We start from the raw sequence: 288,358 nt of genomic DNA, 5'->3' as shown, positions 1-288,358 counted from the left end.
CACAAGCTGAAAGTCTTTTAATATTCCCTCACAAACTCTGCTTCATCACTTTATAGATGAGAAAAACAAAATTTAAAGAGCCTAAATAATTTATCCACGTCCCCTCAGAATATCAGCAAAATTGGTAATATTTGAGTTTAAACAGATATGCTTCCAAATTTCAGCCATGACATTTACTAGTGATATGATTTTGGGCAAGTTTTCTTTTGTTTACTTTCAAACTCTTGGAGGCTAAGTTCCCTTTGTTCTTAAACTGGAATAACAGTTTTCTTTTTAGGACTTATTTGAAGTTACTAGCACAATTTGAGTTCAATATATTGTGGTTATTAACACAAAATAGAAGAAGTCACGTTTGTAACCTGGGTTTTCTGCTTCAAAGTTCAGGGATCTTTCTGTTACGTTATTGTTTTTTTGTATGTGTGTCATGAAAGAAAAGAGAGAGAGAGAGACAGAGAAATATAACAAGAGATTGTTTCCAGCACTGCCCTGTAATTAAACAAGCAAATGGTGTATAATATAAAGTAAGACAAACACAACTAAAACACCTAAAGTGACTAGTAAAAGGATGTCAGCAACCCAAAACTTCTTAATCTCAGGCACTCCAGGCTTAAACCAGAAGGAGAGAGTGTGATGTCTAGCTACCTAACCCCAGCAAAATCAAAATAACACTACCATCCAACAGGCCCTTCTGAGATCAGGGTCCATCTCAGGGAAAATGATTGCTCCTAAAATATATTGCTCCCCTGGAGGCCATTTCAAGCTTTCTTTCCCATCAAGATATAGGTTAATCCTTCACTCAACTCTTGCTTCTCTTTCTGTTTTGCAGTAAAATTCTCACCTGGGCATCATTGACCTAGTTCAACGAATGTGTGGAGTATAGTAGCTCAGTTCCTTTCAAACTTTAACGTACATAAGAATCACCTGGACATCTTTTTAAAATGCAGATTCTGATTTGGTAGGTCCGGGCAGCGTCTGAGAGCCTCCATTTTAATTAGCTACCAGGTGATGCTGATGATACTGGTCCGTGGACGAAACCTGGAGGAGCAAACCCAGGTTATCTCCAAAGTCATCTGGGAACCTTCTGGGAATATATAAATTCGAAATAACATGTCCAGACCTCTTAAGTCAGATCCTCCAGCAGAGCAGAGTCTAGGAGTTGGTACTCTTAAAAAGCTCTCGTATTTGGAATCCACAGGGGTCCAGGATGACGCTAAAAGAAACTAACAATCAGTGGGGCGTGTGCACAGACCCATCAGACAAAGTACTAGCTATAGCACTAGAAGCAGGTCCTGACGTCCCCTGCTCTCCCAGGGATTGCTGTCTTAGTTACTGAATATGGGGGTGTGAGGGTGGTCCAGGGAGGATCTTGGGGAAACCAGGGGGATTATTTTAGCTTTGGCATGAACATTCAGAGCAGGGGGTTGATATTTACTGATTATTATTGATGTGTTTCTGTATTTTATTAACTGGTTTGACCAGCTTTGTTGTTTCTGGCATATTGTCAATTTAGGTGTTGGAATGTTTCAAAAGGAAGTAAAGCCTGGGTTCCCAAACTTTTGGTGCAACAGATTGACATAAGGAACTTGTTTAAAAAGCAAATGTTCACATCCTGGCCCCTAAGATTCCGGTTCAGTTGGTGTGAGTTAGGGCCCAGGAATCTGCACTTTGAACAAACCCCTTGGATAACTTTAATGTATATTATCTATGACCTAAAATGTGAGGATCTCAAAAATGATCAACGAAGCAGTTTCTTTGGAAAAAAATATATACAATACCTCATGTCTCTCATGTCTTTATTCAATTTAGTTTAGTAGTTGGTAAATGTAAAATAATTGAAATCAGTTGAAAAATAATTTCATGCACCTTCCTTGTGTAATTCCCTACCAGTGTCAACCATCTAGTATTCTAACAGAGTGTTTTCCATTATATATAACCCAACTAAATGGCCCTTTTCTCACTTTTGCTTCTCTGTTTCTGCCTTATCATGTAATAGTCTAGTCAAATATTATTCTTGCCGTAGGGAGCAAGAAAGGTTACTGACAATCCTAATATTTGAAACGGGCTATAGATAACAACTTCAATTTCCAGGGATGCATTTTTTAAAACAGTGTCTTGAGGCTCTCACTAAATCATTGCTTCTTTGGGAGTCTCCCCATCCACTCTCTATAACATCCTGGGACCCTGTTCTAACCCAACAGGTTGCATTTGGGAATTGACTCTGAATGTTTTCTTATTTCCAAAGAATTTTGTGCGTGTTCTTTCTACTCCTTCACCTCTCACTTATCTTCTCAAGAATTTCTTCAAATTTGCCTGGGGAAATAACTGTATCAACATAGAAGTGGCGACTTAGAAAAAACAGCAGATTCAAGCCCATCTCACCCCTCCCGCTTCAATCAGCATCTCAGGAGGTGGAGGCTGTGAACGTGAACTTGAGCAAACCTGGCGGATGGATCTCATGCACAGGGATCTGGGAGGACTCTTGACTTAGTCCTGTGCAGTATCACTTTGACCCTTTCTGCTGGACCAAATCTCTCTTGTAATCCCTACGGCCAATGCTTGCCAAGTCCTATGGTATCTTTCTTGTTCTTCCACTGTCCTACTCACAAAACACTCTCTTGACTACTTTGAAGAGAATGACTGCTTTTCGAATTTGTATATTATAAAATAGAAGTGGGAGAAGATGCTAGTAAAATAAGAACTCCCCCTACCTCTCAGCCCCAAATCTTTGTGAAGCAAGTATAACAGAAATGGTAGGTCTTCATGATGGCTGAACAAGGCCCATTTATTTTTTCTTTAAATTTAACTTAACTTTCACACAATTTTGTCACTAAACCAGTTCTCTTAGCTCTTACCTCAGCTTCATTTGCTGTATCTTCTTCTAGATCTCACCACCCAATCACAGGCATTCCTTAGGATTCTGGCCCACCTCAGGAGCTCAGGAAATGGAGGGGAAATCAGTATCTTTCTAGAAGTTTCCTCTCATGGCCCTCCTTTTGCCATCATTCCTTCTCTCAAGGTTCTGAACTCAAGTTTGATACCAGGAATAAATCTGTTATTTTTTCTAAGGAAAACGGCCCCAACTCTCTCATCATCACCGCCTGACTCGTCTTGACTTTGAACTTTGGCTCAATGAGTGACAGGTCACCAGTCTCCAACTTCTTATTTTTCTCATTAGTTATCTAAGTCCTGCAGGAGGGAGCCTATATTCTATGAAATCCACATTCCTACAAATCTTTATATTTTAAGCTTTTTTAATATAAAATTCTCTGAAATATTGTTTTGAAACTATATTTGGGCCACATATCAATCTACATTTTTCAGCTTTGCTTTTGTTCCCTTGTGTCATTTTCTAATTCCTCTGGCTTTCTGGTATCTCCCTTGCCCTGAGCACATTCTACAAAGGAATCAATGGCTTTATGATTAAAGTCAAAATGGTTTCAGAATTTGCCCAGAATATTCTAAATATATGCATTTCATCTCCCTGCAAGATCTGATATTTTCTCAAATGCTCCGTTACTTATTTCAAGGTCTTTGTCATTTCTTGTTGCATGCTTGTGTTATTTTCCCTCCCTGCCTATGCTTCCCATTTGCATTGCCTGAAAAGTGTATCCCTAGCCCAGAACAAAGAGACGCACTTATTCCCTACCTGAGAGAAGAGGCAACAGCTTTCGGCAAGCTGAGAATTAATTACTCCTGAGGATGACCTGTGTCTAGCAATGGATTCAGAAGTAAATGGCTGTCATAAATTGTTCTAATTAAATGATGTTTCCACGAGTTGTTCAGTGATTGTAATAACTGAATACTAAGTCTTTTTGAAATCTATGAAAGTTCTGGTACAGCAGTTCTTAGCTGAGGAAGAGGTTTCTGCTTGCAGGTCTGTGGATAAACTTAACTTCCTGGAAAACCATTCCCAAGCACCTCTTTGATATGCAGCAAGAAAATTAAAAGCAAAACCAAAAAACCCTCCCGCATCCTAGTCCATGAAAAGCAAGGAAAGTCTGAAAACGAATACTTCAAAGCTGCCCCGAGCAACAAAATGATGACACTTTGGTCTGATCAGTGAACGAAATTATCCCTAATATAGTTTTCCTGCCCTTCTAACTAGAAATGCAAAATCTAAATACTTTCCAAGTAAACAGATGAGTTCTGCAATGGAGATTTCCCCCGGTGGGTGGGAGTAGGGCAAGAGGGTGAGGGGCAGAGAAACTTGCTTGCTTTTCTGTTCCCATGAAGATATTTTTAATCAGGTGTGTACGGATTATAACATAATACCTTTTCACTTTTTCTTTTCTAAAACTTACCTGACTCTACTCTTAAAGGGCAGCGTAAGAAATCTTGGAAATATTTTAATTCCCCGGCTGCATTGCCTTTTACTTTTATTTTGAAGGATGAAGAGATCTCAGCTGGGAAGTACCTGGGGACGTTTGGAAGATCCCTCAAGCAGAACAGTGTTTGATATGTTACTCCTCTTACGCACTAGATATGCTTTAGTGGCATAAGAAAATATTACCTTTGAGAGGTCACCTGTGCTGACTGCTCACCCACAGAACTTTGCAGTTGGCAGCAGCATTACAGGATGTCTGCAACGTATAACCTGCTTCCACGCAGTAAGGATGGGTTTTGAATATTTAGTGCCAAGCTCAAGGAATGGAGCAAAGAACATAGAGTATGTGTGGAGAGAACGAGAGAGGCAATCGGCTCCTTCTAGATCTGAGTGGCCATGCTCCCTCATCCTCAGCCCCTATGTTCTGTCAACTCTATCTCGTCACCGAGTTCCTCTTCTTTATTTCCAAAGCCACCATCTTTATTGAACTCTGCCCGTATATTCCACTTACACTGCTTCCCAACTTATAATGAAGCCCAGCTCTGATCATGGCCCTCCTGCCTTTGGGATTTTTGCATGGCTTCTGGAAACTGAACATACCGAACATACAAAAGTGTTTATCATTCACTCCTGATGAGAGGAGAAAGAGCTGCTGGATTTTTAACAAAAGCCCTAGGTTAGTAAAAACATCAGCAGAATGCATCGGAATATGTCACTTCAGCTCTGGAACACACATGTTTCTCTCCTAAAGAGTAGAGATATTGAAAGTGCATTTGAAATTGGATTTAAAGGGCTGACTATGGAGTCCTCCCAATGTCAAGTTCATGACCCCTTGTTTGGGGTACTCTTGTTATCTTAATTGAGTCCTGACCAAATGGTGTTCTTTCAGGTAGTGTTCATATTTCTTACAAGTCTTGTCTCTTAATCCTGGGCCATTCCTCTAGAAACTTGCAGAAAAGTCTAACAGTTGCCAGCAGACACTACGTTATTTTCATTAGTTTTGGATGCTGAGGCTTGGCCTATTTTCTTTTTAATGTGATTTCATAGATGTGTCAATAAGAATCTTTGAAGGGAGTGTCTCTGGCACTTTAATTCACTCCATCATTTTTTCTGGAAGTTTCTCAGCAATTAATTTGTAATCTATATTGCCTGTTTTGTTGCAAGTGCATTTCCTTAATTATTCTATGAGAACAGACATTTATTAAAAAAAATAAAAAGACTGCCTGGAGAGTATTATTTCAGACTCACCACTATCTTGGAAATAAAAAGCTCTCTACAGAATTGAGAGAAAAGAATCTGAGGGGCTATTATTTCAATGTCAAGCATGGTTTGACAAAACAGATTAAATTAAATTGCTCACATTAGAATAACTCTTCTCTTGCTACTGAGGCTGAGGAATATATTGGTCTAAATATTTTGAGGAAACATTCACAAAACGTAAAATTTATTGTGGAGACAAATTACTCGTCACAAATTGAAAATATAACGTAATCAATGTTTTACGTATTCCCTTTAAGATAGTTTTGTAAGTAATCTATCTAGATACCATGCTATCTTTGTTCCAAGAAAGCGCTAGCTTTTTTTTTCTTTATCTTGGTTGCAATAGATTTTTGACCTTAAAAAAGGAGAATGGAGAGAGTCTTTGCAGTCTGATAACATGTTCCATCTTCACATGTGGGGAAAGGACACTTCTTGCAATCTTAGAAATGCCTGGTCTGGTCACTTCAGAGGTCTGTGGTGATGTCCCTAAATCCAAGAAATTTGCTTTTCTTTTTGGCTCTGTTTCTAATGGCAGGAGCCACAAACATAATGTCCATTCATGAAGACCTAATCCATTCTTCTGGAGACGTTTCATGTTTCCCTGAGCAGAATAATTTGAAATATTACTAACCTTTCTTTTGTTCATATTCATACAAGTATTTTAAGAATTCTTGGGGAATGTTAAGATTTTATCTAAAATAGAGTGTGCTGAAAAACTCCTAAAGTGTTTTCTTTTGTAATAACAAAATTTTAATAACTAGAATGCTTGTTTCAGGGGTAAACATAAGATGTTACAATTTAAACAATTTAATCTCATCCTAACTACAGCCTTGACATTCTTACTCATTAATAAAAGAGAATTTGTATTAATAAACTGATGGGTCTTTATATTTCATTTAAAATCACACTCTGTTTTTTTCAGAAGCTTAGACAAAAAATTTTAGTATCTATAAGAAAAGTTTCTCTAAGAAACAATTTATCTTAAGTCCAGGATGGAAACACAAAGAGAGTTTTGACATTTTGAGTCAAGTCCAGGCAACTGGCAGTGTGAAACCACGTGAAAATGCAAAGAACATTTTAAAGAAAAGGTTACTATAGTCTTTTGCAGTAATCCTAAAGATATATAGTTCATATTATGGCAGATTTAGATAGAATTACTTCGGGAAAAATGTTCTTATTCTACTGAAACTAGCTTTCCTCTTCTCATCAATTAGATAACATATTAGGCATTAGTGATAGAAAGACATTTGAAAGCACTGCCATTTTAACATAATCCTGATTAATGTCTATAAAGTTCTATACACTGAATTAGGAAAACTCCATATTAAGGGGAAATTATAGCTGAGTGTCTATAGCAAAGGAAGAAATATGTTCAAAACAATGACCTGACACTCTATACGATGCCACCCAAGGGCCTTCCATGCTATCAAAGAATGTTTAATAAATGCAATCTGTATTCTTAGCAGTAAGTTTGTGATGCATCAATCTATTGTTAAGTAGTAATTCAAGGATGGTCTAGATTAAAACATTATTGGAATTGTATCTTTTACTTTCTGTTAACAGGGCAGTCATTAAATTGTACTACATGTTCAAAAGTTGGAGCAAAACCATCAACAAACATAAAGCCAGTGGTTGATAGGCTGGACCTTCTTCCCATTGTGGAAACAGAAACCATGAACTGAGGAAACCACCTCGAGGACAGAATTTGATGGGGAGTCTAGGGAATTAAATGTTTGATTTCTGGGAGTCTGCATGTCTTTCAGATTGTTTTTTTTTTAACCAAGTGTTGGCATCTCCAAGGTGAGCCCCAAAAGGTCAATGATGTCTAAGGTGGCTTGACTGGCTCTCTGGTGGTCACTGGAGCAGTAAGATTTTTTTTTTAAACATTGGCACCTGAGCTAACAACTGTTGCAAATCTTTTTTTTTTTCTGCTTTTTCTCCCCAAATCCACACAGAATATAGTTGCATATTTTCGTTGTGGGTCCTTCTAGGTGTGGCATGTGGGACACCGCCTCAGCGTGGCCATGTCGGCACCCAGGATCCAAACCAGCAAAACTCTGGGCTGCCAAAGTGCAGTGCGGGAACTTAACCACTTGGCCCTGGGGCCAGTCCCGAGGGGCAGTAAGATCTTGATGGAATGTCCGTAATGTTTTAACAACAGCTGAAATATAAGCCATTTCAGGGAGAGCAAAAGCTGTGACTCCAACTTGAACTTCCCAGGCTAAATTGCCCTGAATAATACTGACAACAAACAGAAATTATTAGGGATTTAATGAAGAGGTGGGGCAGACCTAATCTTTTAGCAGTGTCCTTCTTCAGAGGCTCAAAGTTTTAAGATAAAAAATGGTAATTATTGGGGAAAAAAATGAATGCTCCTCTTTTATCTGTGCAATTGATGCTGACAAATTACATACTGTTAAGATTTATATCTTAAAAAACTGTGATCCAGTCAGTCTCTTGGGTCACACTTCCACACGAGGATCTGAATTTCAGCTATTACTGCCTTAAAAGGAGAGCATCTCTTTATCAGGACAGCAAATAAAGTGGTCAAATCTAATTAATGCAAGTAGATTATTAAAATGCAACAATTTTATAAAAGCTAATTGAAAATCTTGTAATTTAATCAACTTAAGAGTGTGTGTGTGAGTGTGTGTGTGTGTGTGTGTGTGTAGTGGACCTACTATGTGCAAGTTATTGTCCTTGATATTTTAAGTATATAAACATGTTTATAAAAAACAAATCTTTGCCCACAAAGATTTTAATTTAGACTAGTGTATTTATTAGTTTGCTCAGGCTGCCATAACAAAATACCATAGACTGAGTGGCTTAAATAACATTTACTTCTTTTCTCACAATTCTGGCGGCTAGAAGTCCAAGATCAGAACCTGCATGGGCAGGTTCTGGTGAGAGCCATCTTCCTGGCTTGTAGACAGCAGCCTTCTTGCTGTCTCCTCATGTGGTGGAGAGAGAACTCTCTGGTGTCTCTTCTTACAAAAATACTAATCCTATGAGATCAGGGCCCTACCCATGGCCTCATTTAAGCTTAATTACTTCCATAAAGGCCCCATCTCCAAGTACAGTCACATTAGGGGTTGAGAGTTCGACATATAATGTTTACAGGAACGCAAACATTCAGTCTAACACTACAGTACTTTCTCTCTCCCTGTACTATAACAATTAGAAAAGAAAAATAAGGATAAAAGAAGCAAAATAAAAGAACAAAAATGAACTGTATGAGAAAAAAGATAAATTGTTGCGGATGTTTAGACAACAAAGAGACTATTTCTAGAAAACTGTTCATGGAGAATGCAGTATCATGTATAGATGATACATACAGGGACTTTTTTTTGTATTATTGATGTTTTATTTCTTTTTTTCATATATATTTCACTTTATTTTTTCTTTTCATGTACATTGTCATATATTTTCAATTCTGTGTAGATTACATCATGTTCACCACCCAAAGACTAATTATAACCCATCACCACACATGCGTGCCTCATCACCCTTTCCGCCCTCCTCCCTCCCCTCTTCCTCTCTGGTAACCATCCATCCAATCTCTCTTGCTATGTGTTTGTATGTTGTTGTTTTTATCTTCTACTTATGAGTGAGATCATGTGTTATTTGACTTTCTCCCTCTGACTTATGTCACTTAGCATAATACCCTCAAGGTCCATCCATGTTGCCACAAATGGCCAGATTTCATCATTTCTTATGGTTGAGTAGTATTCCATTGTGTACATATACCACATCTTCTTTACCCATTCATCCCTTGATGGGTACCTAGGTTGTTTCCAAGTCTTGGCTATTGTGAATAATGCTGCAATGAACATAGGGGTGTATGTATCTTTATGCATTTGTGTTTTCAAGTTCTTTGGATAAATATCCAGCAGTGGAATAGCTGTATGAAATCGTAGATCTATTCTTAATCTTCTGAGGAAATTCCATACTGCTTTCCATAGTGGATGCACCAGTTTGCATTCCAACCAGCAGGGTACAAGGGTCCCTTCTCTCCACATCCTCTCCAACACTTGTTTCCTGTCTTGTTAGTTACAGCCATTCTGACCAGAGTGAGGTGATATCTCATTGTACTTTTGATTTGCATTTCCCTGATAGATAGTGATGTTGAACATCTTTTCACGTGCCTGTTGGCCATCTGTATATCTTCTTTGGAAAAATCTCTATTCAGATCTTTTGCCCATTTTTTAATTGGGTTGCTGGGTTTTGGTGTTGAGACATATGAGTTCTTTGTATATTTTGAATATTGATCCTTTATCTGATATATGGTTTGCAAATATCTTCTCCAAATTGTTAGGTTGTCTTTTCATTTTGTTAATAATTTCCTTTGCTGTGCAGAAGATTTTTAGTTTGATGTAGTCCCATTTGTTTAATTTTTCTTTTGTTTCTCTTTCCCGGTCAGACGTAGTACTTGAAATTATGCTGCTAAGACTGATGTCAAAGAGCGTACTGCCTATCTTTTCTTCCAGAAGTTTCATGGTTTCAGATCTTACGTTCAGGTCTTTAATCCATTTTGAGTTGATTTTTGTGCACAGTGTAAGATAACAGTCTGCTTTCATTCTTTTGCATGTGGCTGTCCAGTTTTCCCAACACCATTTATTGGAGAGACTCTCCTTTCTCCATTGTAAGCTCTCGGATCCCTTGTCAAAAAGTAGCTGTCCAAATATGTGTGGGCTTATTCCTGGGCTCTTGACTCTGTTCCATTGATCTGTGTATCTGTTTTTGTGCCAGTACCATGCTGTTTTGGTTACTATAGCTTTGTAGCATATTTTTAATTCAGGGAGTGTGATACCTCCAGCTTTGTTCTTTTTCTTCAGGATTCCTTTGGCTATTTGGAGTCTTTTGTTATTCCGTACAAATTTTAGGATTCTTTGTTCTATTTCTGTGTAAAATGTTGTTGGAACTTTGATCGGGATTGCATTGAATCTATGGATTGGTTTAGGAAGTATGAACATTTCAACTACATTAATTCTTCCAATCCGAGAGCATGGAATATCTTTCCATTTCTTTGTGTCTTCTTCAATTTCTTTCAACAATGTTTTATAGTTTTTGGTGTACAGATCTTTCACCTCTTTGGTTAAGATTATTCCTAGGTATTTTATTCTTTTTGTTGCAATTGTAAATGGGATTGCATTTTTAATTTCTCTTCCTGCTACTTCATTGTTAGTGTATAGAAACACAACCGATTTTTGAATGTTGATGTTGTATTCTGTGACTTGACTGTATTCATTTATTATTTCTAAAAGTTTTTGAGTGGATTCTTTAGGGTTTTCTATATGTAAAATCACGTCATCTGCAAATAGTGACAGTTTCACTTCTTTTCCAAATTGGATCCCTTTTATTTCTTTTTCTTGCCTGAATGCTCTGGCTAGGACTTCCAATACTATGTTAAATAAGAGTGGTGAAAGGGGGCATCCTTGTCTAGTTCCTGTTCTTGGAGCAATAGCTTTGAGTTTTTCTCCATTGAGAATGATATTTGCTGTGGGTTTGTCATATATGGCCTTTTTTATGTTGAAGTATTTTTCTTCTATACCCATTTTATTTAGAGTTTTTATCATAAATAGATGCTGTCTCTTGTCAAATGCTTTCTCTGCATCGATTGAGATGATCATCTGATTTTTATTCTTCATTTTGTTAATGTGGTGTATCACGTTGATAGATTTGCTGATGTTGAACAATCCCTGCATCCCTGGAATGAAACCCACTTGATCATGATGTATGATCTTTTTAATGTATTGCTGTATTCGATTTGCTAGTATTTTGTTGAGGATTTTTGCATTGATGTTCGTCAGTGATATTGGTCTGTAATTTTCTTTTTTTGTGTTATGTTTGTCTGGTTTTGATATCAGGGTAATGTTGGCTTCATAGAATGAGTTAGGAATCCTCCCCTCCTCTTCAGTTTTTTTTGGAAGAGTTTGAGAAGGATAGGTGTTAAGTCTTCTTTGAATGTTTGGTAAAATTCACCAGGGAAGCCATCAGGGGACCATATAATTTATTTTCCAAATAATGTCACTTTCAGAGTTAAAGGGACATGTTAATCATTGCAGAATTAGTCAAGTCCAAAGATAACCATGTCATGGGTCTACCAGTCACATGGAGTCATTAGTCCTATTGAAGAACAGAGAGTATAAGGAGAACAAGGCAGGGAGGATTTCTCTGTAATGAAATCGATTGAGTTTTACTTCCTCTTTCTCTTCCTTTAGCTAAAAGGATCTTTTCTAGCCTGGGTGGTGATGATAGAATTGGATCGTATGTTCTTCAGATTGTACTCACACTTGAATGTGGCCCAAATGAACACAAGAATCTGTTGCTGGTAGTAGTGCTACTTGGATGAGATTTCCTTGGAGCAAATCAAAGGCTCGTGTCTCTTGGACCAAAATGGAGCAGGAATTATGACGGTAAAAAGAACTGGGGACAGGAAGTGAGATATGTTTAGACTCATAGTTCAAAATATTAGCCTTTTCCATTTCTCTCATTCGAAAATAAATGGAATATATTCCTTGAATTAGGGCGGTTTTATTTCTTACATCAGTGCATGAAAAGAGACCAGCCAGTTGACACATTCTCACAAAACCTGATAATATTCATCCATTTTTCTCTAATAGACAGAAACCAAATTGCGGAAAGAAAACCTAACTAGAAATGATCGATTTCTAAAGGATTAATTTGGCAAAACGAAAGCTGTAAGCAAGATAACGTCATGTTACCATCCATGCAAGAAGGTAAGACCTAAGCAGCATGAATTCAGATTAAAAAACTACTTGCATAGAGTGATTATAACTTTTGGATGTGTGAATATCCAAATATTTGTACATGGGAAATGATACAGGTCACAATTCATAAAAAGGAGACTTTTATGTTCACATGATGGTGGTAATCGTAGTAATTTTAATAAAAGCTGTCACTAATTGAGTACTTCCTTTGTGTTGGTCACAGTTCTAAGTGCTTAAAATGTATTAATTCTTTTATTCTTCATTATTATCCACATTTTGGTTGCCAGATTTAGCAAATAAAAATAAAGGATGCCCAATTAAATTTGAAATTCAGATAAGCAATGAAAAAAGCTTTATTATAAGTATGTCCCAAATATTGAATGGGACATATGAATGAAAATTATTCATTGTTTATCTGAAAATCAAATTTACCTGGACACCTTCAATTTAATTTGGCAACGCCATCCTCTTTTCACAGGTAAGCAATCTGAAGCACAGGTAAGATACGTATTCCACTTTATGATGTCTAAAAACTGGATTACTCCAGATATATGTATCAAATAAGAGCTCTGGTCAGTTCCTACTAAACTTTGTTTTCCTTCTATTGTCTTTAAGAAAAGTGATTAATCTCAACTTGCATTTTCTGGGAATCTCTTAATATCACTGCTCAATATCAGTTGCTCTGCCTTAAGCTCCTCAAGGAGCACATTTTAAAGACCTTTCTCCACTCTAGATTTGCTTCCTGTGTCAGTTATAGTCAATCCACTTGCAGTCTTCAGGCATCTTTTTCACTTCCTGATTAGTTCATTCAAATGCCCCTTATTTGGGATTTACTTTTAAATCTTTACCAAAACATTTCAACAAAAGACAGCTTGGACTCTAATCTGCTCATATAAATGCTGTTTACCACCCAAACTATGTCTTTCTTTTTTTTTTTTTCTCCAAGTTAAAGATTTTTATTTGCTCAAAGGTAAAAGATGAGGAGATCTTTAGGGAGCCTTTCTCTCCTCTTTTTTTGAATTATTTTTTTGAGGTCATATTGGCTTGCAACATTGTGTACATTTCAGGTGTACATTACTATATTTCAGTTTCTGTATAGACTGCATTGTATTCACTCTCAGTAGTCTAGTTGCTATCCATCACCATACATATGTACCCTTTTACCCCTCTCACCCTCCCCCCACCCCCTTCTCCTCTGGCAACCACTAATTTGTTCCCCTTATCTATGTTTTTGTTTGTTTGTCTTCCACATATGAGTGAAATCATGCCTTATTTGTCTTTCTCTGTCTGGCTTATTTCACTTAGCATAATACCCTCAAGGTCCATCCATGTTGTTGCAAATGGCATGATTTGGTCTTCTTTTATGGCTGAGTAGTATTCCATCGTGTGTGTGTGTTTGTGTGTATATATATATATATACACACACATACACACACCACATCTTCTTTATCCATTCATCCGTTGATGCACCCTTGAGTTGCTTCCATGTCTTGGCTATCGTGAGTAATGCTGTAATGAACACAGGGATGTATATATCTTTTTGAATTATTGATTTCAAGTTCTTTGGATAAATACCCAGTAGTAGAATAGCTGGGTCATATGGAATTTCTATTTTTAATTTTTTTTTTTTAAAGATTTTATTTTTTCCTTTTTCTCCCCAAAGCCCCCCAGTACATAGTTGTATATTCTTTGTTGTGGGTCCTTCTAGTTGTGGCATGTGGGACGCTGCCTCAGCGTGGTTTGATGAGCAGTGTCATGTCCGCGCCCAGGATTCGAACCAACGAAACACTGGGCCGCCTGCAGCGGAGCGCGCGAACTTAACCGCTCGGCCACGGGGCCAGCCCCTCTATTTTTAATTTTTTGAGAAATATCCATACTGTTTTCCATAGTGGCTGCACCAGCTTGCATTTCCACCAGCAGAGTATAAGGGTTTCCTTTTCTCCACATCCTCTCCAATATTTGCTATTTCTTGTCTTATTAATCATAGCCATTCTGATGGGCATGAAGTGATTTCTCATTGTAGTTTTGATTTGCATTTCCCTAATAATTAGTCTGTTTAACATCTGTTCATGTACCTCCAACCTATTTATTAATGAGGGCAAGTATTGCTCTGGTGGTGAAATCAACTGTAGGATAACATCCTGAAATCAACTTTGTTTATCACCCATTAAAGACTTGAGCTCTCCAAACCAATTTTCAGCTACTCACTTTCCTAGTTTCCCTCATCATGGCAGAAGAACTATGACTGTGTTTCCCATGACACCCTACTTGCAATAAGTCATGGTTTGGTTCACATTTCTTTCAAAGTGATATTTGAGTTGAAACTTCAGGTCTTCCTCAATGTTATTTTTTTCACTTTTTAGAAATTTCCTCTTCAAAACCGTTGCACCTGACATGCTTTATATAAGGGTTTGTGAGTACTCCTGGGAAATAACCAGAAGCCTTCTGGAATCAGACTCATTTCCAACAGGCAAATAATTGGCCTCTCTCTGCAGATATTTTACCAAATTTTTATGGTATATTTTAGGTGAGGGTATTTCCTGCACATATATTATTAACAACCCTGGGGCACGTAACAATCTTCACCAATAATAGTTTATTGCTATGTCAACATACAGTGGGTGTTTAAATGTGCTTGTCACTGCACTAAGTAATTTCTATACGCAATATCATTGAAGGCTCATAATAATCTTCTTGGATTGATTGCAGTTATTCCATGTGAGGAAACTGAGTCTCAGCCAAAATCATTTGGCTTGTAAGTAGGGGAGCAGGAATTCTAACAGAGCCAGGGATCTCAACCACAATATAATACTGTGTTCTTTCCCATTTGTATATGACCTGTGTGTCGGGATATGGGATCTCCTCGCAGGCTCCTGTCCATCACCCTCTTCTCTGGGCTGGGGGGGGTACTTCATGCAGCACACCTGGCATTCAGGGCTAGTTTCCCTCGGGTTAACCCTTTAAGGTGGCGTACTATGCTGATAGAATCTACATGCAACCCAGCAGAGAGAACACGGGTCCCCTGAAGACTGTGCCTTGAATGGAGGGGAAGAAGTCATTCACTCCCAACATTGTTTTCAAAAAACTTCTTGAATTTTCTATTCATCTCTGCTGGAGAAAACCTCTGACTTCCTGCTGGGCCTCTGAGGCCAGAGAACTAACGTTCACCTTAGAGCATCACAACTCATTTAGTTTTCTACTCTATAATAAGCTTTTCTGCTTATTAAAAAGATATTAGCTATTATAGACTGAACACATTTTGCCTAGCACCTTGAATTGTGGATAATATCATTATTATTTTACAGATGAGAAAACTACATACAGAGGGGCTAAGCAATTTGCCCAAGACTGCACATCAGGTAGGGGCAGAATCCAGGACTTCAGACACTCCAGCACTATGCTATGCTGCTAGCCTAGTGTCTAAAGCACTTATTCTCTCATCGTAACTTCCTTATTCCTTTTAATATAGCAGTTGCTTACAACATAGGAAACCAAACACATCTTTCTATAACAAGAGTGGAATTCAGTTTACTTTTCATGAACTGTGGTATCTTCGTAAGTGGATCCATTTCCAAAATGTCCAGAAGGACGTCGTTATTATATAGTTTAGGCTCTAACATTATATTTTTGTGCAAAAAGTTCATGAACAGTGAGAAAAGCATCATACTGAAATGGCGTAATTTTTTTATTCCCTTTTTAAATGGTATTAGTTTTACTTTTTTATTGAAATATAATTGACATATAACATTTTGTTAGTTTCAGGTATTCAACACAGTGATACAATGTTTGTATATATCACAAAATGATCACCACGATAAATTTAGTTAAGATGCATCACTATACATAGTTACAAATTTTTTTCTTATGATAAGAACTTTTAAGATCTACTCTCTTATCAAGTTTCAAATATGAAATACAGTATTATTAACTATGGGCACCATGCTGTACATAAGATCCCCAGGACTTATTTATTTTAAAGTGTAAGTCTGTGCCTTTTGACTACCTTCACGCATTTTAACCACTCCCCAACCCCTGCCCCTGGCAACCACCGATCTGTTCTCTGTATCAATGAGGGGTTTTTTTTTTGTCAGATTCCACATATTAGCAAAATCATATAGTATTTGTCTTTCCTTGACTGTCTTATTTCACTTAGCATAATGCCCTCAAGTTCTGTCCATGTAGTTCTAAATGACAGGATTTCTTTCTTTTTTATGGCTGAATAGTATTCCATTGTATATATGTACCACATTTTCTTTATCCATTCCTCTATTGGTGGGCACTTAGGTTGCTTCCATGTCTTCTAACGCTGCAATGAACATGAGAGTGCAGATATCTTTTTAATAGTGTTTAGTGTTAGTGTTTTTGTTTTCTTTGGATAAATAACCAGAAGTGGAATTGCTAGATTATATTACCATATGATCTATTTTTGATTTCTTGAGGAACTTCTATATCATTCCCATAGTGGCTGCAACAATTTATATTCCCACCAACAGTGCACAAGGGTTCCCTTTTCTCCACATTCTCACCAACACTTGTTAGTTCTTGTCTTTTTGATAATAGCCATGCTAACAGGTGTGAGGTGATATATCATTATGGTTTTGATTGGCATTTCTCTGATGGTTAGTGATGTTGAACCTCTTTTCATGTACCTGTTGGCCATCTGTATGTTTTTTCTGGAAAAATGTCTATTCAGATCCTCTGCCCATTTTTTAATCAGATTGTTTGTTCTTTTGCTACTGAGCTGTATGAGGAGAATATTTTATGAATTTTCAGGAGATGGTAATCCTTCAATATTTACAATGGCAAGAGGGCTTTTAGAAGTATCTTAAGAATTTAGACATATTGAATCCAAAATCGTATAAATTACTCTTTCTTTGAAGTTCTCTTAAAATAAAGTTTTCTTTATAACGTTCATATTATAGAAAGTCATTTTCTATAGCTGTAGCCAAGTTGTCCCAAAGTGCTTTATGAATCCTGATGAGTGTATTGTAACATTAGTAACACTAGCAAATTTCCTGAAAGCTTTTCATCCACTTGTACGCGTTTACAAGATAAGCAATAAAGTGTTTTATTTGTAAAGAAAGCCCTCTTTTGAAAGCCAGATTGGAAACACATTTAAGTGCACAAAATCTTCACTTCCTTCCTTCTTTCAACATTCATTGAAATCTGCTTGAATAATGAGTATTGTGTTCAATGTATGTCATTTTGTAAGACCAGCCAATGGAAATTAGCATTTTAAATTCAGTGCTTGGATATAGATAGCAGACAGAAGTGTGCCTGGTGCTTTCTACCTTATTTAGTTGAATTCTAATTATTTAGATAATATGCTTGAAATGGACAGACAATCTGTATTTAAGAATTTGAGTTTAAACCTTTGACTATCTAATTGTGCATAATTCCCCCCTCCAAATTATAAAGAAAGAAAATATCTATCTATGGTTTATGATAATTGCATTTGGAAGGGAGTTAAAAACACTTGTAATTTAAATAAAATCAATAAAAAGAGCTGACAAAATCTACTGGAGCTCATCTCTTGAAAACCCTCTAAAGTTGTATTCAGAGTGTCTTTCTCTTTCCCAGAATGTAAATAGAATTATTATTTATTACAAAAAACAATTTAAATTATGTAAAATAGCTACCAGTCCAACCAATGTGGATATGATCACCCAAATCAAAAACCCCCAAGCCACTGACACTAGAGTCCATTTGGAAGGAGAAACAGGGTAAGAGATTGAAATTATTCCTAGAATTAAGGGAAAAATCCTGAGAGTGATGTAGCTGTGTGTGAATTGCCTACTTTAGAAAATATTGCTCCGGATGCCCACATATTCACTATTTGAAGATCAATAATGAGCATTAAATGATTTAATAAGGGACTGTGAATGCTTCTCGAATATGTGAGAGTGTAGAAATAGAGTAAGGTCCTCCAAAAACCTACTCCTCTATAAAAACAGTGAGAATACTGATTGTCAAAATAGGCCAAAGCAACTTTTCAGAACTCTGGATTAGCCAAAGCCTGCAAAAATCCAAGAAGCATTTATTCAAAAAACATGGCTGAATCTCAATAAGAACAGTGAGCTTTGTGGCATTTTAAATTATTTGCCTTCCTTTTTCTCCAACTCAGAAGTAGTCTTGAAAACAAAAGGTTTATAACGGTAACCTTGTAAACTGGCAAGCTGACGGGCACTGGATGGGCAGATCAGGACCTGCCATTATCTGTCATGTCTAGCAGTTCCATGGTAACACCCACTTGCAGGGCTCATCTTTATGCAGACTCAGAACTCATTTACTATAAATAGCTTTTAACCCTGAGTCTATGTTTGTAGAAAACAATCAGCAGCAATTAATTAAAATTGGAGCTGCCTGAGGCAATGATTAGTTGGAGCAATGAAGAAACTGATAAAACCATGAAAGGAAGACCTAGGGAAAGAGATGACTATAGGGGTCTTTGAAAAGCTCCAACATACTCCTGGAAATCTAGAATGCTTCACATACATGCAAAGATGTGTGCATGCCCAGCAAAGATCTGCGAAGTCCCTAATCTCTCACCACCAGCTAACCTGAAGGCTTTGCCCACACTGGAATAAAAAGCAAAGGCAAGGTTGCAAACTGCCTCTCTGAGCTTTGAAGGCACGCCCAAACTTGCACACAGAGGCCCTCAGAAGTCTGGGAAATGTATAGGTTCAAATTATTTAAGGAAACCTCAGACCAATAACTAGCTGACCAACAGCTAACTGAGCAGGGACTTCACTGATCACATGTGACAAAGAATACAGACTTCATAGAATTAGTTCAGGAAAGTCATTAAACAAACAAACACAGCTACTACCACCACCAACAAACAGAAACATCCTGGGGATGATCACATTTACATATTTGCCACATTACAGTATTTCAAATATCCATTTTTTAACAACAAAAAATGAGACAAAAAAAAAAAAACACAAGAAAATATGACCCATACATAGGGAAAAAAGCAGTCAATAGAAACTGTCCCTGAAGAAGTCCACATTCGACTTAACTAGACAGATTTTAAATCGACTATTTTAAATATGTTCTAAGAACTAAAGGAAGCAATGTCTAAGGATGAAAAGAAAGCATGAGAATGATGAGTTCAAAATACAGAATATCAGTAAAGAGATAGCTATTATTAAAAAAAGAGGAATTCTGGAGTTGAAAATTACAGTAAAGAAAATAAAACTTTCCAAATTTGATTTAAAACATTTGTGTATCCAAAAAGCTTAACAAAAGTTGGACCCTTATTTTACACCATATACAAAAATTATTTCAGTATGTATTAAAGACCTAAACAGAAGACCTAAAATCATCACACTTATAGAAGTTTGAACTTGGCAATGATTTCTTGCATATGACACCAAAAACATGAGCAACAAAAGTATATACAGACAAAAGGGGCTACATCAAATTTAAATTCTTTCCTCCTCAAAGGACACAATCAACAGAGGGAAGAGGCAAACAATATATTGGGAGAAAATATTTGCAAATTCATATATCTGACAAGGGGATAATATAGAGAGAGAGAATTCCTAAAACTCAAAAAATAAAAAAATCAAATAACCCAATTAAAAAATGGGCAAAGGAATTGGATAGGCCTTTCTCCAAAGTTGATATTCCAAAAGGTCGATTAGTATATTAAAATTACAGTTGCCCAGAGGCTGCCAGAGTGATTGTGATTCTGCTTTCAGGTAAAGACAGCCTTTAAGAACACTGCTGAGTGATTCATAAACATAACAACAAACGGCGCTAACTCATCTCATTTTCTTAGTGTCTGAAGATGTTCACCAGTTTTCTATGTAAAGAAGCATGCTAAAATTGCTATTTTTTTAATGCTAAAATGCTTTTGTTCAGTCCCATATATTCAAAAAAACCAGCATTGTGTTCTCTGATGGTTACCTACAATGACCTTGTATGAAAAATAAAGACATTGCCAAAAAAAAGTCTCAATAAATTTAAAAGAATTTAAATCATACAAAGTATGTTCTCAGATCATAGTGGAATTAAATTAGAAATAAGTAATAGAAGAAAATTTAAGAAATTCACAAATATTTGGAAATTAAACAACATACTTCTGAACAAGTAAAGGGCCAAAAATGAAGCCACAAGGGAAATTAGAAAAAAACCTTGAGATGAATGAAAATGAAGAAATAAGATATCAAAATTTATGTAATGCAGCTAAAGCACTTAGAAATTTATAGCTGTAATGCCTATACTTAAAAAAAATATCTTGCGTCTGGCCTGGTGGCCCAGTGGTCAAGTTTGCACATTCTGCTTCAGCTGCCTGGGGTTCACCGGTTAGGGTCCTACGTGCAGACATGGCACCGCTTGGTAAGCCATGCTGTGGTAGGCATCCCACATATGAAGTAGAGGAAGATGGACATGGATGTTAGCTCAGGGCCAGTCTTCCTCAGCAAAAAGACGAGGATTGGCAGCAGATGTTAGCTAAGGGCTAATCTTCCTCAAATAAATACATAAATAATTTTAAAAAATATCTCAGTCAATAACTTAACCTTCCACCTTAAGAAACTAGAAAACAATGAGCAAATTAAACTCAAAGCAAGAAAAATGAAGGAGATAATAAAGATTAGAGCAGCAATTAATGAAATAGAGAATAGAAAACAAATGGAAAAAATCAATAGAACAAAAATTGGTTCTTTGATAAAGAAGAAACAAAATTGACAAAGTTTTAGAGAGACTGACCAAGAGAAAAAAATAGAAGACTGAAATGACTAGAATCAGGAGTGAACTGATATTTGGCAAAAGTGCCAGAATAATTCAAAGGGAAAAAAGTAGACTATTGAGCAAATAGTGCTGGACAGCTGGATTCATATGCAAAAGAATGAATTTAAAATCCAATCTCACACTTTATACAAAAGTTAATTCAAAATGGTTCAAAGACCTAGATGTGAAAGCTAAAACTATAAAACTCTTAAAAGAAAGCATAGGTGTAAATCTTCATAACTTTGGATTAAGCAGTGATTTCTTAGGGCTGACACCAAAGCACAAGCAAAAAAGAAACTGGGATTCATCAAAATTAAACACTCTTCCGCTTCAAAGGAGACCATTAGATAGTGAAAAGACAACCCACAGAGTGAAAGAAGGTATTTGCAAACCATGTATCCGTTAAAGCACTTGCACTCAATATATAAAGAATATAATCAACTCGGTAATAAACGGAAAAATAACACAATTAAAAAAATGACAAAAGGATTTGAATAAACATGTCTCCAAAGAAGATATAGAAGTGGTCAATAAACACATAAAAAGATGCTCAACATCATTAGTCCCTAGGAAATTCAAATCAAAACCACAATTAGATACCACTTTACATCCACTTTTATGGCTAATCAAAAAGTGTTGGAGAGGACGCAGAGAAATTGCATCTCTTGTACACTGCTCATGGGAATGTAAAGTGTACAACTGCTTTGGAAAATAGTTTGGCAATTCCTCAAAAAGTTGCAGATAAAGTTACCATATGACTCATACTCTACTTCTAGGTATATACCCACAGAGTATATGTTCACCCAGAACTTGTACAGAGATGCTTACAGAATCATTATTCGTAAGAGCTGAAATGGAGAAACAACCCAAATGTCCATCACTGATGAATGGACAAACAAAATGCAAGTTAGCCATACAATGGAATATTATTCAGACACAAGAAGGAATGAAGTACTGATATATCATGTAAGGGGGGGTGAATATTAAAAATACTATGCTAAATGAGCTAAACTAGACACAAAAGCCCAAATATTGTATGATTCCGATTTTGATTCTAGAAATTTTGAAATGTCCAGAAAAGGCAAATTAATAGAGCCAGAAAGTATATTAGTACTTGCCAGAGGCTGGTTGGAGGTGGGAGGAGGGCGATTGAAAGTAACTGCTGCTGGGTATGGAGTTTCTTTTCAGGGTGATGGAAACGTTCTGGAATTAGATAGTGGTGATGGTTACACAACTTTGTGAATATATTAAAACCACTGCTAAGTCACAAATAAAAGCAATGTACTTCATGTATTCAATAGAAAAATGAGGTATAAGTACTCTTATTTAATGATTAAGAAAAAAAATCAGTAACAAGACTGATGACTCACCAAAAAATACTTTCCTGATAAAATTATGACATAGCATTGTCCTGAAAATACTAAGATCAGGTGCTCAAGAAGTAATGTCTTCTTATACAAGCATACACTTGTTAAATTCTCTAGGCTTCAAATTCCAAGATGCACATCAGAGCTGGCGTTCATTCTTAAGAAAGAATCTTGTATAAGCACTATTCATAGAAATAATCATAAAAAAATTACAACCTCAAATCCATGTCCACGTCTGTGCAATTCAGGGCACAAAGCACACAGGACAGCAGCATCACCTTATACACTATAGGTAAAAAAACAGGTAAAATCTTAAGAAGCTACATAACGTAAAACATCATTAAAATTGTTATTGTCAACTGGGTCGGAAGAAAGCAAATATATTCTAAGCTCGAGTGTTTTTAAAAGATTCCAGTTAGTTTGCATCACTATCTGAGACATTGGAAAGCAAAAAGAAGTGACTTGTTCTCCTTCTCGAAATAACTATTCACAAACAGTACTGTAAACTATAATTTATGACCTGTCTTTGGAAAAAGTAAATAAAACATTCTCTCAGATTATTTTACTTGAGTTGGTGGCTTTATCTTTCTTTATCCCATCAGTTATTCCCTTACTATCTTTCTCCTTCTTGACTGTTTGGATTGGAGCCCAGGCTATTGAAGTGGGCATTAAATTTTTGACCTAATCAATAAGGCTGCTCTATTTCTTTTGGAAGCAGCTTCCTGATATTCCGTTGGGAAACATTTTCCCAGTGCATCTGCTCTTCAACGCGTTGCCAATCAGAGAGTCAACCTCCCATAATCTAGGGTGGGTGAGTGAGTGAAATTCAACCATCAAACTCTCCAGGAACCATCAGTCTGTACCTGGGAGGCACAAGAGTTGATAAATGATGCTCATTCACCTCTTCTGCATGTCCTCAAAGGGACTGGCCATCTATTTATTCCTATTACACAGGTCCTGGAATGGGTCTCAGTTTTGTTGAAGTCCTAGTTCTTCTGTCTATCCTTTGATTCATTGAGCATCTTCTTCTCCTTTCAGTAAATTTCTTCTTTATGCTGAATTTACCCATAGTGGGTTTCTGTTGCTTGAATCATATCATTCCCCTTCAGTTTAGGATTGGAGACACTGCTCTCATCATCCAGGCTTATCTATCAACACAATGAGAGATTGAGAAATTATTCTACTATCCAGGAAAGAAATCTGAACTGAATATTGCTATTTCAGAATTACCTTCTACTGTTCCTCCTCCTCAGTACATCTAGTTAAAAGAGAGGCCAGAAGAGAAACCAGACATTCTTTTAAATTTCTTTATTCCTTGTGGTATGTTTTATCCTTTCATTAGTTCGGAAAATAAGACCAATTACTTATGTGGAATAAAGTGGTGTGTAAATATATATACATATAGGGGTGCGTGTGTGTGCATGTGTGTGCATATGTATTCACTAGTTTAATGACATTATAAAAATTAATCATTAATTCAGAAAATATGCTCTCTTTAATTGATTTATTCATTCAAGATCCATGAAACAATTTTGTGCAGTGTCATCTTTTGGTCCCATTCCTGCAATTCTGGGTAATTTCCTGGAAAGTTTTAGCAATCTGATTTATCTGTTAAACTCTCCCAGTGCTACTTTGTTAGTTCAAAGTGTTAATTATTCAATGCAAAGTTTTGATATTATTGCAAATGGGACATCTATAAGAGGATTTCCTAACTAATAATGGAGAAATCTAGTTGATTTATTCTATTTTATTTTGAACAATTAAAAATTTGCCATTAAAATGGTTTTTGGTGAAAGACATTGACACAGAGGGAACATTAAAATAAAGACAAATAAATGAATAATATTGTGAAAAGATGACTACTCCAACCTAGGCAAAGATGTTTGTTGCAGTGGGACACAGAAATAAATTATGGCTTTAATTAGGTGAGAAAAAATTGGAATATGCCATATTATCTAATTCATATTACCTTAAGTAGGGAAGAATATGACCAAAATGAAAGAATTTCCCCCTGCCTGTGAATTCTTTAAAGACCTTTTCATATTAATTCTTCATAAGAGGCGATGCGTCACATAGTTGACGTCTTCAATCTTTCTATCATTTAGGAGTCTTTCAGGTGCAAGTGGCAAAAGAAGCTAATGAACAAAAAAACCAAAATTCACAGCCTCCCTTGTTACCGAAACCAAAGTGGGTTCGCCTCCTGGTGCGTTAAATCAGACTCTGCACCAGAAGTAGATGTCTCGCAAAGTAAAGTATATTTGTGGCAAATAGGAGACCACGAGGAATCATTTCCAAAGTCATGGCGTCCTCGAACAAAGGGAGGCAGGGACATTTACTTCGGATGAGGAATGAATATTCAAAAGGGAGAGGCAGGTATTCACTTGGCAGGCTCAGCTGGAAAACATACTTCCACATCCACTGCAGGTTACGGTAATAAGGCCTAAGCTCCTCCTGGAGAGATCTGAGCATTAAAAATAAGGCAAAGGTCACAGGCGTAGCTCTTGTGGTGAGACCTGGTCCAGTTCAGGGTGGTTGGTGTTTGTGTTCCCTTAACATAACAAAAGGAAGAAGACAGTTTGCAACAACAATGCTTCCAAACCCACCCTTGAATCCCTCAGGGCAACCAGTTGGTGACACTCTGACTTGCAAGTCAAAAGGCACGTTGACCTGACTCAGGGCTTGAACTAGGTAAGCAAGAAGCTTTTCTTGATTTTATTTCCTCTGGGTTGTTTTCATTTCCTTGTGGTCACAAGATAGCTTCTAGGAGTTCCCAGGCTGAAATCTAGGGTCAAAAGAGTCTTTCCAGCCAAAATCTCCATTAGTTTCAGTTTCACTAAGCCTGATTAGACGAAGACCTCTCTGCCAACCACTGCAGCCAGGAGCATGAGATCCCTCTACTGTTGGGATGGTGTTGGCTCCACGGGAAGAATACAGGTGAAACTGAGAAAGACTCCCAGTGAGAAATTAGAAAATTAGGATGAAGCTAACTCATTCCTGTGTCTCTTTCTCTGTACATTTTTGGGAAAGTTTTCTATATTCCCAAATATTTTATTTTGTTACATATATTTTTGTTGTTATTTTTGTAGTGAAAATGATGTTGAATCTCATATCCAGAGCAATGTGGCACAGCACAGAGAATGCACATATATGAAGACAGAGGCACAGAGTACCTGGTGAAGGCGTGAGACTATAATCCTTTGAGGATTTGTACCAATTCGGGGAGAGGGTTTTGAATTTCTGCTGGGCTTGGAATGTTCTGGTTGTTCAGAGACAGGGGTTTCCCCAGCTGAAATGTGGGTGTTACTTACATTTTCGGCAATAGTAAGATCAGTGATGGCATAAGGAATGAGTCTTTGTAAACTAGAAAAACATTTTGTAAACAAGTGAAACCAGTTTGAGGAACTAAGTACATATAACATATGTCTTTTTCTTCAGCTGATATTCAAAGTCATAAAAGAATTAAATCTGGACAAAACATAATAAGAAATTATAAAACACACCTATCAATACTTGAATCTTACTATATCACAATAGCTAGAAAATAAAAGTGGATTTAGTCAAATTGAATCTCAATCAAGTATGATTACTTATGGAGGTAATACAGGATCATTACTAAAAGCTGGTTTTGTCGATAGGAGGCAGGCATCCTAGAAGCTCTGACCTCAATATATATGTAAAATGTGCAAGTTAAATCTTAAAGGTAGCCATCAGATCTGACAAAACTCAAGGCTATCTTAGAAAGAACGTGACCACATTGAATAAAATGTTTTTCTTAGGTTTTCTACATTTATACAACATAAAACATGGTTTACTTTTAATATATCATATTCATATTTTCCACTGAAAGATTTATTAGACCTATTTCTATTGGACGATGTTCTTTTTAATTTTTTAAATCAGTAGATGCTTTGTGATATCCTGAAGAGACACAAACACCACCTCTGTAGGCTGTTGATATTTTCACTTTAAATTGCGAGCTCACAGAATGCAGGTTCCACATTTGTACCTCTGACCCTTAACCAATGCCCTGAACATCACAGCAATGTAAAAATGACTTTGAGCTGAACAGATAGAACAGTGAGCAGCCAGTCATGCATTACAGGTATTTCACACTTAATAATTGAATCACCCGATTTCTCATGTATTTTGGTACCTGATACTTCCTACATGTCTATGAAAAAATCAATAAATGATTTGTGATACCTTTAATGGATACTAAACTAATAAAAGAGTTTTGTTTTATCAGACAAACCAGGGCCTGGCACAAAATACTCTCTTAAATAAATGTTTATCGAATGAATTCATTTCAAAGTCACCTTGAATCTGAAACAGTCATTGGTTTGTCAAATTCCTGGATGCAAACAAATCAAGCATAAAATAGAGATAGAAGATTTAGTATTTTAAAGTGCATGGAATGTCAAAGCAAACACAAACTAAGTCACCTTGCCAGGATATAAATTGGAGGACTGAATGAACCTGAATTAGAATTTGATTTAATTTAATGTAATCCTTCTTTACTCAGATGTGAGAGATGCATTCAATTGGTGTAGGATCAGCAAAAATAGTCTCCATTGTAAGAAAATCTTTTATCCTATACAAACCTCAAGCCTATCAACCCGGTGAATTTCATGGAAGAATAAATTATTAAATAATTTACCTGTACATACTGAGGGGCTTTTACATACTGAGCTTCCATCATATCTGAAAGATTTTCATTCTACAAAAATGGATTTGAGTCTCAGTTCTTTTCAATTTGTTTTTTTAGATAAAAGTAAGTTTCATCCAGACTAGTGGTCCCCAAGCATGATGGATCATCAAAAGCATTGGGAAAGTCTTTAAAAAGAAATACAGATTTCATGATGTTTTCCTCAGAGATCTTTATCTAATAGGTCTGGGTGGGCCCCAGGGGTTTGACTACTGATGTGGGTTCAGTTATGAGCCAAGAGTACTTGGAGGAGATTAGAGTCAAAGACGGGATTTATACCTGGATTAATTGCAGACTAACTGTTGTTATTTTCCTTTGGAAAAGCTCAGCTTCTGAGCTGTTTTGTTTAAAGTGTGTTAACTCTCTGATCAGGTAAAGGTTCATATTTCTTCATCTCAATCTCTAATAAGGTGTTTTATAGGCATACAGAAAATGTTGATTCTGCAGTAGAGTCCACATCCTAGTAAAGTCTCTCCACTTAACATACTCAGGGAATTCAGAGCATTGTTAGTGGGGAGAAAAAAGCAAAAAAGAACTTCATTTAGAATTATTTATCACGATGTTCATTTCAGAGTAAATTAAAGCTTACATGTTATTTCTTGCTGCACAAACAACAAATTTTGTTTTTCTATACTGAAATCCATGAATTATTAGCAAGCTGGGAACTGGATCATTGTTAAGATATCACAGATGATCCAAATAATCTTGTTTCAAATGCCAAACACCATTATAAGCAGATGTACTAGAGCTATTTTCTAGCGTTTGGCTCATTTGTGTAATGGCAAAGGGGGCCTCCCCTGAGGATCACTGTAATCCAGTTTCATCTCAGTGAATTTCCATTCAACCACATCACATCAAACTCTCAACAGGGGGGAAAGTATCTAACAATTATTCAAGTTAAGATACCAATGCCTAGAGCAATATAGAAATACCTGCATACAGGCAAAAATCTCATCCTTTATCTTGCATATTAATATCAACCTGTGATTAAAATGAAAGACGTATTCTCAAATGTCCAATACATCAAATTTTTCATCACTACTTTGCCCAAAGCATCAGTAGATTACTTGATTCTGTAGGGGAGGAAGACTTTTCCTCTACCTAATGTGGGTTCGTCTGGCGGAGAACGAATTAAATTCACATGAGACAGAATAGCAAGAGAAAATGAAACAAAGCTTTATGAGGACCATGGCCTGGGGCCTTTCTTCCCGAAGGAAGAAAGGGCACCGAAGAAGTGGGGTGCACAGAGTGGTTACATACCCCCAAACAGGGTGTTTCACATATGATTGAAATGTCCCTCCCACAATAGTCACAAGATTGCCCTGTCGGCAAAGCACTTGATGGACACAGCAGGAGGCAAGTCTATTGTCTTGAGCTGGGTGGTCACAGGTGAATGCAGCAATCAGTTCCTAGCCTAAGGAAGGATGCTTAATCCTTAAAGAAATGCCAATGTTGGGAGGGGGAGTCCATCATGGGAGATTACCACACAAGTACAGTAAACAAAATGCAGATTTAAGTCCTTGCCTTTGGCATTAAGAATTTCTAGAGGGAAGGTAATCTTCTTTCTTGTTCCTGGTACAGAGAGGGAGGCACCTTTACAGATAGAGATTTCCTTTACAATGTAAATGTCTCCTAACAAAGAGCAAGCAAGTTCCACTCCTCAGAGCCTCCTTCCCTGTCCCAGTTTATCAAAAGCAATCAGCCTCAAATAATCCTCATGCCAAAGAGACACATCTTGGGGTGGCCAATTCCAGTCCCCACAATTCCTTTATTACCTTCCTTTGCACATGTGAATCCTAAATCTCAGATCTCATTTGGGAAAAAAAAATCTATCTCTGAGTTCAGTTGAATTACATCAAGCCCTGATGGTGGAAAAAGACAGTTAACCAATTCTTGGTCTCATATCTTCATAGGAAATAATAAGATATTTGGACAAGATCATACTTAAAGCCATTCCAGTTCTAAAGATTTTTAACTCCACGATTTTTCAGATTGATAGAAATCTTCAGAATGATAGAAGATTTTCACCAGGAATATTTAAATAAAAATAATATTCTTATAATTCAGATAACAAAATATAAATTGCTGTTTCATCCTTGGCATTATGACTTTCCTTGCCTTGCTTTTCTTTCTTTTATGTCTTATTCTCTCCTTTTAACTTTCCCTTTGTTTTTATTCAGATCTTTTACCATCTGTAAAGAAATATGACCTATCCATAATGTTTGCAGTGGGTTATAACTAGCTATGCATTTCAAGAGCATGTTGTTACTACTACTTAAAATTGCTTTCCATATGCATTTCATTATTTCAGTATTTCAAATACTAATAAAATGTTAGCAGAAATAAATAAATGAAATCGTTTCATTTCGCTTTCATTTGTATACATGATTTTACACCAAGGGGACTCAAGATAATTTGTTGATACCAGCATAAAATAGACTCTCTCATGAACTTTATTATTTTCCTTACACTTACTCTCTTTTTAAAATTTCTTTTCCCACACTTGCTATGATCTCAGGATAAGAAGCGGCCAAGGACCTACAATATTCTGAATTATGTCTTGTAGAGGGTCTGAAATTTTAGAAGCACTAAATACAAGGTTTTTAATAAGTGAAAGAGGAAGATTCTAATGATGATAATTAGAATCTTAAGTTTTCAAAAGTGGAGATACAACACAGGCTTTAGTAGGAAATGTAATTTCAAAGAATTAGCATTCGTCTTAGAAATACCTACAGTTAAGGAAGAGGTTCTTTTCATTTTATAGAAGTGGTTTGAAAGATGTTGTACCATGTAGTGCTGTTCAATACTATCATCATATTTTATAACAAAAATAAGACCAAAAATGGAATGATATTTCTGTTTTATCTGGGTCATTAAATGACAGAAATTATGTTTAGAAAAGTTTCAGAAATAAAATATCGTAACATGGTTCAAATGAATTCTTTTCAGGTTGATGTCTCATGTTAATATTCTCTTCCTCTCAAACACTTTTTATGTCTCTTTGCATTTTTATTATGAATTTAAATTATAATTCTCAGAAGAAAATAGGCTTACATGTTATGGGGAACTTTTCTTAGGAACCAACCTAGACCGTGCAAAACAGTATATTAGAAAAAAAATGTTTTCAATCCCTCTAAAAGAGAGTCGTAATATTTTAATTGGTCTACAAACTCAGATCAGCTTCATAGCTCACCTCAGAGCTAAATATTTTAAGTTTTCATTCCAATGGTGGTATATAAAATCTAGGCTTTGAAATGAAGAAAAATTGTTTCCCTTCCAAATGTTCGCATATCCTATCCATTGACTTCCCTTCTCATCCATTAACTCTTGCAATGTGAGTGTAGTCTTCCAGAAGAAGAATATCCACAAATATCTACACTGTTGGTGATATTAACCTGTTTCTTTAATTTGTTATACAGACAACCCCTTTTTGAGTACTCTATTCGGGGACTGTGTAATCTTTTACACACTGTTTCTTGCCCAGTAAGTAGGTCATTCGAAGTTTGGAAGAACCTAGTTGGTGTTTTTCCAGTCATCTCAGGGTGGCAGCTATTTAAACTTGGAAGTGGATTTCACCTCATAAAGCTCCAGACCACTGGGTACATCTACGTGATCCAATAACGCAGGGGGTTTCACACTGCACTGCTTGATTTTGGTCTTATAAAAATGTCTCTGAGTGATAGCAATCTGCCAAAGCTGTGACTGAATGATACTGTTCTGGAACTCTGCACAGAGGTGTCAGCCAGTGTAAAATGGCACATTTAGCAACTCTTTGAGCCAAGCACTGAAATCATATTTTAGGTCTTAAAGTGACTGCCATTTTGTTATTCGATTCCATGAAATAGTCTTTCCTCTATTCAGAGAGAACCAATATACTTTAGAAAGAAGCTGGAAATTACTTCTCTTTTTCCCCTGTGATCACTATTACAACGCAGACAATACTGGTTTAAAGCCATGAAGCCAATTCTAAATTGTGGTCTTTTTAATTTTTTATTCTCTGTTCCAACTCATGAATTAATCTTCTCGGTACCACAGGTAGATGAGAAGGAACCTCATTAAATTCTCCTGCATCTCCCACGTCATCTAAATGTCAGGTGGCTGTCCAGATGCTGAAACTGTACCTGCAGCTGATGGCATGAACGTGGCTGACCGTCTCCTCAATAACATGATTTCAATTGTAGAGACAGCCAGAAACCAGAAAGAGAGCAGCACACTAGTTGAGGGGCAAAGAGGAATTGTCTGGCAGGTTGGTGGGAGGGTGCACCTTCTGACAGGCATTATCAGGATTGCTAATGTTTCATAAAGAATAAAGAATTGGGCTGAATATAAGTGAGGAAAGGAAACTAACAATTTTCATTTAGTTGAGTCTTTAAGTTCCACTTTTGGGGAACACTTGGTCAACACTCTTGACATTTTAGACTGGATAGTTAACTGTTATGGGGAACTGTCCTGTGCATTTAGGATGTTTAGCAGCATCCCTGGCCTCTACCCATTAGATATCAGTATCATTCCCCTGTCAGTTGTGATAAACAAAAATGTCTCCAGACATTGCCAAGGAGTGTGTTGGGGGAATTGGACCCACTTATGAAGAACTCCTCTAGAAAAAAATAGTATTGTTTGTTTCAATTGCTATATTTTCTGCTTTAAAGTTACTTTCACACAGTTTTAAGAGATTAAAAGTACAAAGAGAAATGACTAGAAATTAAGAGATCATCGACACCAATTCAACAAAAGGAGCAAGCCATTTGGATATTCCTCCTTCAGCATTCTTAATGTTTAAAGTCATAATATAATATATGCATATGCAACAAAATAATTGAATGTACATGGAAAGCTATCTTAGAACATTCACATACAAGTCATTGAGTAAATGTGTAAGAATCTTTAGGACCTATCATTACTCAGAGAGCAATACTCCCTAAAATTGTAGGAGCAGTATTCTCTCATTAGCTATGAGAAACTCTTAACCACGCAGTCTGCTTTTTGAATAACCATTCAACATTTGAAATCATTAGCTTCCTCATAAAATTGTTAGGAATGCAGAATTATTTTTAAAAAAATCATTAGTTACAGGGCATTGCATCATAGAAGCGTGGGTCTATTACTCCATCCTTTTCTGCAGAAAAACGTGTCAGATATACAAGATCATTTATGTTGATAAATATCTTTTTAACTAGGCCTATTGTCTCATGGCCAGGCTGATATTAGCTCTTCTATTTCAACAGTGATTTTTATGGCGAGGCCATTTTTCAGATATGAAAAATCCTGAAATGAAAGAGAACAAACATCACTTTCCATCCAGCTGAAAACAACATTTTAAAAAGCAGTTTTTTTCATGTCCTCTGTGGCTCAGAGACTAACTAGAGGCAGCTGCTCTCTTCTGCTTACCAGCATTTTGTCACTGCCTGGGTTGTATTCACTGAAGATTTTGGCTTCCTTCCCTCCCTTCTCTGATTTTTTTTAAGCTTAAAACGAGTGTCAGAGCCACCAAGAGGGAACTTTGAGAGTATTTCCTAATGATTTTAACCTAAGATACCTTGTTATGGACGGTAAATGTCACACCTATTTTTGGCCTCAGAAATGAACTATAAAATATAATCTTTTCCCTTTTTCCCATTTTTCCAAATTCCTAAGGTTTTGGAATGATTTGAAGTAAATGTTGAAAAGTTGGATCATGTATTAATTCTCTTTTTTGATGACCTCTGGATATACAAAAGGAGAGTTTGTTAATTTTTATTTTTTTTATTTTTTTATTTTTTTTTAAGGATTGGCACCTGGGCTAACAACTGTTGTCAATATTCTTTTTTTTTTTCTGCTTTATCTCCCCAACCACCGCCCCCCCCCCCCACCTCCGTACACAGTTGTATATCTTAGTTGCAGGTCCTTCTAGTTGTGGGATTGTTAATTTTTAGATATTGATTGCTTTGGCCTATAAGGAGGTCATTTGTTCACTTTTGTTTGAACTTTATTGGTAACCTACATTAATAAACAGCGCATTTTTTTTTAGTAGCAAATGAAACAAACTTAACCAAAACTGGTTTAGCATAAAAGGAAACATATGGCCTCATATAGAAGAACATATTGAGGGGTGAGGGCCTTGTCTGGAGGGTATAGAGTGAAGTTTGGGCATTTTTAGTTCTTGATACAGACAGCCAAAATGATTTCTCCAGGAGCCAGTCTTTCTAACAAATTTGTTTTCCCTATTTCAAGTTGGCTTCATTCTCAGACTCTTTGGGTTAATAGAATGACTCCTGGAAGCTCTGGGCCTAAATCACCTAACATCCAAACCAGATGGAAGTGAAGAAATGATAGTGGGCCAGCAGTCCCAGCAAGAGTCTGTCTCATGGACTCTGATTAATCACAGGCTCATCTCTGAATCAATCACTGTAGCTAGGTGGAAGGCAGCGCTCTGATTGTTCAAGATTGAGTTGGAGGCACTTGTCTGGATTCCTGAGTGGGATCAGTTCTTTGTGTAGCATAGGATTGAGTGAGGAAAGGATTGGTTCTTCAGTGGAACGGTGAATGGATTCTGGTAGACATAGGCAATAGATGTCCACTACGTCTGTTCTCTAGATTTATACCAAAATGTTTGTTGAATAAACAAAGACAGAAAACCAAATGCTATGGGACAATCAGAGGTATCCTTGACCTTAAATTAGAGAAACAATCAGAAACATGACTAAAATATAGGCTAGTAAGAGCTATCAGGCACCGTGTTGTAGACATTAAAGGAATGCTTTACTAGGATGCTCTGGAGAGATTTTTTTAAGGAGCTAGTTTTTGGAATCCTAAGTAGAACATAGACATGCAAAAATGGAGGTAATAGTGTAAACAAATGGAGGGTGTTCATGGAAGAATAAGTCAATTCAACTACATCAGGAGTCAATAAACCATGGCCTTGGGATAAATCTTATTTTTGTAAATAAAGTTTTATGGCAACGCAGCCATGCCCACTCATTTACATAATGTCTAGGGATGCTTTTTCAAATTTGAGTAATTGTGACTGACCTTCTGGCCAGTGAAACCTAACATATTTACTATCTAATTTTTTACAGAAAAAGTTTGCCACCCCGACCTGTAAGATAAATTATGGAAATGGCATGTGATTAGTCTGGAAAAGTTGTATGTGCAGAATAATAGAGCTCTTGATCAGCACATGGAGAGCACGAGCACTGTACTTAATGTTTAAAATAATGGAGAACCATTGTAAGGTGTTGAGAAGCAGATTGTGTGATTGGAACTGAGCCTGACTGATACTAATCCAACAGAAGTGTACAGAAATCACCGGAGGGAGGAAGTGCTTTACCACAAACATCAAACTGAGGAAGATTCCTTTTCTTCGCTGATATCCTATAGATACCATGGAATTTTTTAATAAAAATATCAGGCAATGCAAACAGGAAAATTAAAAGAGATTTTTTGAAAAGTAGAAAAGAATATTAGATCTTTACATGAATTTTTAAAGAATGTGTAAATATATGATGATTTTCAATAACAGTTCCCTATCGCTTAACTAGGAAGTTTAAATACTTTTCGTCGATTCTCTAAGTATATTACCATATTATGGTTTATAAAATAATCAGTGTTATTGCTTTTATCATGTTGTTTATATGCTGATAGAAAAATATACAGGCAGCTGAAGTGTTTATAATTTATGAGCAATTGCGATTTCCTTAAATTTATTGAACTGTTTACCTGGGTTTTCAAAGCTGACTTTGGATATGAACAATACGCACAGCATTTTGTGCTCAGATTCACTAGGATGCGATGGGAAGTTGCTCTCTGACCTTGCCTAGTACATCTGACCTTGTCAGCTAAAAGGGCAATGATAACACACTGAACACAATGCTGTCGTTTGCAATGTAAGACATCTGGCTTAGAACCAAAATTATGTCCAGTTGAACTTTTGCCAATAGAACCATCTGTGACAAGAAATAACAAGGGCAGAGTGAGGGGACATTCCTGGGACAGCCTCAATTTCTCCATTGGTAGAAGGATAACTCTCAGGTTATGCCTGGTTCTCTATGGTGTAGAGTGGATGGTGGATATGTCTTCTAGGTTCTGGAATCATTTGTGAAATGTTTTATCTGTAAGACTAAGGTGTTGGAGGCAGGCGACTTTGATGATTTTGATGCTCTCTGAACCCTTCAGCAGAACTGATTATAAAAAAACAAAATGTTTATGATTCATCATCTTCTCACCTCTGATACTCAGGGGACAACCAATGTGTCTGGCTTGTTCTTCTCTTAGAAGGTGGCCCTATTGAAATGAAAATAACGGGATTTGAAAACAGCCATTCTCAGGCTCACATACCATACCTGCTATCACCAGCTTTGGGTCACTGGATAATCTACTTAATCTTCTTGAAATAAAAAGGATATAAGCACTTATTTTCTGTAATATCTAATAGGTTAAACTATATTACATATCAGAAGAGCACAGCACAGTGACTTGCTAATCAATAAAGTCACTTTTATCTTTCTTTTATTCATTCTTTACATTTCATCTATTTCAAGTACTTTTCTTTCCAGCACAAGATAGGATAATTTTCTAACGTAGCTAATGTTTTTCTCATATAGCTCTTTGGGGCTTTGCAAATCTACAAATTTTTAGCATGACATCATAGCTATTGCCTAGCATCTCTCATTGAATATCTTCCTTGAGTTTTTCTCTGGATGCTCTTAATGTCTCTTTGTATCTCTCTCATTATCTTCATCTGCCCAGCAATCCTGAGAGCCTGGGCAGTGTTACAAATTGAATATAATTGCAGAATAGGGGGAAGAGTTCTGCCATTCGCCAGCTATGTGAACTTGAACTTCACTTGTTTTTCATTTGTATTGGCCATTTTGTTATCCTTAGCTTGAACTCCAATCATTTTGGGCCTGGATTTTCATAACGATCTTCTTGTGGGTTGGTCAGACTCCAGTCAGCTTGCCTTCAAGCCCTCATTTCTATAATTCAGACTAATACACCAACGCGTCTATGCACTCAGCTGCCCAAGAAGGTGATTAGGCATTGCAAAGCCTCTCCCTGCTCAACACCTGTTCCCACATTGATTCCATTTCTGCTTGGCTTCCAACTCTTGGCCTAACCATTTGGATTTGGCAGTTGTAACTACTTTTTCCATTTCTCTCAGCTTTGCCTTAAAGGTTCTGGCTTGAATATGACCTAGCTCTTTCCAGAAACTTAACTTGTTCTTAGGTCTATGAATTAGGCCATATAAAGAAGGAGTTTGAGTCAGAGCTCTACCACATATCTGCTGTTTGAATTTCACTAAATGACCTTAAGCCTATAGGTCATATGTGATCACTAATTTTATGTGTCACCTTATCATGGCTAGGCCATGATACCCAGATATTTGGTCAAATGCCATTCTAGAGATTTCTGTGAAAGTATTTTTTGGATGGGCTTAACATTTAAATCAGTGAAATCTGAGTAAAGCAGATTACCTTTATACTGTGAGTGGGCCTCATCCAAGGCTTTAAGAGAAAAGACATGCAGAGAACAGACTAACTTTCCCCCTAAAAAAGGGAATTTCGCCAGAAGACTGTCTTCATACTCAAGCTACAACTCTTCCCTGGGTCTCCAGCCTGCCACCTAACCCTGCAAATTTTGGGCTTGCCAGCTTCCACAATCATGTGAGCCAATTCCTTAAAATGAATCTGTCTGTGTCTCTCGCTCACATGGTGCAGGGAGGACATCCTATTGGTTCTGTTTCTCTAGAGAACCCTGACTGGTAGACCACAGTTGCTTCTTCTTTGATAAAATGTGAGGAATAACTCTACCTAACTCCTAGGTTTAGGATGACGATTAAGGAGCTCAGCATAGTGTTTGATGTATAATAAGTGCCTAATAAATGCCAATTATTCCTCTAATTATTACTTATCAGCTCCTTTCATAACTTGATGCCTTTGATCATGCTTTTCCCTACATTTGGTTGTCTTTCTCAATCACTTTACCTGGAAAACTCCTCCAGGATTCAACCCAAATGCTACCACTCCTGTGAAGCCTGCCTGGATGTCCTTCGGGCACAGTTATTTTTACTATGGCACACGTTATAGCTTACCAAACTATAATTTATCTATTTAAATACAGTTTTCAAGAAGAGGCTGCACATGTCTCGAGCCCTTCAAGGACAAAGACTTTAAACTTTCTATGTTTAGAGCCAGACTCAAGTCCTGGCAATATTTGCTTCTTAATATTCCCTGAATGAATTTGAGGAGATGTCTACACTTCTTGTACTGGGACTGGAGGCTTTTTTTCAAATCCATGTTTCTACATGTGATATAGGCAGATTCAGTGATTCATGCAACATTTATGGAGTGTTCGTTGTGGACAAGGACGGCGTGAGTCGCTTCAGTTTCGGTTGTCACGGGGGCAAATGGTCTTTGGGTGGAAATGGGACAGATACCCAAATAAGTGAGGCTTAGAGTGGAACTGCCATTTGGGAGGCAAGAGAAAATGACATCAAATGTGGAGGGGAAGGTTGTTTTTTTCTGCCTGGGTGAATCACGGACAGTGTTTCACAGGATACAACATTTAAGTTTAGCCTTGAAGAAAAGGAAAGATTTGGAGGAGAAAGTCATTCTGGGTAGAAGGAGAGGAGGTCAAATTGCCAGATATGTTTGAAGAATGATAAGCAGTCTGCACTGGGAATAGCTTAAGGGAGGTGAATGGAGGCTGCTGGAGATGACGGATGGAAAAGCCAAGGACCACTTTGTTAAGCGTCGTGAATACTGGAACTGTAGCCTAAGGGGTTGGGACTTCTTTCAGGGAGCAATGAAAGCTCGCTGCAGGTAATTCTTCTGATTTTCTCAGTGTATGATAAGTGTTTAAGTAAATGCTGAATGCACACATTTTTAACAGGAACTTTGTTGCATTGGGAGAGAGATAAGGAACTATGATTTGGGAGACAATGGCAGTGACTGGGTTGAAAAGAAGAGTTTAAAGTGGAGAGCTATTGTTTCATGCTGTGGACTGGGATATAAAAGAAGCAAAAATGACAAATTTGGTCCAATGCTCCAAAAATAACCTTTTTGACCTCACAAATAGGTTTTAGTACAGAATACTTACTATGTGTCAGGCACTGTTCTAAGTGCTTTCTATGTGTCAACTCATTTATTCCTTAGAAATAAGTGTGTTTTCGTGCCCTGTTTTACAGACGAAGAAGCTGAGACAACAGAGAAGTTGAGTAACTTGCCCAAGGTTACACAGCTGGTGATTCTTAGAGCTGCTACACGACACAACTTTGTGCTCTGCCACCTAAGACAAGTAGTGTGCAGCTAGGGCACGCCTCTCTAAATATTGCTGCTTTAAAATACGAGATGGAATGAAACATACATCATTTTCCCTTTCCTTTTTTAATATCTCTTAGTTGAAGACAACATTTTTTCCCCTTCCTCTAAACAGCACACTTCAGAAGTATCTTGGAAGCCATAGAGACAAGTTAAACTCTGTATGAGCAATTGTTCCACCAAGGGAACAGTGCCTGCCTGCAATTCTTTACAATCCTCCAGCCAGCCATCCTGAACAGGTAAACGACTCCACAGCGCAAAGCAGCCGAACTCCTCCTTCCGTGCAACTCTCATTCCAGAATACAGACGAGAATTCCATATGTCTTACCAGGTTATTACAAGAGAAACCTGCTGTTGCCTAGCTCATTATATGGCAAGCTGACACCAGATTTTAAACACAGGAAAACAATATAATGTATACCTTTATTTTTAGTGGCAAGAAAACCTTGCTTTATTCTTTGGTATTAGGCTGTAGGTGTGTCTACCACTGCTCGTCATCTGATTTTGAGAGCGTACCTGCTCATGTAAGCTTGTCTTGGAGCCAAAGAAATTCGAGTGTTAAATTTTAAAAATTTAGAACAACGAATAGGTAGTTTTGCAACTAAGGCAATTTTTACTTTTGTTTCCTTAAGGAAACCATGTCTTCTCAAAATTTCCTATTTTCTTTTCTTTTTTTTCACCTCTACCAATTGTTACTACAGGAATATACTTTGCTATTTTTTTTTTTCTTTTGGTGAGGAAGATTGGCCTTGAGCTAACATCCATTGCCAATCTTCCTTTTTTTACTTGAGGAAGATTGTCCCTGAGCTAACATCTGTGCCAATCTTTCTCTATTTTGTATATAGGTCGCCATCACAGCAGTGTGTAAGTCCACGCCTGGGATCTGAACCCCCAAACCCCGAGGTGCCAAAGCAGAGTGCACAAACTTAACCACTATGCCACCAGACCAGCCCCCTAAATTTTCTGTTTTCAATAATTCTTTCTGATGGTTGATGCGGGGTCAGTGAGCCGAGGAGTCGAAAGAAAGATTTCTTAGACTCTCAAGATCTGGCAGTAGTGCTCTTTTATTTAGAGAATAGTGTGGAATAGCATGGGGACAGGATCCATGGGCAGGAGGAGCCACTGCTGCTGCCCCGAGTTGAGGGTTAGGGCTAATTTTATAAGGCATGGGTATGTGAGTCATCTGTTTACAAGACAAAGGAAAGAACATGAAAAAAAGTTAAAATGGTATCACTGCAGGTGGGGTCTGGTCATTGGGTGATCCCATGACTTTTAGACAAGAATCAAAGCGGATTAACTATAGGTTAGAAAGGGTAGAAGCCACCACCCTAAATCAGTTACATGAGATTGCCAGACAGCAACCAACTTAAGTTCTTGCCTTCCCCATTAAGAGTTTCTAGGGACAAAGTCATCTCTCTTCTTCTTCCTGGTACAGAGAGGGAGGCACCTTTTACAGATAGAGATTTACCTTACAGATGTAAATGTGTCCCAACAAGGGCAAGTTCCATTCCCCAGAGCCTCCTTCCCTGTCCCAGTTTATCAAAAGCAATCAGCTCAAAACAATCCCGATGCCAAAGAGACATATCCTGGGGTGGCCAATTTCAGGTCCCTGCAGGGTCATCCCCCCTTCCTTCACAAATGCAAATGTCTCTCAAAGAGCAAGCAAATTCCATTCCTCAGAGCCTGCTTCTCATCTGCACTTTTTTAAAATTAACGGGCCTAAAATCCTCATCAATGGTGATGCGTCTTAATTCATGAATGAAGCACACTACAAGCAGAGCATTATAATGATGCTTTTCTGCACTGCAGCTTTTCTTTTTTTAGTCATTCATTCACCATTTATTTCTTTAGGGTCTAATATATGTCATTTGCTGCACTATCATGAGATAGTGAGAATTACGGGATGTATATACATTGAGGAGATGGTTCCTGCCTTGAAGGAGTTTGAGCCACCTAGACGAAAACGTCATATACTTTCCTTTCAACACAAAGGAAAGTCTCATGCTGTCTCAAACAAACAAACAAAAAACCACAGCTTTTTAGGAGTCTGTAGGAGTGTGGAGTTGAGTAAGGGGAGATTTTCTATATCTCCAGGTGAGCTAAACTTTTAGCCAGGTGGGGGATGTATCATTCCACAGGAAGGTCTTGAGCACTTTCTCTGAGCACTTGACAGCTATGTGATCCGTGTTTATAAAGACTTCATTTCCTATCATCTCTTTCAACATTGTCTTTGCCCCTGGCTCCCATTCTAACACAACAAGCTGTGACAAGTGCATGCTGCTGAATAAGGACGAGGCTTAAATCAGATGCAAATTTCTTAATGCTTCCTTTCCACTTACTTAAACTTGCCATTTATATGCAAATGTAAGTCTTCTCACTGGTCTCCTTGTAACACTTGGTCCCTCCAACTTTGCCCTAACCTGGCTGTAGATAATGGAGAGCGGTGTTTGTTCAATCTAGATCCATACAAAACTGTTTGTCCACTCAGTAACTCAAAAAACAAATGTCTTGGATCATAATTCTTCAGGAAATAGCTCTCCATAAAAATGTATATCAGAGTCGGGGTGATAATGTAATCATAAACTATGGGTGTTAGTCAAAGTGCTTCAAGGTAAATTTCCTGGCTGTATTCCCACATTCATGAAAGATGATCATTTTTCAAAATCTCCAGGGTAGCGATCTGATGCCTTTTGGCAGAAATGTGCACTAGTGGAGTCCTAACAGGCTTGTTTAGCACGTACAAAACCCAATCAGGACATTTCACTAATATATGCATCTGCATTGATTTTTCTGTTTTTCTTAAGTGCTTATTTCTGTTGAATCTGTCCTGTCTGCTCAGAGGATAGAAGCTGAGCTTGGCATTATTCGTAGCAGCTTAGGGTGAAATAAACGCTTGTCTAATACTGTATGGCTCAATGCCCCTGTGTCATATCTATGCATGCCGTAAAAGCAGTGATAAACATGATATATTTTTATGACTCTGAATGCTCTATGTGTCAATAAAATATTTTTTAAACAGGATGAAGGCTGCAGTGAACCAGCCTCCCTACCGAAGCACCAAGTTGCTGTGTCCCGGGCCTGATTCGGCCAGGATGGCAGAATCATCAATCGTCCGTGATGAAATTAGGTGCCCGGTGCTGGTGGCATATGCAATGTTTTAGTCCTAATGGCCTAAGAGTTTTTTCCCTGATACACATTGAGGAATGCTTCCCTTGCTTCTTTTTGGGGAAATGGATCACAGCTATAATCGACCAGATGAGCTAAATGACCTTTTCTTCTTTGAAATGCCCTGGGATTTTACACGAGGAAAAGATCCATATATGCAAGAGAAACTGCAGTGTAAACTTTTCAAAGGCACTTTAATAGGCTGCTTTTAAAATATAATTTAAATGTGGAAGAATCCCTTTACAGAATACTTGTATTGACTGAGGACAAGATGCCTTTCAAACTTTGGAGGCATGGCATTATTTATTCTGTAGCCAACAACAAATTCAAGATGCTGTCAACAGTATTGCTTGTGTCTACACAGTGCTTTGTATTTGCTAAAATATGTTATGTTTAGTTCTTGCAATAACGTTTGGAAGAATGAGTTATATCTTCTTTCATTTTATAGTACATAGAGCTTAAGAAACTTTACATAGTAAATAAATAACAGTACTGAGACTAAAGTGTGTTAGGATGGGTTAGACCAGGATAGATCTTTCTTTTACCCCACACTGTCTTCCCAGTATTTTAGTAGGAGTAACAATGAGCCATTCTATAATGAAAATATTTTGGATGTAGGACAACGAATAAGAAAGACAACTTTAAATGGTTGTCTAATCAGAGATACCACCACTCCCTTCCCTCTTCCCAAATAAAGGTCAGCAGCAAACATTCAGTCATGCTGTTACCACACAAAATTGGGACTCTTCCCAATGTGCGTAAAAAAGCCAACTAATTACAACATCAGCCTTTGGGAAAAGAGATTGGCTTTATTCTGCAAGATGGATCTGCAGGGAGAACAGGGGGCATGTGCCCTCAGATCTGCCTCCCCAGTTCAGCATTTGGAGCAAAATGTAAGAGGTTAGGGAGAGCAGGCTGGCACAGGGAAATGCTGGTGGGACAGGCTTTGACTGGTGGGCTTCAAGCATTTATGGTAAGGTTTCTAACATTTATGGCAGGGTTCTAACAATGGGGTTCTAAACATTTTTGATGAAGTAGAAAAGGAATTTTAACACTGGATCTTTCTGAATGAGGGACCCCTTGCTTCTGATAACAGTCCAACTGTCAAGTTCTGGTGTGTCCCAGTCCTCGGGTTCCGTTGGAAGGTGGATCTTTGGTTCCGTGATTGTTTCCCATTTTCTTCTTTTGTGCAGGCACTGGCTATATGACTTTGAAGATTTTCTGAAAGGCAATTTTTTTTTAATTTAAATTTTAATTTTTTCATTGAGGTAATATTGTTTTATAACATTACATAAAGTTCAGGTGTACATCATAATTTCAATTTCTGTGAAGACTACAACGTGTTCACCACCTAGGGACTAATTAGCAGCCATCACAGTACACCTGGGCCCAGTCACCCCTTGCACCCTCAACTCTCCCCTCATCCCCTCTGGTAACCACCAATTTAATCTCTGTATCTATGTGTTCATTTGTTGTTATTGTTTTCATCTTCTATTTATGAGTGAGATCATATAGTATTTGACTTTCTCCATCTGACTTATGAAAGGCAATTCTTAATCACTGTTGATAAGAGAAGGAGTCAGTTGAACTGGTCCTCGAGGGCCTGCCGTTACAATACTTTTAAAATGCCTGATGAGGAGGACATTTTCACCTCTAAACTTGCAAGTTTCCAAAATAGGCTGACTAAGAACACTTTGTCTGCATTGATTATAAAACATGGATGTTGCGTATTTCTCTTAGTCAACTCTCTGTATCTGGGTTTTGTTGTTGCAGATTTGACTCTGTTTAATTGTTTTGTTATCATTGGAGATAGGTAAGTGGCCGTAAAAGGAATAATATTCATTTACTCTTTATTATGGCTGGTATACAACCTAGGCCTTGATCTAGGCCCTTCACGTCTATTAACAACTCAGAGTCTCTCGAAACAACTTCATAAGCTGATCTGCTTCCCAATAGTATCCTCTGATTCCCCTTGCAGAGGGAAAGGAAGACCTCAAGTTCCCTGGGATGGTATTCATTAGCATAAGGTTTTACATTGCAAGTCTCCCCAGAATTGCTGATATTTACATACTGCTTTGACATGCATTAGAATTTTAAGGGTGGGCACTCTAAAATGTTAGCCCTTTGAGCACATGAATGGAATCAAACGCATAATATTAACATTGCTTTCCCCTTCAATTACACAAGGTTTTGGTTAAAAGTTAAGTTGACACAGATCTGCCAATCCTCATTTTTTATGATAGCCAAATGTCAAGTACATTGCAAGTGAACATTGGCATCTGACAAATCGATGAGAAATCAATGTTAATAAGGCCTTTACGGAGGTCCAGATTACACACACAGATGAAAACAAACGCAGTTTTGTAGAAATGAGATCAGGGCCAATTTTAGGTTTGGGGGCTCTTTAGTTCCTCTTAGATGATATGCTGCTTTCATTCTACCGGGTAATAATATCTTTCCAGAAAGCAAGGCAGCTGAGCAATAATAGCATCCATTGCACAAACATCCTTAAACTTCTCTACCTTGTGATATATTTAGTGTCATTTATGGATGTCCTGTCATGTATATCTGCTTCTTTATTGGCAACACATTTCAAGTACAGAGGAATCAAATGACTTGACTCAGGCCTCAAAGAAAGTCACAAATTGTGCTAGAGCAGCATTAAAATCATGGCTTATTAATTACAGGATTTAGGTCTTTTTAATTTCTGGTCCCTGATCGTTCATAGTGGCTGGAGTTTTGACACCTCCCATCTGAGTGAGTATGCCAGGAATGTTCAAAATGTCTTTAAAAATAACTGAAGCACTGGGGCCGGCCCCATGGCTGAGTGTTTAAGTTCGCGCGCTCCGCTGCAGGCTGCCCAGGGTTTCGTTAGTTCAAATCCTGGGCGCGGACATGGCATCGCTCATCGAGCCACACTGAACCGGCGTCCCACATACCACAACTAGAAGGAGCCACAACTAAGAATACACAGCTATGTACCTGGGGGCTTTGGGGAGAAAAAGGAAAAAAATAAAATCTTTAAAAAAAAAAAAGAAATGATTATGATTTGGAAAAAAAAAAATAACTGATGCACCAATAAATTGAAGAAAAGTTTTAGGGCCTGGCATATACTGGAAAGTGTCTAACTACAGACTTGACCGAATCATTTGATTTCCCTGAGAGTATTCAATCAGATAGCAGAGGTGAAACATTTAGTACAGTGTTTGACACATATTAGGATTTGGGGTATATGGTAAGCATTCAAGATGTGTGCTTTTCTTTATCATCACCATGGAACGTTGGCAAAGTCCTGGACCTTTTTGTCAGAGATCAGCACTCATATACCAGCTCTGCAGTTACTGTGTGTGACTCCAGAAAAATCACTTATCCTTCCAGAATCTCTAGATTTTCATCTAAAAATTGAGAATAACATAATTATCTAGGAACATTATTAAAGAACAGCTACAGGTACAGTACAGATCACATAAAAAAATCAATCATAAGGGAAGTTATAATATTATTTATTATATAACAATGTACACTTATAAAAATATAATTTGTAAGTATAATATAAATAATATAACATATATGGAAATGTGTGCTATAATATATAAATGAAAATTATGTATCATTGATATTTTATTATTTATTATTGTTATTCTTATCATTTTTCATATTTATGAACGGACACATTTAGCCAAGTATTTTTGCCAATAAACTGTTTCTACTTTTATTTCAAACTGCAAAATAATTAGCAAAACAATTATAATAACAAATCTTTACCAAAATAGGAGTAAAGAATAGAGAAGATTTTAAAAACCAGTGATTAATGAGCATCAATCTCCAATTGAAAAAGAAAGCAAAGAAAAAGCCATCTTGAGGAGTTTAACTGCTTCCAGGTCATCCTTCTTTAACTACATTCTGTTCTCAACTCTATCTCCTTTCTGGATTGAAAAAAATCCTAATGGTCCTCTATTCATTTATTACTAAGAGAATAGGAGCATAACATCCTTCTCTCTTTTCAGTTGAGACCCACCTGCATGGAGATCACTGAAGATAGTAGAGAAGGCACAATACTATCAACCATTACACTTTGCATTTCTGTGGTTATTGATTTGTTTCAAAATTCGTATTCATTTATTTAGCAAGAGTCACACCAGGTTGGTCATGTCTTCCATCCTTTTCGTTTATATTAACTGGTGATAACGACGCTCTGATCCTTTAGTCAGAAACTTTTTAGTTGCTCAACAATCTGTAGTAGTAGCCTAGCTCATTTTAAAGTCAGTTAATACTAAACCATTTTGGATTAGGCATCTTTAACAGCAAAAACATTCTAACTAACTGGTTTTTGCTTTACCTCAATGCTTTAGTAATAATGATGGTGGTAACACACGTTGAGCATTTCCTCTATAACGATGACCGTATGGATTAGGTATATAATAAGCGAGGAAACTGAGGGGCAGAAAGAGTGATCAACATGCTGAGAATTACTCAGCTGGTGAAGACCAGAAGTTGGATCTGAACTCAGGCAACCTAAGTTCAGAGTCTAAGTTAATTGTCTTTACAATGTATAGTATTACTTTGCTCATCAGTCTCATATCCCCAAAACAGAGAGAGAAACCGAAGTAGAAAGTATGAAAACAGAGAGCAAATGCCTAGCAGAGCCGGGATTTAAATTCAACCGTCCTTAATATTTACATCAAGGATTCTTGATCTGGGGATGAGGACAGCATTAATGAGAGATATGATTTTACGTAATTCCATTTTTCTCCTAGCTGTATAACTACAAACTTCAGCAATTTCTCACCACTGATATTCCTCGCTGTTGTTTGCTTTGCAAACATATGGAATTGGCAATTAGCAGTTTACAGTCCTGATGTTTCACTTTCGCTGTCATCTGAGCTTTTTCTCAACTTAGGACTGTAAAAACCTGCCAAGCCTATAATAAGCTTCGAGTGATAGAGCATAGCAATTGGGGGAACAAGCTGACACGATGATCAGGTCTGATCTGTGTGTGTGTGTCAGCTTGTCTCCAGTCTGTTGCAGTGACTTCCCTGGGTCCACAAGTTTAAGTTTGTTTGTGTAATTTGGCAAAGAACCCTGGCCACGGTAATGGGCCAGATTGTCTTCACAAGGAGATGTTGAAGGCCGCATGGGTAATTCAGGTAGTGGGTAGTAAAGAATGTGGCCCTGCCCAGAGAGATCTGGCTATTGCCCTCAGCTTCTAGGAGGTAATGTATGTCATACCCGATAGGAGTGCATTTCTTTAAGGCAGAGACTTACACCAGATCTTAGAGTGCAGCCAGCCACATCTGATAGTCTTAGGGTGGGGGCTGACCATAACAGAAGGATCAATCATGTAATTTACATCATATAGTATCAGTTGATCTTGAGACTGAGTTCAACCACGTAGGCAATTTATCAGTCAATCATTCCTACACAACAAAGCCCCAATAAAAACTCTGGACATTAAGGCTCAAGTGAGATTCCCTGGCTGGCAATACTCTATGCATATTGTCACACATCTGTGCTGGGAGGATAATGGGTCCTGAACATTTGTGTTTGGAACTCTCCCGGACTCTGTCCTATGCATATATTCCTTTGACTGATTTTAATCTTTATCCTTTCCCTGTAATAAGCCATAGCTATCAGGATAATAGCTTTTAGTGTGTTCTGTGAGTCCTTCTAGTGAATTGTCAAAACTAAGGGTTATTTTGGGAACTCTCCGAGCTTGCAGTTGGTGTCAGAAGTGAAGGCAGTCTTGGTGACTGTGACCTCAAACTTTGCAGTTTAGCTAAATGTCAGTAGATACACATCTCCTTCACAGAAGCGCGCACAAGAGAATAACTGGCTAGGAAGTTTTTTGATTATGTCCAAATCTGGGATCTGCTCCATACTAGTTATGTCACCTTGGACAACTTATTTCAACTCCGTGATTTTCCACCTAATAGTACGGGAGTTGATACAACATACCTGGCAGGATTTCTATGAGGATGAAAAGAGCCTATTTACAGGATGTTCCCAGCATGATGCCTGACTCCTGGTAGGAGCTTCATAAACAGTAGTTTATTGCTCAAAATTCAGGATAGGCTCTTGGAAGCAATTTGGGGAAATGTTTATTCTTGGCTGAATGTAGTCATTTCAGGCACAGGCTCTAAAGAACTATAAGAGAGTTGGGACAGTGGAGGGATGTTTGAGTTGCAGATAGGGAATAGTTCAACGTGAAACACTTCTCACTTCATATGCCACCACAGAGAAAGAATTCAGGGAAGCATTTGGAGAACTGCTATTGGAAAGATGGAGACTGAGGGTCTGCTGATTGGAGTAACTTCACTGGGGAATCACAAGCTAACAAATTACGTGGCGTTTAAGTTCAATCATTTCTTTCTTCAAAAGATATTTATTAAGAATTTTTTGTGTGCCAGGCACCATTCTAGGAGCTGAGGAATTATCAGTTAACAGACAGAATTCCTCTTCTCATGGACGTTTATGTTACGTTATTTGTTTATTTAACAAATAAGTCTGTAAGAGAAATTTCAGATGATAATAATTGATATGAAGAAAAATAAAGCAGGGCAAGAGGATGGAGTGCAATTTGGTAATAGATGGTCAGGGAAGGCCTTTCTAAAAAGATGGCATTTTATCATGTCAATACGCATAATCCATAACCAATCTATAAATCAAAATTAGGGTGAGTTTGTTATGAGCCAGATCTGAGAACCACATAGCCTGAGGCCTTCCTTCCAAGGAAGGAGGGGCACCAAAGAAGTGGGGTATATAGAGTGGTTATTTACTGTCAAAAAGCATGTGTCACATATGATTGGAATGTCCCTTTTACAACAGTCATGAGATTGCCTAGCCAGCACAGTGATTCACACAGCAGTTAGCAGGTGTGTTGTCTCAAGCTGGGTGGTCACAGGGTGAGCACAGCAATCAATTCCTAGTCTAGGGAGAGATCCTAATCCTTAAGGAAATGCCAATGTGGGGGAAGCTGCATGTTTATCTTAAAGGCATTTGTTCTTGTCTTTGGGACATAGCAAATGCTTAAAGCAGATGTATAATGCATGCTCATTGTCCACGTCAGCCCCTTTTGGAAAAATAAGGTCAGGCTGAATTAGTTTTACACCAAATGGCTTCCTCATGTACTCCAATATATCTTATTGCTTGCTATTTGTTTATCAATCAGAATCCGGAGCATAGTGAGGGGACAAGCTTTGTCAATATCTGGGGAAGAGCGTTCCAGGCAAGGAGAAACCTAAGGTGGGACATTCCTAGGGATATTGAAAGAACAGCAGGAGACCAGCATGGATATGGCATTTAATTTCACTAAAATTTCCTAGTCGATTCATATATTTTAATTTAATTTAATCCTATTTCAATGAAATACTTTTTAATTGGACAGAATATTTCTACAGACCTCTGGAAGGAATATATAACTAAGAAATAAAATTAAAAGGACAATGTAGTGAGACTTCCCCAATGAGCTATTAAAAAGCGTTCTAAAATGACAGTGAGTAGAATACAGAGCGAGGATCCAAGAATCAACAGCCAGATGAGTGTAACAGCAGCAGCCTAGGAATGCTCCCTGAAGCATATTAACTAACATCTAATATCCTATAGAACCAGGGGAAACCATTAGTAAGGGACAGATTATTCATTAAGTTATATTGGGAAATTTTATTAATTGGAAAAAAAATGAGTTAGGGTCTTCCCACATGTCATGCACCAAAGTATTTTTTAGATGAGTTATTTAAATATAAAATTGCAATCCATATAAATCAAGAAATTATGGCTTAGTAGTTAGACGATCTTGGGATAGAAAACAGCTTGCACTATCTTTAGCTAAAATATAAATTTAAAGAAACAGACATTAAAATACAATAAATCCCTCTCCAAAGTTATCTGTAATGAATATTTTTTAATCAAATACGAAAAAAAATAGTTGAATGGAAATGGTTACAGTTGGCATTTTTCTGAAATCTCAGCATTTCCATGTATTTTTAAATTTCATTTGTGTCCTAAGCATAAGCTTGTTGGTGTTATCTGAAATTTGCTTTTTTGCCTAATAATTAGAAGTTTTAGTCATCACAATTCTTAAACTTAACATCATGTGCAATCACTCGTGTCCAATATTTTAAAATTATACTTCCCCATATAAGAAACAGAAGAATTTAAATAAGCTTCAGGAAAGAATCATATTGCTCAGACAGGGTACAAATTCTTTATGACTTGTATACCCTGTCCGTCAGAGTGTTTCTGGAGACCATAGCAGAATCTCCATCCACAGAAGGAGACATTTGAGAACATTTGGATCCCACTTTGAAAGTAGGATGTTTTATTTTCCCCTCCATTTCACTCACAATCAGAAACATATGGAATGTTTTATTTGCAGGCTACAAAAACAAATCAAACAGGCAATCCTGTACTGGAAAGAATTTATTTTTCCTGTGGTTCAGAAGTCTACCTCTGTGTCCACACTTCCAAGCCCATCACTTTCTCTCCACAGTCATCAAGGTTAATGGCTGCCTCCTCTGTGCCCTCTGCGATCGCTTCCGTTCTGGATGGTGTTATCAGGCTGGCTTCATTTTCCCTCCTGATGTTCATTATTCTGTCGTCGTCTTCCATTTCTTGGAAATGTGTTGTTTCACCTGATAACTGTCAAGATTACTGCTTGTGTGGTTGCTTTGCTCATAGAGCCCTTATCTCTTTTGTAGAGTCCCTTGATTCTCTATCCAAAGGTATTCCCTGGTCATAAGTACCCCATTCCTCCAGGGTTTTGATTATGAATCTAGAAGCAAGCAAATGATGATGCATCGATAGCCAGTCCCTAGACACCTCCCTCTCTTATACACAATAAAGGAGGCACTGAAAGGGGTTTCAACTACGTTGCTTCACCTAAGAGTTGCTATATCTTTCTCTATGGACTGATATTTTCTGTAATAGGGTGTTATGATCTAATGAAATGGGAAGAGAGTGGCTGCTTTTTAAGGATTAGTCACAGAATTTGTTGTATGAGTTTCTGCTAGTGGATGGGAGTGAATTACTGATTTTTGACATGTTTTACAGCTTGAAACTTCTTTTATGGCTACATTTCTTAGCTGTTCAACAATATTTGAAAACCTAAACTCTGCTAATAACCTTGCCTTTTTCCCCTTCTCCCTGGGACCATTTCTCTTTAGATTTCATTTCTACCTGAAGAATCTTAAAGAGCTCCTATCAAAGATGCTTTAACTCCCTTCTCCATCTTAAGGCTGTTACAACAATCTCAAAACATATTCCTTGAAGGTAGAAAATGGTGACTATGAACCACACAATGGTGAGTAAGAAAGTATTTGTGAGATAAATGAATGATAGCATGAAATATCAGCAATCTGAGTCAGGGACTGTATCTTGCTCTAGACACAGGCACACTGGATGTGCTGAACAAAAAATAATGCTTGATGAAACAATACCTTCACAGTGGGAAAGGTGTGTAAGTGACCTGAATCAAAATCTTTACAAATTTTTCCCCCATTTTTTTAATACGTGGTTTAAAATGAAGAGAGGTTACTATCATGAAAGCTGTCCATGTAAATAGTGGGTAATAGACTACCAAATTAGCATACAATATGGACTTCTATTCGGGAGACATCACTTCTGGCAGCCAAATATGACCTGTTACAAAGAGGAGATCTTAGGTCCAGTTCTTGTGGTTCTGGAGACAGAAACTTTGGATGAAGTCATTAGTATTGTAAATGACAACTCATAGTGAAATGGTACTGCCATCCTCACCACCAGTGGAACCATTCCTAGGAAATATTCCTACCTGGTGGATGTCACATAGGTTTGTGAACAGAATTTTTAGGAAATTCTTGCAGCCATTTACTGTTTTCTGTATAAGGGGAGAGAGTAAACAGTGACATTCACTGCCCCTCTGGTTTCCCTCAATATCCCATTTCTTCCTCAGGAGTACAAGTTCATGGGATTGTGGCCTGTATTAAGAGGACTTTCTCCGTGACACTAAAATTTCATTGCTTTGGGGCACTTCCAGTTTTATGACCAAATCCATCCATGCAGGTGTGAGAAGTGAGAAATAGTTGGGTGGGGTATATGGTTGAAAGCCCTTTGGAGCTCATTCTTATCAATGAGATCACTGTTCTTTCTCCTGTCATATCCTTGCCTTATATGGGGCTTATGCAGAAGGATGACAAATTTTTTTTTGAACACAAAAAGTTTTAATTTTTCCAAACAAAATTTTCAAATGGCAAATGAACAGAAACTCAGAAGTTGCAAATTTGCAGCTGCAGTCTGTGGGGAGAGGAAAACTGCACCCATCAAATCTGCAAAATATACCAGAGTGTAGAAAAATCAATTGATTGGCAGCTGTGGATATTTACATCTCTCTTTAATTGCGTAAAATCAGCGAGTAGGGAGACTTTACTAGACTTGGCAGCAATTCAAGTTGAGTACGGTTCCTCTTTCAGTAGGAGGCTGAGAAAGCTGAATTGTATACGATACCTGTGAACAAAAAACAAGCAAAGAAATTCGGAGAGATAATGGGGAAGTTACAATCAGAGAAGCTGGAAGAAGTTCAGTGCTATAGCCTTGGGGAAATTAAAGGAGGAACAAGTTCAAGGGAGCCTAGAATTGTCATCATCACATGCAAAGAAGTTAAATATCATAGGCTGATGTAGGCTAATACATTTGAAAAATAGCAGTTTAAAAAAAAATCAACGCTTATATAATTGAGAATAGAGTTCTAATAGAAAGGAAGTTAAAGTACTGAGAACTTACCCAAACAAAATACATTTGATACACTCACTAATTAGGTTGTGAATTTATCAACAAAGTAAGCCACGCTGGGGTAATTAAATATTATGAGCTATTTTTCATTTTCTTCTCTTTCTGAGATGTTTAGTTACTTACCTTACTTTTCTCATATAATATTCCAGAAAAATTAATACCAGAAACACAGTAGCTAATGCAATTTTGTGACTAGTTATGTGATTTCTATGATTCTCTTTGTGTGCATACATATGGGGGTGTGTGTTTTGCATGGTGCAAGGGAGAGAATTCATTTGTGTATTCACTCAATAAACATTGTGTAAACAATTACTCCAAACCAAGCATATGCAAAGGACACAAAGAAGAAGATCCAGCTTGAAACACAGAGATATATATAAGCCTAGGATACACCATTAGTCAAGGTCCCATACAGAAACAGAAATTCCTCACGGTATCATATTTCATCATTTGTAGAATACACATATTTTCACCTTTATCATCTCTGAAATCACGAAGCATGTTAAAATTGATGGTATATTATAGTTTAATTAGATGCTTTCAAAATCCAGGGAGGTGAAGGTCATGGAAAATGGCTTCTAGTTTTAAGAAAATAGGAATTATTGGCACCACAGAAAGCTACTTCTGTTGATTCTCAGCTGCCTGTAATACTGAAGTTGTCATAACTGGATGTCAAGGCAAACCTCCTGTTTGTCACTGCCCATATGTCAACCTATTACTGCAGGGGGAAAATGATTTCTTCTTTTCCATCTTCAAAATTCCACAGGATGCCTCTCATTAGTGGAATTTAAATAGAATTCTGTTGGCAAGAGAATCTGCTACATGCTTTAGAGGATTTTAGTCCCTATAATACACAGAATAATTAAAGGTCAGGGATAGTTCTGGGCATCAGCTGAGAACATTTGGCACAGACACGTAGAATAATGAGGAAAGCACTTAAGCGACATGGAGGGGTAACATGTGGATTAGAAATTGCAAGGCACTGAAGGTTAGCCGAAGTTTGCAAATTTGCTACTTCTTAAATAAATTTCATGTTTTATATACTCTAAAGTAGGTATAACTCACAATATTATATTAATGAAGAAGTTATACTTATGATGTGTTAATTTTTCCAAGATTACATATATACCAAGTGTCATAATCAAATCTTGATTATAATCAAGATTCGATTCCTGGTTTTGAAAGATTAAAACCCCTGATCTTTCCCCTATGTCATGTTATTTCCCACTGGAAAGCCAGGGAATTAATGTTGGCGCTTTGAGGATTTGTGGATATACAATATACAGAGTGGAACCTATTATTACAGGAATGATTACAAAGGGAACTCGTAGAATCATTTTCTCTTATTGCCTTAGAATAAGAAAGATTTTAGTGATCACAAATTGTCTCTACGTGCTTCTGAGGCCTGGTGTACATTGTAAAAATAAATCATTTTTATTTTTTATAAAAATATATATTTTAACAATTTATAGATTTGTCTTCCTCCATCACTTTTTTGTAACATCTAAATAGTGAACTCAGGGGGCGGCCCTGTGGCCTAGTGGTTAAGTTCAGTTCTCTCCACTTTGACAGCCCAGGTTCAGATCGTGGGTGTGGACCTACACCACTTGTCGGTGGCCATGCTGTGGTGGTGTCCCACATACAAAATAGAGGAAGATTGGCACAAACGTTAGCTCAGGGCAAATCTTCCTCAGCAAAAATAAACAAATAAAGACTGAATTTAAAATATTTTGATATTCTAAATTCTTATATATTCTTGAATCAGGTAGACATTTTACTGTAGTACACAAATTTTTCTATTGCTTTGCTGTCACCACTTTGTTTTGATTATTGTCTATTTCCATGATATGTAGTACCCTAAATCCCTCTCACTAGTCTTGTTTTCCAAATTGTCTGATATGTATGCACTTATTTTATCATTACATTAAGTTTAGAAAATTGTCACATCCTACACCAAAAAAAATCATTGAAATTTTTGCTCAGAATCCTTTATCTTCTAAGTTAAGTTAAACTCCCAATTGGAGTCCTTCCTTCAGATGTTCTTCATATTTTCTATATTTATTAAGATTTTTGCTATATTCCTTAGTAATGCTCTGTAGATTTTCTAAATTTTCTTTTAAAATTTATTCTTAAATATTTTTTAATATGGTTAGTATTGACAATTGGATATATTTTCCATTAAGCTTTCTGTCTTTTTATTGCCAGCATAAAGAAAATATTAATTTTAAAAAATGTTTATTGCTATTTACCCAAACACTCCAATAAATTTTAATAGTTTGTTTTTGTCTAATTATACAATTATTACAATGTACAATTAGCTATGGTTGTCCTCTCTTTTTGAATTTTATTACTACCTTTCTTTTTCTGTGCCTCTTCTTTCTCTTCTCTCATTTTCCTCCTCCTCCCCCCTTACCATCCTTCTCCTCCCCCTTCTCTTTTTCCCTCTTCTTCTTTTTTTTTTATGGCAGTTACTAGAACTTTCAGAGCATTGGCAGATAGTAATGATAGAAAGTGATAGAAGCTTTTCCTTTGACTCTATTGATAATGGCTGGTGTTTCATTTCAGTTGCCAATTCTACCTCAGTGCCCTCAACCCTGGGCCTGGACTGTTCTTCTCACAAACAATACACAACTAGATTCTTCACTTTACTGTGGGTCTTTATTCAAAACTCACCCTTCATTACAGTGTAAATTCCATGAGAGACAGATACTGTCCGCCTTAACTCTTCCCTATATACTGACATCCTGGGTGGAGCTTAGTAAATATCTATTGATTCAAAATTGTTGAGACATTGAGAATAATGTTGGTTTGTGACATGAGAAAGCTATCTTTAATTATGTTAAAGAATTTCATTGTAATCCTCCTTTGTCAAAAGTTTGCCAAGGCCTGGATATTGTGTTTTGCTAAATATTTTAGGATCTCTTGAAAAGATAAAATTGTTTTCTGTTTACTTTTGATTTAATAATGTAAGATGTATATTATTAGATTTTCTAATATTAAAAAGCTCTAACGTTCTTGCAATAAACAGTACTTGTTTACAGTGTGTTATTTTTAATATCATGCTGAATTTGATTTGCTAGTATTTTATTTAGACTTCACATCTAAACTCAAAAGTGAGAGTTTTTTGTAGCTTTCTTTTTGTGAGCTATTTGTTAGGTTTTGGTATCAGGCTTATGTGAGGTTTGAAAGCAGAAATTGGGGTGTTTACTACATTATGTATTCTTAAAGTTGTATTGAATTTTACAACCGTATTTTGTGTAAGTTCTGTATTTGACTGGTTTCATTACTTCCCACTGGTTATTTTATACCAACACTTGGATAATTCTGTCCACCTTTTATTAAGGGAAAGGTAATAAAATCCAAAGCCTGCTCTTCCCCACTCATCAGAATGCTACGTGGAATGTTTACTTCCTGCACTCTTCCTTGTCTGAAATACCATTCACTCATCCTCACATAAGAATGACTTCACTGGTTTATCTTTTGTCTTACAAAACTCTATGTCACTGTCGTCTATCATTTAAGATGGTGTAGGAGGGGAAGACATATTCCTTTACCCTTCTAGGTTCTTCTGGCTGGCCTAAGAATTAAATTCACATGAGACAGAATAACAGGAGAAAATCAAACAAATTTAATAACATGTACGCATAGGAGAGACCTAGGAGAGCTGAGCAACTCACCAAAATGGGTGCAGCCACCACCTTAAATATCATCTTCAGCTAAAGACAAGGGAACATGTTGGGGGTGGTGGTTTGGGACTTCACAGGGGAGGAAGGCAATTCACATGGAGACGGAAAAGCAAATGTTTGGTAAACAAATGTTTGCCATGACTTGCAAAGACAATGAGACCTGGAGAGGACTTTGATCAAATGGGCCCTGCTAGGTTCCTCCCTGTCCACCATATCTAGTTCATATTACACTATGGTTATTTATGGTGATAGCTCCTTCCCGCAACAGGCCTTCTATCTTAAATTCTTTTAGGCAGTTAGGAGGAAGGTCAAAGCTTCTCCCTGAGTCTTTTGTTCTTAAAAATAATCAAGCCAAAGAGACACATTTTGGGGTAGCAAATTCTGCTCACCTACAATGGAAAAGATGTTTGAAGCTAGTCTATGATTTTATCTACATAGAAGCAGCTTTTTTGCCTACATGTGTTTTGAATTTTCTTTTAATCTTTGAAATTTATCCTTTGAAATTTCAGTTTTCCTGATCAGCTAAAACCTCCTATTTTTCCCCATAGAATTATGATTGCTGAATTGTTATTTAGTTTAAAGCTTTCTTCTATTTTTCTTATTGTTTCTGTTCTGTGTGTTCTGCTATATTTTTATGGGAGGGCTGGGTGGCCAGACTTCTGCAGGCTACTTCCAAGGAGACCAATCTTTTATAAGAGTGGGAATTACAAATCCACCCTCCATGCTTGCTGCAGACAGATCTCATCCACATCAACTCCAGAAGCTATTTGTCAATGTGTATGAAAAATACTTTTTTTAGTTTTCGGAATTTTCACATTTAAGTTCTGCATCTTGAAGGAAATTTGAAAGCAACAGACATAAGAATTTTTATTTAGAATTTTAGTTTTACTCAGAATCTCTAGATCGAGTGTTTCCCTTAATATCTACCATAATGCCTGGTGAATAAGAAATGCTCAAATCCAGAAGGAAATGAGAATGGATGTATGGGATTCTTTGTTCAAATAATATCTTTTAGAATACAGCCTTAGAAACCAAGAACCATCTAGATATTACATTTATGGAGAATGGAAAGATTCATTAGGATATATCAATTTCTTTTTGATGATATGCGTTCTTTCAAAGGAAAGGAAGGGGAGATAGAGGCACACTCATGGTTCCAGTATGCACAAAGAGCATCCGTAGTCACTGTGTTATAAAACCAACCTTACCACTTGACTCCTCTACTCAGAACCTCCTCTGGTTTCCTATTATACTTGAACACAAGCTAGGGCTTTGTTATGTCCTCTAAAACATGGACGATTTGCTTCCCCCTTGCTTCTTTGAATCATCTCCTGTTTGTCTTTTACTTGTGTGGTCTGCTTTGTCTTCATAAGCTCCCTTGGTATGCTGGCATCCTCCTCTGATCCATGTCTCAGTGCTGTGACACTTGTCCTTCCCTCTCTTGGAACATTCTCCCTACTGACAAATATACAATTCGATTCCTCACCTCCTTGTGGGTCTTGGTTCTAAACTCACACTCTCCATAAGGCCACCCTACCTACAATTTTAATCTCTCCTTAACATTTCATATTTTCATTCTCTGATTTACTTAGTTTTCTTATCCCTACATAAAATACTTTGCATTTCTCTTATGCACCTTGTTTATTGTTGGTCTCCATTACAATATAAATGTCATGAGGCAGGATTTTCAGTCTGTTTTGATCACTACCACAACCCCAGTTCCCAGAGTAGCACCCGGTACACAGTAAGAACTCAATAAATGTCTATAGAATGAATACATAATGAGATTTGACAGCAAAATTGCCAATAATAGAATTAGGGAAGACGACTTGCAATATCTAGATTACTATTGGAATTTCCATCTGGAACCACCATTAAGGTGAGGGTCTGGTGTTATGGATAGGGAGATGGGCAACATTTGAGTTGGGTTCTCTTTTAGATAGCATTGTGCATTACAGCGATGGGTGATATAAGTGACAGAGATTTATGAAAATCATGATGCTGATGGTATAGCTCTGATGCGATAGAGTAAGAAAGGCTATTATTCTTTTGCAAAGCTATTCCCAGCCAGTGCTGTATTTACTTACTGATATTTACATTTTATGGCAACACTCCTAAAGCTGACTTGAAAGCAGCGTCCCTCCTCACGTCCATTCTGATGGACCATTAAATATTTTGGATGCCGTCTCTGCTTAGAGATTAAGAAACACCTTCATTTTTGGAATTCTTTCAAGAAAAATACTGTTGTTGCAGGGTTGAAATGTTTCAGCGCCTCACTTCTTTTCCTCTCCATTGAAGTAACCATTTTTTATCTTGATTTGTGATAAAGCAGTTTCTTAGAAATTCAACAATAATGCTAGAGTAGAACACTGTAACTCTCAAGGATTTCATCGGCAATTTCACATTTGTGCTTTTCCTTTGCCTGGAATGGTCTTCCCTGTATCTTTCATGGTGGAATTTTTCTTGACATTTACTTCTAGGATCAAATGTTACCTTTACAGAGAGACCATCCTTGTCCACACAATCTAAAGTAACTCATCCCAACATTCTCTGTCATTGATCCTTTTTTTCTCCCTAGCATGTCATTACCTGAAGTTATTGATTTATGCATTTATTTTTGTATATGTGTACTTAATTTTCTGTCTGCTCCTTCACTAAAGTATGAGCTTCATGATGGCATGACCTTGACTGCTTTTTTCAGTGCTGTATCCCCAATAGATAGAATAGTGCCTGATACATATTAGGCATTCAATAAATATTTTGTTAATCCAATGAATTAACACTGATCTCCTAAAGTAGCTTGGTAGTTAGGTTCTCTAATATTAGCACTGAATCATGGTGCAGGTGTTACAGGTAATGCAAAAGAAAACATAAGAGAATAGCTCTCAGGACACAATCTAAAATTAAACGCCACTCGGTTGCTTTGTGTGTTGTTTTATCATGTGTGGCATCTGGACTTGCTCTTACCAGTTCTATTTTCATACTGTCAACAAGCTGCTGCCACGTCCATTGGAAGTGATGCATTTATGCACCAAGGCAAGACAGTTACTTTTGATTTTTTTTTCTCTTGTAAAGCACTCAGAAATACAATTCTAAAAGATAAAATGTCTGGGGGAGGATAGGTGGGAGAATTATGTGATGCAAACCAGAAACTTACATAAGGCTTGAATCTGGTCTTAACATAAACTGGTAGTTGGATTTTGGAAAATTGAAATAATATTTAGCTGAGCTGTAGGTGTACTCTTTTCTTTTTTTTTTTTTTTTTTTTGAGGAAGATTAGCCCTGAGCTAACTACTGCCAATCCTCCTCTTTTTGCTGAGGAAGACTGGCCCTGAGCCAACATCCATGCCCATCTTCCCTTACTTTATACGTGGGATGCCTACCACAGCATGGCTTTTGCCAAGCGGTGCCATGTCTGCACCCAGGATCTGAACCATCGAACCCTGGGCCACCGAGAAGCAGAAGGTGTGAACTTAACCTCTGCACCACTGGGCCAGCCCCTGTAGGTGTACTCTTAATGGCATTATATGATTTGATTTGAATAGAAAAAGTTATTTAAGTAATTTCTTATTTACATTAGCATTAGTCTCCAATATCATCTACAAATTTTATGTTTAGGGGTATATTATCTATTCAGTATTTCTATGGCAACAATGTGCTCTGTATCATTCATTCATTCAATAATTATTTTTCAAGCATGAGATACACGCCGGGCATTGTGCTAGGTTCTGGGGATTCAAGATTAACAGACAACAGGCTCTGCCCTCTGGTATTCAACACCTACCACACAAAAGTCAATCTGCCCAGCAGTGGGGGCAATGTGAAGCTACAGCTGTATCAAGGGCTACTGGGAAAAATGAAAGTATCATAAACTACGAGACCAACCATGTGACTGGCACAATGTGACTTCTATGTAAACACACAAGTAAAAATCATCAGAACTTGCGTGTGTGTGTGTGTGTGTGTGTTTGTGTGTGTGTGTGTGTGTGAGTAGGCATTGTGTTTGTGGTAGGTGTGTGGATTGAATAACAATATAGTTAGAGGGGGGAAGGATATACAGACAAATAATGCAAAGGCCAGGTGTTCAATGTTATCTATGCACCTATGGTGAGTGCTCCAGACATTCAGAGGAAGAAGATCACGAAAGTCTTCTCCAATTGTTGTAGACCAGATGATCAGCATTTGGTGGGGGCTGGATTAACTACTGTTTTAAGGTCTCCGGCAATCTGGAAATTCTTCGATTCTCTGCTGGGTCACAAACATAAGGTATAGCTAGATGAGCTAGACAAAGCCAAGAATATTTTTCTAGGCTGTGGTTTTCAAAAACGTGGTCTCTAAACCTGCAGCATCAAACCACTCAGAATTTGTTAGAAATGTAAATTCTTAGACCCCCCCCCAGACCTGCTAAATCGGAACCCCTGGGTATGGCCTGGCAGTCTATGTTTTAACAAGTCCTCCTGGTGATTCTGAGCCATGCTTGAGCTTGAGAACCACTGTTCACTGTTCTAGGGCATGGATATGTAAAAGATTGAAGAAAAAAAAAAAACAAGAAGCGAAATGAAAGCCAGCCGTGACTGAGATTCAGGGTCAGTTACAAGCCAGCTGCCGAGGAATCCCAGATGAGACATCTTTGCAGGCTCTAGGCTAGGAGAACCGAGGTGACCGGTCACTGCACGGCTGAGACTGGCTCTTTCTTGATCTGTGTATTTGTTCTATACTTTTTCTTGGTACTCAAGCTGTTCCCTCCCTCTGCATACCCTTCTATCTGTTTTCATTTATGAAGTCTACCCGTTCTTTTAGGGCCTCCATAAAGTATTGAAAAGCTTCCTTTTTCCTGAAAAATTTTCATTCAGTAATGTCTGCATTATTTGACAGTTTTCATTTCATTTATTGTTTAAAATCTTTTATTGAAGAACATTATACATACTAAAAAGTGCCAATATCTTACATGTATAGCTTGAGGGATTTTTTGCAAACTAAATATACCTATGCAAGTAATATTCACATCAAAGAACAAAACAATAGCAGCCTTGAGAAGCCCCCTCATGCTCTCTTTCAGACACTAGCCATCCCCAAGGTAAGGGTACCAGCTATCTTTATTTCTAACAGCATGTATTAGTTTGGGAAGCTCCTATTTATAATTGTTTGATTTGTTTTCCTTTCATTCAACCGAACTGCTTGGGTGTAGCCCTGTTTTACTGATCATGTCATTAGATTGCTGAAGTATCACTTCTAATAGCAACATTGAATTGTTGAAATAGCATTTCTAGGAACACACGGTGACTGGCAAGCCTCTGAAAGAACCTGTTCTCTTAGAGATTGCAAATTGGGAAAGAAATGCACAATCATGTTATCTACTGCCCATCAGGGCAGCAAAAGGCTAGCAAGGATTTACAGAAACCTGTCTCACCAGCAAGGCTCTGGGAATCTTACTCCTATCTTCCTTGCTCTTTGACCCCTACCTTAACTGCTCCTTTCCTTTGAGCCAAAAGGCCAGAGATGAATATTTCATCTCAAAACACCACCCTCTTCTGTCATCACCCTTCCTTCCTTCCTCTCAGCATCACCTCCCTGACATGTCCTGCCCTCCTTTCCGATACACCTGGCTAACCTTTCCTGGGATGCGGGAGGCATTAATTCCTCACCTCTATGAATCACTAGCTTACACTCTCCAGGAATGATTACTTGCCTATTTATTTCCTCCTTGGTGTCCGTCTATTAGATTCTAAAATGTAAGCTCCATGAGGGCAGAGATTCTGTCTGGTTCACCATTGTCCTCATAAAACCCAGAACAGGGCCTCACACATAGTGGATGCCCAATGAATGCTCATTTGAACTAATGAATCGTATGCATGAGTAATAAAGTTTTAAATCAATAAATCTTTGAATTGGGAGATTTTTGAATTTAAAATGTCTTGACTCTGCCAATGACTAAGCATTTGACTAGTCAAGTCATTAACTTCCCTGAGCCTCGGTTTCTTCCTTTATAAAATTGGGACTTGGAGGTTATTAAAGATCTCAGTCTCAAGGGGGAGCATGAAGGAAATACATGAAGATGCGGACTATGGCAAACAGGCCTTCTAAGGGGCCACTCCCACTTAGTTCCCGTAAACTATTACAAAGGGAAAACAAGCATCTAGTATTGCTTCAGATTCTAATATTTCTAGAAATGCTGAAGCTCCAGATTTTTCTTCAGTGAAACTCTCACGAAATGTTCACAATGAATTCCGTTAAGAAACTGAGAACACCATTAGCTGAAAGTCACTCACAGTGTAAATCTTTTTGTCCTTGGGGCTAGGTAAGCACTAACAACACTTTAACCCCCTGATCGTTTCATCTTCCTTAACTAAAGGTATGTTTGAGAGTACGATTCATCAGATTTCTTAAACTTAAGGTGAGGCTTGTGAAGTGAATCTTTTTACATTTCCGAAAGAGTGGGAGTCTTTCAAAAATGTCTTTCTTCTCTGTGTATATACTTCTGTATAATAATTTCAGACCAATTGTATATGTTTTGCTGATAACAAAGTGGTCACTACTCAAATTTCAATGACCACTGCTTTTCCCAGAATGTCACACAAAATAAACGAAGATCTATATATGATGTCCTCTTAAATTTAATATTTCCTATACATTTAAATTTAATTAGTAATCATGAAGTTTAGAAAAGAAGCCTACCAATGAAAAACTGGAAACAATTTAGATATAAAGCAATAACATCAATAGGAGAGTGACCAAGCAAACTCACTTACTCATTTGATGAAATATTAAAGTTTTCAAAAAATGAGAGTTACTAAATCTTTTACAAACACGAGAAAATAAAGAATGTCTAATGTTAAATAAAAAGAGCAAAATATTATAAGATATTTGGAATATGAAGCTAATTTTTTTTAAAGTTGCTGAATTAAATATACTAGTAGGAAAAAATAGCAAAATGTTAAGAATGGGTGGGTTAGGGAGTAAAATTGTAAATGATATTTTTATCTTTTTTCTCAATTTTCTGGATGGTGACTATGAAATTTTTTACATGTTTGTGTTTGTGTGTGTGTGTATTGCATCCTCTATAAATTTATTCTGTGATGTAGAACGCATATTTTTTTAATGGAACGAAGTGAAAACCAGTCATAATATCAAACTGGGTCTTATCCTGCTATGTTCGTGATTTTTATCCTGAGTTTGATTCTTAACTCTGCTTTATGCTGCCCATATGCATGCCTTCCCTGCAAATTCAGATGAAGGAACATGTAAAATGAGACCAGACGCTAACTTCCTTAGCATCTTCTCTTAGACAAATAGCCAGATGCTCCCTCAGTGGGGGAAGACGAGCTGTCGTCGTTATCACAAATTAGAAGAAACACCTACTAAACACCTGCAGGAGCGGGGAGGGATTGAACCGTCTCTGGAGGAAGCCCCCAGGGCTGGATCAGGAGCTCGCTCTGGCTATCTTAGGTCGGGGCATCTGTGCACTGTGTTTGACTCCCTGAGAAAACAGAGGTTTAGAAAGAAATGTCAGGGCTGGTCCAGGGAATTCATTTGTTGGCACAGCTTTGTTGCAGTGTTCCAGGGAGAACAAGATAAAACTCTGTTGCTCAGAAGTCCTATTTAGAGTTTAAATCACATTAAAAAAATATTAAAATGTCGTGTTTGATCAGTTTTTACACTGCCGGATTCATTCAAAAATGAAGGAAAGGGCATGAATTCCTGGAAGACTATTTCTATTTTTAGATCATAAGTAAGACAGATTCAAGGATGGGAGAAGAGGTAGATTCGTGGATGAGAGAGAGACAGAGACAGAGAGAGAAACCGACACATAAGAAACTGCTTGACAATGTTCAGAGCGAAGCAGATGATAAAAATAGCTGAGACCCTAATGACAGAGCCAATCCCCCAAGGGAAGATCATCTGAGAGAGCATTCCAGGCAGAGAGAATGTGGCACAGGTCATAAGGTAAGAAGGATCTGGCCATTCTTAGGACCAGATAGAAGGCTGTGAGGATCCGTAGATGAAGAGTGAGCCTGGAGGAGGAAGACAGAAGCGAAGTCATGGAGGGCCTTAAATTGAGGTTGAAAGATATGTTCTTAAATGCCTTGGAAGCCACTGAAAGTTTTTACGTTGGGAAATTGGGGTTGGAATGGAATCTGATTACCATTTTTTAAGGATCGCTCTGGCTTATGATGACATACTTTTCAATATTTTCCATTTATAGTCTTGCCTTTGAACATCTAGGCTCTAATCCAAACCAGCAGACACAAAATGGTGACATGATTAGGAAAAGGCTCTCTTGATAGTACCCATTCTGGACCAATCTGTAGCTTTTATGTGCACATTATCATTGCCCCTGAGCCATAATGGGCCTGAAATTGGAGGCAGCATTCCACCTGAGTCATCATCCAAACCACTTTATGAAGCCATCGCCTATATACGCCTCTAGACGCTCATTCAATTACTCATAAGGACCAACTTTTCTCAGCTTACGAGGGACATGAAAATCACAGATACGGATGCTCATATTAACACCAGTTTGAGTAATTCTGCTATCATAAATAGTCACCAAGAATCCATCCACTCATTAAAAGTAACAAACACAGTAACAATACAAACAGTTTTGAAAGTCTGTGAAGGTGGTTTTTTTTCTTTTTTCGCTTAATTCTTTCCTAAACTTTCCACGTCTTGGCAAAAGGAAAATATCAGTATTTTGCCAGACTCGTGTTATTTCAAGCAGAAAAAGGAGGGCCATAAAGGCAGAAATAAGTCTTGGGGGAAACCACAGATTTTTTTTTTTTTTTAACTAAACCACCACAATATCAAACCTAATTCAGGTACAAATGTTCTCAGCTCTCCTCCTCTCAGAGCCCATAGCTGGAGTACATTTTTTCTCCTCAATTTCCCAGCCCTTTCAGGATAGTCTGATCCTTGCCAGAGAAGTTTCTGGACTTTTATGATGGAGAAATGGAGAATAGCAGATGGAGGAGCAAAGTTGATAGAAGGGAAATTGAGGACTTAGCAAGATATAGGTGAAGTTGACCCAAGTGGGAGTGAGCTGGCAGAGGGAGGGCAGATAAAACGGTTTTCAGCTGAGGTTGGAGGGAGCAAATTGGGGAGAATGTGATGGAGAATGAGAGGACCTGGTGAAGGGTGGGGAGGGAGAGAGTTGAGAATGAGATTTAAGAGAGCGGCCTGAAGTGATGAATTCGATGAGAACGCTCTCTCTTTCTCTTTCCCCTCTCTCTCTCATCTTTTAATTTTTCTTCAGACAGTTTTTTTTTTTTTTTAGCAAATACTTGACTGCTTGGATCAGGGATTCCAAAGGGTACAAATACAAGTAATTTTTTTACTCATTTGGTAAGAAGGAAGGTAAAAGGAAAGAAAATAAAGAAAGAGAGACATATGGAGGGAAGAAGTTTAAAATATGGGAGGAAAACAATCACAAGTATAGTAAAGGGTTTCTTCTCTTACTTTTTCAAATGCTTTTACTGTACAAACAAGATTTGTTTTCTAGGACCTGAAGGAAGCCGTTTTCTATCTCAGTGATATTGAGTACCAAAAAAAAAGGCACAGTGACTTAGCATGAAAATAAAAGTCGCACTGGGATCTAGAGTCAACCTGCTATTCCAGCTTGATCTCCCTTCCCAACCTTGCCCATTATTCATATATTAGTAATAAAGCTGGGTACCTGATATTAAACCAATTTGCCGTTTTTTCTGTTTAACTTGAGGGGTGACTCAAGGGTCTTGAGGATTTGTGAGCTTCTTTTCTAGAGGATTTGTGAGCTTGTTTCGCAGAAGAAAGAGAGTGCCTTCGGGGAGGTTGCGATCACTGGCTGGCTGGCTGGCCTTCAGCAGCCATTGAAGCCCAGAAGTCAGCTTGCCTAGGGGCTTATCCGGAGCAAGGCTTGTGTATCCCCAAAACTCCTCCTGCCAAACCCCTTAGCTCTGTAAAACCCCCCTGCTTTCTGCTGCTGTGGATTTGTGTGAACCCAGGCTCCCACATACTCGTTTTGGCCAAATTGAATAAATCTTTCTCCATTTCTAAGCACTGATGTCTCAGTGTTTGGCTCGCTGTGAATCGGGCACACAAATTTGAGATTAAGAGGTTCCATATCAGTAACAGGCAATCACTCACTATTCTCCAACACACAAACCTTCCTTCATCTTCTTGTTTTCTCAACCAGGAATGCCTGTGCCTTCCTGTTCTCATTAATTTATTAAACACTGATCTATTTTCCACATTCTCGTGTTAATGGTTCTAGATACACTGGCATTCATGCTGAGAACAAATATTCAATCTTCCACTTTCCAAAATTATTTTTGAAAATGTATGAAAATAATTTTAAGTATAATATAATACCTAAGGCAAGAATCCTCTCAACATTCAATCCTGTAGTCATTTTCTTAATCCTCTCATCTTTCTCTGTATGTCACACTAAGCCACGCATGGGGCACACACCTACAAAACACACACACTCACACACACACACAGTTCCACATGCTTCCCCCAACCTCACCCATATACTAAGGGCAACAAATCTTTGTAGTTTAAAAAATCATTACTTAGAGTCACACAAAAAGGATCTCAGTCCTGTCTTGGTCATTGGGCTGCAGTGTTCCCAGAAAATTCACGGTATTATAGGTTACCTCCTTAGTGAAAATGAATTAACTTTCTTTCAGTTTCAAATTTCTAGTAAATCTACGCATAAAATTCATGTGTGTATACACAAATACATATATATGAAAGTTCTCACATATATCCTTATTTATTATATACCTTAAGTATTTATGGAATTTAAAGATTGTAACACAGATTGTTAAAATTATTAATAAAGAAAAGAAGATACCCTTTTCAGTTGAATAACTATGATTGCAAGCACTTAAAGGGATTAAAAATGCCTAAAATACATTAATTAACTGTCTAAACATGTAGGCAATGTTAGTCAAACGCTCTAACAAATTAATCTAACCACGTGGTAGGTTGACTAGGAACAGAAGCTTAGTCACCAATCTGGAATAATGATCACTAAGGAATGATTGTCTTTAATTGTTTAGAGAAAGGAAATCCATTCACGTGCCAAATGAAATTCTCAGTCAATCCTTCAGTTTGCTGTTTAAATGTAAAAGAGTTAAAACATTCGTTGATTAAGCACTTAATTTTGTGAAGCAAAGTTCTTGAAGGAGAGGAACGTAATTACATCAGAGCTACAGTACTCAACAGTGATTGTCATTTATATCCACTAACAAAAAGGGCCAAAGCTATTCAAAGAACAAGCATGAATAAAAAGTGTTTTGAATTATAAAAGAATTACGTAAAGCACAGGAAGTATATTTCAATGATATCATTGATCAGTGATAATATTTACATTTTTGACTTTGATAAAATGAAGAGAAAGGAAAAAGAAGAACTCAAAGGATACAAATAATAAAAATAATGATGTGTCCACTTCCTTGGCTCTATTTCCCCAGGAGTTCATGAACAATTCTAAAATCTGAGTAGGGGCCAGCTATCAATGGGTGACTTGAAAATAACAAGTAGAGCCTCTAAAGGAAGGTTTTTTTTTATAATTTAATAATTATAATAATTTTTATAGTTATTTACATCAATTGAAATAGATGGATTAAAAATTATAAACCGTTTAGCACACAGTCCATATGTAATAGAGTAGATTAACCATTTGAAAATTAACTGGTTGGAAAAAATGCACCATTTATAAATGAGTCACTTGTTTTTTAAAAAGTGGAGTTATAAGAGATATTGACACAGGCCATTTTAGTTTCATAGCAATATTGGGTCAAAAGCAAGCGTTGAAACTTTTCCAAACATTTTTGAATCAGGTTTCTAGACTTTTATTGTAGCATTTTCAGTACAATTATATTTAGTAAATGGAGTATTGGGTTTTTTATGTCTTGGTTTTGAAAAGATAAACAAAATTCTTACTATATCTTTATAAACCATAAGTCATTGAGGGAAAAAACTGAATAATTAATTTTCGTATATATTTTCACAAATATGTCTAAGAAAAACAATTAGTTATGTTTATAAACTCATAAGTTTTGGCAACCATTATGAGCTAAGAGTTCACAACACAATGCAACTAACGTAAGGAAAATATATGTAAAGTAAAGGTGAATATTTTTTAATGAGAAAGGACAAACTCCCTATTCTTCTAAGTGTAGTCAAAAGGATCATTAAAGTACTCACTTTACCTATAAAGAGAGAGCGGCTGAGTGAAAATCCTAACTGAAATGAGAAAGTGAGAGATTATGTCACCAGCCTTTGAAAAAGCATGTCATAATTTGTAATGTGAAATTCTGAGATGAAGTGAAAAAAGAAATACAGAAGAAGCAATCCTTCCAACAACCTCCCCCTACCCCCCGCTTCCAACATATCCCAAAGAAAAGCCTTCAATCTTTAAGAGACCTCTCTTTCCACAGATGCCCTTCATACCAGAAAGCAACAATCCCACCAACAGCATTTGCAGTGAGTGGACCCAACAGAGGGCATGGAGGATTCTGGAGAGTGCAGACCAACTTCTCGCAAAGGCAAGTCAGCAGCCAACCACCAAAGCAAGGCTGCTCTCTGGAAACTACCCTGGAGAAGTTACTCAAATTTGACAGTCACTCTCGAATATACCTTTTCTTTTGAAAACAAATTATTGATTCTATTCCTTTTCTTAATGCCAGAATTCTCAATTCTGTGAAATTTCAGAGTGAAATCTCCTGGAAAGAGGTAGAATTTGTTGATAAATTAATGCACCAGGTATTCCATCCTTTTCTGCATCCTCTGCTCTCAATATCTTTTTACATCCTCTTCCCCAGGCCTTTCCAGAAAAAAAGATCTACTACTTACTGTTTCATATATTGCTGTTTGACATGCATATTGCAGTTTCACTTAAGATGTCATTGGCAGAAATTAATTTCAAAAAGCAACCCATGGAATTCTCTTCTAGACATGAAATCTATTAACATAAAGTACAATTAATGCCAAAATATAAAATCTATGTTAAACTATGAGATATAAACATTAATAAAAAATATAAATAGATAACACATGAGTTCCATCCAAGTTGGTGCTACTTTACACAATTAAGGTGTTCTTGAAAATTTTTATGTAAATTGTTTAATGCTAGTTTTTACAAAATTGTATATAAATTTTATGTAAACCTGAGTCATTTCTTATATGGAGTATGAAAGCAAATTATTTAAACAGTACATAAGTTGATATTTTCTGAAGTTACGACTCTTCCAAGGTTTTTTTGTTTTCTTGCTTTATCTCCCCAAATCCCGCTGGTACATAGTTGTATATCTTAGTTGCAGGTCCTCCTACTTGTGGCATGTGGGATGCCACCTCAACGTGGCCTGATGAGCGGTGCCACGTCCACACCCAGGATCCGAACAAGTGAAACCCTGGGCCACCGCAGTGGAGCACGTGATCTTAACCATTCGGCCACAAGGCCGGCCCCGTCTTCCAAGGTTTAAATAGGCACTGAGAATTTCTTTCATTTGCTTTTTTATAATATGGACATTTAAAATATTTTCATAAAGCAGTGCACACCTAAAGCATCAAAATTCAATAGGAAATGGATCAATTGTCTGGTGGAGTTATTGATGGTCATCTATCAGATAATAATTCACTTTCCAGCTTAAATAATTTCTCCACACTTTTTAGGAGGACTGGGGGATGGGGACATCCAATATGGCATTTGAGCGCTGTCCCATTTATTTTGGCCACAGAAGCATTGTGTTTAGAACAAGCATTCTTTGTTGAAGTTGCTTGAGCTCTTCACGCTGGGACGTGACACATGCCAGCTCGTGCTAGCCAAGTTTGTTTGGCGAATTCTCAGTGTGGAATTATTACTTGTATTGTCCTGCTCTGATTCACATTTAGCCTGTATAATCTTCAATCACTGTTCTTCCTTCCAAATATTTCTCTGTATTTGTTTTGCCTCAAAAAAGATTATTCATTACTCTTTTGATTTTTTTCTCTGCATATGTTTAATAAAAGCCCATATATTTTTACTCTAACTTCAAACTTGCAAAACTTCTGATGCTCCTTGAAACTCACGAGCAATTTCCATTTCCAGAAATAGCAAGGCATCCTTCTGAGATGTTGTTAAAGCCTGTTTTAATATAGCACGTGTTTATTTAAACTCAGCGCCAAATAGTTCCTTGGTGGTGGTTTCTGCTTAGAGCCAAAGGTTGAATAGGCAATGGAGATTAATTCTAAGAGAGAAAGAGGTTGTTCTGTGACAAGTCTAAAGCCCTCTAGGGAAGAAAGTGCTAGCAGTTGTACCCTTCACCTTTCACGAGAAAGGATCTTGTCTTCATTTCTCATCATTGGACCATTAGGCTTGTCAAATTCTAATACATTGTTAAGGTTCCATAGGAACTCGGATATTAACGCACCATTTCTCCTTGCTGGAATGGAAGAAATGTACATAGTCATATCTCTTAATACGTGAGATGTCAGACAACCTAGCCAGGAAAAAGCTCAACCCACACACGAAGACCACAATGCAAGTGTATTTTTCTATTATCGCATCGTGTGCAAGTAACTCACTATTCACTTTGACGATAGAGAAATAATCTCTTAAAATTGCAGAAAGAAATGAAACATGAAGACAGTATAAATAGTTTTTTGAATGTACCTAACACAATTGCTTAAAAAAACACGAAGAGAAGGAATTTTATATTTATTAGCCACTGGAGACTTAAATGTATTATGACCTAAAAATTTAAAAATTGTTCCAAAATTGATCATTGAAACAGAGGAAGAAAGATGTCTTCTTTTTTCTTTTTTTTTCCCCTTTAGAAAGATATGGAATTGGTTGTATACTTTTATTTAAATATCTTCTCAGAGCCTCAGCCTCCTGACAGTCATCTTGGCAAAGCCACTTGACTTCAGCAACAGTGAGTCCTGTCTTTCTGTCTCCGCTGATTTGCATGCTCTCTCTGGCGTCCCCAGCAACAGGTGTCTCATTAGCACCTGAGCGATGCCAGCTTCTGCGAAAGGCTGTGAACTGATTAGACACATGCTCCATTTTTATCTCTTTATGAGTCATTACTTAAAGGTTTTATCACCAGATTGCTACACTTAATTATGTGGAGCCATAATTAAATACGAACGTTCTTAGGCCTGCTTTTTTAGATTTTAGTTTAAACTTCACTGATATGTTTTGCTGTTTGCTAATTTAAAGCTATCTTTAAAAGAGCTGTAGGATGTGTTTTTTTGAAGGGGTCATAGTGGGGCAGAGTTTTTCTTTTTTCATACACTAGTTATTGTTTTGGTTTTATTTTTCAATCTGAAAAAAAACCCTACCTTGCATTTAAAGACCTAGAGAGAATCACCAGAAATAGAGGTAATTAAATTAGTGTAAGTTTGTTTTTATAGGATGCAAAAAAGTAGGGTATTGCTTGCCTTATAAATTACAATTTAACTACGATACTAGGAAACCTCAGGCAAAACCAGGTGACTAACTGAATTCTCCATTTTCCTTGTGTTCTGAAGACGTCTGTTAATTGGATAAGGACAACATAGAACAAAATTACTCATCTTATTAAGAAGATTATAAACAGCAAGATTTTCTTTTTCCCATATTGATTTTCTCTGATCTCCTCCACACTGTCCTATATGTATAACCTAGGACTCAGCTAGAGGCCCTCTCTGCATCCGCCATTTACAAACCCATTGGAGAGGGAACCAGAAGGTGTGGTTTTATTGTCATGCTTGTCTGTGGTGTCTCTGGGACACTCCTATAAGGTCATGAATCTTTCGGTGTTCTCCAAATTCTTAAAGACTGATCACCATAAACAATTTTATTACTGAAGACCATGAATGAGCCTTAAACCCTTCATGGTATAACCCCCACCCCCCATTCCCTACTTAGGACCAATGAGGAAAAATAGTCATCCCACTTCCCCCTGTGTTCTAGAAATGAACATGCCAGATTGTGTAAGCTATACAAGTTGTGTAAATTTCCTTACCAGAGATTTAGGGCATTCACACAGGGAAATTATGAAAAAGGAGAGCATGGCTTTTCCTTTTGAAATGTCACATGAGAAGACATGTTAAATCTGAGGGCACTATGAGAAAGACATTTTAGAAGCTCTCTTGCCCTCTGATTAGAATGCTCATCGCTCAAGCCCGCTGCTCTTCAAGACTCACAGCCTGAAACTCAATTCTCCTTTGTGAGGAAACTCCTTCCCTTACCTGAGGAAGTGACTTCACTCTGGTTTTGTCTACGGTTTCCCAGTCTTGAGAAGTGCCCTGGGCATCAGCCAGATGGAGTTAATATTTTCTCTGCCTTATCCTACAGGAACTAGAGAGCATTAGGTGAGGTGATGGTGGAAGAAAGCCTGTGGTCCCATTAACAAGGAGCCAGGTTGACTCTGGTGCAAGTTTTTATTTTCAATTCCTAAAAGTAGGAATTGCCGCTGTGCTGGTTCTTTTACTAGTTAACCAACTGTGACAATTTGGATTCCTTGTGTTGCAAATGTGAAAGAAAAAACAAAACAAAATGAAACCAAACACAAAGGCTCTCAACCTGAACTGGATTCAGCAAAGAGGAAATTGATTAGTCTTCACTCACGAAAAGTCCAGAAGTTCTTGCTTCAGCCATCGATTGACGTACTTAAGGAATGATGTACCTGCAGTCTTTCCCTCCATTTCTCAGCCCACTTTCAACTGGTTCCCCCCAGGACATGTGAACTGAAAGTGGGGAGGAGGTGCCAAAGAAAAATTGTACCTGATGGAGTTAAACAGGCAAGGAAGACTATTCAAGACTGTTGCCGTGAAGGAGAGAGAATGAACTCAACCACACTCAAACAAAAGGCAGGAGGGTTTTTAAGTGCTGGAGTGAGCTACTGAAAAAGTACTGGAGGACTTTTGAGGGGGATATTGGTCAATGTGTTTAGACCATCTGTATTTGCTAATTGGCTCATAGAAGTTAGGGTCCTACCCTCCCAGAGATACTTGAAGACAGGCTCTATCTTTCTTGATGACTGAAATGATTACATTTCAAAAAGATGGTCCCCAAGTCCTTGAGAAAAACATCCCTGGGTTGTAAATCTGGCAGGAGATAGGCAAAAGATTCACATCTTAAAGGGGTGGAGAAAGAATTTATAATAGAAAGTTTCCTAAAATAAATGTTCTACAAAAAGGGAGATCGGGGGCCTACGGACAGGGGGAAATCTGGCTGAAGTTAGTCAAGCTGAGGAGAACATTTTGGTCAGGGTGACTCCTCAAATGAGAATCAGAGGCTTGGGAAGGACTTGTGTTGAAGACATAAATGATCAATAGCTCACCACTAATTGCACCTTCTATAGTCTAAACTCATCTTGAGGAAACAATAGTTGCCCAAACTGCAAGGTTTTGGCCATGTCATTAGAAATAATGGCTTTCCAGGGGTTGTTGGTTGCCTTTGGTTCTTTTCTAATTGACTGTTCAGCTAACAGCATCACACTCCAGATCTTCTCTACATTTTCTCTATAATACCCAGGTAAAGGAAACGTCATGTTAGAAAACAAACAAAACTAATGATCAATTTGATTGGGTACCATCTTTAGTTTAAGCAAGTCCAAATATTTTGAAAAGGATCTTTGGCCTTCTCTCTGTTGTGACTGCGTTGTTTAGTGCTCCTGATGCATAGTCATCACTGTCCATTAAATCATTTGGCTTCATTTTTTTTGGTGCCAATTTTGGACACAAAGATCAAGACTCCCAAGTTGTGGCAATAAAAATTCCACCACCTGGGGCCAACTTCTCAGACAGTACATAAATCTGCACTAGTTGAAGTCCCCTCTCCCTGAGGCATTACCTTTGCTCTCTTTGGGAAGCCCGCTTTCTCTAGACTGAGTCACTTCTCTGTCAAATTGAGCAGAAGTCTCAATTCTCAACTTAGAAGGATGCTGCAGCCTAATTCCTTAAAGGAGAAGCCGAAGTGAAGGAACTTAATCTTTAAACACAAAAAGTTGGCTGTCCTTCCAACTAGGGAATGGAGGAGAGACAAGCTATTTTTTTTTTTAAATTTCCTTAAGGTTCCTATAACAATGAGAACAGGACAGAGTTAGTACTTCAATGAATTATCCTGCTACATCGTTTTTAATGCCTTCTCTCTCTTTTACCCAGGAAATGGCTCCGGCCCCAATTAAATTATTTTGATTTATATTTTCTCTCTGAAAGAAGTGGGTGGGATAGGATGTGGTAGAGAGGAATTTATCCCACCATTTATTGGAATGTGATTACACGGTTTATTTTGCATTTAAGTAGGACCATTTCGTCCTGCTTGATTTGCACTTTAGAGCTCTTTCTTATGAATTTCATTTTTGTCATGTAGACTAAGTGCCTTGGCAAAAGAATAAAGACAGAGGTTAATCTGATGGAGTTCTAACACTTATCTAATTCTTGCTGAATATATTTGTTTTCAGGCCTCAGAGAGAAGAGTAAGATAGGATTTAGAAAAACATGCTACTTGGAGAAAAAAGATGGTGAGAACAAGTAGGGATTAATTAAAGAACGAAGAGAAAAATCTGGGAAAGAAAATCCTATTACTGATAAGAAAGTGTTCCATACATTTTGGGGAAAAGGTAGAGAAATGATTCAAAAGTGGGTTAGTGGTGAGAAAGTTGGACTAATGCCCAAAAGGCAGGTGCAAATAGTGAATTTTAAAAAAGATTATTTTGTGTGTTTGGAAAAAGAGAATTCATAAGGTTGTGAATAAAATGGGCTAGAGTATGCCCTTTTTAGGTATGTTTGTAGCCCCTCAGCTACACTTGCATAATGAATATATAATAATATAATAATTCAACTGCTCACCATTTTTCCTGAACCAAGCCCAATAAATGCTTGTGGAATGGAAAATATTTTTTTGATTCATCTCTGATTTTTAATCTTTTTTAATGGATTTTAATAATGTCAAATCTCATCTTTTAAGAGTACCGTTATTATGCTTTAATTTGTAGCAGAAATAGCAGATTTTGGGGTCTCTGAAAATACAGGAAAGGTGCTTTTTATAGCATGTAATGTCTTTAAAGAGCATTTATTATTCATGGCATCCTTGAGATAAATGCCTAGGATATCCAACTGCCTGTTGTTGGCTGCAAACAATCTTCCTCTTCCTGCCCACATCTGGGGGTCTTTTCAAGGAAATTCTTTGAAGAAGCTGTATGGAAATTCAAAATGCCATGTTTATCCATTAGGGAGACATTCTGTGGAATTCACATTGCCTATGCTGAATGCAAATATGAACCGCATGAAGCCTTCAAGAACATTTCAGGATCTTAGAGGATAGTTGATTCGGCCCTAATAATGCAGGGAGACTCGTGGGAGCCAATTCCTGTTTAATGTGAAAATTTTTTCTAATTCTCAACACTTCTAGTTTAAATGTTTAATGCAACATTTTTATTGTGCTTGCTTTGTGGGGATATTTTTTCCCAGAGATTATTCTATATTTTGTGGGCTGCTATTGTATATATGTTTCTACATAAAACATTTTCCAAATGAGTGTTTAATTGCCGATATTTTAGTTTAAAAGCTACGGGAAATAATCTAACATCTGTATTTTCCAAATGGTTAGCGGAAAGTGTCAAGTATACGATATTGATATAGAATTCATGTTTTTACCTAGTGCAAAAACAGCACTACAGGGGCCAGCTCGGTGGTGCAGTGGTTAAGTTCACATGTTCCTCTTCGGTGGCCCGGGGTTCGCCAGATCAGATCCCGGGTGCGGACATGGCACCACTTGGCAAGCCATGCTGTGGCAAGTGTCCCACATCTAAAGTGGAGGAAGATGGGCACGGATGTTAGCTCAGGGCCAGTCTTCCTCAGCAAAAAAGAGGAGGGTTGGCGGCAGATGTTAGCTCAGGGCTAATCTTCCTCAAAAAAACCCCGAAAAACAAAAAACAGCACTACAACTTTTCGAACCTTGAAGAATTTAAAGGATGTCTTGAGCATCTATCATGTCAGTACAATTCTACAAAGACTTGTCTACCGTTTGTCATTTTTTTCAGATACTATTAGAGGAAACAAAGATAAATAATGCCAGAATATTTTTCCTTGAGAGGATTACAGTTTGGGATAGAGATGGTGTGTGGGTTTTTTTCCCTAAGCTAAGCAATTATGCAACACCAGCTGAGTGTCCTACAATTTAACTCAATTCTGACGCTATCTACCTGGAGATAGCATCAGATCCCACAGGTTAAGGGCTCAGTCCCATGAGACTGCCCCCTACTTCAGATGCCAATTACAAGTAGTAGGTACCTAGGTTACCCACAACTTCTGTTCAACTTGGCTACAAAGTGGAAGTTCCCACGACTTCTTCTCTCTTGGATTCCCTTATTTGCCAGAACAGCTCACAAAACGCATAGAAACACTTACTTATGTTTATTAGTTTATTTAAGGAGCAATAAGGGATACAGATAAAGTCAGATGAAGAGATGCATAGGGTGAGGTCTGAGAGGGTCCTGATGAGAGGAACTTCAGTCCCCAGGGGGTGGAGGTGCATCACTCTCTGGTATGTGGATGTGGGACCTGCAAGCTCCCCAAACCCCATACTATTGGGATTTTTATGGAGGCTTCCTCACGTAGGCATGATCAATTGTCAACTCCATTTTCAGCCCATTTCCCCTCTCTGGAGAGTAGAGGGTGGGTAATTCCAAGCTTCTAATCATGGCTTGGTCTTTCTGGTGGCCAGTTATCATCCAGAAGCCACCCAGGAGCCCTCACAGAGTCACTTCATTAGAACAAAAGACATTCCTATCACCTAGGAAATTCCAAGGGATTTAGGAGCCCTATGCCAGAAGGCGAGGTCAAAGACAGACTATTAGCACAGAAGATGCTCCTAGCACTCTTATTACTTAGGAGATTACAAGAGTTTTAGGAGCTCTGTGTCAGGAACAGGGGTCAGAGACTAAATATCAGAATGAAAGATTCTCCTAGCACCCCTATTTACATGGGTTTCAGGAGCCGTGTGCCAGGAACTGGGGGCAGAAACCAATATATAAATTTTCTATTATTGCACAGATGGGCAAGCAGAAAAGAAAGCACAGTACAGGTTAATAACTAAGTAACTGTTATTGGACTGATTCTTCTGCAGATTATTCCAAATTCTGATAAACATTAAAAAACAAAATTGAAAACTCAGAGGCTCCAGAGAGCAGACGGATGAAGGAAGAAGACAGAAGGTAGAGGAAGGGAATGGCTCTGGTAGATGTCACGTTTTCTTGGTTTCTACCTTGAGGGCAGACCCCAGTCTGCCCTATGGGGCAGCTAAATTTCCTATAGAAAACCCGTTATGTTTTGGGCTTGAAAAACCAAAGAGAGAGGTCAGGACAACCAAAGCCCCTGAAAATTAAGGACAGAATTGCCTGAGAGGAGACAGCCAGAGGGAAGGGGGCCCACAAGCTTGAATCCAATTAGCCCAGCTACGGATAAATGAACCTAAGTGAGGTTTTCTGTTGTTGTTGTTGCTTTTAAGAGCAATGCAGGTATATTCCATTTATTATGTAAGCCTGAACTCCAGCGTCTGGAACAGTGGTTTCCACATAGTACAGCTTGTAATAATAGTAGGTAATGTTTATTGAATACCTACAATGTCAGTACAGTTGAAGATAGATCAAAAGAAATTTTCCATCTGGCAAAAGGAGAATAAAAAGATAAAAAACAAAAAGAAATGATAAAATGTAAGCTCTGCAACAGAGCGCTATGTGAACATAGACGTTAATGCAATTCATTTTGCTGGAGGGTCAACAAAGAGTGACTTTTGAAATGGACCTTGAAGGAGGAGTGGAAATAGACTAGACAACATTTCCCTGGCAAAGTGAGAAGCAAAACAAGGACTAGAAACATTGATGGGGAAAAATAAGTAGAACTCAGGGGCTCAAATTCAAGGATAAGCTTACGACAGGAGGGAGGAGAGATGCTCTGCTGTCTATGTGATAAGGAACTGGAAGACCATAGGACACTCTAGTGAAACACAAGTCTCTGAAAGAGAACTGACAAGTGAAGAAGCAGATTATGAGGGAAATACTGAATCTATGGTTCTGTGTATCTTTCAGATGCTCTTTTCTACATTTCTTTTGTTAAACATGCAATCAGTACTTACTAAGTTATTTTTCCCTCTCTATTACCAACCATATCTAAATTATTATGCCAACTTTTGCTGGTTTATACTTCCTACATATCTCTAAATTTCATCTATGGTTTTGTTGTTGTTGTTTGTTGTTGTCTCCATTGCCCTAGCCCTAGTCCAACGTACTTAATACAGCTCATGGGGCTTTCTGCCGTAATCTCCTTGCATCCATTCTTATTCTACTCCAGTCTATTCTTTACATAGGAGATGGAGTTGCCTTTTAAATTGTGTCTAGGCTCATGTCACTCTTCTATTTTAAACTCTGAGAGGGCTTGGCTTTATTTGTAGGATAGTGAAAAGTGTGAAAATAACAAACATGGCCATCAATAGATGATGGTAAAGACTATTTTATACTTTCACTATAGAATTCTGTGGAGTTGGTTTTAACGATTAAACATCTGCCTGCATCGTGAATATATCATAAAAATAATAATGAGTGAAAAAAATGTTGCTGAAGTATATATATAATATAATGTCATTGATGTAAACCTAAAAAACACAAAATCAGGGGCTGGCCCGGTGGCACAGTGGTTAAGTGTGGTGCACTCCTCTTTGGCGGCCTGAGTTTGTGGGTTCAGATCCTGGGGGTGGATCTACACCACTCATAAAGCCATGCTGTGGCAGTAACCCACATACAAAATAGAGGAAGACTGACACAGATGTCAACTCAGGGCTGGTCTTCCTCAAGCAAAAAGAAGATTGGCAACAGATGTTAGCTCAGGGCTAATTTCCCTCATGCAAAAAAAAGACAAAACAAAACTAAGGGGTCTCATTAAAATAACAAATTCCTATCACATCATTTAAAAAATAAAGAAAATCATGACTATGTAAATTGTTTACAAGTATGTTTATTTACTGAAATGTTTCAAAACAAGGTTAAGAAAATAGCACATCTTTTTCAGAACACTTTTTTTCTTTAAAAGTTCTTTTTTTTTCAGAAAGCTTGTCCCTGTGCTGACATCTGTTGCCAATCTTCCCCTTTTTAATTTTTTTCTCTCCAAAGCTCCCCAGTACGTAGTTGTATATCCTAGTTGTAAGTTCTTCTGCTTCTTCTGTGTGGGACGCATGCCTCAGCTTGATGAGAGATGTGAGGTCCTCATCCAGGATCCGAACCCATGAACTCCAGGCTGTCAAAGTGGAGTGTGCAAACTTATCTACTCAGCCATGACGCAGGCGCCTAAATGTTTCTACATTGCTTAGAAAAATAAAGTAAATGTGGCATGATATTAACATTCATCAAATACGGGCAGGGGAGATATAGATGTTTTACTTTTTCTGCTTTTCTTTGAAACATTTGACAATTAAAAATAAAACAAAAAATAGGTAAAACTTTGACACGTTATTTTCTCCTACTGTGTCTACAAAAGTTATCAGTCTTACACTATGAAATACGGAGGGAAGGTATGGGGAATGCCTGTCGGGAATATAAAAGATAGTACAAATACATTGGAGGGCACTTCGTCAATGTCATAAAATTCATTTCTAGGTATTCTAAATATATACTGCTTCTTTCAGTAGTTCTCTAAAGTTCTGAGAACTTTATACTCAAAAATTACTGAGCACCCCAGAACCATTTTGTTTACGTGAGGTATACAGATTGATATTTACCATTTTAGAAATTAAAACAGAAATTTTGAAAATACAGGAATACACAAATACACATTCTATTAGCCACCAGAATAATGATGTTACCACATGTCAAAAGCCTCTGGAAAACTCCATTATACACTCCTAAGAGCATAAAAGTGAAAAAAATGAATAATGTCTTAGCATGATGATGAAAAGATTTTGATCTTCTGGACTCTCTGCAAAGATCTCAGGGTTCCCAGATGTCCATACAGCAAACTTTGATATTCAATGATCTACAGCAAAGCTTGCATCTGTGCATCAGGCTATATGTATGGAGATATTATTGGAACATTTTTTGCAGAAGGAGAAATTTTGGAAAAAAACCTAAAATGTTCATCCATATGGGACTGGATAAATAAATTTTGATATATTCCAAATTATAATTGAAGGCAGCACTTAAAACGCATGCATCGTGGCTCTACATATCAGTATAAAGAATTTAGAAGTTTCAAGACTACGGTGATTTAATGATTACAGGTGGGTGTTGTTATAGACTGAAGGCTTGTGTCCCCCCAAAATTCATATGTTGAGATCCTAACCCCCAATGGTGATCATATTAGGAGGTGGGGCCTTTGGGAGGTGATTAGTTCATAAGGGTGGAGCCCTCATGGATGGGATTAGTACTCTTGCAAAAGAGAACCCAGAGAGTTCTCTTGTCCCTTTAGTCTTTTCTGTGAGGACACGGAAAGAAGACCATCTATGAACCAAGAAACAGGACCTCAGGTCCTCATCAGACATGGAATATGCCAGTGCCTTGATTTTGGACTTCCCAGAGTCCAGAACAATGAGAAATAAATTTCTGTGTTTTACAAGCCACTCAGCCCTTGGTATTCTATTACATAAGCCCGAATGGACTAAGACAAGTATCTATATGTTGCCTTTTACATAAGATGTAAAAATGAGACCACACGATACTATACATAGCGTGCATATAGTGTGGTTTTTTGGATGTATGTATGCACATATATATAAATATAAATGTATATGAAAGGATACATACCAAATTGAGTTTGTGTTTACCAAGTTGGGAGAGAAGAAACAATTTGAGAAGACAAAATAAGCAAAAGCTAATTTAAATTCATACATAAAAATATTTTATCTTAAAAATTTCAAAAAGGGGAGAAAAACCTGTGAACTTGCCAATAAGAGCTGCATATTTATTTCTAGTTAAAAGTTTGAGAAACAACCTTATGATGTTGGAGAATTCTGGGGTGTCAGTAAGTAAATCTTGCTGAATGTATTTATAATGTCAGGACATCATTTTTCAATAGATACATCATTATTGTGAAAAATTAATCCAAAGTGTCTTCCAAAATGCATTTCAAAGTTTAGTTGCCATATAATAAACTTGTAACTCCTCATTTTTCTTTTTAAAGAAATCCATAAGTGATTTGTGATGCTTTTAGCAGGGATGAACGCAACAGATCAAATTTACCATGTTACGGAGTTGGTATTAAGAACATTTATCTTAAAAGTAACCTTTTGTCTGTTTACTCAATGAACTGCTAATCTGAGAAAAATCTGATTAGTTCCATCCAGAGTTAGACCCAATTCAATGGAAACAATGTTTGCTTCTAAATGAGTGGGAAGAACTCCTTCTCTTTCCACACTTACCTTCTTTCAATCATTCTTTATAAGTTCAGGGGCAAATTTAATCACTTTAATGCAACTGATCTTAACATTAATGGCAAGAATAGACAGAGCATCTATTGTGGAATAGGTCATATCCCCTTATAAAATATTTATTTCACTGCTCATCAGTGCCTCTTATCTGTCATATTTTTGGGCAAAAATGTATAATAGTGAAATCATTGCAATCCCACAACAAAACATGCAGATAAGGGGGAATTAAGCATACATAGAATTAGCTTAAAATATGCAATATGAGACTGGAGACAAATCAAACAGATATGAAAGACCTTCTAAAGACTAGTCATGTTTTCTTATGAAAAAAAAACAGCCAAAACCTCACTTCTACATGAAAACCAATCTTTCTATTTGTCAGGAACATGGAGGAGAGTCTCAAGCATCTTTTAGATACTCGTTGTGGAAACTGAGTCCATCTTTGACAGACTAATTGTTGGTTCACTGAGGAAAAATCCTTTAGAAAATCTCTCTTTTGGTGATGTCATCTATGCTGGTGTTAGAAGGAACTTCTGAAAAATGCTTTGCACTTAAAAGTTACTCTCTCTCTGATGGAAACATCGATTTGTTCCCCTAGTGCCCATTAAAGAACTGTAAAATAAATACATAGTAAAAGACCGTTAAGGCATGGCTATGTTTTTCCTGTCTATGCAGCTAGCCAGTTGCAGAACCTTGGTTGATTTATTTATATTCTCTACTTTGTGCATCATTAGACATCAGGGTACCAGTGGCCTATCGGTGCAACCGGAAATGTTTTGCTTGGGTTGTTTGCATTCTGTCTTGGAATATTTGCTTTCTGAATGATTATAAAACAAAAGACAAGTTAGCCTGCAGGGCATAGTCAGAGTTCATGAGTTAAACAAGCTACCTATGTGGTTCCTGTGACTTTTTTGTGTTTAATGTAAAGAAAATCTACCTTTCCTTCAGTAAAAGGGTGGCTATACCTCAGTGATCAATGGGAGTAAATATATTTTCACTTTGTGGTCAGATCTCATGTGGAATTTCATGGGGGGCTCTCATTTTAAGAGTCAGTCATCACATTGAAAGTATCTAGAAAGAGAGCAACCAGGAAGGTGAAGGGTCCAGAATTGGATCTATTTGGATCTCTTGAAGGATCTTGGCAAAGTTATTGTGGGGGAAGGGAAGACTAAGACTAGACAGGTTTGCTGGCTTCCATTTAACTGAGAAATGACCATGTATGTGAAAAGATGCCATCTGTGCTGTTCCAGATAGTAGAGCCAGCACCAATGGACGAGCATCACAGAGAAGGAATTTTTACCTCAGTGTAACAAAGAACTTCTTTGCAATCTAAAGATGTAATTGTTGATGAGAATATGAACTCACTGCTCCTCATTTTTATTTATGAGGGTAGCAAAAGATCTTTGAGAAATGCATTTGGCACTTTCAGGCATTCAAAGATTGAATATTATACTTTCATCTTTTTGAGCTTTGACATCTGATTTCTCCTACTTGTGTTAGAATCCAAGTCAGGAATTGTGAAGTAGGCTTTGATGCAATCTCCACAACAGTTTCCTTAGAGAAAGAGTTGGTGTGAATTGATGAGTAAAGAAATATACAGCCTTTCTCAGAGATCCAGTGGAAACATTGACATCATGCTGAGCTAAATTGCATTCTTAACCTAAATATGATAAAGTGGCTATTACTGGCTGCCAAATTAGTGTTTAGAAGTGATACAGGGTGACACTGGTTTCAGTCAATTTCAGGACCTTGGTTGCGTTATGTAAACACACAGGAGTGAAAACAAGACAAGGATCCTAAAAGAGACTTTTGCAAAAAGTGATGCTTTATTATGACCTGAATATGTGTTTTAGAAATAGAATCCCCATTATACTTCTCTGGTACTTCTTTCAAAGTACATATTACCAGCCACTTTTTTTTTTTTTCTGAAGAAGATTCACCATGAACTAACATCTGTGCCAATCTTCCCCTATTTTGTATGTGGGTCACCACCTCAGCATGGCCGATGAGCGGTGTGAGTCCATGCCTGGAATCTGAACCCACAAATCCAGGCCTCCAAAGCAGAAGACTCTGAACATAACCATTATGTCACAGGGCCAGCCCCCACCAGCCACTTTTTTTTCATTAGTTTATATAGTTTATAATTTATTGAACAAGTATTTGCATGCAAGTGCTAAATGTTGTTGGCACAGGAGATAACATGTTTGAAAATATCTTTTCATTCATAAAGATTCTATTATAGGTGTGTGTTGGGGGTGGGTAACAAGCAATAAATAAGTTAAAAAAATAAATAGGTAATTTCTGAGGGTAAGAAGAAGTATGAATAAAAGGCTATAAAAATAATAAAGAAAGTTATGTGATAGATTGTTTTTGCTGATGTTAGTCAGGATTCTCCAAAAAAAATAAAGTCAATGGGATTTCTCTCTTTCTCTCTCTCTATATGTATATATATTAGATTTATTTTAAGGGATTGGCTTCTGCAATTACAGAGGCTGGCAAAATCTACAGGGTGTGCAAGTAGACTAGAGACCCAGAGAAGAGTTGATGTGGAGGTTCACGTCCAAAGCCCGTCTAGCTGGTCACCCAGGGAAGATCTGATATTGCATGTCAGGTCTGAAGGCTGTCTACTACAGAATTACTTCCTGCTCGGGGGAGGTCAGTCTTTTGTTCTATCCAGGCCTTTAATTGATTAGACGAGGCCCATCACATTATGGAAGGCAATTTACTTTATGCAACGTTCACCAATTTAAATGTTAATCTCATGCACAAACAACCTCATAGAAACATCCAGAATAATGTTTGACTAAATATGTGGGTACTGTGGCCTAGCCAAATTGATACATAAAATTAAGCATCATAGAAGGTGACATTTAAGTTAAAATGTGAATACAAAAGATACAAGGGCAAAGAATTTCGGGAAGCTGGAATAGCAAGTGCAAAAAGTATTTGTGTTTGAAAAACAAAAAGAAAGCCAACATGACTGGAGTGTAGTGAGAAAGCTGGAAAGTGATTGAGAAAATCACTGATATCAGTGATAGGAGAATTAGGCATGGGCAAATATGTAAGGTGATGGTTTAAATCTTGGCCATTAGAATCACTTGGGAAGCCTTAAAAACAAACCCTCTAGAGGAGTAAGCAAAGCATCAGTAGTTTCCTCATGTAATTCACTGGGCAGCCAAGGTTGAAAAGCACTGATGTGGACCATATGCTGAGATTTTATTCCAATGAAAGAAGGTGTTACTGGTACGTTCTAAGAAGGGAAGGTGCATGATACGTTCCAGATTAAAAAAAAAATCATGGTGGAGAATTCTGGTTCCAGTAATGGCAGGACCCTCCTTCTGATAATAATCATAAAGCTGAATAAAATACTGAAAAAAACAAATAAATTAAAGGCACTAAGAGCAAACCAAAGCAATCAGAAAATGGAGGTGACTCGACTCTGGAAAAAGGAAAGTGCATTGATGATTATATACGATGTTCCAGATTAAAAAAAAAATTCAGAGGCCAGCCCAATGGCGTGGTGGTAATTTTGCACGCTCTGCTTTGGCAACCCAGGGTTCACAGGTTTGGATCCTCAGTGCGGACCTACACGCTACTCCTCAAGCCATGCTATGGTGGTGTCCCACACACAAAGTAGAGAAAGATTGTATGTATGCAAAAAGAGGCATGTACACATATATATTATAACTTTTCCCCTAAGGGCACTTCCCGGTGTGTGAGGTTGACTAGGGAGGAAGCTGCAGTTTCATTGGCTGGAGGTAAAGAGAATGAAGTTTTGGGCTGCTAGAAGGTCTGGAAATTGAGGGAAAGGTAATCCTGGATAAGAGCTACAGACAAGGAGCCTCGGAATCTGCACGTATACCTTAGTTAGACAGTCGCCTGAGTCCTAAACTGCATATGTGTAGAGGAGACTCCAATAAGCTTTGCAATAAGCAAGGCTCAAGAAGCTGCGCAGAGACTTCAGTGCTGCCCCCAGCACTGGGCACTGCAATTTAGGGTTTGAACCCAGCTTAAGTAGAGGACCTGGGTACACCTTTGAATTTCCTCTAAAACCCTATAAGGGTCACAATTTAAGAGCACAGGGGAAGTCCTAGGACAAGACCCAGAACTATGAGATTTGCATTGTAACTATGGGCAAAACTAAAACACATCTGCCATAACAAAGCACAAAACAAAATTCAAGGTAATCCACTAGTAATTTAACTTCTCACTAGAATGAAAGTAGATGCTCTTAAAAGGAAGATAAAATTGAGGGTTTCTATGGACATATCATCTGCGATGTCCAGTATATAATAAAAATTACTAGGCCTGCAAAGAAATTGAAAATTTCTATTAGCAGTCTAAAAAACAGCAGGCAATGAAAACAGAAACCAAAATGGCCAAAAGGTGGAACTAGCAGAATGTGATTTTAAGGCAGATGATAGAAATATGACCAGGACTTAATGGAAAAAAATGATCATAGTAAGTGAACTAAGGGGGAATCTCAGAAGAAATGGAAACTAAGAAATAAAAAGAAAAAGTGAAAATTCTAATACTGAAAATTACGCTATCTGAATTGAAAATTTGACTTTATGAACTTAATAGAAAGTGAGCTGGAAGCCAGGTCAATAAAGAAATTCCCAATTTGAAGAGCAGAGAAGTTGATTGTAGCCTTAGTGACTTTTAGGGAAATATCAAGCAGTCTAAATTACATCTATTTGGAATTCCTGAAGAAGAAGAGAGAGAGACTGGGATAAAAAAACATTTAACGTGATAAAAGCTAATAGTTCCAAAATTTGTTAAAACATCAAAAAGATCAGGACAAAAACTATAGCATTTTATTGCAGCACTTATAACTTGTATAACATATATGATTACAATAACTCAAGGGATGGAGAAAGTATTACACTGTTACAAAGTTCTTTTATTATCATGAAAGGATATAGGATTAATTCTACGACACTGTGATAAATTAAGAATGCTGGTCAAAAACTCAAGAGAACCACTAAAAGTGAGGCAAAATGTACAAATAAAAAGCCAGTAGAGGAATTAAAATGGAATCATAAAAGTATTTAGCTCCGAGGAAGCCGGAAGAAGAGGGAGGGGACAGCAAAGACGTATACAAGCCAAATAACAAAGTGTTCAAGCTAAATCCGACCATGCAAATAGTTACATTAAAGCCAAATCAAATACTCAAAGAGTATACAAATGAATTAGTTAAATACTCAATGATGGTCAGACTGGGAAAAAAGAAAAAGACCAAAGTATTTGTTGTCTAAAACACACACTTTAAAAAGTCAAGTGACAGAGGAGTTAAAAGAATAGGAAAAGATATATCACTCAAAATGCAAACACAAGAAAGCCATGGGGCTTTATTAATAACAGAGAGCTGACTGCAAGGTAAGTGCGCTTTTGGAAATAAAGAGAGACATTTCACAATGATAAAGGAATCAATCCAACAGCGAGGCATAACATTCATAAATATGTAGGACCTAATAACAGCGCTTTAATACTTTTTTTTTTTAAAAAAGGGATAGAACTATAGAGAGTAACAAATTCACAATCATAGTCAGAAATTTTACCACCTTTCTCTTAGTAATTGGTATAAGAGCTAGACAAAAAGTCAATAAAGGCGTAGAGGATCTGATCAATGCTATCAACTACCTTGATCTAATAGACATTTATAGGACATTGCACCTCAAACTGCAAAAAACGCATTCTTTTCATGGGCACATGGAACATTCACTAAGACAGACCATATGGTGAGCCACTAAATGGTTTAAGAAATAAAAATATTTATGCTTATATTAGAAAAAAATAAGTGTTTACAATCAATTATCTATGTTTCTATCTTATAAGCTGGATATAAAAAAGGAAATTAAACCCAAAGTACATAGATAAAAGTAAATCATTAAAATAAGAATAGGAATAAATGATGTGGAAAAGGGAAAAATGATAGAGAAAATTAACTATACTAAAAGATAGGTCTTTGAAAAGATAACATTGCTAAACTTCTAAAAAGAGAGCTTAGGAAAATAAGAGATAAAGACATATTTACCCCTAGCAGAAATTTCAGGTGTGACTTCATTACAGATTACATAAATACTAAGGCTAAAATAAAGCATATCATGAACAAGTTTATGCCAACAAATTTGAAATCTTAGATGAGGTGGAAAAATTCCTTTAAAAGCCTTATTAAAGAAAATTTCAGGCACAGATCGTTTCTATCTGTGAATTCTATCAAGCATTTAAGAAAGAAACAATGCCAATCTCATGCAATTCTTTCAGAAAATAGGTGAAGAAACATTTCTCATTTTGTTTTATAGAACCAGCATAACCCAGATGCCAAACCCTAGCAAAAAAATTATAAGAAAGAAAATTACAGGCCAAAGTCTTTGAACATAGACCCAAGATATCCTTTAAAAATATTAGCAAATTAAACTCAAGAAGAACATATATGACCAAGTGGTTTAATCCAAGGTTATGAGGAATACAAGTTTAGTTTAACATTTGAAAAATATCAATTTAATTCACTGTATAAATAGAATACAGGAGAAAAAGATCATAAAATCTCAATTTATGCAGAGAAAGCATTTGACAAAATTTAATACCGTTCATGGGTTTAAAAAATAACCCAGCAAATAGAAAAGAAGGAAACCTCTTCAGTCTGTCAAAGGTCATCATCAAAACTCAGTTAACCTCACACTGGAGGGTGAAATATTGCCCATTTTCTTAGTGGGAATAGTAGGAATTGGGAATATTACAAGAATATCTGATCTTACTACATCTATTCAACACTTTACTTAAGGTCCTAGCCAGTGTAATAATGTGAGAAAATTAAATAGAAAGCAAGAAATCGGGAGAGAAAAGATAAAATTTATTACTCAGAGGTTAATGATTGTTTACACAGAAAACAGTAAGAATATTCATACCAAATAACTGCTAAAGCTCATATGAGAGAATTTATCAAGGTCACAGTATGCAAGGTCATTATACAAAAACTGTTTTTACCTCTGTACAGTAGGGGCAAAGAAATCATCACATCACATCAAATCAAATCAATCACGTCAAAAAGATCCTTAGGAATAAATTTAACAACAATATGGAAAACCTCTGCAAAGAAAATAAAACGTTACTGAAGGAAATTTAAAAAGAACTAAACAAGTGGAGACCTAAATAATCTTCATGGATTAGAAGATGTTCATTCTCACAAAATCAGCATATAGATTCACAAATTCAAACAGCTTTTTTTTTTCTAGTAGGCATCAAAATGCTAAATCTTGGGGGCCTGTCTGTGGCCTAGTGATTAAGTTCAGCATGCTCTGCTTCGGCAGCCTGGGTTTGGTTCCCAGGCGTGGACAAATAGCACTCCTTGGCAGTCCACGCTATGGCGGGGACCCATACGCAAAAGAGAAGATTGGCACAGCTGGTAGCTCAGAATGAATCTTCCTCAGCAAAAAAAAAAAAGAAAGAAAGAAAGTAAGAAAGAAAGCTATATCTTAATTTTATATGAAAATGCAAAATTACAAAGTTACTATAATAGATAAAGCAATTCTGAAAACAAAGGTTAGAGTAGGTGGACTTACACTACCTGATTTCAAGACTAGCTTTAAGCTATTGTAATCAAGATGGTAATATTGGCATATAAATGAACAAATCACTGGGGCAGAATAGAGATGCAGAAATAGGCCTACTCCTTTTTGGTCAATTGATTTTCAACCAAGGTTCCAAGTCAATTCAATGGTGAAAGGAAATTCCTTTTTTCCAAGGCTGGATACCTGAGGGGCAGAAAAAAGATGATGGGAAAACTAAATATCTGTGTGGGAAAAAAATGATCTTTAACCCCTGTCTCACTTCATACCCATAAAAATAATATGATCCAGACCATAGTCTGAAACAGCCAATACTATAAACTTCTAGAAGGAAACATAAAAGATTACCTTCATGGCCTAGAGGTTGGCAACTTCTTGAACAATATACGAAAAAGCACTAACAGTAAAACGAAAGGAAAAAGAAGACAAATTGAAGTTCATCTAAATTAAAAATTTTTGCTCCTCAAAAGACAAGAGCACCGGGTACATCCTGGACGAAGCTACTGGGAAAAGTATAGATTTTGTCAATAAATATGTCTGAACAAAAGACCTGAATAGAATATATAAAGATCTCCTATATGTTAATAAGAAAAAAAGACAAGCAATGCTGTAAAAATAGGCAAAAAAATTGAATGGGCACTTCCAAAAAGAAAATACATAAATGGCCCATAAGTGCATGAAAAGATGTTCAACACCTTTAATCACTAAAGAAGTGCAAATTAAAACCACAATGAGATATCACCCTACTTAGCCACTTATTTGGCCTTTAAAATGGCTAAAGGAAAACACTCCGGCACCGAATGTTTAGAGAGGATGTGGAGCTATTGACTTCTTACGCGTTGTTGATGAGGTACAACCACTTTAGAAAACAGTTTGGCAATTTCTTCTAGAGTCAAATGCACACTTTCCGTATGATCTAGCATTTGCAGTCCTATATATTTACCCAATGCAAAGAAAAATATACGTTTGCACTTAGACTTGCATCTAGATTTTCATTGTACCTTTATTCAAAATAGCACAAAACTGGAAACAACCTAATGCTCATTAATGGGAAAATGAATATATAAATTCCTATTTGCTTACACAACGGAATTCTACTCGGCAATAAAAAGGAATCAATTTCCAATACATGTCAAAACATGAATGAATGTCACAAACATTACATGGAGGGAAAGAAATCTGTACATTGATTTAAGAGTACATACTGTATGGTTCCTTTTATATATGCTCAAGAACTAGCCAATGAATCTATAGTGAGACTCAGAACAGCAGTTGTCTAAACATTGGGCTGGAGATTGATAAGGTGGTGTCATGAAGGGTTTAATGAAAATATTTGATATCTTGATTCAGATGAGGGTATATGTTTATTGGAAGTCTTCAAATTACACACTTGAAATTAGTGTATTTCTACTCAATGTAAATTTGACGTACATTTTAACTATTTATGGGTAGATGTGAATGAAAGCTAGAAGAGTTAGGAGGCCATTTCAGTAGTTTAGAAAACAGATGAGAGTAGCTCAAAGTAGGATGTTAGGAATGGAGCTGAGGAGTAGTTAGGTCAAGGATGTAGTTTGAAGGTGAAGCTGGAAGGAATTGCTGATGCATTTGGGTACAAGGAGTGAAAGATAAAGAATATTCAAAGATGCCTCTGCGATTTTGGTAAGGGCAACTAAGTGGATGGTATTACTGTTTCTGGAGACTGTGAAGACTAAGAAAGAAACAGTGTTGGCCAGCGGGTGTGCACGGTCAACACGCGTGGTGTGCAGAGTTCTGTTTTGCCCATGTTAAGTTTGCAATACCTTTGGGATGTGCAAGTAGAGATATCGGGCAGGTGCTTGCATATATCAGTCTGGTCTTCAGTGAAGAGGTCAGTGCAAGTGTACGCATTTGGAATCATTAGCACAGAGATTGTATTTAGGGCCGTGGAACTATGTGATACAGAGTCATCAGGTATGTCTTGCATAGTTGCACAGGGATGTGTTTCATTTCCTCTGTACAACTGGATGGGAATTTTCTGAAGGTAGAAATAGTGTTTTCACTCTTCTTTAATCTTTACAGCAGAGTATCTTGCAAAGAAAAGGTACTCGCTAAATGGTTGTTCCGTGTATTGACAAGTGAATAAATAAATGAAAAGGTAAGGTTTTTCTTTTCTTGAATCAGGAAATGAAAAGACATACCAAAAGCAAAATAATTAACTGGTAAAACACTGAATGAAAAATGGATCTATCTAAGTATGCAAAATATTTGCCAATATTTTTAGATGATCTTTGAGAACACCGTGTCTACTAATTTTGTTATGACATATAAATGGTTATGAGATTTGTCATAAGATCATGGTTTCAGTTCTGGCTGTGCCATTTGAAAAGTGTGACTTTGGGCAAATTGCTTAATGACATAATTTTCTCCTCTTTAAAACTGGGATGCTAATCATGCATAATGTGGGATAGTTGGGCAGATCAAAGAAGATGAAGAGTATAAAGCACTTTGAAAGTGGTTATGAGAAATGCAAATGCTGGTCGTTATTGATACATTTTTCTGTTATTATTACCATGACATATCTAATGTCACGTTTCTACCAGACTATTTTCACAGCAATCTTAAATCATTAGCCTGAAAATGATCACGAGGGCTCCTTGCATTTTAATTTTATTTCCAGATGAAAAATCCAGAAAGCCTGCATCTAAATGAAAGAATTTAACATAACCTATGCGAATCTGATGAGGAGCTGTTTCCTGAAGGCAGTCCTTCTGTGAAAATCCACAAAGCATGTTAGGTAGGGGGTTATCTACATGTCAGACTGGCCTTGGTTTGCAGACAGAATGTCTCAAGAACAAATAGACTGCATTCTCCTTGGGGTGGGTCATAAAGGGATTTCACCTGGTTTTCTTCTTAGCTGAAGGTACAGTGGTAGCAGGCCCTATGTCAGGAGAATTCCGCCAACCCTCACGACCTGTTTCTGCCAAGGTGGAAGATGGATGGAGCCGGAAGGCGGCTGTGCCTCACTGTGGGGAGAAGCAGTCAGCAAGTGTGGTCTCAGCCAGAACTCTGGGCATGCATCCGCGATCCAGTATTGAGTCACTTCCCCCAGCCCAGGTGGTAGACAGCTCTGGGTTTGTACAGCTGGGTCAGATCACACAGGCATGGGAGTATCACAAGGATGGAGAGTATCATGGGATGTATCATGAACACAGATGCCAAAGCAGCTGCTGCAGGCTGGCGTGCCAAACCACATTGCACAACCGTGGCCTCCATGAAACACAGTTAGTGGTGACAGTCTCCCCTAGAGTCTGTACAAGGCTTTGTACTTCCCAAAGCTCTTTCGGCAACACTCAGCTGGGCCAAGTAGAAATGCATTAGATCTGGGTTAGTATACCTGAATTTGAACTCTTGCTCTGTGCTTATTTGCTTGGTCACCTAGGGCAATGTTCTTGTTCCCCTTGTCCTGTTCAGTCTCTCATTGTAAAATTGAAGGGTTTTACTACTTGCTTGTGAGAAATAATTTGACAGTTATGTGATCCAAATTATAGAATGTCCTGCATGCAGTTTGGCACACAGGTATTCAGAATCAGTAAATCTGACTCTCCTTACTCTTGGTATGGTCTAAATCCATGTTTCCTAATAGAAACATAATATAAACCACACATATAATTTTAAATTTTCTCATAGACACATTTTAAAAAGTGAGAATAAACAGATAAAATTAATTTTAATAATATATATGTATTTTTGCATCTGTGTGAGGAAGATTGGCCCTGAGCTAACATCCATCACCAATCTTCCTGTTTTTGCTTGAGGAGGAATGTTCCTGAGCTAACATCTGGGCCAATATTTCTCTATTTTGTATGTGGGATGCTGCCACAGCATGGCTTGATAAGTGGTGCATATGTCCACGGCTGGGATCTGAACTCGCACACCCTGGGCTACCGAAGTGGAGCGCACGAACCTAACCACTACGCCACCAGACTGGCCCCTAATATGATTTAACACATCAAATATACAATATTATCATTGTAATAAGTAATCAACATAAAATTACTAATGAAACATTTTTCATTTTTTGTTTATACTTTAATTAAAATTAATAAAATTAAAAATTCAGTTCCTCAGCCTGACTCATCACATGTTAAGTGCTCAGCAGTCACATGTGGCTCTGCTATGGGACAGAGAGGGTCTAGAGAATTATCAGTTGTGAGGGAGCAATGGATAGGTGCAGAAAGAATAAAGTTTGGCTAAGACTCACCAGCCACTAGGATAGAAAAAATGAGATGGATTTATCAAAAATGGTGTTGAATCTGATATCTGGAGTACAGGGTTATCATTGTGTAGAAATAGGGAAGTAAGAGTAATTGCAAGGGATGGATGGATTGGAGATTAAAAGTTCAATTGTGCACATGCTGAGTTCGAAATGTTATCAAGAGACCTCTGTGGAGGATGCCTAGAAAGTAGATGGACACATCCACAGGAAGCTGGGGCAGAGGGATTCATGTCTTCATGTCGGTACAGGTAGGCATGTCAAGAATATCTGGGAGATATCAGAATATCTCCCAGAAAGAAGGTTTAGAGAAAGGAAAATATAATAGGAATTGAGGAACTTTAGTTTGCCAGCATTTAGAACATGAAAGGAAAAGGAGCCAGCCCAAAAGAGACATAAGAAGAAGACGGAAAAGTAGGAGAAGAATCAGGTGAAAGCAATGTCTCAGAGGCTGAGCGTTAAGTGACTTTTGGAGAAGTCGTGAAATTGTATGTTGGTGCTCCTGGAGAGAGAGAGAGAGGGAGTGGAGAGAGAAACAGCTGACCGCTGGTTCCCGTTGCATCATGCTTTCCAGCTGTGTCTGCTGTTCCCATCCTCCCTGTTCTATTACATCCCAGCATCATCTCAGTCATCTTCTGTTCTGCTCCAACAGTCACATTCATCAAAAAGAAGAACAGCCCTGTCACTTTTCCTCCTGCTTGTCTTGCACATAATTTTGGTGATTTAGCTCTTTCGTTTGACTTCTTCATCCATTAAATTTGTACTGATTCAGCTCCTACTTCCTAGCACTCAGCGTTGGGGGTACAGAAATGAACATGGTCATTCCATCTTCTCTAAGAGGCTGATGTTGCTTCACATGAGGCCACCTTAGCAAAACTGCCTGTCCTTACCAACTCCAAACCAGTGTTTGTCCAGGGAATTTTACTTTCCCTACTTGAGAGAGGATTCTATTTCTATTTGGGAAGTTGCCTGGGAGAGTGAGAGGTCCTCCTTGTTTCTCAGAAGCCTCTCAGCTTCAGCCTGGTGCTACACTCCAGCACCTTCAGGCTTACTGTCTTTGTATGTTGATACTGGCTTTTAAACCTAGTAATGATGTTGCCTTTCAATACGTTATTTTAAAGTAAATATATTTTAAGTTAAAAATGTAAGTTAGTTTTAAAAAATCAAGTAAATAATAGTTTCAGAACGTCATGATAACACAAATCCTAATGTCTAAAGTTTGGAAAGTGTCGAGTTAGAGAAAAATAAAAGAGTATGTATCATCAATAGCAATGAGACTTTATGGTATGGGCTCTAGATTCTCCATGTCCACAGACAGAGGATACTCCTAAAGGATTTCAGCCATATTCTTTCATAGTCTGAAAAAGCAGCATCCATGTCAAGAACTGTGAAGTATCTGGAAATTTACCCTACATATAAGTGAACATGTTAGCCTCCCACAGGTTTATGGTTGGTGTGGAAGACAGTTTATTACTCAACAGCCGCAGCAGTGGTCAGAGCATAAGTATTTTCATCAGGGGTTCCTCAAACCCCCTTTCCTGCTGGATGATGTGAAGAGAAACTAGATGATTTTTGCTCATGCAGTGGGTTGCATTTCAGGAAAGGAGCCTTATGCTTAGGGAACCTTAATCTTTTATAATAGGCAGAAGGCATGCTTCCCTATGTCCTTGAGTGACATTATCTTTATGATACTGGACTTAAGCATGCCTGCTCTTTGCTCGGAGGGAGACTGTCTGTCCTCACTAAACAAACTTTCATGAATAGATAGTGCAGAAGAAAGGGCAGTGAGTGCCTCACTTCACAACATATGAAGAAATGTGACAATTCCATGCAGAATTGTCTCCTAACAGTTGCCGTCTTATTATACGAGGAAAGAAATCACATGAAAAGCCTTTTTGATCACTGTGATACATGATATATTGCAAATTGTTAACACATTAGTTCACAAGCTGAAAGCCATTCAACAACTCTTTCTTTTGGGGGCAGGGACATTTATATTTACAGACCAGTCATTAATTAGATTTGAAATGAGTTCTGTCATTAAAATGAGTATAACTTGAGCAACCAGTGATATTAGAAGTGCATGTGTTCATGGCCATCCACGAACAGATGCAACTTATTTGAGATAAGATTTGCCTATTTTCTAACATTCACTTGGAAAAAACACAATCTTAAATCTGATGGATTTCCAGGTAAAATACTACCTATCTGAATTTGGTATTTTAGGATTCTATTGTATGCTGTAATAATACTTATTATGTGCTGGCAGAGGTGGGAGTTTTGCAAATGTGCTAAAATCTTACAGTGTAAGGAAAGCTTAAGCCAAACACAGTAACAAAAGATCCTACTAATTATCTCTGGTAGTTTTTTTTTCTTTAAATGCATGTTTCATATGCCACATGTGTCTGTAAAAGCTGTTTCTCTTTGATTAATGGCAAAATCGCAAAAATTTTTTGTTGATAAACTTCAAAATGTTAAATATCTTTATTAGAAGCTGAAATCTTGTTTCATAATACAAAATTCATTAGTTTAAGTCTGCATTTCCAGCCAAAAGTTGCATGTATTTTTGAAAACAGAAATCATTGCTTAGACAAAATACAAAGTTGAAAATTTGGAAGAAATGTAATTAATATTACACATTCTACATGAGTTTACTTTCTCAAACATTCAACAAAATTTTAAGAAGCTAGTTTTGGGGAAAACTATTTGTCTATGAAAACCAAATATGAGTGATTTATTTAACAAAGACTGTGGCTTATTATGAATGGATATATATTCTTCTTCAAGATGGTTCTTTTCTAGTGTTACTTTAGAATGCACAACAATTCAACACTGGAGAGTGGATTAATCCTCTAATCTGAGAGCATGGACTTTAGCATATCTCATTTCATCAGAGATGATGCTCTTTTAAGACTTAAATTTTGTATTTTTCAATTTAAAAAATGATTTAACCTCTAATTTTACCTAAGTATTTAATTGGGGTCATAAGTTTTTTTCTTTTCTCTTAAGTTTTGTTGCAGTCTTTAAAATTCTTTGTTTAATTGCTTGGTTTCTCCTTTTCCTCAATTTCTCTCCTAGCCATGTTATACTCCCATCATGTAACTATCCTGAATGTATCTTTATACATTCTTTATACATTTCTCCATGCTCTGATAATCACACTAAACATACATAGGAAGGGTCTTGATACCACACAAAAATGGGGTTCTCCCACCTATTGCATAAAAAAAGCTGATTAATTATAGCATTAACTTTTGGGAAAAGAAATCAGCCTTATTCTGTGAGATAGATCTGCAGGGAGACAGGGGGCATTTGCCTTCAGATCTGTCTCTCTGACTCAGGATTTGGGGGGAAATTTAAGAGGTTAATGAACAGGCTGGCACATGAAAATGCTGGAGGGGCACGTTTTGATAGGTGGGCTTCAAGCATTTATGGTAAGGTTCCAAACATTTATGGTAAGATTCTAAATATTTATGATAAGGTTCTAAACATTTATGGCAAGGTAGGGAAGGGACTGTAACACCAGATCTTCCTGAATGGCAGACCCCTCACTTCTGATAAGAGCTCAACTTTTAAGTTCTGGTCATGTCCCAGTCCTTTGGTTCCAATGGGGAGGAGAATCTTTGGTTCCACGGTCATTTCAGGTCAAGATTTCTTCTTCTGCATATGCTGTGGCTACATGAATTTGCAAATTTTCTGAAAGAAAATTTCTTAATCACTCTGCTCATAAGAGATGGGGTCTGTTCGGACTGCCTCTAAATGGGTCTGTGTTAACATTGTCATTATTTTATTAAAATGTCACAATAAAACAAATGTATTATTATATTTTGCCTTTCTTAATATTTTTGTAAATCCCTTCAATATAGCATGCATATTTCTAATTATCTGCTTAATGGATGTATAAAAATATTCTATGGCATGGATGCACCATAATTTATTTATGCATTCCCCTAGTAACGAGCATGCATTTTATTTTAAGGTTTTTTTGGTCACTATTAACAATGCTATGATAAACTTCATTGTACATATATTCTTAACTACTAGTGATTTTATTCCTATGAATAGATTTCTAGGATTTGAATTTCTATGATAAAGGATACTTACCTTTAAAAATTTTTAATGTGTTGCTAGCTTGCTTTTCAAAAGAGATGACAGATAGTCATATTTCCTTCAGCAATGAATTCCATTTTCTCTTTACTCTTGTCAACTACAAGATTTTTAAATTTAAAAAAAGTAATTGTGTTAATTTAAATTTAAATTTTAAAAAAATCTATAGGCTTTTTGATTTATGATTCTTTGATTATAGCAAGGGGAACCAAATAGGAAAAAACTCATCACTTCTTGAGAAGAGATGAGAAGAATTCAACCCACTGAGAGGGTTCACACCCTATATAATTATTGTTCTTAGCCTGAGCACCAGTGACTATGATGCTAACAATCTACATATTAATTATAACAAATAATACTAGGTGGAACCACATGGGATAGTTTATATCTCATCATTTCTCACCTAAAGAATGGCAATTTCATATGGTTCAACCTCACATTTCTATGGTATTTTCTAGGGTTTACAATGCTATCGCAGCATTTTAATAGTGGTAATCAACTAGATTCATTTGGCATGTGCTCTGTGCCAAAAATGCTGCTCAATGCATTTTCTCATTTATTCTTTACAACAACTCATCGAATCTATTTAAGGGAGACCTGGCGTACTCACCAGCTTGGAGTCGGGTTCTGTCTAGGTCCCAGGCCTACCTTTTTCTCCCTACAGGAAGTTAATTTCCAAGTTCCGTCTTGCTCCAGTCGTTGCTTTGTTCCCCCTTCTCCTTTCCTGTTCATCAAGTAAATCATCCCCCTGCCATAAAAGCTATCCTGCAGGAATGCTTTTCTCAAAAGATATATTACAAATTAAGAATAGAACTACCACATGATCTAGCTGTTTATCCAAAGAACACGAAAACACAAATGCATAAAGATACTTGGACCTCTGTGATCATTGCAGAATTATTGACAATAGCCAAGACTTGGACACAACCTAAGTGCCCATCAAGGGATGAATGGATAAAGAAGATGTGGCATATATACACAATGGAATACCATGCAGCTATAAAAAAGATGAAATCTTGCCATTTGGGACAACATGGATAGAACTTAAAAGTATTATGCTAAGTGAAATAAGTCAGATGGAGAAAGTCAAATACTTTAAGATCCCACTCACAAGTAGAAGATAAAAATGATGACAACAAACACACAGAGACAGAGATTAAATTGGTAGTTACCAGAGGGGAAGGAGGGCAAAAGAGGTGACAGTGCACTGTGTGTATGGTGATGGATGGTAACCAGTCTTTGGGTGGTGAACATGATGTAGTCTACACAGGAATTGAAATATAATGATGTGCACCTGAAATTTATATAATATCATAAGCCAATTTTACCTCAATAAAAAAGAAAGCTATATTTGATACCTCACTTCTCCCATATGTCAGAATTCCAGAAATCATGTTGTGATGTTGGTCCCTGTGTATTTGGAGGGAAAAAGAGTTTTTAGCCACTGATTCTGATACCACCAAACTTCGAATTTGAAAACCACTGCCCAGGACATTACCTGTTGTTGAAACTTCCATGAAAACTCTTAAAAGGGTGAACGAGTATCACTAGCTGCTTTCTATTGAGACTAATCTCAAAGGTAATGCATGATATCAGCTGAGCAGCAACATATAATCAAGGCCAATTTTAGGAATTCATATTTAAACACAAATTAAGGAAAGCAAATAAATGTCAAATGAATGGCATGTGAATAAAGAAACTTGTCATGGGTTAGTAGAAATAACTGAAAAGCAGTGATAACATTATAATCAGGATGTCAACAGAGATAAATGCCATGTTATACAGGTGAGAGGAAGCAAGATGACAGGTGACAGAAATATTCAAATACCTAAATGTCATTTGGTAACGAGAGCTTTTTGACATCTTTACCTAGGATCAGGGTTAAAATTCTGTTCAATGCACTTTATGAAATTTTAAAATAACATGGTATACTTTCTCTCAAGCTTCAACTTTTTCTATATGTTAATTACGTCTTGTCAAGTGGTCGCTAATTTCTAACGGACTAGAGAAACTGTATAGTCTGTTCTTTATTTACATCTCGTAGTGAAAAGTACACAGCAATGACTAAAAAGTGTTGATTACTTGAGGCATCGACAGCGGACCTTGCAGCAGGAAGAAAGTGGGTATCATAGAGCAAAGTGTGTGTACAAGTAACCTGGCATTGCTATCGACTACCGTTGCACTGAAAGCAGTGTATGGCAGCGATTAGAAATTCAGTCCCTTGGTCCAGACTGCCTGGGTTTGTATCCCCTTCACTGGCCATATGATATTGACCAGTAACTCAACTTAACCCTGTCTCATTTTCTTCTCCTAGAAAAGAGAGTTCATAATAGCATCTCCTTCATAGGCTTATGGTGAGGTTTAGAGTTAATATTGATAAAAGACTTAGAACAATGTTTGGTTTATAGTAAGTACTCAACAAATGTTAATTACTGTAACTATTTCTTTGTGATTGTTAACATTGTTTATATAAAGAAGGAACTCAGAATTTACCCATTAACCAGTATCCTCAGTCTGGATAAAATTTAAAGTGACAAGGAGAGCGGAGTTTTGATCAGACAGACTTGGGCTAAAATCCTGGCTCCTTCCTTCTCTAGCTATGGGAGCCTATGCAAGTCAATTGTTTCAGACCGAGTCCCAGAGGAAAGAGATGGGATTGAGGAGGGTTTGTTTGATAAAAGGGCTTTTCAAACGTATAGCCAATGTTAGGGGAAGCCAAGGAGAGATAGTGAACACCAGGGTTTGGAAAACCTGCGACATTTCAGGTCCTAGCTAAAGAGGCAAAGCAGGGAATTGGTCGTTGGATCCCGGAGAGAGGGAGAGAGAGTGAGAGAGAGAGCTGAAAAGACAGCCGGCAGAAGCACTGACAACTATCTATTCTACTAGGACTTTACTCTCCTCCCCACCCCAAATTCCTACCCACTATCTCCTGTCAGTGTCTCCCCTTGGGGAACCCAGCCAGAAGCCAGAAGGCAAGGACGTCCTTTGATGCAGTCAGTGTAGGTCCTCCTCCTGGAGCAAAAAACAGGGCAGAGAAAGGAAGAGAATTGACCTACAAAGACAGACCATCCGCTGCATTGTTTAACCTCTCTAAGCCTTACCTGCACTTATTCTCTTGGTCCATTGGCTGCCTCAACCTTGGATATTGTCTCTAAGGATGACTTCAATGCTGGCTTTAGTATTAAACGACTATAGGACTTACATTACTCACTTTGTGACTAATATTTTGAGTCCCCTAAAGAGGATTGCATGATGAGGGCTTGAACTCTTTGGAGAAAATTATCCTAAATTTAAGCAAAGCATTAGAGTTATAAGCAAGTAATGGCATATATGATGAGAACAGCTTTCCCAGAATATATTCCACTGAATACGTAAAATGCAAACAAACAAGAAAGCAACAAATAAAGCAAGCAAGCAAATGAGTCAGTCAAAGATTCATGGTCAAATTAGTCTGGAAACTTTTGGGTTCAGCAAAGTGCTTCCATTGGCGAAAGACTTCTCAGATCTTTTAATATGCTAATACTGTAAATCTCCAAGATGGTTAAGCAGACCTAGCTCTTCAAGTGCAATTTATCTTGAAACTTAAAAAAAGTTTTCTCCACACAAAGGTGTAATTTTATCAGACATTCTTTGCACATTTAGAGTGAAACAGCATTTTCCTGCATATTGTAGCTTTTTTTTGTTTGTTTTGTTTTGAGGAAGATTAGCCCTAACTACTGCTAATCCTCCCCTTTTTGCTGAGGAAGACTGGCCCTGAGCTAACATCCATGCCCATCTTCCTCTACTGTATATGTGGGATGCCTACCACAGCATGGCTTTTTGCCAAGCGGTGTCATGTCGCACCCGGGATCCGAACCGGCAAACCCCAAGAAGCGGAATGTGCGAACTTAACCTCTGCACCACCGGGCTGGCCCGGCATGTTGTAACTTTGAATGTCTATAAAACAAAACATGCTGTATAAAATGTAGTCACAATTCTTATATACAAGTCACTATAACAACTTATTTGTCAGGCAGCTATTTTTACCATATTTTATTACCCATAATTGAATATAAGCACATGTTTTTAGAGCCACCTTACCAACTCCAATGTATGCCATATAGAGTTAAGTAATGGCACTTTAGTTCTAACTTCCAGCACCAGGAGATGACTATTAAGATACATGTGAATGGAAGAGAAGACGTGATTACAAAACAACTCTGAGGAGTTAAGGGTAACTGAGGCAAAGTAGAGATAAAAGGTGTGTATTTTTCACGGAAAAAAAGGAAGTGGAGTCATATCTCCAACAACAGCATGACTATAGTAGGGTGGAGAGGTCATTTTCACCTTAGTTAATATCATTTATTTATTCAGTCAGCCAGTCAGTTAATTCATTAAAAAATATTGGCAGGAGAGTCCAGCTCCCTGGCCTAGTGGTTAAGCTGGGCATACTCCACTTCAGCTGCCCAGGTTCAGGGGTCCCAGACGCGGACCTACAGCATTTGTCAGCCATGCTGTGGTGTTGACCCACACACAAAATAGAGGGACATTGGCATGGATGTTAGCTCAGGGCAAATCTCCCTCAGCAATGAGAAAAAAGGAAAAAAAAATTGGGAGGAGCACCTACAGTATGCCAGGATAGTTCCAGACACTAGGATATAGCAAGAAGTAATTTGACATTATTCCTGCTCACAGAGACCTTACACTGCCTGGGGTGAGCTGGGATGGCAGGGAAAGACACACAATAAACAGCTCAGTATCTCACGCGGTGGAAAGAACGCTGAGGAAAGTTAGCTGGATGAAGGATTGAACATTACTGGGCAGTAAAGGGCTCCTTTAGGAAGTGTTCTCAGAGAAGGCAGCTCTGGGGAGGTTGTATTCAAGCAAAATCTCAGCTAAATGAAAAAATGTGTGAATGGGAGGGAAAGGAAGTGTGTTGGAAACTAAGGTGACACAGGGAACCCAAGACCTAAGGTGGGAACCCTCCTGGAGAACTCAAGAAACACAAGGAGGCCAGATGGATGTTTGCTTCCAATAAAATTCTGTATGTTAAACCAATTTAAATTTGCATACTTTTGACAGAGATTGATTTTCTGTGAGATTCCCATTTGTGGGTTTGTTCTCTTTTTAACATATACTCCATCCATTTTGCTTTAAACATGTCCAATATCCAGTCGTAGCTTAATGCTTTAGATAGGATTCAATAAATGACTGAATAAATGAATGAGGTTCAAACCTCAGACTACTACCGAAGCTTACATTATATTGATCATTTGCTGGTTTAATCTATTAGTCTAGTACTCAACTATAGTCTTTGCCCTTTTCCAAAGATTCTCTAGTTTCATTAGTGACTAGAGTTAGAATCTTAGTTTTTTCCCTCCAAGTGATGGATATAGTAGATTTTAAAGTTGACTCCAGTTCAGCAGCCTTCCTTAGAAACGTGACTGGGCCATGTGACTTTGCAGTAGTTGCCCACTTTGGGCAGGGCAATGTGCCCATCCTTCTGGCTCTGTGCTCAGCCGTGTGACTTTCTTTGGCCAAAGGGGTATTAGCCTATTTGACACAAGTTGGAATTTGAAGAACTCTTGTGTGATTGGGCTTGCTTGCTTGCTCTCTCTTCTGCCTCGATCATGAGAATATGTCTGGGCTATCCTTCTAGAGGATGAGTAACATGTGGAGTGGGGCTGAGTCGTCCATGTCATTCCTGCCAAGACCAACCTTGATCAGTCAACTGCCAGTTCACCCTCTTCGTTTAAGTGATCCCAGTCAAGACCAGCAGAGCCGTTGAGATAGCCCCCCAGACATGTGTCCAATAAAGGTATAGTGTTCTAGAACGCAGAGATTTTGTGATTGCTTGTTCTGCAAAAGTATTTTGGTAAAAGGTATGTGTCACTATGAATTTTGCAAAGCAGATGTTTGTTGATGCCTTTCAATACTAAAACACTTTGGAGTAGAGGGTCCCAAACAACCTTGGAGTTTTATACATCTTAAACAAGAAGAGTGTTTGTTGTTATAGCTGCTGGCATTGCCTCCATATTTCTGGAATATCTCTTGCGTAATGAATACAGCATAAAAATGTATTTATCTAGAGCACACACTTGTGCAGCCTCTGTTTTCTGGGGCATGGCCTCAAGCTCAGAGTTGAGGATAAAAGGACCCCCAATGTTACAAATCTGTATAAAAAGCTATGATATCTTTAGAAGCTACTTAATTATTATGTTCTGAGCATTTTAACGTCTGGCCAAAAATATAGAGGATATTGCCCACACATTTTTAATAACCAAGTAAGGAGGTAAATCTTAGGTATAAAATATGAGAAAGAAAAAATACAATTATATTCAAACTATAAATACCAAAGAAACTGAGTGGGGTGTATATTGAGCTAAGGAGTGTTTTCAATTGGTGGTGTAATTGGATTTGTTTTGCTGCCATTTTTGAAAGCTTGATGAGATTACTCTTAAATACAGAATTTCAGTTTTATGTAGAAAATCTTACATTGTGCTTATTCCTGGCCTGTGAAAAAGAAGGAAATGAGGATGAAAATTTTAAGAAAACAGAAACAAAAACTATCCTTTTATTTGGAAGAATAGTAATTCTTCGCATTACATGGCAATTCCCTTCCTCACGGAAGTAACCATCCTTTTATTTTCTACGAGACTATTTAAGTAAAGATGTTTGCCAAGCTTAGAACAAAGACTGTGGTTTTTAAATTTTTTTTTTTTTACAATCTTCCAGGGCTTTGCCTTGTAAGTATCTGATCCTCTGCTAACTCTAGGCCTTTGAAGTTGAGAATTTTCTGTGTTTTAAAGGGAATCTAGTTTCATTCTTCAAGGAGATCTCAGTTCAGAGAGGCTGTCATCTGCTCTGTCCTACCCTTCTTTGCAGTCAACTGAAATCAGACCCGAAAAAAGATGATTTCTTTTTCTGCCCACAGGTGCACAGGCATGCCTGTGAGAATCAAATTACTGATGGAAGGCAGGGAAAGTGACTCAAAGTCAGAACCCGGAATCAATGGTGCCATCCTGTCCTGTGATCCTTAAGATCAGGGACGGGGAAAAAAAAAAGTCAAAATGAAAGCAGCTCCAAGTCTAACCCTCTGGAGTCAGGAGGGGCTACTCCAAAATTCTAGTTACTTGATTGTGGAGAACAATTTCTCTCCCAACATCCGACTCAGATGCTCAGCCTGCTTTTGCATAGGCTAATAGCCTCCTTGGCTAGGTTTCTAAATAATAGAGACCTGGTATTTCTGAGACAAGTTATGCCTCTCCCTAAAAATGTTATGTGCTGCAGTTAATTTGCTATTTCGTTAGTACGGCTAGTGGTTAAGAAGGAAGTTTCATGGAATCTCTCTTGCTGGGTTCGAATTCCGGCTTTGCCGCAAGGGGGCAATCTTGAGGGAGTCATTTCATCTCTCTATACTTCAGTCTCCTCATTTGTCAAATAAGTATAGTAAAGGCACCCACCTTGAAGGGTTGTTATGAGGATTAAAATTGTTAACATATTTAAAGCAACTAGAACAGTGCCTGGTACTTGACCAGTGCTGTACGAATGGTAACTTGTACCGTAATTTATTTTGACAAATGCTTTATGGTTGCTACGTTTGCCTTCATTTGCTGCTACTAAATGAGAAAGTCATGTTAGCTTGTGGAGTCTATTGCCTCATCTCTCAAATGGAGTTGTCGTATCATATAAAGCTCAGACCCCAGTTCAGTCATTCTAAGATGAACGAATATGAATATGCATGTGTTTATACTTTACATTAACAGTTCCAAAGTCTTTATATAACACTGTAATCCTAGCTGATCACTATTTTCATTACTTAATATGAGATATATTAAGTACTTCATCATTCATAAACATTTATCGTGCACCCATTATATGTCAGACCTTGTACTAGATGCCACAGGTTCTGCAATCAAAAAGCAAAGATCTTGTACCTGTGGCATTTTCATTCTAGCATTTTCCCCTTGGTCTGCAGCTGTGTCAACTACTTGAGAGAACACTCAATAAGAAACTATGGAACTAGGAACTAGGTTCCCAGTTCTAGCAGTGTGTTTAAGCTATTCGTGGTAATTTAATACAAGGCTTTATGAAGTTTTATAGAGATCCCAAAATGCAAAACTTAGAGTCTTAAGTGTCCCATTAAATTGCTAAAAGTTGTCTTTTTTTTTTTCCGTACAGTGGCCACCACATTCATAACTTTTAAACCAGAAGACCCAAGTTGATGCTTGCCAAGAACTCTTTAGGAATGCGAAATACATGTATTAAATCAAAAACCAGAGAACTCCAGGTGCAAACATTCAAAAGGCAGGCCAGTTTGTAAAAAGCCACGTTTCAACTTCAGGACACATTTATTGTTATATAGAAAAAGTAATCTGTGGCTTTTTAAAAAATGAATTTAGGGGCTGCCCTGTGGCGCAGCGGTTAAGTGCTCATGTTACACTTCAGTGGCCCAGGGTTTGCCGATTCGGATCCTGGGTGCAGACACGGCACTGCTTGGCAAACGCCATGCTGTGGTAGGCGTCCCACATGTAAAGTAGAGGAAGATGGGCATGGATGTTAGCTCAGGGCCAGTCTTGCTCAGCAAAAAGAGGAGGATTGGCAGCAGATGTTAGCTCAGGGCTAATCTTCCTCAAAAAAAAAAAAAAAAAGAATTTATAAACCTGATTTGGAAATTGCTTATAGAATTTCTGTTTATGAAATGGAGCCAGGGCATAAGCCAAGTCTGGGTTGATTTTAATTCTCAGCTGGCTGTTGTTTAGGGTAAGGGGAATTTGAGGAAGTTCTCCTTGAAAAGGTTGAATCTGAAATGAAGACTTGTATCTAAGAGGTATGTGGTTAAACCATATAGTACTGCTGATGTTTGGTTGTTTTGGGCTTATAAAAAGAGTGCTTTTATGTAGTTCAGCCTAATATTATATGTTCATGTTTTAAAAGGAAAATCTAAGTGAAATTTTACAGTATTGGAAATCTTCTGTGTGTACACGGCCCAATGTGGGAACGAAGAGCCAGCAGTAAAATGTGGCTAGGGTGATGGAGGGGTTGAATTTTTAATTCTATTTCATTTCAATTAATTGCAATTTAAATAGTTACACGTGGCTACCTTATGAGCCAGCAAAGTTTAGGGACATAATCAAGAAAGCCCCATATCAATATGGACTAGAAATTTTTGTAGGGACAACAAATGGAGTTTGCTTATATATTCCTTATGGTGACCTTGTAAAAAACTAACACACCTATTTTATAAATGAGGAAACTGAGGCAGAGAGCAATATGTCATGTGCTCTGGCTCATCCACTTTTGAGGCTAGGTATAGAGATATGGGGCTTTAAGTCAATGGGGGTCAGATCACTGGAAACAAAGCAAGGAGCAATCATGAGTAGCAGGAGGAGTGAGATGTCTTGATGTGAATTGAGAGATCACTAGAGTGATGATTTGTTAAATGACTTTGAAGGAGTAATAGGCAGAATAATGATCCCCCAACCCTCAAAGATGTCCATGTCCTAGTGCCCATAACCTCTACATATGTTACCTTACATGGTGAATGGGACTTTGCAGAGGTGGTTAAGTTAAAGGATTTTGAGGTGGGGAGATTATTCACGTGGACCCAATATAATCACAAGAGTCCGTATAAGCAGAAAAAGGAGGCAGAAGAGAGAGAATCAAAGGGATGGAAGCATGAGAAAGATTCCCCCCTATGTTGCTGGCCTTGAAGACGGGGCCACAAGGCGAGGAATGTGGGTGGCCTCTAGAAACTGGAAAAGGCAAGGACAGTGGATTGTCTCCCAGAGCCTCAAAAGGAACGTAGCTCTCTCAATATCTTGATTTTTGCCCAGTGAGATTCATTTCTGACTTCTGGCCTCCAGACCTATAAGGTAATAAATTTGCTGTTTTAAGCCATTAAGTTTGAAGTAATGTGTTACAGCATCAATAGAAAATTGATATAGAAATCAACTAGACTAACAGTGGAAAAATGAGTTGCAGGGTGTTTAAATTAAAAAGATAACAGATGAGGAGCTGGCCCCGTGGCCGGGTGGTTAAGTTCGCACGCTCCGCTGCAGGCGGCCCAGTGTTTCGTTGGTTCGAATCCTGGGCGCGGACATGGCACTGCTCATCAAACCACGCTGAGGCAGCGTCCCACATGCCACAACTAGAAGGACCCACAACGAAGAATATACAACTATGTACTGGGGGGCTTTGGGGAGAAAAAGGAAAAAAAAAAAAAACCTAAAAAAAAAAAAACCAAATGTTTAAAAAAAAAAAAATAAGAGATGAGAGAGGTCTGAACTTAGTGGCAGTGGCAGTGGAGCTAAAAGACGCGATGTGAGATATAAGGAAATCAGAATCAGCAGAAATACGATCAAATGGCAGGATTTAGACAAAAAGATGGACTACAAATCCTGAAGACATGGCACTTCCCTCCAAGGTGTGCTCTTTCTCAAAAATCTCTCGATGTGGTAACCTAATATAGCACAATGTGTTGAGAGAGGAGCTGGCACTTAGAGACCTCTGTGACATCGATTCATAAAGGTCTTTAAAATCTCAGGGAGCTGCCCATGCTTGGCCCATCTTACCCACGCTTGGCTTTATTCTGCATGCCCCATATAAAGCAGCAGCTGCTGGCTGCATCAACATTGCTGTATTACGAAAATTATGGGGGAGGTAATTTTTTACGTTCCTTGGCAACATATTTCTGTCCAGGTGTTTGAGAAACTCAGCCCATAATTATGCCAAAAGAAGAGTAGATGAGAAGTTCAGTCAAGGAAACCAGATTGCTTTTTGTCGAGAGAGTCTGTCAAGAGAGAGAGCCTGGTGTGGTGGAAAGATCGTGAGCTTTGTAGAAAATGCTGAATTTGCATACTGATTCCACCACTTATTTGTTCTGAGAAATTTTACAAGGAAATTTTAAGCTCCCCGAACCTTATTTTTGTCCTTTGTTCAGCACAAGTAGAATCACATCTAGCTTGTAGGATGACTGCATGGAATAAATGAGTTTATAAATAGAATGTGTTGGCCTGGAATGAGTGCTTAGTAACTGCTATACATTATATAAACAAGAAGGTAGAAATTAAGTTAGTGATCATATTTTTCAAGAGTGTTTCTTTTCCATCTTAAAAAATGAAAATAGTTTTTATTGATCAAATATATAATCAGACAGTACACTTGCAAGAGAATAAAACTTGTCACAAGATCGATGAGTATAACATCTAGAACTTAGAAGTAATAATCAAGTTGGGCTGATACATTATATAGATGGCAAAATAACTTTCATATTTAATATTTCTCCTTTTTTCGCTACTGGGATATTGTATATGATGCTTCATCATTTTGCTGGCTTTTTATAGACATTAACTTACAGTAGAATATAATGGGAATAATTGGATGAGGAGAATTTTTGTACAGGAGATAAGGAAGGGAGAAAGGATGGGGGGAGGAAAAGAGAAAAGAAGACAGAATGAGAAAGAGAAGTAGGGAGCAAAAAAGGAAATAAAATATTTAAAAAGGTTAGATAGGAAGAAAAGTTATAAAAAAACAGAGAAGAAATGAGTAATTATTCTCCCTCTTTACTATGCTTGGGATTAAGTAATGCATTCGATGTGTTAATTAATTCATGTGCTCTTTTATTCATGCAACGGATATTTACTAAGAATTTACTAGAAGCTAGGAATATAGAAGTGAATAATAGATTTAATCCTTATCATCATAGAATTTACAGCAAAGAGAAATATCATCAGACAAAAACTTAACTTATTTAATCCTCAAAACCATCTTATAATAAAGTTGGTATTACTATTATTATTACTGTTTTACAGTTGTGAGGACTTGGTCATGGTTAGCTAGTCAGTGACAGAGCAAGATTCCAACCCTGGTTTGTTTGGCTTCTCAGTCAAGTTCTCGTTCAGTTTCCATACAAGGCCGTGCTGACTGGGAGTAATAGAACCTATGCATTGTAAGTGTGTGCACGTGTGCGTGTATATGTGAGATTTTCGAAGTTCACCCATTTTTGAATAATGTGAAGAAGCCACTCAGTAATTTTTTAAGGTACGTGGAATACTGGCTGCCTTTTCTACTCTCCTTAGGGAAAGAAATATCACAAACAGGTAAATTGGTATGAGGAGTTTAGCACTGTACATAGTAGGCATTCAGTAAATATGTGGTTATTTATATATGTAATTATATAATACATGATGTTTTTTAAAACTAAATTTACTGTTCAAACCCAAATACTTGCCCATCTTCCTATGCAATTTACACTTAAAGAATAGTATAATTTATTTACACAAATATTCAGGGAGCATGCGCTCTATACTAGCCACTATTCCGGGTTAAACTAACAGAAAAATTAAAAGGCCAAGAACCTAACCTCCTCTAGCTCTGCGAAGGATGGGAGACAGGATGCAAGAGAGATGGCGACAGACAAATTTGTAGCTAATTTTAATACAATATGATATCAAGGAATCATAGGGAATACAAGAAAATTAATACTACAGATCTTGCTGCAGTAAGGGAGGAACAACAGAGTTAAGAAGAAGAGGCAAAGTTAACAACTGGATTCAAGGAGTGGCAGAATGTTGGCTGTGTCCAGAAGTCAGCCTTATTGAGGGGAGACAGTTAACGAGGGAAACTGGATGCTGGTTTCGAAGAACTTTCCATCCAGTGCTAAGGAGCGTGGATTTTATTTTCCAATGCATGCGATAAGAGTTCCTAGAATGCTTTAACTGATGGAATGGCATGAACAATTCATATACTGTTGATCACGTCCAATTAAAATACGGTGAATTGAAAACACGTGCTTAGCTTCTATCCTGAAACCTCACTAAAATAACGATAAAGGTAGTCTTTTTAAAAAAGGAATAAACACACAAGGTCGGCAAGAGTGGTAAAGAAGCATCAGTAGCAATATTTGGGGTACTGGAAAGCAGATGTGCCTGTGGTAACCGATGAAGGAAAATGTACCTATCTGACCATTTGCCCATCGATGGAAGATGCAAAGGTCCCACTGACCCCTTTCAGTAAAGAGAGCCAAGAACTGGTTGATTTACATCTCAACACTAGAATTGAGAATAAAATTAGGACAAAAGCAGGATAATTGTTTAAAAGTCTGATCAGAAGGCATTGGAACCTCAAGCTCTTTCCCAATGCTCCATAATCAGCCCAGTGCCCCTTCCCCATTCTTGCAGAAAGCAGGATTTTTATTCTCTGGAGAGCATAACATAGCTGGCCTCTGTACTGGGGTACACCAAATACAGTTGTGGGTGGACATGATACTAAATAAAGGAGATTTAAGTGAAAGGTCCATATAGATTCAGTGGCTTAAAGGTTCCCATACTATGATTCTAGAACACAGTCAGCAAAACTTATAACATCCAATCAGAAAAAATGGAAAAGTTATTACACATATGGCCAGCCTAAGAGAAAGACCTAAGGGTCATGATCAACCCAAAACACACAACAAACAAAAAGAGCCCAATAATTCAACATTCTGTTCACTCTACAGACAAGACAGCAACAGAAAGATTCCAACACCTGCTCAGAGCTCCCAGCAGCTGTATACTGGCCAACTCTCAAAGTTGAGTAGGCAGCCAAAGAGCTTAGACATTTTAGGAAAGCCTCCATACAAAAAGGCCTTGTTGTCCTTAAATTCTGCTCTTTCCTTCTTCAATAGAAATGGAACTTAAATTCGAGGATGATCTCCCTGGCACGTAGGGGTAACCATCTATTAATTGAAATGTGTATAAAAGTGACACTTGTTCCATCTACCTCACTTATTTCAAAGGAAATTGTAACCCTGGAATTTCTCTCACTTCCTCTTTCTCAAGATAAAGCTCAGATTTCTCTGGTGCGTATGACTCAGCTTCAAGTATGCAGAAAGGATAAGATTCTGGGAGATGGCAGAGCAAAACAATGGTTGGAACCGGTCCCTGAGTGACTCCTTGGAACAAAGCTATGTCACTAACCCAGATTTCTCATGCTGGGATTATTTCTTTATATTCTATGTTCTTTAAGCCACAAGATTTTGAAGTTTTTGTGTTTCAGCATCTGATCCCTTACCTTAGCTAACACAGCCTCAAATATAAAAGAAAGACAGCCAAATAGAAAAAAAAAGCAACTTGGAAGAAATGGAGTCTACAAAGTTTGGAGGGAAAAAAGCCCACAAAGAACTATCTGCAATATCCACAAAGATAAGGAATGATACTGAAATAAGGAATATTTAGAGAGCAGATTAAAAGCCATTAAAAATCAAACATATAAAAATTGAAATAATGAATTGTAAGATTTTAAAAATTGCACTACTCCTTGCTGCGGGCTTGGGGAGCCGAAGAGTCAAAAGAAAGATTTCTTGGACTCTCAAGGTCTGGTAGCAGTGCTCCTTTATTCAGAGAATAGTATGGGGACAGGACCCATGGGCAGTGAAGAGCTGCAATGGGTTGAGGGTAAGGCTAAATTTATAAGGCATAGGTATACGAATTATTTCTTTACAAGACAAAGGAAAGGTCATGTAAAGAAGTCGTTAAAATGGTATCCGTGCGGGTGGGGTCTGGTTATGATGTGGTCATTTAATTTTAGAGAAGAATCAGGTCAGGACATCATAGATGTCCCGGAGAGTGTATAGATCGGCATGTAGGCCAGAATGCCTTGGGCTTCTCTCCCGGGGGCAGACTTGATCCCCATCACTCCTTACCCACAAAAATTAGTAGAGTTGGAAAATTAAACTGAAGGAATCTCTCAGAAAATATGAGACCCAATGACGAAAATAATTGAAGACACAAAAGAAAATGACAAGATCAGTCCATGAAATTCAATATACAAATAATAGTAATTCTAGAATGAAAGAACAGAGAAAAAAGAATAGAAGAAATTATCACGTAAGTTATAATTCAGAATCAAGGCACAAGTGTTTCAAGATTAAAAGGAGCCACTTGGTGTCCAGCGTTAGGCACACACTGTCACATCATGGTAAAAATTCAGAAATGAAATGTTACATGCTTCCAGGGAGAAAAGAAAGAAAAATGTCACACATAAAGAATCAAGAATTATATTCCAATTGAATTTTTCATAGCAACCCTGGAAGCTAGAAGACGGAGAAGGAATATGTTCACAGCACAAGGGAAAATTGATTCCCACCTGGAATTCCAATACCAGCTAAACAAAGAAAGAACACAGGGGTAGAATTAAGACCATTTTCATTATTCAAGGCCTCACAATCAACTTTCATGTATCTTTTCTTAAGAAGAAGCTACAAAAGGAATTTGTCCACAAAAATGAGAAAGTAAATTAAGAAAGAGAAAGATATGAGACACAGGAAAGAGGAGAAACAACGCAAGAGAGAAGTGGACGTGAAGGGAAGCTTAGAGAAGGTAGTGTTGGAGGAGGTCATCGAGAAGATGTGACTGCCAGTTGACCCCCGAACTGGATCTGGGTCATTGGAGGTTCCCCATGCCCTACCCTGTGCTTTGGAATATGTTCTGCTTGCCTTCCCATCTCCCAGAAGCTGCTCCAAGGATACAACCTTGAAAGAGAAATGTGGTGTTGAGGCTACCTGGACTGGGTACATGACTGAGCCCAGTGAAGGCCCCTGTGGATGTGAGTGAACCTTGTTAAAGCCTCTATATCAAATTTTATGATTTGGCAGGCTGAGGCGGAAAACTACTTGCCTTGTGGTCACCCAAGACAAGTCTTCTAGTAAGTTCCCTTGCTTATTAAACTTGCCACCTACCAATCTGGAGTGGTCTGCCTTTTCCTTCAGTCTCTCCTGGCCCTCTGAATAGAGAGTCTGCTTTCAGATTATACCTGGAGGCTCCTAGGGAGGTTGGCACCAACAGGTAGTATGAAGGGACATCCTGGGATAGTAGCTATTTAACTAGTTCTGATTGGAGGAAGTCAGAAAGCTTCAGGTAAATCTTCCAGGAGATTAGTGGAATCCTTGATGTGTTTGAACGTATCGAGAAGAGAATCACATGAACAGAGGGGAGTTTAATTGTAAGTGCATAGAAAACTAAGCATATGATAAAATTAAACATTTCATAGCTCCAGGGAAAACAAAAACACGGTGTAGGAAAGGAAAATAATCTTAACTGCCTTGCTTCACTTTGAGTAACACTTATATAATAATAATAATAATAATAATGTAAATAGTTTTCATTCAAGCAAGTTATGGTATAAGTTTATTGAGAATCTGGTGGAATGAGAAGGATGTATGTGTGGTGTGAGTGGAGAGAGCCATGATGTACAGGGACATATCTAAATTTCAAATTCCTTAGTGAAAGTCAATGCATGATAACTGGAGCGAAAAGTCAAGAGGCAGCACTACAACCACGTGAGTAAGATGAATAGAGATAGATACCAAAAATCAGAAAAGAATTCAGAGGGATTATTTTTAGGATGCAAGAAATGTATTGGAGGAGGAAAGATGGGGATACAACTGTTTTTGTTATTGTTGTTTTAAAACAGTTTGTGTGGATATATAAATTTAATGTTTTAATATAAATTAAATATACAAGAAATTAAATTCTTGTGGAACTGTTGGGAAAGGAGAGAGTAACGTGACTCATGAGCAGTAGAGTGGACATCCAGGCTTTGATTCAGTATAAGACACAAGAGAGAGGAGGATGTTTGATTTGGAGAAAGATGAAGGTACGGCATTGCAAGATTTACATTTATCACAGTATTATTAGGGAAGTTTAAAGTAAGGTTCAAATATACAAAAATATTTCTTTTTATAGTTGAGCAAACAAGAAGTTGCTGGAACAAGAAACTACAGACAACTTGAAATTTTGTGTCATTTCTTTTCTTTTTTTTTTTTTTGAGGAAGATTAGCCCTGAGCTAACTACTGCCAATCCTCCTCTTTTTGCTGAGGGAGACTGGCCCTGAGCTAACATCCATGCCCATCTTCCTCTGCTTTATACGTGGGATGCCTACCAGAGCATGGTTTTTGCCAAATGGTGCCATGTCCACACCCGGGATCTGAACCGGTGAACCCTGGGCCGCCGAGAAGTGGAATGTGTGAACTTAACCGCTGCACCACCAGGCAGCCCGTGTCATTTCTTATTGTTTCAAATCACTTCACATAAGAGTTCTCAGTCAATTTTTATAGCAGCCCTGCGAGTCTGGCAAGGCAGAAACGGTTACACCCATTTTACATATAAGCAAATTGTGCATGAGACAGCGAAGGTCATCATTGAGCTGGAAATGAAGAACAGATCAGTATTAGTACTCCCATTATTAAAGATTCTCTGTTTATAGCATACACTTTAAATATAAAATTATTTTTCTAAGCTTTTTCTTCCTTTTGCATTGTGATGCTGTGATATAATAGAAATAAATATTTAGTCTTCATTCCTGGTTCCTGGCACAGAGCTCCTAAAACCCTTGTAATTTCCTGAGTGATGGAGGTGAGAGGAGCATCTCACCCAGAACTCCTAAATCCCTTGGGATTTCCTAGGTGATAGGAGGATCTTCTGTTCTAACGAGACAACTCTAATGGGCTCCTGGCTAGCTTCAGGACGGGTGCTGGACACCAGCATATAACTCATAATGAGAACACTACTTAACCTCCCTGAATCGGAATGTCCTCACCTATAAAATAGAACCGTGGTCACATCTCATTGCTTGCTAAAGAATTAAACAAGATGGTGCATGGAAAGAAGTTAGCAGTGTCTGGCTCATTATAAACAACGAATTAATGATAACGATTATTGGTGATTGTAGAATTGAAATGCATAAAGAAAATAGTATTATCAATAAATAAAGAAATAAATTGATTAATTAAAGGTAGTAGGAATAGTACTTCTAGAGTAGCAATAGCTGCAGTGGCAGAAGAGAAATAATGTTCCTTAAAGAGAGCATGGTCATGCATTTTCCGCTTGACATAGGCCACGAGAAAGCTTTCCATGAACTCTCTAAGCAGTTAAGAATGAATTCTTCTGTACCAATATGCTTCTTTATTCTGACATTGTAAGATTTATCACATTAACATACTGATGTACGTGTCATAATTATGTATGTATTATGTAATTATGCACGTACTGTAATTATGTATATTCCATAATTATGTATTCCTTGAACCTCTGAAAGACAGAGAGTGAGTTGTCTCCATTGTTGGGTCCCAAATTTTGAAGTTTCTAGCATCTAGTAGGCACTATTTATTAATGAACGAATTAATTAACACGAGCTAGGCCTTCTTATAATCTATCTTTCATTTGATGTGTGTTAAATATATGCAAAACTCTGAGAGAATTAGTCAATATTCAACTTACATTGAATGCAAGACAAATTTAATGTTGAGGTTAGGTAAGCCATTTCCATGCTTACAGAAATGTTTTGACAGTGACCTGCTGATAATTTTATATAAAACCAAAGAAATATAACAATTATCTTAACTCAAATATTTTGTAGTGGTGAGATGGAGTGTAGCTCTACTAACGAGAGTGTAATGTGACTAAGGGATGCTTATCATCAATTATTTTCATTGCTTCCTTGTTTCTAGGATGCAGAACGACATCTTCCCTTAGGGCAGAAGTTCAAATGTGCAACGAATACAACTTAACATTGAATTTTGCCTCTCTGCCTGGAGTCGGTACAACGTCCAACTTTTCTGACAAAATTTTCACCTCCTTAAAGCAAGATTCTGGCTATTTATTTTTAATTGGAAATTGATTAATTCGTTTATTGCACTTGTGCCCAGGATACAGCTTATTTTTAGAACAGCCCATGAATGAATAATTTGAACATATGCTTGTATTTTAATTCTTGAATATTGATTTACTTTTTATAGAAGCAGGTGCAATCTATGCTGCACATTGAAGCAGAGTAATAAAGCCAAGAAGATGTTATAGAAAACAATTCGGCTTTTTAGTGATTAAAATATACTCAATGGCACATGTCCCTATTACTACTAAGCCAAGCTGAATTTTCACTTAGAGCTATAGACAGGACATTGCTGGAATTTCCGTGTACTATAGTCTAATTTTACCCCCATGAGCCATAGATATAGATTCAATTCAGAGTTTATATTAAAGTTGGGAGTTAGAAATCTGATATGCTAAGTTCAGGTCCTTAAATACTATTTATAATAAAAAGTAATATATATGTTTGAGAAGGAGTTATTCCTACATTAATGGATGATAATTAATTATAAGACACCAGCCACTTTTAATATCTGAAGCAATTAGAATGGGCATCCTTTATTTTGTGCTGTGTCAGAAGTTCTCCTAGATTATCTTATTTAATCTGTAAAAAACACTCAAGGAAGGTATGAATTTTTGAATTTCAAAAAGGTAAACGAGGTTCAGAGAGATTACATGATTTACCTGGCCAGCAGCAGAGACAGGATTCAAATATGAATCGGAATTCTTACGCTGGTTGATTGGAATTCTTACGCCAGTTTGAGTCTTCAGCCATGTTTTGCTTGCTTCTTTGTTTTCCTTGGCACTGTATAGTTGGTAGATAATGAAAGCATTAAAATCCATAGATGACACTTTATATATCTTTCCCCTCTCCCCACTCTTAACCAAAACAAAAGAAGAAGGACGAACACGACGGGAAGGAGGAAGACCCCATACTTGCAGGGGGAACTGCAATCGGCTGGAGTTTTACCTATTTCTCTTTTTCTCTGATTGTCCTCTCACAGAGGTGGTACGACACTAGAGAGATGAAAAATGAAGGGAGTCAGAGAGGACAAAGATGGGAAAAGGGGGGAAAAGAAAGAGGAGAATGAAGATAGAATTAAGAATTAAATACAATGTGGAGTAATTAATAGCTCAAAATTAAGGTCTATTTTCTTCCTGATCAGTCTTTTGAGGTGCCTTTTAGGACTCTAATAGAGGCTATGTTATGGACAAAAAGTGAAGCTCTCCTAGGAACACGTCCTTCATAGAAAAAAAATAAAGAAAACAATTTTTGGCTGAAGTAAATTGGAAGTTCTGACACAAGAAAGAATAGGGCATTTACTTGACCTGAAGATAGTAGTCGTTTCCAATGATACACTGTGCTTAGCTTTTCTTTTTTAATATATGTATATTATAATATTCCTAACTACAGAAAATTTTACTCAGCAGCCTCAAAGAGTGCTTAGTATGCTCATTGGGCCTAGCCTTAGTGCAGAGTGAGCCTAGTGTCTTCTCTGCAAGCATGACATTGAGGAAATCCAGAGGCAAGCTGCTCTAGAGATTTGCCTTTCCAATCACAAGGCTCAAACTTTAATTCTCACTCTTAGTCTGTGGCCAGAACTAGGGTCTAGCTTCAATGCTTTTTTTTTTTGCTGAGGAAGATTCACCCTAAGCTAACATCTGTGCCAATCTTCCTCTATTTCATATATGGGTTGCCACCACAGCATGGCTGACAAGTGGTATAGGTCTGCATCTGGGATCCTAAGCAGTGAACCTAAGCCACCAAAGCAAATTGCGCCAAAGTTAACCACTACACCATGGGGCCGGCCCCCCCTGTACATTTTTGAATAATTTTTCTCTGTACCCACTGAGACAAAACTAGGATGCTGAGCTCCCATGATGAGATTATCCAGAAGAATTTCAAGGTGCCAAAGCCCTCACATTTGAAGAGCAAGATATCTAGAAAGATCACAAACATAAGCGAAATTTAGAGGTTGGATCAGGCGTTAGTATAGCACCAAGGATCTGAGGCTATACCTTCACTTAAAATCAGGTGAATCTGAAAGCAAATTGGAACAAGTCGATCTGAAAGCTGATTTGGCAGGATGAAAACAATGTGATCTTGTCTCAAGTATTTAAAATGGTGAGGAATGACAGATGAATTGGACATGGCATAATAATTTTATTTAGGAAAGGTTGCAGAATGTCGAGGAAAGTCTGATCTTGTTAAGTGTTCCCCATGTTATTCTCCAGCTGATGATTTTCCTCATTAAAATCATCAGTGTGATTATGAGCCTGTTCTCTAAGCTTCTAAATTTTGGTCACTTGACCTCTGTAGAGATGGATATTTAGAAACTGCAGCTGTTAAAAAAAGAAAAAAAGCAAATGTGATTTTATTCATTTGGTGACTTGTAGGTTTAACCTTATTTTAGTTCTGAATGCTGGCAAATATGTTTACTAACATCATGCTAGGATTAAAATTCATTTTAGAAATGTTATTCAAAAGTAGGTGATGATTTAAAAAATATATATATATAAAGCCAACCAGAAATTTATGGAACCTGCCCTGTGTCAATTCCGCTTGCCCTGTCACTCTGTGTTTGCCTCCTTGTGGTAAGCCCAGCAAACGCTCATGGCCACCCAGTGCCGTGCAAGGGGAAAGCCAATTATTTGGCGATGGCCTGGAAGGTTTCTCTGTAGAAACTGCCCAGGGCGTGTGTTTAGAGAAGAAAAGAAGCCCAATTTAGTGCACACTGTCCACTCCTTGATGCCCTCCAAAGTTATTCACAGTGGGAATTTCACCCTAGTTGGTCATCGTTGGATAGATATTATATTTATTCTTACAGAGAAATCCAGGAATTTTGGAGGGAAAGAAATGAATATGGATAAAATAATTGAAATGGAAGAGTATCAACATATCTATTTTCTTCTTTTCAATGGCCTTCTCACTCAGTTTTATTATAATGTATTGAGAGGGTATTAGTCACAGTTCTCCAGAGAAACAGAACCAATAGGAGAGAGAGAGATATATAAAATCTTATCATATATATATGTATATATATACACATTTATAAATATAAAATGAGATCTATTATGAAGAATTGGCTCACGCAATTATGGAAGTGGAAAAGTCCCACAGTCTGCGATCTACAAGCTGGAGACCCAAGAAAGCCAGTGGTATAAATGCCAGTCAAGTTGACACGTAACATTAACCATCATAGAGACTTTAGAAGAAACTCTATCACACTTTATTTTCAAGTTAGTCTTAGATTTCTTCTAAGAAGCCTTAGTGCCTCAATAAACATCAGAGGAGATCAACAGGAGAACAGAGAAAACCCCTCCCTTCAGTTTACTCTACGAGCAGTAGCTCTCAAACTTGTTTTCTTCAGTTACAAGATAAGGGTGAGGCTGGGGTTATAAGCGTTGCCCATGAGGACTGAGGGTCCAGAGGAAGCAGGCAAGCTGTCATCGCCTCCATTGTGACCCCCGTTGTCATCAAGAAGGTACACTGAGTAAGATTCCGCAAAAATTCATGATTATTTTTTTAGAGTGAATGAATGTCAACAAACAGAATTTTTACTATTATTAGGAATTATCAATTTAGTCACACCTCACAACCTAACATAATACAAGTCTGTCTTGAAACTGGAGTTGGGAAACACGGGATACTCTCAATTTTTACAAATTCATGTTCTAACTGCACCTTCATTAGAAATATTGCCAGAGCGAATAGAAGTTATGCACAATGGAGCTGGGGTCCTGTTTCAGAATAGTAACAACCAGGATTAAACCCATCCCAAATGCACGGCCCCTAGAGCCACAGCTGGGTATCACTCTGCTGCAGGCAGATGGGCACTTATTCTGTATTCGATTATAAGGTCCTCAAAGACATCTCTGCTAGCCAGCTGTATGAATTTGGCAAATTATTTAAACATTCTTAGCCTCAGGGCTGGCCCCGTGGCCGAGTGGTTAAGTTCGCGCTCTGCTGCAGGCGGCCCAGTGTTTCGTCGGTTCGAATCCTGGGCACGGGCATGGCACTGCTCATCAAACCACGCTGAGGCAGCGTCCCACATGCCACAACTAGAAGGACCCACAACTAAGAATATACAACTATGTACCGGGGGGCTTTGGGGAGAAAAAGGAAAAAAATAAAATCTTTAAAAAGAAAACATTCTTAGCCTCAGTTTTCTGGTTTTTTTTAAGATTTTATTTTTTTCCTTTTGCTCCCCAAAGCCCCCCAGTACATAGTTGTATATTCTTCGTTGTGGGTCCTTCTAGTTGTGGCATGTGGGACGCTGCCTCAGCGTGGTTTGATGAGCAGTGCCATGTCCACGCCCAGGATTCGAACCGACGAAACACTGGGCTGCCTGCAGCGGAGCACGCGAACTTAACCACTCGGCCACGGGGCCAGCCCCCTCAGTTTTCTGTTTTTAAAGTGAAGTTGCTCATATTTTCTTGGAAGGATTTGTTAGTAATAAAAGAGATGATCTATGTAAAATCTTTAGCGTAGCCCTCAGCGTAGCTAGCTCTATTCTTAGCCTAGTGCATTTTCCATTAAGTATTTGTTCATGGGCATGATGTCCAGGGTATGATCAAAGAAGAATGATTTTAAGGAATTAGACCAGAATTCTAGAAGAGAGCACCTATTACATGTGAACACTTGTGAAGCTTGCTTTACACACAACATCAAATCTAGCCCTCATCACAATTCTCCTCAATAGATTTACTTTTCCTATTTTATAGTGAAGACACTGAGGCTCAGGGAATTGAAATAACAGGCTAAGTAAGAATGTGGCATGGATAGGATTTGAACCCAGATTTGTACGAGCTCAAAGCTTGTGCTCCTATTACCATGGTAAGTAAAAGAAGCAATTTCAACCTGATTTGCAAGGGACCTTCAGGTAATACACAGATGGGCTTCCCTAAGAAAGGAATTATTGCTATGTTTTTACTCTGGGATCACATTGGTGAAAATAACAAAAAATTCTCTTACGAGAGAAGTCGCAGGAGAGGATTTGAATCACATTCTTAGTGAAATACTGATTTAAAAAAAATGCCTATCTTTGAAAAGAAAGTACTCAAAGACACAAGCTCCTGATGCACACAGAAATAGTAACCAAGCTGCAAATCAGAGTATTAGTCGATAGGAGAGCCAGGAGGCCCCCAACACACCAGTGTTGACTTAAAATAGTTCACATAAATCAACAAGCCCTGTTAGCTCAGGTTTCGGAGCACAGCACATGAAAGAAGGGCAACTTTCAAGCCCCTCTCCATCCCTGAGGCCATAAAGGACCTTGATTAAGTGCAAGTAAGAGGGAGTGTGATGCTAATGAAATATAAACAAAGTAACTATTTTTATTCTGTTTTGGGGAGGTGAGGTGGGACTGACAAGCCCAAATCCCAACTCCAACCCTGCTCTCTCCTTACCGAAGGCTCAAGAAGTGAAAAGATGGCTTTGTTGACATGCCAACCTCCTCCCCCACCTCCGCAGTGGCGGGTGCAAGAAGGAAATGAGGGATGGTGTGTAGACCCAGTGTAAACACTCCAGTTCTCCTGAGTTCCTAGGGCTAGGAGTTAATGTATTTCTAACCTTAAAATAGGCTTAGTCACCATATTTCAAATGGCCCACATTGCAATACCTATAAAAACCTCATCTCGTTAGCTCTTCATCTCCTCTCTCATTATCTTCTAGTAGTATATTTTAACCCCATACATGATTTAGGGAGCATTTCTGATTAACACTATTTTCTGTCTAGGGAATTTTGTCAAGTGGATTGGGAATCGCATTTATTCCACGAGAGTAATTGAAGGGGAGTGGATAGAGCCATAGATTTTTCTCTTCCTTACTCCGTGTTCTGGGTATTATAGAGGAATGAGATACTGCTCAGTTGGTTTTGATCAAATCACATAAAATCTCCCATTTTACATTTCAGAATTCAGGAATGCTTTTAATTTTTAATCCGCTAAGAACAGTTTTTGTAGTTTGGTTAGCTTTGTATTTTGGATTTCACATTTCTTATTTTTACTGCTTTGTGAGTATTAATTAAAATCTTTCATTCTTATTACAAATAAAATTTAGAAAAGAGCCAAACAGAATAAATGTCCAGTATCCTGACTTAAAGACTGGAAGGCAATACTCTATCTCTTTGTATGCTATGGAAAATTGCTAATTTCTACAAGAAATTTAATTATTTTCTTTATAGTTATCCAGAGGGATGAAACTAGATGGAATAAAGTTCATGCAGAAAACTTTGCTATTGTGCTAATACTTTGATTAAAATTAACACCAAATAAGAAAATAGCTTTTAACTTACTGATGCCAAGATTTAATTTTTCTGTTTGAGTGTGATCATATTCAAGATCAGGTCTAACATACCTTTGTGACAGGAAAATTAAAGACATGGAAAACTGCCATAATTTTCTCCTTACTTCTTAAAAGACTGCTATAACTCAGAAAGCATCCACTTTATATTCAAGTACAATGCTAATGGCTTAAGGTTTCAGAGATTAAGCCTGGTTAGGAAAAATATTACTCTCAGTTCTCCACTTGTGTGTCAAGGGAGACAGGAAAATAAATTTATTCTAAAATAAGCAAACTTACTTTCATCTTTTCTCCATATGCCTTAGTTTTGTAACATTTGCTTTAGACTAAAGAATGCTGTGTCACCAAATTGCTTACATCTTAAAATATTAAAATATTCTCTTCGGGCTCACAAAAGACTGCAAAGTGTAAACTGCTTATTTATTGCTATTAGACTGTAGCATAAGAATTAACATGAAACAACTTGTCGGGGGAGGAGAGACAGGGTCTTGCTTGAAACTCTTCTCTTTGCATCTGTACTCACTGCCTGGTGATGTCATCCTGCTTCATGGCTTTAAATGGCATCTATATGATGACAACTCTCAAATTAATATCTCCAGACCAGACCTTTTTCTTGAACTCTAGACTCATATATCCAACTGCCTACTCAACATCACCACTTGGATAACTAACAGGCATATCGAATTTAACATGTTGAAACTGATTTCACCCCTTAAACTTGCTTTTCCCACCATCTTTTCCATCTTAGTAAATGGGAACTCTGGCTCTCCAACGACTCCGATAAAAAAAATCTTGGCTTCCTTTACTCTTTCTCTCCTATCACTCTCCACATTTAATTTAGCAGCAAATCTTGCTGGCTGTACTTTAAGGGTAAATTCAAAACCCATCCACGTCTCACCACCTCCACTGCTAGAACCTTGGTCCAAGCCTCCATCATCTCTTGCACGCATTACTGCAAAACCATCTTACCTGTGTGCTCTGCTTTCACCCTTGGTCTGTTCTCAACAAAACAGCCCATGTGCCTCTCTTAAAGCACACCTAATCAGCTCACGCCTTTGCTCAGAACTTCCCAGTGACTTCTCAGACTGTGTAGAGAAAGCAAGAAAGTTCTTTTAGCTGCCTCAAGGCCTTCCATGGTCTGATCTCCTCCATCTCTCTCCTTTTCAACCATGCCAGCCTCTTTGCTGTCCCTTGTCCATGCTGAACACAACTTTGTGAAATATTTTTTTAGTACATCACCTGGCGTATAGTAAACAGCTAGCGAATATTATTTTCAGTGAATAAATAAAGGAAAAAACAAAAAGATGTCAGGAAATCTTTTAGAATATTTCAGTTGTTGCCAGGCCCTTATGTGCTCTCAATTGATATTCTTTAATTTGGATTTCTGATTATAGAGACTGAATTTTATGATACTTTCAATTAATCTTTATTTAGTGATTACTATGTACCAGGGATTATATGTTTTGGCCCCCAGCTATACAAAGTTGCATCCCATGTGCTCACTTGGTTCAGAAACTGGTAATTTTACATCTGCCTTCTATTTGTACCTTCTTCACACTTGATGCATAAGTGAAGTGCCTGCTGTGTACCTGATTATGGGCCTAGCGCCAACTTACATTAAACAGAGGTGGATATCAGAACCCCACGGTCTCTTGACAATAGCAAAGCTTGTTTTGTTTGTGCCTCAATTTGACTTGATTACTGACATTTAAAACTGGGGGATGGAGGTGGGGGAAGGTTGTGCAAAAATATGTATTTCCATTTTCTCTCGAAAAATCAGCAGACCTGTCAATCTTGGGCCTGCTTTGCAGCACTCTGCTGTAAATGAGTAGCAGCTGCCCGCTTTCAAAGAGGGTTACTGGCTCCAGATTGTCAAAGGGACTCACAACCCAAGGGGGAAGGAAAAAAACACGATAAAATGGAAAATTTTCTTTTGAATAGCCTTTTGTATTGTATAAAGCTCTCACATATTGTGTTTTGTGGTATCCTAAAGACAATCTTGTGGAGTAAATGGTGTTATCTTCAATTTTACAGCTAAAGGAGCTGAGTCTGAAAGAGTTTAATGACTTTTCTTAATGACTCAGCTTAAGGAACTATCATCATCATCTTCTTCATCATCATCATGATAATTTACATTTATTGAGTGCTTACTATGAGCCAAACACTATCTTAAGTGTCTTTTTTATGTAGACGTGTTTAATCTTCCAATATCTCTGAGAAAGTCACTATTATTCTTCTTATTTTCCAAAGAGGAAATGAGTGACTGGCAAGAGCAGTAACTCGTCCAAGGTTTCAAAGCTAGCAGTGACAGGGCCACAATTTAAATTCAGACAGTCAAACCCAGAGCCCAAGTTTTAACCACTAGACTATAGTGTCATGTTCAACATGGCCTAGGTCTGCCTAACTCCAACGACACTATTCTTTTCACTCATTACACACGGTGGAGGGCACAGAGTGACACAGTGAACCAAATGTGGATCCTCATGAACACTAGTGGTGAAAAGAGGCTCCTGGAGATAGTGGAAAAAACCCTAGTGTCCTTCTCCTTAGGGACGGTGAAGCTTCAGGGGACCATTCTGCCCACGCCCCCACCACGCCTTGACCATGCAATCTGCCTTAGGAGTACTCCCGTAAATATAGTGAAGCAGCTCTTCATGGATACTCATTCAATTAGAATGTGTGTTATTTTTCACCTCTGAATCCCTAGTGCCTACACCTGTGCCAATTACCCCGTGGCTAACTGCTTACAGAATGATTTCTGCACTGGCTTGAAAATTGGCTGATTTTTCCAAAACATCCCCAGAGTTCTTGACTTGCCCAAATTGAATGCTGTTAAAAGCAAACACGAAAGAAAAAGTGGGTGTCACGGCCAAAATTAAGAAGAAATTAGTGTTATTAGTTGGCTGAAGATTCTTGTACATGTAGGAAAGAAAAATATGCTCCTAGTTAAGACCTTCTCAGAACGGATGTGACTGGTAACAGATGCACTGTTAATGCCATCTCTCAGACCACAGCTTAGCTTCCATGAGCCCCGATTTCTGGTAACTTGCCTTACTCTTATGGAGGAAGTTATCAGGGTTTAACTGGGTGTCAATGCTTCATTTTTCCAAGCAAGGTGAGCAATATGCTATCCTACCCACTTGACAGGAACTAATGTTCATGCCTTCCACCTCCCACATCCATTCAGCAGAGTATCTCTTCTAAGGCTATGAAAAGGGTAGAGTTCATTTTTAACTCGTATAATTCCTCCTAAAACTCAGTTGGAGGAACAGCAGTCCATTTGTGGCTCAATTCCTTTACATTATTTAGGGAGTCAGGGTTTTTAACATATAATGATCAAAACATTCTTCAAACTGGGTCACCCTAGTTGGTACTAATTTTTTCTTTGGTTTATTGAATGCTTTTAACCAAATCGTGGTCAAGAAGTGAGTTAAAATCTAGTCTTTACGAATTTTGCTCTCCCTTTATCTCCCTACCTCTGCTCACTTCAAATGGGAAACAGATAATCCTATGGATATTCTGTGAAAAATCCTCCAAAGCTTATAATTTTCTCTAATTCTATTTTATCCTCCAAATTGAGGACATTATAAATAATGCTTTAAGAAATCTTCCCTACAGCACTCAATAAAAATTTATTGATAAAGTATGTGAATGAAGATTTCTGAGTTCTTCTAGGCATCTTTTGATCCACATTTCTATCACTGAAAACTTGTGTTGAGTTTAAACAATTGTATTAGTATGATTATAGTGACATTTTTAATTGGGTGGTATATTAGTTTCCTGGGAATGTGGTAACAAAGTACCATAAACTGGGTGCCTTATAACAACAACAATTTATTCCCTCATAGTTCTGGAGTTTAGAAGTCCAAAGTCCAGTCATCAGCAGGACCATGCTCTCTCTGAAGATTCTAGAGAACAATCCTGCCTTGCCTCTTCCTCAGTTCTGGTGGCTTCTAACAATCCTTGGCATTTCTGGCTTATAGACTCCAATCTCAGCATCCATCTTCACATGGTCTTCTTCCTTCTATATCTCGGTGTATATCTGAATGTCTCTTTCTTCTTTTTTTTTTTTTTTTTTTTTAAAGATTTTATTTTTTCCCCTTTCTCCCCAAAGCCCCCCGGTACATAGGTGTGTATTCTTCGCCGCGGGCCCCTCCAGCTGTGGCATGTGGGATGCCGCCCCAGCGCGGTCCCACGAGCAGTGCCATATCCGCGCCCAGGACTCGAACCGACGAAACACTGGGCCGCCCGCAGCGGAGCACGCGAACTCAACCACTCGGCCACGGGGCCAGCCCCTGTCTCTTTCTTCTTTTTATAAAGACCAGTCATTGGATTTAGGGCCCGCCCTAAAGTATGACCTTATCTTAACTACTTATATTGGCAAAAACCCTGTTTCCAAATAAGGTCACATTTTGAAGCTCTGGCCGGACATGAATTTTGAAGGACACTAGTCAACCCACTGCAGATGGGCAGCAGAGAAGGGCACACTAAATTCAGGCCTGCATGGAGACTGGGTAGAAGCACCTTTAGTGTGATGTTTTGTGTTCAGCTGGCTAGGAGTTTTCTCTGTTTACTGTTTGCTTTAGCTGTGGTGTCAGAAGCTAAAATTTCCTCTAGTGTCCTTATTTTTGCCTTTCTTTTTGTTTTGGTTTTCCTAGAGATTCCTTAAATCTCTAGGCTTCCTTAAATCAGGAAAATCTAGGAATCTTCCCAGAGATTTGTTAAATCAGAGGCTTACAGCTCTGTTAGCTGTAATCTCGTTATTATACAGGTTCCCCATTGATGTGATGTAAGACGTTAGAGAAGAGGAAGCATTCTACAGTCCTTGGATTAGTTTTTGGTCTTTCATTGAGCCTGAGCTGGGTAATTCCCTTTCTCCCTGTCGAAGGCTAGAGGGGGCTGGAGTTGGATGTTTCTCATCCCCCATAGGGAGGGTTAAAGGGCGCTGGAACTGAGCATTTTCTTTTTCTCAGGTTGGTTAGAATTTAGTAAAATCCCAGGTTGGTTGAGCTCTGATAAAATAGTTTCCCTTGAGGGCAGGCTTTGCTAAGGAGAATGGAGAGCTCTGCATATATTTCAGAATGCTTATGTTTCCTCTCCCCCAGCTAGAAGCACAAGAGGAATTTTCTTCACAAGGAGACTTTGGTAGGGTTTCTAGGTAAAACTCACAAATATGGGTACCTCCCACAGTCCTGAGTCCCCCTGGAGTTTCTAATTCTCACGATAGTCTATGCTGAGCATCTAGGAATTCTTCAATTACAGTTTAAACTCGTCCTAACAATATTGGCTACAGCTGTGGGCTTCTTCTTCCCATAGCTACGATTTTCTGTATCTTCCTGCCTGTCTCTCCAGTTTTCAGGGTAGCAGTTTGCCCTATGACCTCAATCTCGGGTGGATTTAAGAAGAGTTGCTGATTTTCATTTTGTTCAGTTTTCTTCTTGTTGTGAGGACAGGGGTAATGCCTTCTAAGCTCTACATGTTGGACTGAAAACCCCAGAGGTTTGAAATGGAGATTAAGATAATAACAGCAGTCTACTCTGTGTGTCAGACCTTCTAATCTTCATAATATACTGTTGATGTTTTATTATCCATTATTCCAGTTGTAGAGCTTAAGGGTCTAGTAGGTTGTGTAAACTATTCAAGAGGCAGAACTGGGATTTGAAATCAACACATCCAAATTTTTAACTGTCATGTTACATCATAAACACAAAAAGGCTTATCTCTTGTCTCTACTTAAGAGAATCAGGGAAGTCTCCTGACCTCACAAGGAATAAGAGCTTGATATGTAATAACGTGCATGTAAGGCTTACATATAACGTGAATAGATCAAATATACCATGAAGGATTTCAGTTACCATCTCCGCAGGAACTGTCTTCCATGAGTCATCAAGCTGAATATCCTGACCTCTTGGCAGCACCACGCTTCTCAAGCAATAGCCCAGCTAGAGAAAGAATATGAAGAATTCTTCATATTCATAGCTAACTAGCAATCTCCTTGTAGTCCATCTAGAGTCAAATAATCAGCACAAATTAAGTCAATGCAACTGAATGAGCAGTGAGCTGGGTATGGGAGAGCCCCATAGGCTGATTTTGAAGACCTGGATTCTGGCCCTGCTCTCTCACTTACTATCTGGGAATAGAACATGGGTCATACAACTCCTGTGCATCTTAGATTTCACACTGGGTAAATAGCAGGCAATTTCTCAAGTTCTGTTTCAGTCTGAGATTCTGAGTATTGATCTGAAACTAACAAAATATATAGCTTGAGAAGGGTAGGGAGGGCAGAGAGTGGCTTGAGGAGATCTGTGCAGGACAATGTACATTTTGAAATCTTCTTAAACTCATTAGGTAAACCCAGTAAAGTCAAGGCATTAATTATTAAGGTTTACTGTTCTTTATGTCTAAACTCAGCTCATCAGTATAACCACCTGGTTCTTCATCTAACAGTGTATCCTATTTTACCCCATTAACAATAGCTGATATTTATTATTTGCTTCTTAAAGCAAAAACTCAAAAGTCACTCTATTTCCGAAAATAGGATCAGTTTCCCCTGAGGTAATTATCTGTGGTCCTAGAGAAGACTGCTATCAAAACAGAGGATATGTATGCTTCCCCTCTAATGCTGTGATAGGCAGAAATCCAAGCACAGTAGGAAGGCAGGACCAACTGCATGGGACTCAAGGAACCTCTGGAGACAAAAAAGCTCCAGACCACCATTCCTTTCCTTTCTGGCCTTGCGAGTATTAGAACTGATCTCAAGATTGACAGTTTTAAGTGAATTCAGGGAGTAATGAACGACACTGATCTCCACAGCACTTTCTCATAAGAGAAATTAATAGCAAATGATTGAGTTGCTTGAATTGTTGATCCAAGTTCTATGTCTGGGCCTGATAATCATGAGCAATTGCTGATTCTCTTAACACAGCCATTATGGATACACTTTGTCATCACTGTCAGTGAGTATAAATTTTAAATAAAGTACCATAGTAAAGGGAGTAGAAGTATAGGAAGAAGTTTTTATGATATAACCAAGGGACAGAGCCTTCTGCTTGTTACCACTCTACTCCCTGAGAGACACACTGACCCGGCAGAGGCCTGAGCACAGCAGGGCTGGGCCTGAGGCCAGCCTGCTTCATCACTTATGCTCATGGCAATGATGGAGGACTCTCCACTTATACCCCCAGTTGGGCCCCATTGGCTTTGACTTGGTAACTACAGAGTGGTTCATTGGCCAAAGTTGTTTAGTTATGACACACAGCTTCTTCCACAGTGGCGACAGTGCAAGCTGAGAGGCTTGTTCTGAAGAAATCAGCTCATGATCAGGATTTTAGAGGCACTGAGTCTCCAGGTAGAGTCCCTGATTTCTGCTCACAGGGGAATCTTGATCAAAAGTGAATTGTGTGAGTATACATCTGGAGGAATGGAACTGACGGAACTGACCTGGGGAAAAAAGAGATATTCTTGTTGTGTCCTGGTAGGAGTGTTGAGTCATGTTACTTGGCAACGAAAAGATACATAATGCAATTCACACCCCAGACCAATAAAGTGGGACATGCAACTGTGTTGCTGACCATTATGTCGTCAAACCTCATTGCTATGAAGCATAAGAGCCTGACATTAATTTCGTGACTAATTATATTAAATGTAAAAAATAAAAGAATGGATCTGGAGACAGAATACCCTGGTTCAAATGTTGACTTTACCTCCTAATAGCTTTATGACCTTGGCCATATATTAAATCTCCTGGCTCTTAGTTCCCTTGCCCCCAAAATATGAAGAAATAATAATCTCTATTGCACAGAGTTGTTGCGAGAACTAAACAAGCTAAAGTACTTAGAACTGTCCCTAATAAGAGATGAAGTCCCTAACAACTTTTAATATTATTGTGTATGTGCATCTTTCATAAACAAAAATACGTTTTTAAGGTATAATTACATCTTAGAAATTTCCATGGTACATAAACGTGCTTCTAAATCTGTCATCAACAGATCCAGCTGAGAACACATTCCTGCTTAATGAGAGAGCCTTAAGCTCTGGATAAATCCGTTCTTTTACTAGGAAAGCAACTGGTGGCCGCGGCCTGGGTCAGCCAGGACCTGAAGTCCACGCCATCTCGAGTTCTCCCAAGACAGAAACGGGTGTTCTTCCCTGTCGCCCTGTGCCCGGCATCTGTTAATTGAGGGAGAGGCAGGTGCGTGAGATAAATAACTTAGCATTGGGCACCGATGAGAGATTCCCCAGAGAAGTTTTAAGAACGTATTTTCTTTGGAGTCAGGCCTTCTAAGCCTGACTTCATTTTTCCAGCTGCATCTCAATGGGCGTGCACGTGTGTGTTTCTTTTCAGACCTTTCCCCCTTCCCTCGGAGTAGCAGGCAGGCCAGAGCTCACATTTTTCACCCTGTTACAGAGAGGTGCTTGCGGGAGGATTGTTTTTCTTCTGCTTTTTACCGGGTCTTTTTTTTTTTTTTTTTTTCCACCATGAGTTCTCTTCCCAGGCCTTCTAAAATGGCAAATTGAGTTAAATTTTAGGAGCTGTAGAGACGTGCTTACGAAGGATCAACAAGATGTCCGGGGCTGACTTTCAGTCAAGGCTTATCTAGCGACCAACAACATCAAACGATCGGCTTCACCGAGACCCTTGACGTGAGCATTTTCTCTAACATCAAGCTAGGAAAACCATCAGAACTATAGAAGAAATATGCAGTCATTTAACTGTAAAAATCAACAGTTGTTTTCACGCAGTGGAGTTTCTGAGCTCTTTCTTCAGCAACAAGAAAACATAAAACATATGAAAAGAGAGTAAATATTGTGGTAAGATAAATTTTAATTCCTTAATGAGAAGCAATTCGTGATCACTCCTTTTTCTTTATAAAGGAAAACAAGAAAGATAATATTTTAGGACAGTTTTAAAAAAACTCTTTGTTAAAAGGCCAATTTTGTGTAAATGTCTGTTAATATGAACTTTTATCATGCAAAATCCCGAAGTTTCTTTGGTCCATTATCTACAAGTTAGAAATAAAAATCACGTCATTGAAACGAAACATCTGTTTTTAGGGAACTGCATGATAAAACTCCAGGATTTCTATTGCCCTGTATTTTAAACAGTCTTAAAATCTCTTGTATGACATACGCTTATTTATTCCTTCTTCAAACATTCCTTGACTACCTATTAAGTATGCCTAGACAATGTCCTAGAGGGATTGGTGAAACACATATTTCTGACTCTCAAAGAGTTTAGAGACGAGAGGGAAAGAACCATTTCTTAGGACACTTTTTACTAAAATATTTAGTCATCTCTGCTATACCATTAATTCAGTGAAGGTAGGGTTAGTGTCCAATTCCTTATATTCTCACTGGGGCCTAATACAGCACTGGCAAATCATAGCTGCTCAAATCACATTGATTAGCACAGTGCTAAAGAAATCAGTCTAGTCGACAACTGTCTCTTTCTTCAGAGAAATGTGTAACAGTAGAGTAAAAATACAGATTGTGATCAAAAGTCAGTTTTTTATATATCTTCCAATTTCTCTGAAACTTTATTCGAGCGTTTGATGGAGGCAACCTTCCCCTAACTCAGAATAAAAACTCCGGCAGATCCCGTGACTTTGTCTCATTATTCTTAGGTCCTGTCAACACTTTAAGTCATAAACAGAGTCTCAAAGCAGTAGTTAGGCTGTGGAGCCATGGATAAGAATTAAAGCTTGAACTTGATGTAGGGTTGAATAAGCCTTCCCCAGCTCAGAACTGATTCAGTCTGAATCAGAGACCATGGGTGACACCTCCATCTTCTTTTACCTACTCACTACCTGCCTTCCTTGCCAGTTGCCCTCTGTCCCTGCCAAGACCTCTCTAACTGTGTGTTTGTGTTTAAGGGGCAGGAGAAAGGTAAGGGCACCCAGTTTACCTGGCCGTGTATCTTCCTCTCTGGGCCATGTAGATTAGTAATACTGTCTGTCACCTTCTCTCCTGGCCCCTGCACAGAGTCTTTGGGAATTCCCTGCTAGGTCCTTCTCTACTGTGGCTCTCATCTCTCCACCTTGACATTCTGTGGTACACCTCCAGTTGCTTTCCGCTGCTTCTCCCTCACCTCAAGCAGTCTGTGGACAACATCCAAAGAGGATTCCATATCAGCTCCCTCAGGAGCAGGGCCTTCGTTTGACTTGAAGTGACCAAGAAACACTTTGATGCTTCTGCCTTATTAGTGTAAGGGAGTAAAGACTTTTCCTCTGCCTCCTTAGGTTCTGTGATGGATTTATGAATTAAACTGACAAAAGACAGATTAACAGGAGGCAAAACATAGAAATTTTATGTTAATATTTTCATGTGGTACAGGAGATTTTGTAGGAAGAAGTAAAAATCCCAAATAAGTAGTTAGACCAGAGGGTTTATACACCATTTTAAAAAGAGCAATAAATTGTGGTGACATGACAAGATAAAAGAAAAAGGGGCTGGGGTAGGAATGGTAAATTATGGGAAAGTGACTAGGAAATATAGGGAAACTAACGGAAGATATAGGTTATTTTGGTAAGGTTTGTTTGTAAAGATACATCTCGGTAACCACTCCCCATCTCTGGTGATAAGAAAGTTCTTGCTGGTACAGAGAGGACTCCTCTTTCATTGGAAATTTATGCCCTGCTTTTAGGTAGAAAGGGGAGGGCAGACAACCTTCCTACATCTGCTCTTTCTCAATTGCCTTCGGCTCAAAAAAACCAATATGCCAACGTGGCATATTTGGGCTGGTGTGTTCTAATCCTCTTCAACAGACTCCCTGGGAGCAGGAGGTCCAGGACCTCAGCTCTTCCCTGGGATGGCCTCCCAAATCATGAGTCCAGGTGTTTCTTGTGAATTCTTGTTTCCAAGTGAATCTTCAGTTTCTAAGCAGGAGTCAGAACCGGTCCGCCATGTGGTGTAGCTTTCTCACAAGACCAGCACTGTGACTTCTGTGTCTCTCAATGCAGGAAATACACTTTGGAGCTGTCTGAGTGTTCCTTTTGAAATCTTCCCTTCCCCTACCACACACACACACACACACACACACGCACACACACACACATGCATGCACACAAATACACCCCCCCACCCCAAGCATAGCATTGGAAGACAACAAAGCTCCCCTTTGTCTCAAAGGGGAAGTGCTGAGGCCCAGTGGTATAATGGTTAGGTTCGTGTGCTCTGCTTCAGCAGCCCAGGGCTCACAGTTTCAATGCCGGGTGTGGACCTGGCACCACTCATCAAGCCACACTGTGGAGGTGTCCCACATAAAGCAGAGGAAGATTGGCACAGATGTTAGCTCAGTGGCAGTCTTCCTCAAGCAAAAAAAAAAAAAGAGTAAGATTGGCAACAGTGTTAGCTCGAGGGCAGTCTTCCTCAAAAACAAGAAGGAGAGAACATCAATAGTTCTCTCCAAGGACATGTCTCTCCCAACTCCCAGCTCCTTTTTGTATCCTTTATCACTCTGAGCAGTCCAGATGTGGTGGGACAGTTTCTTCTTCACTCTCACTTTTTCATCAGGAGAGCTTCCTCCTGTGCCTCAGGGCAAACTGAGGCAGAGGGTCCAGATCTGAGATCCGAGCTGTGTAACTAACCCAGAGTTCACCAGTCCCCTGGTTTGCTTCCTCTCAGAGTTACTGCGTGTGCCTTGAACAGTTTGGCCTTGTATGTCTATAAGGGAGAATTATCCAAATGACATTTATTCCTTGAAACATGCTTTAGTACAACAATGGAGAGTAATATCAATTAGTTTTTCAGGCCCCCTGAAAATACTGATTATAAAAACTGTTTTGGGCTTGATGAAAACAGCCTATGGAGGAACAATGTAAATAGTCTCTCTTGCTCATAGGCTGAGAGTCTTTCATCCAGAACAGAGTAGGCAAACTACACTCTGTCAACCAAACCTGACCCATCACTGGTATTTCAAATAAAGTTTTATTGGAACACACACACGCTCATTTGTTTATGTATTGTCTGTGGATTCTTTTGTGCCACAATTGCAGGACTGAGTATGATAAATAAATGGCAAGCTATAGAGTATATTGATTGCAGTATATGAGGAAGCCATTTTGTTAAAACTAATTTGGCCTGACCTTGTTTTTTCGAAAGGGCCTGACATGGCCATTGAGCATGCTTTGTACATCTGCTTTAAGCATTTGCTATGTCCCAAAGACAAGAACAAATACGCTTAAGATAAAGATGAAACTTCCCCAACACTGGCATTTCCTTAAAGATAAGCATCTCTCCCTAGACTAGGAATTGATTGCTCTGCTCACCCGGTGACCACCCAGCTCGAGACAATGACTTGCTAACTACTGTGTGAATCGCTGTGCTGGCTAGGCAATCTCACGACTGTTGTAAAAGGAACATTCCAATCATATATGATACATGCTTTTTGACAGTATATAACCACTCTATACACTCTACTTCTTTGGTCCCCTTCCTTCCTTGGGGAAGGAAGACCCCGGGCTAGTCTTCAGATCTGGCTGATGATAAAACCACCCCAATTTTGATTTATAGATTGCTTATGGATTATTTGCATCAACAAGTAGTTGCAACAAAGACCGTATGGCCTAAAATATTAACTATCTATCCCTGTAGAGAAAATGTTTGTGACGTCTGATTTAGAAGGACTTCCAAGTAGATTACTATGTTAAATAGACAGAAAGCACATACGTGAGAATGTTCCTTCTTCCAGACTCTAAAATGAGGAAAACAACCTACTTTAGTTTAACTGCACTGTTTTGCTGAGAAACAAGGAGTCCTGTCGCCATTTCTGTCTTGGAACATTTTTCACTTGATTTTTCTTCCGTTGCAGTGTTTCTGGATTGTTTTGAGTTTTAACTCTTTTTTCTTCTTGAAACAGTGACTGTATTTTCTACTTCTTCATTCATTTAACAAATATTGTTTGAAGATCTATCACAAGGCAGGTATGGGGCTGGATATTAGGGAGGTAACATGCAGCGGGTCAAGTGACTTGCCCACTGGGGTCTTGGGATCTAGTGGAGAGATAGATTGGTAAATGGGCAGTTACAGAACCCTGCAGTGACAACCAGGATGGAGTCATGCACAGGATATTAAGGAGCTGATGTTACAGGCACTTAATGCAGTTTTGCAGAGATGCAGAGGAGGCATCAAGGAAGGCCTATCAGAAGAAACAGTGCCGGAGGTGAGAACTCATAGCTGAGCAGAGGTTAGGCAGCCATGGTAAAGTTAGGAAAAGAAAGGCTATTTTACAGGTGAGAGAACAAAAAGGTCAGAAGGCATACCACAGTGCATTTGAGAACTAGAAACAGCAATACGTCCCAAACTTTTTCACTTAGTGGAACCCACTTTGTATGCCATTGTATTAGTTGGGGTTCTTCAGAGAAACAGAACCAACAGGATGTGTGCATGTGTGTGTAAGAGATTGTTATGAGGAATGGGCTCATGTGATTATGGAGGCTGGCAAGTCCAAAATTTTCAGGGTGGGCTGGCAGCCAGGAGAGCAGATGCTGTGCTTCTTGTCTGAAAGACAGCAAGATGGAGACCGAAGAAAGCTAATGTTCCAGCTTGAGTCTGAAGGGTGTCTTCTATAGAACTAGGAAAGAGCTGATGTTGCAGATGATGTCCAAAGACAGTCTTGTGGAGAATTCTCTCTTGCTAGGGAGAAGCCAGCCTTTGTTCTATTCAAGTCTTCAGCTGATTGAATGAAGCCTACTCCCCCTTATAGATGGCAACCTGCTTTACTTAAAGCTCATCAATTTAAATGTTAATCTCATCCAGAACACCATCACAGAAACACCCAGGATAATATTTTACCAAATATCTAAGCATCCTATGGCCTAGCAAAGTCAATATATAAAATTAACCAACATAGCTATCTTGACGCAAATAAAGGAAGCTGTTTGTAGCTCAAGCCACTAGCCTGGGTATCAGGTCACCCTAGGTTATGAGATTAGGGAACATCTGTATTTCAGCACATCTGTAACGCTCCTCACCATCATAAAGGGCCTAATAAGCCAAGTTGAATGATTTGCATGACATTAAGAGAAAAATGCAGGCTCATTGAAGGATTTTACCCTTTGAACTTTCATGATTTGTTTAGACTGAGGTTGTAGCAGGGGAACATGACTGTAGGTACATGGGGTTACAGAAAGACACACCACCGTCAAGGAAATGCATTTTTAAAAACTCTTTAGCATATTAGAATGGTCACCGCACGTTGTCAATCTCATTTATATTTCCCTACGTTACCTGCATAGAAATAAAAGCAAATGGAAGCATATTTATTGTTGACTATATGCTTGACATTTTGGAGAATATTATCTTATTAAACCTCAGTATCACCTAGTCAGGTAGATACTATTATTCCTATTTTCAGAGATGAGGAAGGAAGCTCAGAAAATTGAAATAATTGCAGAGTTAGAAAGCTAGGAAGTGGCAGAAACAAGATCTAAAGGCTTGGTTACAGACATGTATCCACTGACAAGTTAGAGCTGAGGGCAAGGATTTCCCAAGGAAAGGAGGCAGCGCTGTCCAGGTCCAGTGGCAAGAGTAAACACTTCACGTTCAGGGAATGGTGAGAAGTTTGTTTGAACTTTAAACAGGCACTTTCTATTGTATAGACTGGGTATTAATGGGCATTACAGGAGAGCTGGATTTTATGTTCAAATAGATTTGGAAAATGGGGCGGGGGGAGGTCAAACAAATTTATTATTAATTCTTTTAGATTCAGGACCCCTGTGAGAATTCTAATGCATTTTTGAGTCTCTAAAATATGAAGTCTATGGGATTCCAAAAACCTGTTTAAACACCAAGCACTAGAGTAGCACCAGTGATGCCCTGGGGCACATTGCAAGGAAGAGCTACTGCAGAGCTCACCGAGACAATAGGTCTGACCTGCCATTTAACGACCCAGGTGGGGCAGGAAAAGGGAGGCATTGTTTGGTCATCTTGTTATGATCAATTACCCATGAAGAATAAAAACAGATGATTTCTTTTGTTTTTCAAATTCTTTTTTCCCCAGCATTTTATTAGGAAAAGTTTCAAATATTTGAAATTATTATTTTCAAAAAAAATACCAAATTGTTGAACCCCATATTATCTATATTACCAACCACCTCACTTCTACAATTAATATTTCTCTTTACTTGCTTTATTTTATAGCTATCGATGTATATATTCCTCAATCTACCCATCTAATTTTTTATTTGCTTTTGTTTATTCTTTTTTATTGGGGGGTTGGGTGGGCAGACATAATACTGTATTCCTGTTTGATCATGTTGAATTTGAGGTGCTTATAGAATACCCAGACATTGAAATTCAGTGGTCAGAGGGAAATATAGAAATGAAAGAGGTGGAGCTAGATAGAGAGAGACTAGGGGGTTGGAACCATAAGAAAAAAGAAAATTTCACATGGATAATATACAAAAATACTGAGAAGACAGTTGGAAATAAGACCATAAGGAAAATCCAAGTTTATAGAGTGAGTACAGAAGAAAGAATAAAGAATTGCACTAATCAGATTGGCTGAATGTTATTAAAAAATACTGATGGCTTAACATAATAGATGTTAAATTCTTGCTCATGACACAATCCAGTGCAGGCCAAAAGAGACTGTGCTTGACACAGTCACTGAGCTGGTTCTCCTTCTTGTGGCATCATCCTCCTTTATGCCATCAGAGACTTTCAATAGAGAAGGGGGTAAGAATTGCCCATGGGAAGGTTTATCAATGTGATCTAGAAGTGGCTCACGTAACTTCCACTCACTTTCTAGTGCCAGATCTCAGTCATATGGCCACATGTGACTGCAGGGAGCCTGATACTTGTGTCCTACGTGTGTGCCCAGGAAGAAGAGATGCACTTAGATATTACAGAGTTCTAGCAATTTCTACCATAAGAAAAACTAGTCAGAGAGGCAGAAGGAGAGCCAGTCTCATCATGGAAGCCAAAGACAGGTGAAACCTAAGTTTCATTCTATTATGTTCAAATAGCATAAGTTCTTCAATGAGGCTCTTGCATTTAACAGTTCAGTTATTATTGGTGAATTTAATAAGGGAAGTTTCATTATAGTGGCTAAGACAGTGGGTCAGAGAATTAAGGAATGAATGGGAGAAGGGGAAAGAGCAGGTATAGATTTTAAAAAATTGGTATTGAATGGAGGGAGATCAATGAGGGTACAGCTTTGAGGAGTCAGCAGAAAAAAAATTCTTTTCTCTTTTTTTTAAGAGTGGGATGAGCATATTTATAAGGGTGAGAGGGAAGATAGAGTGGAAACAGAAAAGTTAAAAGGCAGGAGAAAGGGAGAAAATTTGTAGAGCAAGTTTCTTAGGTGATATTATTTGACGTCTAGGTCAAGGAATCAGCTGTTAAAGGAGAAAGACAATTTTTCTTCAGAGACATTTTAAAGCTCATACATAAATGAATATCTAAGATGATGAGAGATTAATTAATGTTTCCCAATGCATTTGATTGGTGTTGGAGGGAAAAGAAAAGAAAAGTGAGAAGATTCAAACTTGAGGAACTTTATGCTCTTGGAAATAATGGGGTCACATTCAAATTCTGTGGAAGAGGCCAGTGGAGAAGTGAGGCAAGTTAGGAGTACCTGGGGAAGAATGAGAAAGACAGAAGCAGAAAAGCCTTGAGATGCCATGAAAGCTAGACATCCTACTTTTGTAATGACATGAAGAGTTATATGATTCCATCCAGAATCTGGGACCAGAAGGATATAGATTAGGGGTTGGGACTGGAGAACAGGAAGCAAAAGGCTTCAGAAGGTGAAGGGTGAATGAGAAGGCAAGAAGTTCTGAAGAGATTTTTTCCTGAGTAAAATGATCAAGGGATTGAAGGGATATATTGAGGTGAAAGAAAACACAATTTTACTCATGTACTTTAAAGAACAGAGTTGCTTCAAGTATGAACAGGGACTACCTGCATCAGATCGACTTGGATGCTTATTAAAAATGTAGATGTTGGGGCCAGCCTGGTGGCTCAGCAGATCAGTGTGCATGTTCCACTTTGGCAGCCCGAGGTTCACCGGTTCGGATCCCAGGTCTGGACACGGCACCACTTGGCAAGCCATGCTGTGGTAGGCTTCCCCCATATAAACTAGAGGAAGATGAGCACGGATGTTAGCTCAGGGCCAGTCTTCCTCAGCAAAAAGAGGAGGATTGGCATCAGATGTTAGCTCAGGGCTAATCTTCCTCCAAAAAGAAAAAAAAGTAGATGTCATTCTGAGAGAAAGCCCTGGCAATTTGCCTCGCCAGGAAGCTCTGAGCAGATCCTTAGACACTGACATGGAAAAGCCTGTTCGAGACCATGGTCAGGATCTAGGAAGCGTTTGAAGAGAAAGGGGGTTAGCTAGATGGACACAGGCCCTTTCTTAGCATGCAGGCCCTTTGACTGCTGTTCCCCTCCTATTTATCCACATCACTGGTCGTCAGGAACAGCTGCGTGTGCTTTGACCACACACATAGGCTTGTATCTGTTGAGACCGGGTTTCTACCAGAAAGAGAGCAATGAGTTTCAGAGTTAGATCTAAGCAAGATATTTTCCCTTTGTTTTCTAAAATTGTCCAGGAGAAAAGCCTCGATTAAGATGTGCAAAAAGATAACCCCCCGCACACACTAAGAAGTGGAATGAGTGATGGTTGAATTGCCTATGAATAGACACTCTGAGGGCAGGCAGGGTTTAACAGCTCTATAGGGACTCATTTCCATGGCCTTTCTCTGCTTGGAGGGAAAAAAAATTACACGCTTTGGAGCTCATCCTTGTCCCTTTTCAAAAGAAGAGTGAAACACAAGGCACAAGTGATCAAACTGAATATAGCTAAGTTTTTTCTTCAGAAGTGGGAAAATTCAGATTGCTCAGTGTTGATCATCGATGTGTCTATCCCCTCATGCATTTACTCATGCAGCCAGTCAGGATCCTTCGAGTACTTTCTACATGCCAATTAACATGCTGTATTTTTTGGACAAAAACTGGCATAAAACACAATCCCTGCCCTGGAGGAAATCATAGTTCAGTTTGGGAAGGAGATAGGAAATACCTAGTGACCATGTGTTGTGAACCAGCAGTCCTTGTGGTGCAAACCCAGTGCTCAGGCCACCCAGAGGGGAGAGAAGCACTGCCCTCTGGAGATGACATGAAAGGGGAAGGCTTTAACTTGGACTTGAACTCCAAGTAGTTGCTCACTAGTTGTTCCATGCTGTTTAGGAAATAAAATGAATATTCAAGCTGGGGCATAGTTCAGGCAATATATCTGTGCCATTTATGCAAGGATGATTTTTGAGAGGGTTTGGCATTTTATTATAATAATATTTTCTTTTTACGAGAACTTACTGGAAAGAGCAAGACTGGAATGCAGCAAAACAAACAAAAAGTTGGCGTTCCTTTGCCCGATAACAGGTGGAAAATAAGCTTGGGTTTTCCTATTAGCCTTCCAACCACACCACCGAAATAATTTAGGACCTTGGTAATGCATTTATGGAGCACCTAGCATCTTGAAAGACAGCTCCAAAAATGAAAGCAGGATGAACGAGTTAAATACAAATGGAAAGGACCCACAACAGGAAATAAAGGAATAGAGTAAGTGTACGGTGATTGGCTGAAGAACTTTGTGGATATCGGTCTCCATCACTTACAGGATAGGAAGTCACACAGAGGACTAAAGGGAAAACTAGAAAATAAAAAGAAAATCACCAAATTTATGGAAACAGTAGAATAACAAGAAAAGCATTCAAATGTGCTTTGTGAGTGAAATAGGAGAGGCAGCGTCAGAGTCCTTGTGCTTTCCCCAAAGAGGTGATTAGCATACTTGAGCCAGGCCAGCCAAGATGCGGGGGCCTGGATCCTTGGATCTGACTGTCCATAGAAGCTCACCTTTGACCTCTTCTCTGCGAATGTGGTGTCTCAAGGCGGGAGACCTTCTTAGTGATTGCTCTCAAATTCACAGGAATTGAACAGGAAGAAATTTTTCTTGGCATTCTCTAATATTTTCTCACTTTCTGGCAGATTTTTCCACCAGAAGAATAGAAAGTGTGGGGAACAGAGGAAGTCACACATGCATTTTGATTTCGCAGATGCCTACTTATACATGACCTTGGAGAAAAAGCCTCTCGCACAGGAAATACAGGTAAGGGATACATTTCACTTAAGTTATTTTCCCTGGGAAAGAGGAATCTTTATATATGGCCTCAAAACTCTATGTGTGTGTGTGTGTGTATGTATATTTAATTGTGAATATTCTCCAAAATGGTTCATTAAATATTTGTTGACTGAAAAACAAATATTCAGTGATCGTATACATTGCATAAGCGTATTTCATGGAAGAAATGAATATAGCTACTAAACAAATACATACGCAAATAAAGTGTGACAGATATTTTTCCTCCCCAGTTTTAAAAAGTGTTAGGCACCCAAGCATAGAGCAACTCTGTCTTTCCCTCTTCCCATGAGAATCTTGAGGGCTAAATAAAACATCTTGCTCCAAGAATTAAGGTACCATGGACCAAACAGCCCTCTGATAGAATGGTTGGCAGTTATGAAATTTGATCCCCATAGGTATTAAGATAACAATTTGCGGACATTCAAGGGATAAATCATGGGCAGAACCAAAGTGTTCAAGTCTGTGTAGCAGTAGCAACTCCACCCCCCAAAGCAGTAAATATTGATGCTCTATGACGGATGCTACCAATTACCTTGGAAAGTTCCTGGCATCTTTGGTTGGGATCAGCGGCGCTTTTTATTTCCCAATGTGTTTCAGACCACTTCCTATACAAAGACCACAAGCGGGATAATTATGGAAATAAATATCGGAGCTGGAAGGGATCCTAGAAATAATATGAACCTCGGTCTTCACTTTGCAGATGGGTAACTGAAGTCCGGAAGGACTACTGTTCCGCCCAATATCACAGAGCCTGTTTACGGGCAAGCCAGGGACAAAGCATACGTGTACTGATACCCAGTCGAGACCTGTCTCTATCGGGTATCTCTTCTTCAACCAGCAGTGGCTCCTATTCACCAAAGGAAAAACATCCAAATTCTGCTACATGGCTCTTTAAGATCTGCTGAAATCTGCCTGCTTCTCTAGCTTTATTTTCCTGTGTTCTACCTTCCTGCTTCCATTACTTTCATTCATCAAGTACTTTTCACTCCAGCCACTTCCGGCTTCCCACGGCTCCCTTAATACACCTTGATATTTTGTGCTTCGTGTGAATTGTTGCTCCTGCCTGCAACACAGGCTGAGTTCTTCTTGTTCAGCTTTCAATACTCAGATGACATCTTACCTCCTCCACTCCTCACCTACTTCCTACTTCATGGTAAGTTACTTTTTCCCAGCCTTCTCGATACGCATCTCAAAGAATCTATTTGGTAGCAGCAGTTGGAATGATTTTTAAAAATTGCTAATCACCCTCCTTAAAGACCAAGATCTTGTCTTACTCATTTTTGCTTTCCCTCCCCAATCCTTCCCTCCCTTAGCGTTTGGCGCAGGTCCTGACGCTGGGTAAAATCTCAGTACATGCTAAGCGAAGAAATGCATGAGTAAACCAACTGGACTCTAAAGTGACAAAAAGGGGTCTCATTGACTAAGACACTCTTATAACCTATAACCCAGAATGGTCATAGAGGCAGTTCTTATGACTTGAGTTATGGATTATACAAAGTTCAGGCTAAGATTACCAAATAATACATTTTGGTATCCTTTTAATTAATTAATTAATTTATTTTTTTTTGAGGAAGATTGGCCCTGAGCTAATGTCTATCACCAGTCCTCCTTTTTTTGCTGAGGAAGAGTGGCCCTGAGCTAACATCCATGCCCATCTTTCTCTACTTTCTATGTGGAACACCTACCACAGCATGGCTTGCCAAGTGGTGCAATGTCTGCACCTGAGATCCAAACCGGTGAACCCCAGGACACCAAAGCAGAACGTGTGCACTTAACTGCTGAGCCACCGGGCCAGCCCCTTGGTATCCTTTTTATTGTTAGTAGCACAGACTTTGGAACCTGATTTGTCTGATTCAAAGTCTAGTTCTGCTGCTCACTAGGTAGTGTGTGATATTTCACGGGTTACTCATATTCTATGGGTGTCAGTTGCCTTTTCTATAAGTTGACGAAGTCGACAATAATAGTATCTAATTCTTAGGGATTTTATAAAGAATAAAAGACTGTGTATATATTCACTTAGAAGAGACATTTGTCAAGTGACACATAAAAAAATAAGAAAATGAGTTTTTCTTCTCCTTATCTTATTACTAAATTCAATAAGCAGCAGCTTTAGTGGGAGAAGGGAGAAGCCAAGGAAATGCAAGACAGTATAATCAGGAAAAAATACAGCAAATGTTATATATTGATGATTAGGAAATAGGTTAGTGGTTAAGAGTGAAGAATCTGAAAGATACATTCATCGAGTATCTACAATGTTGTGGTTACTGGACTAACACTTTCTCACAGCTTATCCAATCTTTGGTAGGAGCCTGAAAATAGACATTATTATCCTCATTTCATACATCACTCAACAAGTTCAGAGAAGAAATTTGTCCAAAGTTGCAAAACTGGGAAAATTTGGAGCTGAGATTTAGTATGTGGCCAATGGTTAAGAGATAGTGTCTGGAGTCATATCCTTCAGCTCAAATCTCTATTTTCTCTTCTGTAAAATGGGTGTAATAATGGCCTATGTATCTTGAGTTGTTAGGGGATAATATGAATTAATGCGTGTAAAGTGCTAAGAATAGAGCCCTGCATATATGGACGCTCCTGCTCCAGTGGAGCAAGAGACCACCGGTCAAACTGCTGTTTTGAGAAAGTTACTCAGAGTTCTTAAGAAATTGCCTTTTTGTATTTCTCTTATCTAAAGGAATGAGCAATTATATGAAACCTATAAATAATCAAAAAAAAAAAAAAAAGAAGAAGAAAGGAAAATGGTTCTCACTCCCTGGACTTAAAGCAATGCTCAAAACCATCCTTCTCAAAAGTCTGCTGCAGTGGGGGTAGCTAAAGCTGTGATTGCATTGATGATTCCCAGCTCTCACATTAAATGGAAATGCATGTTTTGGGACACACAATTACGTGATGCCCGAGGAAAAGTCTTTCCAGTTTAAATGGGGCTCTACTTCTCTTTGATGGATAGAAGAAGGTATTTGGAAGGAGCAAATAAAGGCTATTTGTCCTTATAACCAAGTCAATTTAATTAACTGCATAGAGCACACAATTGAAGAAAGAAAGAAGGCCGCTGCACCCAGAAAAGAGAAACTTGCACGGGTCTAGTGGATGACCAGCATGCAGCAATGCCCAAGGTCTAGGCCAAGTGTTTATATGCACACAGAGCAGCAACTGTTGAGAATGACTTTTGCCAGGGGTCAGCACATTTGGCTTCACAGATCAATAGGAGCAGGAGAGAGCACAGAACACAGTGCCAATATGCACATAATTGCCTCCACAGTATGCTCACAATTCAACCAAAGCAGAGGAAGTGCTTCCAGAACAAATCATTTCCAACCCTACCACTCACCTCACTGAACTTGATCCCTTACACGTGCAGAACTCTAAAATACTCTATAAAGGATGACGTAATTGCATTTAATTAGTACTTATTATAACCTTCTTGGAATAACTTGAGCAAAACAATAAATAGCTACAGAACTGGATTATAAACCAAAGAATTAAATATCCATGAGCTCACATTGATATAAATTAATAACTGAAGAAATAAATGAAAGAGAAGAAACGACCCTTCTTTACAGGAGAATTTCAATGAATAATTATGGAAAGTTTGAAGAAATTAGAAAATCACCCTTAGAATGCCACAGTAATAATTTCCACAGATAAGGACCACCAGTGAATGCTGACAAGAGTCGGCAAGGGTTCAAGCAGAAACAGGAATATTTGCACAGCCTCAAAGCATCTCCACAATATTTACTAATCATAAAGGAAAATGAGTGCATTTACAGAGAAGAACCCCAGCAGACACCGTCTTAACCAAGTAATCAAGGTTAACATCATTGCTACTACATACCAACGTCGTTAACTCCTTGTTATAATGCACTGGGAAGGGCGCACCACCTCGGTGGTATTCTTTTCCATAATGCGTAACTTCAATCAAATGATGAGAAAACATCAGACAAAGCCAAATTGAGGGACGTTCCATGAAATAACTGATCAGTGCTTTTCAAAAGTGCCAAGGTCATAAAGGACAAGGAAAGACCAAGGACCTGTCACAGATGACAAGAGATGTGACCACTCAGTACAGTGTTGTATCTTAGATTGTATCCTGGAACAAAAACAGGACATAAGTGGAAAACCCAGTGGAACACAAATGAGTTCTGTACTTTAGTTAATAGCATTGTCCCAAGTTAATTTCTTAATTTTGATTAAAGTTCTGTGGTTATGTAAGCTGTTAACATAAGAAAAGCTGAGTGGAGAGTACATGGGCTTCTTTATACGATTTTTGAAACTCTCCTGTAAGTCTAAAGTAATCTAAAAAATTAACTGTTAAAAGATTCCTGAGAAGAACCGTTGTCTGTTATGTAACGTACTTTCTTCCCTGTCGTTGGATTGAATACTAGAGATCTCATAGTCTTACCACCGCTGTACAATTGTCATTGGAAGGATAATGTCTTGCCCTTCACACTTACAGTCATGGACGCAAAGTAGCCAGGTTGAAAGCAGAAGCTGAGTGGGTCATGTTTTCTGTGCCCTACCTTAGCAAAAATTGCTTTCTATATAGTGCAAAATGCGTCTTAGTCAACTGATTTTTATGAAAGAAATCACTGAAGTAAATACTGGAGATGTAGATAAAAAGGAGTTGAGTAGAAGATAGCTTAATATTAAAAATAAGGTTAGGATTGGGCCATAATAGAGAAAAGAATCCACGTGTTGCTTGGGCTTATATCCTCCATTAAAGAAGTCCCTAACAGTCTGTGTGAAACTTTGATTTAGCATTTCCCAGAGAACATTCAACTGAACATTAATCTTATCAGATGTCTGGAAAGAAGGGTTCCATTGCAGATAAGTTTGGCAAACCCCCACATATTCCATTCTTTATCTGGGAGGGTCAGGAGGCATATTGGTAATTGCAAGCTATGGGAAGTCTTGCTGCTAAGAAAGCAAATAAAGAGAAGCACAAAACTATTTAACCTTGCTTAAGATACTAAATTCTAAACGTTTGAAAGAATTTTTCATATACTACCTATCAACAGTGTGAGGGGCCAGTAGTCCACAAAATTTAGAGAATCCCATTCTATCACGTAAATTTTCTCCAACAGTTCCACGCGGTAAAGAAAGCAAAACTGGAAATGAGAGAGTCGATGGTGAGGAGTGTGTTCTTTTCTCTCTTCTCACTCCTTTGAATTAAAAAAAAAAGTACGGATTTTAATATCCTGTAGAGAAGAAAGCTGGAGATCAAATATGGAGGAAAATGGTGGGCAGCAAAATGAAATTTCATGACGTGGGAACATTAATATACTGTTGAGATCTAACTGATTTTTGTTTTTTTTTTGCAGTGAGTAGAGAGAATTATAATCCCTTAGCATTCTAGAGTCAGAAATTGGGAAAGAAATACTGCAATTTAGTACATAGGAACCATGTATCGATAGAAATATTTTATTAAGCTAACTAATCTGAAATTAAGAACACTTCTCCCAATGTTCTGGTTAAATTGTACCCACTTTTAGTGTTCCGAACACTGTCATTACTGCTATTTTATTTTATACTACCTTTCCTTATTCAAAATAACACATAAAATGTGCACACTTAATATACTTGACATGTAGAGAGCAACCTAAATGTGAACTCCTATTCCACATACATATATGAGCACATTATTCAAGGTTAAAAGCAGAGGTTTCGTCTAAAATAAAATCAATGTGAGTCTGAGCTGACTACAGGGAAATTTTATTTCCTTTATTTCTAATAATTTTCAAGTGGTGGAAATATGACTATTTATGGCCTTAGTGAAAGTCTCCTAGTTTTCTGGCATTTTAGAGGTTATTTTAAGCTTTTCTTAAATTTCACCTATTCGGAAAGAGAGGAAATAAATAAAAGTTATTAATAATGTGAATTACATTGTCATAGCAACAAATTTTTCCAGGTACTCTGCTCTTACACAACCATTAACCCCTAGTCTCTATTTATTATTCAAGAGAAATCATGTTTTGGAAGGAAAAAAATTACCTGTCATCAAAAAGGACAAGACCCTCTATGTAAATTCAGATTATTTGCCCAAGATGAAAATAGCTTTCTAGTCCTAAAATGATTACAATTTGCATTTTTCATATTCTCTTTTTGGTTGTTTTTTATTCTTATGGGATATGAATCACTGAAATCGAAACTCACCATCCTGGCTGAAGGATTAACTTGAGATTTGTGACAAAGACAGTTAGTTGTATGTCAAAATTTGCACTCCTGCTTCCATAGTTTTTGCTGGAAAGTGGCCACATTCTCAGGAATGTTTCCCGGCCTGCCTTGCATTGAGGTGGGGCCAAATGTTTTACTCTTAACTACGGAATATGAGAAAAACTGACGTGTTTCATTTCCATGCCAATGTATTCATAAGCTAGATACGCTTTCTTCATATTGTTTGTCCTTCCTCTACGGGGTATGCAAAGAACACTGAGGCTCCAGAGGGCTGAGAGGGAGGCACAGAATGGGAAGAACTTGCATCGTCAAAGCGTCACCTGGAGGACAGCCCCCATTGACCAGGAACATCTGCACAAGTGTGTTACAAGAGAGAAATAAGCGTCTTTTGAGTCAAGTCCCTGAAATTTTGATGCAAATTTTTTAATAGCAGGTATTATAACTGTATCTATTGTATGACTCACTAGTTAATCGGTCCACAAATTCATTTAAGACGTTGGGAAATACTAGCCATGGTTGCATACATTTATCTATTAAAAACAAACAGACAAACAGCCAGGTTTTATTGCACGTGGTGGATGGCCACAACTAAGGAGTGACTGTCGTTCTCCTCTGCCATTTTTAGGTTGTGGGCTTCTAATATTCATGCAGTTTTGGATCCAGTGGTTTTAGTTTTCGGTGCCAAATTAACTAAATTAATTAAAGTTTTGGTCCAAAGCAAGCCTTACGCATTTTACATGCCATACGTAAATCATTGTTAAGAGGACAAAAGCATTATTAGCTAAAATTTCTTATAGAAAAATAACTTAGTAAGTGAGCAAAATTTCTTGGTCTCAAAGCAAGAGTTTAGGTGCACTTTATGACATTCAGCCCATCTTCCATTCTTTCTGCATCCTGATTACTTTGTAAGTTATATCTGTCCTATTGATCAGCTTGCCCTATCTAGGTCCTTCCTGAGTCATTGAATAAAATGTTGAATAGACCAGAAAAGCACTGAGGAAAGAATTACATCCATAAGTGAATTTCCACAAACCTGATGCTGATCTGTCGTTCACACATCACTTCCACATGTTGTTGCACTGATGGGCAGCCCCATCGATCTCCATCTGGAATTTTATCTGTGGCCCACCACCCTCAGGGCCTTTCCGTGAATATTCCAGAAGATTCATACATCTTCATCTCTTCTCAACTCCCACAAATGACATTCAGTATCTAATTCATCATATAAAGATAATTTCTCTGGGATTTAGCCTCTTTTTTTGTGTGTTACAAAATTGTGTAACTCATGCCATGCTTTTTTGAGGTCATTCTTATCTAAGTCAATAGCACTGTACTGGCCATATAACAAGCACACAAAACGTAATACTGACAGCTATTCTAGTCTCTGGTAATACATATTTTGCCATATTTGCTGTTTTTGGAGCTTGTTTTATGTATATAATACTGTAGCAATATGATCAGGCTGCCATAACAAAGTACCGCAGACTGTGGCTTGAACATCACAAATTTGCTTTCTCATAGTTCTGGAGCCTAGAAGTCTAAGATCAAGCTGCCAGCAGGTTTGGGTTCTTCGAGGCCTCTCTCCTTGGCTTGCAGATGCCCACCTTCTGGCTGTGTCCTCACATGATCTTTCCTCTTCTTCCCTCATGTCTCTTTGTACTTCCTAATCTCATCTTCTTACAAGGACACCAGCCAGAGTGGATTCGGGCCCACTCCTAATGGCCTCATTTTAACTTAATCACCTCTTTAAAGGCCCTCTCTCCAAAGTCAGTCACCTCTGAGGTACCAGTGGGTTAGAGCCTCAATATATGAATTTTGGGGAACACAATTCAGCCCACAACAAAGATCTTAAGGCTTAGAGTCTCCAATGAACACGTCTATGGATCAGTGTTTCCCATAGGTACCAAATCATCTGTACCTGAATCACGTTTTAATACGCAAATTCTTAGAACCACATTCTAGATGCTGTTAATAAAAATCACTCAGGATATGGCTTGGAAAACTTCATTTTAAATACACATCGCTGATGATTCTTATGTATGTTATTTCAAGTTGGATAACATCTGGTATAAAACTCAAGATTTTTCTTTATGGCCCGAACAAAGGATAGGGGCAGGGTAGAAATTCATTTGTCTTTTGGCCACTGAGTTATTTACATGTATGTCTAAATACGGGTGGGATGACCACACACTGTCCCTCAAGCTCAATTCCCTATCCCCTTCTAATGGACAACTCCTTGGGGAGGAGGCCACTGCCTGAGTGCTGTTGCTTTGGTAACCCAAAAGGGCCTGCAAACTGGGCTCAGAGGATAGCTAAAGTCCAAGCGGAGCCTATGCCCGTGGGACCCAAGGAGACTGCCTGGTCGGCTAGTGCGTGGGATCAAGTCATAGCAGAACTCTACCCAGAGGTGATAAGAACCCTGGCTGGGGGTATCACCTTGCAAGGAAAAGAAGAGTGATGGGAGGGAAATTAGAATAGCCCCCACCCCCTTCCCCCACCAACCACTCAATAACAATCAGTGCTTAACGGACTCTTGATTTCCAGGACTTGAGGAATAAAGGTGGGTTGGGAGGACAATGGTACCTGATTGTTTGGAAGGTAGTGGCTGCATAGAGGTGCCTTTAGGCTGGTCTCCTCTATTCCCTTCTCGGGGTCTAGGGATAGGTATAGAGAGGAGTCTTCAGGAAGGGGGATTCTTTCTATCCCCCACCTACAGGGTGTCTGCTATACGGTCTAATTTGGTGCCATTAATATAAAAAAATACCTGGGTTCAAATCCTGACTCACCAATTCCCCTCTTGATGACTTTGGGGTTACTGTTCATGGTTTCTGAGGGGCAGCGCCTTCTTCTCTCATTCATGGTAGTGGTGGTGAAGAGGGCAGGAGTGAATGATAGCTGGCTTCGATGTTTTTTGGGGTTTTTTTAATAAAGACAATTTCTTTTTTTAAGATTTTATTTTTTTTCCTTTTTCTCCCCAAAGCCCCCCGGTACACAGTTGTATATTCTTAGTTGTGGGTCCTTCTAGTTGTGGCATGTGGGACGCCGCCTCACTGTGGCTTGATGAGCGGTACCATATCCGCGCACAGGATTCGAACCGACGAAACACTGGGCCGCCTGCAGCAGAGTGCGCGAACTTAACCACTCGGCCACGGGGCTGGCCCCCTATAAAGACTATTTTTTTAGAACAGTTTTAGGTTCATAGCAAAACTGAGAGGAAAGTACAGAGATTTCCTGTATACCCCCTGCTCCCACATATGCACAGCCTCCCCTCTTAACAACATCGCCCACCAGAGTGGTGCATTTGTTACAACTGATGAACCTACACTGACACGTTATCATCACCCAAAGTCCATAGTCTATGTTAGGATTCACTCTTGGTGCTGGACAAGTGTCTAACGGTGTGTATCCATCATTATAGTATCATACAGAGTATTTTCAGTGCCCTAAAAATCCTCTGTGATACATCTATTCATCTTCCCCAGTCACTGACTGGTTGCCCTGAGGAACTCACGGGCGTGGGGGAGTTATGGAAGCATTTGACTGTTGTTCCAAATTGTTTTTTTCCTTATGTTAAGGAAATGCAATCATCAACCACCCTGAACCCAGACCAAGCCTCGCCACCAGAGCTACGCCTGTGACCTTTGCCTTATTGTTAATGCTAGGATCTATCCAGGAGGAGCTCAGACCTTATTACCATAACCTGCAGTGTACGTGGAATCATGTCTTCCAACTGAGCCTGTGCAAGTGAATACCCACGCCTCCCTTTTGAATATTCATTCCTCATCTGAAATAAATATCCCTGCTTCCTTTTGTTTGGGGACGCCATGACTCTGGAAATGATTCCGCATGGTCTCCTATTTGCTGCAAATGTACTTTACCTTGTGAGACAACTACTTCTGGTGGAAAGTCTGATTGAACTCGCCAGGAAAGAACTCACTTTGGTTTGGTAACATCCCTACCGATCCCTGGCAAACTCTGATCTTTTTACTGGCTCCATAGTTTTGCCTTTTCCATTATGTTGTACGGTTGGAATCATACACTATGTAGCCTTTTCCAATGGATGTTTTAATCATGTAAAACGTAAGTTCCCGACACATGACAAATTCTGGTCAACATTATTACTAGTATTATTGTCATTGTTATTATTATAGGTCATATTGAGGAAGCCACCAGTTTCTGAAAACAACTCTTAGGCTGTCCCCAACATTGGAGAACCTCTTTTCAGGAGGCCGCACTGATGGAGCACCCAAATGGGGAACCTGCACCAGGACTTCTATTCATTCAGTCACAGTCCTCATGGAGTTAGTCCTGTGACAGGCACAGAACATCTTTATTTTGTGGGAGATGAAGTGGTGAGGGTAGAGGTGAATAAACATTTGCATATTCCCAAGTTTTATTGAACTTTTTTCTTTTTTGTTTTTGGTGAGGAAGATTGGCCCTGAGCTAACATCTGTGGCAGTCTTCCTTGAGTTTGTATATAGGATGCTGCCACAGGATGGTTTGATGAGCTGTGTGTAGGTTCATGCCCAGGATCCAAACTGGCGAACCCTGAGCCGCTGAAGCAGAGTGCACAAACTTAACCACTATGCCACTGGGCTGGCCCCTTTTTTCCTTTTTTAATAGACCACTGTTCCAATTCCTATAAAGGCTACAGGCAAAGCATTGTGGCCCTACAATAGAATGAGCACATGCCATCATTTCATCCCATCTCAGTGGGCTGAGTCCAGAAGGTCGGACTACACTTAGAAGTGCTATGGTCTGATTGTTTCAAATCTGTGATTTTTAAGGCTGTGCCTGTAAGGGGTAGCACAATCTAAGCATGAAGAGAGGGACCAACCTGTTTATATGTTTCTAAAACTGGTCTTAATTTCCCTGATGATCATATCTTCACTCTATAATATGACAGAGACTCAGCATTAGAATTTAAAGGCATAAAACAAAGAAAAAGAAGGTTCCATTTACTTCACTAAGGTCTAAGACATTCGGATGCCAAATTCTTGCTGAAGTCTTAGAGAAGGTCTCTTAACCAGGATTCCCTGAAAATAGAGCCTGAAACTGAAGCTAATACTTGGGTAGTTTATTTGAGAATATGATCCCAGGGGCAGAAATACAGAACAGTGGGAATAAACAGAGAGGGAGTAAAGGATAAAGGAAGGTGTTGTCCATGGATCAGGCTACTCCCATGGGCTACTGGGACCTCAGGCTGCCCGGACCTTCTGAGAAGCCTTAGGAAATGAAGTTGAGAACATTCCCCCAGGAATGAAGAGAGAAACACTTATCCGCTTGCTGTTATGACATTGGTTAAAAATTACCCCCATGGGCATTAACCTCCACCCCCAAACACACACACACACACACACACACACACACGCACACACGCACACATGCACACACTGTAGCTGTCAAGGTATAAGAGAAGAAGCCCCAGGGCATCGAGTAAAAGCTACTTCACTACCCTCAGGCAAAGGTTGTACCTGCCCGAAAGGAAGTCACTGGAAAGCTGCGAGAAACTGGTCCCTGTAGCCACGGTTGGAGGCAAAGGCAGAGTCAGATGATTTTGAAGTGGCGCAGGAGAAGGATTTGATACAAAGAGCAGATTCCTTGTTAGGCTGTGCCCATATGTTTACCCTTGTTTTGTGCTGGGTTCCCCATTAAGTAGGGTAATGCTTTCTTAGCAAAAACTCCTTAACCTCAATGAGGAAGTCATGGAAAATTGGTATATATGAAGCAAATCCAGGAATATCCAAGACAACGCAGACCATAAATGAGTCCCGGTGCTGGAAGAACTGACTTAGGCTAAAGCAGCCTAGGAAGACTCTTGGAAAGAGGGCATTCATTGCTCCACTATTTCCAGTATTAGTCTGGTAGCAATGATAATTATTGATCCTTATGTGCTTACATAGGGATGTATATTTACACATTGCTTTCACATACATGAATACATTTTAAAGAACATTTTTAAAAGCATTAGCTCCTTCATATATACAGGGAAATTGAAGCTTAATGAAATAAGTGATTTACCAATTCCACATTTAGTAAGTGGAGGAACCAGCACCAGAACTAGGTCCTCTGACTTTTAGGCCAGCGATGTTTCTATGACAGAATCATATAGGATAAGTTTAGGCACAACAGTCTAAGGTGCAACTTGAATGTGAGTTTTAACAACACTTATATAGTGAAATCTATGTAGATTGAATTGGATGGAGTGAACTATGTCCCAAGGTATCCATTCTAGCATTGCTAGAACTAGTCATAGTCCTGGGAATACAATAAACCCTCAATTAATATTAGTAATTTTTGGTACTACCATTCCATAGGTATAAAGCAAGTTCTAAATGCCTGGGGAAAATAACTTGAAGAAGATACATAAGGATAAAAATGAGAAGAGTTGGGCAGACATAGCCTCTTCATTGGCAAGGATGGGCACATTTTCCACTTCAGCACAGGCGGGGGGAGATGGATGGAGAGAATCTGTTTCTAGTTCTTTAACATGACTAAATGTGGGTGTTCCAGATTTTAATTCACAGTGGCAGTTTTCAGCTTCTCAGTCTTTTCAACTCTTTAATAACTATTTAATTTTTCAAATAAGCTCCAAACATTGTAATTCTGACTGTGAGGGGCATAAAGCTACTATCATTAAATAGTGGTTGGCATCCTAGCTAAGGAGATAAGCCTTAAACACACACATTTCCAATCCAAGACAAGAAGACAGTGCTGGGAGAGGTTTGCAGACAACATGTGTTAACAGCAGGAGTGAAATAGAGTGATTAGCAACTAATTTGTGTTTTTCTTCTGGGATGTCTTTGGAAGCCACCTGTGGTGGCAACTGCTACTGGACCCCGCAGCCAGCCTTTAGCAGATCCTGCAGCATTGCCCTGTCCAAGTATGCTGCATTTTGCATGTTTGAGGAAATACTATCTGGGCCATGATCAAGTGGGTCTTCTTTCCTCCGGGCATTGCCCCTGGGGAGCTCTGCACAGGGTCCCACACTGGCTGTTAAATCCAGAAGCAGAAGAGTGATGAAGGAAGAATATTTTGCAAAAACCTGTATAGGTCATAGTTCTTGTCAAAATCTGAATTCACAGAGGCTTGGATATTTATGGCAAAAAGACAAATCTGTGAATACATACATGCGTACTATTTCAGAGGAGTGTTTTGAAGGTTCATCTCTTATTTATTGTTTGCAAATACTAAGTACAACTCAGATTTTTAGGAAAAAAAGATGACATATAAAGATAATGAAGTGAATTTTATTACTGGCTAACGAACATAGAATGGCAAATTATATATGACTTGTAAATTTATCTCAAGTGACTGACATAAATCTATCCTAATATTTGATTTCCATTTTCTTTTTAAAAAGTTGACAAATAGTCAACTAACTGAAAACACATACATTTTCTTAAAAGAATTGCCTATCCTAATATTATCTTAAATTTGTAGTTTTGACTCATATCTCTTTTACTTTCGACTCAGACTTCTTCAAATCAAGTAAAAATCTTAGCTATTAGGCAGGGAGAAATTAAGCAAAGTGATATTGGCCAGACATTCCCCTAAAACTCCCAGGATTCTTAATTGTCAGGAAACACTTGGTTCCTGTGTTAAGAGTGTGGGTGAGGCTGGTCTGCAAGGTTCATTTTGGCTATGAACATTACTGCCAGCCTATAGATGGCAGCAAACTTACACATCACAGCCAGAGTATAACCTTTCAATTTCTACTTCCAGTTAGTCTCTCCTGCTAGTTTTTTCATTATACAAACAAGTTATCTATTATTATTAAATAATATAATGAAGAGAAAATCATAGTTTTACTGGGACCTAATGGAAAATTAAGGGAAAACAAAAGCAAAAAGAAAAAGAAAAATGCTTAGGATTAAGATTGGCAAAAGGCAAGACAGTCTATATTCTCACAAAACTTGTTTTTTGTATTTAGTGTCACTAAATGGAACTTGGCTCCTTTTTTTATTAGACCATTGGGCACTACATGTTCTTTAGCATTGTCTAAGCTAAAAGATGGTGCCCCATTGTATAGTTCAATGATGTGTCATACTGCCAATAAAGACGTTCTCTTGAAGCACGTGAGCTAGACTTGAGATATTTATGAGGAGACATAACCAATATGCCTAAAAGAATAGGTAGCAATGGCCAGTTAGCCGTGATGTTAAGTTTCAGTGTGCGAGAATCGTCACTGAATGTTCTATTGCCATGGCCGCATTATTATCTGTTGCCCCATCTGAAGAATCGTTACCGCTAAAGAGAGATTTAATTCGATTTATTGATGGCAATGCTATTAAACCTTTGATATCAGTTGTATTCCGTGCATCAGATTTCTTAGCAGAGCATGGATTTCTTATGGGGAATAATGGAGGATAATGAAGATAGAAACAATTACTGAAACTAGGGTCCAGTGATTATCAGCACATCAATATTTGCATTTTAGGCCCCAAGGAACTGCACAGAGGACATTTGCCTTATTAGCAAGACTTCATGAGCCATAAAGGATTTTGTTTTGCATTATTCATTGTTTAATAAAATGTCATAGGAACCAGGCCCATTTGCCTTTTTAAGCCACCTGTCACCTGGCAGAAACAGGTGTGCTATGCAGGTAACACTCTCAGTGTAAAAAATACTGACTATAGAAAGGCTGTGAGAGACATATGCTTGCGACAGAGAAGCTAAAACTATGACAGCTTGGCCATTAGCACGTGAGTATTGGATAGATGACCTCTTTGTGTTAGCACCTGTTGAGGTAAGAATTTGAGCCCTAAATGTGATAATAGGTTAGTCTGGTTTCCACCTCCTAGATTGGTATTTCTGAATGGTTATCTGTATTAGCTGATAATCATCCTACTTTGATTATATCCAAGTACAGATCTGTCCTACTTTTATTTATGAGATTTTTCTTTAAATGAATTTTAAATTGACCCAACCTTTCTCCCCCACACTCACATTTTATTCAATGCAAGAATATTAGGGAAATCATAGAACAGATTTATTATATATTTTTTTCTGGTCCACATAAAAACAAGTACATAATTTAACATTTAAAAAATGTTTCTGTGTTTAAAAAATGCTTCTGGTATGCTACATGTAGCAAGTACATCCTGGTACTTGATAAATGTTGGCTATTATTAATATTATTATTATTATAAGTAATGTTTGAACCTATGTAAACCTGATGGATGCAGTCAATTAGAACAGAATCATTGCTAAAAGGCTGCTAAGCACTTTGAAAATTGCAGCAATTAAATAAATTCTCTTGGAATATTTACTGATTGAAATAAGGAAATTTTGTAAAGAGGACAGAGTTTACTTACAGAGAATTTTCTACGCATCAGGATATATGCAAGGTTCTTCACATGTTGTTATATAATCAGAGAAATTACAAAATAGAATTAATCACATGTATTTTACAGATGAAATCACTGAGAGTCAAATTTACTTTCATAAAGCCACAGAGATGCAAAGGAAAACATCAAGTTTTGAATCCCCAGATCTGTCTTAACGGCATGCTACAGTATCTTGGAGAGAAGTCACCAACTCAGAAGTCTCCAGGGACCAAGCAAGTGACATGTTAGTAGATTAGGCCAGATGGAGAAAAGTGCTTGGTGCTATTGGACTCCAGTGTTGGGTTCATAATCAGGGAGTGGTAGAGCCTCAGGTGAACTGGAGAGGACAAAATCCATATAAAAATTGCCCCGGTCACTTGGCTCCAGAAGTGTTGACCCAGAGTTAGATCATCCCACTTCTCAAAAGAAGGCAGAAATCCAGGTTGTTTTAGTTATTTTTTTGTTTGTCTCTTTCCTCAAATTGCCTGGTTTTTAATTTTTGGCAACTAATTTGCATGTGGGCAAAAAATTGAATAAAAATAAGTAAAAAGCATATCTAATGGTCACAGAGCCACTGCTTTTCAACTTCTGCTTTAGAGGGAGTTCCTGACCCACTTCCATTTTCAGAGTAAAAGGAATATAAACATGAAAAAATAACTTGAACACATTTGGCCAACTTGATTAAAGACTGAACATTTAAGGAGGAAAAGTAAAGTAAGTTTAAATTATGATTAAAAAAATAATAACTCTCCTTGGGCCCTCTTTCTTTGACTTTACTTTTTTCTTGAGTTGTTTTTCTTTTCTTACCTACTTATAGTTCTGAAAGGTGAGAAGAGTTGTCATAACTTGTCTGGGTCTAGAATGTAAGACATGTTGGCCAATGGGTGACAAACACATTTCTGAGTTTGTACATATATATATATACATGTTTTATGCCGTATGGAAAAACCTTGGGTTAGAATATCAGAAATGATTTTTCTTTTTAACCAGGAAGGCACTTTTCTTGTATGAACTTCTGTTTTTCTCTCATATACATGAAGACTTGGAATTCATCATGCTCAAACAAGAAGACCAACAAAGTTGGTTAGCAATTGCAAAGGCTCATTTTCAGAACCCACCAGTTGAGTTCATTTACTTGGCTGGCTTTAAGAAAGAGTCATGCGGTCAGGTTTAGGTCATGATGATTAACAACATGCCTGTTTCTGTGGATTTTCTGCTTGATTTGGTCAATACTAAAGATCCACCCAACATTTTCAGTCAACCTTTGAAGACCACAGCTAGAGTAAATGGTAAAGGACCACCCACAAAATATCTCTTGCTTAATTCAGATTTGATTTCTTGCCATACATATTCAGTCTAATGATTGTGTCTAGGATGATCATTCATTACCACTTTACAAGTTCTTTTAGTACTTTCTTCAAGGGATTCTGTATATGAAAGATTTTGTCAACCAAACAAATGTGTACAAGAAAAATAAAAGTCATCCTCTAATTTTGCATTAATCAAAGACGAATATAACTGAGTATGCAATAAAAGCAGTAATTTTCAAATGATACTAAATTGCCTTAATTAGATGTTTGATATTTAGCTGTCTTGTGCTTTTTTGTTGTTTTTGATTTTTTTAAATTAGTAAGCACATGCTTTCCTTAGATAATAACTTGAAGAATCTTATTGATATCATAATCAACATCTGCGCATCCAGAGATCGTAGCATGAGAATAACTTTTGTGCCACGATTTAGACATTAAATTCTGTACAAAACTCTTTTGTCCCCAGAAATATTTCTGGATACTTTTAGTAAGTCTCATACTTTCGGGATGAAACTTTGTGGTTCATTTGATGCTATGTATTCATGATTATTTTTTCCCATTTTCTGATGGGCACAATGAAAGACTCCATTCCAAAGAGGACTTATATCTTGGTGGATCTGCAGGATTAGCTCTAGGCAGTAGAAAGTGGGCAAAGTGGTTATATATCACTTTCTGGCCTGACCCCAAATTCCCTATGAAATTTTTTTCCTCATTCTCTCTTTTCACTCTCTGGTTAGCCAAATGCAGAGAAGCCATCACAGGATTCTGTGGTCCCAAGGATCAGCAATATCACTTGGAACAAAACCTCCCTTCCTCCCAATCTATAGATTGCTTTGGGTTGTGTCAGGCATGTGCCATACAATTATATTGTGTTAAAACTCCTGAGGTTTTAGGATTTCCTATGTCAGAACTGGGTGTATCCACCCTGATTAATAAAGCTTCTGTCATCTACTTCCTCGTGGGCTTGAAAGGGAACCAATTTTTTTTAAAAAATCAACGCTTGACTTGGTCAATATTAACATGATAATGTTTCTGATGGTCTGAATCTGAGGCTGTGATAGGATAGATATTTGTATCATCCCTCTTTTACAGATAAGGAATCTGAGACTTAAAGAGATTAAAGGATTATGCCCAAATCATGAAGCTAATAATTGATGAAATCAGGATTCAAATTCAGATCTGTTGGCTTCAAATCTTGGTTTTCTTCCCCTATATCATTTTGTTAATTGTGGAAGCTGAAGTCTCGTATCCCAGGTCCTCAACCCTGCACGTGATCAACTAACCGATGCCAATGGAAGAGGGTCAGCATCTTCCTACCATCCACTGGGAAAACAACTGTTTTACATTTTAACCTTCTAGACGCATTGCCCATTTTATATCTCCTTTCTTGCTTACTCTTATTAGAAGAATTTTAGAGGCCAACATATCAACCACAAGAGTTGAACAAAGTGATCACGGCAAACCGAAGAGCAACAGAAGAGGTGTCTCTTCTATAATGTTGTTGCATGCCTGTTTTGGTTTTATGTGAGACTTCCTTATTCATATCAGTTTTTCTTATCCATTTTTAGATAGTTTCAATTTCTTTTTGAAAAACCACTGGCCAACAAACTTTTTTTCTTGCCACATAGGATAAGGATACAAGACTTAGAAAAATCAGTGCTAAAAATTGGCATCATATATATATATATATATATATATATATATATATATATACCGAATCAAAAAAACTTTACTTTCATGAAAATTGAACCCATTTCTCTGAATGTTTGTATTAAGATTCATCCTTCAATAATTCTACCTGAATCTATGTTGACAAAGACATCAAATAAAGGATATACTGTATCTCTGTCTGGCACTTGGTATATAACAGATGCTCCAAAATTGTTTGCTGAGTGAATGAATGAACGAATGAGTGAATAAAATAATGGTTCTCAGCCTGGAAACCCTTATTATAAACCCAGCGATGAGAATCAAACTTTTTTTTTCAATATTTTTAGAAATCTGACAGAAACTGAACATTTTCCTTCAATATGTTAGTCTAGGTTAAGTGAATCAGCATGTTTCTTTCCTTTCGCCTGGAATTGGGTCAGATCAATGTGCCGTGTTGGATGCCTCATGCTGCGCAGAAACTCTGATTGATACTGATATGTCTGATTAAAAAGGAGGAAATGGGGGGCCAGCCTGGTGGCATAGTGGTTAAGTTCACGCACTCTGCTTTGGAGGCCTGGGGTTTGCAGGTTCAGATGGTGGGTGCAGACCTAGCACCACTCATCAAGCCATGCTGTGGTGGCATCCCACATAAAATAGAGGAAGATTGGCACAGATGTTAGCTCAGTGACAAAATAAAGGAAGATTGGCACACATGTTAGCTCAGTGACAAAATAGAGGAAGATTGGCACAGATGTTAGCTCAGTGACAATCTTTCTCAGGCAAAAAGAGGAAGATTGGCAACAAATGTTGACTCAGGGCCAGTCTTCCTCACCCTCCCCCACAAAAAAAGGAGGAAATAGATTTGCTGTTATGTAATCGATGTAGTTGAATAGACAAGATTTTTCCAGAAATGCCTGATGAAAGGAAAGGGTAAACTGCATTATTATTGGTGGTTGAATGTGCTGTACATAAATGCACTAACACAGTAGACAATTAAAGAAAATAAGCATACCTCACTTAACAGATATCTGATTATTACTAAGGAACTACTGAGTCTATATGCCTTGGATAGTACTTTATTAAAAAGGCATGGTTAATCCAGGAGAACACTTACCTAGTTCCATTCAGTCCAGGACTTGACTCTAAATCTTTATTAGTGTTGCCAGGCCTTCTTCTCTTTCAGTTTCTAGGAACTTTCTACTATTGTTAAATTTGAAAGGAAATCATGTAAAACAATAAGAGGTTTTCCCCACTAAGGCTAAAATAAGAAGTCACACTCCCAACCACACCCTAATTCAACCTAAATTAAGCATGGCAATTGATGTATGGTAAAGTTGGTAGATTCTCTCTATTTTTTTCTGAATTGTACATTCCTTTGGGATCTGTAAAGCTTGGTATAAATCTAGAAATCTCACAAAAACAGAATCTCATGAAATTTTCAGGGCTCTGCCTTGATCAGGTTGAAAATATGCTGGCACAGCCAGCATCAGCTCCAGCCAAGTCATGGATGTGCAGAGGGGCCCAGCAGTGCGGAATTCAAAGCAACTTTAGAAAGTGAGTTCAAAGTGTTTTCAAAACTTCCCAGAAGTGGTGCCATGATTTCTGGGCAGTGGCTCAGGTATGAAAGTTCTTATTTCAAATGAATCTGTTCAGTAATTCCTGGCACAGCAATTCTAAATGGAAGGGAATCATAGCTCCCTTCTTCCACAAGTCACTCAAGAATATTATTCTCTCCAACATAAATATTACCCTTCAGTTCTCATTCACTAGGAAATGAAGCATCAGAAATTAGATTTTACTTGTCTCTTTAATGAAGGAAATCAACAATTATTAAGAGTCTTATTTTGTCATATTCTGTATGAGACGCTTTATAAATGTTAACTCGTTTGATCTTCATGAAAACTTTCTCATGTAAATATTATTATTCTGATGTCATTGCAGAAGTTCAGAGATACTGAGTAGCTTACCCAAGGTCACACATCAATGAGTGTTAGAGCTGGGATTCAAACCTAACTTTGATATGAATGTCCCAACCTTCTTCTGTATACCAAGAATTTGCTTCAGAGATGGCTTCAGAATTTTGGAATGTATTATATTTTAGAAAGATGTTCCTATTTTTTAGTTTATTTCTAAAATATGCATGCAATTCCATCTCCTTATGAGTGTTATGCTGGCTCAAAACCAATTTCTACAAAGTTCACGAAACTCAAGGTGCTGCATGTTAATCAAAAGCTGAATGCCTGCTTAAGCCTTGTAATTTCTAAACAATTTTATGAGTCAGAAAGGAAGTAATTCACACAATGATCATTGCTCTCAAATGAATTTTCTTTTTTTGTCTTTTCTTAGGTTTCTCAACCCCCTTTTAGGGCTTCCTGCAGTCCATTTAACAGACAATGAAGCTTAAAACCAATAAAAAAGAGAAAAAAATTGTTGGGCTCACAGGGATAGAAGAATAGATGTAGGGGGAACACGGAGCTGGGGAGATAAAGACCAAATATGTGTGCGAGTGAACAACGTTCCACCTCCATGCCCCCCACGCAGAAAACCTTGCCACACCCACCCCACCACCATTTACTCCTGGACAGTTAGGTTAATTCCAGTTGCCTTTAGGCTCATTATGAGTGACTCGAAGAGTAGGGGATCCAGTCATGGAGCATGGAATTTGCTGGCATTGAGATTAATTTTTAAGCCAAACCCCTGATGCTACAAGTTGAAATTCAGTTGCTGGGGGTTCCATGGGAGCCCAGCAGCACAGAGGGCTTGCCTAAATTCTTTTTAAAGAAGCAAAAAAACAGACACTCCCAGTGTTGAATGGATCCTTAGGGACTATCTGATCCAAATTCTATCATTTAAAACTGAGACCAGTGACGTTGAGTGACTTATTCCATATTCACAAAACTGGTAAGTAGCTGAGCTGGCCTGCAAATCCGTGGCGATGATTTCAAAGCATGCGCTCCTTAATGACTAGCTACATTCTTTGGCTTTGAGCAATTAACTTCTCTAGGATTCCACTGTGTTATCCAGAAAGTGGGGATGGTAACACCTCACTCACAGTGCATTAGTGTGGAATGTAGGACAGTGTACGCGAAGTGTGTTGCCGAGCTCCTGGTATGCGGACGGAGCTGTGTCCGCTACGACTGAGGTTTGCAGCAGCAGCAGCAGCAATTCAATTGTAGTGGAATTTGGGAGAGAAGCCGTGCCCGAAATTCAGGCATTCAGGCTCAGCTGAATGCCCTTTCCCATAAACCATGTTTTAATTTCCTCAAACAAAATTCATTATTTGTGGAAGATTGTCTGGATACTTTGGCAATATGCAATTTTGACTTACTGTTTCTATTAGAAGCTTACATATAATATTTTCCTATGCATCATTTGTGAATGGCTTTTTGGGGAAGAAAAAAAGAAAAAAAGAAAGCAACACACATATGGATTCAATTCCCATATCTTCAGATCACGAACCACATTGTCTTCTGTGAGTCATTTTGATCCTTTGAACCCTCAATTCCTCATCTAAAGGAAGGGGATAAAATGCTTCCCCATCCAAAGCAACGGATCATTGTAAGGGTTAACATTTTAAAACAAAGTGAATGCCCTATTTAATCTTAATGTGCTTCACTTTCTGCTCCAAATGCAAAGGTTTTATCTGGCTAGTGGTCTGGCAGAGTGGCTAGCTCTAAAGAGAGCCTCTCAGGGGACCCTGGGCAACTCTCTTATCAGGGTTAAGCCTCAACATCGCCACACACTTCATAGGATTATTTTTTTTTTAAAGATTTTATTTTTTTCCTTTTTCTCCCCAAAGCCCCCCAGTACATAGTTGCATATTCTTCATTGTGGGTCCTTCTAGCTGTGGCATGTGGGACGCTGCCTCAGCGTGGTTTGATGAGCAGTGCCGTGTCCGCGCCCAGGATTCAAACCATCGAAACACTGGGCCGCCTGCAGCGGAGCGTGTGAACTTAACCACTCGGCCACAGGGCCAGCCCCTTCATAGGATTATTTTTGACACCAAAATAGATAAAGTATATAACGTGGCTGGCACACAGTCCATTTTAAGAAATTGTAGCTATCATAATTATCTTTAGTAGACCTGAGAAGAAAGAGTCACAAAATCTTTAGTTATATCAGTCTCAACCCTCTTAGCTGCACGCAGTGAAGGATAAAATTACCCTTTTACTCATCCCCAGTTTCTCTCCAGTGCCTCAAATTGTTTTCTGGAGCTCAGAGGCATCAACTTATGTGATTCTGAATTTTGAGAGAACCATGAAATACACCTTGGGAATTTTCGCAAATTTGTGACAGTTAATAAGCTGGCTAGACTGCTCTGTTAGAAACAATCTGCTTATTATAAAAAAAATCAGGGGACATTTTGTGCCCACTGGAGGAGGGTATGAGAAGTGTTCGGGCTAGGCTTGTTCCTATGGTAATAGCAGCAATTGAGCAGAACCCTGGAGGCAGTTAGCCATCACTGTCATGTTGGCTAATAGTGGCAGGGTGACATCGATCCACATGGACAACTTTATTCATGTCTCCAGCCAAAACCCTAATCACTTTGCTGAATCTTTCTCAGTCTAACAGGTAGTGAATGACAGTCATTTAAAACCTCAAACTTTGAAAGTCAATCTCCTAGAGTCTCTCTAAAGAGAGACTACGGGGGTTGGTCAAACCCTCCTGGCTCACTATGAATTAAGCTGTCAGTTCTTGAGGTTTACTTTCTCTGTGTGTGTGTGTGTGTGTGTGTGTGTATTCTAGATGAGTGCTTGCTGAGGCAGACACAGAGATGTCCTCCTAGATGCCCCTTCAAGGAAGGACTAGCTACCCAGATGCAGAGTGTGTGGCCAACAGATATGTTCCAGCTTTGAGCAAGTGCAGGGTCTGCCTCATGTTCTAATCTCACATCCTTCCAGGACAGTGACAGTCCATGGTTGAGCCAGGCAGAGTAATAAAGTCTTATTCTAGAGCTTCCTATGGGACTGGCTGAGGCTACCATAGGCTTTGTCAGGCCTGCATTGGAGTTTAATTCATTCCCCGGCCCAACCTTGCTTCTTCCCTGTTCCTTTCACAGATGTTGATCCCTAATGAACATCTTACACCTTAGACTCCCTTTTATCATCTGCTCCTAGAGAACTCAACCTGCCACATATGGTGTTGACATTGGTCCAAGATAGCAGGAGACAAAGTGGGATTTTGACCTAGATTACTCACAGCTCAGCTGGCAATAAGGAGCCCATCACTGGTGCTAGGGGGAACACAGCCAGCCTCTGGCTTAAAGTGACATTGCAATTGGGACAATGTTGATGTGTGGTGAATTGAGATGGTATACAGACAGAAGGAATGTGCCACTGGACATTAAGTATCAGGCAATTGAGATGTATAAAGAAAAGGGTAGCTATAAGGATAATGCATTAGATAGCTATTGCTAAGCACCATTGCTGTTCTACATAAAGATAATGACGAGCTGAGGGAATAACACAGAATTGAAAAATCAGGTGCAAAACAGAGGGCCTCCTTGGATGCACACAAAAAACTCTTCATTTCTTCTAGCAAGAGGATATAGAAGTCAAACGCCAAGCCTAATGCTTATTAATCAAAGTGGCTGAACTTCAAAGAGAAATGCCCAAATAAGACTTAGGTGTTATATCAAGATTAGGGCCCGGTTTGTAAATAAAACCCCCAAAACCTGAGGACATCTGAATGGATATGCTCAAAGATTTTGGCTCTCCAAACTCCTTGGGAATAAGATTCAGGGGCCTGCCACATTAGTAAAACTTGTAGGGACTAAGTGGCCAGAGGCGTGCTAGGGCAGTCCCTCCAGAGTAAAATACTTACCTTTGTATTTTGTATATCATACCGTGAAAAACAAAGCAAAACATCTTGTTTTGGGATTCTGGAGGAAGCATACTTCACACCTAAAGACAGTGGTCCAACTCATCTACTCTGTGACTCTTTGCATGGGGTCTGGAATAGGATAGAGCTACTGCGGGTCTAGGAGATGCTGCAATCAGCCCTGCTACTTGGGCCACACAATCTGGTAGACCATATGGGTTTGCAAGGAGTGTTGGTAGAAGAAAGCTTCCACGTACAGACAAAGATTGGGAGATAGGGGGCCAGGGAACCTGGGATTCAGATTTGTGGATAGACACATGGGAGTGGATACACAAGTGTGATGATCTTCGTAGCACATATGGCTGCTCACCAGAGAGCTTAAACCATGGGAGAGACAGTTGATGTCAACCAGTCTCTGTCGTCAGCTTCCTCAGATCTGGTGCAATGAGCACGTGAATGAAATGCGCATGATAGAAGAGACGGGATACCAACAGCATGGAATTCTGAATTATAAATGCTTATCTAGCTCTTGTGGCTTCTGAATGTGCAACTTGCTAACAGTGTTGAGCTACTGATATAGCACCATTCTGAGGAGACCCATTGACTGCTTGATGGTAAGTTCACCACATTGTGTTTCTTTCATCCTGGAAGACACAGTGGTTCATTCTCACTGAAACAGATAGAGTTATGGGCCTCAGCCAGCAGCGCTCACTGTTCAAGAACTTGGAATCTATCGTCATGGGATCCCACAAGAGATCATGTCAGAGAAGGAGATATACTTTACAGCAGAGGAGTTATGAGGTTGTCCTCAGAGGTATCCTTTGCTAAAGAAAGTGTTAGAGTCATCCCAGAGAGAAGCTTTTCCTTAATGTCATATTAAAAGAAAGAATTTAATAAGTAGGTCCTTATAGAAGAGGCATTAAACTACAGAATTAACATTATCTTCAAAGTGGCTTTATAGAGCAAGCAGAGGTGATCTTTATATGACTGGTCCTTGGATCAAGCGTCAATATGCAAAAATAACATTACAATATAACAGTAAATATATTTCAGAAAGGTGACCAAACCATCGAAGGGGGGCTGTCTATGTAGCTTTCTATCATTTTGAGTTAACAAAAGGATAAAATTAAATGTACTTTATATATGTATCTATTTATTTATTTATTTACTTGCTTATTGTTGAGAAATAATTATACATGGGTTTTTACCATTTTAGCATATCTTGGGAGCAGAGACACCGAATGCCTTTGTCCTGGCAATTTGTTCAAGGAAATATATATAGCAAAGAGTATTGGAAGACAGATAGTGTCTCCCTTGGGAACAAACGGAAGGCACGCTATGCCCATTATAAAGATTAGGTTCCCTAAGCTCTCAGTTCCGCTCCTGTAATGAAACCCACTGCAAGTGCCATCTGTTCCTCTTCTTGTCACCCTGTGGGAACTGGGGCAATCAGTGGAAGAAATCAGGGAATCAGTGGAAGAAAATATGGATACTCTACTGTTGTTGCTTTGAGTAACCATGTCATTTGTCTCTGAATCTAGAGTTTCATGTCTTCTGCCAGCACCCACAAAACTCACAGATTAACTTGTTGACTTGAAAACAGATAAAATCTCAGACTCTTCACTGTTCTAGGTATTTATTTATTTAGATATAGAGCTCTGAGTAGATGTATGTCTTTTAGACATATTCTTTTTCAAAAATATTAATATTCTTTCCTTTCTTATAAGTGCTGAACAACGATCAAAATAAGATTGTCATTCTTTTATGAAGTTGGAGAAACTAGATCTATCTTTGTGTAAGAAAGCAGTTCCTTTCTCTATTGTGGTCTAATCAGTCACTTGTAGGTTGGATCAACAGTACGTCAGGGAGGAATTTTAGAGCCCAAAGAAGACTGTAGTGTCTCTGGTGCTCTATTAGTAAGGGTTCCTCAAAGACAGAGAACCAAAAGGGAGAGAGAGAGACTGATTTTAAGGAATTGGCTCATGAGCTTGTGGAGGCTGGCAAGTTCAAAATCTGCAGGGTAGGCTGTAAGATTGAAGACCCAGGGAAGAACCAATGTTGTAGTTCATATCTGAAGGACATTTGTTGGCAGAATTCCTTCTTGCACAGAGAAAGTCAGTCTTTGATCTATAAAGGCCTTCAACTGATTGGATGAGCCCCTCTCGCATTATAGAGAGCAATCTGCTTTACTCAAGTCTGGTGATTTAAATGCTAATACCACCCAAAAAACACCCTCACAGAAACACCTAGAATAATGTTTGACCAAATATCTGGGCACTGTGGCCCAGCCAAATCACCATATAAAAGTAACCATCACAGGCACCATTGTTTGTGTATATCCATATCTCACAACAGTCATTAAAAATTTTTAAAAAACAAATGTTCTGTTGTCAAATAATTTTGGAACATACGCTATATACATTTATCTTCCTTGATATTTATAATACATATTAACATATTAAGTGTTCTGGAAAACTCTACAATAAACCCATTAAAATTTGTTAAACAGACTTGAAAAACAAGCTCTCTTTAAGCATATGCCCCTTTTGAGTAAAACATATTAACAATAGTTGGGACTAGTATTGTATAAAACGCTGTTGGATAGTCTTACAGAATATGGCAAAGATGATATTTTTAGACTATAAAACCCAAGCTATAAGTTTCAATGACCTTGATTCTTTAAAAAACTTTGAAATAAAAGTTATTGAATATTTACTCACTCATCCAATATTTTATGGCTCACCTATATTAGATTCTTATTTCAATATTAGGAAATGGAAGTAATTTTTTGAGAAGACTTTTATTGTGTAAGGCAATCTTACTCAAAATACATCTCTGTAGGTTTTGCATTTTTCAAGCCATTTTAAAACAAAATAATCATACACAGACTATTTGCAAATATTGTTACCTTTAGAAGATTACGGTCTAGGTGGTCCGCAAACATTTTCCTGAAAGGGCCAGATAGTAAATATGTTAGACTCTGCAGGCCATATGTCTCAACTACTCAATTCTGCCATTGCAGTGCAAACACAGCCACATAGAAATGTAAATGAATAGATGCGGCTGTGTTCCAATACAACTTTATTTACAAAAACAAGTAATGGGTTATTTTTGGCCCACACAGACCATTGTTTTCTGATCTCTTGTCTAGAACAACATTTTAGAAAAATAAAGCGTATCATGATTGGAAACCGCATATGTAATTTTTAATTTTCTAGTAGCCGGATTAAAAAGTAAAAGAAAACGTGAAATTAATTTTTGTTACATTTTTTATTTAATCCAATATAATCGTTCTTCGCTTAACAATAGGGATATGTTCTGAGAAATGCGTCGTTAGGCGATTTCATTGCTGTGTGAACATCACAGAGTGCACTTACGCAAACCCAGATGGTATAGCCTACTACATAACTAGGCTATATGGTACTAATCTTGTGGGACCACCGTGGTATATGCAGTCCGTTGTTGACCAAAACATCAGTATGCAGTGCCTGGCTGTATATTAAAAATATTGTCATTTCAACATATAAATAATATATACATTATTAGTGTGATTTTTTCATTCCTTATTTTGTATTAGGTCTTTGGAATCCAGTATGTATTTTATGCTTTCAGCATACCTCAATACAGACTAGCCACATTTCAAATGCCCAAAAAGTATATAAAGCTAGTGGCTATCACATTGGATATTATGTCTATCCTTTCCACTAACTCAGGGGGCTGTTTCTTTGCCAAATAATGAATATTCCTATTATACTTCTGCTAATACAGAAACAAAATATAATGAACATTTTAAATATAATGAATAACTTCAACTTTAATAAATCTCATCCTATGAAGATATAGTTCATGTCTAAAAATACTGTAAATCTTGCCAATAACAATTTAAAATGCTTAGTTTATAACTGGATAGAGCATTTCCATGATTCAAAATTTATAGGTATAGCAGGGAATACAAAAAAAAAGTGTCTTTCCCATCATAGTCCCCGTCACTTACTTTGCTCTACCAATATAATTTTCTGGTTTATCCTTCTAAAAATATTTTTACTTATTTAGTTTAATACCTTCAAAGCTCAGGTAAGGAACACTTTGTTATGTGTTCATTTCTGATAGGAGATGTAGAGGCCAAATTATGTAAAGAAATATTCAGGATATTTTCATTTAGATCTTAATGACCATGTCCTACACAGAGATCTTCCTCGACTTAGGGTGCAATTATGTTCCCATAAATCCATCATTTGGTAAGTCATATGAAAGTATAGTAAGTCAAAAATGCATTTAATACACCTAACCTATCAAACATCATAACTTAGCCTTGCCTACCTTAAAGATGCTCAAACACTTACTTTAGCCTATAGTTGAGCAAGATCATCCGACACAAATCCTATTTTATAAAAAAGTGTTGAGTATCTTGTATAATTTTTTGACCACCGTACTGAAAGTGAACACCAGAATTGTTGTATGGGGACAGGATGGTTGTGTCAGTTGTTTACCTTCCTCATGGCGAGGCTGACGGGGAGCTGCACGGCTTGCTGCCACTGCCCTGCATCAAGAGAGAGTATCAGACACATATCACTAGCCCGGGAAAAGATCTCAATTCAAAGCACTGATTTTACTGAATGTGTATCACTTTCACACCATTGTAAAGTCAAAAAATCCTAAATCGAATCATCTTCAGCCAGGAACCATCTGCATTTCTTTACCTAAAGAAGCTCTGAGAGTTCTCTCTGGGCTTCCACATTTAGGCTCTTGCTCCTGTACAGGATAATTTTGGAACTGCAAATTAAAAGCAATATGCCCGGTAAGTGCTTGTACTGTTTTTTAATAGTTTAAAGTAATTTTGTAGAAGATCAAATGTATTTTATTTATATCACATTAGGTGCATATAGTCTTGTGTGCATGCTTGTTTAAGAACAGTGGCTTGAGGGGCCAGCCCAGTGGCACAGTGGTTAAGTTCTCACATTCCACTCCAGCAGCCTGGGGTTCACTGGTTTGGATCCCAGGTGTGGACGTATGCACCACTTGTCAAGCCATGCTGTGGCAGGTGTCCCACGTATAAAGTAGAGGAAGATTGGCGCGGATGTTAGCTCAGGGCCAGTCTTCCTCAGTAAAAAAGAGGAGGATTGGTGGCAGATATTAGCTCACTGCTAATCTTCCTCAAGAGAAAAAAACAAACCCCCCCCACCCCGTGCCTTGAGAATTGCAATGCAGGCAGAGATTTATGAAGGTAAGACTGATGGTAGATGTTGAGAATAAACTCGGAGGACTAATCAGTTGTAGTTTAATACAAAGGAAATAAGTTATTACAATTATTTGGCAGAAAAACAATAAGAACCATTTACCCCAAACACCAGCACTTTGCTTATTTGATAGCTTATATATATATATATAGTCTGTATTTTAATAAATTTTCAGAAGTCCTAATTGAATCAATCTTCGCTATACTGACTACAAATATGAACTGGCTATTAAATTAGAAAGAAAGAGAACTTCCTTAAAACTTTGCATATATATTTCCTTCAGAATCTGACATCAGATTATACTTCACTCTTTTCACAAAACACATGCATCACCGACAGAGCGGAGAACCGCTGTACGTATTTCCCGGCAAGTAACTCTCTGTATTGCATATCTTCTCTTAACATCAAAATTGTATTCAAGACTATTCTAACAAAATTCTCAGGTTGAGAGCCTGTCAAAAAGACCAAATTTATGTCTCTCGTGACAGCCATCACTTGGCCACAATGCATGTAATTAAGGTATCAATTGAACAACCTGTGCAATAACACAGTTCTATAAACATGCGGGAAACTGCGAGTTACTGCAGTCGTGGGTCCTCCCTCCACGGTTGAGTTTCCTCTTTGTCGAACATTCACATGCACGGCTAGACAGTGTTTCCTTAAGGGATATGGAGTGACAGCTGTCTGCTGGTCTCGTTCTCCTCTCGCTGGTCCCTTGTAAGCCTTCTTTCTCTGCCATCCAGTCTCACTCCTTCGCTGCACAGAACTGCGATGCTCGATGGCTCGCTTTGAAAATGATCTCCGTGGCCCCTTGGGCTCTTTAGAGAGAAGGCAACATATAACTTCCAAGGCACACCAAGGGTTTTATTGAGAGAATCAGTCATTTGGTGTATGCGCACAGCAAAGTCTAGTCAGTCTTTCTCTAGAGGGCATCTGATTCTCAACCGGAGTTTTCCCTCTTGAGAAGTTTAGGCAACATCCGTGAAGTGAGACTAAAAAGCTGTGTTAGGTAAACTGCTCATGAACTGACAAGAGTTCAGACTGTGAAAAGAACATCTATCAACTTTTTGTACAATAAGGACAGACTCAGTGCTGTAAAATTATTTCTTTAAAAATATACAAGAATATGGGCCTGGCCCAGTGGCATAGTGGTTAAGTGCACACATTCCGCTTCGGTGGCCCAGGGTTTGCTGGTTCAGATCCCAGGTGTAGACATGGCACTCCTTGGCAAGCCATGCTGTGGCAGGTGTCCCACATATAAAGTACAGGAAGATGGGCACGGATGTTAGCTCAGGGCCAGTCTTCCTCAGCAAAGAGGAGGATTGGTGACAGATGTTAGCTCAGGACTAATCTTCCTCCAAAAAAAAAATATACAAGAATGAGAAAAGCTGACAGAAAATGTAATCCCCATCATAGAGATGATTAGAACATTCTGGTTGTATTCTGGAAAAGCTAGTCTATCACCCAATTCTTGTGGGGTGTCCTTGTTAATCTGTGTGTGCTGCTTGGCAAACATGGTGTTTATGTCCTTGTTAGGCATTTACTTAATCTCTCCATTGAATTTACTTCCACAGCACGTGGTTAATCTATATTCTCTTGTTCTCTGGGCTGAAGAATTTCTCCTAGGAAAGGACATCCAGCTCGATGCCATTTGTTTTCCTGCCCGAGGATCAGCAGGAAGTGAGGTGGGGTGAAGTCAGGCTGGAAGGGCAGGGTGGAAAAATACTACTCTATCTTTAGCTTTTCTTCTGAAAGGGATCATGTCAGTGGAAGCTGAGGTGAGAGAATTGGCAGCTCCATCCTTGCAAAATTCTTTGAGCTGCTGTGGGAATTCTTGCCTACAGAAACTCTTGAGGCTTCAGAAATGTATTTCTAGTGAGAATCCCCAAAATCTTTTCCTAAAAGAAAAATAATATCAAACAAAATGTGGGATGCCAGTCCCAGTTGAGCTACTTGGACAAGGCAGGAACCTGAGAGTTCACTGCAGCTTTTGTAAAAATTATGGTAATAAAATCTACCTCGTATTGTTCTTGTGGGGATTCGAGGAAATGTGTGTATATAGAAAATCAAACCATTTTCCCCTAATTGTTGTTAGTACTAATTATGATTAGTCCCACTAGTTTAAAATGATAATATTCACTATTGTTATATGAGGAGGAAAGGACCAGTGAGGACCAGAGAAAAAAAATATGGTGTTTACATATTGGCCCTATGTGAGCTCTACATCCATAGAAAACAATAATCACTTATAGTCTTAAAAATATATCATGAAGGGCGCCGGCCAGGTGGCATAGTAGTTAATTTTGCGTGCTCTGCATCAGCAGCCTGGGGTTCACAGGTTTGGATCCCGGGCACAGACCTGGGCATCATGCATCAAGCCAAGCTGTGGCGGAGTCCCACATACAAAATAGATGAAGATTGGCACAGATGTTAGCTCAGGGGTAGTCTTCCTCACAGAAAAAGAAAAGTAAATCATGCAGGTATTTGGTGTTTTTAACTTTCGGATATTTAAAATATTATGCTATGTGCTCTATTTGTCGAGTTGATTGGATGACTACTCCTTCATCTGGAATCAATCGTGTGCATTCGCCAACTGATCTTCCTAACAAAACCACCACCTCCTGGGTTGCACTTTAAATGGTCCCTCTTTACGCTGTAAGTCTAAGCCAGAACAGAATGGGAACTTTGATCTCTTGGTCCTGTAACCAACATTAATCCACCAAATTCTACATTGCAGCCTTAAAAAGCAGAACAAAACCATCCTCATTCGAAGTGTATACAGCTGGTCTCTAAGAAGCTCTCCGAAGTAGAAGGGAACTGAATTTCAACTTTAGAAAGTCAAAACAAAGGGGAGTTGATGTATAAAAATGATGCTAGCCCTGGAGCAAAGAGGGCTTCCCTTGGAGACAGGGTGGATCACACGCCAGGGCGGAAAAGCTTCCCGTGGCTGCAAGGTATTGTGCAGTTGCTAAGATTGAATACCAAGAGCCCCTCTACTTGGGATCATGAATAAAACCCTGTGACATCTTTGATAAGACTGTTACCCTTGGAGCTGGACCAAATTCCGTTTGGGAGTCTGCATTTCCCATCTATTTTTCAATGGCTTCATATAATAATTCCATCTTGCTTTAAGTTACTCTTCCATTAATCATTTACCTCATTTCCTCTCATACTTTAGAAACTATAGTAATAAAAACTCATCACATAATGGCTACTATACTGTGCCAAGCTAAAACAAAACAAAACAGCCATTAACAATGGAAAAATCTTTAAAAAATTCTCACCAACCCCTGGGGTCATGCAGGAAAAAAAAAATAACATTGTCCTATTTTACAAGAGAAATTACCTATAAAAATAGGAGGTCAAAGACTGAAATTGACCTGGCTGCTGATCAATCAAGAGCTCAATTCATTATTGACTATATATCTACATAATTACTAATGTGTGCTTTATAATTGATGGTTTAGACGTTTTTCCACTGACATTTGGGGATTTTTAACTTCTGAAATCTATTTGGAGAATTTTTCTTTTCATCTGGGTTGTTTGGGCACTGCTATTGATAAGGCATAAAAAGTGACTTTAGGTGTCATTTGTAACTCAAAAATACCTGCTGACATCAAATCCATAGCAAGAGCTGAGTCATCAGCCACATGGAAATGTTCTCTGGTGGTACTTCAGCGTGGGGTACTGAGCTTAGAGACGGATTTCAGAAGACATCAAGGGCTGCCCATTACTCATACTCTCTTTAGCTCTGTTTTATTTGAACCTGCAGATTCTGAAACCCTTGCACTTATCCGGTCTTAATCATCACAAATTGAGATTTAAGCGTCTTTTAGCCAAATAGCCCAGGCAAAGACATCATTGTGATTTGTCATTGAATTAGGGTGATTTCGTTAAAACAGCAAGGCATCATTGAATTTATGAAATAGAAGAAATCAAGCTGGAATTTGGCCTGGTTCTCTCCCCTCCTCACACACACACACACACACACACACACACACAGTGGGAGCAGGGGTTATATCTATATCTATGGCATGGTGGCCAAATTCCCCTCCAGCCCCTGCTGGATCACGGCCATGGAGTGCTCACAGCTCACATCTTTACTGCATAGCCTGATAGAGGAGATAAACACAGGAAAGGAACATCTGCTTTGATGTCACACCTTCTGATTTTGTCTCCAGAAATGCTGTGTGAATTTGAGGACAGAGTTCTCGCCTTCATTTGTTCTTAACCGCAGAGTTCTTAATCCACATTTGTCAAATGAACATTCCTTCAAGAATTTCAAGACATCTCTCTTTTCTCAAATCATCTCTCCTCATGTCCCTTTGGCTTAACTTTTTAAAAATGTATTTACCAAGCTCCTCTGACATCGGCTTTCTGCAGCCTGAGAAGTAGAAAGAGTGCTTATTTCAGTTCCAGACTCCTCTGTGTTCCTGAGATATACCAGTGATTTTGGAAGGTAAGAACCAACAACAATAATCATCAAAGAAAAATAAAACAAATTAAGAAATCTTGAGATTCCTCTGTGATCAGTGCGAGTCCATTGGGACAGCTGTGCCCTGAGTAAACCCCAATTATACTTACCTAGGAGCTAATGGCCCAGTTTGGTATTTTCCCTTTCACCCATAAGCCCTAGGGACATAGTAAGTTCATCCAGTGTTTTAGTCTTAAAATATGTCCTGGAAATTGCATAGCAAAATAGATAAACAACAGCCTACCTATCCTCTCTCAATAAGCAGTAGATTTCACGCATTTCTGGAGAAAGATAAGCGCAGCATGCTGATGGATTTTTCTTCTTTAAGCAGACCTAAATGGTTTTATAAGGTCTGTCATTGGAAACCAATGTGAAGGAGCAAGAGAAAGAAATCGACCTGCTGCCACACGAGACACCTGAAATATTAGATCATTGCCGGAACACAGAGACAACTGAGCATGCCAACCCACTCTCAGCTAAGCTCTGATGTGGGCAAGAGTGACAGCTGTTTATTAGGACAGAAAACAGGGTATGTACTTTAAAGATCAGCAACATGATGTAAATATTGACTCGCCTCAATTTTTAAGCTGATGAAAGGGTGTTTGTAATGCTAAACCCTCCTTCTGCAAATTGGTCCTGTCAACACAGCATGATGGGAGGGGTGGATATTGACAAGAAAAGAGAAAGGATTTGCCGACGGAGTATTTGTATTTTTTCTCATTTAAAATACATGGAGATACTTTATGAGTCCCCGTGGAGAAGTCAAGAGCTGGGCTCTCAATTTCTGGAGGCCTGACAGGAACATTCTCTTACTAGCTCTCGGTTAAAGAAGGACCTCACTAAATCATGTTCTTTCCAAAGAAAGATCCCCGTGCTGATATTTTAGCGTTGTAAGTCTCATTTAACTTCCCCAAATGAAAAGGTTTATCTTTATTTCTCGTTTGAGCTCCTGGAAATTTTCAAATTTGATGTTGCAGGAAAGTATTGGAACCTTAGAAGATGGCATCTGCGTCCTGCTTTTGCAAATCCGTCCCTTTGTGTGGCTATGATAAAATCGTCATTCTCGATGGTAGAAAGAGGTTTCTGCTGGGGTTGGCAGAGGAAATCCATTTGTTTTCTTGGCTAATTTTACTGACTCACAAGGGCATTAGGAGTACACTTACCTCAGAGACTCTACTGTCTTATCTTTCAAAGTGCAAAGCATTTCCCCGACACCTGCCTTAAGTCATGGCTTTAAGACTTGATTTAGAGGCACGTGGAGAGTTTAGTGGGCTTTGAAAGGGGAAGCAGCTACAAACTTGAAGGTTTCATGCACTCAGGTGCCTCTGCCACTCTGCTCTGATGAACCACGGGGCTTTAGGGCACATCCAAAGTGGTACTGTTTCAGGTCAATTTTCAAGATAAATGAATTGTAGAATACAGTCTATCAAATATATGCACTCTCTTTTGTCAAAAGGTACAAAAAAAGGTACCAAAGGTACAAAATGAGACAGGTTATACTCTAGAACACTTTGTGCTTCTACACACTTGTATGTCCCAAGTATGACAGAGTCAAGCTAATTTTGGGTTTAGAGGTAATAACTCCTCACCCATTGTTTTTCTTCTTTTTTGGCACCTACCAGCTATTGGAGACCATCCAGCTTCATATGGGAAAGAGGACAATGGACTGCGATGAGGATACTTGGCTGTAGGATGGCTTGGGGTAGTACATCAGATTATTACTGGTCAGTGACTGTGGGCAAAGGATCACCAAAGCAGTCTTTCTTGGAAATTCCTTCTACCTCCTTCTGATCTATTTGGTAAAATCATTTGGGCTTCAGCTCTGGCTCCGGACATACCTCTGGCAAGTTAGCTTTATACAAGTTTGGGGCAGTTTGTCAACTCAAAGCTGAGGGGGCTGGAAAAGAGGAAATTTACAGAGCATGTAGCTGAGAGAGGAGAGAAGATTTGCATGATGTTAAGACAATAGATTTACCTGCGGTTAAATCTTGGCTCTGTCATTTACATGACCTTGAGCAAGTTTCCTAACCTCTTTGAGTCTTAATTTAAAACCCTCTCTCTCTTTCCTTTCTCTCTTGCTCTCTATATCTATCATCTCCATCTCTATCTCTATCTCTATCCCTATCTCGATCTCAGTTTCAGCGCAATTAGTAGCATTTGTCGATTTCCATGGTGTAATAATTCCACCAAGGCAGACTTCAAGCCACTTACGTGGAGTCCGTGAATGTGGAGTTGGGACAAGATGTGCACAGATGTCTCAGGGAGTGAGCAGAACTCAGCACACCACTGGGTGTAAACTACTGCATACAATGCCTAGCACATACTGAGACCAATGAAGGTTGGTTAGATCACGAGGAGGAAGAGGAAGAACATGACTCAGGTGTCCTTGCAACAATTATGACAGGAGGTGCATAACTAAAAACTGTGAGAGGAGAGAGCATCTCTTGTTTTTAAGAGTGAGAAAACTGTGTATCCATCCTGGAATCAGGACCTGGTTCTTACTGATACAAAGGTGAGACCATTTTTAAAAAGTGGGCAGAATCTAGGTAATTCGTAGGTGGTAAACACTGTCTCCGGCTTTCTTAACAACATATTCAATTGAATTTAATAATTTTCAGAAGAGTGCTAGGCTCTGGGTTTGCTTCGGCCAATACATTAAAATATCTCTTCTCCCAAACTGTTTATGAGCTATTGGAAAACAGGATGAGGAAGAGATGGAGTCCATGTCACAGTGGGGTAGCAGAAGGCTCAGTTTACCTTAGGAAGTGCAAGGCACCATTTAAAGGAGAGAGGATATTGTATTCAATCTCGAAGAATGAGTAGGAATTTGATGAGGCATTTGAAGCAGAGAATGTTAGCCTGCAAAGGCATGGAAAAGGGAGAGCGAGGTATGTGTGTGGACTTGACAACATCTCAGTGTAGACAGCATGTAGAGTGTGAATGAGGAGCATCTGTATGTGAGCACGGAGAGATAGGATCAGGGCAAGTCCTCAAGGGTCCTGTATGTCTAGCACAGACATGTGGCTTTTATCTTCCAGAATGGCAACACACTGGCAAGTAATGCATCAAATCCCTCACGTGAGACAACAGAGGACCATATGGGTGGAGAAGCGACAAGTTTAGTCCCATAAATCGAATATTTTCCTGAACGATGTTCCCCAGACAACTCTTCTTGCACCTAATTCTCAGGTTAATCATCACCTCCACAAAGAGACTTCCTTCTTGGACCTGTTTGCTTATTTTTTTACATAGAACTTCCAATAAAAGCAACTTTGCGTTTTATACATATGCATTTCAGGTTCAAGTGTAAAGGATATACTGCGTTTGTTTTCCTTTATATCAATTTAATTCTTACCTTAAATATCTATCCTGCTGGAATGATGAGAAATTCCAGCATAGTCATTCTGGAGGTTTCCTGTCCAAGAACTCTGGAAGTTCCGGGAGTGATGCACAGCACAGGGCAGTAGGGAGCTTCCTCATATCACGTGACAGTTCCCAGCCTCATTTGTCCCTGCTGCTTCTTCTGCACCATGCTAAGGGCATGGAAAAAGAGGGAGAAATTAGAGCCCAGCCTTTCCACATCTGCCGCACAGCCATTCCCCTCTCAGGTCCTTCCATGACCTGGGACGCTTCCTGACAGTCACTAATAGGGAAAGATTGGTTTCTTTCCAAAGGAATCCTGTTTAAGACTCACCTGCCTCTTCTGCCTAAAATAGGACAGAAAGAAAAACATAGGGAGAGATACATAATTAGGTTTTTTATTTTAAATTTAGTCATAAATTTTTTGTGTGTTTTGAGGAAGATTAGCCCTGAGCTAACTGCTGCCAATCCTCCTCTTTTTGCTGAGGAAGAGTGGCCCTGACCTAACATCCGTGCCCATCTTCCTCTACTTTATACATGGGACACCTACCACAGCATGGATTTTGCCAAGTGGTGCCATGTACACACCTGGGATCTGAACTGGCAAACCCTGGGCCTCCAAAGCAGAAGGTGCCCACTTAACTGCTGCGCCACGGGAACAGCCCCTATAATTTTAAATTTTTATTGTTTTAGCGTTTCTGTCCCCATCCACTAGGCTGAGGACCATGGGGGAACAAATTCTCCTTCTGTCTTGTTCCCCAAGCTACTGGCACAGGGCCTGGTACACAACTGGGTTTTTATCAACATGTGATCAACAATTTAATTTATTCTAACCCACTGAAGAAAGTTGTACCAACTTCACTCTACCAAAAGAGACTTACATATAATTACTTGGTGCTTAACAAGTACTTTACAACCAAAGAGTTGAAGTCATTTTAAATATTCTGGCTAGTCTCACTTTTAACATCACATGTGAGTGTTGTTATAAGCATGTGTGAAACAAAACCTAAAGGGTCAAAAGTTCTAGATTCACTTTTATTTTTCTTCTAGACAAGATGTTGGAGTTCCTAAATCATACATATAATGAAGTCTTCAGTTTTTCTAGCTCCTAAGAAGATTGATTTTTTTTAACCTCTTTAAACTGAAATACTACACAGTTTAAAAAAAAAAAATACACCAAAAATAAAGTTTTAAAATCCTCCCCAATATTGAATTTTTCATATAAGTGTGAACGATTAAAGATACTGATTTTTTCTTCCCACAAATTGATGGCCTTTAAATGCTCATTAACTGGAAGTTATGTGCGTGTGTGGCCGGTCAATAAAGGGTAGACTCGCCAGTGAGAAGCAGAAACGTTCACGGTTAGCATAAAGCTTTAGAAATTGACCAGAACATGCCCTTGGAGATCAGAATCATAAGTTAGAAAAGTTTTATATTTATTCCTACTCTGACATCTTCCAACTCAGAAAAATCACTTTTCCCCACTTTAAATGATCCAGAGAAAGCTGTTATTTTATAGGGTTGCTTGTAGGATCTTGATCGTCAGCATTCCCCGGGACCAAAATCATCCATAGGTGTTTCTGTAATCACGACATCAAATTAATTATGTTTGACTGTTCAACAATCATCTGTATTAACCTCTTTTCTCTCGCAATCTCTATTTTGTTAGCTTGTAGCTGCTATTTTCTCTTGTAGAGAAATGTGGTGTCATAAAAAGGGGCAAATACTTTGGATTTGGAAAACTCAGTATTGCTGGCAGAAGAACTTGGGCAAATCTCCAAATGTCAGCCAGGCTCAGCTTTTTCTGAGCTCATAACACTCGCTCTTAGGGTAGTTTTTTTCCTTTTTTTTTTTTGGTGAGGAAGATTGTCCTTGAGCTGACATCTGCGCCAGTTTTCCTCTATTTCATATGTGGGATGCTGTGGCATGGCTTGATGAGTGGTTTGCAGGTCCGCACCTGGGATCCAAACCTGCAAACCCTGGGCCGCCAAAGTGGAGGGTGCGAACTTAACCACTACACCACTGGGCTGGCCCCTTGTGGTTTTTAAGATCACAAAATTCAAATGCAGTGGTCTGAAAATTACTCTGGACAGAGTCCTAATGATTCCTCAAAAAGAAGGGTCCCTGAGGTCTCTTCAGGTCTCTGGAGGGTGTGTGTTAGTGTCTATGTCTGTCTCAACTCGCTCATCTCCACCATAACAACTCCAGCTTGTATCTGTTGTAAACTAGATTGGTCTTATGTGTTCTATTTTGTTTAGAGCAAGATTCCTCTCTAAAACAGTTTTTGAATACCAGTAAATGGACATACACAAAATATTGCTTAAAGAGTAAAGAGATGCTATTATTCTGTGATTTTTAATTGTGCTCTGAAGTAGGCTCCACTACCAGTAATGAGTAATAAATTTAAGAAAAAGATTTATAAATGTATACGTATTCAGTTTCTTTTGACCTGGCTACCCAAATTTTATAGCTCATGCTTTTCCTTTTAAGTCCTCAGCCATGTGGCTCAGCGCTAATTATTATGCTTGATCAAATGTGATTTATGCATGTGTATGTTTAGCACTGATTTTTAAAGACTGATTAACACCATCCAGAGAGTGGATGATTAGCCAGTAAGAATGTTGCCACTGCTTACATAACTATGATTAAAAATACTCACTTTAAGAAAAATAAACCTTGAAACCAATAGTGCATTACAAGAATAATTCTCAATATTCAGTGTAATATAATGCTTGGCACATTTATTCATTTGTCAAGTGGGGCCTTACATTGAGTTTATAAAATCTGATGTCGTCCATAGTTTGTGTCTACAGTTTTAACACAATCCTATGATAATCCTAAAGTCCCTGATCTTATTTGTTTGGAAAAGTGACAGTCACCATTTAGACACATCAATATTGACTTTGGATTCCCTGGAGTATATGTGCCAGGACTCTGGCCTTTCAAAGACCGCATCATAGGTAATAAGGTATTTACTGAAAATAGCGTACAGGTTTAGCAAGAGAAAGGACTTAACATTAGTCGAATAGACTTGATGTTTTAAACTGGGAGCTTGACAGTTCAGACAAACACAAGGGCTATTCTGTGAAGGACCCTGGCTTTTGAACAGGTCTTCATTTCCATGTGAAGTAGATGGCGTTGGTACTTCAGACGTGCTTTGATCCAAAGAGACCAATATTTACATGTATACAATTAGGGTAGACACAGAATTAAGTACTCTTATAGTTTTTAGCCTGTTTCAGTCTCATCTTTCATTTCCTTAAATATCATCAGGCAAGATAGCTACCTCAACCAAAACAGATTGAAAGAGACACCAAACAGATGTCACTTAACTCCTACGGAAGAACACAGAGTTGGAGAAACATTACATAGCTGTGTAATTCAACATCTGAACACCAGTCAAGAATTCAGTTGTTAGAGTACAGGGAATTCCTTTTGCAAAGAAAGGGGCTCCAAGGACCAAGGAGGGGAAAGGATGACTCCGCATTTTTAATTAAGATAAATAATTCTATGTGAAGCCAATGTACTGTCTGCATCCTTTTTAAGTGTTTAAATTCTGTTGCTATGTTTTATAGGATAGTTTTGTAAAATAGAAAATAATGTCACTAAATCAAAAAGAAATAGAGATCAAGGAGGGGAGCAAGGAGAGTGAAGTGAGTAGAAGAAGCAGAGAGAAAGAAAAGGCAGCTCTGTGAATCAGAGACCATGACAAGAATAACCAGGGTTTGGAGAGAAGATAGACAGCCTTCCTGAATGCAATCCATTGTTTGCTTGGGGGCAATTTTGGGAATGACAAGGGCCACAGAAAAATATTTCCATGTTGCGATATTCTGACAAATGGAAATAAGGAACTAAACATACACTCATAGTATATCTGCAAATTATATCCTTATACCCTTACAGGAACTCTCAAAAATTAAAAGGGTGGTGACTCTCATTTTTCTCACTGTAAAAATGAGAAAACTGAGGTCTAAGATGTAGCTGTCTCTGGAGGTTACATAACCAATACGAGCCAGCGCTAAGCCCTCTGAATCCTGCCTTCTTTCTGCCTCTTATACCAAATTGCCTGCTGGTGTTCTGAGGCCTCCCCCTGTGTCCTTTCTCCTCTTAGAAAAAGCACATTTAATCACAGTGTGAACAGTGTAGAAAAGTATTTTGGCACTCTCCTCTAGAAGCCACGATCAGAAAAATATTAATGACCCTGGTCGGGACAGAGTATAGTCCTACACCACCTGTAATCTAAGGAAAACACTGTCTGCCTTTTCTGAATACTCCATGCTTTGTGAAGCAGGGCACCAACAGTAGATTATCTTTATAGTCAAGTTCACATTTAACGGTGATGGCCTATTGTAAATGGAGGGAGGCACTAGTTGGGGGCGGGGGGCAGGGTCACGTGATAGCTTTTTGTTAGGAACTAGACCAAAGACTGGTGCATGGTTGTTTCCCGAAACTAAATGACTTTGCTTTGGTTTGTATAAATATTGACTATCTAGTATTGATGTGCATCTACTGATTAGATCGACTGTGTCATAGAAGTTTCCTGCAGGCTAGAAAAGTGCACTTTGAAATGTGTTTCATTTCCTTCTTCTTCACCCAATGAGAAATCTCATCTTTTTCTTCAACTAGATGATTAAAGTTATTGCCAGAAAACAGAATTTGGAAGGGCTTTCCTTAATTCTATCTTCTTCCTGGCATAATCAGATCCTAAAATCCTAAGTATCAAGAACCCTTTTCCATTTTATTTAGAAACCTAAAAAGCGATGAATTATAGCTGGTTTTGCTGAATACATGTCCATAATATTTTCACAGCAAGTGCATGTCCAAAAAGGCAGAGTAAGCTTACAATTAATTGATTTAATGGAGGGCTTTTTTGACATAATGATTGCTTTATCTATGCTTGTTAAGACTTTAGAAACTCTCAAAAGCTTGCTATTGTTTCTACTGTTATTAAATATTATTCCCACTTGTGTGAGGAAAATTTTTCCTTAATTGATTTTCATAAGACTTTGGTAATGATATCTCTATTTGTAAAATCCTCTCTCATATCATACAAGAATTTCTTTAAATTTTGATCTGTAATTTATATGTCACTCTAGAGCACTGTAATTCACATTAGCCATGGTTTTAATCTCACATTAAAAATCAAAATACTGTGTGATACAATGAGAAAGGGTATGAGATAACTTCAGGCTTTGAGCTCACAAGTGCAACTCTTCATTTTGATCTGAAAGACAGGCTTCTGTTTGCTCTGGTTTTAGAGATGACTCATCCTTAAAAAAGAAAAAAGTGCCAACATGGTCTTTCCTACTGCCCATAACTCACCCTTAATCCTTCGCTCATAAATCAGGGCTTTCACGTTTCTCAGCTTCTAAAAACAAATCCAAAGGTTCATAAATGCATTTTCTATTGATCCAGTGCTTATGAAAACCTTTACTTTTTTACTGGGATCTACTATTCATAGCCAACTCCCAGATAAATTGTGATTTCAAACTGAGATGAGCTAAACAGGTTCAAACACCTTGTGAAAATGGAATCTCCCTTCATGGCAAACAGTGTGAATTTGAAGAAAAGATCAGTCTTGAAAAACAGTCCTATGTTTTCCCAAGATCACAAAGTGAGATTTTGCACCATGTATTTTCTGGGATGCATTTGGTCAAGGAGAGAAAAAAAGGTTGTTCTGTTGGAAGTGGAGTGAGCTCATAGAAAGTCAAAAGTTCGCGGGATGATGCAAGAGCATGAGGAGAGCTTTTCCTGGCTGGAGCACAGTAATGACGTTGCTGAGTGATACACGGCCTGATTAGAGGAGATTGGGAAAGGACAGGTTAAAGGGTCTTGAATTGAAGTTGAGCAACAATGGGAGAGGTGGCAACTCTGCTTTCTTTATGTGAGGAATGATGTCATGAAGTGGCATGTCGCGAAGTACCAGAAGCCAGTGCGAGATGGATTGGGATAATGACTGACGCTCGCTAGACCTGTTGAGTTCTGGGGTGAGAATCAAAAGAAAGCAGTGGTAGTACAATCATGTAAAGCCAACTTCGGTCAGCGTCCTCGTAGTTCTCAAACCTTTCCACGGAACAACGCTTTTTGATAGAGGAAAGCAAATAGCAGCCCTGGTCCTCAGCCCTCAGGCATTTGTTTAAAGTTTTGTGTTTTATAAAATAACACAGTAGAAGTCAGGACAGAATTAACTTTCCCCCTCAACTCTCAAAGGAACTAAAACATACTCAAAGCCATCCGTGACAACAGGAATGGTGACTGTCTTGCACAGCATGTATTTTTAATCCCCAACAGAGTCCCTGACACATGTTAGGTGTTCATAGCACAATTTGTTGAATGAATGAATGAATAAACACGTTCTTGGTTAGGTAGAATAAATCAGGAGCTGAGAATAGTTTTATTATAAATAGACAATTTGTGAGAAGACAACATGTAGGAAATAGCCAGAATAAATTAAAGAACGGTGCAGTGGACAAGTTTTGAGTCATTTGTCTTGTTATATAGCTCAGGATACGACCAAGTGCGAAGAATTCAGATTGATATCTAGAAGCTCCTGTGTTCATGCCTGGGGAGGCAGTGTACGGTCTAAAATTTTCTGTAAATTGCAACTAGTATTTTTCTACACAGTCAAAGGTGGTATGCCAGAGTTTTGTAAAGCGCTCAGAGAAATTGCTTCTTTCCCACTCTAACACGAACCACGTCAACAGAGAAACTGTAAAGTTCATGGGGGCAGGCAAAGCCTCATCTTCACCTATGACTCGTCCTCTTCTAAACAGTGAGACATCGCATTTCCACAAAATCTCTGTCAGAACTAAAACTTTTAGGAGAATCTGGCTGAAAAATTCCATTGGGTGTTAGTGACAAAATTATAATTGAACAACAGGATAGTTTATTTCAATTTGGGCCTCAAAACTACTAACTCACACACAGAATTCCTAGATAGCTTTTTTCTTTCTTTTGGGGTAGCATTGCCTTGCTCTGCAAATTTTAGCTACTATTAGCAGAAAAAGTTTCCCTCAGCCAGAAGCTATCTACTGAAGCAATCTGCGTAGGAAACACCAATCCATCCAATCGACTTTTTTAATCAATTTTCTGGTCATCTTTTAATTTGCACTCAAGCTTATCAGTCATGTAACCGGAGTTTCACAGTTCTGAGTCTTACCATAGGCAAAAGCTAAGTCTTTCCTAATTTCCTTATATTCACCTTTGGCAAATAAACATAATTAAATTTTAGCCTTTGAGAGAGAATCTACATCTTTGCATGTAATTTGTGCTACAAGTGACAAAATAATAATGTAAAATAAAATCTGTGTTAACTATTTAAGACTCATTAATCTCTTCTAAATGTAAAAACTTAAACCTTTTTTTGAACTTAACAAATAATGTGTCCTTCAGAGTTCTGATCACTTCATTGAAAATAGTCTGGACAGCTAAACTATGTAGAAGTAGGTTCAGAAATTAAATATTCTCTTTATTCCATTTTTTTGTCTTAAGAGAAGAAAAAAGCTACTTGCAAAAATTTACACAAAAATAAACTGCTCAAACAAGCAGTTGAGCAAACAAGATTTTGTTTCTTTTTTTTAGCCAGAAATAGGTAGTGTTTCAAAATGTCCCATTATGATGCTGGATTTATTTAATTCTTCAGTAGGTCTAGTCATTTTCGTTCAATACATATGAGGTCATTTTATCAAGTACAGATTTCCTCTGCTATCCAAAAGTTCAATTTACGCCACTTCACTTCTACGAAAGAACTACCTTAGTACCTGTTTTCACTAATTGAAAGAAATTCGAAGAGGATTTTCGCTTTATCGAAAAAAGGTGAAAAGCACAAATAGCGGTCCGCGCTCGTTTTGCTGCGAGAGAGGGCGCGCACCTCTAGCGGTGAGAGTAGCGCCGCCAAGCGCCTTCCCTGGGAACTACACCTAGCATCTCAGCATCAAGCTGCCATAGCTTTAACTGTGTCTGTGAGCACCTGTGCTTTATCTTGATTTATTTTGGTAGGTTATTTCTAGGGTCTGGGAACCTCAAAAATTTTTCCCATATAAATTAATGGTAATTGCTTCTTTGCGTTACATCATTTCAGCTTATGAAAAGTTTCACAGGAAAGCTATACTTTGGAATAGCCAGCGAAACCTCCCCAAGCATTTTATCTTCCTGGTGAATTTCTCTCACTTAGTGTCATGTTAAGCAGATATATCAATAAAGATACAGAGATTTGAACAATGCAATTAATAAGCAGACCATGAGCACATTATTCTGCAAAGAAAAATTAGAGCAGATACGCTTTTCAACCAGTATGGCTGATTTTACCATTGTTCCCAATTATATTATCCCTCACTCGTTAGAGTATTATTATTCCCAACTGTCATACTTTCAAATAGATTGAATATGTGTCTCTGCCCCAATGTCAGGATTGGTCGATGACTTGCTTTGTCCAAGAGACTGAGCAATTCAGGCACAACACAGGCGAGTACAAACAATAATTTGCTTATGTGGTATAGTTTAGCCTCAAGCATTTCTACTCTTTGCCATGAGGACAGCACCTCTCAGATAGGTGCTGCTCCATCATTGGAGGTCCTGGAATGAGAAGACCTGTGGAGCCCAGGAGAACTGAACACAGTTGGCTTGACGCTCAGCTCTCATGTAATGTGAGTTAAGAGAAAAAGGTTTTGTCGTTGTTGCGTGCCGTGGAAAACCAGGAGTATTTATTACTACAGTAAAAGCCGTCTGCTGCAAGAACATCGAACATCTACTTACATTGACCGTGTCCTAGGATATAAAGCGATTCTCAGCAAGTTTTAAAGACAATTTTCTCTGACTTCAATGAAATTAATTTAGATAAATTTTAAAAATCTATATATGTTTGTACCTTGAAAATGACATTGATAAATAATGCATGGGTCCAAGAAGAAATCAATGGAATGTTTTTTTAAATATGTGGAAATTAATAAAAATCTAACATTACATATCAAAATTGAAGGAGTACAGCGAAAGGAGTAACCTGAGGGTAATTTTCAGTCCTAGATGTTTATATTAGAAAATAAGAGAAAGAACAAAATAAATGAGTTAATTTTTCAATTTAAGAAGTTAGAAAAAGAACCATGGAATAATCAGAGTAAAAATAAGAAAATAAAGATAAAAGCAAAAATCAATCAAGAAATAAAAGAAAAAATAAAAATAATAAAAATATTGTTTTGGCATATTAACCAGTTTACTAAAAGTTTCCCCCTTTTTAAAAAATATGGTATCTTTATTTAATAAAAGTGAGGGTAATACTAACTTTAAAAATAAAAGGAAAAAAAGAATCTATAGTTACAAATTTGGTTCTTTGAAATGCCTAGCAAAATAGACAAAAATTTGGCACTATTGTTTAAAAAAAAAGACAAACCCCCCTAATATTATGAATAAAAGGCATCTATCACAGAAGATAAAACAGATATTTTTAGAAACGAGGGAGAATTCTGTCAAATGTACTGCCAATAAAATTGAAAACTTTTTATCTTGCTAAAACCAACTCAAGAAGAACAGAAATAACAAATAATCTCAGAGATTGGCAGAGCCATTTAAAAATATTTTCCAAGTAGCCTAGATGAATTAATAAATGAGTTCAAATAAATAAATACAGAAATTCTTTTAAAGAAGAGAAAAAGATGGAATATTTTCCAGCTCATTCCATGTGAGCAATATATTTTTGATACCCAAACCAGTGAGAAATAGTGTAAGGAAAATTTAAGGTTCCATTTGTTCGCATTTAAATTTGAAGGAAAAAAATTCTAAAACTATAAGCAGCCCAAACTCAACCGAGAACGAAAACCACATTTGACCTATCTTAGAAATACAAGGATAGTTTAATATCAGAACATCTATAAATCTGCATGGATATAAGCTAAGATACGAAAGTCAAGTACATAGCTATATATACTCCACCCAAAAAATTAAAGAACGCAATTTGTAAAAAAAGATCAATTTCAACATTTACAAAAGTATAAAATTTTTGGACAAAGATCTATACAAACTGTGTAAAGTATGTTTAAAAATTATAAAATTGGGTCCAAAGTCACTTGAGTAAACTAAGAAATAGAGATAAAGAACACAGCTCATGTTCATGGATAGAACAACTTAATATCATAAAGATACCTATTCCCACCCCTTTGCAATAAAGATTTAATATCATACTAATCAAAGTAAACACAACATTTACTATTTAACTATGAATACGAATTCATTATACCAAAAAAATCTGTTTTATTTCTAAATTCTTGACACAAACCAAAAATAAAATTCAAAACATACCATCTACAACAGCATCTCAGACAACAAATATCTAGGAATAGATCTTTAAAATATTTCTATATAAAATTAAATCATTATAAAGAGATTTAGAGATCACTACACAGAAGACTATCAAAAATACTGGGAATAGGGGTGGGCCCTGTGGCTGAGTGGTTAAGTTCACATGCTCCACTTTGCCAGCCCAGGGTTCGCCAGTTTGGATCCTGGGCGTGGACCTACACATCGCTCGTCAGGCTATGCTGAGGTGACATCCTACACAGAAGAGCTAGAATGACCTATAATAAAGACATACAACTATGTACTGTGGCTTTGAGGAGGGGAAAAAAAAAGAGGAAAATTGGCAACAGATGTTAGTTCAGGGCCAATCTTCCTCACCAAAAAAAAAAAAAAAGAAGAAGAAGCATACTTTAAAAAAAGTGAAAAAAAATACTGGGAATAATAAATAAAGAAAATAGATCATCTTCATAAATGGGAAGAATCAACAATGTAGAGATACAGAGTTTTCCCATATTGTTAATAGTTTTAATGCAATAGTAATCAAAACCGACTAGTCACATGTGTGTATGTGTGTGTGTGTGTAAACTGAGAAGATTATTTAAAATATCATAGGAAATGCAAAGAGCTAAGAACAGCTGAGATGCTTTAGAAAATGAAAAACATGGTAAGAGAACTTACAAAGTTTGTATAAAGTTAGTATAATTAAGATAATAGAGTATCAGACCAAAGATAAGCATATACATAAAATACACATCAACCCACACCTATATTGACACTTAATTTGAGGGAACGATGACATTTCAGAACAACAGCAAGAAAGTGGGCTTTTCAGTAAACATTCAGGAACAATTTGGTATCCAGAGTCAGGGGGGTGAAGAATATTGACCCCTACCTTATACCATACCCCAAAATATCAATTCCATATGGATTACAAATTCCATAAAGCACGAAATATATCATATAAAAATGGTGTACAAGTTTAGAATGTAATATAGAAAAACCTTTTCATATTTTCAGATAGGCAAATATTATATAAACAGTACACAAAATACACCAATCACAAGGGAAAAAAAATCAATGAATTTGATCATATTTGCGTTTAGAGCTTCTGTTTGTAGATTGAAAGAGAGAGAGAGAGATAGAGAGAGAGGGAAAAAGACTGCCATTAAGAGAGTTAAAAAAAAAAAAGGCAAATCACACAGTGGGAGAAGATAATTACTATACTTCAACCAACAAGAAGTTAACTAAAATAATTTTTAAAAATTCTAAATTCAATGAGATTAAGAGTGACCAAATAGAAAATGGGCATTTACAATGGAATAATATATATGGCCAATAATCATATGACAATGAACTCAATATTATTAGTGATCAGAAAAATACAAATTTAAAACATGGTGTATCACTACCCATCCACTAGAATGACTAACAATGTTAACAAAAGCCAAAACAAAATATTTGACTATCAGATGTTGATGAAAATACACAGTAACAAGAACTTTTATATACTTTTATGGACATACAAATTGGTCTGTCCAGTTCAGCATTTATCTATTAAACTTTAAGTTATGAATCCCTCATGATCGATATATTTCAGGCCCAGAATTACTCTAGAGAAATGTGTGTGTGTGTTTCCAAGAAGATATTTGCAACAATCTATGAAGATACTACTTAATAGTTCCAAACTGGAAACAACTCATGTTTCCATGAGACAAATTAATTGTTACATATATTCATGCCTAGGAATAATATATAGAAATAAAAACAAATGAACTATACTTATATATTACAACGATGAATTTTCAAAACAAAATGCTGTTCAAAACAAGCCAGATAGAAAATAGAACTTACTATATTTTCCACTAATACAATACCTATGATAAATAAATGGCAAGCAATAGGATATATTGGAGTACATGTGGAAGCCATTTGGTGTAAACCTAATTCAGCCTGACTTTGTTTTTCCAAAAGGGCCTGGTGTGGCCATTGAGCATGCATTGTATGCCTGTTTTAAGCATTTGCTATGTCCCAAGGCAAGAACAAATGCCCTTAAGATAAAGGTGCAACTTTCCCCACATTGGCATTTCCTAAAGGACAAGGCTAGGCTAGGAATTGATTGCTGCACCCACCCTGTGACCATCCAGCTCAACCCAACAGACCTGCTACCCTGCTGTGTCCATTGAAACAGCAGACCTACTACCTGCTGTGTGAACAGCTGTGCTGTGCCAGCTAGGCAATCTTGTGACTGTTGTAAAAGGGACATTCCTATAATATGTGATATATGCTGTTTGTTCCAAGATGGTATATAACCGTTTTGTACACCCCAATTCTTTGGTGCCCTTCCTTCCTTGGGGAAGGAAGGCCCCAGGCTGGGCTAGTCCTCAGATCTGGCTCATAATAAACTCACCTAAATTTTGATTTATAGATTCGTTATGAATTATTTTTGTTGACACTTAAAAGCAGTCAAAATTAAACTGTACTGCTAAGATATACATCCTTAGATGATAAAAATGTAAAGCACAGCTGGTAAGTGATTACCAATAAGAGTAGCACATTGATTACACTTAGAGAGAAGAAGGAGATTGTGATTGAGAAGGAGCATTTGGAAGACTCTGGGGAGAAGGCTATGTTCCATTGGTTAGTGTTAACTTCCTAATATTTTATGCAGCTGCACATTTATATTTTATGCACTTTTCTGCAAGTGTGTTATCTTTCACATAAAGTAATGTTTTAGAAAATGTACATAGACTTGCAAATTGAGATGAAGATCCAAGATGTTTTTGAAAAAGATTTAGGAGGGGCAGATCCAAAGATTTATGGCAAAGTACCAGTAACTAAGACAATGTGGTGTTTATGCAGGGAAGGAAACATTGACCAATTGAATAGAAGAGAGAGCTCAGACGCAGACTTGCATAATAAGAATTATGTATATGAGAGAGGTAGCATAGCAAATTGCTGAGGAAAGAGTGCATTGTTCAACAAATGTAGATTAAAAATTTATTATGCCTATGTTAAAAATCAAATCTCCAGCTAATATCATGCACAAAACCAAGCTCCTACTGTATTAAGCATTTAAATACCAAGAAAAAATCGAAACTTGTAAAATATAAATCTTGTAAAAATAGTAGACAAATACCTTTCTCACTCAAGACACGGAAGGATTTCTTAAGTAAATACAGAAAGCCCGGACCATAACTACAAAGACTAATACCTTTGACTACATTAAAATTAGATAATTCTGCTCATCAAAAGATACCTTTAAAATGTGAAAAAGTAACCTAAAAACCAGGAGAAAAATATTTGCAGCACATTTAATCAACAAGGTATTTCTACATGTCAATAAAGGAAAGGTCAACGGTGGTAGACTGAAACATGTATCTAATAGCCATATGAATAAACATCAATCTCAGCAGAAACCAGGAAAATGCAAATTAAGGACATAATGAGAAGCCATTTGATAATCATTTTATTGGAAAAACCTAAGAAGGCTGACAAAACCTAGTGTCAAAATGCTGTCTTACACATTGTTGGTCAAAGCATAAATCAGTACAGCCACTTCAGAAGGCAATTTAGCATTGTCTTGTAAAGTTGAATATTCATATTACCTATGACTCACCAAATACAGAGAGCTAAGTATGAATTTTAGCTTCTGCTTATAAGAGATATTTCCAAGAATGTTGATAGCATTTCTATTTATAAGATTAAAAAGTAGGGGCCGGCTCCATGGCCGAGTGGTTAAGTTCACGTGCTCTGCTGCAGCGTCCCAGGGTTCGGATCCTGGGCATGGACATGGCACCGCTCGTCAGGCCACGTTGAGGCGGCGTCCCACATCCCACAACTAGAAGGACATGTGACTAAGATATACAATCATGTACAGGGGGTGTTGGGGAGATAAAGCAGAGGAAAAAAAAAAAAGATTGGCAACAGTTGTTAGCCCAGGTGCCAATCTTTGAAAAAAAAAAAGATTAAAAAATAACTAAATGGATTTCAAAGGGAGAGCAAATTAAAAAATTGCAGCATAGGGGCTGGCCCCGTGGCCGAGTGGTTGGGTTCATGCGCTCCGCTGCAGGCGGCCCGGTGTTTCGTCAGTTCAAATCCTGGGTGCGGACATGGCATTGCTCATCAAGCCACGCTGAGGCAGCGTCCCACATACCACAACTAGAAGGACCCACAATGAAGAATATACAACTATGTACCGAGGTGCTTTGGGGAGAAAAAGGAAAAAAATAAATCTTAAAAAAAAAAAAATTGCAGCATATCCTCACAAAGGAATATTATACAACAGTGAAAATAAATGGACTGCAACCAAATAAACAAACAGCAAAAGGATAATTCATAGTAATAAAATTTGAAATAATGTGAAGTTTAAAAAGTAAATTAAAGAAAAACAAATGTGACTATTTTTATAAAATTTTACTTGTTTTAGGGATATATGTGTGTGTGTCTGTGCATGTATGTGTGGTAAATATCTATTGGAGTACATATATAAATATATGATATGTCTATATATGTAGATATGATGCATCTGTGTGTATGTGCACATAAGTGACAAACACAAAATTCAATAGAATGGTAACTTTTAGGAAAGATTAAAACATTAGGGCATGAGACAGGGAAGAGCACATTAAGCTATTGGAAATATTATAGTTTTGGGACTGGATGATAGTTCCATGGTAATTTACTATACTATTGAAAATAAACGAATGAGGGAGTGAATGAATGAATGATAAAACTCTAAAGTGGCCTGTTTTATCTGTTTATTAAAATTGGCTCTGTCAGGGCTTCCTTCATTCGTTGCTGCAAGGACTGGTTGTACTGTAGATTTCCATCACTAAAGCCACTGCTACTTAGAGACTGATTACCAATGTGCACTGGTCTAGCTGCTCTTTCATTACAAAGTGATTTATGAGCCCTTTACTAGCTATGTAAATTGGGGCAATTATTTAAGACCTGAAAGGTCAAATTTTTTCTATGTGTAAAAGAATATAAAAATATTACCTTGCCTATTTTTCAAGGCTATAGTGGGTTCAGATGAAGCAATATAGGAGAAAGCTCTGTGAACACTTGAAGTACACAGCTAATCTAAAATTTCTATCAGAATGATACTCATGAAGCATCTTAAAGCAGGTATTATTAGAAGGCCCACTCAAATTTGAAAGCTAAATATTATATATTCATAAATTTAAAGCTAAGTCCACTCAGCAACAAATACACAATAGTAAGCATCTTCTGGACACAAAAGACCACATGGAGGTTTGCAAGGAGGATGATTGACAGTGATGTAAGAGGCTCTGCTCAGTAAAGATGATTGTCCAGTGGGGCAGGAGACGCAGACACATGCCTGCTGGTCCTAATCTCCAGTGACTAACCAAAAAGCCATCCCCAGCATTGCTGCAGCTTCCAAAAGTTATTCTTCCCTTAATCTCGCTCTTTGCTCTGTAAATCCTATTTTAACGGCTCTCATCTCAACATCTCTCCTTTTCTTTTCAGAGAGGTTTCAAGCTGAGCATTAACTATTTCTTTTTGTTTAAACTTGCTAAAGTCCTAATTTAAAGACTGCGTTCTCTTTTGTGTGAATCTCTTATTGTATGCGCCAGATGTTTGTTTAAATGTTCATCAACTCAGATGCAACTTTGTAAATGGATGATAGATCATCCTGGATTTTTTCATTATCCAGTGAGAATAAGCCGACTTCCCTCAATCTCTTTTGCGTAACATAAAGTGAAGGCTGACATTGTTTTGGTTGAAGCAGATTAAACTTCTTTGAAAGCAATTAGATAGTTCCTGAAATATGGTGACTGCCACTGGGACTGTCTCCAGGCAAGATTTTAGCAGGGGGCTTTATACTAGTGATAAAGCCTCAGGTAATTTCCGCTGCATTTCCCTTACCTTCCTATCTCAGTAGGTAGAATATACATAGATAGGTAGATAGACAGACAGAAAGATACATAGATAGACAGATAGAGAGATAATTATCGTTATCATTCTAGGGTTTTTTTTAAAGATAGTTTGCAAGTTAATGCAGCAGACAATTACAATAAATTTTCAGATTTTTCTAAATACCATCTTCATTATTTTCTCAAGTGAGAAACAACTCATACTCTACTTGGTTTAATATCTTAATCATACTTCAATCTAGCAGATTTAAAAACAAAAATGGAGAATAACAAAATGAAAAGATGCATTCAGAAAATAACATCTTACCAGAAAAGTAAGGTGAAACTTTTTCAAGTAGATTTTATGTTTTCTAAATTGCATTCTAAATTGATTCCAAGAAGAAAGTGATCTTGACCTCTTAGGCAAACACTGTTTCCTTATTTTTTATATGCAGTTAAATTTTGAGATTTAATTCCTCTGTTGGCATAAAGTTACTGTGTGTTAACTTTTTGAATATTGTGCTTGTCAAAATCAACAATTTATCTGAGTGCAAGGAATCCTTCAAGGGTGAATTGTAAGAGGTCTTACTAAGATTTTGGTGAGAGGAGGAGCTGAGAATGTTAAAACATTTAATCCTTGTGTAATCCTCATGTAAGCAATTTAATCCTTTTTACACAGCATCCTTAACTCTGAGATTAATTTGAAAGGATAAAGAATAAGACGACATCCCTTTGTAATTAATACCTAGTATCTGGGGACTAGTAAAAAGGATTTCTCAGCATCTTCATTGCCCAGCTAATGGTCCTTGGTCTCATCTGAAGAAGTATCAGCAAGTACTGACTGCAACACTTTAATGGTTCATAACTCTCAGAAGTGATGGAAACCAAATTCAGCATCAATGAGATAGTGGTTTAATGGTATAATTAGGATTTCATCTGGTATTTGGGTATTAACTACCTACCATATTGTTCTACAATGTCACCTACATTGAAACTTGTAGATACTCACGCTATTCTATGTGGTCTCCTTCTAGAATCTCCATACTCTGGGCTTCTCTGGAAATTAATATTTGTGCAAAATTAAGATGTTGTGGTGCTTCTAAATACCTCAACTTGGAGTTTGAGGACTTTAGGAATGCTCTCGGGGATTTCAAGGTCTAGATATACAGTTAGTTAAGAATGTGACTACTCTCTCTTCCACAGGCTATGGTAGACATGGAATGCACGATAGCATCCCCAGCATCTGGACAATCACTTATATCTTTCACCAATGGCCCTCAGATTTCCCAAAACACTGCTCAGTGTTTAGTCAGTTTAATAAATGTTGGTTGAGATGAATTGAATTGACTAAATCTCCTGAGATAAAATAATTTTAGTAATCGGGGACATTATCTGTTGCCTACACCCTATGTACAACCTCACAATGGTATTATTTACTACGCTGTTGTCTTCGGTTACATGAACTTATAAGATAACTTATATACAAGCTTCTCTTGCGAAGAGTTATTGAAGCTCGTCTAATATATGCCGTACAATATCTTGTACTAATAATTATGTCCCATCGTTACATATCAGCCAAAGAGAGTGATTATTAGAGTCTAAAGGAGAATTTTTAAAGAAAACTTAGACCAGAATAAAAACATTTGAAAGGAGATCATTTAAAACAAAACAAAACATTAGAAGATTTAGAACTGACCAATAATATCACCGTCTTCCATGTCGAGAAGTAAACATGATGAGAAATGCCATCCGATCCTGCTCTGGGTCTAATATCCTGGGGCTATTAAAAAGGAGCTTCTGAAGGGAGAGAGCATTGTCCTTTTCATTCTCTACTTTCCTGAGATAAATAATTGGAGAACTATTCCTAGCCAGGGAGCTCTCTGCGTTACATTCACTATTTCTACTTCAGAGGGTTCCATATGCTTGCAAATCTCTATCAGAGTGACATCTTTATCCCTGGGTCCAAGAGAGGTAGGAAAGAGTTGAAGAAAAACCTACACTATATCCCTTATTTGAACCTCTGCTTCCCTATAAATGAGCTTCTTTTCTTTTAAAGTTTGTATGCCAGTATGTCTAATTTAATCAGCCTCAATCAGGTTGTAAGGAAAGTAGAAATCAGAATGCTGAACAGTATAAACTTCCCCTTTGTGATAATAAAGGAGCAAGGAGATTTGCATTAGTGTGTGAAACTCTAGGCAGAGCCAGGTTCCATCTCCTCACAGGTAAGTCTGGCTATGCAGAAAGTTTGGGAAACCCTAGGTCAAATTTAAAGGAAATGAAGGATGTTCCCAATTTCTAGGTATCCAGCATGGTTTATTGTATCTTCATAGCTTTGGCTTAGAGGAAGAAAAAAATTCTCTATCTTTGATAGGTAGGTGACATCAATCTTTCCTACAGACACTATAGTATCATGGCCTAGAGCATGTGCATGTGTTGAAGATGACAGTTGCGTTGTAATGGACCAAATACTTAAGATATCTGAACTTCAATTTTTCTAAATAAGAATAACAACACTACCTCATTGGATGTTTGTAAGGGCTAAATAAGGTATTATGTATGGCACATAGGAAAACAGGAGTCTCTATAATGAATATTTGTCACTTTGCCTTCTCAGTATTTCTTCTTCCCTAAGGTTAGAATAGAGAACAGGTATTTGTGCGCCTGTACCTCCCCAGTCCACACCCTTGGTGGCATTGTAGTTTGGGCATGTAATCCAACCAAGTTGCTCATAGTCCTTGCCTGAAATTGTTCCACAGCTATGGAGAAGAAATATGAGCTTCATTCTGCTATGCTTGTTAAGTTGGTTCTGTGATCCTGAAGCTGTTAGTAGTCATAGTTCCATCAAAAGAATGGAACCTGCATATAGGGAAGCCAAACTGAAAGGTGGGTAGGTGTGGTTGGGAAGAAAGGGAGAGACTTTATGATCATTTTAGTTTTTGGTTCTAACAGTGCCTGAAGCTATATCTACCCTTGGAATTACCAGTTATGTCATCCCATAACTCTGCCTGACCTTTTTCATTGCTTGAGCTAATTACATTGGGGTTCTGTCATTGATAGTTGGAAGTACCCACTGAGCATTTTGGGGCTTCCTTGGACCCCTATTGCAATCTTCAGCCACATTGTGGTATAATTAGAAGGATTTGTGAAAAAATCTTCTCTTGCCTGATTGTCATTTCTCTTCATCACAGTTGAGATGGGTTAGTGGGATGACCAAAAAGAAAGAAACTTTAGTCTATAAACTGCTTTAAAAATAAGGTTGTAGGGACTGGCCCAGTAGCAGAGTGGTTAAGTCTGTGAGCTCTGCTTCAGTGGTCTGGGGTTTCGCCGGTTTGGATCCTGGGCATGGACATGGCACCGCTCATCAGGCCTTGTTGAGGCGGTGTCCCACATGCCACAACTAGAAGGACCCACAATTAAAATACACAACTATGTACTGCGGGGCTTTGGGAAAAAGGAAAAATAAAATAAAATAAAATAAAATAAGGTTGTAGAGTACTTTTCTCACCTCAAGCATGAGCAAAATTGTTAATTTTAAGTACACATGACCTAATAAACGGTGAATATGGTGCTTCTTGTTGTGTATTGTAGTTTCTCACAACTAGCCAAGCGTGGTATAAATACCTCTTTGTCATTAACTAATTTGTAATTCTGGTAAAGCTAGTTAAACACTTATAACTTCAGTTTGCTTTTCTGGAAAATGTGGAATTTAATGACACACAGCTCCTAAAGTTGTTATATGGAATAATTGATAAAATACACTTGCATAGCTAGCTAGTTTCTGGTGCAGACAATACCCTCAATAAATGGAAATTATTCCATTGTTCTTTCAAAGAGTATTAACCCATTCTGACTTTCTCAATCTTCTCTTTGGGAGTTTTTTAACAATTCCCTGCTTTTGTGAGTAGATCTGTGTTTATGTATACAAAGTACCAAAAAACACATTCTGACTCTTTTTAGTTGGTCGCTCTTTAACTAGCTACTCTGTCTCCCCTCTAGCTTGTCTATTGCTTTTAAGCTGGGTTTACTTGATCAAATGCTTCTAACTTAATGTAGGTTTAAAAATGAAACTCAAGCCAGCTGTACTGATTTGGAGTCTATGAAGCATAATTATTTTTAGGAGACTCTGTAGAGGTTAACATCATTATTTTGATTATGAATCACATACAGAACACTTTATTTTTGCAAAGAGCTTTGGCATCATTTCATAATTTAAAGTCAAAAGTGACTCAGTGGGGATGTGTCACCCACTACAGATGGGGGAAAGAAAGGCCAAAGGGAGTTAAACAGTTGCAGAGCAAGTTCATCATTAACCGGAGTATCTGGGCATGGATTTCCTAAAGACTGTGTCCACACAAGACTGACTCCACTAGCGAAGCGGAAATTCACAACTGGATATCATTAGTTTGGCTGTCTCTCTTTTTTACCTGTAAATAAACACATTGAGGAGGAATTTAGTTAACAGAAACAATCAATTTTGATGGTTTTACAATAGTAACTTACTTGACAACAGTTCAGAGATTTAAGAAATTAAAGAAACTAAGTCATATTGATTGAAGCAATGACATTTTAAATTATGTAAACTTGCTTTGTTTCAGTGTAATACTCTTCAACCATTTGTCAACCATTCCTACCTTGAATTCACTTTAGAAGTGCAGGTTTCTCTATCCACTCCTTGTCTAATGAGAGTAGACAGCAGGACAGTACGGTCATATAACTACTGTCAATTGACCATAGTAAGATCAATCCTATACAACAAATTATGATATCTCATATTACTATCTTGTTTTATGATGCCCTACTTGCTTGAGTCATACTTTTAGAAGAAAGAGAGCGCCTTATTAAATTTAAAGGCTGAATATTTTAAAGAATTATCCAATGGTTGTATATATGCACATTTGAGGTGAATCAGAAAACTCTCCACATAGATCAAGTACCTTCTTTATAGAGTTAAAAAAAATATTACTCACAAGGAAAGCTTTCTCAAAGAATGAGAATTAATTATTTCCTATTAATGTGACTGAGTAAAAGTGTGCAGTACAATAGTGAAATTGTATCATCTCTGATTGAAAATCAGGTGGGAGAAAGTAAGGATTCTCACAAATATTTACTTGACTGTTTGCAAACAAGAGAAAATCAAATCCAAACTGCATCATGCAGAAAGAATAACAATCCTGAAAAGCTTAGATGTAGGCTCAGAATCAGTTTAATCCAGGAATCCAAATGATATCATCGGGTTTTGGCTTCTCTCCATTTCTTTTTTCTCTCTTCACATGATGACCCTAGCAGACTCAGGCTCACATTCTCTTGGTTCAAGTCCATCAAAAAAGGAGACAGAGAAGTTATATGTCTCCAGCCAGCTAAACAGAAAGCCTTAGGCCTGATTTTGGTTGTGTTTGTTCATTTTTGGACTGAATTGAATCACATAGCCACCTCCGATCTTGGCACATAAAATGGCAAATTAGCTTTGACTTGAATCACATGTGTCCAATGGACCTGGAGATGAGTTAGCCCCACAGAAACTGTATGGAAAGAGAGAAGGGAAGAGGTGTTTTCCCAAAGGAAATTCAACTAGTACTGGATTGTAGAAACAGTGGATGCCTATGAAAATGAGTAACAAGACAGTTCTTTCCATTATCATTTATGACTTTGTCTGCTTTACACAACAATTTACAAAGAAATTATACAATCATGGTTCTATTTCATTCATTGACGTTTATTTCAATAAACACTGAATTCTAGGAAAAGTCTGAGACTGAAGCATAGACCTTTCTTAGGATAAAATTCCTATTAAAACTTCCATTTATTTCCCAAAGAAAATGGCTCCAACTAGCTTTTTCTGGAACAAACAGCCCATAAAATATTTCAACTGAAAGAATCTAGCCCAGAGGACAGCTGCTGCCTCCATCTGACTCTTTAAATGTTTTGTTTTCTCTTTGGATTTTTACCTTTCCTGCAATGCTTCTCAGGATTGTACATTATATGATAACTAAGGCACCATTTCTAGTACACCCAAACGTAATGCAAGGCAGCCAAATTAAATCACTCCAGTGATTCAGTAATTTCCCAAGACCTTTAGACCCCAAATTAAAAGGAGTCAACTTCAGTGCTTAATTGTTTTTACAGATTTTTTTTTTTCATTGATTTTAATTAAGGTCTTGGAGAACTTTCACTATCTATTAAAATAACTTCATTTGAAATCAGATTGGCCAACAGCTTACACAGACCTAATAATTTCACAGGAGCGAGTTACTCTGAAATATTGAGAAACAAGAATCCACCTTCCCTTTTCAGTGACACCTAAAAGTGCATATTGATTTCTGCTAAATGTCTCTTGAGTACCTAAGAGGAGGTAACAATTCTAGGGAATGTGGAATGTAAGAGCCCAAAACTATAGTCACAACCTTGGAGAAGGAAATTAGCTCTGGGCAGCTGACCTGTAACTTTCTCTGTATGAACTGATTTCAGAACTCTTTGAACAAGATAGCTCGTTCTTCTTAGGCTGGAGGAGGGTCTGCAACCCTCACAGTTAGCTCTCCCAATGGCAACAGAAACAGCCAGTCTACATCATGTCCTTCCTTCAGGGGTTGCCAGGGGCTAAAGACATGTTCAACATAATCTTCTGTTTAAAAGTGGAGGATTAGTGATTAGATAGACTGGGTTTCACATCCTTGATCTGCCACTCATAGTGTGCAGCATTGGATAATTACATATCATCTCCAAATGCTGGTGTTCACATATGTGAAATGGGAGATAACAGTAGTATCTACCTCAAATTTGTTTATATAGTATCCTCTTCAAAAATTTTTGACAACTAAATGGGTATTGTCAATGCTTAATGATATGTAAACATCATTGTGTAAAATGTGTAATCATATAATTTTGTACAAAATAAAAGTGAGAAGGTGATTACTTCTATCTTGCATGGTGAGTGATCAGGGAAGCAGGGCCGAGACTGGAGTAAGGAGAATAAAGCATCGAAAGCAGAAAATTTAAAGGAGGATCAAAAAATTCAATAACCAAGATAAATAATATTTTAAAATGATATTTAAAAAAACTCAAAATTAACACAAAAATCCATGATGAACAAAATATAAAAATATTTAATAGAGGGACCAGCCTGGTGGTGCAGTGGTTAAGTTCACATGCTCTGCTTCAGAGGCCAGGGGTTGGCGGTTCGAATCCTGGGTGTGGACCTATGCACCAAGTATCAAGCCATGCTGTGGCAGGCATCCCACAAATAAAATAGAGGAAGATGGGCATAGATATTAGCTCAGGGCTAATCGTCCTGAAAAAAATATATATGTTTAATAGAGTCCAGAGTGACATCCACCTTATGACAGCATGAGACGTACCTCATATTTTTCTTCCTTTAACATCTAAAATTTGGCATCTATCCACAAACAAAAGTGTCTCTGCGGGGGCTGTGGGATCCAGCACCATACACCAAGAGATCTGGTAACAGTCTCACCCACCTGTGCATTGGGTGATAGGCAGACAGACCCCAGTATAGGCTGTGGAACTGGCAGAGACCTGTGAACTGGCTCCAGATGCTCTCAGCCGTGGTCCAGGAGCACCTGGAACACATTGACTTGGGCAGATACCCACGGACAAGAGAGTCTTTGTAGAATTCCAGGTTTCTAGAGGAGAAGTGCTAGCATTCCACTGGAGAAAATATATATATTTAGAAAATCCTAAAGATTCAACCAAAAAAACTCTAAGAGCTAATCAACTAATTCAGTACAGTTGTGGGATCTAAAATCAACATACAGAAACCAGTTGCATTTCTATGCACTAACAATGAAATACCTGAAAACAAAAGTAAAGAAAACAATCCCATTCACAACAGCATCAAAAATAATAAAATACTCAGGAATAAATTTAACCAAGACAGTGAAAGAACTGTACCATGAAAACTCTAAGACTTGGGTGAAAGGAATTGAAAAGGGCACAAACAAATGGAAAGATATCTTATGTTCATGGATCAGAAGAATTAATATCGTTAAAATGTCCATACTATCCAAAGCCATCTGCAGAATCACTAGAATCACTATCAAGATTCCGATGGAATTTTTCACAGAAATGGAAAAAGAATCTTAAAATTTGTATGGAACCAAGACTCCAAATAGCCAAAGCAATACTGAGAAAAAAGAACACATGTGGAGGCATCACTCTTCCTAATTTCGAACTGTAACACAAAGCTATAGTAAATAACACTGTATGATACTGGCATAAAAATACACACATAGACTAATGGAGCAGAATAGAGAGCCCAGAAATAACCCCTACATGTACGGCGAACTAAAATTTGACAAAGGAGCCAAGAATATTCAATGGGGAAATGATTATCTCTTCGATAAACGGCACTGGGAAAACTGGACAACCACCTGCAGAAAGATGAAACTGGGCCTTATCTTACAACACTCAGAAAAATTAGCTCAAGATGGATTAAAGTCTTAAACATGAGACCTGAAGCTGTAAAACTCCTAGAAGAGAAGATAGGGAAAATGCTGTTCAACATTGCTTTTGGCAAGGATTTTTTTGGATCTGACGCCAAAACCATAAGCAACAAAAGCAAAAATCAACAAGTGGGACTATATCAAACTAAAAAGCTTCTGCACAGAAAAAGAAACAATCAACAAAATGAAAAGGTGACCTATGGAATGGGGTAAAATATTTGCAAAACATATCTGATAAGGGTTTAATATCCAAAACATATAAAGAACTCATACACTTCAATAACAAAAATCAGTTCAATTAAAAAAATAGTCAGAGGAACCTGAATGTACATTTTTCCAAAGAAGGCATACAAATGGCCAAGAGGTACATGAAAAGGTGCTTAAGTTTACTAATTGTCAGGAAAATGCAAATCAAAATCACAGTGCGATATCACCTCACACCTGTTAGAATGGCTATCATCAAAAAGACAAGAGATAACAAATGCTGGCCAGGATATGGAGAAAAGGGAGCCTTTGTGCACTGTTGGAGGGAAGGTAAATTTGTGCACCACTATGAAAAACAGTATGGACGTTCCTCAAATTACTAAAAATAGAACTGCTATATGATCTAGTAATCCCACTTCTGGGTATATATCCAAAGGAAATATAAACAACATATCAAAAACATGTCTGTACTCTCATGTTTATTGCAGCATTAGTCACAATGGCCAAGATATTGAAACAACCTAAGTGTCTGTCAACAAATGAATGGAAAAAAGTGGTATATATATATAAAATATTTACGTATATAAATTCCACTGTATGTGGAATATTATCCAGCCATGGAAACAAGGAAATCCTGTTTCTTATGAAAACGTGGATGAAACTTGAGGGCATTATGTTAAGTGAGATAAGTCAGAGAAAGACAAATACTGTATAATATCACTTATATGTGGAATCTGCAAAAACCAAGCTCATAAAAACAGAGAGCAGAATGGTGGTTACCAAAGGCTGCTGGGTCAGGCGAATGAGGAGATGCCAGTCAAAGGGCACAAACTTGCAGTTAGAAGGTGAATAAGTTCTGGAGCTCTAATGTACAGCATTGTGATTATAGTTAACAGTACTGTATTATATACTTCATACATAGAGATTAGATCTTCAATGTGCTCACCACAGAAGAGAAATGATATTTATGTGACATAATGGAGGTGATAGTTAATGCTATAGTGATAATCATATTGCAATATATAAATTTATCTGATTAACATGTTGTACACTTCAAACTTACACAATGTTATACGCCAATTATATCTTAATAAAGAGGAAAAAAAATAAAAAGATGCCGGAAGGAAAAAAAACAGAGGAAGTCCAATCTTGAGTTTGTCTGATGTCAAGCCTCACTTGCTTGACCTTCCTCCCAGCCCGCAGAAAACCTTTCACAGAGCAAGCATATACCTCTTCTGGTATTTGAAGAAAGGACAAAGTGGAGCTTGGCAGGGAGACAAGAGGGAAATGGAAAGTCCACCAGACGTGTAACAGACTGTGCAAAGGCACAGTGCACACACTATGAATACTGTCATCGAAACAAAGACCTATAAACCGTATGGTAACAATTAGAACAGTTGAGGAGACATGGGAGGGAGAGATAAAGTGCAGATAGTGCCAAGGGTCTTAGACGCTGTGCTGAGTATGAAGACTTTATTTGGTGAGATATAATAGAGATAAACGATGGACTCCCTTCATTTTAGATGTTCTGACCTGATGTTATTAAGGCCGGCCCTATTTCTGAGTTCCGTGGTGTATTTGTTATTGTTTTAAAATCATGTTTGTTTGTTTTTTTAATAACATAAAGAAAATGGAGTAATACAACAATGCTTGCACATAATTACCAATCAATAAATGCCAGTTATTGGTATCATCGTCAATATCACTATTATTATTATTTTCTCAGTTTGTCTTCCCTCTGTGTCTCTCATATTAAAGAAAATCAGCTTGCTGCAGATGCCCAGAATGAGCTAGCAGGCTTGGAAACCACTTCGGGTTCTCCCCTCCCTGCCCTCCTTGTCTTGCATTTTATTCTTCCTTCAGTCACATCAGTCACTTCCAAATACCATGGATTACTGAAATACCAACTTCCAGGATCTCTGCTTTTATTCTTCTTACATCCTGTCAATTGTCCTGGGCAGACCACCGAAGCTCCATCATAAATTCTCTAAAATATCTCCAAAAATGTCATATCTCTAAAAATATTTACTCTTCAACCCTAAGAGGTTTACTGCCTGTTTGAAAAAAAATACTTTTGTATTTTGGCCTAAGAGATGCATGCACAATTAAAATTTCATGACAATGGCAAAGGCGTAAATATCTGTTTGTGTAATGTTTGTGTTAAATGGGAAAATGACTGTCACCTTAAGCCACAGTGCAAGGAAGGAAATTTTTAGGATACTCCATTTATGAAAATATAAGGCTCTCTCTGGTTGTCCAGCTGGTTCAACAATTTCAGGAACTGAGATATGTAAGACATATTATGTAATGTGGACATAAGTGGTACTTTATTATTTATTTGTTTATTTTCATGAGGAAGATTGTTGCTGAGCTAACAGCTGTGCCAATCTTCCTCTATTTCATGTGGGAGGCCACCACAGCATGGCTTGATGAGCTGTATTAGGTCTGCACCCGGGATCTAAACCTGTGAACCCTGGGCCACCAAAGTGGAGCACGTGAACTTAACCACTATGCCACCAGGCAGGCCCCAGTGGTACTTTATTTTTATTCCTTTGTTCTGGGAGGCGTTAAAAATTAAATCCTTAACCATAGAGTCCTTTCAGGTGACTTTGTTGAGCTGTACTTACCATCTCACATGGATTAGTGACCAAATCCAAGAACAGTTAACAGCTCATACTGAGATCATTTTCGAAGGCATAAATATGTACAGCTAAAACCCCAGAGCATGGTGCAGTGGCTACGGAATGCAAAGAAACCAGGTACTGTCTGAGATGTGCAGAATGCAGCTCTCACAGTTAAGAGATCAATTTATTCAATCAATTACAATGAAGAAGTCAAAGATTAAAACTAGCCAAGTTGTAGAGGTAAAAGTCTGGGTCATTACACAAATACTTAATCTTTTTTTCTTGAAGATTTTGCTTTTCATCAATTTATCTCTAACAGCATTTCATTCAGTTCTTGCAATTACCTGATTCTGCACAGATATTTTTCCCTACAGAAATGCTGAAGTTTTGGACAGATTTTTTTTTTCTGTTTCAACCATGGAATAAGCAGAAGGGAGATTAAATAACTTTCTCATGATCCCAAAGTGAGTCTCTGATGTTGCAATCAAAACTTCCAGGTTTCTCTCCCATAGTAGTTCTGCATCTATGAATTTCACGTGCAAGAGACATTTTGCAATGCAGTTGAGAAAGAAATGGAAGAGAAAGAGGGATACATGAGGGACAGATGCTCAAGAGTTTAGTTCGTTGTAGGAGGCAATGGTCTAATCAGTAAGTGCACCCACTTGTGGTGAATGTCACACCAAGCTTTTACAATACTGAGGATTAGCTTACCAAGCTAACAGAGAAGGATGAACGAAACTAAGGAAACCAATTTGTCTTCTCCAACTGCTCAGGGTACGTATTATTAAATACACAATAGGATGATAACAATAATAGTGAAAATAGTGTTAACTGGTATATTACATGGATTATGCCTTGCGATCCTCACAACAACCATAAGATGTAGAGTGTATAACCATCACCATTTGACAGATGAGTTTTAGAAAGATTAAACAACTTCAACACGATTGCAAGCAAGTAAATGGAAGATGTGCTTTGAACTCCAAGGGTTTGATGTAAAAATCCCCACACTTAGCCACAGCTTTGCAAAGATTTCCAAGACTATTAAATGTGGCTTGAATTATGGATTAATAATCAATTGATCCCTGCTAAAAAGTGGACCTTAAGGATTTGATGGCTATCCCTCAAATTCTATACTGATTCTTAATTAAATTCAACTTATTAAATCAATATAAAATTATAAGTATTAGAAGTATTGAGGAGACTGGGGTGGGTCTAGGGAATTTACATTATGCCAGGATGTCCTGAATTCTAACACAGTACCCAGAATTCTGCTTGCAAAAATTTATCCCACCCTGAATGATCTTTGAGATAGAAACACATAAAACAAGGCAAAAGAAGGCAAACAAAAAAATTAAGTGGACTTGAGCCCTAAACCTTTACAAACAATTCTAGCTGGCTAGGCTAGAGAGCAGAATGTATAAATACCTCAAACCAATTTGAATGTATATCTCAGAACTTAGCTAATTTGATAGTGTTCTTGGACTAGCCAGTGGTCCCAGATGCTAATTCCAGGATGATTGCATAAGCATCACTGAGGGGTTCTTAAAAACACAACTTAGGATGTTTACTCTTGGAGGAGTATAATTCAGAATTTCTGAGATAAGGCCTAGGTAAGCTCTTTTTTTAAATCTGTGGGATTATTTTGATATCTAGCTAGTTTTGGCAACCACCGCATAGACCCTTTAATCAGGTGCAATGACTCCATCCACAGCGTAAATGGCCTAATCAACATGGCACCACTCCAAGTGAGGGATGTGTCCTGTTCTTGTTCCTGTCACATCCACATCCCTACTACAGGCTCAGAGATGTGTGAGCATATGTTTGTGGTTTGTTGGGGGGAGGGTAATTGGTCAATCCATTGACTCCTATAATACGGGGACACCTATTTTGAGTGACACTTTATGCTAGGATCGATTAACAATGATAACAATAATTAAATTACAAGGGAAATACAAATACCATAAGTGAGGAATCCATAAAACCTCTGGGGCTTCAGAGGGAAAAAGTGATTTTTATTTGAGAGATGAAATAAATGTTCATGTGCAAAAGGGATATTTGGCATTGCACTTGAGAAAGGAATGGTAGCAAAACAAGAGACATGTGCTCATGAGTTTAGTTCATTGTAGGAGGCAATGATCCTTTAAATAAGCAGGGTGTGCTTTAAGAACTGGTGGGGAATTTCATCTTCAGACTTTTATAGAACCAAGAATGAAACTTACTTCAGGAAGGAGTTATCCTGTAAGTTCAGCCTTAAAATATGGGATGTGTGGTAAAGAATGGAGTTTATATTTAAATTCAGTTTTACAAATATAGAAACTGTGTATGGTTAAACCTTTTATCCAGAAAATGGAATTTAAGAATTTAGACATCCTACGTTTTCCATTAATTCTATTAATGTCAATATAAATCATGATTAATGAGTCTTCTAAAAAAATTAGAAATATTGAAGGAGAAAATATGCTTTTTAATTGGTACTGAAAATATAGAAGGCTTTGGAAAATATACACGATTACCCAGTGTTAATTTACCTTCATTGTCTAAAAATTAACCACAGCTCTGTTACTCACTCTCATTAGGGAATCCTTAAAAAGAAAATGATGGTGTAAGCCTTTTTTTTATTACTACGCTGAAGAAACACGGTGAATTTTCTTGAATCAAGATATGCAAAGAAAAATCCTTCATACCTTTTTTACTATTTGAAGCAAAAGCAGGCTTTAGAATTCCCTTTGCAAAGCAGCTTCTCAGGAATCTCATATGGTTTGCATAGGTTGGTTGCAAATTTCTACTTGAATGAAAGGAGCAGCATTCTCCTTGGAGTCATTTCATCACTCAGGGGTTACAGAAGACTGCCATGTGTGTGTAAGGAGTACACTCACCTTAGAATTCTAAGGTTTATACAAAACTTCTAGCAATCTCAAAGACTTTAGCCATTAATGTTATTATTTTTATTTTCTTCTCTCCAAGCTAATTTGACTCTCAAAGTTTTCACTCATATTGTATGATGTCTCCCTTTTCAGCTTAATACTCTCTGGAACTTTTTACTTCCATCATCTTCCTCTTTTTCATTTTCTTCAATTCTTGATATTCTCTTCTCTCCCTTGCTGATTTTTAAAAATGTATTATTCAGCTAGCCAGAGATTAAATTTCGCCTTAGTCCATCCTCTGTCTTGTCAATATAAACTGAACTGCTACCAGCTTTGGGGAAAACGTGTGTGCTAACGTATCTTTTCGTTCCGATTGATATGTCCTACGTTTAGATACTTAAGTACTGTATCCAATGCCCACCCAACCGACCTCATCTCTGCACACATTATCCATTATTCAGGGCCTCTTTCTAACACCCCCCTATCAGCACCCTGGCCTTAACTCCTCCTCCTGCAGTGTTTAGATTTCAGCATTTCATTAGACTTCATGATTTCAGCACTTTAAACCCTGCATGTATATAACTTTTTATAATTTAGAGCATATTATTACAACAAATTTTTGAGGCAGCTGTTATCTTCCTCAATTTTCAGAAGGAAAAACTGAGACTAAGTGAGCCGCCCCAAATTATCAGGTTAATAAATGAGGCAGGCAACATTTAGACTCATCTGTTCTAACTCTAAGTCCTGCACATTTGCTTTGCTACCAAAACGTTGTATTGTCCTATTTTTGTTTTCTTTTTATTTCAACTTAGAATATAAGTTCTCTGACAGGAGTTAGCACATTTTCTAATTAGTACAGAAAAAAAAAAAACACTAACCATGTAGCACATTTTCCATAACTATTTGCTGATTCACTAACTGGTTAATTACTATAAATTATCATTTCATTTTACTTATATGATATGGTCTCCATTTTATCTAATTTGCCCAATAGAAGTTCTATTTGTATTTTTTTCCTTCAGTATCAGAAGAGGAAAACATTGACTTCTCTTCCCCAAATATACTGGAAAAGATAAATATTTTTTGTTCTGATTAAAGTTTTGGTCTCCGATTCAATTCTTTTTGACAGTCCCCTACCTGTTTGGAAAACCACGTAGAAAGATTAGACCAGTAGATGGCTCTCTAATTCTTGCATTACAGAGGAGAATGGAGCTGAGGCATTTGACTTTTGGTGAACAGATTTGCTTTGATTGCACCAACGACAGGAATAAACTTCATGCAGTCTTGCTGAAATGGGACACTTTATGTTGTTTTGTCATGTAGCTTAAAATGGGAAAGCTATTCTTGACCCTCCTTGTCCTTGACGAGTTCCAGAGATTATGAAAAGAATCAGCTCTGGCAAGAAAGACAATTTGTTCCACTCTGGGCGGAACGCTGGATTCATCAGTGCACAGCAACTTCCTCCTCAGGATCTAAGGTACCAGGAGAACCGGAACTAATAGCAAAAAAACGATACGGTTCTCTTTGTCAGGTGGCAGCAGGTTGCTTGCCACAGTGTGGCATCTGATGTGAATGCAAAAATGTAGGACTTACGTATTTTTCTAAGATGGAGATGCAATGTGGGGAATTTAGAAATATATAGAAAAAAAGCAGTATTCTAATTTATCCTTACCAGATAGCATTATGTTTTTTATGTTTTGAAATGAGTTTGAAAGCAAAGAAAATATTGTTTTAAAGTATTGGCCAAATCCTATTGCAGCACTAAAAAGAAAGGAAGAAAAATCACATTACCAACATATGCATGAATGTGTCTGTGTAAACATGTTTGTGATATGAACATAGTTTTGTGCCTTCAAAGGCAATTTTTTCCCTTGTTCAGAAATCATAACAGCTCTATTACAAGTTGTACCTTCAGCTGCCCTTTTTCAGAAGCTAAGTTTTAAAAATCCTTTAAATAATTCTGGCAGAGATAAATATTTGTCCTGCCAGAACTTACTTCTGTATTTTGAGACATGGTTCATTTCAGGATCACCTCTTACAAACAAGACAGGGAAAGCCCGAGATGCTGTCTTCAGAAGACTCTGCATCTATAGGTAAAGAATTCCCAAGTATGGTTTATAATGGACAGAGTCTGGAATTTATGCATAGCTTTTGCTTTCACAGTAACTTTATGCTATGTTGAAGAGCTCTGAACACATATGACTTGAATGAAAGTAGTATTAGATACATTTGCGGTTTGGAGTGACACAGTCAACTAACCATTCATACAGATAATTTCAGCGGCTAGGACACAGCAGTGTTATTTCACATAGCTCACCAACCTCATAAGGTTTGCGTAGGGCATGAATGATCATAATAAGCCATCCTCAATTATTTCCATGCAATTTGAGGTTCTTAAATGTGCCACATCTCTCCAGGATAAAATCTGATCTTAAGCAGGAACGGACACAGAAAAATCAAGATATCTCTCTTTAAGCAGAGCTTATGCAGACTACCCTCCCTAGCCTGAAATTCCAAAAGCCTAAGCCCTGAATTGGGCTCCCTTAACCGCTGAGATTACGAGCATCAGAATAAGCCACTGTGTGCATCAATTTGTCAAATTTTAGATCCATGAAATAGGAAAATGAATAGTACTTATCTCAAGTGAAATATTCCACACTAAGCATAATAACTTTCACAAAGCCTTTAACTCTTTGGAGGAAAGGGTATCTCTATTTTCATTCCTGTCTGTTACTGTTTACTATTGTCCTCTTGATCATAATCAAGTAATTGAATTGAGAAGCTGGATTTCTTCAGTCTTCTGATTATTTCTACGGCAGGGAATTTGATAGACACCCATTGAGTTTCTGGAACACCAGGTGTCATGTGGATAAAGTGGACTTTCTTCATGTCTGAACTGTCCTAGCTACTCAGGGTGGATAGAAAATACTTCAATTAGACAATAAAACGAATTATTCTTCTCTTTAACTTGGAGTATACCTAGGAAAGAAAGGAACTAAGGAGAGGTGGTTGGAATGATAGAGTGAGAAAGAATCTGGCAATTGTTCACCTATTTTTAAAGCAACTCAAAATGAAAACAGTCTTGCATTTTGCTTACAGTTCTCAACAGTGATCTCAGTCAATTCCGTTATAGAAAATTGCTCCTCTTTTAGGCATAGTCATAGTAGGTGATGCTAAACTAGCATAACGTCATTTGTAGAAACACCTTTCTATGAATTTTGGAATTGATGACTAAAGCAGAAAGCCCAGGATAAGTGGACACAAAGTAGGACATATTCCAAAGAGGGAGATGCCCAAAGTGGGAGCCAGACACCTCCCTGAGGGTTTGATAAGAACAAGGTCTATGCCTTAACCCTCCCTCCAGCCTCTACCCTGCCAGACTTTGTAAGGTTAAGAATAGAAGGAAAGTTCAGATTTGAGAGGCATTGAATTGAGGAGTGCTAGGGCTTTCCCTTTGATCCTACATGGAAGGGGATGCTGACCCCCTGCATATCTAGTGAGGGGAGAACCAAGAAAATCATTTATAAATACGGGGTATTTCTGCAAGAAGAGAAGAGTATTATCTCCTACCCATATTGAATTTCAGTTTAGATAGTAACCTTATTTATTCTTTGTGTGCCGAGTTCATCTAGGAAGAGATACCTAAGCATAGATAGGGGCCAACAGTGAACCTGGTAATACTTCCACCTTTTGTTTTGGCAAAGATGGTTGAGTATGCTGTGGGCTCCAATGGACACTATAGCAGATAGCTCAGCATCCACTCTCTGGCTGCTAATTCACTTACAAGTCTGGCTACCCGGTGAGCAGACCACATAACCAAGAGCTGTGAGTGACCACACTGAAAGACAGGAACTGAAGGTTGGACGGGGTTAGGAGAACTCTGCCATAAGGATTCTCACCCAAGAACTTGCTTAAAAACACTCTTTCTTAGGCTCCAAGAGAGAGCTGGCATTAGGTACAAACAGCCAGGCTAGAGATGTGAGCATTGAACTCAACGAGACTAGTCTTTTAGTAGTTCAACAATGTAGGAAAATGTTAAGATTGCCCTAAGAAATAGATACTAATTTTTAAAAAACCAAGAAGGGAAGGGAGATGTCTTGTAACTCATTAAAGATAGTGGTAAAGAAAAATAAGTGTTCCATGCTTCCCCTCTGCCTCATTTTCAAGGAATATTATAAACTGCTATCTGAGGAGCTGGCTATGGCCATGGCCCCTCAAAGCACAGGAGTGAGGGGGACATTAAGTCTTCTCGATTTATTTTGATGTCCCCATGTCCTGTTCCCTGCTTTAAATCCCAATGTCTCATTAATGTACATGCATGTTTTTAGATATTTAAAATGATAAAATGTCGGACTTAACAGGATACCAATGAACACATTGATTTTATAACCCGTTTTTCTTACATATGATTTTTGCTTCTAGGCAACTCAAAAATTGAGAACAGATTTTTGCCAAGGCGGGGACTAAGTGACAGTGATGTCACTTTTTCATCTGATTCCTATTGCAACATCCAGAGATTTCACAGCTGAGCGCTTTCCATCATCTTCCTCAGTTGTCATTTGAGTCCAAAATTTTTGTCTCTCTCTCTGCGGCGAACCAGTTTGAAAAGAATCAGGACTCCAGGGGTGAGGTGGAAGGGTGGAAGGAAAGAGAAAGTGAGCACGCCAATTCCTATTAAATAAATTAGAAACTGTTGAGAAAGGGGGTTTTGACCACAATGTGATTACACTTACCACTGGAATGTCTTTAAAGGGTGTATTTAAGAACGCATTTTTGTTTCACATTCTTGTCAAAAATCTGGCCTGTCCTCTATCACCATCAAGTGATGAGAGACAAGCAGCAGAGGACAATAGCAAGGGAAGGTCTGAAATTCCGAGGCAATGAGTACTCTCAAGATGTCTGATTGTCTTTTCCAGTCAGCAAGCAGTAAACAATGAAATGACCACACAGAGGATGTTCATACACACCATCTTGATGATTACTGCACTTGTCTACACAGCTTGTTGCTCCCACAAAGAAAATATGCCCGCCCTCACACATGAATAATTTGATTAAACATGATCAGCCAAATTGCTTGTTTTCTGCAAATAAGAGACATTTAATTCTCTCTCAGATTGAAAGGTGGCTTATTTTACTTGTTCCTTCTTCAAAAAAGAAAGAAAGCAATAAAAACAACTAACATGTTATCCGCATACTTGAAATATATTTTTGTTTATAGCACACACATGTGCTATACATTATTTAAAATCCTCGTCCTAGAAACCTAGGCCTCTGAATATAATTTTTGACAGTAATATTGGGTGAGAAAGTAGTCATTTCCCATTTCAAATGTTATGGAAATTCTTATAAGGAACATGCCTATTTGTGTAAATAAAACAAGATGCCCTTCTCAGAAACTGACTCCTCTGGATGGTTGAGGAAATAAATCACAGATTTGGGAGTTCCAAAGAGAAGAGTGGGCTAATGATAACCAATCTGATTTATGTGCAATTTATGTGATCTATTTGGACAGATTCAAGTGGAAAGATACTATGAAAAACAAGAATTTTGTCTAATTTGATAACACAAATAAATATGGACTTTTCATATTCAAACGTCCCGAAATAAAAATAGGGTTTTAGCCAAGCATGACTGAACTCTTCACAAGGCCCATGTGACTTCTAACATTGCTGTCACGACCTTCTAGTACAAGATGGAAATGCAGCTCTGTTCTGAGCCATGCGTTCTTCCCCTGATTTCTGGAGCAATTTCCACTAACGGCACCTTTGCATTAAATATGGTGGCAGGGAGGAAATGGCACAGGGTGTCAGCTAGAACGTCTTCTGCAAGTCTTTGTTACAGTTTCCAGACCACATTACTACCAGAAAAATGAAGAAGTGATACAATTCTACACATAGTTAAAGAAATCAAGGCGTCCATCTCGTGAAATCCGCAGTGGTAAATATTATTTAGAAGTGAGTGGCACGTAGATATTGAGCTTTGCAAAATGCACTCATTTTAATTTCAACATAAAATACAATGCAGCCTTCAAATTAATATTTTTCCCCATACATACCTAGATATTGACATTTCTGTCACTATCTACTGTCTAAAAGGCAGTAGAGATTTTCTCTTGTTCATTTGTCTGACCAATTAGGCTGGATCCTTAGGTCATTAAATTTTTAAGGACATGCATATTTTATATATGACGCAATAAATTATTTTTCTTGTGAATTGTTCAAAAAGATTTTCTCTTTCTTTCTTGTACCATAACAAAAAATTGGCTCCCCACCACACTACTTCTTTAGGGCGAAATAATCAAGGGGAAAGACAATTTCCTTAGAAAGTGAGAGGCACATAGTATAATGGTTAACGGCATGAATTCTAGGGCCAGACTTCTGCCACCTGCCTGTTGTCCATGGATAAGATTTTAGCTTTGTTGTGCCTCAGTTTCTCCAATTGCAAGTGGGATAATAATAGTGTCTATTGTTAAGAGGACTAAAGAAGTTGTTAAGAGGAATAAATAGAACTAAAGAGTAGTTGTTAAGAGGAATAAATAACTGGTGTTTGTAAATAACTCAGAACAATACTTGGCATATAATGAGTGTTTCGTGGAAGTGCTTGCCAAATGATTCAATAGTGTATTTAGTAAGTATTTATTGGAAAGCTAAATTGTTTGCTTCTTAAATAAATACTCTTTTAAAAAGAGGAAACCAGTCGTAGACTATTCAATCAATACATTTAACCAGTACTTTCTTTGATATGCCATAAGCCATTGAGCCACATATGTAAGCGCAAATCTCTCTGAGTTGTGTCTGGCTGGGACGGCTTCCTCAAAGAACCTACAGTGATCACTGCCACAGAATGCTGACTCAGCTCCTTTACTTCTATGACACATTTCTACTCAGCTGTTGTCCTTCATACATTCAGTGATTTGATTAAACCTCATATACCGAAGTATGATATTGCTATTTCCATAAATACATTATTTTTAATTCTCTGAAACCAAAATGTCACCAAAATACGTTTTTTCATTGAGAACACTGTTTAGAGTAAATGACATCTGTTACTGCTGTTGTTACTGTTATGGGCACTTACTCACTCTAGATGTATTTCCATTGTAAAAATTTAAGGTTCCCAGCATATTCACTAAACAAAAATTTCTCTTGTCTACGTATTGAGCATTTTTAACGATTTTGTAATTCTCTTCATTTTTTTTCTGATTTCCTCTAAAGATATTAGGGCCTGAAAATATACTGAGATTACTGTCACCGATGTAAAGGACTTTCAATGCAAATAAAGCTATTTTATGTCATAAAAAAGGAGAGCTGAAGAGGAAGCCTCTTTTGGAAGTTTAATAGAAGCCAACATAGGAAACTATGTGAAATTAATCACACTGGCTTTTGGAGCATGGCATCTGGGGCTTGAATTCCAGCTTTACTATGAGACCTTGGGCTCTAAGTTTTTATTTCCCCATCTGTAAAATGGCAATAAAAACCATCCACCACATAGGAGTATTGAGGGGATTAAGACGTGCTTAATGTAGGCACTGGCACACGGTAAGAGAGTTTTTAGTTTAGATAGCTGTTAAATTAATCAAGACACCCAATCACATGTTATAAGCCCCTTGATGGCAAGTACCATGTACTCCACCAAACATACTGAACACTCAATAAAGTAATCATTGATTGGCTGGCAAGGCAAACATCTGCTTCCAAAAAGATTACGGAACAAATCAACTGGCTGTATAGATAGTTAAGGAAACACAGTGCTTGCCTGAGCAACATCACCGTTGAGGAGTAGAGCTGCTGGCTCGAGTCTTATTCACAAGATGGAATCATTCTCCTTCATCAGGATCACTATTCAGTATTAATTCTATGTGCTCCAGAAAGAAAGAAAAAAAAAAAAAACCAAGATGGCTGTCAATTTGCAGCAATACACAAATTGTAATAGAATGACCAATATCTTGCAAACTCTTCCTTGACTGTATTAATATTCCCAGTATTAACTAATGAAGCTTGTTTTAATATTCAAAGAATTTCCTGAGCTTCAATTCTTATTTGGATTTGCTTGAAGCCCAAATTGTTTGAGCAGAGTCCTGCTTTAATAGATGCTTCCTATAGAGAAAAGTCTGTTTGTTTTATGTAAATGGAATACATTTGCTATTTTCTATCCCTTCCATTTGCAGAGTTGGACATAACTTGAACATTATGTATCTATTTCTAATTGAGAATTCCATTTTCGTTCTCCAACAAGCTGTTGTACCAGAAAGTGAGTCATGGCAAGAAGGCCTTGCTTACCCCGCAGGAACATTATTTGGGAATCTAAAAGGCTTAGACCTAAGGATGTGAAATGGCCAATTGTGAGGAAGTTTTTCTCTCTCTCTCTCTCTTTTTTTTTTGTTTTTTTGCAGGGGAGGATTTGCCTTAAGCTAACCTCTGTTGCCAATCTTCCTCTTTTTTTTTTCCTCCCCAAAGCCACAGGTCATGGTTGTACATCTTAGGTGTAAGTACTTCCAGTTCTTCTATGTGAGCTGTCACCACAGCATGGCAACTGACAGACAGGTGAGGTGGTTCTGAGCCTGGGAAATGAACCCAGGCCACCGAAGTGGTGAGAGTCCTGAACTTTAACCACTAGGCTATCAGGGCTGGCTCTGTCTCTCTCTTTTTTTTTTTTTCCACTTTATTAAAATGACCTGAAATAACATTTACAAATCTTAGAGTGTGACTAAACACAAATATCAAATATCAAGGTTTTCTCTCTCTGGAGATTTCTTGGAAGATTATAATGCTGGGCACAAAGCTGGGAAATGTGGCCTATGTGGCACTCAATTTTATTACACAATTTTTGGATCTGGCTCTTAGATTTAAATCCATCCTGCTATTTTATTTTTTAATTTTTAGAAAAGTAAATTAAACAATGCTCTATAGTACTTTTTATTGGTCTATTTATTCATTTTCTGAAAAGCTTGCTTTCTCCAGCACATCAGAATGCTGATGCCCGTCATTAGAATGTCTATTCAGTTTGACTGCTATTTAAACAATATTTGGCAATAAAATGTGAATTTAGATAAAATAATAAGTACAGATTGTAAACTTTTAAACTGATGATTAAGCTTAAGAGCCACTATCTCTGAGAACTCTGAGCAGTTTATTGATTACAAATTTGGTAGAAATTTTGAAAAAAATTTTTTCAGATAAATCTTATAAATTAAAAAATGGAATTCAACAGTAAGAAAATGAACAATTTGATTAAAAAAAAAGAAAAGGCCTGATTAGATACCTCACCAAAGAAGATATACAGATTGGCAAATAAGCGTATAAAAGTATACACAACATCATATGTCATTAAGGAGTTACAAATGAAAACAATGAGATGCTACTACATACTTATTAGAGTGGCCAAAATCCAAAATACTGACAACACCAAGTGTTGATGAAGATATGGAGCGACAGGAGCTCTCATTCATTGCTGGTGGGAATGCACAATGATACAGCCACTTTGGAAGACAGTTTGGAGATTTATTACAAAACTCAACGTACTCTTACCATATGATCCAGCAATCATGCTTCTTGGTATTTACCCAAAAGAGTTGAAAACTTAGGTTTACACAAAAACCTGCTGTAAACAGATGCTACTATCAGCTTTGTTCATAACTGCCAAACTTGGAAGCAACCAAGATGCCCTTTGGTAGGTGAATGGATAAATAAATGGTGGTACATGCAGACAGTGGAATATTATTCAGTGCTAAAAAGAAATGAGCTATTAAGCCATGAAAAGACATGGAGGAACATTAAATGCACATTACTAAGTGAAAGAAACCAATCTGAAAAGGCTACATATTGTATGATTCCAAGTCTATGCCATTCTGGAAAAGGCAAAACAATGGAGGACAGTAAAGAGTTCAGTGCCTGCCAGGAGTTAGCAGGGAGGGAGGGATGAAACAGATGGAGCATGTAGGATTTTTAGGACTGTGAAACTGTTCTGTATGATACTATAATGATGGATACATGTCATTATGCAGTTTTCAAAATACAGAGAATGTACAATGCCAAGAACGAATTTTAGTGTAAACTATGGTCTTTGGGTGATTATGATGTGTCATTGTACGTTCATCTATTGTAAAAACGTACCACTTTGGTAGGAGATATTGATAATGGGAGAAGGTGTGCATGTTTGGGGGTAGGAGGTATACGAGACACCTTGGTACCTTCCACTCAATTTTTCTTTGAACCTAGAACTGCTCTTTAAAAAAGCCTATTTTAAAAAAATTATTAAGGCTCAACCTAAAATGATTTATATAAGACAATTGAAGAATGACAATTCTGAACATTCCACTGGATATTTGGATCTCAAAACTCTTGCAAATAGCTATAATAAACTATACGTCTGCCTAATCAATACAATTTCAATATTCATTCACATCCTGATTTACTCACAAAATATTTCCTGATGCCTACTTGTGGTGAATCAAGGTACAGGGTCTCTCTATAGGACCTTACAGTGCTGGTGGGGCAACAGATCATTAAGTAGTCATCAATGAGTGTCCCAGGTTTTATTTTAAATGCATATGTCTTTATGAAAACATAATGGGGAAGTGTGCTTATCAGAATATATCAGAAGTGGGAGGTCAGGGAAGTTGACCGAGAGGCTGTGACATAACTGCGCTGTGACCACTAAGAAGCAGCAGCGATACAAGGAAAAATTTCAATCACCTCACTTCTGAATGATAAGGATGTACACTCAAGTCATCTTGATGGACAGACCCTCAACCATCAGAGGTCCCAGGTTTGGCTCTCTATACTCCTTTCGAGCAATTTTTTTTTTTTTTTCATTTCCAGAAGTATTCTTCACAGAAGCAACGACTGAGGGAGAAAAGAGAAATGAAATGAGCAACTTTTGTAAATTCTATACTGTACAACTGGGCAAGAATTAGAGGTTGAGTTTGGTCTCTTTTATTTGTGTTAATTGGGCTTAGATTTATCCAAAGGTGATTGGAATCAACCATTCATATATGCAGAGCTTGCAAAGGATTTAGAATAGCTGGATTCAAATCGCCTAAACATAGATACTGTTTCTTGGACCAATGGATGGTCTGAATTTCATCAAAGCACTCAATGAATGATTATCCAAAGTTGGGCAAAGCCCAGCTGGTTGCTTAGTGCCTCCTTTGAACTCTGGAATGAGCACCTTAGAAACATCTTAGTAATCTTTTCAAATATCTGATCTGGATTATTTCCACTAATATAAATGGCGTTCCTGGGGAGGGGGTGGGGATAATACTGTGTCCTGCTTGCCCAGATGTCATGTTTGACCCAACATTCTCCTTTACCTCTGTGTCTAGTTCCAAGATACCTTTTAAAACACTCACATCCAACGTTGACATTTCCACTTCTCTTGTATCTCCTCTCTTCTCTGAGACACACTTCATTTGCTGATGCCAGAGTAATTAAGCTACACGTTGTTTTCTCATAGCAAACCTGATCCTTTATGAGTAATATATAAAAGGAGAACTTTCTGGCTGATTTGATTTGATTTGATTTTTAGTTCTTTTGAAATATGGAAACATTCTCTCCTCCACTCCATTATGCCCATTTTTTATGTGTTTGGCAATAAGTGTTTGGATTATAATATAAAATGGCAGATAAATATGCTATTACCCAAAGTTTTGCATAATTAGTTTAAGTATAATACGTTCACTTTTGAAAATGTCCATACTTAGTATAAGTGCCTAATGCTGCCAGGATATTTTTTCCCCTCCCCTCTGGGGTTAAAGTTCTGCTTTGCATCTCTTCTCAGACACATAATTAGTTCTAGCAGGCATATTATAGTGGTCTCACAGCCTACATCACCAAAATCTTCTTTAAACATCATTTTAGCAAAGTAAACCCAGGAAATTCTGTTCACCTTACTTAAATGCTTGTAACTTTAGTATTTTTACAATTCTTTCAGGCTCAGCACAGATGGGATTTTTCAAATGAAAACCAGATGAAAGTAAACAGCAATCTCGCCATCAAAACCTAAAGGTAGGAAGACGCAGACCCAGCTCTGTGCTGTAATAAGATCCGCGCTGGCAGTCAAAGTATGTTTCCAATAACTGCACAGTTACCTTTCATTAGAGGCCCAAATCAGCATTTTATTTTTCCTTTTATAATTTGACATGGTAAAAGGAGAAGTGAGCTTTCAAATCTCTAATCCGTGTCAACCTGAGATGAAAGTTTTTAGCACTCTACCTTGTGGGGGTATTTGGATTTGTAGTTCATTTTACAAATCCTGTTTAACATACAATTAAATAATAATGTAAATATGTGACATAATCTCTCCTGGTTACAAACTTTCACTGACCCTCATGATTTCCTCCCCTTGGGGTTTTAAATTTGATTTCTATTGCCCTACCTTACCGAAACATATACTCGTGTCTTTTTCAATTACGATTTGCTAAATAGTCATTTAATTTGTATCCCTTTTAAAATTTATTTGCAATAATTCTCATTGGAGCAAAAAGAGCCCTTGATTAGAAAGGAGTCATCCTAACTCTGTTGCCAATTTACTGTGGATTTATTTTTATTTTTTGACTGTACAGCTAGAGCATCTCCAAAGTAACCTCCAAAATTGGTGCACATTAAAATCATTTGAGAAGCTTTAAAGCTTTAGAGCTCCTTTCCCAGATGATCCTATTTAACTGGTCCAGGATAGGGACTTGGGCATTTGCAGTTTTAAAAAATGTCTTCATCTATCTATGTAGCCTAGTTTGTAAATCACCATCCTAGGACCTAAATTCTCCCTTCTAAAAGTATTTGTTCTTGTGTTGCAAATTTTGGGGTTCTTCTTACATCTCAAGGAAATAAAGGAGCTAGTCAAGATTGGAAGGAATGTCAATTCCCTTGTAGACACACACCCAGACCCCAGGAGAAATCCTTAGCAGTAGTTAGGTGATCCTAGCATCATATCCCAGTCGTAAGAATGGACGGACATGTGAAACGAGGATATGTCTGCTCTAAAACCACTTTGAGTGTCTCTACAGTGCACTTACCTGATCTCTCATCAGCATTTAGTAGAAACTTTCTCAAAATCAGAGGTCTGCATGCCTTGATCCTTTCAGCCCTACATATTGTGGTATAGTTGGAGTGGCCTCCAACGTGGCAAATATTTAAAAACAATAATGTGGTGGAATAACCAGTTGGATACCCACAGAATGGATAAGCTGTCTGGGGTATCTACATTTCCTCTCTTTCAGATATTCATCCTTTTCCCTATAAACAGGGAAATCAAAGCCATAGGTCTGAATCAACTAGCCAGGTGTGATTAGAATGGATGGCGCAGAGTTTGTTTCATTTCATTTCAGAAAATTTAAGCAGAAAGAAGACACAGCTCGCAAATCTAGAAATGTTGGTATACATCCCTGGGTTTTCTTGAATCATTGTTATTCTACTCAGTGGTCTTTCACTCTTAGATTAAGAAAATATTGTTCATGATGGAGAGTCATGTTTCATCATTAATAGAGTGACCGAATATTTTTTATTACAAATAATAGGAAAATCTTTTTTAACTAACATGGATACTGTGAATTTTTAAGATCTCCACATGAAAAATTCAGTTGTAGTGTATCTTTGATATTTTTCCAAGATCTTATTAAATTAATACGTAATTAAATATTGCACGTTGTAATTCCAGTAAGCCATCCTTCCGAATATACTCCTTCTCTTTTCCCCTTGTTACTTCTTTATCTCAAAATAAAAAAGAACCAAAAGAAGTTAGTTTGGAGCCTTTGGTATCTCTTGTTTTTTCAAAGGCCTTGAAAAGAGCAAAGAAATGTTTTGCTGTGTGGATTGAGATGTAGGAAGCTTAGGACCATGAGTACTTGTGCTCCTGTTAATTACTCTGATACAAAGATGGGGCTAAGAAGGTCAGGCAAGGTCTAGGGAAACGTACATATGATTAAAAGTGAAATGAACGAGACAAATAAAATATGGAATATAATGTGTTTAATGAAGCACGGCTAAAGGACTGACTATGGGAGATTTGAAACCAGTGGAGAAATATGTAAACAACCTAGAGGAGAAAATACAGCTTTACCTTGAAATGGTCAATGGTGGAGATTGATGGTAAAAGTTACAATGAGGTCATATTTAAAAATAGAAAGCATGTCAATAAAAATCTCTGACAGAAAGAAAATGAAAAAAAAAATGAAATAAGAGGACATTTGGAAAAGTTACAGCTATGGTCCCTCTTAGCTTTCAGAAGGAAACATTCATAGAACATGTGTTTTTACTGAGAAGGAATGGTCGGGGGAAAGGACGGAAGATTTAGAGTCACAGATCCCTAGTTTGAATTCTATCATTTCTACACAACGTAAGGCATATTACATTCCCACTTATGAAACTGCATTTATAATTTATTGTTTTCATGGGTGTCTTGGAAACGAAATGCTATTACCCTCTACAAAGTGCTTTGCAAATTATAGAGGCACTTTCAAATTTAGATCGAAGCTCACAACTCAAAGTGAGACCCTGGATTTTGACAAGATTCCCAAATTGATTAGTATTTCATATGCACGTTCAATTTGGAGACACGCTGGTCTAAAAGGAGTAGGAACTGTGCAATGGGAGGCATCCTTAATCTTGCAAACAGTCAACTTTAATTTAGATCCATAATGCTTGAGCAAAATGCCTAAAATCCCTGAATCTTCTTTCTCCTCGTCTATAAATCTACAAGAAGGAACCATTTTGGAAGTTCTTTGAGATGCTTTCAGGACATTGGTGTGTATAACAATCAATTGTGAGGGGTATTTCAAATTAATTTTTATGGATAGGAGTTAATTTTGTTAATGATTTCACTATTTGTTTGTTTAGAGTATTTATTTCTACAGTATCACTCTCATTCTCCTGGCACCTGGCACGCTTCTTTGAAAGGAAGTGAGGTGGGAATTGCCTATATCCTGCAGTTTATCTGCACATGTGAGAGATTATGTGAGTTGTAGTCAGTGCTAAGTGCCATCTATCTCAAGTGTGCTAGCAGCAAAACTGCCTGAGAACTTTTGGAGTGGAATCCACTTTTTGAATCCTCCTTAGGCTCTGAAAAAAAAAATCTAGTGAGTAGAAGCAGAGCTTACAAAACCATGTAGGAAAATCGAACACTCTAATTTCAAATATTTTCTTCTCAAATAGCATTTTCAAAAGTTATCCTTCTTTTTCTGTCTGAGGCTCCTTTCGGTATGTGACAAATATGTGATTTGTGAATAATCAGCAGGCCTGTGTCCTTCACAATGAGAGCTGCTAGCCGTGCACACTTGGTGACATAAAGGAAAGAAGGCCCTTATCAATCAACCTCACATATCCATTGGATAGCCAAAGCCTGGCTGTCCCTGTGGAATCCCACAGAGGGGCAGCCAGATGTATGTCCTGGGTAGCGACACTCAGAGAATGTGCCAGCTGCTGGCACCTTACTGCGATAAGGAAATCAGAAAACTATATGAAGGGTGCTTTTAAGAATCCTGAGTACACTTTGGCTAAAAGGTGTTTTCAGACTCTCTACCAGACAGGTAGACAGTAAGAGTGGACTATATCTCATCGAGAAATGCTCACTAGACCATGACACCCAGTCGATAAGGGTGATGAGTTGAATCAAACTTCCTCCTGCTTAGTCCAATATCCATCTCCTTGCTAATTCAGCCCCATTTCTCATTTGTAATCCAGTCCCTGGTTTCCATTAGGAGTCTAGTACTGACCTAAGGAATCAGCATTGATTTTAACTTGGGTACATTTTCCCTCCTATTCTGGACATCCCTAGCCCAAGCCTGCTAACTTTTATTCAGGTTAGCTAGACCTTTCCAATTGCTCAAAAGATGGGATTCAGGCGAGCATTTTTTAAAATGGCTTATTGAAGAATAAATTATGTACTATAAAGTTTACCTTTCAAAGTGCAGAATTCAATGATTGTTTGTATATTTACATAGTTGTGTAACTATCACCATAATCTAATTTTAGAACATTTTCATCATTCCCCAAAGCAGCCTTGGACCCATTAGCAATCCCTTCCCACACCATCATCTCCCAGCCATAGGCAACCACTAATATACTTTCTGCCTCTAGAGATTTGCTTATAATTTTTGATAAATGATTTAACCAGTCCAGAAAAGACTCCTTCTTTCTCCAAATTGCTCACCACTTGATCCCTAACTTCTCAGTATGAAGTGATTTACTTTGTATTAGGGTCTAGAACATTAGCAACTAGAAATTTATTTTGCTGTATATGTGTATTTCTCAGAGTCCAATTAGCCATTCTCAAATTATTCAGACATGTACGTTTTGTCTGCTGCTGTGTTTCCTTCTGTCTTTTAGCAGTGAGAGGAGGAGCACAGTAACGAAATCAAGAAGACAGGAAGTACCAGTGACTTGACTTTATTCCAACCTCTGAATTTTCAGTTAGTTCTCTGCACCTCTGAGACTTTCAAGAAAGAAAGAGGCAACCCTGGGTCTTTGATTGGCCAAGCTCCTCTCTTAGATCCAAAGCCTAGGATTGGTTACCAAAGAGACCAGTCATTCAGACCTCCAACCCCTGCCAGATTACAGTTACATAGCCTTTTTCTTGCCCTGAATGGGAATCCAGGTGATATAGAACTAAATAATTTCATCAGAATTTAAATGAGCACGAACATACTGATGGGGGGCTCACTCTGATATAACTAAATTTTTGCACAACTAATGAATTAATTGAGTATGAAAGAACAATGTAGAGTGATTGCTCTGATTCTAACAATGAATAAAATTTATTGTGTACCTATTGTACACATTTGGGGGTATTTGATGAAAAGTAACAGAAACAGATTTAAAAAAATAAAAGAAATAGGAGCTGATTTATTGAAAGGATAGAGGTTGGCTCACCGAATTGATGGATAAGGTAAAGAAATATGTCCTGGTGGGAGCAGACAGTAGAAACCTTGGAAATTTTGAAGTGAGGAATTAGTGGAGGGTATCTTTAGGGTGTAGCAGTCAGGATGAATACATTTCAATACACTGTATGTGGTATCTGCTCATGAGTCAAATTCCAGAGAGAGAGTATCTGATAGCCTAGCTAGGGCCACATCCCCACCTCTCAGCCAGGATTGGTTGAATCACCTGAATTGAGTACATCATTCACACTGTATTCAAAGAAAGATTGTGACATTTCCAAAAGAAAAAAAGGGATGCTCTTTCTGGAATTAGAGCAAATGAATGTCAGACAGTTAATAGCCAATATACAATTTATTTTTCAAAATGTTATGTAGTCCTTACTCTGCTCTGGGCACTGTTTCAATCACTTTATAATTAGTTACTCATCAAATCCTCCTAATAACCCTATGTGATAGGCACTATTATTCAGAACTCTATTGTATAGGTCCAGGGTTGTAAAGTAACTTTGCTGAACTCACAAAGCTAATAAGAGAGTGAGGCGAGATTTGAACACAGTCCTGCTGTCAATTACACTATGGCCACCTCTCCATGAGCATGATGAGTAGGGGATATTTCATTGCTTTTCATAAGAATCTCGTGAGATGAATCTTTATTTCAGAAAGAAGAAGACTCAGGGAGCTTAACATTTGACTAAGACTGTAAAATTCCTGCACCTACATGTGTTCCACCATAGTATAGAGCTTTTCTTTACTTTTCTTATAGTGATGGGTATTTACATTATATTAATTACTTAAAATGCCACCTAGATGCTTAAAGGTGACTTTAGATCTCTATGTAGTATTTTCCCTAAATAACATGTAAAGGTAGTCTTTTCCTTTTACAGTTGTGTGCATTTCTTTCAAGAGGAGGCAGATATCAAATCTCTGAGGAATGCTTGGTGAATAAGACAGACACTGAAAAAACTGAACCAAGATGCCGTTTGTGTCCCATCTCTCATTTTCCCTTTTCCCAGGTGCCTGCATTTCTACAGAGCACCGTTTCTCTCATTCTGAACATGCTAGGGCCTAATTCCCAAGTGGACCAGCCAAATCGCTGGTGGATCTAAGACCTTTCTAGTGGCCATTCTGTCCAAGATCCAAGAGAAAGAGAATTTCTTGTTTTACTGCATGCATGTAAAAATAATAGGCTGATTCTGCATTTTGTTTATATCACATAAGTTTGAAGTCCAAATGCAAACATTAAGTCCTTCTCTGAATATTTTCAGCTTAGAGGCATCTTTATAAGACTTTTTCTCCTAAACAAATTATATCTTAAAATAATACAGAGGTGTGGGATTTGGGGAAAGGATTTTGTAATCTGTTGCGTCTGGTCAGATGGAGTCCATGGAGCAGAAACTTGACTGATGGTGACAGTGCTCCCAGAATCCTTTTCCAGCAGATACAATCTTCTTCCCAGGGAGAATATAAAATAGCTGCATTGACCATTCATTCTTCAGGGGCTGACATAACATGTGACACGTGGCATGCCATCCCAGGGTGAGACAGCCAATGTTATGGACAGTTCCATGGATACTGCCTACATGACTCCACTTTTCTCTCCAGCTCAAGCTGATATTGCACAGTGGTTAAATATGGCCTCTGAAGCAAAGCTGCTTGAGTCCAGATTCTGACTCCTCCACTGTCTAGCTGGGTGACCTCAGGCAGGTCACCTGTGTCTCTGTATTTGAGTGCCCACATAGGGTTTTCGCGAAGATTAGATGAAACCGTGCATGCCTTAAAAACCAGAAAGCTATTGCTATATCAGGCATCACAAGGTTCCTCTCAGGAAAGGTGAAAGGATTGATAGTGCACAGTGGATAGCAATTCTTGGAAATATAAAGTAATTCTATGTTTATACCCTGAACAAAGTTTCTTCACAAGTAAACATTAATTTTGAAATTGCTCGAAAAAATCGTTAGAACAATTAGTGCCATTTCTCTTCATGCCAGTAGAGAACCATAGATGTAGAGGTCTGGGGAAAGCAGGAGGTACTAGGATAAAAATAAAAAGGAAGATAAGGACAAATAAGTAGAAAGAGTGCTAGTATTTAATATATTTCTGTCTTTTTTGTGTGTGTGTGAGGAAGATTGGCTCTGAGCTGAAATCTGTGCCCATATTCCTCTGTTTTGTATGTGAGATGCCGCCACAGCATGGCTTGATGAGCAGCACATAGGTTCATGCCTAGGATCCACACCTGTGAATACCAGGCCACTGAAGAGGATCACATGAACTTAACCACTACCCCATGGGTCTGGCCCCTTTTTCTTTCTTTCAAAATATTATTACTTAGCCCTTCTGGAATCTAACTCCAGGACTGGTTTAAGCGGCCACTGGATAGGTGGGGAAATGTAGAAACTCTATAGAGGTGAGATCTGGGCTTTTATCCTCATATAGATGTACTACTTGCTGGAATGCACTATCTCGTTTGTTCTGGACAACCAGCATTTGAAGAAGATATCATCGTCCTGATGTTCAACATGAGGACATGGAGGCTTAGAAGTTAAGTAATTTCCTATATGCTGTGGACTGAATTGCGTACCTCCAAAATTTATATGTTGAAGCCCTCACCCCCAGTTTAACTGTATGTGGAGTTAAGGCTTTAAGGGGTTATTAAGATTAAATGGGGTCATAAGGCTGTGGCCCTAATCTGACAGGATAAGGCCTTATAAGAAGAGAAGTATTTCTCTCTCTCTCTCTCTCTCTCCTTCTCTTTGTCTCTCTCTTTCTCTCTGCCATGTGAGGACAATGAGGAGGTGGCCATCTGCAAACCAGGAAGGGCATTCACAAGGAACCAAAGTGGCAGGCACCTTGATAGCAGACTCCAGCTTCCAGAACTATAAGAAAACACATTTCTGTTGTTTAAGCCATGCAATCTGTGATATTTTGTTACAGCAGCTCAAGCTGACTAATACACTCTGATTATGAATCACTATTTGGCCAGGATTTGCAGTTTAAACCAGATGTTTTGGATAGAAAAAAGCAAATAGACTTAGGACCACGAAGCTGCAGACCAGACTCTTGTATCAGTAGCTTGACTTACACAAAAGCAAAAACAAAAAAAGAAACTGGCTATTGGTTATAGGATAAGGTCTCTGTCCTGCTTCAAAATAGCTTTCTTTATGTAGGAATATGAAGTCTATCAGGCACTATTTCCCAACATGGAACAAGGGCTCGGCAGTGCCATAGATGGCAACAGAGAACTCCAGTGCGGAGGTCTTCTAGGGAGACAGCCTGCCCTAACGTGGGCCCTTTTTTAATTTTATGAAGCACCAAAGTATTCTCATTTTAGTTACATCTATTGACCTGTAGCTGTAGCTCTGTCACTTAATACTAAAGTTCTCTCAATAGAATTAAACCAGATATGTGTGCAGTAGAAGGATGACATTTTGTGTCTCCCACATTAGAAGACAGATGGGGTTTTGCTCAATCATTGCTCAATCTTTCCTACCCACAAGAGCATAAGACCTCAGGAATATTTACTGCAAATTGAAAGTTTTTGTTTATCTACTTGTTAATCTTATTCCAAGCACTTGGGTATTTTGAATTCATTTGAGATTTGTGGGATATTCACCAGTGTTGCTTTGTAGTTCACTGATTCTCATTCTATTTTCCGAAATGTAATCAGTGGGATAATATCTGCTTGGTTCATTGTGATTTGGGAGCTTCTAATGAAAGACACCAACTCTATTTATTATTCAGCGTAAGCATAGGTTTTCTCAGAAGGAAACTAAAGTGTCTTCCCAGTCTGACTAGCTTGAATAATTTCCCTCTCAATCAGTCACTCAGAGGATGTACCTGAGATCTCATAATTCTTTGGTGATAATGTAGTGTTATCATTTCTTTGATATCCCCTAAGTCATAATTTAACTGTTTGTCAATCTGGTGCCTTGCTGTGCATAGGAATGTCATGCTATCTCCATAATAGCCCCTCTCTCAAGTATGAAGCTCCAAGGGCCTCTTCTATAGCATAATGAACAAAATATTATTTTTATGGTTTCCAGCCAAGATTGAAAGCAGTAGTGCTAAATGCCACAGAACAGTGCTTGCAAGATTTCCAGAACAGTCTTGGCAACCAAACCGCCTGGGGAGCTTGAATATGAACTTGAATACCAGCTTGAATGTGTTTCCCTTAAACAAAGGAAAACTTGGAGTTGTATCCATCAACCACAGTGATACATAAATCTAGAGCTTCAAATTCTGTGACATATGTAAATGGGACAAAGACAGTGGCCAATGGTCACAAGAATAACTGGATTGGTTTTCATGCAAAGACTGGTAAAAAAAACGTAGAAATTGCTACATTATAACAGATACTTGCCATCTCTGTCTCTGCTCCCACCTAATTCACCATTATACAGCTTCTAGATTGATTTTCCTATACCATCATTGTGGTCATTTCCCTCACCTCTTTAAAATGTTTCAATTGCTTCCCGATGTCTACTAAACAAAACCAGCATTCCAGACCCCTTGCCATCTGGCTCCTAACCACTTTCTAATTACCATATCTCGCCAAACTCTCCTTCACACTTCAATCTTCACGAAGCCTAAGTCTGCTCATGAGTTTAAAGATGTTTGTTTTAAGAACTCTTCCTGAAATATCTCTCACTTTCTGTATCAACCACAAACCCATCTCAGACACTCAGTCCAAAGCCTCCTTCAAAATATGGGGTCACAAATGCAAAACTCTTCAGAATCCAAGCTTAACGGGTGAAAGAAAAAAGAAAAGCGTGGTGGTTGTCTTGGTCATCTCTGGCTGCTATAACACAGACCATGGACTGAGTGGCTTAAACAATAGAAATTTCTTTCTCACAATTCTGGGAGCCAGAAGTTCAAGATCAAGAGTCAGCAGGGTTGCGTTCTGGTAAAAGCCTTCTTCTTGGCTTGTGGACAGCCTCCTTGCTGTATCCTCACATGGTGGAGAGAGAGCTCTGGTCTCTTAATCCTCTTATAAGGGCACCAATCCCATCATGGGGTCTCCACTCTCATGATCTCATTTAAACCTGGTTACCTTTCAAAGGCCCCAACTCCAAACAGTATTACAATGGGGATTAGGGCTTTAACACATGGATTTCAAGAGGACACAAACATTGAGTCCATAGCAATGGTAAATGATAACTGACATGGTTTTGGTGATGGAGGTTGATAGGAAGTCATGAGGACAGTGGCAAACAGCTGGTCTGGCATGATACCTCTGATCTATGAGCTCCTTCTGTTGCTGTGGGGCAGTGTCCAGACCTCTGGCTCCTCCAACTCACACTGGATCTTCTAAAGTTTCTCTGAGTCTGGGCCCAAGTGCATGTGCTAATCTATGGTCAAAGGTGCCAGCTACCCTGGAAGGTTACCTGTATCAACAAGGGTAGGGGAGAGAGCCACAGACAAGAGTTTCAGTTTGTCCTTCTGTGTTCCTGTTCATCCACAAGGATCCAGTTTCTCCTTATTGTTGCCCACTTCAGGTCAGCTTTCCTCTCCAAATGCTCTCCTGGCTGACCCGTAGAAACTTCAGATCCAACCCCAGATGCAGAGCCAACAGCCTTGCATAGCTCTCCCCATCAGCTCCCAGAATTGTGTAAGGTCTAATCTCTGTAACAAATGCCCTATTCTATGCAATCCATAGAGTTCTGTTGCTCTGATTGAACCCTGATTAATACATGGACAAACACTTCTGTGAGCTGAAACTTGCCTGGCAGAAGCCAGAGAGTGACCTTGCTCTTAAATAATGGCTTCAAAGATGTCCTCAGCCGGAAGTGAACTCTTCCTCCTCTGAAAACTCAGAGTTTATGTAGCATTTAACACATTATAATGTTTATTATATACTACTGGATACATGTTTTATCTTCCTTAATATATTTCCATCTTCTTTATTTCTTCTCTCCCTTCTTCCTATCAAAAACCTTAAGAAAACAACTACTATTATCCAGTACCTGTCAACTACATTCCAAGATAACTTACTAATGGAATTTCATAAATTTCCACTAATCCTCCTACCAATCCTGTAGATTAGATATTATAGTAGTTTTGATGCTTTTGGCTACAAGAAACAAAATCTCTGACCCAAACTGGCTTAAGTAATAATAACACTTATTCCCTTTTGTGATCAGAAGACGAGAGGTTAGACAGCCTCAGACGCAATGTGTCAGGGCCAGCCCCGTGGCCGAGTGGTTAACTTTGTGTGCTCTGATTCAGTGGCCCGGGGGTTTTGCCGGTGCAGATCCTGGATGGGGACCTAGCACCCTTCATCAGGCCATGCTGAGGCAGCATCCCACATAGCACAACTAGAAGGACCTACAACTAGAATGTACAACTATGTTCTGGGGGGCTTTGAGAAGAAGAAGAAGGAAAGAAGAAGAAAGATTGGCAACAGATGTTAGTTCAGGTGCCAATCTTAAAAAAAAAAAAAAAAGAAACAGCGTGTCACCTTCCTAGCTCAACTTCTTTGGCATTCTCTTGGCTCTACACTTCTAGAGATCCTCTGTTTGTTGGTTTTGTCCTCAGACCAGGACAAAGATGGCTGCAGCTGTTTTCTGAGTTTTCCTTTACCCACAAGATGATCTTCTTGAACAGAATCCAAGACGTGCCCAGGCTCATTCTTGCACAAATGACCCACATCTGGTCCACAGGAAGCACTCAAGCACCCTTTAACCTGACAAACTCCAGATGTGTACATCATCAAGCAAGCCTCTGGGCCTTATTTTCCTTAGGTGCCTAACAAACACCAGTCTTCTGTGCCGACAGCTATAGAGGATATGTATCAAGTTCTTTATATAGTTGCTGTGAAGCCCTTTCCACTAGACATGAAGTGCCTACCACTCTGCCACAAAGGAGACGTGGCATCCACAGTACATCTCTCTCCAAAAAATTCTCTTTTTAGTCTCTTCCTACTTTCTCAAACTCTCTAATCACCTATAGGCTAGAAGTCATGGTCATCAAAGGGTCACAGAACTGGTTTTTTCTCAGCTCCTTTGAAGTTCAGCATAGGTGGTCTGGTAACACACATGTGGGTACCTCCTATTCCCTTGGGCTTTCACAAAAAATTGACACCAAGTCAGTCACATGTTAACATGTAAGTACACATGCAACTAAATTCGACTCAAGATGGCATGTTACAAATTTGCCATAGCCAGAATGGTTTTCTCTAATATGGTTAATCCAGGTATTATTATATCTGATATTGGGGGAAAAAGGATTATGTTTCTTTACTTTCTTGCTTATTCAAACTTAGGGTTCTCCTTCACTCAGTCTAGCAGATGACTTTAAATATAAAATCAATATGCAAATAGGGAACGTATACAAGATTTCACGTATAGATATGGTACTTGGATTTTTCTGACTCATAAAATAACAATAGATATGATTCATTTAGCATCTACTATATGTCAATTGTTTCCCACCTATTATTTCACTTTTCCCAATAATCCTGTAATACTCACTATCCCCATTTTATAGAGGAGGAAAATTAGCCTCATCAGGTTGAAGGATCCTTTCTGTGATTACCTAGATATTAAATGGTAAATTCAGGATTTGATTATATGTCTTTGATTTCAAAGACAGTGTTTTTCATTATGCACACTACTTAATCCTGTAAACCTCATGCATCAAAAATAATCATTTGTGTAAGTTTCTATAGCTTACATTCACAGAATACATCAATTTTCAAAGTTCATTTATATAATGTTTCACAGCTCCTCTGTGAATTAGGCAAGCAAGTGAATTAGCTTTTCCACTTGTCAGATGTGAGTGACTGAGGCACACATCAAATAATTAACTTGCCCGCCTGCCCAGCCAAACCAACTGGGTCTGGAAGTTCTCTAGGGGAGGAATGAGGTCGAACAGCGTGGGTACAGGATCAGACACGTACTGTTAAATCTGGGCTTTGCGACTTACCTCTTAATCATCATCTTTGTGTCTCACATTCCTATCTGTATTTAAGAATGCTAGTCATGCCTTCCAGTCGGGAATCGTAAAGAGTCTTATCTTTATAACACCCTGAGCCCAGAGCTTGGCGCAGAGTAGGTACTCAGGAAAGTTTAACTCTTCTGTTACTAACTTTGGTGCTTACAACAACACTCTGTTTAGGGAATTCATTGTTCTACTTCTCTCTGGTTGTAAGAAATTGTAAGGAAAAAGATACATGGAGAGTGTATTTAGTTGGTATGTGGACATATCTACCGAAATCCATATTTTGAACTATTTGTACAATTGATTGTGAGCACAGATCTGATTTTTCTCATGCATTATTGCCCGTGTTTCAGTTAGCTGCAGTTTTGAATGCTTAATTTTAGATTTTCCAACATCACTTTTGATCTAATTGATATAATTTGAGTAACCTATCAGAGGAAAAAAATCATCTTACCTTCCAGGACAGTTTTTGGAAGAGTTGGAGTGGGGCTCTTGGCAGGAATCAACAACCTAGAAATTTCTAGCTGCGAAGATTTTCAACCTAGTGTGTTTTCTTCCATAATGGACTTGTCTAATATAGTACACTCCTTTTTTTCATCTGTAAACCCATTATTCTGCAAAATTTATGGCACTTTGATGCATCTCTTTTCGTTGTTACACATGGAGACAGTTTTTTGGGCAGTAATTATACAATTTGCATGTTTAAAGAGTAAATTGCAATCAAGAAAAAAAATTATCCTACAAATTGCTGTGCGTGTAATGTGTATCTGCCGAATATAGTGTTCACTTTTCTGATGTGCACACTAGCTCTATCCTAGAAAAACAGCGAGGAAAGGAGAAAAAAAGAAAACAGTTGCCAAAGAGATTCAGCACACATAATTTCCCTCTTAGAAATTTTTTTGTCTAAAATTCGAAGAGGTAAAGTATTTTTTCCACATTATGATTGGGGGAAAATTCTTGCTCGCTTTTGGTTTTACCAGCCTCTCCTCTCTTCTTTGTGTATTTCTGTTTGAAAGTACTTGCGTGATTAGCTGTTTCTGAGAAATGTTATCATATGTTTAATTCTGGATATGTGTAAGGGACAATTAGAGATAAAAAGAAAAAATGATGTCAGCTTCTGGACTAAAATGCAGGTAATCAAAGGGCTTAGTAGTTCCTACTTACATTTAAATAAAAACAAAACCACCAGAACAAAAGAAAATAAAATAGAAACCAAAGCCCCAGTAAAATGAACAAACATTAAGAACAATAAATCAGTCTGAAAGAAGTGTTCTCCGCTTGTGTGTATGCGCAAATTCCACATTTTCTTCATGGAAAAATTGTCTCATATTCCATTAGTCAGTGTAGACAGAGGCTGTTTATCCCCATAGATGATGCATTTTATGGCTAAGGTTTTTAACCATCTGAATGACAAATTTTTACATAGCCAACCAAATTAATCATGCGGTTGTTCTCAGCTGGTCATTTAAAGTGTCAAAAGCATCAGAATGACTTTTTGATTTATTGCTTTTGCTTGAAGGATTCAAGTAATTTTTTTTTATTTGAAATGGATTTGTTTTGAATTATTTGCATGCTGACCTAATAGTTTACATACAGTTTTAGAAAGTATTGTTTCTTTGTGATCTTGAATTCATGATGTAAGAAACCATGAATGTCATATCATTAAGTCTGATTTTGAACTCCAAGTTGACTTTAAAAGGTGTACAGTGCACACGGTAGGAGTTTTCCAAATCGTCATTTACCTTTTCAAGAGTCAGTTTAGAAAGTACTGTACTATAAACAGGGCTTCCTATAAGCATGTAATGATGTTATTTGTGCTTTATGTTGGAAGATAATGTATTGAGTAAAGATTTTACTATGAAAATTTTACTCATTAAAATGCACATTGGAGGGCCAGCCCTAGTTGCCTAGTGGTTAACTTCCATGTGTTCTGCTTCGGTGACCCTGGCTCAGTTCCCAGGTTCCCAGAACCTACACTACTCATGTGTCAGCGGCCATGCTGTGGAGGCAGCTCATATGCAAAAAGAAGGTTGGCAGCAGATGCTAGCTCAGGGCAAATCTTCCTCAGCAAAAAAAAAATGCACATTGGAGTTGCTTCTTAGACTAGAAATGGAGAAATGAATCTGGAGAGAATTGAAGTTGATTAAACAAAGTCTGATGAAGTCTGAATACTATGTTTTCTTTGTGTCTGTTGTTGAGAATATGGTCAGAATTTTTCTTCCATGGTTCTTCACAGTCTCCATTTCCCATTCTCACTAGGAGTTAAAAGGAAAAGGAACAAGTATTGGAAAAGTTTCAAGTGGATTCTAATATGCAGCTTGATGTATATTTATTCTGAAAAAGAAAGCCGCCTGTAGGGGTATAAGTGTGAAACACTCACCGTGTCATTGTGGCAATGATTTTTTCATACACATGTATGAGTTTCCCTGAATCGACTGGAATGTAATACCTGCAAGGTTAATTAGATGTGCTAAAAATGTAAATGTTCAGCATTCTCAAAACGGCTAGTTAATTCAGGTCTCACCCAGGCATCTATGCTATCTTTTCAACCACGCTGTTCTTGAAGGTGCAGAGTTCATATATGAGTAACATCCTCTGAACCTTTTCAATGTAATGAAAGGGTATTTGAGATGCGTGGTCAGTCAACATCTAACATAAAATCTTAAGCCTCTGGTTTTGAAAAGAACAATGTGGATTAATGAGGATTGTTTTTTATAGAGCTAATACAATTACTTGTCAAAAGAGACAAAGAAGAGAATTACTATTGGTATTCTGGTCAAAAACTGTGTTGATCCATCATGAAAATTGAAACTGCTCTAGAGAATGAATGGATTTTGACTTATTTGTGGTCTTAGCGAAGGGAATGAAGTCACGGAGAAAATGCATGGATCATAAAGCAAAATCAATATGGATGCTCAGTTAAAGAAAAGCATTTTGTATTTGTGTCAGTTGAAATGGGAAGGGAACTGTTCCTACAAAGAAAGAGGAAGCATTGCTGTTATGAGTTTTTATTTTGCTTGTTCTTTACCTTATTAATGCCTTCTGCTTGTTTTTTTGAGAATTACAGGATATTACAGTGCAAATATATGTTTCTTTTAATTTCACTATTTCATCAATATTTACCTACATACTCTTATCTGATCCCAGAGCTTAGTAAAATGTCTGTTCCAAAATTTAGAGGTAAGGATAGGGTTTCTTTTGTTTCCTGACTTTCCGTAGAAGAAGGAAAAACAAGGAAGTTCAGCAAGAGCTTCTTGCAGCCACAAATGTGAACTAAAACAGATGCCTAATAACCATTCAGAGATTTTGGGGGGAATATCACAGATAGTCCAAGTGACAACTCTAGGGAGAGTACCCCCAAAACATTACTTGCTAGGTCAGTTTTTAATAACTTATACAACAAGATGATATGAATTACTTTGAATTAGGGAAAATCAAAGATTCGTAGCGCCATTAGGAAGGAGTGAAGTTAAAGTAACATCTTTTCTTATGCCCGAAGTATAAGCCTTTTGAGGGCATCCATCATCATCCAATCCAGGAAGAGAGAGATGGCATAAAACAAGTTACCAGCAACTACGTTTAATCATTGCTGTTCCATGAATCATGAATATTCTAGTACTTAATTTCATGGACATTTTTGGAAAACTTCCATGCAGCAAAGCCATCAAAATTGCTTGAATTTATTTATAAGGATTAGTTTCATTGTTTTTCAGTAGCTCTATAACTCCATCAATGTCCCATGGAGAAAAAATTGTTATGGATTCTGAACTACATATTTCAGTTCAAGCTTCTCCATTTATAAGCTCTGTGATCATGATTGCAATCTCTCTGGCCTTGTTTCATCATCAACAGAATAAATAAAGTCCCATGTGTGTGTGCCTACTTCTTGGGAGAACCCACAAAGTAATCCATACATCAGAACTTTATAGGCTATTAACATACAAGTGTAAGAGGCTTCTATTACTATAATTATCTATGATCAGTTATTCCAGTTGGTTAGAGCCTAATACTCCTGAAGCCAACAAGTTGGATTCATTTCCCTAGATAAATGGTTGGTTCCTGAGCAACCCAGTAAATTTCTCTGAGTCTTTACTTAGCTCCTGTGCTCTTGCTCTTGGCTATGGTGGAATCAGGTGTGAAAATGCTGAGGATTCAGTGCAAATGTTTTGACCCACTTGAAACAACAATTCAGGGTTCATGACCCACTGACAGTTATTCAATAGCATCATGCTTTTCTGTAAAACTCAGCATCTTTTGGAAGGCAGTGGTGTTATAAACCCTAACATCAGATGGGATCTAGATTGATTAGGTTATCTAGTTATACAATTGTGATTTCGATTTCAGGCTGATTTAAATAAAATAGTCCAAAACACACAAACACACAAACACACACACACAGAGAAAGATATGAGTTATAGCCCTCATTTCCAAACCTGTTCATCAGCCCATATTTAGAATTTACAACTTTCTTCCTCAACTAACCAGTCTGTATTTTCATTTGCTTTCAGTCAGGACCTCAGCCTGTTGCTATTCTTTCTAGAGTGAGGTGATCCAAACCTTTCTTTTAGGCCTCTTCTTGGCCTCATCTGTATAGAGTTGCTACAGAATTCCATTAACTTTCAGCACTGAATACGATAGTTCTGGACTATCATACAGTAAACCCTAGGTTGCCTCTGTGTTCCTTCCTGTCCCCACTATATAGCAGCAATCGTAACTCACTTTGATGGTCAGGTTCAATCATATCAAACCATATTGTTAAACCCTTTTTTTCTGTTCATCTGTTTACATGAAGAGCCAAACATGACCAGTGGTAATTTAACTTCAAGTTTAATAGAATTAGGCCCTGCTATGTCCACTGAGGGACACTTTTCTCCCTCATGTAATAAAATCTCTGAACTAGAAAGGTCCAGATTCATGGGGAGAGGAAGCAGATACCTTGTGAGTAGATCATTACATAACAGGAAAAGGTGACACCCCCACTTCTACTCCTTAGTTCCTGTGTCCATGAATACTGTCTATAGGAAAACAGCTTCACAAATCATTCGTGGTTCAGAGCATATCACCTTCATCATGAGGTGGTATCTGAGAATCAGGACTTAACAAAGACATTAAAAGCCATTCTATCCTTCCGTATGGTCAGCTGCTTCTGAGTTATGGGTACACAAAAAGACCCATAACAGCAAGTGCAGCAATATATTGCCTTTATTTATTCATTCCTTTGTTTATGTGTTTGTGTGTTTCTTTGTCTATTGATAAAGAGAGTTCCTAGGTCAATAACAATGTTGTGTGGTGCTATGGACTGAATTGTGTTTCCCCAATATTTATATATTGAAGCTTTACCATCCAATGTGACTGTATTTAGAGATAGGGTCTTTAGGAGATAAATGCAGTCATAAGGGTACGGATTGGTGTCCTTATAAGAAGAGGAAGAGAGACCAGAGCTCACTCTCTTTCTCAGCCATGTGAAGACATGGTAAGAAGGTGGCCATCTGCCAGCTATGAAGATAGCTCTCACCAGAAACTGTACTCTGCCGGACCTTGATCTTGGACTTCCCAGCCTCCAGAACTGTGGGAAAATAAATTTCTGTTGTTTAAGCCACCCAGTCCACGGTATTTTGTTATAGCAGGCCAAGCCAATGAACATACGTGGGATGCTCTTATTGTCTTAAGACATGTACTTTACCTGTAAGGTGGAAAAAGCAAAACCAAATCCAGTTATGACTCTTCCTATAAGGGTAAAATGTTGCCTCCTCCATGGTGGAAGAAGGCTGAATGACAATAAGTGATTGTCTGGTCTTCCTGGTGTACACCGCCATATTGGTTCTCAGTTTTGGCATTGGCCCTAGAAACTACATCAGTTAGCAGTAGCATTGGATAAGTGAGTCTTTGAGATGGGAGATCAAAGTAGCTGAGACTAAATATAGTCTACACATCCTTATTACTATGATTAATTTCTTTATTTGTTCATGATCCAATTAAGTAATTTCCAGGGTGGCTGGAAAGGATACTAGCTGATACTGCTATAAAAGTCATTTTATCCCCTTGATTATTAAGAACCTCCACTGAAGTGGGAAATTTTTGTAAAGATTCTGGTAGAACACAAATCTTCCTACTCTCTGAGTCAGTTCTGAGAGCTCCATCTACATCATTCTTTTCCAAATTTCATGTTGTCAACCGTCCAAGCAGGCTGCTTGTAAGTCCCAGACCATCCTATCAAAACCAAGACTCACTATCCATATTTCAGACTATCCCAGGTCTTCAAGCAAGGCAGGGAACAGCATCAGTAAATTGGGAAGAGTGGTCACTTCTGCTGCCAAAGAAGTCTAAGAGTGGATTGAGTTTTGGTATTCACAATCCTCTGATTCCTCATATAAGCTAGTTTTCTAAAGATTACAGGCACATTCTTTCCTTATCAGTGCCCTAAATGCTCTACAAGAGGCTGTGAATTCAATTAACATAATAATTTGGCAGACCACAGAAATGAACTTGGTGTCTAGATTTTAGCTCTTAGTCCAGTGGCTCTAAGAGATAAGGAACTCTTTCAGAGAAGGCATAGGGATTTTCTGTTTGCCTTTGAACAACAGCAACACAACAACAACAAAGGCATTTGGACTTATCAATCCATTTATCTAAATTTTCCAGTCCCATTGGTGTAAACCACTCCACTCTGTAGTCTTGAATTTCATTTCTAATGCCCATTGGCTCTCTAAACATTGTTTACAACAGGTGCTTCTTCCAGGTGACTATTGATAATAACAAAATTGGTTGGTCAGTTCCTATTGCATGTCATGGGCTGCCAGACACCCATCCCTTAATGCTTATTATATATTTTTTTAATTGCTGTAGTCTCAACCTACTCCAAATAACATATCCAAGATTCTCTTTATTTCTCTGAATGTCTTTGGCTTACAGCAACTACTTGTGCCAATTCCTGTGTTACCTTCTCGGATACATGAAACATATGAGGGATTTAACAAAAGAAGACTGGTCATTCACATAATATCCAGGAAGCCTGCAGAATCGGGCATGGGAAATGGGAAGGATAAGGGAGGCTGGGTAGTATCCAGGACCACAGCAAAACCATGCCACAAACCTGACTAGTGCTGATGATGCTGACCACTGGTTAACAAAGCTTGCACTGCTTTCATCACCCTTCTAGAAATTGCTATTGCATTTTTGACAGTGCTGCTCCTAGAATTTCAGTATTGCTGCTTCACCATCTCTGCTCCTTAGCAAATATCCAGTCAGAAACCTGCACTGGGAGCACCTGCTTAGCAAGAGTGACTGGGTAAGTTAGTATCTGGCCCTTTTTAATTCTATAGGAAGAGGTAGAATGTGCTTCCTCCTCATTGCCCTATGGTTTATGGGCATATACAAATGGTTGGCTAACTGAACACTCATTCCTGTCTTTTTTCCCTTGACCATTTCCTCTCCTCTATTTTCAGTCTAACTTTCTTTTTGAGTTAGAAATGGTCATCTGAAATATTTCTAGTAGATGAGACATATATTGAATTATGTAATGGATTTCTAGGGATGGTTTTGCTTTTCCTGATAATAAAGATAATTTCAACTGATGTCATCTGTCCCCCTGTCCCCTTGCCCTGCTTTGAATGTGGGCATAAGGCCTGGAGTTGTAGCAATCATCTTTGATTGTAACAAGAATAGGAAAATTACAGAGATGAAAACACTGATAATATCAAGCCACTGAATCAAGGCCAGCAAAAACAAGATACAGACTTCTTGTAAGAAAAATAAACCCTTTCGTTTAGGCCTTTGGACTCAGGTTTTCTATTACTCAAAACAGGACACATTCTAACCAGTATAGGGGAGAATTTCCCAATTCTTGTGCAGCCAAAAATAAAAGAATAATAAAAGTCATGTCTATTTTAAACACTAAATACAATTAAATGGTTGCTGATTTCCCCAAGTTCACATCTGAAATTGTGATTAAGAATATTTAGAAATTTGGGCACATGGTGTGTGAGTTGATGACAACTTCTTCCAAATCCTTTTGGAAGTCTGATCCATGATATACACATTCTTCCTACTAGACTCATGCAGGCTAACATATGGATAACAGTTTATATTTCTTAAATTTACTCTCCATTTCAAGATGAAACACAACCACTGCTTCATGTTTCCCCCTAGAAAATAAGTAGATAAGACCAAATGTAACTAACAGATTTTTTTTAACTAACAGATGTTTTTTAGCATAAACTAATATGCAAAGTTAAAATAGTAATAGCAATCCACCTCTCTGACACTTAGCTAAGATACTCCAAGATTAAAGCTTTCTTTGTGGCCATAATAAATCCATGCAAAAATTATAAAATTCAACCAAAAAACAAACACTATATTTAGTTTTATGATAAAATGTTCTGTTTATTTGTCATCATTGCAAAAATGGTTGTGATCCAAATTCCTATCGGGAACAGACAGGTAACGTAAGTGAGGCCAAGTATAAGGATGCATGTGTACATTGAGAGAGCGGCTGTACCTGAGGGGAACTGAAAACAGATACCCTGTCAAAGGAGAAGCCAGTCAGCTCCAGCTGACTGCAGCCATGCTGGAACGCAGCACACTTGTCAGATCATCTCATCAATAAAAGCTGAAAATTCCAGATTTCCATGTGAATTTCTTAATGTTTTTCAATTTAACTGAATTAAACAATAGTCAGAGTCTGTATCTGGATTTTGGGTCAATAACTTGCGACTTTCATGTCAAGGAGACACTTAATAACTGAGTAGCATCCTTGTCTTTTTAGACTAGGAAAAACTATGTTATGAAAAACAACCCTTGCTCACAGAGGAAAATAAATAGAAGTAAGTTTTTAAAATATTTGATCAAAATTCTTTGCTCTCAGAGATTTCCTAGTAGAAAGAATTACTAAAGAAGGCAGGTAGGCTTTGCTAAGTGTCCAGGGATTTTGCTATATACAAACATATTTTCAAGCCAACTTCTTATTTATTTCCTATTAATAACATACTGATGACATTGTTTGTTTGTCATTTCTATTATTAGAGTAATGCCACTAACAAATAAACTCTCGAGTCTTAGTGTTATGTAACAACAGAAGTAAATTTGTTATTTCTAATATGTCTAATTGGTGCAGAAGTTGACAATGAGACAACTCTTCTTTATGCTGTCATACGAGACCAGGTCTGACACAGTCTCCAGAATTTTCAACATGTGGCTTCCCTGGATGTTGATATCTACTCAAAACGAGAGATGGATGTTTTTTACGCACCAAGATTGGTTGTACCATATATTGATTCACTCTACACTCCATTGTTGAGAGTCACAACATCTCAACTAGGATATAAAAAGGATATTGAAACGTATTAAAAGGCTGGGCTGTGGCTTTCAAGTAACAACCTTACCACAAGGAAGGCAACATGAATAGTCAGTGAATATCCAGCCATCGCTGCCAAAGGGTTCTAGATTTTACTGACTGTCTTTGTTTCCAGTGGCATTCTTACTCCATATATTTTGGCTATATTAGCAGTTAATCTATATAATTGAAGAAAAAAATGTGTTTTTTCATAAGTCATTCTGTAGTAATTTTACTGAATTAGAATGTTTAGTTACATTGGTTACATATCATTTCCAAACTATGTCCCATTCAATTACATTTGATTCAATTGGTTTCACCAATGCTTTATTAATTTGCTATGATGTGCCAAGCATTGTGATGGTTTCAGGAGAAAAAGAACTGTGTAAAAAATACCTGGGATACTCGTAGTTAATTGTGGTGAACGGGTTATGTGCATTGATCTCTAAGATCTCTTCAAACACTGCTGAAATGAGAGTGAATAAGAGTAAAATATATAAACCCACTAGGATGTAAAGAATGGAAGGAGGAAAATACAGTGAATGAGAAATGTGAATTTCTTTTTTGGAAGAGAGAAAAACATGTAGAGGCAAGGTAACTGATAATACATCTGAAAAGGCTGGAACGTAAGTCTCTGAATAGAGTGGTACTCTAAGTCATAAATCTATTGACTCTGTCAATAGATCAGAAAGGCTTAGAATTTGAGAGTACAAGTACTTTAGAAGATGAGGAAGACATATCATGATAACCACAGAGGGCAATGTAAAAATCTATAAGGGATAGATCCTCCACAAGCTATGCCTCACTTTGTCCTCCTTCCATCCCAGCCAGCCATCTGCCCCAGGAATGTGTTTTTCCACTAAAAAAAAAATAAGGAAAAAAAATGAATATCTGAGCTTTCAAATTCAGGGGCACAAGCAAAACAGAGAATGAATGTGAGGTTTCACACAAAAATTAGGATTCAGTGAAAATTGAGAAACCTTGAAACAATGACAGCTCGTATCGCATTCTCCTTGTCTCTTCTCACAATTCCTGCAGCCAGGGCACACAGTCTCCAACAGTACAGTATCAGATTCATTCTTGGAGAGACTGAAGAACCAACGGAGAGAAACCATAGGTGCTTTTGTCTGGGGTAAGGGTGCTTCCATATGGAAAGTCAGGATCTCCCTACCCTGAGGCCCACCAGTTAACCAGTTAATATGTTCGACAGATGGAGAAAGAGTTCCAATTGACAGTCAAGACTCATAAGACGTGAAAAACAATATCCAACATAAACTAACATGAAAAAGTGATCTCATGGGAAACAGAGAGAGCCCAGGGAGCAGGAGAAAAATTCAATGAAACTATAGTTGATATTCTAGAGATATTAGGGAATATCCTATTGATGTTGTTGTTTTAATAGGAAAGAATCATTTAACTTCTTTATGTCTCATTCATAACATGGTACCTCATAGTGTGGCTCTGAAGATTACATTAACGAATATAGGTAACATACTTAGAAGAATTCCAGGAACATAATAAATGATAGTTAAGTGTTAACTATTATAGTTAGGTCAAGGAATATTGTGAATTATATGCTCATAATTACTTCATAATTTTTACAACTGAGGACGCTGCTCAAATTAAATTAATGTTTGCAATCAGAAAAGGAAACCAAGAAAACAATTTTATCTATATAGCATCAAAATATTAAGATATTTAGGGACAAATTTAACAATAGAAGTGTAACACTTGTCACTGAAAAGTACAAAACTTTGATGAAAGAAATTAACGAATTAAAGAAATAAATGGAAAAGTTCATAGATTAGAAGATTTAATATTTTTAAGATGGCAAGACCCCCTAAATTGATCAACAAATACAAGACAATCTCTATCAAAATTACAGTTCCTTTTTTGCAGAAATTTACTAACTGATCCTAAAATTCAAACAGAAATGAAAAGGGGTTCAGAATAGCCAAAATAATCTTGGAAAAAACTCCAAAGTTGAAGAACTCAAACTTTTTGATTTTAAAACATACTATAAATCTACAGTAATCAAAACAGTGTGGTATTGGCTTAAGGATAAGCAAAAAGATAAATGGACTAGAATTGGAAATATATATACAACATACATTTATGGTTAATTGATTGTTGACAAGGGTGCTGAACGATTCAATGAGGGAAAAGTAATATTTTTAACAAACGTTGCCAGAACAACTGGATATACATACATGAAAGAATGATGTTGAACCCCTACTTAAAATCATATACAAAAACTAACCCAAAATGGATCATAAGTCTAAACATCAAAGCTAGAACTACAAAACACTCAGAAGAAAGCATAGGAGTAAATCTTTGTTTCATTGGTTTAGGCAATAGTTTCTATGACATGAAAAGTGCAAACAACATTAAAAAATTAGATGAATTAGAATCATAAAAATTAAAATTTTTGCTCTTCTAACGACACCACCAGGAAAACAAAGTGACAACCCATAAAAACAAAGAAAATTTTTGCAAATCATATATCTTATCAGGAAACTAGTTCTGGAATATATAAAGAACACCTATGACCCAACAATAAGATGACTTGATTAAAAAATAGACACAGAATTTGAATAAATATTTCTCCAAAGAAGATATTCAAATGACCAATAAGCACATAAAAAGATACTCAAAGGCATTAATCATTAGGGAAATGCAAATCAAAACCATAATGAGATACCACGTCATACCCACTAGTATGGCCAAAGTGGTGTGGAGGATATGGAGTAATTAGAACACTTAATACATTGATGGTTTGAGATTCTAAAATGTTGCAACCACTATAGAAAACAATTTGACAGTCCCTAAAACTGTTAAACATAGATTTACCATATGATCCAGAAATTATACTCCCGAGAGTTACATGCCCAAGAGAATAAAAACATATGTCCAAAAAAGGTGTACACTAATGCTCATAGCAGAATTATTCTTAATAATAAAAAAGTATAAATAATCCAAATGAACAGCAATTTGGTGAATAAATCAAATATGATATATCTATTCAATGGAATACTATTCAGCAATGAGAAAAATGAAAGAATACATGCTGCAATACGGATGAGCCTTCAAAACACTACGCTAAGTGAAAGGAGCCGTTCAGAAAAGGCCACAATTGCATGATTCCATCACATGAAATGTAAATAATAGGCAACTCCATATAGAAAGAGCAGAATAGTGTTTTCCTGGGATTTGAGGCAGAGGATAATGAGGAGTAACTGGTAATGAGTAAAGGGTTTCTTTGTGGGGTGATGAAATTGTTTTAAAATTAGGTAGTGGTGATGGCTGCACAAATTTGTAAATATTAAAAAAACACTGAAGTGCACACTTTAAGGAGTAGATTTTATGGTATATGAATTAAATAATAAAGTTGATATAAAATAGATTAAAAATTAATCTCATTAGAATGAAGAACAACAATACCATGACTTATTATGAAACAGAAAAATAAGAGATTTTAGGAAGGAAAAGTCCAGAGCACAGATAAAGAGTTGTAGATGATCAGTGAATTGAATTGAAAGTATATTAACGTTCTTAGTGGACTCAAACCTAGCATCATGCAGGGCCAATTATCTGATATGCCTTCACCATGGTCTATGAAATGGGGTTGATGATGGAAGAGTAGATATAGAAATTAAGGAATAGATTAAAGCTTATTAGATGCAGAAAAACTCTGATATAATCATGTTTACAATTCTCCTGAATATTATAGCCAAGAAGGACCCCAAGTGACTCCCCAAGAAGGACTCCATGTTGACATGGGAATGCATTAGAGTGTGACTGTTTCCATCAACATATTATATTTGTTCTTTCATTCCATTTCTGTATGTGTCACACAAACTCATCAGTAATAAGATAGAAATTAACCACTTGTTCCAAATCATATGTTAAAATTAGGATAGACTTGAGCATCCTCAAATGCCTTCTTAAAATGTAAAAATCACAAGCAATATTAACACTGCTCTTTCTGTATTTATTATCTTATTAATTTTGGTGGTAGTATGAGGTTGGTATAACATGATTTATTAGCTATAGTTTCATGCTGCTTGTTTTCTGTGATTCCATTATCTTCTTTCTGAATTATGACCTTATTCATTACTTTTCTATCATTTCAATAACTACTTACATTTACTTCACTGTAAGTCTACAGAGTCATTCATTCCAAGTGAATTCTTCAAAGGATTATATATAGATCCATTATCCTACAGTTACTCATTAACCTACCTTCTTCCTCCATAAACCAAGATTTCAAAAAATGTCGTATGATGCCTACAATATCTATTATTTATTATCTTCAGATTTAAAAAGCCATTTGTGTTTATTTGGCTATTTCTAATTCTAGTTCTTTAGGTATTTTCTCTTTAGATTAGATCTAGAAGTCTAATCTAGGAAAATAAAGACTTCAGGTAGCTACCCAGGTAAATGACGCAGATATTGCTCTTGTATTAACGTTAACATTTCATAGGTAGCATTTTTTCCTCCTTCTCCTCCTCTTCTTCTTCCTCCTCCTTTTCTTCGTTCATTCTTCTTCTCCTTTTTCAACTATATATTCAAACCAGGTAAATGGACAACAGTCTATGTGTGAAACCATGTCTAAGCATTCTCTTTATGCTGCAGTCTCTTAATTTGAACCTTAGAGTTGCCTCTAAGAAATATATTGGATACTTTTCATGAAACACAGTCAGTTCTACTAAGATGCTGATATTGTTGTGAGTTTTTGTTGATGGTATGTCACGCCTCTCTGGAGGATATTCCTAAATGTGACACAGTTAGAGTCATTACAGAAGGTTTTTTTTTTTTCTAAAATAGTTCACGTGGCATTTACTTTTTGGATTCTGTAATTGATTCCACCACTAATGAAAAAATACAGTCTAACAGAGAATAAAATGCTCTTGAAATATATTCAGGTGAATTCTCTCTTACCTGGTGGACATTATTTAACACAACACTTATTCTAATGATTTTACAAATCTTTACTTACATAATCCTCACAATCAATCTGCAAGGTAGATATTGATATCACCATAACAATTTGGCACACGAGGAAACTGAGGCCCATAGGAGATAAGTTAAATAGCTATGAAGTGGCAGATTCATGAGGATATGCTGCCTCTTAGATGGATACCCAGGTGCCTCTGCTGGTGGATGCTGGACTTGTCTCTCTAGAAGGCTGTGCAGTTATATGGTCTGCCCATTCTGGAAATGGACTAATGATCAGAAGAGATGAGGAGGGCTTGAGGATATCTACTGGCTTTATACTAGACATAGACACGTCTTCTAGTAGGAGGTTTCAAGGACAGTCATACCCTTATCTTCAGCTCAGGCTGATCTAATTCAGCTTTTCTAGGTTCTTCCTCAAACTTAATCGTGATTATATTAACAACCAGCAAAATTATATGAAAGACTTTGCTTTTGAACAATTCAGTCATAAATTTAAGACTGCTGGAGAAGAAAGACACAGACAGTGATTTTGTGATATTTAGCACATAGACTCTAAGATCCTCACATGTAAGAATTACTGATTTATTAACATTTATGTCCTATGGATTTAATGAAGTGACTGTTGCATAAAAGATATTAGATAAGGATTTGATGATGAATTGCTTGATGCAAGGAAAGAAAAAGGAAGAAAGGGAGGGAGAGAGGGAGGGAGGGAGCAAACGAGGGAGGGAGGAAGAAAGGAAGGAAAGAAAGAAGGAAGGAATTATCAATGCCTGTGGTAAAAGAGTTAGTTTCTTATCTCACCTCAAAATGAAGGAGGCAGTTATTTTCCCATTTTCTTTTAGAATTTTTTAGCATTCCCTTTTATACTATTAGCACTTTCAAATATACAACTCACCATATAGGTATTAAAACTCCCTTATTTTTAGATCTCATATTCTTGTCTAGATTCAGTATTACCAAAAGTGTTTCAACTCTACTTCATGCATTTTAGTTGCATAGCACTTCCTGTTTTAATGTTTCCTAAAGTGGAAAGTCTTTCTATTAACCATAGTGGGAATTGCTTAACAGTAACAGAGTGTCGGCTCTCTCCACTGTTCCACTGTAGGTAGAAGAGAGAGGTGAATTCTTGGAGTTCTATTTATTTCCCTCCCAGAAAAATCAAAAAGAATAAAATACAGCAGAAAACACTCTCAGAAAAACAGCAACAGGGAAGGATTTTCACTGTCTTCACAAATGTGTGGATGAGGCACTTCGTTTGAGGTCTCAATGTTTTGGTCTGATTCCCTGTATTCGCATCTTTGACAACCTGGGATGTTATTGCCCACTGAATAACCTCAGCATAACCACACTGCCACAGGCCGCTTGCAGACTCAGCAGAATGCAAAATCCATCCAATGAGTCCTGGCACAGAGGCCAGCGGCATATGTAATGCTCTTAAGAAAATAATTATTCCATCATTTAATGCATCATTTTTTCTACTATTGCATGACATCCCCAGCCTAAGCGATATTCGTTCATAATTTAGAGTGATTCCTGTCACCTTAACTTGCTCATACCAAACCCCAGTAATTTTAAAGCTTATAGGTTGGGTTGTTTACATGGCGCGCGCACACACACACAGACACACACCACATCATCACGTATGCACGCACAAAAGGAACATATTGATACTTGAGAGATAAGAATCCAGGCTGACATTGCTCCTTTTCTGGTAATAAAAATACTTATCATTTCATTGAACATTATTTATTGAAAGTCTAGAAAGCTCCTCACAATCAAATTTCTTTTTATTACTTTGCATCTTTCCTTTGTGCTCAGACCAGTTCCTTGTACCTCTCCATGCTCAAGACTTGCTTGCTAACTGCCAAGTTACTTGGAAAGGAGGAAAATGGAGCATATTTATGCTATCGTTAATTTTCCGCCAGTAGGTATGCGGCAATAAACTAAAAGTGCCTTGAGGTCTTCAACTCTGCTTTCTATATCAAGCGTGATTATGGGCAGAGTGATGAGGTTTATTTACAAATACTGCTGTGTTACAATTAGTTTGTAAAGGACATCTGGAGCCACAGTATCATCACTTTTTGTACAATATATTTTCGTATGCCTCCAGGAACATTTACTACATAAAATAGAGAAAGTATTCAAACCTATTCCAAAATTTAGGCAAAGTTCAACTGTTTCATACTGATGACAGTTATTTCCTTAAAGATTAGTGAAAAACATCATAAAACCGTCTTGTATTCTTCCTTCTTCCCTTCTATCCCTTCCTTCCTAAATGTTCTGTGCCAGGAACTGAATTAATCAATGAGAATAATGAACTATATAAATGGGCTTGGCTTCCATGTAGCTTACTGTCTAATGAGACTCATGGAGAAGTAAATATCTAATTGCAGAGGCACGAACTATTGAGCTGATTCTCTGGTGAGCAAAGTCAGACAATAAAGAATAAGCATGTCAAGGCTAAGAGAAAGTTCTTCAGACATTCTTCACACTATTCTAGTCGCATGAACACCTTAGTACCTGAACAGACAGAAAATAACTTCCTAGGCATCATTGACTGCAGAAGTGGGAATCATAATCTAGTTTCACCATCCATCATCACAGGCCAAGTTCATTTTATTACTGTCATATATGTCACTATGGAAATAACTGTTTTACTAAGTAATCAGCATCTGATCAGAGATGAGAAGAAAAGAAAAGAAGTCAGAAAAAGTGGTTTGTCACCTATTGGTTTGGCTCTCCCTATACCTACATGTGGCGTACTAGAATAATGGATCTCCGAGGCCTGCAAGAGGAAGGATTTCTTAAAGAATCTCTGGTCAAGGAATGTGGGAAGAAAGTAAGAGGCCAGATGAGCATGCAAAGACAGCTGGCTGACCATTTGTCATATCAATTTCAATCCTACCTTCACATGAAGGCTCTGTCTTACTCGCAACATGACATGGACAGGACATACAACAGCTTTAGAACTTGACGCTGAACCAAACCTCAAATGGTGGCCAAGGACATCCTAGTGAATTTAATAATGAAGTTTCTTTAATCAGCCTCCATGCAAGTCATTTGCACAGGAACACAATGTCTAGGCCAGTTACACAAATAAAATAGCTGAGATAATAATGTTAACGGTTATGCTGTTGATTAATTCAGATGAAGCCAACTTGCATACAGTAGCTAAGTTTATGAAAGTCACCTGATAACATAAAATACCTAATATGCTTTATCTTATTAAGTCCCTAAAGGGGTATACAATAGCCATTTTATTTCTGTTTTACAGATGTGGAGCCTAGAGCTCAGAGATTTTTTTTCCAAATAAGACAGCTAGCAAATGATAACTTAGCGTGTAAGTTCATATTGGTCAATTCCAAGGCTCATTTTCTCATTACTATGCAAAGCCCTTTCCTTGAAGAGGTGTTTAATACATAGTTTATCCCTCAAGGAAGTTATCATCTTCTTATACAGATGGGACATCTAATTGAAGGTGTATCAACATGTATTCACTGAATATCACTGTGGATAGCATACTATGAGGTTTATACAAACCATTTCAGGATAGTCTATGCCCTTAAGGAAAGCTGCTTAAAATCAAAACCATAATGAGATATCACCTTACACCTGTTAGAATGCCTATTATCAAAAAAAACAAGAAATAATAAATGCTAGCAAGGATGAGGAGAAAAGGGAATCCTTATGCACTATTGGTGAGAAGGTAAATTGGTACAGTCACTATGGAAAACAGGATGGAGATTCCTCAAGAAATTAAAAATAGAACTACCATGTGATTTTGCAATCCCATTTATATCTGTACTCCCATGATCGTTGCAGCATTACTCACAATAGCCAAGACATGGAAACAACTTAAGCGGTTGTCTACAGAAAAATGGATAAAGGAAATTTGATATATACAATGGAATATTATCCAGTCATAAAAAAGAAGGAAATACTGTCATTAGTGACAAAATGAATGAACCTTGAGAGCATTATGCTAAGCGTAATGAGTCAGACACTGAAGCACAAACACTGTATGATCTCACTTATATAGGGAATCTACAAAAATAGAACTATGTGAAGAGAGAGTAGGTTGGTGGTTGCCAGGGCCTAGGTGGTGGGGGGTGGGGGAATGGGGAGGTATTGGTCAAAGGGTACAGACTTTCAGATATAAGATGAGTACGTTAGGGGATCTATTGTGCAGCACAGAGACTAGAGTTAACACCATGTTGTATACTTGAACTTTGCTAAGAGAGTAGATCTTAAATGTTCTCACACACACAAAAAAAGTGGTAATTATGTGAGGTGATGGATGTGTTAACTAACCTTATTGTGATAATCACTTCACAAGAGATATATATACCAAATCATTACATTGTTAACCTTAAATTTACATGATGCTATATATCAATTATGTCTCAATAAAGCTGGAAAAAAATAATTAAAAAAAAAGGGAAAACCTAGAAAATATAAGAACTGACACCATCTAACCCTTTATTTTACTGATGGGGCTCCAAAGACCTGAACAGGGAAGTGCATTAGTCAAAGTCATCTGGCTCTTTATTGGCAGAGCAGGGTCAGAAGCTGGTAAGGGAGGTGGAGGTCATTGGGGTTGGACTCAGCGTCATGGGTGTGCGACCAGTGCGACCTGGTCTCAGGACCCCACACTTGGGGTTTAATGTTCTGCCACCCGTGTCTTAAAACACTCAACAATTTTGTCTTTGAATTGGTGCTTTGGAAATGAAGACTTAGGGGACAAGGGAGCATGTGGCTTGGGGCTTGGAACCTCCCCTCGCACGTGATTCTTTGTCCTGCTCACCGCTGCCTCCCCAGGACCTGTTCTCAGCTGCCTGTTGCCTGCCCTGGGACCTGGGAAACAGCCAACCTCGTCCTCGCTATTCCTGCCCTTCACCCCTAGCAGGCAGCTGGGTGGGAGCATGGCGAGGGTCAAGGAGAAGTGTCTACCCCGTGCATGGTTTCAGGCCAAGGCATACTGGTGGGCTTCTCCAGTCCAGGCTGGCAGAGGCACCTTGCAATCTATGAGTGACTCAACAGGGACAGACTCTTGGCCATCCCACTCCTCACCCCACATTTATGCACATCCCAAAGCAGAAATTGCAATCTCTTGAGGTTCACAGGTCTGCCATGGATTGGGGCTGAAGACTTCTGGGAACAGGAGATTCGGCATGTAGGAGGGTGGGAGGGGGAACCTGGGAGGCAGTGAGCTGTGCTTCGCTCCAGAGTCATGAGGAGAGCCCTTAGGCTCCTGTGAGGTTTTGTGCTCGCCTGGTGAGCATCCCTGTGCCTGAGGGATTATGACATTAAATAGCGAATAACAAACAACATGACACGTCATTGCAGAGAGCCCAAAATTTTAAAAAACATTTTTTTTTGTACTTTAATACTTTAAATACCATTTTTTCTTGCCTCTTAAACAAGGGACTCCACATTTTCATTTTGCACTGGATCTGGCAAATTAGGTAGCTGGCTTTGGTTGCTATTCATTGATTGCATAGTATATGCTAAGTACTGGTGCTAAGTATGCTACATGAATTAACAGCATTCAACCATTGTAATCACTCTATTATTGAGACACTGTTATTAACCAAATTTTATCAATAAAGAAACCCAGGTTTGAAGAGTTAGGGTAATGTGCCTAAGATCTCACAGCTAGTGAATAAACCCTCAGCTTTGGTCTATGGGATCCCATAGTCCACATTTTTAATGACTATGCATTACTACTTCCGTCCTACCTGGCTTCTGGTGTACGTAGAGTCTCCTTGCTCCATGACACTACACTCCCCGATGCTGCCATGGACAGCAGAACTAAACCAGGCCCTATAGTGATCAAACATGCAGGGCGGATAAAATGCTCCTTAGGGCTACAGGGGCAAAAAGCCAGAGTTCTTGTCCATAGAAACCCTTACACACTCAGCCTCTGCATTTTTTCCATGCAAGATTCATATTTTCTATGCATTCAATAAGGCAGTAGCCCTGTATTGGCTGACCCTAGTTTTTTGGTTTTGCTCTTAGAAGAACTATATTTTAGAGGTAGCAATCTTAATATGGAACCTGCACTCCTGGCATATAAGACATAATTTTGAATCTGACATAAGGAACAATGCCAGCAGTTGTGTCTTTAGCCATCTTTAAACCACATACAAATAAATGTCTAAGCAGTCTTCTCTGATTGAAGGTTGAATGGGTTTTCCGTATCCTTGCTAAGAATAGCATCGTGGCATCCTCAGGATGCATCTGCAAATAGATTCTACCACCGTGTATGACCACAGTGGAAGTGAGAGGTGCTCTAGAAAATCACCAATGTGATTAGACATCCTCAGACCCTCAATCCATCATTATTCCACTTCTTTAGCCAAAAGTAAGTCACATCTGCCTCTACACAAGACTGTGGCTGTCCCCCATACCTGACCGGGATGCTGGCAAACATCTGGCTTCTCATCCCAGTTGCAGAGATTTCGTTTGTTTGGAGAAAATGATTGCAGCACATGAGCTTTCCCTCCCTACTTCTCTCACCCCCAAAACACTCCTTTATGGAGGAGCGGGTTTCAGTCTCTAAATGATTACTCTTTGCTTGGCAGGTGGAGAATGCAGCGCCAGTTACGTTAATGATTTCTGAGGTGACGCTGAGGCCTCAGAGGCTGCTTGGCAGAACAGCTAGCAGGAAACTAATAAGTATCCCAGCACGACCCTGGACCATTAAGAGGGGGGTGTTGCAAGGAGGGAGGGAAAGAAATAAATTAGAGACCTCAGCCTCTGGTAAGAATATCAGTGAAGGCCCTTAATGGAGTCTAGAGAAGAAAATTAATCACCCATAATGATTGGGGTGCATGAGACTATTTGATTTAATTCCGTTTATAAATATTTTTCTACAGAATGATCCATGGCATCAAGAGGGCTGAGAAGCACAATCTGAACTTGATTTAATCATGACATGGGCAGAGCGGTGGAAGTGACAACAATTACAGGAATATGTACTTGGGAAAGGCATTCTTTTTCTCATGCACTTGTAGTAATCTTGGCTAGAATAGTATAGAATTCTGCTGTGAATAATGTATCTTGGAATTCATGATCTTAAGTACTGGAGATAGTTAACAAATTGGCAAATTAAAATATATTTATGTAAGCACTAACCTAATATCTAATTACTAGTAAAAAAGAACAATTGAAACATATAATTTTGTAGTCACTGGGTTTTGATATGTAATGTTAATTATCCAAGTAAAATAATACAGAATAAGTCTTTAAATGTTGAATAATGAAGCTGATAGGCAAAAAAGAAGAGTTTTCTGAAGAAATCAGGTTTTTTCTTCTATAAGATTTAACAGGAGCAATATAATTTAGAAAAAAAGTTATTCATACGTTTCATAGGAAATGCAAAGTCACGTTGATGTAGTGGAAAACAAAACAAAACAAAACATGAGACTGGTTATTAGAAGTCAAGAGTTCAAGAACTAATTCTTTATTTAAATATCTTCTTGACCTTTTATCAAATCAGCTAATTTCTTTTTCCTCAATAGCCTCACACGTAACCGGAGTCTCTAGTTTCCAGTCCCTCAACTGAGAAATTAATCAAGATTAGTGCTTAAAAATCTACATCCTTTAATTTGCTATAGTTCTAATACAGAATAACAGATGGGAAATTATACAGGAGAGTTACTCCCTGAAGGACTCACAAGCAAGGATTCTGGTCCCTGTCCAGTTGTCCAGACCATCTCAGCAAAGAGCCAGAAGCCGTTTGAGGAAGAGAATAAATCTTGTCCCTCGTCTCCATTCACACTTCCTAAGCATGGTGAAGCTTGGGAAGCCACTTATATTCCCTATGCTTTTATTTATTTTTACTATCTGTTTTTTAAAAGGTGATCATGAGTTGCAATAGTCTGAAACAAAGTGTAGGAGAATTTGTAAACTAAAAACTACTTTGCAATCGAAATCTTTTACAAGAAAAAGTATCAAAATAAGGCATACAAAGTCAAGGAAAGCTAATACTTTAACAATAAAAAATGAGTAGGATTGGAGCCGCCCCTTTCTAGGAGCAGAGTGGGAAATGCTCACTTGTTGGACTCACTTAAATCATCAGATGCAGACTCATCATCACTCGAAAACTACATCAGCCTGTAGCATCGTTCCTGTCCCAAAAGCTGCTTCAGAAAGTGGGAGCCGGAAGATGGATCAGCCTCTGGATTCACTCCATTTGACAAAAACTGGCCAACAGGACAGGAACATAGCCCGGAGATACATGCCGCCAAAGCTGCCCAAGCATATCATCACTCTGTTCACTGAAACAATGGACACGAAACATTGCCTTGGGTGGACAGAATCTCAGAGCAGCCCTCTTCCACCAAAATGGCTTTCCCTAAGGCAGGTGGATAAAACTTAATTCACCTAAAAGCCAATCCATCTTACTATCATGTCGACTGATGCTGATCACTTAAGATCAATTCTCCTGAAATTGATGTCACTTACATTTCGTGATATTTCAGTAAATGTGTATACCTCTTATATATTAAGATATTATTTTCCCAATTAACTTGAACATAAGAATTATCTTGGATGCTTACTAAAATACAGATTCCCAGACCCCTTCCAGAGATTCAGATGCATTCAGCATCAGCTTGGAACATGTATTTTTCACAAGCAACTCAGAGCATTCTTTTGACTAGCCGAGTTGAGATACACTTCCGCTAAGTATTGAAAAACAGAGACAAATAAGATTTGATCCAATTCTTGGAAGACCCCACTAAATTTAGAGAGCTAGTCTTATAAATATATGTTTAATAAATTATTTCTGGCGCTAGGATAGAGGTTCAGGGTACAGAGAGTAACAAAGGCAATGCTAGCCGATTTCATCAGAACAGAACTTACACAGAGGAAATGACTATTTCATTTGTGATAATCTTTTTCACCTTCTCTTGGGTTGTTTTTGACTTCTCTTTTTAGATTCATGTTTTGATTCCTCCTACTTCTGAACATTTCAAGAGCCTTTTTGCTTTATGTCCTGTTTATCTAACGATATCTCACTAAGAAATCACCAATAATATAATTTTTGTATATATTTGTTTTCATTGTGAGTATTTCTATGTTACATATGTTTGTGGTTTCCTAGATCTATTTAAGGAAATCAACATGTATCCAAATTTATTCCTGTTTAGTGGGATAATGCTTTGAGGGTGGGAAGAAGAGATGTGCCCATTTTGCTGCATCCTCAACATTAAAAATTTTGGTCTTATTTTTGACCAAAATCAAAACACGTATTTTCTATTATATTTTAATTTGCAGGTCTTTAAATACTAGTGGGAATTAATTTTATAAGTTTATTTGACCATTTGTATTCTTTATTTTATATATTTTATATTCCTACCTGTTAGACATTTTGAAATAGACTTTTGAGAATGACTACAAGATTTTCTTATTTTATTTGAGGAGCAATAGAATTTTCCAAACTTCATTTGGAGAACCTGATCTTGTGCCCTTAAATGCATAATATTTGCGTGTGCAGAAGCATATGTCTGCATTCCACTTGTAGATGAAGAAAATAGTATAACAGCTTAATAAAACACTTTTTCCCATTGTTCCTTTGGTATTTATGTCCTTGTGTTGGAAGATTGTGTAGGGTCCACAGTAATAGTGCAATTAACTCTACATTGGTTTGCGAACCCACTCATTGATTTTTCAACCTGTCATCTTATGCTCTGACCGCCAATAACATGACCTTGCAATACTTACACAGGTGAGTGCAGACATCTATAAGATTAGGTTCAGGAAATGGAGTCTCAGATGAGTAAAAGAGAGAGAAGGCTCAAAGTCTGAGAGGAGACACAAAAAGCAAAAGCTGTTAATGCTTGGAATGCATAAGAGGGGCTTGCTTCCCATTCCTGTGGGTTCACTGCCCCCTTTTACAGCGATAAATTGTATGCTGGGTCAACTGCAGTGGTTGTGATCCATGGAAGACAAGACAAGCATTCAGCTCTTGAACTAGAAAAATTTTGTGGCTAACTGGTCTGCAGTTCATAAGAAACAAAATTCAAGTGAAGAATCCGGAAATAAAAGATGGATTATGAAGTGATGATGCTCAGTATTTATAATTACTACTTTATTCTTTAGAGTAGTATATAAAATATAACTATTTTATTCTTTAGCATATTGAAGCTTCTGTACTAAATAAGTTGCTATTAGCTGATGACCTAGAAAAATCATGGAATTCTTGCAAAAGAAGGAAGCTGAGCATTTATCTTTTCTAATTCTCTCATTTTAAAAATATGAGATAAACATGATTCTGAAAGACAGAATGACTGTCCAGGGTGACACAGAAAGGTAGATGCAGATCCAATGTTGGCACAAAGATTTCTGATTCCCAACAGAGCATCATTTCTTCCCCACCCACATTTACACTCTTTCTGGCTTCCATACATTAAAATATGAAATATCACTGAGCAACTACTATGTGGTAAAAAATCGAATAAGTCACCATCTGATTTTGATTGCTTAGGCTCTTCAAAAATGTGGAAACTCTATAAACAAACATCGTCAGGTAGTGGAAAAAGTCACACTTTTCTGATATCTAACTAGGTTACTAAATAATCATCGAGTGGAACAAGTTGTACTTTTTACTGAAATGCTTTGGTGGTCCATAACAAAGGTCCAAGCAAATTTATATAGATTACTTTTGCACAGAATGCTAATGTAATACATATTGGAAGCTATTAGTTTCTGGAAGTGTCAATCCATTCTCCCTTTCACGGAATCTATAAGCCATCTTCCATAATCCAGACACTCCATAAGTAAGCAACTAATTTTCCTGAAGGGGATTTAGTCACTTTTCTGTTTTTGTCATCTATCTAGATTGCCAGTTAGCAGTGCCTACCCGGAAGGAGCATTTGCGCCTCTATTTCCAAGTCTGGGTGTAGAAGGGCCATTACTTATTTCCTTTTCATGAAAGTGACCAAACTGAATGCAGAGAACTCCCTAAGCTCCAGGGGACTTTACAGGAAAGAACTGCCCACTCGTAACTCAGGCTGGCTTAGGAAGCTGACCTCACCTTCCATCACTGTGAGCTTCCAGCGCTCCATGCAATGAAGTGTGACAACAGCTTTAATAGCATGTGAAAACGTATTTTATTATGGGGCCATTAATTTGTCCTACTGGCTACGTGATACTCTCCATATGTTCCATGGGAAAGTGCCCTTCTGCTCTGAGGTCTTTCCTGATGAACACTCCTGCTCTTACAGGGTGGAGCTCTAATAGACACCTTTTTCCCTGCTCCGTCCTTGGCAGAGACCAGCCTCATTCCATCATTTCATTTGTGCGTGGAAGAGTGGAATGTCATGGAATTAGATCCTGCAGTTCTGCATTTTCTTTTACTACTCAGAGTTATCTGCCAAGCTTTGCCTTTGAAGGCCTAGTCAACGAGTTTAAGAACATTATTATCAAGAGATTCATTTTAGCATGTAGAAATAAAAAAAGAAAAGGCCCCATTAATTTTAGAAAAGGGTCTGTGAAAATATGCATCAGCTAAGCAGGCACATGACTATAGAGCCTGCTATTTATTACCCATATCAGACAAATAAAGTTTGCACACCAGTGTAGTAAACTGAAGGGCAAAATAAATAAATAACCCTGAAACCCAAGTTTGTAATAATATATACTATGTTTGTTAATATATAATAAGGTCATTTGAGCATGTTTTGAGATCCAAAGGACTATTAATCACAGTTTTCGTGAATACTCTAATCTTACACTTCATTTATTCAACTAAATATTAATAAACAGCATATTTTGTTCTTGGGTTTACACTAGATACGGTGGGCGGAAGGTGAATACCTGTGGTTTTTGCTTTCAGTAGCTCCCCGTCTGGCATGTTGAACTATGTAAGTTCTTAATAAATATATGTTGAATAATGCACATTATAGATAGGGGAAACAGAGATATCATTTCTTAATTATGTCTGTACGTACAATAATACAAGCATTTGCAAAAGGGCGTGGAGTATTTAGAGAATGGAGAATGAAACCCCCCCCCCCCCCCCGCCCAATGGACGTAAATTTTGTGCTAATGCTTGAAAGAGAGTAATAATTTTAGAAGAAAGGAAGGGTGGTGTGTGGACATTTTACACTAGTTCTCTGTGGGAGGAGGAGTTGACCAAGGCATTTTACTAAGATTCATTTCCTGGTTCTAGTAATTCTACTATAGTTTTGTAATTTGGTAACGTTGGGGGAGACTCGATGGGTGACATATGGAATATGGAATATTTTGGGAACTTTTCTGTAAGTTTAAATTAGCTCCAAATATAAGTTTAACAAAAGATGTGACGGAATTTTATGCTATCTGTTGTGGTAGGCAGAATCCTAAAATGACTCCCAAGATTTCCCACTCCCTGGTGTACAGGACCTGTATAATCCATGGGACTCTAAATATGATGGGTTTTATTCCCATAGTTAGATTGTTATTTGGCACAGTTGACCTCAAGATAAGGTGGGCCTGGCCTAATCACATGAGCCTATTGGAAGTAGAGAGCTCTTTCTGGCTCATGACACAAAGAAAATCAAAGATTCAAAATATGAGATAGGGATTTTATGAATCTTTGCTGATGGAGGGGACTGTGTGTTATGTGTCAAGGAATGGATGCTACCTCTTGGAGCTAAAAGTGGCCCCTAGCTTATAGCCAGCAGGGAAACAGGCATCTCAGTCTTAAACCTACAGGAACTGAGTTCTGCCAACAGCAAAAATGAGTTTAGAAGTACATTTGTCCCCAGAAACTCTAGATAAAAATTCAGCCAGGATGAGACCTTAAGTTTCATTTTGTGCTACCATAAGCAGAGGATACACACATTCTGTGCCAAACTTCTGACTTAAGTCTGTGGTAATTTGTTATACAACAAAAGAAAATCTGGTCTTGCCTACGTAAGATACTAAAATCCTTTTCGAGAAAACATTTCTGCCTAAAGTTATTACATCTGTCTCAAACCCACCACAGCTCTTCTTTACAGTTCTTGCACAAGTAGCCAATGGGCTCCAACCATTTGATCCAGGCTGCCTCTCTCTTCCTACTTCAGATAAAGCTTGGTCAGCAACCATACCATATTACTTCTGATACTATGATACTTCTGGTTTTCAAGGAAGAAGGGGTGAAAAAAAGGCCTAAAAGTGTTTTCATTGATAAAACTAGGCGATAGCTAATCCCCATACCATAATATAAGAAGTTGGATAGTATGGTAGAGCAGTGGTGAGTCCATTAAGGACTGTCTGCCTGCAGAAGGAGATGATAAAAACAACTTTCAGAAATGGAGACAACAGACACCAAGAAAGGTAGGTGATCCAGACAACTGAAAGAAGATAATATTTTAAAAGTTAATATGAAGAAAATTAGGCCCTCTTGTCCCCACCCCCACTCTATTTAGTTAGACAATTAGTCTCCCCACCCCAGACCTATTCACTGGAGAAATTTACGCAGACGCTCTGAACTCAGGACCACGAGACATGAAGAACTTGAGTTGTCCAACTGAAAAGACAGAGTTATAATCCCTGGGCAAGAAGTTGGGAGATTCTTCTTTACAAAGACAGAACAGTTCCAGACAAAGTAACAATATAATATTTTGCATATTCCAACAAAAATCCAGCTGACCATCTAATCACCTTACAGGTCAAAAGTCTCTGCCCAATTGGTAATTTTGTTTCACACTTGTAAAAATGAACGAACAATAAAAATAGCAGGATTTTTTTTTTTTTTTTGGCTGAGGAAGACTAGCCCTGAGCTAACATCTGTTACCAATCTTCCTCCTCTTTTTGCTTGAGGAGGATCAGCCCTGAGCTAACATCTGTGCCAATCTTCCTCTACTTTATATGTGGGTCACCACCACAGTGTGACTGACAAGTGGTGTATGTCTGTGCCGGGGATCCGAACCCATGAACCTGGGCCGCCAGATTGGAACGTGCTGAATTTAACCACTACGCCATGGGGCTGGACCCAAAATAGCAGGACTTTTGAAGAAAGTCTCCAACAAGAAATCAGAGGTCAATACAAAGAAACAGAGAACGGAGAATAGTATCTCAAAGACAATGTAAAGAACAGAAGAAGCCTTCAATATACCATCTTCTGACAGATAAGAAAATATGTCTCATTTTTAATGTATCTTCTGTATTTAATGTATCTTCATTTTTAATGTAAAAATGGAATACTGTTAAAATCAGAAAATAAGTAGTTCTTGTAAAGTTAAAACATGGTAGCCTTTTAAAAAGTAAAAGTTTTGGAAAATAAAAATCTAGGCTTTCCAGAGACCAAAGGACAAACAGCTGAACTATATGAGTGGAAAAGGTATGGAGTGATTGAAGATTGATCCAGAAGGTACATCATCCAACCAACAGGAGTTTCAGAAATAGAGAAGAACTACAACAGAGGCAAGGAAATGTTATAGGATTGTAGAAAAGAAACTTCCCCAAACAGAAGGACATGTGCTTCTAGATTAAAAGGGTCCATCAAAGGGGCTGGCCCTGTGGCCGAGTGGTTAAGTTCACGCGCTCTGCTGCAGGCGGCCCAGTGTTTCGTTAGATCGAATCCTGGGCGCGGACATGGCACTGCTCATCAAACCACGCTGAGGCAGCGTCCTACATGCCACAACTAGAAGAACCCACAACGAAGAACATACAACTATGTACCGGGGGGTTTTGGGGAGAAAGAGGAAAAAATAAAATCTTTAAAAAAAAAAAAGGGTCCATCAAGTATTCATCAGAATGGATTAAAAATAACTTTCAGGACATAATCAGATAACTTTAAAAGACCAGAGGCAAAAATAATACTTTGTTCTGGGGTTTAGGAAAAATACCAAATATCATGAGGGATTAGAATCAAGATGGCAACAACTTCTCAAACAAGATGCAGAAGAAAGAATGCAGTGGAATATTGCTTCCAAAATTCTGAAAGGAAATGCTTTTCGGTCTAGAAATCTATAACCCGATGAATTACCTATTCAGCATGAACTTACGGTAGAGATGTTTTTCAGACTTGCACCGTCTCAAATAATGTATCACTTACATTCATGACCTCCCCTTCTTCCCCCAGGAAGCTACCAGTAGATATGCTGCAGCAAAATGAAAAACACCCAGGATCCAGGAGCCGTGGCATCTGACCCAGGGAACACGCAGAGAAATTCCAGGACAGCATCCTGAGAGCAACCATCCCGACTGCAGCAGGAGCACCAAGGCCTCCAGCAGGATGCCTCCAGCAAAAATTGGGAAAGCTAGCACCGGGCTAACTTTTAAAGTCAGAGAGAACGATACAAAAGTTAAAATGAAGCAGGGTAAAACAAAACAAGAACTGAACAAGAAAGAAAATGTAATAATTGTACACTACCTGACTCAAGAATGAAACACATTACATAGTCATCATATTGAAAAGAGATTCACTAATTATATGTAAAAGAAGTGGGAGTGGTGGAAGGTTTAAAGAGACCTGGAATCCTCATAAGCCATCACAGAGCGTCAACAGATCAAATGTCTAAATAATTGAATCGAGAAATGCTAGCATAAATACATTATTCAAAATTTTGTTAAATAATATAAAACAAAGCTAAAAGTGAAGGGTATCATTGCCTCTGGGAGTGGGACTGAGGACTGGTAAGAAACGAAGCAGATCATTGCTACTTTTTGTTTCTTTATAGTGAAGATTTTTAGATGATGTTTTGCTTTGCAAACCAAGAGCATGATACAATTTTTAAAATAGTTAAAATAAACAATTAAATCAAAGGCCATGTATTTCAACTGTGTGCTGTAAAAACGAAAGCAAAATAATGGGCAGTGAGCATGGGATCCTGGAGTTGCTTTATCTCTGACCTGTCATGGCTGTTCTCCCTCCCTGTTAATCACGCCTGTCAACAGATGCAGCTGTAGCTAATGCCCGCCCCTCCCTAGCACAGCACACGTGGAAGTAGAAGGAACAAGGGCTTGGACTCAGTTTCGTGTGCTCTGGCTGAGATGTGACCGCTCTGTGGCCGAGCCTACTCCAGAGAGCCAAAGTCTTTTGCCCAGTTTCCTCTTCTATAAAGTACAGCCAATAACACTCACCTCTTAGATGTGTAGTAAAAATCAAAAGAAATTCCGCACGAAAAGTGCTTAGAGAGTGGCTCATTCTTTCTCAGCATTCTGCTACCGAAGGAGACTCCTGAGGCAGCACCTTCCATGCGCAACCCACGCATTTCTGTCACCGACTTGAACTCGGAAGCTTTACCTTTTTAGTGCTTGGAATTACAAAGGCTTGAATCAATGAATTGATTCAATCATTTGTCAACTCAACCTGTTGTCAGATCAATGAATGGGGTTTTTTGCTTATTTATATTAATTTTTTTAAATGTCAAGGTCCTGATTTGGTTGATTTTTCTATTTTCCATTGGATTCATTGATTAGTTAGGCAGAATCACTTGGTAAAGTTAACTTGTACTGGCCAGAGTCAGGCATGCTTTAATAGATTTTTTTGCATTCATTTTGTCTTAGGATCTATAGCTGAGACATAAACATGTGATAAACATACTTTCCAATTTATTGTGCAAAATAAACATTTTTTCCTATAAAATGCCTTTTAGTATGGCAGAAGTATTTTCACTAAGAATTATCCCCACAGTGTATATTTTTATATTAGGCATTTACTTATGAGAAGCTGTCTTTGAGTGTATTTGTCTTCAAGAATTACATTTTATTGAATGAACAGATTTTTTTTGAAAATGCGTGACGGTTCATTATTCAACCACATATTCTCCTGAACTCATACGGTACTATTACTTACTGTTGTGGACAGAATTGTGTCCCCAGCAATTCATATGCTGAAGCTCTAACCCCCGATGTAACTTTATTTGGAGATAAGGCCATTAGGGAGGTAATTAAGGTTAAACGTGGTCACAAAGGTGATGTCTTAATCCTATGAGACTGATGTTCTTAGAAGAAGAGACATCAGTTCCCTTTCTTTCTCTCTCTCTCTGCTGTGTGAGGACACAGCAAAAAGGAAGCCATCTGCAAGCCGGGAGTAGGGCCCTCGCCAGAAAGTAAATTTGCTGGCACCTTGATCTTGGACTTCCAGCCTCCAGAACTGTGAGAAAATAAATGTCTGTTGTTTAAGGCACTCAGTCTGTGGTCTTATGGCCACCTGAGCTGACTAATATACTTACCTTCCCATGACCTCCTCTTACATGGGGACAGCTCTTTTTCTTTGGTATCTTAGATGCCTACCTTGTACCTGAGACGTGGTAGGCACTCAAGAAATACTTTTTTGAATATGTTGACTGAATGTGGTGCCCAGTTCTTCTTTTGGAGATCTTTATTTTGTTGTTCTACTTTGGATCATGGACAGACTGCTCCAGACAGTTCATCTCTTTCTTTTCCTTTGTTCCTCAGGGCTCCTTCACTTACAGGCACAGGTATCTAGCGCACATTGACCTAGGTTAAAGAGAAGTTATAAACTTTGCAAATCAAGATGGAGCTGGATTCAGATGATTGAATGACATAGTCTGGGCCCCTTTCCATTCTCTTAGCTATGCTCTTCCTTTCTGTTGGATTTATTCTCTAATGAGTGCTTGTGGCAAAATGGCTATTAGCAGCTCCATATTTATGTCCTACCAGCTTAACAAAATGTTAGTAAAAAAATAATAATGGAACAAACACCTCTTCCAAGCACTTCAGACACAGGAACTCAATCAATCCTGAGAATGCCTGTGAAGTAGACATTATTATTATCTACATTTTGCAAATTAGGAAACTGAGGCACAGAGAGATTAAGACACTTGTCCATGGTGACACAAGCTTTGGAAACAGACAATCTGGCTCCACAGTATGTGTTCATAGTCACTATGCTATGCTTTTCATAATCTAGGCAATGTGCAAAATATTTCACTTTTTTTTCTTACTTTCTTTGGCTGACTTTTCTACTTCTTCCAAACAACTAAGAAATACAGATTTACTTAATGCAAATTCACCATCTATAATATAATAATAAATGATATCATGCTACAGAGAAAATGCATATTTATATATAAATGCATACATATGTAATAAATGAACACTATGTTAATAAAAGAGACTACTGGAGGGATATTCAAGTTACCTCCCAGCTCAAGCTGAAAGGGCCAAATATTTACATTCTTCCACAAGAAGAATTGGCCATTTTTTACCTCTGAATCCCATAAATATATTTGGCTGGTGAATTACTTTCAAATAAACTCCTAATGATAATAATTCCTTGCATTTCAATAAAGATGTTTTTAACTTTCCAAAGTACATTCACATATACGTCATAAAACAACCAGTTTAAAAAGGGATTAGCAGAATATAAGGTTTCTAGAGCTGTGATTTAATAATCAAAACAAAACCATTTCAATGCTTGGCTGAGGGTAGACAAGTTGTGGGAGAAAGTACTTTGGAAAGAACATAACAAGGAGTAGACTGGACAGATGTCAGTGATTGTTAAAATTATTAAAAGCTGAATTAGCTCACTTAGTGATCCAATTTGGTCAAGAGTAAGTCAAAACTCATAGGCCCAGAAGTCAAGAAGAAAAAGTGAAATCTTTGTGGTCAGGAAATACAGGAAGTGGTTGAGTCCCAGAAATCTGGTTCAGAGTTTGATACCAGAGCGTAACCCTTTTGTCTTCCATCCTGCGAAGCACCATCCTTTGAGATGGTTTGTATTTACGAGTTTCTTAAATTCAGTCGCAGTTGATTATGTGATTTGTAGCGAACAGAAGCTAAAAAGTGAGGTCCTGTCATGCTCAGCATTGGAGTTTGTTCTATCAGGCAAGATTTGGCTCAAGTGGATACAATATAAAAGTAGGAACGGAAGACAAGAGGCGGCAGAAAAGCATCAGACAAGGAAACAAAAACAAACAAACAGGAAATGGGAAGAGCCAAGGTGAAAAACCTGATGGTTATGCTGGGCAAAATAACAGCGGATTTGATGTACATTTAGAATATAGAGTTGAGGAAAAAGATGCCAGTCTCTTTCAGATGGGAGATCAATCGAACTGATGTGACAAATATAAAATGGAAGGTTAGGTAGATACAAAGATTTAGTGGACCATATTGTTGAAAGTGGGGATACTGGAAAAGACACATTTTGTTGGGACCAACATGAGTTATTTGTATGAGTCACTGTATTACTTTGTTTCACAAATAAGGAGAAGGGCCAGCCCAGTGGCGGAGCGGTTGGGTGCACATGTTCTGCTTCAGCAGCCCGGGATTCACTGGTTCGGATCCCGGCTGCAGACATGGCACTCTTTGGCAAGCCATGCTGTGGCAGGTGTCCCACATATAAAATAGAGGAAGATGGGCACGGATGTGAGCTCAGGGCCAGTCTTCCTCAGCAAAAAGAGGAGGATTGACAGCAGATATTAGCTCAGGGCTAATCTTCCTCAAAAAGAAAATAAATAAATAAAAAGAAAAAGAAGGGGAAGGTTCCCCTTCCAAGAAGATGTGGTAGACAAAGTATTCTCTATTTTTCCCGCCAAGGAAAACCCGGACATTAGATGTAAAACAAACATAAGAAAACTCTGAAATGTGGAGAGAAGAAAGCAGACCAACTAAGGACCTCAGGACCCAAGGAAGGACGTGAGAGTGAGTTTTCTTTTTGTTTCATATTTCCCAGATTTGGAGCTGAAAAAGCTGACATCCTAGAAATACTAACAAGCATTGATAAAAAAGTTTCCCCAAAGCCTGCTCTCTTTAGCCAAAAGACCAGGAAAGGAGCAGCTGAGCAGGAAAAAACTTAGATGATAAGCAGTCTACTCTAGCCAAATGCCGCAGAAAAAATTCTCTAGTCCCCTCACCACTCACATAAGCAAAGACTGAATGAGAAGCCCAGATGTCCACCCTCACGAGCTGGAATGTGTTGCTTCAACTCGCCTAACTCTGTGGTGTCAGAAAAGGCCAAACAGGGAACCACAATTTTTATCCCCACCAGCCAGTAATGAGCCCCCAACCCTCTGCAGTGTCAGCGGAGAACACATGGGGAGTCCTGATTTTCACCCTCACCTGACAGTGAAGAGACATTCCTTGGTCTCCTCATTGGAGTGGTGTCAGAGGCGGCCTAGTGAAGTCAAGATTTTTACCATCAGCCAGCAGTAATAAGCCACCTATACATGGTGTCAGTGAAGGCTATGTGGGGACAGTAATGAGACACTCCTACCCCTCCCAACCAGTGGGTTAACACTAGAGGCCTAGTGGAAGTGAGAACTCTCACTACTCAACAGTCACAATGAGTGGGGAAACTGGACTCCACCTGCCTTTGGCAGTAAAGAGACAATGCCTCCCTCCTGTGGAGAACGCTGCCAGAGAAAGCCAGCGAAAACAGAAGGTTCAAATACGATCCAGTGCCTCAAAACATAACACAAAAATGTCCACATTTCAATAGAAAATCACTAGTCATATGAAGAAGGAGGAACAGCTCAAATTGAATGAAAAAAGACAATTAATAACAAAAATGAGGTATCCAGAGAAACTCATATACTGCTGGTGGGAATGTAAAATGGTACAACCACTCTGGAAAACAAGTTGGCAGTTCCTCGAAAAACTAAACGTAGGACTAAAACATAACCCAACAGTTGCACACTTGAGTGATTAGGAAAACAAAATCCTGTTTTTTAAGTCAATTATTTTATCAAGGGGGATAAATTATTAGAATGTTAATGATTGAGGCAAAGAGAAGAAACGTGTTAGAAGCCAGATGTGTTGGTAGAGGAGAGGTTGGTAAAGGTTCTGCCAGACAAATATCCAGAAATCTCCATGCTCAATTTCTCATGAGTCACTTTCCATTCAAAGGATTCTGGATATCAAATAAGATATCAAAAGTCTTTCCGTCTTCTTTCGGTCAAGGTGTCCAGTGAAAATATAATAAATCTTTATGGCAGCCTTATTCATACTTGCCAAAACCTAAAACTAACCTAGATGTCTTTCAGTGGGTGAATGGTTAAAGTAATTGTATTACATTCGTACTCTGGAACATTACTCAGCAATAAAAAGGAATTAACAACACACACAACAACCTGAATAAATCTCCAGAGTATTATGCTCAGCAAAAAAGCCAATCCAAATGGTTATATGCTTTATGATTGATTTCCTCTATATAATATTCTTGAGATGACAAATTAATGAAAAATGGAGAACAGATTAGTGGTTGCCAAAAGTTAAGGGAGTTGGGTCAAAGGTGGAAGGGAAGTGGGCTTGGCTATAAAAAGGAAACATGAGGGATCCTGGTGATGGAAATAGTCTATACCTTGGTTATATCAATGCCAATACTCCAGTTTGGATATTGTACTATAGTTTTGCAACATGTTACCATTGGAGGAACTGAGAAAGGGTACACTGGATCTCTATGTGTTATTTCTTTTTGAAGAAGAAGAAGATTAGCCTGAGCTAACATCTGTTGCCAATCCTCCTCTTTTTGCTGAGGAAGATTGGCCCTGAGCTAGCATCTGTGCCCATCTTCCTCTACTTTCTATGTGAGATGCCTACTACAGCATGGCTTAATAAGCAGTGCACAGGTCCACACCCGGGATCCAAACCGGCGAACCCCAGGCCGCCAAAGTGGAACCCACAAACTTAACTGCTATGCCACCAGGCAGCCCCTCTATGTATTGTTTCTTATAACTGCCTGTGGAGAAACTACATTTATCTCAAAATAAAAATTTTGATTTAAAGAAGAAAGAATGAATAGGGAAGCCATGAAGATTCCTTGCTATTGTACTTGATTTTCATATGTGTGGATAATACACAAAAAGACTGTAAAAGACATTTTAGTTCTATGGTATTTTTTGAGAGTTCATGATATTTAGTAGCCTTCCTTGTTGACTTGTATTATTTTTACTACAACGTTAGTTAAATAAATACAAACATAAGCAAAGTGTCTAAACTTATTTACTTATAGCTTATAGGAGGCTGTAAAGTCAAAAGCATTTATAAATGAAATGCTAACAAAACTAAACGAACAATAAAATCCAAACAACATCATTAGCTTACCGTGACAAATGATATTCTTTTGTTGACACTAAATCAGCAATTACAATGTGACTATGGTTCTGACTGCTAAAATGCAATTTATTTTACTTTATTTTATATACTGCTACTTTTATGCACTGCATGGTGATTCAGTTTTTCTACCACTGTTTTGAGCATAAAGTAGCACACAGCCTTTGTTCACATAGGGTGCTTGGTCTTGGTTAGTCTTGCTTCAGTTTGAATTCATCATTTCTGTATTACGTTTGCCTCCCTTTTCTTTTACATGTCAGCATAAATATTTGGGTAAGTCATTATTTTGTGCCAACGCTATCAGAAATACAAATGTTTTGGCAGGTTCTAAAATTATGCAAATGCTGTGCAGATATCTGACAAGCCAAATTTGGGACCCTAGATCTCTGGACCCCCTATTTAAGAACATTGTTCCGTGCTTCACTGAACTCAAAGAACCTTACCAAGTCCTTGCAGCTTTTAATTAGCTTCGCATTTCTCATTCATCTAATCAAAAGATGATAAAATTTTACTGCTCAAGAAAAAACAAATTAAGAGAAAAACCACATAAAATGCGAGCCAGTACAATCTCACTAAACTACGTATATTATGTGCCACAGTGTATAATGAATAAAAAAATATAAAAATCTAGGGGCTGGCCTCGTGGCTGAGTGGTTGGGTTCGCACGCTCTGCTGCAGGCGGCCCAGTGTTTCGTTGGTTCGAATCCTGGGCGCAGACATGGCACTGCTCATCAAACCATGCTGAGGCAGCATCCCACATGCCACAACTAGAAGGACCCACAACGAAGAATATACAACTATGTACCGGGGGGCTTTGGGGAGAAAAAGGGAAAAAATAAAATCTTAAAAAAATATATATATATAAAAATCTAAGAAATAGAATGAGACATCATTGACTTTGTTTTAAATGCTGGGTTTTCTTCCAATATTTATCTGTTATATTACTGTAGCCTAAAAAGCAACGGAGAGAAAAGTGTGCTTTACAGTTTAGATAAATATCATTCTTTGTAACTTTGAAAAAAATTTCTGCAGAAACTTCCATATCTTGTTGCAGAGGATTCAATTAAATATTTAGCTTTTTGATGTGTGCAAAGTTTGGAAGCAGCTTCGTCGCTATACTGAAAAGGTTTCTCTAATGGAGGTTAGGCTGCAATATGCTGAGTTAGTATCAATTTATTACTTATGTATATTCTAGTATTTGGCATGAATCTTTGGTAAATTTGTACAAGTCCATCCTGTTGAAACAGGTATAGTTGGAATCCATTGCATCAAAATAACTGCATTTGGGTTTTGGCCTTTGGCGATTTTTTTCTTCTTTACTATTTTTATTATTATATAATTTTCCTATATGAAAAGTTACTTAAGTGATATTCTCCTCAATAAGAAAGAAAATACCTTTGCAGCTTTGCATTAAAAATAAAATTGACTTCATAATTTGCTCCTTGATGTTGAGAACAAGGCGCTATTTATATACAAATTCATATCTCCAAGAAATAGAATGAGACATTGTTTACTTTGTTTTACATACTAGATTTTCTAGCATTTATATATATAAATATATTTTTGCACTTATATATATAAAATTTGTTTGCTGTGCATTAACATTTAAGCTATATAATTGTCTTTAGCAGAATAGAGACTTGCTTTACCCATTTGCTGTAATTTTTCACTTTATTTCTCTTTCTCCTCCTCCTAATCCTTCTTTTGCTTTTTCTTTGGTGGTTTGACAGCTTTCATATTTTTACTTTGGTGATTATGAAAACTTGCAAAATTTGCGTTTGAGAACTGGTCCTGTGGAAACTAATTCTTAATCTTGGACACTGCAGCAGCACTTGGGTAATCTGCATCTGCCAATTAGTGTATACATACATTTCAACTCTAAATATTTAAACTCTTTAGTCAAAAAACAAATATGTTATGATAAACAGAAGACAGGGAAAAGGATATGAAAAAGACTTGTGGCAAGAAGCGGCTAGGCATGCCCATTCAAACTATAAAATACAAAACTGCATTACTCTCTTGAGGAATCAAGTAGGAGGTGGAAAAAGATGCAGTTGTATTGTTGGTATATGGCCATGGCATAGAAGACTTTTATGACATAGCAAAGAGTGTTAATGTTATTCTAAATTACAACATGCAAAGTTATCGAAAGTCAAATTATTGACATGTTGGAAATCCATGTTTGCTGCAGTGGAGAACTAAAAGGCACCAAGAAAAGAACTGGCAAGGTCAACTGAAAGGTTACTGCAATAATTCAAGTAAGAAGTGATGTGGACTTAAACTAGAGTGGTGGCAGAGAAGGAGAGACTGGGTAGGTTTAAAATATAAAATATGTATGGAAATCTGCTTAAGTTTTCATGGGTTGGATGTGGAAGGTGATAGTTGAGAACGAAAGTTGATGATGATGATAACAACAGCAGCAATAACAGCGAAGGCAGCATTCGTGATGACGGTGATGCTGGTAGAGAGTACTTACTGTGTGTTTTCTCTACTTAGAGCACTATGCAATACATTTTCAATAAAGTCATCAATTTAGTTCTTACAATAACCTCAGCAAGTAGGTATTACTGTCTTTATTTCTATTTTATAAGTTGCTATGGACTGAATGTCTGTGTCTTCCCAAAATTCAAATGATGAAGCCCTAATTCCCAATGTGATGATGTTTAGAGGTGGGGCCTTTGGGAGGTAATTTGGTCATGAAGGTGGAGCCCTCATGAATGAGATTAGTGCCCTTATAGAGAGACATACCAGAGAGGCGATCTTCCTCTCCACCGTGTGAGGACACAGCAAGATGACAGTCATCTGCAAACCAGGAAGAGGGCCTTCAGAACTTCACCATGCTGGCACCTGGATCTTGAATTTCCAGGCTCTAGAAATATGTGAAATAAACTTGTTTTGTTTAACCCACCCAGTCTATGGTATTTTGTTAAAGCAGCTCAAACTGACTAAACTGCAAATGAGGGAACTGTGACAGAGAGAGGGGCAGAAAATTGCCCAAAGTTCCTCTTGTACACTGAATGTTTGTGTTCCCACCTCAAATGCATCTGTTGACACCTAACCCCCAACGTGATGGTGTTTAGAAGGGGACCTTTAGGAGGTGACTAGGTCACAATGGTGGAGCCCTCATGAATAGGATTAGTGGCCTTATTAAAGAGGCTCCAGAGAACTCCCTTGCCCTTTCTGCCATGTGAGGACACAGCAAAAAGATCACCTCCTATGAACCATGAAGCAAGCTCACCAGACACCACATCTTCTAGCGCCTTGATCTTGGACTTCCTAGCCTCTAGAACTGTGAAAAATAAATTTCTGTTGTATAAGCCACTCAGTGTATGGTATTTTTGTTATTGCAGCCCAAATGGATTTAGATAATCACCTAGCATAATATGGCAGGGCCAAGATTTGAACCATAGAGACCATGTTCCTGTTCATTGTATCTTACTGGTGTTCTGGCTTGAGCAACTAAGCAACAGTAAAGCCTTTTAGAATGATGGAGAAATCAAAGAGTTGGAGTAGAAGTGAAGTGTTGAATTAAGAGCAAATTTTGGACAAGAAAAGTCTGAGATTTCAACTTGATGGTTTGCAGAGAAGAGTTCTGACCTGGAGATAAGCATATAATTCCTGTATTTATTTCTCAATATACGTGTGACATTTAAAGTCACAGAAATGGGTGACACAACATGGTAGACATACAACACAGGGATGAAAAGATATAATGACTAAAACTGAGAAATATGGCTATTTAGAGATAAAAGCCTTATAAAAACATTGAGATAGAAAGGCAAGCATGGTTGATTGAAAATTGGGAAATAGGTGTGTCAGAAGACCAAGAGAAGAGTGTTTTAAGATATGGGAATTGCTTGATTATGTTGAATGCTGCCAAATAATAAGAGTATACAGAAATACCCAAGGGATCTGGCAACAAGAGAGAAAAATAGAGGCAATATTTTGATTGGAATAGGATTGAAGAGGGAATGAAAGGTGAGCATACAGACACTGCTGTATTTCCTTCAAGTCTAACAGACTTCTAACAGAAACTGGTTGGTGTATGGACTAGAGGAAGAAGAGAATTAAAGGATGTTGCATTTTTATTTTTCCTATGGGAGACATTGAAACAAATTTGTATACTCATATGATAAAGAAAAAAACAATGTAGTACCAGCTATACCAGTTATTATTTATTCCACCTAAATTCTGTGGGCTGCAGTCTAGTGAATGGCTCAAAAAATATGCCAGCTCCAGGCCCCACATCAAAGTAGTGAAGCAAATATTATATTATTCTTTTTTATAGGTGAAGATCCTGAAACTGAGCTGAGATAATTAACAGATCAATGTTCACCCAGTAAGTGAGGAATGGATGCATAATGATGCTTCACGTGAATTCAGGATTAGTGTCAAGCAATGACAGGCCTCTCTCCATTCCTTCTGGTCTCTCCTTAGCTTGCTATACTCTGGCTGATTTGTAGAGGCTTGGTAGAACACCGATTATCTGCTAACGGCAAGCCCTCTGCCAAGTTAAAATTCTGTTTGCTGTCAAATGAAAAATCAGGCCTGAGGATAATAAAAACAAAGATATATTGTGGACTACAGATTTTGGGTGACTGCTTTATAAATGTATTACATACGGATAACTATAACTAAAATCTCCAGATCTGGCCTTAATTGCGCGTGAGAAATTTTTTTTTTTTTTGACGAAGATTAGCCCTGAGCTAACTACTGCCAGTCCTCCTCTTTTTTGCTGAGGAAGACGGGCCCTGAGCTAACATCGTGCCCATCTTCCTCTACCTTATACGTGGGACGCCTACCAAGCGATGCCATGTCGGCACCCGGGATCTGAACCGGTGAACCCTGGGCCACTGAGAAGCGGAACGTGCGAACTTAACCGCTGCGCCACCGGGCCGGCCCCTACATGAGAAGTTCTTAATGTCCAGTCTGTTGAGTTCTGTTGTAATGAAATATTCCTTTCTATTTTCTTCTCATCCCTTACACCCAGAGTTTTAGGATAAAGAACTTCCTAAGCACAAGAAATGCCACATCACTTCAGGTGCCTCTTTGTACACTACCAAAAAAAAAAAAAAAAAAATCTAAAACCAGTTGCATTCTTGGTTTAGCTATTTTTAAAGGTTATTTCATGGAGCTGGCAAGGAAGGAATGATGATACAAAACAAATACAGCTAATCTCATCATTTTTCCCCATGAAAAGAGCTTTTAAGGAAGTCCCGTTTTACTGGTGTTCAAAATTAAAAGGTCATCTTTCTCATAAACTTAGAACTAGGCTCTTTTCAATGCATCACTCCACATGACAAGAAAATTGGACTACTATGATTTTAAAAATAGTAGGATTCCTCTAGCTCTGGTTGCTTTTAATAGCCCATTTTTGCTCTGTGCAATGAGACTTTATGTGGTCCTATAAATAACTGAGGGGAAGGAGGCAAAGGATTCTTCCAGTTCCTCTATTACGTGAATCCCCAGCAAGAAATGTTGTCTTCTAATAGGAAGGGCGTTAGTAGATTGTATAGATACAGTTCTGCCTTTGTAGGCAGTTTTTGTAAGGCTCTAGTTGAAGAAGTAAGAAATCCGGTGACATAAGTATCCTTCCGATGATATTGATTTGATGGAGAGTCAAAAGCACCATCTATATTGGAAGAAAAGCAAATTTCTCATGGCTAAGATTTCAAGCTCAATTTCTATAGTCCCAAGGGTAGTTGTGAGTAGCTCCTAAGGGTGCTGTTGTCGAGGTTCAAACCTTTGAAAGCACACTTACTGTTAACTCCAATTGTCCTCTTAGAGATGGCGGGACTCTCACTTGTGTTAAATGAGCAGCCCGAACCAGCTCAAATTTCCTCACTGAACCAACAGGAAATCAAACATTTTCAAGTTCTTGTGCGGCTGAAGTCTAACTTACACCTCGAATCTAAAATTTCTTTTTATTTTAAGGAAACATTTAACTCTAGATTTCTAGGAAGCCCATGGAGAAACCATGTTGGTGGGTTAACATTAACAAAAGGATGTATTTCAACTCTGTAGATATATACTATCCTTAATCAGCTTATTTACATTTCTGTTTTGTCCAAACTTTGAGAGCAATGCTAAAGTCATAGGGCCCAAAAGCAATTGGTTTTATTCATTATATATCTACCTTTGACTATAAATTACACGAAAAGAAAAAAATTACTCTATAGCACATTCATGAAATCATTTCATAAATGCAGACTGGTGGAGGAGGAGCTCAAATCACAAATTTAATTCTACAAATATCACTTCTTTGGATATGTTTCTAGGAGATAATTTTTGCATATGTTTAACTCAAGTTCTCTATGTACAAGAACCATTTCTTATACATATTTCCTTTATTTCCCATAAGAAGTGAGAGTTCTTGCAACTTTATTCCAAAAGTATTAATAAACTTGTTGCTAATTAACTCATTTCTTTACCTCTTTCTATCTAAAAAATTGGTTCATCAGGTTATTTTTTTACAAAAGAAAGCATGGCATAATTGTGTTGCTTGTGGATATTCAGTACTATAATTCATTAATACACATTTTGGTGGAATCTGTAAATGATTTGTTGGGCAGAGAACTGGCAAATTTAGCGTGGAAAAAGGAATGAGCCTGATTCCTTGCCCCTTTTTGTATATGTTCATACAAGTTTTATGACAAAGTAGAAGCCTGGTATATTTAATGTGCTCACAAAGAAATATTCTTTGTCCTTTTCTATGTCTTTTCAAGATTTAATATTCCCTTTGTGTAGAAATTAAAGCTGGTTGAGATGAAGGAGAAAGAGAGCTATATCTCCAGAATTTTATGTCCTACACAGAGTTCTAAAGGTACACTTAACAGCTCCCCTAGTTCAAACTATGGCGTGTTTTAGCTCACAGATGCATTCCTACTGGCTGATGGAGAGAGAGATGTTTGACGGGTTGGTTAACTCGCTCCTCGTTTTCATTCCTCATAGGTACGCAAAACCCCTGAGGGTAAAAAATACCTAAGACACTTCCATGTGCATGATCATGAAATAAAAAGTGATGAAACAGAGAAAAAGATTTTATTTCCTGGAAAAGTAAATGATTCAGAGCTAATACAGTTAGAAATGGTACATAACTTATGACAGATGTTTAAAATTCGAGCAATTTAAGGGGACACCTCTACAAAGGAAACCACTACGAGAGTTTATCAGAAGAATGGCCTTCCTATTGTTTGATTTCTGATAACTGGGACTTGCTCTCATTCTAATTAGATGACCCCTTTGTAACATATATAATGTATACAGATATCGCATCGCTATGTTGTACACCTGATACTAATGCAAAATTGTACATCAGCTATACTTCAATAAAAATGTCTAAAAATTAAAAATAAAATATTCATTGGAGAAATACATACACATGCACAGACACACACACGCAGACTCACAGACATGCCAGAAACAACCTACTTCCGGTGATAGATATTATTTGAATGAGAGTTCTTTAAATAAATCTAACTTGTTCAAAGCCCAGCGTAGAGAAAGTTGTTAAGGACAATGATTCTGGCAGCAAAATAATATGCACTTTGGTTTCGAGGTGCATTAGCACATTCACACCACCAGAAACCTGGCTAGAAATTTCCTCCTTACAGGCCATAGAGTTTTCTACCGAGTGGGGATTGAACGCTAATTCACAGACAGGAACCATGGGTAATTCTACCCTATTTAATATTTACATCAGTAATGAAATATTTTTGACAGTTACTTTAATTATTACTTAAATCTGTCTCAGGAACAATTTCCCAATGACTTTAGGATACAAATATGTGTGCTACTCTCGGAGGACATTTCTGACTCCAGTTCATCTCGTGAAGCATGACAATCAATACTCATATTCTCTTTCGCAGACTTCACGCTGCTGTTCAATGGGCAGTTAACCTTGTAGATCTGATGGCGGGTCTCAAATGAACAAGAATATAAAAATGACAAACTGTAATCTGCATCCCTTATGAGAATCTAATATATTAAGAGAGCAAGCCCATGACCTCTGGTGCTCAGCCACCATCCCCATTCATTGCAGCGAGGTTTTCGTATGTACACGGCAGTGTTCAATTTGTTGCCTTGTAGACAGAACCAGGTGCCGATTTGTTACACTTTCATGGGGCTGAATGATAGCTATCAATGTCTTGGTTTGAATTTTAGTGGCTAAATCTTGTTTTGTGGATAGTCTTACAAGCAACTTGTAAAATCCTGCTGCCATGACAGAGTCTATTTTCGAGGAGGCAGGTGTTAAATGGACCTTTGTTTATTGGCACACCCAAGCTTTTATGCTCACTGCTCTGTTCTGTCAGGAATGTTTCCTGCTGCTCTTCTCCACCTGTCAAATTCCTCCTCAGATTTCCAAATCCAGTGGAAAAGTCACTTTTGAGAAACTTCTCTGATTCTCTCAGGCTGAATCAGTTGCTCTCTATCCTCCATGCTTTCTCTTAATTGTCATATTTTTATTTCAGCACTAACGATATTTTATCAAATATGGGAGCAAGAGTAAATGCTTTGGAGGCAGAGAGAGCTTGATTCTAATTCTAGCTCATCCATCTACGAGCTGGCTGACTGGGATTCTGACCCATTATTTTAACTTCTCAGCCTTAGTTTCCTCATCTTAAACTGGGGGAAATGAGATTTATCTACATAGCATTATTTTGGTATTATTTTGATGTTGACAAGTTTTCTTTTTTTGAATTGCACTTGGGTCCAACATATAGGAGGCACTCAACAAATATTCCTTGAAAGAGTCACTGCATCATCCTTTATCTCTTCCAGTCTCACCGTATGCCAAGCATTATTCTAGTCGTTAGGGATATGCAGTGACTATGCCGGCCACAGCTCTTGACCTCCTGGTGTTTTCATTCCAGTGGAGAATATTAAAAATAATTATTAAGTAAATAAATATATACCATCGGTTCAGATGATGAGTGCCCTGAAGGAAGTAACGTAGGCTGAAAGATGGAGGGAATTTTCTGTTGCGGGCCTGGAGAGCCATGTGGAATCCTAAAGTAGCAGAGTTGGTTACCTGCCTTTGATCTGAGACAATAAGGAACTAAAGGGCTATTGGAAAAAGATGGGGAAATAATGTTTTAGGAAGGGGGAAGAGCAAGTGCAAAGGCCCAGAATGGGAAGATCTGGGAGGGGTGTTTGAGGAGTAGAGACAAGGCCAGTGGGCTGGAGTCCAGTGAGCTGGTGGGAGGATGTTTAGAGCTGAGGGACTTGAAGCATGCGGCAAGGGTCAGACCATGGGCGCCTTTCCTAAAGCAGAAGCCGCTAAGGAACTGAGCCCAGAATGGAATCCAGGGCGGCCCCAGAGCTTGTTCTGTTAATTCATGAAATGTTCCAAGTTATCAGGATTCGGTTTGTGAACAGAAAAATTTCATTCCTTGAAATTCTAGAAATTACCTAGTGATCTAAAAGGGAAAAAGTTGGCAAAGAAGGAATCTAATTCATCAATTGCCTTTACTGTGGAATTCATTCTCACAGCACTACCCTGGAGAGAGGCTAATACAGGGATTAAGATCCAGATCTTCACTTAGCCACTTGCTCATTGGGTGACCTTGGGCAAATAAACTTGACCTCTCCAGGCCTCAGTTCCTTCATCTGTAAAAGAGAATAATAGTACCTGTCTCATATGACATCTATGAGTATTAGGTGACATGATCTGGGGAAGGTATATGGTTAAGTGCTTTGCTACATGGTAGACACCCTATATGGCTTGGTCATGATAATTATTATTAGCTGGTAATCTTGCTGTGAATGGGAGTGCTATCTATTTCCTGGCAGGAAACAATATATCATACTTCTATTCTTCACTTGGGCATCACCTTTGATCCCAACTACTTTCTGGGCGATTCCATTACATTCTGGGCAAACACCTATCCTTATGCTTATTGCCATACTGTACTTGCTTATGTACTTGTTTGTTCCCTAGCCGTCCCACAGCAAGACAGTTAACTCCATTTGATTGGGGACTCTATTTTATTCATTATTTTATTTCCTGTTTCCAAAACAGTGTCTGGTTTATAGCAGGCATATAATTCCTTTTTGTTAAATTGCTTCCTGCATGTGGAAAAAAAAATGATGAAGCCAGCTTATTATTTCCTTACAAGGCACAATTAGAGTAGAAGTTGGAAGCAGTCAAATTTAGGGTTAATATAAAGAAATTCATTCTCACTGTCAAAGTTGTTCCCAGGTGAATCAGTGGCCTCCACAGGAATGAATGTTCAAGCTTGTGTTAGATGACCATTTGTCTATGATATTCTAGAAGTGAAGTAAACATCACAGAGATACTATGATAGGTTTTCTAAGGGTTACTTCCAACTTTGGGATTCTTTTCTTCGAATGTTTCCATGGCAGCATGCAGTAATTCAAGGACAGGATTTAGAAGATGGGGATAGTACGAACTGTGGGAATATTAGATTAGGGACATATTTCATGATCCGCACAGCAAGAATATCCCCTGTAATTTTCTGCCATGTCGTGTCTTACAGTTCTCTTTGAAAACTCTTTTGAACAATATTTCAAACCTTCTCTGGCTTAGTTTTTGATAATGCTGTGAATGCAGTAAGTACGTGGCAAAACTTGTTTAATAAATGCTATTTTTCAATTTGCCTGGTAATAACTGAGTCGAAGAAGACTTCGGATAACCGCATTCCCATTGGCCAATTGAGCAACAGAAAGCAGCAAAAGCCGATTGACTGACAGACAGTTACAGAGCAGGTCAATGATAAAATGATTGAAACATCTGCCATTATCTGTCTAGCTCGTTGTTCTGTCAAATAAATGAAACTCTACATTATTGATGCCGTGTTTATATTTGGAAAGCATGCACGTGACGTTGCTTGATGTCGGCTTCTACAAATATTATTAAAAAATAACCAGCTGTGTTTGGGATCTGATGAAGCTATTTATTATTTTACATTCCTGGAAGGAAGGAGAGGTGCCTGCATGTTTTGTCTGTGTGGGACGACCTCACTAAAACACATGATGTGTATATATCAAAACTCAGTAAGCGAGGGAAATTCGTTCCAACTTCAAATGTCAATGGGCCCTTTTGCTTATTTCTAATAGTATCCCATTCAGTTAACACAGCCTAAATTCTTTCTAAAACATTACCTCAGTGGAGTTTGTTAATGTATTCTTTTATGTCTGCCCACCTCTTAAACACTCAGTTTACCTGACTTTCCCCTGGTTAACTTCAACTAGCAGATAGGAAAACTTTGTCTCTAAAAGTAGTAAAATGAACCTCACTTTTTAAGCAATTAACTGATATACCTATACACAGTATATTTAAGACCATGTTTAAGACACTCAGCCTAAGGTATTACAGAAATAATTTTCTTATAATTAAAATGTCTTTCTTTCATTAGCTTACATGGCTAGCACTACATATTAAATGTTATTTACAGAGAGGTACCTAATTACATTCATTTCTGCTTGTTTCTTTACTGCTGTTAATGCATTATATAGAGTCCAGCATACTGTTCTGGCTCAGCTTTCTGCCCATGTTCTTAAATTTTTCTTATCTCTAGCCATGTTTTATTGGAAAGCAAGTACATAAACGTGGAGTGCACATTTCAGTTTCTGAAGGTATTTTCAAGACTTGTCTAACTACGCTTTTTCTAAATAAGTAATTTCTTTTGCTGGAAATGCTCACCTTATTTTGGCACTTAATAGAACATTCTAGTAAAATCTGGACACAATAACTAAGGAAAAACTGGAGAGGAAATAGTGGGAACTAGTCTTTCTTCTGTATTTATTTGCACCAGGGTCTTAATAGGTGTTTATTTCATCTTCAGAACAGCTTTAGGAAGAAGATATTATACATAATTTAATACATGAAGAAGAAAATTAAAGAGGTGAAATAACTTGTTGAACCATGCATCTAGTAGGTTTCAGAGGTGAGATTTTGGTCTAACTTTGCCTGCCTTAGAATGTGTGTTCTTTGTATTACTTTATATTGCTCATATTCTGCAGAAATTACCATTTTGGACAGGCAGTTCAAGTTAACTATAGTATGGAGAAATTACCTCTCCAGTCATGAAGGAATGCCGTTTAGAAAAATCTCTATGGAAAAAAATGAGAAGCAAAGTGCTACTTATGGAATAGGTCTTAAAAGAATCAATTAAAATTAAAACTAAAGCAATTAATTTCCTTTTGGGCTGAAAAATCAATCCCAGCGTTTGAAACAAATGGATTGATTTAAAATCACTGGAAAATAGTTATTGATTCTTATTAGTATCTATATTAATTGTAGAGATGAATGGAGGGTATGCCATTGATCATTATTACCATGAAAACTGAGATTTGAATACACCACAAGAGTTCTCAGCACCTGATTTAAAAGATTTTTCAATATCTCTATCTCTGCCTTTTGGAGTATCAACAAGCAAATCCTGAATGTTTTTGACCATTTATAAGCTGCAGCATATGTTTCAAGAATGCTAAAAATTGGTGCAAACATAAGATTTCAATGGAAAATAAGACTCATATGAAGCTTATTGAGAAAGGTGATAGTGAGTTCCTAGCTCTTTAATGTGCGCAAGTAGAGACGATCACAGCTCTGAGTTAAAGAGCCCAGAGAGATGTGGCATGAGGTGTAACAAGTGTGACTAACCTGACTACAGACTCATTAAGTGATGTCAAGTGACGCTTATGTCTTACAGTTGAGAGACATCATTTCCCAAAACCTCCTGCCCAAAACGTGCTCGCTACCATGCCTAAAATACCTCCATCACCATAGTGGGACTGTATATTTCGCATCCCCCTCTTCCCTGGAGTCTTGTTTAAAAATGCTTATATCCTGGGTCCTGCCCGGTGACACAGCAGTTAAATTCGCACGTTCCACTTTAGTGGCCCGGGGTTCGCCGGTTCGGATCCCAGGTGCAGACATGGCACTGCTTGGCAAAAGCCATGCTGTGGTAGGTGTCCCACGTATAGAGGAAGATGTGCATGGATGTTAGCTCAGGGCCAGTCTTCCTCAGCAAAAAGAGGAGGATTGGCAGAAGTTAGCTCAGGGCTAATCTTCCTCAAAAAAAAAAAAAATGCTTACATTCCAACAATGGAGATCATATATTAGATAACCTCCTTTCTTGACAGAACATCCCTGGCCAATGTAGGAAGAAAATAAAGTATATTGTAATGAGAGATAGAAGACATCAGAGCAAACTTTGTCTACTTCTCCACTATATCTAGACCCAATCTCAAATTTAGCTGGAATTCACATCCATGAGTTCAGCATTACAGTTTATTCAACATTTTGAAGTATAATTCACATTGAAAGACCTATCATGAATGGGCCAAGAGTCCTTAATTCACTGTATAATTGAGGAATTTTAATTCCTTGTCAATCAGTATTAAATCACCTGATAGGTTTCCCATTAGTGGCATCCTGTGGATGCCACTTATATTTTACCTCTTGTTGTTAATGTCACCTCTGTCCTTCTTTTTTTGGTTCTGTTCAACAAACTTTCATTGTTCATCTACTGTAAGCAAGACTATTTCTAGGTGCTAGGATTACAAAAACGGATTTGTCATTTCTTCTGCCTTTAAGAAGTTCACAGGTCTAAGAGTAGGGCTAATGGGAGATACAGAATCACATGGACTTCCTCAATGTGGACCTTAAGGGTAAGATACACTCAAACAATTTTTCTTTTCTTTTTTTTTAATTTTAGAGGGTATGGAATCTAGGGAGAATAAATTTATACTAAAAAACTACAATTTAAATAGCAAATGTTGCTGTTCAAGCTGTTTTAAAATAGTTCCTGTCTCCTTGGAAGTGGGTTTATCTGAAAGAAAGCAACAGGTATCTTTGCTTTGCAAAAACCACCAAAAGAAATCTTATGTGAGCACAAAACAGTTCCTCACCACTTCCTGGAACACGTAAGTCAGCATTTACCTCGTGCAGAGATCTGAGGTTTACAAATAAATTGTTCTGTTTGGTAAATTAAATGGGGTGTATCTTCCAGCAGAAAATAAGTGCAAATTTTTTTCATGCCTCTTTGGGAAGAAATATTACCTTTTCCTGTTTGATTTAGAATATCTTTTGTATCTTCGTAAATTTTGGATTTTTCTTGTGGATTTGTGTGTAGCCTTCTTTGAGAAGTTGTTTGTAAATGAGAAGCTGCAATGGAAGGATCTTGGGAACATGATGAAGACCATTCTTTATTCCAACCATGAAAAGACTATGAAAAGGGACAAGAGTGGGTGAAGCCTAAAGTTGGTCAATTGTGTTCTGATGTGATTATGGCTTTTAAGCCAAGGGCAATATCCCAACACCATGAGTGGGAGTTGGGTTTCTCCAGAAGGAAATGGCGTTTCTAACAGTCGGTAAACCTGGAAGAGTTCAAACATGGGACGAGAAATGAGGAAATAAAAATTGAGGAGTAGAATCTTAAACTACAAGGCAGGGGAACACACTCTCCTTTGAGATCATTCCTGTTCAAGGTTCAGTAAGTCCAGATGTTCACATAATAATGATGATGTGTTGGTTGTAAGTAAAAGGATTTAGAATTTCAGTAATTAAAACGAATAAATTGCTAGATTCATCAAGAAATGACTGACTTCTGATCGACAAATGATATGGTAGAGCTATCGTTGAACTATCCTATACATTAAGAGCAGCATTGATTGCAATGACAGCCAAATCAGTATTTTACGTAATTAGGAATACATAGTCAGAGTTTTGATGTCTATAAAATGCCTTCGTTCCTAGAGTTCGCCTCTCCATACTATGTTGGCGTCACCAATGCACACTGCTGCACAAAATAGACAAGCGTTCTGGAGATTTTGTTCCCCAAGAATTTGCCACTAGGGGGCAGCAGGAGTTTATTCAACCCAAACTAAAACCAAAGTATTTTCTAAGGTCCCAAAGTTCATATCGGGAGTGACATGACAGAGGTGTAGTAATTCTCACTCGCATCTCTTTTCTCACAGGTGCCATTGGGAACTTGTCTTTTAGGAGACAATAAGCAATCAAAATAGGACTTACTAAAGAAAGATGTAATGAGATGAGGTAATGTTGCCTTTTAAAAAGGAGAAAGTGGTGATAGGAGATATCTGGGTACAGCCCAATGCTTTAAGACATCCCAAACTGTGCTGAAGAAGCTGTGTTTTAATGGTTTTGCCTTTTCCTGGATTATAAGGGCAGGCACTGCTTTATCAAGCCAATGTTTCTATACAAGCTGTGTTCTATGTTATTTCCACAGTTTTTCAAATGATTCAGTCTTCAATTAAGAGAACTATTTGAACTGAAAGCCTTAAATCGCTAATCTAAGAAAAAATTAAATAAATAAATAATAAAATAAAACCTTTAGCAGTACCTCCATATACTATTATTAGCCACAGAATCCTATTATTTCTCTCCCTAAACAAACCACAAATTCTCCCTCCTCCGCTAATTGCTACTCCCTTAATTTAAGACTATTTCCTCCCCATGTTATTGCTATTGCCCCCTAATTTGTCTCTCTCTAGTGGCACCTCCTTCATCTGTCTCAGGCTCTCCCTGCTGCTAGAGTTATTGTTAATGTAATCTTATGATGGCACTGGATGGTCTCTCTTAGGCTCCTTTGCTGGGTCCTTCCTCCTCTTCCTGGCCTCAACATCTCTAGTCTTATTTATGTATTTCCATGCCTTAAGTGGTATTATAAGTCCAATGGCTTTAAAGACCACATAAATGCATCTGACTCTCTCCAGTCCCTGAGCTGTAATATCTAACTGCTCAGTTTTCAAATCCATTTGAATGTTGAGTATGCATCTCAAACTTAACAGGTCCAAAACAGATCTCTCGATTTCTAAGCTCTGACGAACTATTCCTCCAGTCTTCTCCATATCTGTAAATGGCATCTATCCAACTGTTTTTCATGCTAAAATCATGCCCATCTTTGCCTGACAATCCATATTATACTCTACCAAGCCCTGTCAGTCTACCTCCAAAATATTTCCAGAATCTATCTACAGTCACGCACTGCATAATGACATTTTGGTCAACGATGGACCACATATACACAGTGGTCCCATAAGATTAGCACCGTATAGCCTAGGTATATAGTCAGCTATACCATGTAGGTGTGTGTAAGCACACTCTATGATGTTTGCACAAGACAAAACTACCTAATGATGCATTTCTCAGAATGTATCCCCGTCATGAATCACTACATGACTCTACTTCTTAATCTCCCACCATCACCACATCCAATTCTTGTAATGTTCTCATATTCAATGCTACAATTACCTCCTAACTCTTCTTTTTGCTTCCACTCTTGCCCCAATAAATCAATTCACACCGAAGCCAAGTGATTTTTTAAAAATCGAGTTGCGTCACTCCTCTGGCCAATTCTCTCCAATGATTTCCTATTGGAAAAATGATACAGTTCAAGTATCTGGCCATGATCTTTAAGGCCCTACGTGATATGAAGCTGTGTTTCTGACTTTCTTTCTTTTCATTCTCTTATTTATTCCCTCCACTCTACTCATGCTCATTTTCTTTCCAATCCTTACACAAGCAAGCTTTCCCACCTTGGGGCCATTTACTTGCTTTTGTGTGGACTTGAAAGCATTTCCCCTAAATCTTTGCGTGACTTGCTCTTTCCCTTCATTCCCACCTCAGGTGTCTGCGCAGGGAGGCCTTTCCTACACTAACTTTCTATACGAGAACCTCCTGGGATAGTTTTGTTATACTGGTGGCTCCTAATAAAACATGACCCCTGGTATTCACACACTTTTGTAGTTACCTCCCCTGGAGCTGGGCTGTCCCTGGGGCTCAATTTAATCAACAGAACAAATAGAAATGATACTTGACTATTTCTGGGCTCAAGCCTTAACAAACCCCAAGAGCATCTGCTTTTGTGTTCATTCGAGCCCTGAGCCACCGTGCCAGAAGTCTGGCTATGCTGCTGAGGAGATCACGTGGAGCAGCCCCCTGAGGAGATCAGGTGCACAGACTTTATGGAGAAGTCAAGTAGAGAGAGAGAGAGGTGCCCAGCCAGCCAGCTGAGCCTCGCCCTCAGCTAACCAGCCAGCGGAACGCAGTCAGAGGCCTGCAGGGCAGGCAGAACCACACAGCTGAGCCCAGTTCAAATGACTAAACGATGAGTAGATAAAATGATTTTTGTTTGTTTTAGGACTCTAAATATTAGTGTTGTGTGTTACACAGCAATAGATAATTGATAAACTTCCCATCACTTGATGCCTGTTCCCTGATTTATTTTTTTATGCCTTGCATTAGTAGTCGACATGATATTTTACATGTTTGTGTGTGTGTATTCTTATTTGTTTGCTTCTGTTTCCTCCATTATACCATGAGCTCCAAGACGGCAGGTTATGTTTCGTTCACCGTTGTATCCCCAGCACGTTACTAAATGAATGAATGAATGAATCAGTCACTCTTGTGAGGTTGAATTCCCTTATCTTGCTGTCCAAGAAAATGTTTCTGTCTTCCTTCCTACAAGTCCATGCTTCATCAAAAGCATGTATTAGCCAAGGTCGTATAGGCACTCTGTTCCTTCTCAGAAACAAAATTAATGGATCAATAGTTGAATTCATAGACTCATAGAAAGTTAAAAATGGGAAGAATATAAAAAAAAATCCAGTTCCATGTTTTTTTCATTTGTGTGGCCATAGAACTCTTCATTACGTGAAATCTTACATGTAATGACAAAATATAAATAAGTAAAGGTAAATCTGTTTTGTAAACTGAATATTTTCTTTACTCTTTCTCAGGGCATCTTCAGGTGTGCTTCTTAAAATCCTAAGGCACCAAGAAACATAGTAGGCAAACCATTGGTCTCTTTTCAAACACTGATAAAGGAAGAAATAAGGAACAAGGACGTGGTATGACTAGCTGAAGCAAATAGAGTTGATTGGGACTAGAATCAGCTCCATTCAATTCAATTCACTTTGGTAGTAATAATTATCAAGAGCATTCCTTCTGGGAGGATTTGGTTTAGGAGTAGAAGACAGACAGATTTAAACCATCAACTCAAAGTAGAGCTAATTAAACTAATGAGAAAGTTCCTAATTGAGATTATTAGGTTTTAACCAGTTGATACACACACTAGCTTGACATACATGTGGCACGTGATCTGCCCAACAATCAGATTGATGGTTAAATCTGTAAAAATTAATCGCTGCAATAGACAGAGATTTAAAGAGTCGTTTGGTATAAGCCAAGAATATAAAAAAGAAAATGAAAAGGGAG

The sequence above is a fragment of the Equus asinus genome, chromosome 7, assembly GCF_041296235.1.
Source record: "Equus asinus isolate D_3611 breed Donkey chromosome 7, EquAss-T2T_v2, whole genome shotgun sequence".
Taxonomy (NCBI): domain Eukaryota; kingdom Metazoa; phylum Chordata; class Mammalia; order Perissodactyla; family Equidae; genus Equus; species Equus asinus.
Note: the sequence above shows the minus strand (reverse complement) of the source record.